The sequence below is a fragment of the Vicugna pacos genome, chromosome 12, assembly GCF_048564905.1.
Source record: "Vicugna pacos chromosome 12, VicPac4, whole genome shotgun sequence".
NCBI lineage: Eukaryota > Metazoa > Chordata > Mammalia > Artiodactyla > Camelidae > Vicugna > Vicugna pacos.
The window spans coordinates 37,432,481-37,709,498 of record NC_132998.1 but is presented as its reverse complement, the minus strand read 5'-3'; the positions used below and the strand labels follow the sequence as shown (position 1 = coordinate 37,709,498).

The 277,018-nt window shown below is 38.6% G+C and overlaps 1 protein-coding gene and 2 long non-coding RNA genes across 5 annotated transcripts; 1 reads left to right on the top strand and 2 right to left on the bottom strand.

The window, feature by feature from the left end:
* Window positions 1-73,352: 73,352 nt before the first annotated feature.
* On the bottom strand, window positions 73,353-260,679 carry LOC140700213 (uncharacterized). The gene is made up of 3 exons (XR_012078538.1): window positions 260,381-260,679; window positions 255,332-255,413; window positions 73,353-73,430 (listed from the first exon to the last, which is right to left on the bottom strand). It is a non-coding gene; the product is annotated as an uncharacterized lncRNA (long non-coding RNA).
* On the bottom strand, window positions 157,376-160,104 carry BTG1 (BTG anti-proliferation factor 1). Its single transcript, XM_072973247.1, has 2 exons — window positions 159,640-160,104; window positions 157,376-158,683 (listed from the first exon to the last, which is right to left on the bottom strand). Exons 1-2 carry the CDS (start codon window positions 159,785-159,787, stop codon window positions 158,316-158,318), a joined length of 516 nt encoding a protein of 171 aa, XP_072829348.1. The 5' UTR covers window positions 159,788-160,104; the 3' UTR covers window positions 157,376-158,315.
* On the top strand, window positions 211,521-219,287 carry LOC140700468 (uncharacterized). Of its 3 annotated transcripts, XR_012078864.1 has the most exons (5): window positions 211,521-211,607; window positions 213,046-213,235; window positions 213,676-213,843; window positions 215,945-216,093; window positions 218,615-219,287. It is a non-coding gene; the product is annotated as an uncharacterized lncRNA (long non-coding RNA). The 3 variants fall into 3 exon arrangements; XR_012078865.1 differs by lacking the exon at window positions 218,615-219,287 and having other exon boundaries at window positions 213,783-213,843; window positions 215,945-216,446; XR_012078863.1 differs by lacking the exon at window positions 218,615-219,287 and having other exon boundaries at window positions 215,945-216,446.
* Window positions 260,680-277,018: the final 16,339 nt, after the last annotated feature.

Genomic DNA, 277,018 nt, shown 5'->3' with positions numbered 1-277,018 from the left:
CATCTGAAAAAAAAAAAAAGCTATGCATGTTTGTGTATGTGTTGTGCTGTTGGGAGGAGACATAGGACTTTAAGAGAAGCTCAACAAAATTTGATAAAAACTACTGAAGCCACTCAACAGGATGAGAGCTATATCAAGAACAATTAAACAGTGTATTCAATACACTTACATGAAGCAAATGACAAGTAATAAGTAGTAGGGAATTCAGAGTCATTTCCACTTTCACTCCTGCAGGAGAATCAGTAAAGCTATGGCAATAGTCAAAGGAACAGTTCAATTAAAAATGCCTTCTTTCATAGTCTGTTCGGTATTTTGTGTGCCCTGCATCTCTGTCCTACACAAGCAGGATTGTGTTTTCTTGAATTAGAGCCTCTGCATTGTTTTCACATTTTTTTAATCTTTGCTTAAGCAAATTTTTAAGATATTTGTATTTAGCATTTCTTGAGCTACACCTCAGATCTTTTACACTATCCACACAGCGGTCACATTCACCTTTGGGCAGGTAAAACCTGTCAGTGCCTGGCCTCAGCTGCACCCAGTTCTCCTGCTTTCTGTGCTTGGACTTCTCTGACACCTGACATCAGATGCCTGTGGAGACCCGACTGGTACCAATGAATGCATAAACCTGGAAGATTGGCAGCCTACGGGGTAATCCTTGGGTCAATGCAGAGTTGGAGACAATGAGTAAATGCCTCCTCTTCTGACAATTCATCTAGCCTCCTGACAGCTCAGAGGTGCATTCTACATGACCCTTGGAGGTCACAGTGGGACCAAGCCCCAGTTGCCCACAGCTATGACCAGCTCAAAGACACATCCTTATTTTGGCAATCCCTCCTTCCCCAGTTCACTCTTCCCAGTCTTGACTCACGACCCCACAGATGACATCCTCAAGTACACTACTTTCATAAAAGATGAGCCTCAGCCTCTGCTTCCTCATGGAAACCCAGGCGAAGACAGTATCACCAAGGCCAAACAAGTAAAGCAAAATTTCTGAGCACCTGAGCCTATAAACCACAGCAGGAATGGCTGTGCTTTGCTGGTGTGTGCACTGCGTCTCCCTAAGATGACTGTTCTGTATTTTCTCCCTCTGCTTTCTGTCCGTCTGAAGTGGCAGAGAAGCTGAGAAGCCACTCTATTCAGTGGGGTCTAAAACAGATTTGCCTTTGGGTCGAAACGTGGCTCATAACCCTTCCTATGTCATACCCCAGCACTATTCTAGCAGGGGTAGCTCTGACACTTTCCTATACCATTACCCACAGTATCAGGTGGCTTGGAAGTTTCCCCCAAATCTATTTCCTACAACACCCCCTTTCACCACCCCTAGCAGAACAAGAATATGTCCTCCTAAAATTGTACTCAGTGTGGCATTTATGTCAGCGGGACAATGTCACCAAACACTCAGAAATAGAAAATGGCACATTCTCGGCCAAATGCTTCTTTTCCTTCTCTCACTTTCCTTCCCAAGACCCGCTCTCCTCCCCATCTGCTCGAGGCCAGGGAGCGTGGTCTCTGCTGCACTCTTATGTTTACGCGCTGTATACAGGTGCTGTGTTTCCCGCTGGTATACCCCCGTAGGGGCCGGTGGGGAGAATCAATAATGCAACAGCAACAGTGTGGTGCCACCCATATTCTGCATATTTAGATCTGGCTTTGAAGAGATGACTACAGATGGGGCTTCTTTCATTCTAAGCTCTATCATCACCCAAAATATTTTCTGTTCTCTAGGGAGCTTCCTCCTTTTAATCAGCCATATGTTTTTGCTGGAGTTTGTTTTGTTTTCACCACAGGCAATTTCCCCCTAACCTCCTTCCAAAAGACTTAAGAATTTTCCCCTGATGGTTTTGTTATCTTACTGCATCTCCCAATAAGACCTCCCTTGTGCAGTATTCCTTTTCTTTACTCCAGCACCCAGAAGCACCGAGAGGTGAACTTTGGAGTCTGACAGGCTTGGGTTCTAATCCAGGCTCTATTATCTCCTATCTGTGTGACTCTGAGCATGTGTTTCTACATTTGATCCTGAGTGTTGTCCTCTGTGAAACAAAGATAACAATGTGTAGCACAGAACTGCAGAATTTTACAAAGGATAAACAATGTACAGGGTAAATGCTCAGAAAATGACTGTCTCTACGTCTCTCTCTTAGTGGCTGTGAGTTACTTGAACGTGTAGTCAGCTGTATCTTACTCTAGTTGTCCATTACAGCCATGTCTCCTGTTCCCAGCCAGCTCCGCTTCCTTTCTCCTAGGTTTCATGCTCACTCTGTTTAAGACCACTCCTGGATCACTTTTCAATGAATGCCTTTGGCCTTTTACAAAGTGTTTTGTAAAGTTACTGTCAGAGTCGTTCATGGCTGAGTAACAACAACTCTTATTACCTCATACAGTTTCTGAGGGTCAGAAAACCAGGAGCATCTTAGCGGGCTGTCTCCGGCTCAGGGTTGTGCTCAATTGGCTGGGCCGCAGGGCATCACAAGGTTCTATGGGGCTGGAGGACACAAAACACAGTGTCTACCCTAGAACCCATGTTAGTAATCAAGTAAACCGTATGACCACGAATTGTGGTCACTGGAGCACTTGCTAGTTTATTCACTGTGGATTTACAGTCTGGCTATTCCTACTTAGACAAGAAATCTCTAGCTTTGGATCAGATTGCTTTTTCTTATTTGGGGACTTAATGGTTTGAAGTTCACAAAGCCTGATAGTACTTTTGCTGGGTAAAAGCCTACCCTGTCTCAACACTAAAATGACTTGCAGGCAAGCCAGGGTTTTTCTCAGGGAACCACTTTGACTGCATGCCCAGTGGCTCCAGAGTTCTGCACCATCTAATTGAGCAGAGACAGCCTGGCCTTGCAACATATTCGAAGTCAATTTTAACAGCTTCCTCATCAGCTCTGGGAAAGCTTTGGTAACTATGATACTAGCTGCTTTCTGTTTGTTATTCTAAATCTACTCTTCAGTGTCCTACGCTCTAGAAGATTGACTTGTATGGACTTCATGGGCAGGCTCTCTTGACCTCAGGCTTCTCAGATAAGGTCTAGCCAGTTGGAAGTATTGGGAGGGGGTGGAAAGGCAGGAATAGAATGAAGTTGGAGCATTTATCTCCAACTCCCTCCCATCCTAGCATTAGCTATGACTCAGTTCGAGAGGTGACAGCCCCTGTCAGGAGGTCCTCTCTGCACAGCTTTCCTGAAGCCACACTGTCCCCCTGCCCATTCAGGCTAGAAGTGGTAACTACTCTCCCACATTTATTAACTTCAGGGTGCTTCATTATCACCTTTTCCCCCAAACCCGCTGACAACATTGTAAATAATCCTTTATTAAACTCTTCTCCATAGTTTGAATGTGTCACCTATTTCCCGCCAGGATCCTAACAGATAGCTACTATGAATTGGCCAGTTTTATCTATGTATCTATCTATCCATCTATTTATCTTCCAGTTTTATTGAAATATAATTGACATACATACTGGTTAGGTTTCAGGGGTACAGCATAACGATTTGACCTTCATACATCCTGAAACAAGTACCATGATAAGTTGAGTGGTCATCCATCATCGCATGCCGATACAAAAAGAAATAGGAAAAAAATTTTTTCTTGTGATGAGAACTCTTAGGATTTACTCTGTAACAACTTTGGTATATAACACACAGCAGTGTACATTATATTTGCCATGTTGTCCATTACACCCCTAGTACTTATTTAGCTTATAACTAGAAGTTTGTACCTTTTGTGAAGTGTCTGGTTTTAAACAGCTCAGCCTCTCATGCTTCCTGCAGGTACATGTTAACTGTAAAGTATAGTCACATGTAATTAAAATAATTGACTCCTGAATTACCCATTTATTATTTGAATGAAACTTAGTGACTGGCAGCAGTTTTAACCTCGAGAAAATCTATGTGAACAATCATTTATTGCCAAAAGCTATATTAATTAATTGGGGATTGTCAATATTAAACCCAGCAAAAGGCCTCATGATTTAAAATAGATAAAAATAAATAAACAAAATGATAGATAACTCGTATTAAGTGCTGTGTGACAAACATTGCATCAAATAATTTACATTTTTAAAATTCTTACAAATTCACTTTAAAAAGTTTAAATTCTTTAAGTTCTCACAATGATTCTGTGAGGTATATTATTTATGCCATCTGACAGATGTGAAAACTGAGGCTTAGGGAGGAGAAATACCTTGTCCAGGGCTACCTAGACAGCCATTGATGGAGCTGGTATTCAAACCCAGACCATCAGAGTCCAGAACCTACATGCTACTCAATTTCCTCCCTAGTTAGCAAGAAAATAATTAATAAAATATGACAAAGGTATGTCTTTGTTTAAATGGAAAATATTTACAAATTTCCATACGGTAAAAATAGGCTGTTTAGAATTATAAATTATACTATTGCTTGCAAGGCTTCTATTTATTCCAAGCTTGTTTGTTGATTTTGAGCAATAAAGGGTGCCAGAGGTATTGTGAATTTTAAGTGTGGTCCACAAATACAAATAATTCTGTATTCACCACACACACACACACACACACACACACACACTCACACACACTCAGGGGTCTAACTCTACAAACTCTAGTGCTTAGCAATTCCTCAACTGGGAAGCAGTTAGTCTTGGGTCTTCTTATAAATCTCCTTATAAATAATGGTTGTGTTTACACACCTGGAAATACTGGATTTTTCCCTAAATGAGTCGTTGTTTTGGAGTAGTATAAACAGAGCCAGTGTTAAGGAAGAGGATTTCTTTGTCTAGTGAACCTCTGAGCATTTAAACAGCTGCTTGGTTTCACTCCAGAGGTGTTTGCATTTCATTGACAGATGGAGTCATTTCCAAATGGTTTTCAATCAATATATACTAGAAGAGTGGTTGCAAATTATCTCTTAAGGGAAAAAAGAAAAGAAAAAAAACAGAAAAAAATGCTATTTAACCATAGTGTGTTATTTATTTTTTTTTTAGCATCTGTGATTAAATAACTACCACAAAAACCACATGTTGGGATATGAAATTCTATGCAGGTTCATATTTAAAGCTGTTTATTTTCATGCCATTTGGTAGTTTTTGTTTGTGTGTTCTTGTAAATTTTTTTAAAAGAAGTTCTGTATGTGTCTGAAGTATGGTTTTTGCCCAAATTTATGTTCCTGTTACTCTTCCCTTTTGGTGTCAAATTATATTTTTAAGTGTTTTGTATAGTTCAGATACTAACAATATTTTCAGGGATTTTTAAATAAACCCCACAAGACATTATTATTGCTATTTTATGTAGCCAATGTTCACTTAGATTTACCCACATATTAACCATATTCTTTGTTCTTCATTTCTTTTTGTATTCATCTCAGAGCATTTTCCTTTTGCCTGAAATACATCCTTCAGAATTAATAGACTTACTGAGAGGTTGCTAGAAGCAAATTTTCTTTTTTTCTGTTTTAGCCTGAAAATGTTTTTATTTCACATTCACTCATGAAGTATAACGAATGGCCCTAGAATAGTAACTTGAGGACTTCTTTCTTAGCAATGTCTATATTACTCACTGGCCCAGGCTTCCGTTGTGGCTGTAGATAAATCAGCCATCAGCCTCACTGCCTTGAGCCACAGTGGACTCTGTTCTGTGCTGCCAGGATCCCTTTTTGTGATAGAAGGGGTTTTACTCTCAGATGCTGAGAGTGCTACCAACTGACAGCCTGTGGCTATCAGTCTTACTGGAAATTGCTCTCAACTAGACAGACCGACTTCAACCAAGTTCATTTCTTATTTTTGAAGACTGCCTGTATCTGAATATCCCTCTGACCCAGAAACCAGGTGACATGAAAGGCTTCCAGTTCTGAGTGAGGACCAGCATAGGCAATGGTTGTGATGCAAGTGGTCTTGCTATCTGGACCACTGACTCAGCAGACCCTAAGTTAGTAGATGTATCAAAGTTAAGGAAATGTGCAGAGTAGAGTTTAAGGCAAGCCAAAATAAGAGAATCATCTTTAGAATTCTGAAACAAGGCAATGCCATCTGCAGCATACACCTTTCCAAAACCTGCTTAAGTGTGCTACTTGGCTCTGATAAAGACTGAGTGTATGGCCATGAAGCAGAAATTGACCATGAGTCTTGAAGTTCCCAATAGGAGCTGAGTTCTCCACACACCAAATCAGGCAGGCTCAGAAGAAATGAATCGTAGCTGGAAGTGAAATATTGGCATCAAAGCCAGGATATGGCCAGAGGTACAAATGTGAGACACAAGGAGGTAGACTCATGTCACCCATTATGATCCCATTAGTACAGTACCTCTTCCAATGGCAGACTTGGTTCATGGATGGTCTATCTCATGACCTTGAATATGGGTCAGTATGTGATAAATAGCTGAAAATGGATTTGAGCCACACTGCATCCCTAATCAGTGATGGTGCAGAAGGCAAGGTCTGGTGAGGTCAAAATTTCTCCGGTGGGCAGATATTCAGGGAATGTACCTGATCTTCTTTACATGGAAAGAGAAGTGTCCTAATATTAAAGGTTCATGGACTCAACAAATAGCTTAGCTATTTAGTCAGAGACCTGGAAGAAGAAATATTAGAAGATCAGAGACAAGAAGGTCTGGAATATATACCATGGAAAGACTTTGGGGCTTGAAGAGAGAAGATCTTTGCATTTTCATTAGATGTTACTAACCATCATAGAGTATCATCCAAGGAGGAGGCACCAAACAACCAAGGAGAGAGAATGACTTGGCCAGCTGATATCAGGCAGCCTCTGTCACTTGCTTTCCCAGGGTTGGCATGATGGGTTTGTAAATACAGAACCATGGTGGCAGGGAAAGAGGCTATACATGGGCCCACAATCATGGGTTTCTATTCGCTACCTGCCAGCCGCACTGACTAATGCTAATAGCTTTATACAAGAACATCTCTCGAGGACACCAACAATCCACTTAGTCGTAGAAGTTACCTCCACTGGATCCTTTCTATCCTAGAGTAACAAAGATTCATTTTGACTCAACAACAGATATTCCAGATGTGAAAGTGACTTCTTATCCACAGGGTCTCCACCAGTACCATTACTTGAGGGCTTAGAGTTCAACCCACCCAAATGGGATTCCCACACAACACTGCATCAGATCAATGGGGCTGCAGCCCAGACCTGCAGCCATGGCTGATGGGCAAATACTATGGGATCCACTGGATTTATAGCCCATCACCCATGGCTGCAGATATGAGAGAGCGATATGAATGCTGAGAGGTCCAGGGGATTGGAGGAAGCCTAGGGTCTGAGAAAAAAGGTTCAGTGGGCCCACATCTTGTCACTATAGGGCATGGGCAAGGCTGTAGATGTCAGTAGAAAATTCTGGTACATTCCCAAAGGCTTGGCCAGTGCAGTTCAGACAGATATAGCAACAAGGCTCATGTCAAAAGACCAAGCAGAGGTAGTGAGGACCTGAAAAGGATGTGTGGACCAACCACACCTCCCCAATGTCATGATGTTTGTATCTTCCTGGGATGGAGGGAAGCAGTGGGGAGAGCCAGGCCCAGAACAACTGTAGTAGGTGGGTTGACCTTTGAATTAATGAGTTTAAATCCTGAGTTGAATTAACAAGTTTTAATTACTCATTATTATTTAAAACAAAACAGACCACATGACTTTTCAGTGGTAAGATCAGGAAGTTTTTAATGTCATCAGAAATGGGGATACCAGAGCTCAGTAATAGAAAAGGTAAAGTTACATTTCTGCACAACTAAACTGTTACTATTTCAAAACACTACACATGTAATCTTCTTACATGCAGGTGCCCTGACAAGCAGCTTTCAAAACTTCCTAGAACCCAACTCAAAATTAGCCACCATGATCCACTCTCATCCCTGTAGGAGAGAGAATTTCATCAAGAAGGAGGAGTAAATTCACCTCATTCAAAAAATATAAATCAGTTTTCTTCACAAGCATCCAAGTGTCATTTAATGATTCACTTATAGGCACAGACACCTTTACAAAACATTCTTAAAATTCTCCAAAACGCATCTTCATACATTACTGGTGGGATTGAAAAATTGTTCAGCCACCGTGGTGTGTCCTCAATAAGTTAAACATAGGATTACCATATGATCCGGCAATGCCACTCCTAAGTACACCCCAAAGAATTAAAAACACAGATTCAAACAAAACCTTAGTACAAATACCACAGCAGCACCACTCACAAAAGCCTAAAGCTGGAAACAACCCAAATACCCATCAACAGAAGGATGTGTAAATAAAATGTGGTCTACCCACACAGTGGAATATTATTTGGCCACAAAAAGAATGAAGTTTTGATACATGCTACAACACAGATGAAGTTTGAAAACATGCTAAGTGAAAGAAGCCAGACATAAAAGGCCACACATTGTATGATTCCACATATTTGAAATATCCAGAATAGGCAAATCTATAGAGATGGAAAGCAGATTTGTGGTTTCCATGGGGAGATGGGGAGTGATTCCTAATGAACATGGAGTTTCCTTTAGGGAGATGAGAATGTTCTGGAACTAGATAGTGGTGATAGCTGCACACACCATGGCTGCACTTAATGCCCTGAATTGTACACTTTAAAATGATTAAAATGGTAAATTTCATGTTGTGTCTATTTTAACACAATAAAAAATAATTCTCCCAAACTCAACTGACAGGTACTTTCCTTGTTCCCCCAAAATCATGTTAGATCTCAAGGAATGTGTCCAGCAGTTCTAACTGAAATGGGTCACCAGTTTTTCCTTGTGGGAGGCAACCCAAGACTCTGATTGCCCTGAGTAAAGTAAAAGCTGTTTTACAAGGAAAACACCTGGCACCAAATCCCAGGCTCTGAAAGAACTGCTAACTAAGCCTCTTCCCCAGGGTAAATTCAAGGAGAAGCACTATGAGTCTGAGCTTGCCGGGTTCATGGGGGCCACACCCAGCAGTTAATAAGTTGTTACGAACTCTACATGCCCCATCTTAATAACCAGTTCTGTTCCCCATTTGTAGGCTCCCATAATCATGTGGCTGCTCCAATGAGAACAGCAAAAACCACTAACAATTTGGAGACGAGACAGAGTCCAGAAAAGGAAGCAAAGTCATGAAAATATAAATTTAGCTTGAGGTGTTCCATGAACACAAGGCAGAGACCTAGAATTAGGGCTTGTCCTAGATTTCAAAATTGACAAAATAGTGGCTTCTCTGAAAGCAGAGTCATTTGGGTAAGGAAATCTCCCAAGGAGGCGTTTGCATTAGCACAAGGGAATTGATCAAGGACAAAACTTTTGAATTCAAAACCAAAGACTCTTTGGGCCAACTGGTGACAAGCAGTCAGAAGAGTGCGGCTTAACGTAAATCTGAGAAAACTGACCTGCAGGCAGCAAGAGAAACTATATCTTCCTCTATTCCCCAAATGATAGTTACAAACACTAGCTTTTAAGTTAGAACCAGGCCAGCAGTCAGCAGGAAAAACATATGGGAATGGAGAGGTAGGCAGGAGCCAGAGGATGTAAAACCTTGAAGTCTGGGATTTCTTCTAAGCTCCATTAAAAGACATTGCAGAGTTTTAAGCAGGAGAATTGGCATCATATACTTTACACTAGTGAAACATTATTCTCTCTGGTTGTGTGGAGGATAAATGGATTGCAGGAATCTGAGAGCAGAAGCAAGAATAGTTGCCTGGACAGAAGCTAGATGATGGTGGCTTGGACCAAGGGGCTAACAGTGGAGAACGTCCTTAGGTGGACTTGGAACATGTTTAAGGGTAGAATCTGTAAGACATGTTAATGGAATAGAATGCGGGGAAGGGGAGCAGAAAGGGAAGAGTCAAGAATGACTTCTACATCAAGAGGAAGGCTGTAGCACTTGGACATTTTGTTGCAGTAAGCAAAGCCAATGTCCACCCGTCTACCCTGTAGGAAACCTAGTATGCACTGACCCTTTCATTCTTACAACGTTGTGCAATCCAGCCCAACTGAGCCAATGCTATACAATTTTTTGTAAATCTTTGCCAATATGAGAAATAAAAATGGTGTCTCATTATATAGTTTCAATTAACAGTCAGGTAAACACTTGTTCATATACTTATTGGCCATTTGTGTTTCTTATATTGGATGATTGCCTGTTTTTTCTATCCATCTTTTCTTACCAGTGTGTGAGAGCTGACCACCAATCCCTCACTAACCCTTTGTTCTCCTTAGCTTTCTTGACACCATCCTCCTCTTACTTGTCTGACAATTCCTGCCCAGTCTCCTTTGTTGCTTCTATTTCCTCATACTCTGCCCCAGTCCCATGGCACCTTGCCAAGCTTGTGTCCTCAGTGTCCTCAGTCTTCGTCTTTTTACAAGCATCCCTAGATGATCTCTTCTATTCACATCATCAGCTGTTTGCTTCACATTAATCATTCTAAAATCTCTATCTCCAACCATGGCCTTTTTCCAGATATGCAAACCAATGGTTCCACTCTGCATTTTCATCTTTACATACAGCAATTGCCTTCATTAAAACATGTCCAAAATTAAAATTTCAGCCACTCATTTCTTCTAACCAACTTTTCCTCATTTCCTAACTCAACCCATAGTCCCAAACTTTTCTAAATTTCTCAGATTGTAACTTCCTTCAATTGTTTACTTATTTTTTTCAACAAATATTTATAGAGTATCTGCTATGTGCCAGGCACTGTGCATGGCCCTAGATTTTTTACTCTGTAATCTTTTACCATGTATTAATTCCATTATTAAATCTTGTGAATTTTTCCTTTGTGATAACCTTTTCCTTGTGATAACCTCTTAAATGTCACCAACTTAATTCCTAGTCTCTCCAGCAGGTCTTTGTCATCCATCCTGAGCCTCATCACATTCCTTCCTCCTCATACCTGAGCAAAGTGAATCACTCTAGAACATGGCTCTGATCATCGAACTCCCCCCTTAAAAACCATCTTTGACAGCACATTTACAATAAAGAAAAGTCCAACTCTTCAGCCAACACTGATGGACCTTAAACCAGGTCTCCCCCTAATCCTTGCTCTCCATCCAACTCTCCATGAAAACACCTGCATATTTGGTTTTCCTCCTTCTTTTTGTATCTCATCACTTTACTTAATATATTGCTTTTATTAAAATATAATTTATATACCTTAAATGATTTCCTATAGATGTCTACTTACAGCAAATATCTATGAGATTAATATTGTGAATAATTTTATACATGGCTACTATTGAACAGTTTGCTCTGAAAGACTATTTTTATACATATGTAACTTCTAGATTCATATGTATATATATATACACACACACACACACATATATAGCTTTGGTATTTCTTGAATCATCAAACAAAATTTGATCAAGAATGCATTCACTTTCATGTGTCACCCTAACTTGAAAGGGAATATCTCATGGCAAAAGAGCAGTTCTAATAGGCAAAACGAAATAGGGAGAAAATAATCATTAAGAGATTTAAAAGAACTAGTTAGATTTTTAATTTCAGTTGAACAATAAAATGAGACCCATTAAAATCTCCATTTATTTGTGAGACGCAATTTATACCTGTCTCAGCTGAGCCCCATTTATTCTCTGAAATAATATCTTTGTTTCAAAGATTGAATCATTCTGGTTACATCAGTATCTTAGAGTTGTCTTTCTTTCCATGTAAAAGTATATTTGTGTTTGTAGGTAGGATATTTTTAAATGGCTAAGTAAAAACAACCTAAGAATGGCTGCTGCTTTATTGCCATAGTACATTTGTTTTAAAATACATACGGTCAATGAAGTACTTAAAAGAATGAAGGGATTACAATCCTGGTATTATTGTTGCCATCGCTGCTTGTAGTAAGATTCTGTAGAAACACTGGAATTGAGGACAAGACCATCATTAATACTTTTGATGTGATTTCACAGCCCTCGACCATCTGCTTGGTAACTCCATCGTCCTCCTCTGGACTCAGTGTGTCCCTGATTTGTAGCACATCCCAGTGTTAGCAGGACAAAGCAGGCTGAGTGACTGCAACATACAAGAGCCAGTCTGTGTAATCCTCAACAGCTCTATTTGTCCTTTTCCAGGGAAGATTTTAAATGTAAGATTTTATATGCAAAAATTGTATCTCTCTAGTCCTTCCTTTCTCAAGACAAAATTCCCATTTCCTTTAACTAGTCCTCACTTAACAGTATTTCTAGATATAATGTCTCCTGGCTTCTCATTTATACACAATGTAACTTAACTTTTAAAGCAAAATTTACCTTGCCATTTCTTTACTTTCCGTGCTATACATTAACGTATATTCTTTCTATAAAAATCAGTCTAATTTACATAGCTATTACTTCAGGAATCAAAAAATTGAGCATTTCTCCCCAAAAAACTCTACTCTTGATATTTTTAATGTAAGGTTTTTAATGTATGTTTGTTCTTCCCAGGAAATAATGAAGAAAAATTTTATTACACTTACATAAACAAGAGAAAATTTTAAAAATTAGGATAGAATACATTTCTAAGAGCATCACTTTATAAAGAACACCCAAAGTAATGGATTACAATGTAATTCCTTTTTTACATATAAAGATAGGCTGATCGTATTAGCTGAGATACTCCACAATTTATAGTTTTATTATAAAAAGGAAATGCTGCTCTATGCTATTGTTAATGAAAAAAATCACATTATTTTTCTGAAACCAAAGTGATTGAGACTTTTGAGCAGAATATCTCTGCAGATATTCTCCTGTACCTTTAGGTATTTATTTGTTCAAAGTAACTTTTTTTGGAGAGGAGAGAATGGTTTCTTTGTTTCTTTCTTTTTAATAGAGGTACTGGGGATTGAACCCAGGACCTCATGCATGCTAGGCATGAACTCTACCACTAAGCTATACCATCCCCACACTGAAAGTAACTTTCAATGATTGAAGATATGTGCTCTGAATACGTATATATATTCCTTCATTGGAAATAGATATATCTTCTACATTGTTTAATGTCTGCTGTGGTATCTGACTAGTGATTTTTGGACAGCTGGGTGAGGGAGGAGGTTTGGAAGTGTACAAAATTCTCTCAAGTATTTCTTAGTAACATAAATATGGAAAGGGGTTTAGAATATTCTTCTATTAAAATTCATATGATTTTAAAGCACAAACCTCGATCTGTTATCAGTTTCAATGCTTATTTAAATATTTATACATTTTACATCATGAATTACAACAAAGGTTGCTTTTAAAAAATCATTCAGAGCATGAAGTCACATGACTGAAATAGATAATTATTTCATTATTAGTCTCATTGTCTATATATATAATGTTCAATTATTATTTTGTCTTAATGACAAAGGGAGAAATCTCCTAGGAGCTGAAGGAATTGGGCCAAAACTAGGGCCATGATGATTTACTCACCTATCCCTAATTCAACTTTTAGTTCTATATTTCAGTTAAACTGTAATGAAAATCTTAAATCAGTCTAAATACTTCATAGGGCCAGATACGAGATATGCACTCAATCATAAGACATTATTTTAAAGTCTACTGAATATATCTCCACCCCAATTTAATGTTATAGTTCCCAAGACCTCAGTGTGTCCTATTTCTGAATGCTGAAAATATCTTTAGCCTAATCTTGTATTTTTGCCTGAGTCAGATAATTTATTCTTAAGTATGACATGCTTCCTTCAAGTTATAAAGGAAAACACTCTCAAAAATAGGTGTAGCAAAAAAAAAAAAAAAAGAAACAATCTCATGTCTCCAAGTAAGTCAGGGTTATGAATCTCCCAAATGATAAAGCTAGCTTGGGCATGCCAGGATCTAATTTTTAGAACACATCATATAATTAGCCATGTTCAGTGACTTTCAGCACATGTCAGACTGTCATGTCATGACAAGGATAGTTTAAAATTTACTGAGGTTTGATTCTGGAAAACAGTGTAACTCATAAGTAAAAGAGAATATTTTATACATTAGTAATGAGGGCCAGATATGGAAAGGGCACTTTGCTAGGCCAAGAGTAACCAAAACATGACCTTTTTTTCCAAGGAGGTTACAGTTCCGTGGAAGAATGGGAATGAATATAAATCATTATGATACAAAGTACGGTGTACATGGCAAATGCAATGTCGAAAGAGTGATTAATTTTGACTGGGGTAGGGGTTGAGAAAAGCTTCCCAGAAGGAAGTAACATTGAATTTGGCCTCAGAGGATCAATTAAGCAGAGAGAAGGGCGGGAAACATTGAAGACTGGGATTGGTAATTTCAACAAAGATGGAGAGTCAGGAGAAAAGTAAGGCATATTTAGGGAGCAAAATTGTTTATTACAGGTAAGATGCATGGTGACTCAGAGAGCATAAGGCCAGACATTAGGGTAGAAAGAGGGCTGAGATGACACATTGAAGGGCCTGAAGAACAGACAGAGGAAAGTAAACCCTATTCTATAATCAATGCTGTAGCAGAGAAATCGCACAATCAGTCTGGGGTTTGGCAAAGATGGATCTAGCAGCAGAGTATCAGCAATTAGAATGGAGAGAGATCAGAAGCAGGCAAACCAGTGAGAAGTCAGTTGTGACTGTGTGGGAAAGAGCAAATGAGCTCAAGGGGGCTTGCACTGAGGACGTGGCAATGAGAACAGAGGACAGTAGGTGATTCGGGAGACTGTAAAAGTGTTACCAATAGGATTTGGTGACAGATGTCATGGGGAGATGGAGGGGAGGAGCCAAAGACAATCCCCAGCAGTTCTTGCCCCACTGACTGGGTAGATACAGATCAGATACATTTACACTGTTGTGACTTTGTACAACCCCTCCTTCAGCGTGACCGATCCACTCCCCATTTACCTCCTACAGATAGTCGGGCCCCTTTCAGAGCTGGAGTGACAGTCCCCTTCCTGCCAAGCAGCTTCCCAGATTCCCTGTCCTGTACTCTACCCACACCCGGAATTCCTTACTTCTCTACTTACACAAAATACCATTTTCACTTCTGCTTTCTGTCATAAGCAATTACTTACGTCTGCTTCCCCATGGGTGTGGTAAGTGCCTTGAGGAACCATGCTCCCCTCATCTTGGTATTTTTCATAATACCTAGTATAGTGATGTTCAACAAGTAACCTCTATGGCTATCCCGTCTGTGACATTTCTCACTATTGTCCATGATTAAGATGACTCAGAGAGAGGCAATACTGAGCAACGATTCTCAAAGTCTGGTACCCGTGTTACTGGAGAAATATGGAAAGTCTTGGAAGATGGTAATATTCTTGTATTTTTATTCCTCATTAACAAATAAAATGTATTTAACTCATTTAATTCTTTGCTGGGCTTTCAGTGGTAGAAGAATGAGACTCATGTGGTAACATAAGGTTTCATTAAAGATTTATTCTTCACTCTCTTGTGGTGAAGAGGTTAGGTAAGACATTTGTGAAGGAGGAGATATAAGACAGTAGGTGAAATAAGATGCATCGAATTCCATCTGAAATTGAGCTATTTGGCCAAGATGAGTTTATTTTGGCAATTTTTGAAAAAAAAAAGAATAATGAGACATTAGGTGCTAGGATACCACTCACCATCTCTAGAATTCTAGCACAGGATTCACCCCATTCAGCATTTGCTGTTAATGATTTGGACAGAGACTAAGCTGGCATAGCTAATCTGCCAGTACCACAAAGAATGGCAAGATAAAGAATAGCACTGATGGTCAACTGGAGAATTAAAAAGAGCAGGACAGCCTGGAATGTTGGACTAAGACAAACTAGCTATAATAAAAGATAAATGTACAATGATATTTATAAAAATGTAGAATGATGTAAATAGCAAATTTTCCACAGAGTGGTTAATCATTCATCCAGGTCCTTTTTTAAGGAGGTACAGATACAAAAAAATGAAAAACATTTTATCCCAGCTCCTCACAATACTCAGTCTAATTGAGGAGAGAGACTCTTAGAAAAGAAAAGTGCAGTGTTAGGCATATTTCATACAAGTACAGAGAAGTAACGTCTAACTCATTCAGTGGAGAGTGACGGGATACAGGCAGGTGCCCCAGTGAAATCTGTTCTAAGCTAAGGAGGATTTTGTTCCAGCCAGAGAACACAATCTGAGTGACACACAAGTGAAAACTAGTATGGATCATGCAGAGTATTTTAGCCACTAAAATGCAGAGCAGGCATGATGAGAGATGATGCCAGAGAAGCAGAGTGAGCCATGGAGACACTGTCACCTAAAAGAGGAGGACCTCACCACTTAGGCCCGTGAGCTAAAGCAGAGTCTTAACCAGGAAGCGGCACGTGCAGACTTGCATTTCACGTGCATCGCTCAGAAAGTAACTGGAGGATGACTGTGATGGGCAAGGAAGGAGGAAAAGAGGACAGGGAGAGGACTGGAGGCCTAGACCCGGGTTGAGGAGCCCAAGACTTTCCTTGGTCCAGTGTTAACTGTGGGCACTCCAGCTGTTAAAAGCCACAAAGACAAACAGAAATTCATAAAGAAACAGGAAAAGATAGAGAGATATAGGGAAAACCACAAGGGTCCTGGGTCATAAAAGCCATGGAAATAGAGTTTCAATAAGGAAAAGTGATTTACAGTATCCAATATCACGGATTAAAATCGGGACTTTAAAATGGCCTTTGAATTTCACAGTCAAATCAATTGTTAGACTTAATAGGAACAATTTCAGTAGAATGGTTGAGATAAAAGATAAGTTAAAGTATATTTTAAAAAATAAAAGAGATGAATAAGTGTACCACGCAGTTTCTTTAAGAAGCTTGAAAATGAAAGAAAGGAAAGGGGTAAGGTAGGAGCTACAGGAGAGATTGTTTCATTTGTAGTAGAAGAGGTTTGAAGCAGTTTAGAAGTAGACGTGGCAGAGCCAGTAAAAGAGAAAAGAAGGAAAAAAGACAGAAGAATGAAGACAAGGTCCCAGGGAGAAAGAAAGGATAAATTACATAGGTGGAGAGGTGAGTTCTGATTTAAGAAGAGGGTCATCTTAGCCTGTAAAACTTGGGGAGGAAATGAGGATTCAGTTGTGGCCAAGTCAATGGGTAAGGGCATATGGAAAGTGTAAGGGGATCACTTTTCTCAGTGACATTCTGTTGCTATAATGCTAGTTACATAAGTCCTACAGTTCTTGTCTAGTTTTAAACTCCTACTACAGGATTCAGCAGTCCCGACTTGACAGTATAGTGTGAAAAAGATCTTAGGAGCCAGCAAAATGACAAAAGTGGTAGAAAAATAACTATGGTCCTAAGATACTTCCATAGAGATGGATATCCAGTCACATTCCAACTATTATGTTCAATTTTCAAGGGCCACTTTAAAGAAAGGCATTGTGAAGTAAGGTCATGGTCAGAAGAGGAATATTAATGACTATAACCTATGCAACAAAAACACTTAAAGGGCTTTTGACAATTTTAATATAATGTGTCTTGGAGAAGGTCCTCTTTCATTGAGGGAATTTCTGGTGGTCAGTGTAGGGTGTACAGGAATAGAAATAAAATGCTGTACACATTAGATTCATATAACATTATAAACCAATGTTGCGTCAATAAAAAATAAATCAAAAAAATTTTAAAAACAGTTATAGTAGATCAATATTGTTTACCCTAAAAAAGGAAAATTTGGAGATGAAGCTATTGTAGAGCACAGGGAGTACGTATGCTCTAAAGTGCTCCATGGGGCAGAGTTGGATATGATAAAGTGGTAGGTTTTATTTTAAGAGAAGGAAGCACTCATTATTAAAGCCCCACAACCCTCCATCACTGAAAGTGTATGAGGTTAGAGCAAAAAGCAAGAAAGTTGTAGCAGGGACTCCTGCAATGGGAAAACCTTCCTACTCTAAGTTTCCATCATTCTGTTTTTAAACATCTTTCATTCATCCTTGAGAGGTTATGGGATGAGATATGGGGCGTATCGGTCTTGGTATCCAATGGAACAGGAAAGCAGATAAAGCTGGAATGTTAAGGTTTAGGCTGTAGGGATTTGGGATTGAATTTTACTTTTGGTTTAACTGCGAGAGCCACTAAAAGGGTAATCTGTTTCACAGCAATGAATTCTTACCTGTAGTAATGATGTTTAAGGAGGATGACTGGAAGCTTGTCAGGATATGGAACTTTACAAAATGTAAACAACAACAAAAAAGCTATTGACACGCTCTGCTCATCCTGCATGAAGGCAGCATGGCAGTGGGTGGGGGGCATGGGTGGGGGTGGGGGCGCAGGGAGGTATGTGCAGATGTGTAGAGATGGAGAGAGCAGTGAAAAAGTAAGTGCACATCTAATCCAGCATCCCAACAACCAAGTTTACTACAGAGGAAGGGATAAGGAAATGAAGTTGATTAGACATAAAGGGCTCCCGGGCAGCCAGAGAGAGTGGTCATGGGGACGATTTTATGGGAGAGGGGGCTGACTTGCCTGCAGATGTTTTCATCACCCAAGGAGATGGTTAATTGCAGCCAACAGAAAACCCACTGACCCCAGCTTAAGAGAAAAAGAGAGAATTTATTACAGTGATATAAGGGTGTCCTAAGAGGTAGGGCTTCCAGAAGGAACCAGAATCAGGAATTGGAGTAGCTCAAGAATTTGCATTTCTAGTAAGTCCCCAGGTGATGCCCATGCTGCTGGTCCAGGACCTCACTTTGAGATCCGCTGCTTTAGAGCTTGTGAAGCATCTCAGCATGTCTTATCTTATTTAAATCCTTACTGTAACTTTGTAAGGGAGGCCTTACTATCCTCATTTTTCAGGGGAGGCAGCAAAGGAATAAAGAACTTTAACACCCACGCTCTTATAGCTTCTAACCAGTGAAAACAGAGACAGGAACTTAGTTCTCACACTGACAAGTTCCATCTATTCTCTCTACCGCTTCCCTGGTTGGTGTAGGGTCGATGGCCTATATCTACCAGAACCCGATGAAAAGAAGTAATTAATGGCACATCACTCATTCCATGTGTTTAATAATAAAACAGCTAATAAAAAGGTTGTTATACTCTTTAAGGACAAGGGCTGTTGTGTTTTCATACCGCCAAAAGTGGCATTCAAACTAGTTGCTTATTTGTTTAGTGTGCTTTTCTATCAGAATGCCAACGTTACAAGCCTAAGGAGAGCCCTGGGACAGCTGCATCAATAGACTAATTAAATTCTCTATACTGGCCTTTCTCTTCTCAGCTGCTTTTCACCTGTACCCTGTACCAGCAGCCATAATCACGTTGAAATGTTACTAATGTTGCCCTCCGGGAAAGCAAGTTTCTGTGTGGCAGCTCCTTTGCAAATCCTACTTCATGCTATTCCTTCATAAGTCTCAGCAAACCACTATTAAAAAATAGTCAAGATATTCAGACTATTTTCCACGCTATTTATTTTCTAACTTAAGATCAGGCCTGATGTTTAGTAATTTGGTATAAAATGGTATTACATATTTGAACTGTATAGCCAAAGAGTTTAAAAATAGCAAACATCCTGGTTCTGGAAACTTGCAAACTGTTACTGAAGGGGTGGGGATGGGTAAGAAGAGCCGATGAAGGGGTCTTCAGATGTAAATTTCTAGAGTATCTGTTCAGCTTCCAATTATTTTTTAATTTAAAAATAATTTAACAAAGTGTGAAACTCACTATAAAGCAGCTTTCATATAAACAAACACAATTCTTTAAGGACACATGGAATGTAAATAATCATAAGAAACAACTAAAGCCAGTAAGTTCTGAGGAGTTTCTGGCCTGTACAAATGGTGTTTATGAAGCCTGGTTCTGCAAACCTTCATTCCGCTAGCATTTATTTGGTGCCTATTTTGTGTGAGGGGCCATGGCCGCATTGATTCAGCACATCACAGCAAGCAGGACACAGGTCCAATCAAGGCCATGGATAAAAACAGAGTGTGCTGCCAGATTGCAGCCTTGAGCCTGCACTGCCTGTGGGACCTGGACTCCTATGTGACCCAAAGAACATGGAAATTCCAAGCCCAGAACTTGAGCAAACCCCAGTGTAAGACTTTTATCTTCTCCAGGGCTCCAGAAAGGCACTTATGACATTGCCCCTACCAAAACTCTACATCACTTAGACGCACACGGGATGCCCATGTAGCATTTTCAGGCCAAAATGTGCACACAGTCACTAACCTACTGTGCCAAAGGGAAACCAAATCGCAGAAAATCAGAAGGAGAAACAACAGGAGAAATTACATCCCAGGAACTCCAGAACAGAGCAAACAGAATGTAGTCTTAAAATGAGTATGTTTTATTATTCAAGGAGATAAAGAAAGGAATAGAAAACAAGGTAAATAACAGTAAATGATCATAAAAAAAGATAGGCAGACTTTAAAGAGCCAAATAGAAATTCTAGAAATAAAAGTTAGACTAGGCTTAGCTATCTTTACATGAAAAATAGGTCTGAGAAAATCACCCAAGATGCAAGTGAAATATTTAACTGAAAAATTTTAAGTGGTGGGAAAATATTGTTGAGGAGTTAGGAGACAGGAAGTACAGAATGAGAAGTTCTAACATATACTTAACAGGACCTCCAGAAGAAGATAGTAGAGGAAATGGTGGAAAAGAATATTCTGAATGATACTAACTTCAACATATACAGGAGCATCCAATTCAAAGTGGTTGCCTGACATCAAACATAATAAAGTCCCTATGTCAGTGCACAACAGTGAAAAGAGTCGAGCAACAAGGATATAGAGGATCCTTCATCTGATCCTAAAAGCTACCAGAGAGGACAGACAGATGGCCAAGTGAGGAATGACAATCAGGTGGACGTCGGCTTCCTCCCGGGCAACAACCAGTCTCCCTGCAGCGAAACCATCATTTAGGATTGAAGGCAAAAATAGTGATTTTTCTCTTTTGGAAAAAAACAGTGATTTTTTTTCTTTCAAAAAAAAAAAACAGTGATTTTTCTCTTTTGAAAAAAAAAGCGATTTTCTCAGATGTACAAAATATAAACAACTTTACTCTTCACAGACCCTCATGAAAGAACTACTGTTGGATACATGTCGGCAAGAAAGAATGAACCCCAGGAGTAAAGGGAGCAGAACCAACTGTGAGCAAATCAATCTAGTCTAAAGAAAACATGCTGACACTTAACATTATACAAGTGTCCATGGCAACAGTATTAGAGAAGTTTCAATACTTTTCTGTAATGTCATTATCTTTAGCATTTTTTCAAAAGCAATTATAAATAGCAACAGTTAATATTTATAGATGTTTATTGTGTTCCAGGCACTGTACTCAGCTTTTTGATGGATTGTCTCATTTATTCCTCACAACAATCTTGCAAGACATATCTGCTTGTTATTCCCATTTTACAGATGTCAAAACTGAGTACAGAGTAGTAATTTTTCCAAGGTCATGCAGGGAGCAAACAATGGAAGTGGATTTGTGTGACCTAGGAAATCATTTAACATTTAAGTGTCAAAACCCAATTTCCTCACTTATGGAAAGAAGATATAGATGTTTGCTCTGATCATATTACAAGGTTATGGGAAGATGAAATAATACTAATATGTATTCAAGTGCTTTAGAAATTGTAAAGTATTTTACAATTTGAAATTATAAAAAAATAAAATAGAATATGTGTGCCAAATTTTAAAAAGAGAATTTGGCCACATAGTTAGTAGATAATAATAGCATTTTCTATTAATCCATTCAAAATATTTTTTAGTAAGACTTCAGGAAGTAGATATAATTAGGAGATAGTAAAGTAGAAGTATTTCACATACTTGTTTGCTTGTTTGTTTCTTTCTTTCTCTTTTTTTTTTTTAAGGTTTTTTTTGGGGGGTAGGGGCAGGATATGTTTGCTTGTTTCTAACCCACCTTGATCCAGAAAATATGTTCAGGCAGCTAACAAGGGTATCCAAAAAAATTTAATATACAAGGATTCATCTCATTTTTTAATTTAAAAAATGCTTTAGATTTAATTTCTAAATATACACACACTTTGCAAGAGCAACTTGTTATTAATTTAAAATATAACTCCACTCCACACACTCTCTCTTACTACCCCCATCCCAGCACACACACATGAAACAAATTTAAGCAGCAGGAACAGTTCATACTGCCTCTTTTAAAAAATGAAAATTGCTCATTTTCATACTGCTTTGGCATGGTTCAAGTTAATGATGTGCTAATGTGATATTAAAGTAGTAACTCCTGCAGTTATAACAGCCTAATTGGGTTGCTGACATCACCACAGTATAACTAAAGCGTTGGATTTTACTTGGTTTCCGTAAATGGGATCTGAGACTCATTGCATGCTAATCATTGCAGTTTAGTAGGTCCCTTATTTATTTTGGATAAGCACTTCACTGGCAAATAAAGAATTAAGTGAGAAAATGGGCCAGAATTCGATAGAGATACTGGTGAGTAGCCATTTCTTTTGGCTCTCACAATAAATAGAGAAATTTTAAGCCTACAGAAAATGAGAACAGATGTGGATAATAACACAACTTGTTATTTATGAATGCAACTTTTTCCAAAGATTTAGAAATTATCATGAGAACTATTCATTGAACCTCAAAAAATTCAATAAATATTAATATCAGAATGCAAATGTTTGCACTATAATTTGAAACATGAAGAATATTTACCCATTATGCCTTTGAAAAATCCATGATGCCCTGAATACTTATGAACTGTGTGTCATCAGATGATTCAGAGAGCTTCTCTGAACTACTTAGAATTCTCAGGCAGAACAGTAAGACATAATCTCAGTAAACAAAAGCTGGTGCATTGTTCTGTCTGTATTTTCACTGGCTCCTCTGGCTTAGTAAAAAGAGGACTGAATATGGAATCAAGAAAACTGGGCTAACATATTGCCCTTGCCACTTAATAGTCAATGTGATTTCAGATAAGTTCTCTAAAGATGAAGTTACATTTTCCACAATAATGGCACCTCCTACAAAGGGTTATTTGAAGATAAAATGAGAATAGGGTCTTGTATCCAGTTAATTAAATCTGATTTAGAATTGAGGATATTCCACCAAAAGTTTAATTAACCTTATTAACTTTGGGAATTCTGTTTTGACCTGTATGCAGCTGCTGACATCTTTCTGATGAAAATGAAGTGACAGGTTAAAAAAATATATATTGTCTGCACATTACCAGTTATGAGAGCTATGACTGTATGGGGCTGATTGGAAGCATATATATATATATATATATATATATATATATATATATATATATACACACACACACACATATATACACATACACACACACACACACACACACACAAAGCTGCTATGGCATGTTGATTCGATCTTTAATATAGTGAGTTCTGAGCAATGGATGGGTCACTAAATTTATTTAATTGTTAAAATGGATTACATCAGTCTATCACTTTTGTAATAAAGATTACTGTTTGGGCTTATTCTTAGAAAGACACAGTAAGCTATTGGTTTAATTAAAAAAAATCATCGCTCGGATACATTGTACAAACATTAAAAAGAGCAGAAAGACTTGTTCCAAAGTATCCTGACAATCAACTATTCTAATGCTCTGCTGAGTCCACGACATCCTAGGAGGTGCTTGGACAGTCCTGGGAGGTTGTGAGAGGGGAGACTAAGGGTTCATGTTCCAAATGCTAAATTTAACCTCACCAGCTCTGCTTGTATCACTTTAAATACTGACCTTTGTCTAAGACTTCATTTATACATAGGGTTGGGTTGCTATAAAAATGTTTAACTAGCTGATCTATTCCAACTTCCTCATTTTAGAGATGAGGAAATTGAAGGCCAGAAAGGTGAAATAAATCACCTAAGATCCCTCAAAAATCAGTCCTCCAATCAGGACTAGATGAGCACTGTCCAGACTTGCAAACCATGTTACTTTTTCTACGTTGTTCTTTCGGTGATAAGACTTATCCTATCATGTTCTGAATGTTGAGTTCCAAGCTAGTTTTTCCACCTGTGTTTACTAATGACTCCAGCAAAAATGCTAAATAGTTTCACTATTTGAAGATGAGGCTCAAGAACATCAAAGAATCCACACAAGCTGACACTCAAATCCAGGCTAACTCCACATCTCATCAGTGAATTTGCCAACTTTAGTTAAATTTGGATGTCTCCTGTCAGCCATCAAAACAACAGACCATTATAATGCAACCCAGAGGAACAAAAAAATGAATGTAGGATATTTAATGGCCAGATTTGGGCTCTACTCTTTATGTGTACTTCAATAAAATTGAGGCCCAATGAATATGAATGTAGAAAGGCTAAATGAAAACCTTATTTAAGAATTGGTCTGTCTCTTTCTGGGCTGGACTTATCCATAATCACCTTTTATTTCATGTTGGTTCTTTATTTTATTAGAATAAACATGCAGCTTTTCCATTCTTGGATGTATCATACATCATGCATTTGTACATACTAATTTTTTTCCTTATTCAAAAAGTCTGCTGCTCATATTACAACTCAAATTTGTCCATGTGGGGAATAGGAGGGGAAGAATGCAAAGATGTTTTCTCATTGGCATTGTCATTTTTCAAGTTTCATGTTTAAGACAGTTTTCTTTGCCTTGTGTATCCTCTAACACAGATAAGGAATGTAGTTTTCAGGGCAACTGTGATATAACTTTGTTTTTGTCCCATTTTATTTTTCTTCAAATGTGAATCCACATTTTATTTGTACAGAATGCCAAGATAATGTCAAGGTGAGTAGTCCTTAAAAGTCTCTGTAATATAAAACAATTGTAAACAGATCTAAAAAGAGGCTATAAAAGAAAAAGTGATCTATAGATGAGTATCATTTAAAAATGCAGCATAACAAAAAATTTTATACTAGCGTGAGGTGACCAGAAAGAGTATATTTGTCAACTAATTATTATTTATACTTCTTTTTAAAAAGTTTTTGTAGCTGTCTTAGGGCTTAAAATATTATTCTTTAGTTACTCAGAGTCTACCTTCGAATAATATTAGAACACTTTACTTGTAGTGTAAGCACCTTATAACAGTATATTACCAGTTCCTCCCTCTCATTCCTGTGCTATTATGGTCAGATACTTCACTTTTACAAACCCAGAATCAATGGCCACTATTTTTGTTTTAGATAGGTAATGATCACTTAGTCATTAAAATAATGGAAAATAATACTTATTTTAACATTTACTTTCACAATGGTCCGCATTCTTCACCTCTCTGAAGACAGAAGTTTACATGTGGTATCATACTCCTTCTGAAAAACTTTCTTTAACATTTCTTGTAATAAATGTACCCTGGGAATAATTTTTTTGTTTGTCTGCAAGAGTCCATGATTCTCCTTTTTTAAAAGATACTTTGCCATGTGAAGAATTTTGGATTGACTATTTTCCCCCCAACACGTTAAAGATGTTACTTCAGTATCCTCTGCGTTGAATAGTTTCTGATGAAGTCTGATGTAATTCTTATTCTTCAAGTTTTTCTTCCACATCCTCTCCCTTTCTCCTTCTAGATTTCCCTTGCACATGTGTTGGACCATTTGATATCGTCCCACAGCTCTTAGATGTCCTTTTTTTTTTTTAACTCTTCTCTCTGTGTTTCACTTTGATTAATTTCTATTGACCTATCTTCACTAATACTTGTCTATCGATAACCCTGGCAAAAGCAATCATCATCTCTGTTACTACGGTTTTCCCTATGATTTTGATGATTTCAGTTTTCATCTCTCTGGTAAAATTCCCTAGCTGTTTATGACTTTTACACACCTTTTTCACTAGATACTTTCACATAATAATCATAGTAATTCTAAATTCCTGGTCTGGTATTTCCAACACCTGGGTCATATCTGAGTTCTGTAGTTGCTTTGTCCCTTGACAATGGATGGAATTTTTTTTTTGCTTTTTTGTGCACCTGATAATTTTTGGTTGAAAACTGGACATTGTGTGTAGGACAGGAGTAACAGAAGTAAATATTATTTATACATGCAGATGAGCAGGGCTCCTCCACTGCATATGGCTGGTCATAGAAATTTTATTCATAATTACCAAAACTTGGAAGCCACCAAGAGGTCCTTCAGTAGGTGGATGGATAAATATAAACACTCCAGTAAATGGAACATTATTCAAAGATAAAAAGAAATCAGTTATAAAGCCATGAAAAGACATGTAGGAAATTTAAATGCATATTACTAAGCGAAAGAAGACAATCTGAAAAGGCTACAAATGTGGCAGTGTGATGCCAACTATACAGCAAAACCATGGAGACCATGGAGACAGTAAAAAGATCAGTGGTTGCCAGAGGTCAGGGGTGAGTGAAGGATGAATAAGAGGAGCCCAGGAATTTTAGGGCAGTGAAACTATTCTGTGTGATATTATTATAGTAGATAGATGCCATTATATGCTGGTACAAACCCACAGAATGTTAGACAGCAAGAGTGAACTCTAATGTAATCTATGGCCTTTGGATGATGTTGACGTAGGTTTACCACTTGTAACAACTGTATGGCTCTGATTTGGGGTGTTGATGGTAGGAGAGGCTGTGTGTAGGGGGTCAGGGGAATTAAAGGATATAAGGGAACTCTATGTACTTTCCACTCAATTTTGCTGTGAATCTAAAACTGTCCTAAAAAATAAAGTCTATTTAAAAGGGAGGAAAATGCAACACCTAGGACCAGGAATTTAGACAGACTTTATGACAACTCCTATATCTTCTTGAAATACATTGTAAACATGGAAAATCAAATTTGAGAAAACTGGTAACTACCTGAACAAAATCATGCAGCCAGGAACATGTAAAATATGCTAGGAGAGTAGTAAGTAGGCAGTAAGTACAAATGTCTCACCATCCAGGAATGATGGGAAACAACACTGGAAAAGCAGACAATTAGGCCAGATGTGTGGAGTCACCATTTGGATGTGAGAATCTCTAATGTCAGCTAAGGAGCTCAAACTTAGAGGCCAAGAGAAAGCAACACAAATTCTGTGCAGGACTGTGATATGAAGAAGGTGGTCCTTTAAGAAAATGTGTCTGGTGGCCTGTGTGAGACAGAATGAAGGTAAGGGAAACCAGAAATCAAGGAAATGAAATACTAAATTATGATAATAGCCTCAAAGTAAGAGGGTCGAGGGTTACAGGGGGATACTAGCAATGCAAATGGGAGGAAAAAAGAGAACTGTTTGGGAGACACTGTAGAGAAAGAATGTATAAGACTGGTTGACTGATTTGATAAGAATGATGAAGGGAAAGAAGAAATCAAATATGCAAGGCTTCATGCTGAGATAACAGTGGCACAATTTTCTCACCAGTATCTTCAATACCACCTCCCTCTCCAAGAGCTTTCTCCTCTGCCTTTAAACTTGCCCATGCTTGAATTAACATAAATGTTTGGAAAAGGTAAAAAACATTTATCCTCAAAATGTTCTTGAGGTAAACCATTTCTGAAATATGAACCTGTTTGCCAGCCAAAACTCAATTTGTATTCAAACTGTGGTTTAAACACTCTGTCCAAACATGACAGATGTTGGAATCAATCGGTTAGCAAGTCTTTTTTTTTTTGTCAGCTTCAATAAACAAAATCTTCTTAAATTATCTTCTGTCAAATACATTTACCAATCCTTGCAATGCATGTAGACCTCTATAAAGTTAATTGAAAATTAACTCTTGGCCTTTCAGGGCTAAAAAAAAAGGGTCATTTTTTCCTGCTTATTCACTCATCTATAAACCAGGGCTCTTAATAGTACTTAGTTGATAGGATTGTGGCGATTAAATAAAAGAATATGTGAAAAGCATGAAAAGATGCTCAATATTGCTAATTATCAGAGAAATGCAAATCAAGACTACAATGAGATATCACCTCACATAGGTCAGAATGGCCATCATTAAAAAGTCCACAAACAATAAATGCTGGAGAGGATGTGGAGAAAAGGTAACTTTCCTACACTGTTGGTGGGAATGTAATTTGATGCCACCGTTATGGGAAACAGTATGGAGATTCCTTAAAAAACTAAAAATAGACTTATCAGATAATCCAGGAATCCCACTTCTGGACATATATCTGTAGAAAACTCCAACTGGAAAAGATATATGCACCCCAATGTTCATAGCAGCACTATGTACAATAGCCAAGACATGGAAGCAACCTTGTGGAAGGTCCATCAACATATGATTGGATAAAGAAGTTGTGGTATATTTATATGCATTGGAATACTACTCAGCCATAAAAAAGAATGAACTAATACTATCTGCAGCAACATGGATGGACCTAGAGACTATCATACTAAGTGAACTAAGACAGAGAAAGATAAATATCACATTAAATCACTTATGCATGGAATATAAAAAAATGAGGAAAATGAACTTACTTACAAAACAGAAACAGACTCACAGAAAGAAAACAAACTTATGGTTACCAAAGGGGAAAGAGGTGGAGGAGGTATAAATTGGAAGCTCAGGAATTGCAGATGTTAACTACTATACACAGAATAAACAAGGTTCTACTGCATAGCACAGAAAACTATATTCAATAATTAGTAACAACCTATATTGAAAAAGAATATGAAAAAGAACATATACATATATCTATAATTGAATCACTTTGCTGTACACCAGAAACTAACACAACATTGTAAATCAACTATACTTCAATAAAAAATAACATGTGCAAAGTATATAACATGGTATCTAGCATATAATAAGTATTATCTAATAATATTATCATGTCCCTTTAACTTATTATCTAATTATGTTTATTTTTTATTAATATATCATCATGTTTATTACCTATTGGGGTCTTACCATTTTAAATCAGGTTTCATATGTTCTTTTTGTATTACAGTATTAATCCTTTGTTATATTTACTGCAAATACATTTCTAATAATTTTTTGCTTTTCAACATAAGAAACTTTTTTTTGCTTTCAGTAGAATTACTTCTCTTAATATTTTCTTCCTGATATTTACCATTGCTTTTAATGTAGACAGTTTTCCCTATTCCATAAATACATAGCAACATATGTATATTTGAAGTTTTTCTTTTTTTATGGTAATAACTGGACATTTTACATTTAACTCTTTAGTATAACTGGAATTGGAGGAAGGGAATGAAAAGGGGGACCATTGTTCTTGGCCTTCCCTTACTAGAAATAGACTTGCTCTGCATTTCTATTTATTTTTTCAATTAAATGCATATATGTTGATTTCCTATCTAAATTATATGTTTCTTTAGTGCAAAATCATTCCTGGTACCTAATGCAGTGCATAACCCACAGTAGACACTCAAGTAATATTTTATAATAATTATGAAGACAAGGCTGTCAATATCAGCCAAACAGAAAGCTTCATATTGCAAAAATGGCCAAATAACTATAAAATCTCTGAAACACTGACTCTTAAAAGTGATATTTCTTTCATTAAAAGTGAAATAATTATGATTGTAACATGACTGGAAAAAAAGAGAGAAAATCTAGATTCTGTCTATAATATGCCTCTATTCAATTCAAAAATATTCATGAGACAAATGCAAAAGTATGAGGGTCAGGGAGAAATACCACAATAAATATGTTTTTTCTATTCTTCAGCAAGACTTTAGGAATAAATTGCTTTTACACCTTTGATTTCATTAACAGTATGGAGAACTTCTTGATGTTCCAAATGTTTGTGAAACCAAGTCATTATATTTTATTTACTACAGATCTTTCTCCACTTACAATGGGGTTACTGATAAAGCCATCCTAAGTTGAAAATATCCTAAGTCAAAATTACATTTAATACATGTCACCTACCGAACATCAGAGCTTAGCCTAGCCTACTGTAAATGTGCTCAGAACACTCACATGGGCCTTCAGTTGTGGCAAAATCATCTAACACAAAGCTTATTTTATAATAAAGTGTTGAATATCTCGTGTAATTTATTGAATCCTGTACTGAAAGTGAAAAACAGACAGGTTGTCTGGGTCCAGTGTGGTGTCAGTCTATCGGTTGTTCATCCATATGGTCGCATGGCCAACCGGGAGGTTCAGTCATTGCTGTCTGGCATCGCAAGAGAGCCTTGTAACACATATTGCTAAGCTGCGAAAAGATCAAAATTCAAAGTCCCATTTCTATTGAATGTGTATTGCTTTCCCATCACCTTAAAGTCAAAAAAATCTTAAGTCGAGCCATCATAAATCAGGGTAACATTTGTCTGTCTGTATTCTGCTAGCCCATAAGACCAGAAGGAAAGGGATGGTTGGCTTGTTCACGATTATTCACAGTACTGAGTTCACTGCTCAGTACAAAATAGGTGCTAAATAATTTTTTATTAAATGAACAGTGAAGTACATCTAGAGTCACAAGACCTAGTTCTGCCTCAGGGAATTTAAAATCTACACAGGGGGAAAAGGTGAAAAACTATCATTTGTTTAGCATTTTCCATATGCCCGTTTCCATGCAATTAATTATTTATTGCCTGCAAGGACCTCATGAGACAGCTAATATTACCATAATTTGTGAGCACTACTGTCTGCTTTAAAAGATGAGGAAATTGAGCCCTACAGAAGATATGAAGCTTGCCCAGAGTCACGTCATTTTTAAGCAGAAAAGCCAGGATTTGTCTGAATTCAGTGTGCATACTCTTACTTGTATTCCACAATGCCTCTCTTCGAATGAGACGCAAGTGATAAAATACAACACATAATTAAATTTTAAAATGTCCAGGGGTGACTATAAATGATTCAGAAATTTAAAAAATGAGAAGAGTGAAAATAAAATGGTCAGAATATACTCACGGGGGGAGTGGAGATTTGAGTTAACTCCTCAAGTCTCTGGATGTAGAGTAGAGCAGAGGTCATTTCAGGAAAAGCAATTTCAGAAGTCTCATCAGGACTCTTTAAAGTCAATAAATGTGTGTGTGTTTTTTAATGATAATTGGTTGATTGGCACTATAAATAATGCAGAGGCCAGACATGGTTTACTCACAAGCCACATAACATAGCATAGACTTTATATGGGCACATGTAGGATGAGACTGATGCAGTCTTGGCTTTTGCCCTACATATACTGAAAAATAATTGAATGGGAAATGCTTAGGATAGTCACACTACAATTTACTAATCTAAATGATAATACTCAATATCTGAGTCCGTGTTATGCCTAATGATGACTGCACAGAAAAGCATGAAGAGCCAATAATACATTCTGATTCCTGCAAAGAGCTAACATGGTAATTTCACCACTTGATGAGAAAGGGGATGCTAATTGTCCAGTGCAAAATTGGCAATGACCTCTATGATGCTGTGAAATGACTGGGCTCTCTAGATTCAGATAAAATGTAGATAGGATGTCTTATTAGTTAAGCATTTCTTTTTTCAAAGCAGTGCTTACTGGTATTGTGCTGATTTGAGAAACCCCATTCTGACTGTTAATGAAAACTTAATGGAGCTGACATAAGTAAGATGATCTTAAGCCTGCCTCACTCTAAATTGCTTTTTTTGTTGCCTTCTGGAAAGTTGCTGGGTCATTGAGCACTGATGTCATGTCAGGGTGTGGAAGAAAAAATGGTAAACAAGATTGAGAAGGTGAAGGAGGTCCAGAATCTGGCCAGGCAGACCTTAGGGTCATAGAAAAGATGAAGAGGTAGCAACCGGGAAATCAGAGCCAAGGCTAAGAAATTAGTAACTTAGAAGTAATCAAAGCACACCCAATTTTGTTTCTCAACACTACCACTTAAAAACTTCATTAATTTGAGGAAGTTACTTAACTTCTCCAAGCTGCAGTTTCTTCATCACAAAGATAGGTTATAAAACCAGTACCTGAGGCAAATGCTTATTGTGAGGGTTAGATGGAAAAAGTCAGCTAAAACCCTTAGCACTGTGCCTGACACACATAACATCAAAAAATGAGAGCACTCTCTAATCATCATCATCATCCAGAACAACACTAACAGGAACAAAACAAATGTACAGAAATTAAGGTATGTGAAAGAAAAAGAAGGAATTACAAGTCTAGTACCTCAAGACAGGCAAAGGTCGAAGGTCTGGCACAGCAAGTCCTAAAGCCACAAAATGATGGAAGGGAATTTAGAGATCATCCAGTCAAACATCTTTGTTTTACAAATAAGTGGTCCAACACTAAAAAATGTTTCAGTGGTACAACTACACTTGAAAACATTTTGGCAGTTTTTTAAATAAAGTTCAACATAGACTTACCATGATTACATGGACGACCTAGTAAGTCCATTCCTAAGTATTTACCCAAGAGAAATTAAAACACATGTTCACACAAAGACTTGCACATAAATGTTCACAGCAGCTTTATTCATAACAGCCTAAACCAGAAATAATCAAATGTCCGATCTCATTCTCCATGGTAATCTGCACCTAAACTCTGCTTTCATTAGCAGAGACAGTGAAGCCTGGTTGTGTTAACAAATGTTCTAAAGAAAAAATAACCAAGAAAGGATGCAGTGAGGGACTCAGTTTTTCTGTGGGAGGATCTTGAGTGTTTAGTCAATTTAGCCCACTAGCATAGACTAAACATTAAATAAACTTCTTGCAGTTTATTTGGCTATTGCTAAACCACAAAGGCACTGAGCTGAAATCCAAATTTAATTTTAGACAAGCATGAAGACATGACACTGCTTAGTTTCCTGAAGTTCACTGAATGTTGCCTGTAACTGTCACACACGTGGGCCAACCAACTGTGACCACGTTGCTTCTCACATACATTTTGTTCTAATAAAAGCTGCTGCTGAATCTACATTGATTTGTATATAGTTATCAAAACCAGCAAATTAAAAAGAAATATTATAAAGCATTACCTAAGTTCAATGACACTGCACATGTGATGTTGACAATGCATAGAAAGCTCCGTATTTTAACACTTTAATTCAAAATTGAAAAGAAATGGTCATAATAATATTGATGAATAATAATAGATACTGAGTGGGTGTCTTCCACTTTTTCAAGTACTCCATATACCATTTATCAAAACAGCTCGTATTTGTCAGTATGTTATAGTTTCAAAGTGTTGGCAGGAAAGTTCACTGGATTAATCCTCATAAAAACCCTGAAAGATAAATATTACTACCATGTCAGCCATTTTCCTGAAGAAACCAAGATTTTGATATGGGAAATTGGTTTCCCAACTTTCTACAGGCAAGCGCCAATGGCACACCAAGATTTATACAAAAGGTCTTTTCCAGTAAAACCTGAAAACAATTTGACCCAAATAAAGCTGATGAGTGAAGGGTCTCCCCAAACGCAAGCCATATTTCACGATCATAAATACTAAATATACTCGTTTTGTTTTGTGTGTGTATGTGATGTGTGTGTGTGAGAGAGAGAGAGAGACAGAGACAGAAAGAGAGAGAGAAAATGAAAGAAAAAGAAGAGGCCCTCAGGGGAGGGAAAGAACTGTTTCATTTAGTCCCTCACACCTTTCTCTGCACTCTACCCTTCCACACCTTTTTTAGCCATTTTTGTATCTCCATTACCCTTACCAAACTCCAGAGCCGGTTACTTAGCATTTTCTAAAATCCATAAAATGGTAGCCCTCAACATTAAAGAGGTTTTGCTGATATCTGTTCTAATACCTAGGTTTCTGGTGTAAATTAGATGTGCATTTTAAGACTGGTTCATCCAAGCAGTAATAGATATGCAGTCTCACTTAACTTATTAGCTTAATTGATGCTTTTTATTAATTTTAAATATATTATTTTTAGGGTCTATCATACACATAGGAGAGCATGTGAGAGGGTATTGCTGTTACATATATAGTGGTAATGTGAAACAGAATGCCATGCAGTACAAAGACGGTGAGGAGGTTTCACTTACAATCCCACTCCAACCGACTGGTCGCTGCTTCCTTAAGCAGTGTTTTGGCAATTATTCTGAGGCCAAGACTAGGACCAAAGAAATGGAGTGCAGAGACTCAGATTGATTAAGAATGTCTGTCATGGCTTCAGGAGTGGGGAGTGACATTTCTCATCCTGAAGGTGTTATATCTTGCCAGACTAAGAAATACAGTATTAAAATGTCTTTCATTAAAAGGCAAATTCATAATTTACATGTCAGTCTATTAAAGAGAGTCACATACTTATTTCTAACTCCCTGAGGTAGACTTCTGGATAGACTCCGAGTGATAGTTTTAATCAGTGGCACGTTGGCATCCGACTGCGTGTTTCAATATGGGGGGGGGGCAATAAAGCAGAGATGCTGGGAGACAGAGAAAGCAATGGAAAAGAAGTACTTCAAGACCTAGCAGGTTATTTAGAAATGTGCTCGCTAAATACTGGCAACATCTGCTGTAGATGCTGCCACGTCAAAGTTTAGCACGTGGTCAGTCCAAGTGTTCAGTGTGTCACTCTCCATTCCTACCCTTGCCCCTAACTTCCGCCCTTGGATTCTTTCCAATTCATTTGTGACCCTCCTTGAACCTACAGAGGCTCAGCATGAAGCTGGTACATTAATATTAAAATGCAAAACAGTTTAATTAAACAAAAACTGGAAATCACTCTCTTACTTTTCTCCTAGTGTCATTTCATTAGGTCCTTCCAATTTTGGTTATGTTTCTGAAACTGCCTACATTTTAAGAGTTAGCCTTTAACTTTCCTATTGGTTTGGACAGAGAGCTGGTTATTTGTTGATAGTATCAACACCTAGAAGACAAAGAATATAAATGAAAAGCTGAATAAATATCTAAGCCCTCCTTCCCTTCCAGTCACCAAGAAAATGCAAGAATCCCGTTTCTCCTTTATTTGGCATTCATAAATAAAAGCAGCTTCTTTTTACGAGTTGGTATGAGGTGATGAAATAATTGAGGTGTGCCTGGCTTAAGTCTCAAATGTGCTACCTTGACAAGTAAAGTACAGTTTCAGAACTCAATCCCCATTTGATCATTTCAGCTTTCAAGATCTTTAGTGCTGGAGGTAGTTACAGGAATATTCAGTAGACAGATACAATCATTCCTGTTTGTAAAGTTTCTGTAAGAAAAGAGCAGACCAAGGCTCCCTGTGGATTGTGGATTGAAATATATTTAGCCAATGAAAACGCAAGCCACAAAAAACACTGGGGAGAGGGGTAGCATGTATTTCTTGGCTAGGTAGACACTAGGCCTTGAAATGCAAGGAGTTAAGAGGAGAATTTGCTCACTGCAGTCTCCTCCAATTAAACCCCCAGGAAAATGCTCTCATTAATCACTCGCTACTTCAGACATGACTTTCTAGCCCCTTGTTTCGTGTTCATAATCATATTCCTCTTTTCATCCTACAATCATCTTTTGGGTACCATAAATCTGGAAGCATGTTGGAGGGATGTAAACAAACCAAGCCCTACCTTTAAAAAAGAGATCACATTTTTTGTGGTGCAGAAAATAATGTCATTTAGTCAGGTCTCTACTCATACATCCCCTCCTCAGAGCAGCAGCCTTTCATCACTCTGCCACTTAAAATAGCTATTCTCCTAAGTCCTCTGTTTTCTTCTTCTGTACATTTTTTTCACTGCATTTACAACTTCCTGGAATTACATTATATTTGTTTATTGTCAGTCTCCTCCAATAGAATGCAAACTGCATAAAGGTAGAGATTTTATCTGTTTTGTTCACTGTTGTATTTTCAGGTACAAGAGTTTTCTATATGTAGGAAGCTCTCAATGAATATATGCAAGATGGATGAATGAACAGATACATGAGCTGCAGACAGCTTACATGGTGGTTAAAACTTGGGTTCTGAAGTCAGATGTCTGGATTTGAACTCTGTTTACACAGATCCCCTTGGGACAGTTATTAACTTACTTAAAGTCTCAGTTTTCATCTGTTATATGAAGATAACAATAACATTTAGCTCATAAATTGGTTGTGCTTGATTTGTAATTAGCATTCAAGAAATATCGGGTATTATTATTACAATAGAGGCATGCACACAACACAAGAAAGCCCCAAGTCAGAGAATGTTCCAGCTTTGTCTTAAAGAGAAGGGAGGGGTACCACCTGTAGAAGGGACAGGAGAGACAAAAGGACTTGGACATGGTGGGGAGGGTATAACTCAGTGGTAGAGTGTGTGCTTAGCATGCACAAAGTGCTGGGTTCAATCCCCAATACCTCCATTTAAAATAAACAAATAGGAGGGTGGGAAGGGATAGACGGGATTTCAAAATCGTAGAATAGATAAACAAGATTATACTGTATAGCACAGGGAAATATACACAAGATCTTATGGTAGCTCACAGAGAAAAGAATGTGACAATGAATATATATATATATATATATATATATATATATATGTTCATGTATAGCTGAAAAATTGTGCTCTACACTGGAATTTGATACAACATTGTAAAATGATTATAAATCAATAAAAAAAGTTAAAAATAAAAAATAAATAAAATAAACAAATAAATCTAATTACCTAATCTAATTATAAAAAATTACAAATTAAAAAAAAATTCAACAACAACACTAAAACTACAGGGACATGAAACAGTTTAAAGCCTTTTAAAAGCACTGGAATGCAGAAGCTAAGGCAGCAATACAGAGTGCCCAGTCACCCAATGCTGTCCAAGAACAATATGATAATCCTGGCTGGATGAGAGCCTCATAACATGCTTTCATCAATCACATAAAGAAAATTCTACCTCCTCTGTTCAATAATAGGCTTCAGCATATTTAATAAATTGGGACACTCTAGAAGAGTCTCTTCTGTAGCTAAACAGTATACACGCTCCTAAGACTTAAGATGATGAGGTGATGGAGCCTGGTAAAAGACAAAGAATCTGAGCCTATCCCAGTAGCCAAGGCCCTTTAAACTTGCTTATCCTCTTTACACTATGCACCACCCACCTGAAAGATTCAAGTTACAAAGAGCAATAAAGATTGAGAGTGGTCTCGAATTCCTTCTTGCCCATTCTTGACCTGCTTGACCTCTGAACTGTCTTCAGCTAACTCAGAGTTCTTCCTATGTAATTCAGCCTCAATCCCTGCCTCTTTAGGATGTAAAGTCAGGAGACATGGATTCAATTCCAGTTATACCTCTTATAATTATACTCCAAGACTGGTATGAGATTTCTCTGGTTAAGGACTATCCAACAGGCAATGCAAGGGAGCAAAGACCTGTGACCACCCTTCACCTTGGAGTGCAGCAGGGGCAGGCACTGAGGCCCAAGAGAGGGGGGCTCTGACTGCCTATGTTTGAAGGAAGTCCAGTTGAGCAGGTAGAGTATGGTACCTTGAGGAACTGCAGCAGGGACCAGGTAAAGACTTAAACGGCAGTTGCTATCAGGGGACTTTGACACAGTTAGAGAAGCCCCGGCAGGTTTAGTAGCCTGGGATCAGGGGGACCATACTCACAGTACTGCTCAGATAGTGGGATGAGCAAGCTGGAGAAACAGGGGCAAGGATCAGTAGGTAATAGAGCTCCAGCTTCCTGGTGACATGAAAGATCTAGTTTTTCTCTTGTGGGATTGGAAGAAGCATTGCAGGGCACTATTCTTTTTTAATTGACATATAATTGATTTACAATGTTGTGTCACACTAGTCTGAGTCACCGTATTACCAAGGAAAGGACTCTAGCACCGGGGGCAGTGTTGAAGTTTATTTGTAGGATTCGAACATATAGGTGATACGTAGAGATGAAAATCTTGATTCCTCCAGGTCACCTGCTCTATCCCTTTTTCGTGGTTTCTAATCTCTGTATTACCATTTCCTTATCTATAAAATAGACTCAAAATGTTTTCCATCCTACTGAGTTTGGGAAATTACATGATATTCAGGTAAAAGTTCTATAACAGTGCCTGGATTATATAAGCACTCAATAAATGCTCACTCTGATTATTAGTTTGTAAGCAATAGTTTGTATGACATATATCATTAATTAAGACCTAATTATCATTTTTTTGCCAGCCACCCTTTTAAATCTTTTATATAAATTATTCATTAAATCCTTAAACAACCTTATGAAATCTGCACAATTATCACCTCCATTGTGCAGATAAAGAAATTGAGGCACATCAAGCAAAAGTAACTAGTCCCAAGTCACAACATTAGCAAAAGGCAAGCGCAGATGTAAGCCAACGCAACCCAGTTTCAGAACCTGAGTTCTAAACACTCTGCTTACCCTGCTGCTCCTCTGCATAAAGGGTATAGTATTGCCCTCTGAGAGTTAAACTATGAAATAAATACAGAGACATGCAAAATCACTCCAAGGAGTTAGAACAGCCATCTGGCTAGAGTAGGCCTTCCCTGTAAACTCATTAGAGTTATTAATATGATGGTCTTAAAAGGAGAGCTGGTCAACCATGGAACACAGGAAAATGAGGCTCCCACAAACAAAGGCTAGCAGTGCGTGTACAACCCTAACCGGGGGTGGGGGGAGCCTTTGGTCACCAGACTAAAGTATTAAGGCCAGTATTCCTACAGAAGAGAAAAGGGGCCCCCAGATATCTTAGCTGAGGTATTCTTCTTAAGATCAACCAATTCCCTTTGCTCTGATGTTATGCTCACCAAGCAAATAGTTGATTAGTTTGCCTACAGAGAAAAAAAAAAGTGCTGCTCTGGGAATTTAAGTCTTTTGGGTGACTTTAAAAAGCAGAATTCTAGCTTAAATACCAATCTTCTCTGTATGTATTTAATGTATCTTCCCCTGAAAGCTTTCTCTACTCCCAGTCAACACAAAATCAGGTCTTTGAAGTAGAAAGCCAGACACACGCAATTACACAGAGAATCCACTAAGATAAAGGCTACTCCACAAGGGCTCTTACAGCCAGCTGGTCAGCCTCCCCTGGTGAAATGCATTCACCCCATCAACAACCTTTGCAATGTCATCACGCCTCAGGATAAGGCCAAGCCTGCCACCAGATTGTTAATGCTGAACCCTGATGTTAGATTAGGGAATTATAAATCCTTCAGTATGTCCTAAGATTACAGCTGGTGAGACTGAGCCCATACATGGGTACTTGTGGTTTCAAAAATTAACCATGGTTGCAAATAGGGAGGAGGAAATTAAAAACAGGGAAGGACAGGTTCCTGTTAACAGTGGCACTAAGCAAGTCATTTAACTGCTCTGAGCTTCAGTTTCCTCATGAAATATCTGCTTCACTCACCTACAGGACCTCTATAAGAATCAAAATCCATGTAAAATTATTCTGTGAACTGTATGTAACTACATTAAGCTAAGAAATGCAAATGTAGACCTTGAACGTCTGATGACGCTCATGGATGCAGCACTTATCACCCCCCAGGTACTGTTTCAAGAGTATCATGTGTATTAACTTATTTCATCCTGTAGTAAATACTATAATGTGTCCCAGAAATTAACTGCAGGACAGACAGGCAGCCAAGACACTCATTCCCCTGCTACCAAGACAGTGCTGGTGACTGACTGCTCAGAGTCGAGCTGCTCTCAAGAAACTGCTTTCAACCTCACCAAAGGTTATGACCTCCTGGCTGGGAGTAGCCCTCTTCCAATGAGTAGTCGTTGTGGGTGAGAGGAGACAGAATCTCAGCCCCTTTGCCTTAGTATGAGACCACTCTGAAGGGCTATGCAGCTCCACAGCTCCCTGTGAGAAAGGCTGAGACCCCAACTGTACATGTATCACAGGTCAACGTCTCACTCTGCCCCTCCCTATTCCTTTCACTCACTGAAAGTGCTGTTCCTGGGAGCTTTCCCCAGTGCACCATCTTCCACAAATATCTGCCTCAGAGTCTGTTTGATAGAGCACTGAACTTCAGACAGACACTGTGGAGTATTACTACTATTATCCTCATTTTAGAGAGGTGTGGTAACTTGCTGGAGTTCACATGGCTGGTAAATAGCAGAGCCAAGATCTGAAGCCATGCCATCTAGAAAATGTTCTTGCTGTAATATGTGGCACAGGAATTTCTCTACTATTTATGTTTGGCATGTCCTTTGATTAATGTTTAGGCCAGGAGCTGAACCCTAGGGTCTAGATGTTGGTTGTTGCCATAACTTCAGGGGAAGGGAAAAGCTATTCTAAAAAATTCAAGACAATTTTGAAGCTGAGTATTTAGAGATTAACTTGAAATGGAGGTGATAAGAAGGAGAGTGGAGGGAGAGATAGGGCAATTTAACTGGAAGTATGCTGTGGGCTGTGAGATGTCATCCCTCCCTGTGACATCCTTCCCTCCAAATATCTTCAGTAAAATCTACCCAACTCAGGATGTGTCTGTTGGTGTGTTCATTTACTAGAGCTGCCATAACCAAGTACCACAAACTGACTAGATAAACGACAGAAAATTATTATCCCTGTTCTGGAGGCTAGATGTCCAAGATCAAGGTGTCAGTCAGGTTGGTCCCTTCTGGCAAAGAAGGAATATCTGTTCCGTGCCTCTTCCCTAGATTCTGGTGGCTTGCTGGCCATCACTTTCTTGTGATGCTCCTTGTGTGTTCCTTGGTGTATAAAATCCTCACCCTGATCTCTGCCTTCATCTTGGCAAAGAGTTCTCCCTCTGTCTGTATCTGTGTCCAGATTTCCTCTTTGTCAAAGGATACCAGTCATAATGGATTAGGGGCCCACCCCATCCTTGAATGGCCTCATCTTAATTTAACTGCATTTGCAACAACTGTATTTCCAAATAAGGTCACATTCTGAGGTCCTAGGGGTTAGGACATATGAATTTTTGCAGTACACACGTCAACCCATAATGGATGGATTAGCTTTCTGATAGAAACCTCTGAAGGGTTTGACTTCTATGTCTCTGTTGACTTGGAAGTAAACAGAACCCATGAGATGTGGTCAAAAGGACTGTGAGAAGAAATTTTGGAGTGGTATAGTGCTTTCTCAATTTGAGGAATCAGAATTAGAATCAAGTCTGCCTATGTTTCAAGAACTGGCAGACTCAGCTGAAATCTGCATGATGGCATCTTGAAATGAACTAATTTCAAGGACTGCTATCCATTGCCTCCCTACTATGACCTTCAGACCTTATAGAATCAACTCTATCCTCCCAAATTCTCCTACAAAGAGGGAGAATTTCCTCTCCTTCTTTTACATTGTCTGCATGTCTAATAGACAGGGGAAAACGTCCTACTGGAGGTTGATTACTGGGAGATTTCTGCAAGGGAGTTCATAGTACCTAGTCTGCCTGTGACACATACAATTTTTGATGATATAGCGCTGCTATGGCTAAATTTGATATTTATCATTTTTTGATGTCTGATTTAAAGAAAAATCTTATGGTACAAGAAATACAGCAGTATATGGTATAGGAATTTCCTACTCGAATGGCCTGAGCTTTGTCACTTACTAGCTGTATGACTTTGGGCAATTTACTTAACATTCCTGTGCTTCAGTTCCCTTGTCTGTAAAAGAGGGATGATAAAAGATCTCATCTCAGTGGGCTGTTGTGAAAACTGAGTAGAACACTTAGCATGTGGGCTTTCACACACTAAGATCTCTCAACAAAAGGCAGCTACTATAATGTCACAATAGCCATTCTCCTTCACACTGTCAAAATGTGGTACTGGAACAGTTACAAGAGATGGTCAAAATAATTACAGCACTTAAAATTAAGTAGCACAGAGGAAATAACTCTACCTTGTAAGACTCATAACCTTTGGTGAAACTTAAATCACCAGTCAGGGGCTAGGCAATATTCACCAGAAACTTAGGCCATTATATATATATTTCAGATAGAAGCTGTCTGAGTCCAGTACCTACATTATCAGCCAACACAAGTACATAATTAAAAAAAATAAAAATTCACGGCTTAAGTACTGATGATAATAAGTTAATCATATGTTTAGTCCATCAACATCATTAAATAGACAACCTAATGGCTTAAGAATATATATACTAAGCCAAGATGCCATTTCAAAATAACTGTTATCTTTCTCTCACTTTAAAAATGTCTTGGGGAAAAGAAGAAGGGCACGTCATAGACAAGAGCTGTTGTGACAAAAATTGTAATGACAGGAGAGGTAGCTACTTGGTAATGAAAGCCAGAGGTCTGACCTACTCAACAGGTTTGACTCTTTAAAATAAAAACTCCAAATGGTGGGGTTCTTATTTTAGCAAGTCTCTCATGGTCTCAGCTTTAGAAATACCAGCATTCAGAAAACAGTGAGGTTCCTCATCTGTAAAATGAGAATATAAAGATACGTATTTCAAGGCATCACTGGAGAATCAAAGTGAGATAATTTATATAAGAGCAATTGGAAAACTGTGACATGTACATATGGTAGTTATTATTATACTTCTAGAGGGAATTATGGCTTCTCAGTAATTACTAGATACTTTTATGTGAAAATAAAATAAATTGACTAACACATGGCCACGTTTGAAGGAAGGCAGCTATAGTTATAGCTGGTTATCACAAAGAAGATAGAAGCTCAAGGTAATACATGCAAGTGGCAAAAGCAGGACTCAGACATTCCTTTCCTGATTTCTGATCTTGGCTCTGTCTTTTACATTTTCTTTAAAAAAAATGAATATGCTTGTATGTTACCTTGCACATAAATGTCTGAATTAAGCATTTCCTGTCGCCATTGTGGACATCTTTCTTTTATCAGTAAAACAAAATATAATTCAAGCTAAGCTCCTCCCTTTTGTAAGTGAGAAGCAGCTCAACAATATGGAAGAGGAAGGAAAGTTCATACCTCTCACATAATATCTCACCTGACATCTTCCAGGGAGAACCCAAACAAGACCCATTTATCTGAATTAAAGCTCAGTGCCCAGAAGGCCATCATATCACTTAACTATGCTGCATAACAAAGCACCCCAAAACTAAGTGGCCTTAATAAGCACTTACTATTGCTCAGGATTTTATGGATGAGCCGGGCAGTTCTCCTGGTCTCAGCTGAGTTCACTTGTGCCTCTGTGGTCAGCAGTGGACTTGGGGAGAAACTCTGTTGCTCTTGGTTAAGCTTTCACACCTATCTGTGGGATGACTTGCTGCAGACTGGTCTAGATTGGCTTCACCTGGGACAACTGGTCACTCCTTGTGACCTTCGTCCTCCAGGAGGCTATCCCAGGCCTGTTCTTTATGGCAGTGGTAGGGATCTGAGAGAGGGAACAAAAGTAGGCATAGCCTATTGAGGCCAGGACTGAGAACTGGCACTTTATTCCTGTCACTGCATTGTGTTAGCCAAAGCAAGTCACAAAGGCCAGCCCGAAGTCAGGGAGTAGGGAAAGAAATTCCACCTTTTGATGTGATCAGCTCGAAAATCACACAGCAGAGAGAGTAGATATGGGGAGAGTTGGAGAATTGGCCATCTTTGCAAGCATTCTACTGAAGCCATTAATAAGCATTAATATGTTACATCACAGAGGAGGGGGACTAGCATATTAACACACATACTAGACATTGGCATTGATTAGCTGGTTGACACCTTGCAGCATGGAATGCTCTCAGTTAATCAGGCAAGGGATTTGACAATAAAATATGATACTCATTCTTGTATTCCTAACACTTAGCATTGCATCAGGCAAATTGTAGGCATTCCACAAAAACTATTAATAATGATAAAAGAAATGATAGTGGAAAAATAAATCAGCTGAATCACAATTCAGCTATGTCAAGTTACCTGTGCAGCTTTGACAAACTGAGCATTCTCTAAATTCTTTCTTTCTTCCTTCCTTCTTTTCTTTCTTTCTGTCTTTCTTCTTTTCATTTTAAAATATTAAGTCTGTAAGAACCCTAGAAATTCTGTAGATGCAACCCATTCATTATATAGATGGGGAAACCAGGGTTAAGAAAATGAATCAATTGGCTTAAAAACACAGATGGTTAATGTCAGAGACTAGAACTCAGAGCTTATGACTCCCAGTCCAGCCCCCATGCCCCCGGCCCCCATGTATTACTCTAGCACATTGCTACTCAGACCACACTCCATGGGCCAGTCGCATCAGCATCCCGTGGGAGCCCGACGGAAATGCAGAATCTCAGACCCTCTCCCAGGCCTACTGAGTCAGAATCTGGATTTTAACAAGATCCCCAGATAATTCCTATATGTGTTAAAGCCGGAGATGCTCTAGACTTCCTAATAAATGCTTAATGGCAAAGAAAACTAAAATAGCTTGTTTAGTTGGGAGAATGTTCCTCTGGCTATATTAACACTGAAACCATATTTTCTACACACCTTTCACTAATTTACTTAGCAAATACCTCCTAAGACTCTGTCCGAGATGTTGTTAAAAACGGCGAGAGCAGGTCTTGCCCTCCTGGAGCTCACACGCCCCAAGGGAGTCAGACCCTGTCCTCTTTTCCCACGTCCCCCTTCCCTCCTCTGCACCCCTCTCTCTGCTCTTTACCTTCCCAACCTCCGCCTACTCCCTGTCTTAACGATCCTACAACTGAGAGCTAATTTCAGAAGTTGTTGGTTTAAAAGCAAAGCATTTTATTCATTTGAAATTCCAATTTCAGAACAGTGATTTAAGATGCTGGAAAAATTTTATTTGGCTCACTTGCAAGCAGCGTCCATCATAGTATCAGCATGACCCTAAAACTGTATAAAGAAGACGGAAGCCCTCTGAACACTTTGGGAGGAAATTCGATGTGAACGTAGCACAGGTTAGCTGTATGCTTTAGTTTTTCCCTCATGCAGTCTTTCCTCTAGGCAGATAAAAGGTTAGGAAGCTGAGTTACTGTAACAAAAACACATTAAGATTGTGTTTTTTTCCCTCAAGTATTTTGAGCCAGCACATTTACATCTATAATTTCTTATTTTTAATTGAGAAGCAAAGGCAGTGTTCCCTATCCATGGATTAATTTCATTCAAGAATTTAGGATGAAACAGAGAGAATTAAACAGAAATCTAGTAAATCAACTATTTTCTGGTGAGTAACATGCAGGATGGATATTTGCATTAAACAATTGGATCACAAGTAATGGTTATATGATGCTATTCAATTCCTTTGAGGCGTCTATGCCTGGCATTTTAAGTTCCAGTAATTGAAAGGATTATACCTTTCTCTCACTTTCTTTTTTTTTGTTACACTCCCTCATAGGCCTGAAAAGCTCAAGCTCATTTCATTCTTCTTTCCTTCCCTTGTCTTCTCCCTCTTCAAAGATATTCCATGATGATTTTGTTTTTCAAAATCAAGACTGCCTGAACTTTAGCTGAGAGTAATGAAATTTCAATCCTTCATACAATGGCAACTACATCCTCTTTCTGCTCTCTTGGTGTAGTCAGAATAGCGACTGCCTAGCGCGAACAATAGGACTACTCTTGGTTCTAAGGGATTGGCTGTTGCTGAACAGCAGTGCATAGAAATAATCCTTGGCAATCCCATGGGTGACATTTCTCATTCCTTATCACCCATGCTGCACACAGCCGGAACTTGATAAGACACCCAGAAAGAAGATAATGGCTGCTATCAAGCTGTCTAGGTAGAAATAATAATAATAATCTGTTTATGGAAAAGCAGCTGTCCTATTGTTTTTGATTTCATGAAATCTCAGAGTCAGATCCTCTCTCCCATGCCAGCCCCATCCCCGTTCCCTATGCCAATCCAATCACGTTGGGGCTTTAATGATGGGCATTTTTATTCATGATCTTTTGATTCAGTAGACAAGGATGCATGTAAATATTCCATAATCATATTCAGTCGCAGGATATATTTAAAGACTAGAGAAGAAGCATTTTATAGGAAGATTTGGAGGCAGGGAGGACTTGGCAATGAATAGAGGAAAGTCCAGTATCCCTTTTTAAAACATGCACAAAACCCAGAATTATTACTACTCATGAACAGTGCAGTGATCATTCCAATATGAAATCTTAACTCCCCCCCCAAATTTCAAAGTCTCACCTTCTCAAAGTGAAACCCCAAGGAATTGTGATGTGGTTGCCAACAATGTGGGTTGCATCTATGTTGACTGCTTCTCATTTGTTCTAAACAAAACAGCCCAAGGCTCAGTAGCATCCTGGCTATAAGATCATTGTTCTCTTTTTCTTAGAGGCTATTGCTTCCCTGGCTGGGACTGAACAGGTGATCACTTTATTTCCCAGTGTTCAGACAGAGTCTTGCCTTTAACACAGTCATCTTCGTGTAGGGTATCTGTGGGTGCTATTTCTGTTCTGTATCTATCCCGGGCCGCTGTCTCTAGTGAAAGGACTGGGCAGCCATGCCCTTCAGGTTGAAATAATACAATTGAAGAGAACCGTGTGTTTCAATTCCTTTTCCCCTCCACTTGGTACTAAAACACAGCCGAAGCCTGCATTCTCACTTCAGGGCTAGTGACACCTTCATCGGTGAAACACTCATCCCGTAAGGGTCCCACCAGCACAGTGAGCAGAGAGATAGGTTACTTTTGTTTCTCTTTCCTGTGGTCTCCACAACAGTCATCACTGCCTCTAATTTACCCAGGCTGAACTCACTTCCTCCCTGTGTCCCCTTTCAGTGAAGCATGGCAATGCCATGGGAACAAAGAGGGCAGAGACAAGGACATGGTAAGTGGAGAAGCAACCTTGAAGAATTCCCCACTGCCGTGTTCCTCTATTGTGTATCAGAGAATCGCACTGTTAAGTTAGAAGTCTCTTTGCCTCTGAGTAAGTCCAGGTCTCTTCCTACAATAAAGGACACCCAACTGAATTTCTCTCTCTCTCTCCCTCACTGTTCCCCCATCTCATAAGTATCTCACTTCCTAGAGGCATAATTCAAGTACCACTCTCTCTCTGGAGCCCTCCTCTACTCTCTCCCACTGTCTCCCCCCCTCCAGTAGAATTAGTTAATTATGGTATTTTGTACATGGCTGTGATATAGCCTTTTCCATTTTGCATCATACGTCTTTCTTGCCAACCAGAATGTGAATTCCAAGAAATTAAGTAAGTGCCTTTTTATATTTGTATTCATCTTTAGGAAAGCAATTTCGCAAAATGAATGAGGAAATGGGTTTTATATCTGACTGACTTGGATATGAATCCTAGCTCTGACATTAACAAGCCATGTGCTCTCAAGTTTTCTGGAACTCAATTTACTAGTGTATAAAATGGGGCTACTTCATAATTTTTTTTTAAGGATTAAGTGAGTTAAAGTATGTGTATGTAAAATGTTTAACATGATACCAATATGCAATAAGCTCTCAATAAATGGTAGCTATGATTATGACTGTAATTAACGTAGTATCCCCAGCCATCCCATAGTAGACTATCAATAAATATACACAGATTAAAGAACAAATGAAATACACACATATATGTACAGAACATATACACATACCATCATCTTCCTACTATAAATTGCATTGCTCTCTGCTGATCTGAGCTCTCAAAATGGGATACAGTCTGTCGACCTATGGGGTGTATGACAAGGGGAAGAAACTGACCACAGAAGAGTCTGCAGGAATTCTCTTTTCTAGCAGCGTTTCGGTAAATGGTGGCCTCTAGGAAGCCATGTGTTTTCCTCTGAGAGTGCCAAATTGGCTCTCTCCTTGTGACATCCAGCTGAAAACACAAGCCAGACAGGTGGCAAGAGTGCCATGCCTCTCATCCACGACCAGCAGGTCTGCAAAAGCAAAAGCAGAGGCTATGGAATCGATGTCCGCTTGCCAGAATGAGTCACGGCAGAATTCAGGAAACAAGGAGATGTGGCCTTGAACTTGCACTTCCTTCTCACAATAGTCCTTTTTTGCACAACTCATGATAAATCACCTGGTCTCACACTATAAGTGACTGGAAAATCCTGGAAGTGTCTGGATTCAGACTTGTCATTTCCCCTCTAAGACACTAAAGGGGTTAATGTCTGGCCAGAAATCAAAGTCTGGCAGCTTTTACCCTACACATAATGGGCATTGTTGTTCCTAAGAGTTTGTCTGTTTTTTCTGGCAGCCTTTACAGTTTGGAACCAATTCTAAAACAGAAAAGGAAAAAGTCATTCTGCTTTTTTAAAGCGTAAATGCAACAAAGCATAAGGCTGGCCATAGAACTGTTGTTTCACTAGATTTCCAGGAAAATTGTTGGCTTACTGTTCAGAGACGATGAATTATCAACTTAAACTGCATTTACCTCAAAAGGAATTCATTTATATATGTGCGTGAGACACACATAACATCCTAAGGTGGCCGCCTTCTCTCAGATAGAAAGCAACACATTACGACTGTATTAGCTGATAAGTGAACTGTGGCTGGCCCACCCATCTGCATATGAAATCCATTTGCGTGACGTTATTAATGGGCTCCCTCATCAACCTTTCCAGGTCAGTTGCAGCCTCAGGACCCATTCATCACTCCCACCTGATGGGCCCCCAGATGTTCCCATCTGAAACCATATGAATATGTCTTCCTAAGTTACCAATACAAGAAAACCCCATTACAAAACACCAGATTCCATTCCAGTGGGAAGGGCCAAGGATTTTTTTTTTTTCATTTTCAATCTGTCATAAACCAAGACTTTTGTATAAACCAAAATCATGCACTTGGCTGTCAACAGCACATCAAATTGTTATAAATGTTTCTAAATTCTTACTCTGCATTTCTGTACTTGGCTTGTCATGGATCAGGAACAGTTTGTGACTCACACTAGCCCATGGACCACACTTTGCTGGACCATGAGCTTAGTTATATTGCTGGGGGACCATATTCTACATCAAAGTTCACAAACTTTTTCTTTAAAGGGCCGGGGAGTAAAAATTCAGGCTTTGCAGACATTTAATAACTCCTAAATTCTGCTGTTCTAGTGAAAAAATAGCTATGGACAGTAAGAAAATGAATGGGCATGACTGTATTTACAAAAGCAAGCCATGGTCTGGATTGGGCCCATGTGCTGAAGTCGGCCAACCTCAGATGATGATGATGATGACAGTGAAATTTACTAATCAGCTGTTATATGTGTCAGGCCTTTTCTACCCTTCCACTATAGCCATAAATTAGCTAACATTGTTTGAATTTTATAGACAATAAAAATGTGACATCAAGAAATGAAGAAATTACTTCAGCTTATTCTGCAAATACATGGATGGTCCAGGATCCAAACCACAGTCCCTAGGCTCATACTATATTTCATGTATATATATATTAGTGTCACCACCCACCTTAGAAGTACCAAGGACTTAGTGCTCCATCATGCTGTAGAGCCCCTACAGAACCAGAGGCAGGTATGGAGGGTCTTCAACACTCATCCAAACATTCACTTATTTACCAAATCCGTGTCGAGTGCTCACTTTGTGCCAGACACTGTTCTAAGTAGAGGGGCCATAGAGGTGAATGAAATATACAATCCCTGCCCTTAAAAAGCTTACATTCTAGTAAGGGGAGGTAGACAGTAAGCAAAGAAATATATATTATGTTGGAGCATAGGAGAGTCAGGCTTTGAAGAAAAATAAAGCAATATAAGAGGATAGAGAGTGATAAGGAGATGTTTCTCTTTTATCCAACTCTTGTATCTTTTCTTTATCAACTAAGATATGTAAACTCCAAGGAGAGCTATGCTCTCAAACCTATCTACTAGGTGTAAACATATTATATTTATAGGATTTTTGTATCACATTTTTACCAGTTGTCTTCCCCGTAACTGTATGAGAAAGGATACCAAAAAAGAAACTAGTTCACTCATTCATGCTGCAAATATTTTGACTGTCTACTTTGCACCAGGCATGGTGTTTAGAACAATGAATCCAACAATGAACAAAACACACAAAGCCTTGCTATCGTGGATTTCCATTATGGCCAGAGGAGTCAGAAGATAAACAAAAAACATTATATACACATGTTAGAAGGTGACAAGTACAATGGAGAGAAGAAAAGGCACAGCAGGAGGAGGAGACAAGGACTGCGTGGGGGAAGGGGCCGGGTTGTAATTTTAAGTAGTCAAGCAACTTTCCCTTGATCAGGTAGGATGCAAAAAAACTATGCCTATTCCAACAGCAAGCCCTAGGTTTTCGTTCACACGTTACTACAGCCAGAGTGTCATCCATTAAAAGAAAACACAGGATGTTTTGTGTTGAGTGTTCTATTTAAGTGCATAGAAAGAAATGTTGTTCTTTCAAAGTCATTTTTGCCCTTCCCTTTCCCTTGCTTCAGAGAAAATTAGGGGCTGGCAGCTGAAACAATGTAGGGCTGGGAGAGGGGAAAGGAAGGAAAAACTAAGGGCCAGCATTCATACCGGTTGACTGTTTTAACAAGGATGTAGCTGTGACCCAGCCCTCCTGGGTCCCCAGACAGCCTTGTTAAGGAAGCCGCAAAAACAGAGCTGGCAGACATCAGGCATTTTCCATTAAGCGTGGTGTTCACTTTTTTCAAAAAGTAATGAGATGTTAATATAGATTTGAATTTTAATCAGATCCGACTTGGGAACAGGGTGTTTTTCTGTAAATGTGAAATATCTCTCAGCTTTTAGGAAAATGTCACCCATGTAAAGGCTAACTACTGTTTTACATATAAAACTGCCATTCTTCATTGGTTTTTCAGGAAAGAGAAAAATACAATAAAAAAAAAATGAAACATTGCCACAAGGACTTCTTACTTTCCTATGAATGTTGTTTCCAAGGATATATTTTTTAATAATTCTTACAAACTAGGAAGAATGCTTGTAAACTTAAGGCAAGATTAGGGGATTTCAATTTATAAATGATGAAAACAGACATAACAAATCTATTCCTTGATAATAATAGTATTAATTTAAGAAGGGTATACAACCAGTAAGGGTGGGTTCTAATCCACATCTCTCTGATTCTGAAATCAGCACCCTAGTCTACACGTTTTCCCTTTTTACTGCTTTTATATTCCTCTTTTGCCCCTATATGGGTATGCACTAATTTTACGATTTTTAAAAATCTCTTTTGGAAAATAATTGTTATACATTCATTATACTTAGTTGATCACCAATCATTTTATTCTGTAAACATCAGAATAAAGTCCTCTGGGATGTGATGGGGCAAGCTGGGTCCTGGGAGTCACTATTACCTCCCTTGGATAAATCAAGCTGTCGTCCACATGACAAATAAATCCCACAATCCATCAGTCAAACAAGGAATAGGAACTACCCCCTCCCAGTCCACTTCCTACCCACCCACCTTGAGATTTCTCTTAAGGCCATTAAAAATCAAAAAGACAATGTCAGAGCCAGCAGCTGGTGGAAGTTAGGGGTCTCAAAACAAGAATTCCCTAAATCCCCTGTACTCCTGTCTGACTCATGTCTCAGTCCACAGAGAAAAAAGAGGAGAGTTCCACTGAGTGCCTGTGTCTGGAGGATGGGCCTTTCCTGCCAGCTTGATATTTTCCATCTGTGTATATATTCAGATGTCTAAACATGTTTATAACACACAATTCTATTATTAAACATCCAAAGTAATACGACAAATGCATCAGAGGGAGGGGTATTTGTTGGTTCTATTGAAGAATTTTCACATTTAAAATACAAATCCCTATTGCATTCTTTGCAAAGTAAATGGCCTGAGACTCTGAAGTGCCATTTTTTTCCTAATCCAGACAAAACAGAGAATCTAAACAGGGGGTGACAATGGCAGAGGGGAAGGGGCAGGCACACAGACAGGGAGGAGGTCTGACAGGGGTTCTGAGAAGCCCTCTAAAAACTACCAGCCCAGAACATCGTAAATGGATTTCCATTTATGTAAATTAAGTGTATCCGTTTTTAAAATCACACACATCATCTGTAGAAGGATCTACCTAGGTAGTAAACCTGGATATTTGTATGAGTGAGAGCGAACACGCGTGTGTGGATGGCAAGTCTGGTGTGCAGCAGACGCACCTGGAGTGGTTTCCAACTCAAGCACTTTGAGCTGAAAATTCTGACTCAGTGGATCTGAGGAGATCCAGGCATTGGCATCTTAACAAGTCCTCCCCAAGACCCATCTACCAGGCTCCACAGCTCCTTAACATAATGTATTTGGTTTATAAAATGTATTTGGTTTATAAAATGTACTTGGTGTAAAATTAAAAGAGGCACTGGTGTTCCTCTGTTGAGACCTTCTCTCGTAAACCTTGACCCTATTTTTGTAGTACATTACCCATTCTCCATATTTCTAGTATTGCAATTTCTGGTACAGAATTTCAGGTGACGATCAACAGATGCTTCTAAGAAAAACAAGAAAACCATTATCCCTTCTTGATGCTTGTTAACAAATGACTCCTGTGCACTGCCAGTCAGCTGGGTCTACCATAACAAAATACATAGTGTGGGTAGCTTAAGCAACATAAAGTTATTTCCTACAGTCCTGGAGGCGGTTTAAGATCAAGGTACCAGCCCATTTGGTTTCTAGGCTCTCTTTCTGACTTGCAGATAGCCCACTTCTTGCTGTGTCCTTACATGGCAGAGAGGGAGAGAGGGAAAGAGACAGAGAAAGAGACACACAAACAGACAGAGAGCACATTCTGGTATCTCTGCCTTGTCTTATAAGGTCACTATGCCCATCATGGGGGCCCCAACCTTATGACTGCTTCTAAACCTAATTGCCTCCCAAAGGTCCCACCTCCAAATATCAGAACATTGTGGGTGAGGACTTCAACATATAAACTTCTGAAGAACACAAATATTCAGTCCCTAACATATACAAGAATAAACTTTATACTCTTCAGAGAGGCCGTGAGCACTAATCCAAACATTGGTATGTCAAGTCATTTTTCCCCTCAAGTGAGTCCTTCAAAGTGAGAATGTTAACTTACTTGAGAGAATGTAAGTCAATCAAATCAATCTATTTCCCCAAAAAAAGAAAAATGCTGATGTCAGTTTTTACCATATTGATAATCAAGCATTTGTAGAAACACAACAATGACAAAGAAAGAAATTCAAGAATCTAGCACTCAAGTTGCTGCTTACTTGGTGATAATTGCTTGGTTAGTGGCACTGGCTAATCAAAGTGAAGTAGTAAAGAATGAATGAAGTTATCCAACCACCCTTTAGTTCTGTAATTCTATCCATGAATTACCCACTCTACTTCACATCACTGTCTTTTGGAAGATACACCACCTTTCCTATTTCATTTCTTTCTCTTACTTCAGATACCCCATACTATATATTTTATAAAAGTGCTATACAGGCTGGTAAACTTGAAAAATATTTTGATTTAGATATGCCAAAGACAGGACAGTTTTATTCTCCTCCTATATTTCCATGAGTTGGTACGTAAACAGGCTGATGAAACAAGGTCTATTCTGTCATCTTATTATCCACTTGCTCCCCTCCAGCCATCCCTGGAAAGATTTCGAGCACAGACATGCTATCAGATCTGTCCTCCTGGAAATGAGGAGTTTGTGCAGTGAATAGCAGTTACATTCTAATTATATTAATTCAGACTGCAATTTCTTTGAAATATAAAGGACCTGCTGTCAGGGTGGTGTGGACAATGGAGGCTGAACATGTCAACGACATGACAAATTCCTCGAATGGAGTGCCAGATGTATTGTTGCCCAGGATTTTTTTCTGAGAGCAAATTCAGCAAGCACTATCAGTGTCAACTCTGGAGTAAGGAATTGGTTCATTTGTTATCTTTCCAAGTTGCAGGTACATCTGCCAGAAGAGTCTGCCAACAGATGAATTGGTAATTAAAGTCATTTCCGTCATTGGAGGAGCAATTCTGAAATTGTTCCTCTTTCTTTCTTTCTTTTCCTGGGCGAGGAAAGAGCTTTGATGAATGCTGATACTGATTTGCTGTGGACAACATTAGAACTGTGTGATTCGCTAGTGCCTCACTGCCCACTTTTGTGCTTGAACACCTTTATTGTGATTTGTTGTTCAGATTTTCTTGCAAAACTTTAAAGTTCTGTTCTTTGCTAGCATCATATATGCCTTTGTTTGGTAAAAGTTCTTTGAAGATGTTCAAAAAACCTGGTATGGGTCAAATACATCTAACAGTATTGCTCAATTCACACACACACACACACACACACACACAAAAAGGTGTGCCATATATCCCTTCCCTATACCAGTTACTGTATTAGAATAAATAATAAGCAATGGGGATAGATTGAAAAATATTGCAGTTGATAATAAATTATTTAATGTAATACAAATGCTAGTTCAGTAAAATATCAGTTTTACTCCTCTTCTGTGTCCAGAAAGAGAGAGTACTTTGTAAATATCCACATTTTTACATCATCATCATCATCAAAAGGACAACAAAATCGACTAGCATTTACTGAGCATTTAGTACGAGCAATCTAAGCACTTTTTACATATTCAGTTATTGCATCCTCACGAGCCTGTGCTGTCTCGTTCTCTGGCACCGACGAGGCAGCTGAGGCACAAGGAAGTTACATGGGTGGTTTGACACAATTTGGAAGCACTGGAACCAGAGATTTGACCCAAGAAGTCTCAAACTCAAGCCTCAAGTGTAACACTTCACAATAATGTCATATGACACCATGCAAATAAATTAACTGCAATAATTTTCCTACACTCTGCAAAAGCTTATTAATCAGCTTACTTTTTAATACTCATTTGCTTACTCTGTTTTTTGTTTCTTCCTCCTTTTCTCCTCCCTCTCTCCTTTTTTTTTCCAGCTCTATGTCTATATAAACAGCTGCTTGTGTTTTTCTAGCAACAGTGCAAGGTTTTCTACCATTCTCAGAGACTCAGGGGAATCTTTGTAAGTCAGTAAGTGGAAAGCGTTTTAAGATAAAATGTTACACCACCTTAAGAATTACTTTCTTCACATCAAAACAGCAAAATAGTGTAGATTGATAGACATTGGTGACCTGGAAGCTTACTAATGAGTTATTAGCATATATATGTATATGGTATATATACACACGCATATATAATAGAGCATTGAAACATATCAAATATATCTAAATACATGAAGTCTTAGTGATATTAACAACAAAACCAAAAACAACTTGTATTCACTTTAGAGGATACCAGAGAGAAGCAACTCATTATTCTGCAAACTGCTAGATACAGGAAAGGAACGAAATATTTATCTTGGGTTTCTTATATGAATTTTACTTCACATAACTGAATAGGTAATGAGGGAAAACTTACAGAAAGATCTCAGTTAATAAATAAAAAAATCATTGATAGATGCATGCCATTTTATATTTGTCAAAACCTGTAAAACAGACAACACGAAGAGTGAACCCTAATGTAAACTATGGACTTTGGGTGACAATGACATGTAAATGTAGGGTTACTCTTTGTCACGATGTACCACTCTGGTGCTGAATGTTGATTGTGGAAGACACTGCGGGGGTGAGGATAAGGGGGAGAAGGAATATATGTGTACTTTCAACTCAAACTGCTCTAAAAAAATAAAGCCTATTTTTAAAAATATTATAAAATTCAGATATCACAACTTTGCAATAGCGAATAAAATCATGGATCCAGACAGAAATCCTCAACAACTGATAACATTACACACACACAAATAAATATCTATTTATGAAAATACATACCACAACTTAAGGCATAGTCTTGCTAAAAACATAGAACCAGAATCTGATAAAATCTCTACTTCTAACAGTAAATGTATAGGAAATGCAAAGTACAAGATGATAAATATATTTGAGAATACCTCAAGGAACAGAATCAAGAAAATTCAGACTGTTAGGAAATTTCAGGGAAAAACAATCTCATGTCTTCAATCAAAAGTTCTAAGAAAAAAATTAGAGTTGAAGGAGGAACTTGCAGATGTAAAGAGACCTTAGAGACTCACAAGCAATCACAATGCATAAACGCTGTTTGAATCTAGATTCAAACAAATAAAAAATCAGTCTAAGACAACTGGGGATAGGTGAACGCTGACTGCATATTTCCTAATGTTAGGAATTATTGTTAATATTTGAAACATGATAAAGGTTTTGTGGTTATTTTGTTTTAAAGAATCTCTATCTCTCAGAGACACATATTGGAAGATAAACAGATGAAATGACCCGATATCTGGGATTTGTTTCAAAATAACGGGTGGAGTAGGTGTCGATAAAGACAACTAATCCTGAGTGAGTGAAGAAAAATAAGCACAGAGGTTCATTATATTATCTTTTTTTTCACTTGTATTTGAAATGTTTAATAATAAAAGTTTGTATAACTTACAAATTTACCTAACCTGCCCAAGCCTCAGTTTGCATTCATAAAATAGAAATAACGATTTCTACAGCAGGAATAATATCTCCTGATGGGTTTTTTTGAAAATTTAAATCATATATTTAAGTGCCTGGCACACTGTAGATATTAGATCATTTTTTTAGGAACTCAGGTTGATCCACTTAGCACTGAATTGACTGGACTAAGCTTAATGAGTTTTCATACTGCCCCTGGAGCGTGGTAGACTGGGAAGGCTTCAGAAGGGACAAGGGGCGCTTCTGTCCTCAGGGGCCACCCCCTGGGGCACCACAAACATGCCGGTTGGACTTGTTCACTTTTTTTCAATTTCAATCTTGTACCGAGTTGCTATTTTTAGATTTGCTGATCCTGGAACACGTGTAAGTACCCTGGTTTTGCTAAATATTTAGTCAATTCTAGGCAACTCCAGGTGTAAGGAGAAAGGGTGCAAATGTATCACCTCTCCCTAAGCCTTTTCCTCTGGCTCCACCCGTGCTTCGACAGGCAGTTTTCTTCTATGAAATGCCAAAAGTATCAGATTATCTTCAACATGAAATAACTCTAACCCATCAGTTTCGCCAACTCATTCCAACTCTTTGTGATCATTCTTTTTTTGGTTTACACCCCACTTCTCCTTATCCTCACAAACTCATCAGAGACCAACACTTAAAGGAAAAAAATTACAAACATGAAGAACAGGGGCCCAGAGGCCAGAAGAGATTCGACTGCATAGAAAAAAAAAAAAACAAAAAAAACAACGGTCTGCTCTCAGAGATGACGTGCCTCGTGTAGGAATTCTTCTGGTTAGTTGTTCAATGGCTGAATTTTTTGGCTCTCTGGGTCCTACTGGAGACTGGAGTTTGTTGAGAGCTGAATCTGGACTTACTCCAGCTCATGACTGCATGTCAATTCATCTGATTGCTAATAAAGCCAATTCTTATTTCTCTAACTTGCTTCCAATTCTCAAATGTGGCTCCAAAGAAAACAGAAAGTAATTAAAACATCAACACTTCCCTGAAAAGGAACATAAACTCTCTGGATTTTTTTCCCACTGGAAACATTGCTTTTCTCTTAGGCACTGGCCCCACGCGTGGTCACCAGCAGTCACCCACAGCAGAGCAGTCGATGCGCCATGCACATAAATCCCCCTCTAGCCATTACCTTGTTTGCATTTCTTCTTCCCCCTTGCCAGTTTCCAAATGGAGAGATCCTATAAATGAAGTACTTAAGTCTGTCTCTTATAATGGACTCATATCTACTTCATTGTAATATATCCAAATTTTATGCGATATGAAATAAGCTCCAGCAGCAATAAGCTATTTGATCTAACATGAAAAAAGTAATGTGCCGCCTAACAGCTTATTATTCAGTGCAGTGCAATAAATTAACTGAGCACCATTTTGCATAATGTGAACTTGATTATTTCTCTTACCTTCATTTGGATGGGTTCAGATGGATTATGACTCTCTTCAGAGTCAATCAGGTTTACGTGAAACAACTTTTTTAAATGTATTACATTAAAGGATGAAATAAGGGGGAGGAAAACATGGGCCATCGTTTTATGACTTTGTGTTTTGTAAGCTGAGTTCTTCCAAAGAGATTTCCCCATAAAGAGAATTTTGTGACAAATGGCCCCAGAACTACGATGTTCAATTTGGAAGAAACGAATGTTCATTCCCCACCCCAGCCCCTTTCCTACTTTCTTCCTGTAGATTCCTGCCAGTTCCTGGGCTTGATTTTAAAAAGTACCTGTAGTGAAACTCTTGACTCCTTCTTTCTAGTATCTTCACAACCTTAGCATCTTTCCTCCCCACACCCAATTACTTAGCACTTCGGTGCATGTATCAGACTGACCATCAACATTGGTCAGTGAGTCTAGAGGCTCCATCTAGGACCCCAGTCCCACCTACCACCAAAAGTCTTCAAAATGCATCAGAATGCATGCCAACATTAAAGGCTGCTGCAAATGGTCTCAACCATCATTTCTGATCACTGAACACGAATCAAGCATCTCTGTAATCTTTATAGCAATTCTAAGATGGGTACCATCTTCCCAATTTAACAAGTGGAAACTGAGTCTGATAAAGATGAACTACTTTACCAAATTTCATAGCAAATGAAAGGATTAAATTTTGATGACTTCAAAGTCTGTGTGACATGTTACATTATCTGCTGTTAAAAAAAACTGTTAGCAAAGTAATATCTCTATGTTTCTGCATTACTGTTAAGGAAAAAAATAAGTCAGAGTGGGTGCTCTGTTAGCAGTGAGGCTGAACCTTCATAATCACGTACATGGAGTTATTTTCACAGTACTTAAAATAGGATAAATATGTGGTCTGCTGATTCCACTTCTTACAAAGACATTTGCATGTCTTCTCTGGATTATAAACTGCTTGAGGCCAGGATATTTATTTCTACATTTATAACAAGATATCAGTGTGGGATGGTGTTTGAGTCAGAAAATCCTAGGTTTCAATTTTGGCTCTACTTACTACTAACTGTACAGTGAGTTCCAGTTGGTTTAACTCAAAAGTAGGTAAATATACTACATAGAGTTATTGGAAAGGTTAAATGAAATAAATTATATAAACACATAGCAAGGAAAGTAATCAATAAATTCTAATTCTCTCTCTCCATACCCCTCCCACCCCTAGTATCTAAGCATCAGTTTTCCATGCACAGAGATATTCCATGGAAATGTCAATGGAATACGAAAGTGTGACTGAAAGATATCCTGACTGAAACTCTTCTTCTTCCATTATTTTCTCTTCCAATTATTTGTTTCACATACATTTACCCACTTGCCAAAATGAGATTTTTAAAAGATGACCTGAATTCTAAAACTTGGAGTAACAAAGTGAGTAAAGGTACCTGGTATTCATCTCTACACGTCTTTTCTTCTAATTCCTCCTTCTTTATTGCTTCACTTCTTTTCCCCAGGTTGTGACAGTAAGTGATAGGAAAGCTTCAGATCAAGATCAAGAACATGTAATTTTAAACTTTTATCTCCTCACTTCTCTGACATGAAAGTCTCCTTTCATTTGAGGGGGAAAAGAGCTAAGTGAAATAGCAAAAGGTGAATCTGAAGTTTTTCAAAAATTTAAGGAGAAATTGGAGAAAAAGATGAATGACAATCTTGTGAACAAGAAAAAAGATTTATGTGGCAAAGCCTTGTTATATTATAAGTGGCTTCAAGCTTTAAAGAGATAGAAGGAGGGGGATTTTTTCTTTGGAAATAGTTTCACTTTGTTGGGGGCGTCTGAATAATTATTATTTTAATGAATGACAATTTATTTCATCTTTGGTTCATGACATCTTTTCCTCTGGAGAACTCAGAGAATTTGATACATTTCTTTGAGTTATAATGAGAACATTATTAGACAGAATTTGAGTGGATCAAATGATAGCTCAGAGAGGTTAAGTAAAACATACAGGATTACACAGCAAATTGGTGACAGAAATTCAATAATTTGGAATTAAGAGAGTAAAGAAGCTTTATAGTGAGAAAACAATAGATAATTTTCTGGGTAGAACAGCTTGCTTGAGGACAGAAACTTTGCCCTTGAATCTTCTCCTCCAAATTAGATTATGTGCAAAGGAGTGCATAGTCTAATTGGAGGTGGGGAGCAGTGGGGTGTATGTGAGATAGTATTTTGCCTGGGAAAGCTGGGCAGGGGTACAAAAGTACTGGGTAAGGTAAGCTTTGAATAATGAGTAGGACTCCTAAGATCCACACTGTGGAGTGGGAGTGGGGAAGGAAGGCATTCCAAGCAGATGGAAGAGCTGTTCAAGAGCATGAAAACATGAGTGTAGATTAGCTGTCTTGTGAAAGGTGAAGGGGTGCTGTAGGTGGAATGTTTATGGCCCCCCAAATTCATATATTGAAACCTAATACTCAATATGATGGTATTTGGAGGTGGGACTTAGGGCAGTGATTAGGTAATTAGTGCCCTTTTCGAAGATGTGGTATATATGTCCAGTGGAATATTACTCAGCCACAAAAAAGAATTAAACCTTGTCATTTGTGGCAACATGATGCACCTAAAGGGCCTATGCTAAGCAAAATAAGTCAGACAGAAAAAGGCAAATACTGTATGACTTCACTTATATGCAGAACCTAAAAAGAAAAGAATAAACATGACAAAACAGAAAGACTCACATATGCAAACTAGCGGTTGCCAAAAGGGAGGAGGCTGGGGAGTGGGCAAACTAAGCGAGGGGGATTAAGAGGTACAAACTTCCAGTTATAAAATAAATAGGCCACTTTCCCCTTCCACTACGGGAGGACACAGTGAGAAGACAGCCGGACATCAGTAAGCCAGGAAGTAAGCCTTTACCCGACCATGCTGGCACATGGATCTTGGACACCCCAGCCTCCAGAACTATGGGAAATAAATGCCTGTTGTTTGTAAGCCGCCCAGGCTACGGTATTTTGTTACAGCACTCTGAATGGCCTGATGCACAGGGATAGGAACTAGATCCTGATCCAGGCCTGCCTTTTGGAAGGATGAACATGGTATGAGTAAAGGATGAACTTAAGTAGGAATAGAGAGCCCTTGTAATCATTGAGGGGGCTGAAGGGAGTCCCTGCCGTAATACTCATTCAATTTAGCTCAGCAGTGAGGATTCTGGGTGGCTGGCCAGGATCACTCATCAGGTCCTCACTCTTACACATCACCTTCTTATCACATTAAACTATGTTCACATCTCAGCAAATTCCAGAGTGTATTACATACCTTTGGGATTGCTTTACATAACAAATCCATAGAAGCCATAGGTGAGAAGAAAGGAAAACTTAGAACAGGATACTAAAGGGCACCAATTTATGAAGAGAAGGAGTAAAAGAGAAGGGGAACCCACGAGGGCTGCCTAAAAGGAAAAGCCAAAGAGGAAGAAGGAATTTCCAGAGCTAAAAGATAGAAGTCAAGAGAGAAGAAGTATGTCAGACACAAGGGAAGAAAGGTCATGGACACCCAGTGCTGGGACTAGGCCACGTGAGAAATGGCAGACAAACAGAAAAAAAAATAATAATAATAATAAGGCTATAAAAATGGAGACTACGGGGTCATTTCTGGGCCTTGACAAAAACAGTTTGTGTGGACTAAGAGCACAGAGGTCCTTTTACAAGTAAATTGGGAGAGCGGGGGCGGTGTAGGGGGAGAGACAGCATAAACGAGCATCTTTTTAAGAACTTTAGCTAGTAAAAGAGGAGAAGGTGGGACTATAGCTGGAGGGGCCTGTCGAATTAAGGTAGGAATTTTTTTCATTTTATGCTTTAGATGGCAGAAAGCTTTGAGCATGTTTAAGTCAAGAGAGTAAGGAGTCTGGGCAAGGCTATAGTCAAAGAATGTTCTAACTGACAGAAATACAGATGCTAGAATTGGAGGATTTGGGTGGGGCAGGAGATGGCTATTGGTAAGTTAGAAAAGGGGAATTTCATCAAAAAGAAGCAAGGAAATCCCTGGTGTCTGGTGATCATACATAGCGTAGCACAAGTGGAAATAACCCTTTAGACTCTAAAGCAGCCAACACACCCGTCAAATCCTAGCTACATCTCCTGGGAGAACTTGAACAAATATTTCCCCTCTTGGAGACTCAGTTTTCCTATTTGTACACGGTGACAAATACCCCCACCTCAGTGACCAGTATGAGGGTTTCCATCTCACCACTGCCTACTGACCTTCCCTATCCTTTTCTCAGCTTTATTTTTTCTACCTAGTGCTTACAACCTTTTATTTATCACATTTATGACCTCTCTCTCTACTATTAGAATGCAAATCAAACAAGAGCAGGGATTTTTGTTCACTGCTATATCCTCAGCAGTGCAGCACCTGCACATTGTAGGTGCTCAGTAAGTAACTGTTGATGAATAAAATACATGAATGACTGGGATGCTACAGAGCAGTTCCTCAGCTTTAGCAGTATCGACATTTGCAGCCAGACTTCACTTGTCCTGTGCTTTTTGGAATATTTAGCAGCTTCACTGGCCTGTAACCATTAGATGTCAATCACACTCTATCCACCCCCAATACGACAAGCAAAAATGTGTCCAAACATTGCCAAATATACCCTGAGGGGCAAAACTACACTCAGGTGAGAACTTCTGCTTTGGAGTCAGTGCTAAAAAATGCTCATTTTTAAAATACTGTTAGAATGAATGAAGGAATAAAAAATGAAAGTAACACTTGGTCACCAGATTCTCCCATCAGCTGCTTAATTTGAGGTGGAGAAAAACACTGCTGCTAAGATGGTATTGGCTTCACAGCACACTGGCATTTCAGTTACCATCTTACCAAGAAACATGTTTAGTAGAAAACAGTTCATAAATCAAGAAAGTGCCTCCTTAATCTCTCATCTGTTAGTTGCATGTGACATATTTTCTTCCTTGTCACCTCTCTAGACAAACAATAGTAACACAAGTAATTATCCCTATTCACTTAGCACAGTATCAACCAAGTTCATAATTGTGTGAGACAGAATTTAAGAGCCAACATTTTGAAGAGTAGGCTGCCTCCACCTCCACATTTTAATGAAATGATTACAAAAAGCCAGGAGATAAAGCTCAAGTTTTCCTTTTCAAGAGTCTTTCTCCCTTCAGATTTTCCATTTTACCACCCCATTCCTTTGCTCTGACTAGAAATCAACTGTCTTGTATTAAAATGGCTAATGATGATCTTTCAGAAACATGAGGATTTCATAAAATGGGGAATGTTCCAAAAATGGCTTTGGGGAACATAAAAAAATAATGCCATAAAAGAGACCCAGAATGCCTTGGCCCCAGGTTCTTCCCCCGAAGTACAGACACCACAAACTGGGGAGCAGGCGCGGGGCCAGCAGCGAGCTCATGGCTAGGGGCCACCCTATGTCTGCGTCTGCCTGAGACAGTCCGGGTTTATGCCAGGACAGTAATGACAAGCAGCTCTTCACTCTCAGAAGGTCCAGGTCTTAGGCGCAGAGAGGTGCCTTTAAGCAGAGTTAACAAGCATTTGATCAGTTGCACAAAAGGAAGGTAGCGCTGCCATCTGGTTGTCTGCTGTCCTGTCTCTGGGGCCGGAGCTCCCCTCAGACGTCCTCAGCACTCCGGCAGCCCAGCTCCTGGGACGGCGCTTTCTGTAGCACAGCCTCGGAGATAAACTCTTTGTGAGTCAGTAAATGAATCAGTCCACCCAGCTAACTGATCTGTGTCTCATTCATCTGATCCATCCCAGGAAGAGTGAAATGGTAACTTGGTGATGGTGTCCCAGAGTCTGGCTGCCTCAAGTTTTCCAGAAGGTGTCCAGGCACAGAGAGGCCAAGTGGGACAAGAGTCGACTCTCCTCAGCCTGGCCTCAGATTCCTGGGCCTGTTAAAAGGGCTCCAGACTGCAAAGTGCTGGCCAGAAGAGACCCTTGATAAGAGCCTCCTGGCCCCATAGCCCAACACCCCTCAGATTAGAGGAGGGCTGATAGCTAGAGATAGTCAGTGGACCAAGCGTCCTGCCATGTTACTAGTAAGATAAGCCTTTCTTCTTCGAGACCAAGAACACAGCATAAGAGATTACCTGAGAATCAGGGGTGAGCACTGAAACATATGCCCACTCAGATGGGGTGTCCAGGGTCCACAGGACAGCTGGCCCTTGTTCCAAAGCCAGGCTGAGGAGGAGAGGACCTGAGAACCCAGGAGGGGGCTAAAAGGTAGCCTGAGGCGAGGTGATATCTGCTAGACGGGCACCAAACCTTTCCAGGACCAAGCCACCGCGCTCCCCACTGGCGGCAGCTCTCACCATGCGTCCCCACAAGTTCCAGAGCCAGCTGCTTGCGGCTTCTCACATCTGTCGTAGCACCTCTCATCTCAGTGCCTGTGCATAGAGAGCTCCTCTGAACACACTGCAGCCTCTAATCCCCATTTGATTCATCCTTCAAGTCTCAGTGTAGATGTGATGTCCTCCAAGGGACCCTCACTGAACCCCCTAAACTGGAATTAGTGGTCCCTCCTGAAACACTCATTCTGTATTTCCTGCCGTCTATAGACTCATCACACTTGGTCATAGCTGTGTATTTATCCATAACCTCTACTCAGTTATAACCCCTATGAAGTTAGGAACTGCGTTGTGTTCCTTGCTCCCTATTTTCCCCCAAGTAGCACACACAATACCTGGTATGGAGTAGGTACTCAAAAAACATATTCCAAATGACTGAATGATCAGTTTTACTTTGGTGGCAGGGACTCTGGAGACTAATGGCATAAATAACGACACCTGACAATTAAATAAGGAAGCACTTGCTTGAAAACCATGGTACAGAGAGTACCCAGTACTCCCATTGCTTTGTTGTTTACATGTCACCTACCATGTACCAGACATTTTACCTACAAAGTTATTGTGTGTATTAAATTAGATAATGCATACAGTTGACGATTAATAAATAGTAGCTGACGTTATTCTATTACTTAACCTTCAGACAACCCTGTGATGTAAGTATTTATCATCTGCCTTTTAACACTTGAGGAAACTGAGCCTCCGGAAGGTTAAAGAGACTTGAGAGAAAATGGCAGCATCAAGATGCTAAATAACTGCCTGACTCTAAAATCCAAGATCTTTCACTAGAGAATACCACCTTCCTGTGAGATGAAAGGGTGGAAGGGAGGGAGAGAGGAGGAGGGAAAGAAGGGAGGGAGAGAGGGAAGAAGGGAAGAGATACTGAATAGGAATAAGAAAAGAGGACTCAGATGACTTTCCTTTTAACCCTGCCTAAACGTCATCCTTGCAAAATTCTTCAAATAATATCATTGCGTTGCTTTCCATATAGAATCCAAGCTCCACTGTTACAGTTATGATTTATGAAGAAAAATTATTGAAATGATCAGAATCCCTAATCTAGCTGAGCGCTGACATCGCTTGGGCATAATAACCCATGTGAAGCTCAGTCCACGCTAACTCTTCTTGCCACACGGTCTTCAGTGGGCATATGCTGCATCTGTTGGTTTTGTCCTGACTCTCATTTCTGCCTGCCTTGCTGGTGTGAGTCACATCATCGTACACTTTGCGGAGGACAATGAGTTAGAATGCTTAGCCAAGTACTTTGGCAAATTGAGGCTAAGGATGCATATGAAGAGTCATAAAATTTTGCAGGGAGATAGGGAGGAGGCATCTTCAATTAGCTGCATGAACCCGGTTTACAAACAGCCTTTCTTCACAGACAACAAAGAGCAAGGATAGATAACCTCTAAACACTCTCTAACACGAGTGGTTTTGGGAAATTTATCAAGCCAGATCAATGCCTTCTCTGCTCTCCTCCAAAAAGAGAAAACCAAAAACCAAGAAAATGCTTCCCCATCAACAATATAATATAGAAAACTCAGAAAGACTCTGTGTGAGTCTCAGACTTGAAAATATTCTTGAATGATTCAGACAACATACGGCATCTCACGTAACCATCCTGGTCAGCCTAAACAACCATGTTTCTTCCTTCATTGCACACACACCAGGTGTCAGGCACTACGCTAACTTCTAGGGTTAAATTGTAAATGAAACAAAAATGCTATCTGCCTTCATGGACCATATAGCTTGGTGTGAAAACAGATAATCAAATAATCACAGAGATACATAGATAAACAGAAACTATAGTATTTCTCTCAAAGAAAATAATCTTTTAAAAATTATTATATAATGAGCACATTTTAGAAAAAGAGGGGTAATTGAAATTTTGGCTCTAATAACCAAAAAGTTACCAGTATGTTCCAAAAAGATAAAGCTTGCTGTGTTGATGAAGATAAAATTATTTCTAAATGTAGACTTGTCCAATAAGAAGGCTACTTTCTCATGTATTTCTTTCCAAGAAGAAAGTGATGTAACAAATCATTCTGACACTTATGGCTACCGAATATTGTCTGTTTATTTTGTGAGGATCAGTAAAGTATGAATACTCATTTATTTCAGAGAATAATGAAACTTTAGAGTTGGGAGGAGATTTTGATCCTATTCTGCCAGATGAGGAAGCTATGATCCAAAAAAAGCAAGTAACTTGCTTAACATCACACAAGTATGCGTCTAAGAGCTGGAAGTGAAACTCGGGTTTCCTCATTCAGTGCTCTTTCCTCCAAATCAAGTTGCAATAAACCTTTTATGTTTTTTGTAAGGGTGCTAATTATCAAAGAGGTCATGGTTTGCTTTTAAAAACTCTCTCTTTCTTTCTCTCTCTCTCTCACACACACAGAGCAATAAAAGAATATGCTTAAGGCAAAAGCTATCAACTAAATAGTAATCTAGCTTTCTACTACTAGTGTTACATGGCAAACAGAAAAAATACGTGTCCTTTGTTAATTTAACCTCTAAAAGAGGCTTTTAGACAAAGCCCAGCCAATTACCCCAGATTCTTTGCTGTCTACTTGTGGGTTTGTTTGATTTTGTACAGAAAATGGTTTAGTGTTTAAACATAAAAGCCTTAGTTGAACAGACCGGAACTTTTTCAAGGACTCAAAATAAATATTATATGATTATACTTAGTCTTTGACCAGACTTTTTTTCCCAAGGTGACATTCATGTACATTCCATACCGTGGTTATTCAGTTTGCTTAGCAACTTAATTTATTTTACATACTCAAATATCATAAGCTCAGATGATGAAGAAAATAAAAGACTGCAAAAATACACATTTTAAGTGTAAATTTCTTCAAAATCAAGCTACAAGTTTAATATGTATTACCCACATTCTAGAGCTAAAAACATTTTTAGATTTCCTGAAATTTGGCATCATCTTAACTTGAATCATCTGCTCAAAGCAGGGACAGGAGTGAGAGATGCCAGAAGACATAGTCCACCTCCCGAGGATATACACCCTTCCTAGTCAGGCCTAAATTTTCTCATGTTAACAATGAAAAGCCTAGAATAAATTACCTCGTTAGTCCCTTGTAGCATCAAAATATCCTATTCCTTTTTGTTCTTATTTTTAGTATTTGCTCCAAAATCCAAATAAGACTCAACATATGTCCCAGGGAGAGAAAGAACTGGCATGAGAATAAGACACATAGCAAAAGAGGCTTCAGGTAAAATCTAAAGAAACACATGAATCTCATGTGTATTGGTACATGAATCATGTGTATTAAGAGAAAAATGGTCTAAGCAAGCGCCCAGAAGTTAGATATATCTCAAGAGGTTAGTACAATCATACTTTCAAAATACAGACTTCAAGGTGTTAAAAGCATTAAACATGTACCGATCTTTTTTTTTTTTGAACTACTCTTATTTATGTACTGAGCAGTTTCCCTGAATTTGCATGAACAATACTACTGGAATTTCTAGTATGTTTGATGAGTTTGAAAGAAGAATCATCATTCCTTCAATCTAAGGGAATTGCATTCATTTGGGTAAACCATACTTTCTAGTTTGCATTTATTACATACAATAACACTAACTCTAACCTTAACTAGTGCTGAAAATGCTTAACTAATGCTGAAAATGCCTTAGACAAAATTTTATAAATTAGCTTCTGTTCTAAGGCTTTACATTATAATTTCAGAGATGGAATTCCACCGAAAACAATAACTGGTACCAATAAGTGAGCACAATTTCCCTTAAACAGAACAATTTACCTTAAAGAGCACAGAAATATCTCTTTAACCATCAGATTTTTTTTTATAGAAAACAAGGACTTTCTAGTAAACTTTTAATATTCTTTGCATTGATTCCAGCAGCAAAGAAAAGTTGATAGTGCAGTTCCAGAAAAGGGGGAGACTGCCAGTTCAAAATGTGGGAAGAGAAAGTATCCATTTCCCTGGAGGAACATACAGAGTCCTTTTAAGATAAGTACATTTAACGAAAACTGTTTTGGACAACACTGCTTCCATTGTATCTTTTTGGCTTTCTTTCACATTACCATGTCTTTACAGATGCTCTTAGCACCGGTGGGGAATCTATACTGGAAATGCTTTCTTTGCCATTTGGCAGAGTATACACAGTAAATAAGCATCAGAGTTAAGATTTTATTATTGCTTTTTATGGGTGATGGCTATAAAGAGAGACTTTTCCTGTCAGGTTGGATTATACTAAACAAAAATAAGTATAAGCAGATTAAAAAAAAGCAAAAAAGACAAAACCAAAGGCAGGGATAATAAATTAAATTTTCCTTTTAGAAACAACATGGTAATAATACATGAGCTGATTGGCAGGGACATTGTTATATATGTTATCCAGAAATAGGAGCAAAGTGGCAGACCAAACACACATTCTCTTCCACTCTGATATCTCTGAATATGGTCAAATAAAGAAACATATTCATAACAACACAGAAAACAAGAAAGAATGATGTCAACAACAAAGAGGTAAGATAATCATAGAAGATATAGAGGACGTAGGATTGAATTCTTGGTGAAACAAGACCAGAGGACAACATACAGGACAGAAGTAGCATGGAAATGAGAATGATTATGGGAAACTTCAGGCAGAAGGAGGTCCCGGAGCAATTGTCACAGTGGTTCATTGGGGCAGCACATTTAGGGGAACTAGGCTTGTCAGCCAGCCCCCCACTTCCTGGATGCGCAGAGCCAGAGAGAGCAGCAACTGTCCCCAGGCTGACACAGATGAACGCGGGTCCTGAGACCAGAGATGGGGCCGTTGGTTGTCACAGGTGATACCCCAGAGACCAGCTAAGGCTCACATCTCCTCCTTGCCGGATGTCTTCTTCTGCCTCTGCAATCACTGAGACAAGCTCTGTAATATGAGCCAACTTCTACCAAAATGTGAACAAGTTATTCAAACTTGTATGCCAACATCACACAACAAGACTAAGTCAAGATAAGGAAAGATATGGGCTATAAAAAAAAGCCTGGTACAAAGGAAAAAAAGAAACAATAAAAATGTGTTGTTAAGTTTAAATGCTTTTTATGTGTAATACAAAAAAATTATTTTTATTATGATTTGGAGTTAAAATTTTAGATGATCCCAAATTGGGAGGTGGTGAGGTATAATGAAATGAAAGAAACATTAACGTTCTCATTTTGTTTTCTGGGAGCATGTAAATGCTGATGAGCTCTAGTTATTGTCCAAAATCAATCATGTTTAAAGATGTAACTTAAGAATTTAAAGGTAAAACTTCTGGTTAAACATAGTGTATTAAATACATATATTCATTTTATTTTCTTAAAATGTTACTAAAAATTAAAAAGGAAATTAGGTATACTCATATAGACACACTCATATAGACCAATAACAACAAAGAGAATTGAAGAGGAAATGATAGCAAATTAAATATATAAAACAAAGAGAGGAAAGGAAAATAGTTGGATAAGCGGTAACTGATTTAACAGATTGGAGAAAGCTAAACTTTATGCCTGAAGAGAGGGATGCTAACAAGAAATAAGACCATTTGCAGAAGAAACCCAGAATACTCTAGGAACTGGATGATGATGAATGTGAGGGGCAAAACTGAAGAGAGGGATCTTGAAAGTCTGAATAAGGAGCAGTTAGACCCCCAAATGTCCTACCCTTCCAACAGCTAGGTGAGTATCTCCAAACCATTTTAAAAAGACAGGAGAGTAAAAGATTCTGAAGAAACTTAATCTGAGAAGCTCTACCCACCAGGCACATGAAGCACAGCTGACACATTAAAGGACAGTATTTATAAAGAACTCTGGGACTCCTCCAACCCTGGCAGCAGCATTATCATCCCCATCCCACTCTGGACAGGACACTGGAAAAGTTCTATCTGTGGAAGCCATCCCATCCAAGAGAATGACCCCCACTGACAAGGTTGAATCCAGTTTGTACAGACTGTATTCTTGAAGTGGATTCTGAGTGTCTTGGCACTTTCACTGATTGAATGATGCCCATGCCATACCACTGGTGAAACATTTTTAATATGACACTTGGGTTTCCTAGCAAATAATCAGGTCTACTCTTAGTTACCAAGAAGCCCAGAAGTCAGTAAGACCCAGCCTCATGCACAGAACATTCAATCAGCTATTTAGAGCCTCATTCTTAAATGTGAATAGCCAGCCAAGGGTCACCAGATATTTGAAGAAAGACTTCAAAATGAAAAGCAAAGGCAAAAAAAAAAAAAATCCCAATAATAAATTAACAGAATTTGTAGGTAACAGAGGTAAATCAAAGAGCAGGAGAAAACTTCAAAAATATTACACTTTCAGAGAAATATAAAAAATTGTTTCTCCTTGAAAAAATGAAACAAGAATAGAGTGCTATTTAAAAAAAAAAGAAACAGGCAGAAATATAAGAAAGGATCCTTTCTGCATGAATAGAAATTTTTAAACAAATAAAAATGTTAGGAGTATAAAGCAGAAATTGCCCAGAAATTAGATCAAAATAATAGAGATGGAAAGTAGGACAGAAGTTGGGGGGGGGGGCAAATCACAGGATCAATCCAGAAGGTCATAGATAAGAATTATTGTTTCAGAGCAAAATTAACTAAGAGAGAAAAATATCAATGGAGTAATACCAGAAAATGTTTCACAACTAAAAAATTATGCAGACTAAACCTTCAAGATGACAGCAGTGTGTTGAAGCATGGGTCTTACTGGTAAAGAACTACAGATACTTACTGAACAGAGCTAGTCATGAGCTATTCTGCTTTAAGGTAAATAATTAGTGATGAGTCTTTCCTGAAGCTGAGGATTTAATCAATCATGAGAGCACAACATGTCAATTTTTCATGAGCAACTGAGTTGGAAAAACTGTTTCCTTGTGGTTCAAGGAAGTATCACTCCTAGATAAGAGAACCAATATCTTTCACTTTAAGATCAAAGTCTCCCTTAGAACTCCAAACATCAGATGTTTTAGTCTGAAAACTCATGACTGCCCAAAAGGAGTTACCCGCCAACTAGCCTGAATAATACTTAGAATTCATTCTCTATCCTCCAATTTTCATCCACATTGAGAATCTTAAATAATCCTAGAGAGACACCTTCACCAACAGCAGCATGACTGTTACCAAATACTCACTGAGTACTTACCCTGTGAGCATAAAAATACTTTGGAAAGCAGGATTATCAGGTTACAAAAAAAGATAAGCAAAGCAACTGATTTTTTAAAAACATTTACATGGAAAATTTCAAATATATACAAAAGAAAAAGTATAATATAATAAGCCCACATGATTCAGGTTCAACAATTTTCAACTCATGGTCAACTTTATTCTATTTATACCCCCATCCAATGCTCCTCACCCTCACATCCACTGGATTATTTAGCACTAAAACTAAAACATCACGACATTTTATCTGTAAATGTATATGTTATATGTATAATTATATATGCATAAATATCAGATAGATATACATATTTATTTCAGAGATAACTTTTTCTTAAACACAATGAAAATTCGTTATCATAACTAAAGATAATTAACAGTAAGTCCACAATATTACTAACTATACAATCTGTGCTCACATTTCCCCAGTTGTCTAATACTTTTATTATCATTTTGCTCTGAATCAGAAGCTATTTTCTATCTAGTTACTCAGTGGTGTAGTGTACAGAAAAGATAGGCTATACATTGGATTGCTTCTCTTCACTTTTAGCTTTCAAATTTATGACTTGGTTACCTAGTATCCTCTAAAGAGGACAAATGGTTTGGGGCGGGGGGGTTGAGGGGATTTTTTTGGTGCTATGTGTGTGTGTGGGTATATGTTTTAGAATCAGTATAAGTTTAAACATAATGGATGTGTTTCAGTCCATTGCAGTTATTTTATTGATGCTCAAATTGGCCCATCTTTGGCTGCAGAAAGCCTTGCCTAGTTGGCTCCCAGAGTATTTTACACATAACCCCAAAAGTCATTGATAGCTTCTCCACTCTTTGGTTTTGTAAATTATTCCAGGCTCTTTGTTACGTATTTCCTGCCCTAGAGCTGGACTCAGTTCTCTCCCAAGGAGCCCTGGTTCTTTTTAAGAGGGGAATAGTGTTAAGAAATCACAATCTAAGTTTTGAACCTAGTTAATGAATACAGTGGCATTCATTTTTACTGAGCTAGTCACTGATTCCAGGTCTTTTCTGTGAGCTAAGGAATTTGTATTTTTTGTGTTAAAGTATATCACAATTTCAATTGACAATTACAGTATAAATTCAAAACTGCAAGGTTTTTACTTAACCTCTCTGATCGTACATTAGAATTACCTTCTTTCACACCAAAAATCTAATTCCCAACAACATAATTTCTCATTTGTTTTATTCCATAGGACACAAAACAGTGAGAAAGAGAGAAAGAAAGGAGAAAGAAAGAAAGAGAGAAAGGAAGGAGATAGAAAGAAAGAAAGAAAGGAAAGAAAGAAACGAAGGAAGGAAGGAAGGAAGGAAGGAAGGAAAAGAAAGAAAAAGAAAGAAAGAAAAAGAAAGAAAGAAAATATAAAACAGTAACAATACTATCACTAACAAAAAAATTAGAAAAAACAGTTTAATATTTTTTGATAGTTTTTTTCTTACGGTATAGCTACAGTAGTCACTTGAAATAATTTCTCTCTGTTTTAGGCCACTAATTTGAGACTCAGGTCCATTTGTGCCATTTTGCTTTCAATTTTTAGAGAGTGCTTCGTCTCGTGATTAACTTTGTTTTAAAATCATGTAAAATACTTACATGTTTTTGAATTATAAAACAGAAACAAAATATATTCAGAGACATTTAACTTCGAATCCTGTCCCCTACACCTCGTTTCCTCACTCACTCCCTCATAAATAACTTTTTCCTGAGATGTATTTTAATATAAGCAAATTTATATTCAGATTATCTTCTTCTTAGATAAACAGGAGCATACCATAAACACTTCTTGCCATCATGATTTTTTAACTTAATAACAAATCCTAGAGATCATTCCATAAAGTTATTAATTTTTAAAAAGTGGTTTATTTTGTAGCCCAGGTGAAAAATTTTAGCTATAAAATAGGAGCATTAGTAGGTAGCTGCTGGGAAAAGGAAGATTTAACCCAAATGTATTATACAAAAAAAATTATGCAGATTGGGACTTGTAGTAAACCTCCAAAAAATGACTCACCAAATTCACAGCATCGTGCTGGGAAAAATTAGAGTAGGTGGCTTTGCTTGAGAGGCATACACAGTGTACAATTTTACCATGCAAAATGCTTTTGCTACTACAATTTTCCTTTGCTTTGCCGTTTTGAAAAGTAATGTTCCTTCCTATTTTAGTAGCACCATTTGCATTCCTATTATTCACACTGAACTGGGATTTCCATTTTTATCTTCCCTTTGTTACTTGTTTTCATTCCAGCACTTTCTCTCCTTGCTCTTTGCCTTTCGTTTATCTTGCCCTTAAATGGAGACCTCATGCTATGGGAACAGTGCCATGAATTTTTTCCTCCATCATGCCCGGCCTTGTCCAGATTTAATAATATAAGTTCTCTTGAACCAGTGCCAACAAAGCTAGGACGTCCCACACACATTTGCTATGAAAACACCTTCATGACTAATGGTCCCTCAAGTTAAAGCTTTTTAAAATTGAAGCTAGAAGTGGTTTTCATTTTTTTAAAAAACATTCTGCAGCTAAGGAAAATACATACCAATTCTCTATAAGTTGTGAATTACCATATTAATATATCCAGCTTCTCTGAAAGGTAGATTCTTCCAACCCCAATCCCAAGTTATATACACAATGAAAGCAAGAGTTCACAAAGACTCACCCGGGCCTTTGGGCAGCTTCTGTTCTCTTCTGCTGCATGTTTATAAATTCTTCACATGGTTGGGTTGTGCCAAGTTCTTTCCTTAAAACAGAAACATGGACATTCAAGACCTTGCATGATTCCAATTCCAAACCACCAGATCATGTCCACTATTTTCCCTCTCACACTATGACAGCAAATCACATAGACTTCTCCAGACCCACCAGGCCATTTTGCCTTTGTTCAAGCTATGGACTGGGTCCATTTTCTGGGTGAGTCTCCCTTTCATTCTTAAACACCTTGCGCAGGCATCTCCTTCTCTAAAATTTCCCTGATATACCTTTTTCTCCTGCCCAGGGACAGCTAATCATTCAGTCTTCTTACATGCCCTCGGAACTGTGACCATCTAGAGGGCAGAGACCAAGTTTTATGTATTCATTTCCCCATCCTCTGCCACCAGGCAAGAGTATGGGTTTTGCTCAATAATTGATGGTGAACGAAATGACTGAATGAGTAAATGGGCATGTGATGTCCTCTCCCAGGTAGAAAAGGGATACTAACTAACATACCATCTACATGTCTGTTGCATTGAAATGACTATATTTAGATTTCTTCTGTTTCATGTCTCTGTTTGGAAGGAATGGGGTTTTAATACATATCTCTGATTCCTGATTATGAAGAATAGCATAAAAATGTTGGACCCTATAGCCAGACAGACACAAGATTTTTGTTTTTACTTGAAGGAGGCCAAGTGGGCTTTGCTACTTTTTATTCTTTTAACAAACCAATCTTCAAAACCCGTCCAGACAACCAACCATCTCAAGAATCCTCTATACTTGATACAAGGACTTCGTGTATGATGCTTCCAAGCTGCCTACATCAGCCCTGCCTTACTTCTGCCATATCTCGCTAATCTTCACCTTCCATTCCCTACCCTCCACCCCTAATTGAACGCTGGCCTGGCCTGTAGGTCATGTCTACAGATTTCAAATGGCAAGTTGCTAATCTGATTGATTTATCCATCCTAATGAGAGAAGACTAGAGTGATGGCTCTCTGGTTGATTATAAGAATAGGGGGGGAGGGTATAGCTCAAGTGGTAGAGCACACACTTAGCATGCATGAGGTCCTGGGTTCAATCCCCAGTACCTCCTCTAAGAATAAATAAATAAGCCTAATTACCTCCCCCACCAGAAAAAAAAAATCACCTAAGTATAATTACAGATGGCCTTGTTCTTATGTGTTTCTACTCAGTAGGTCTCAGTTTGACAAAGGATCTTTCTATTCTTTCCAAAGCATCTCATGATTCCAGTGATGAGGCCAGTTTTGGAACTGCTCAATGAGAAGGACAGTCAGAGGATGGATGCACATTACACTGTCTAACAAAGGTCATCTAAGTAAACACACCCCACTGTGTTGTCTGTCTCCTAAACGGTGACTTTGCAAGGACAGAAGGGAAATACTTTCCTTTGTAATCGACCAGAAGAAGTCATTCCTTTTCTAGTTATGCCTTCAGAATCTCCAAATGCAGTGAACTAATTTTGAGGCAGCTCGTTGACCACAGAAGTGAGATTTTATCCCTTATTCCATTTATGTCTTTGCAATAGATGTGATTTTTAGGCACAAGATCATTTGGAAGTCGATAAATATATTGTACAAAAAGTCATCTCTCAGCCCTTCAGTCCCCTACTGAAGGGAGGATCAGAAGTCAGAAATCCCAGTCCCTATGATGACTTCACTTACGCTGCTTTTTCTCAGTCTCAGTTATCACACCTTTCCCCAACAGCCACTTCCTTTCCTGACTCTACAGCTGCTGAGTTCAACAGAGCAGATTTTGCCTATGCTAAACAAGTGAACTTTTTTTTTTTTTTGTGAGACTTATTTCCCAGTCACTAATACTCTCTGGGCTTCCAGTAAAGGTTTAAGTTTGCCACACATCCCAAAGGAATTCAAGACCTAATTTTAGAGAAGATGGAAAGGGCATTCTCAAAGCAGCTGGGAAGACCCATCCTTAACTGTAAGAGTAACAAAGAGGGAGGCGGCAGTGGCCCATTTCCTCGGTCTCACACAGCAGCATCCTTATGAAAAATGAGCTCAGCTGTTAACAGCCGTCGGGGAGGGACCGCTATCTACCACATCACAGCCAGCAGAGAAGAACAGGATGTTATGAGTACAACGTGAACCTCAGAGCCACAAGCAAAACCATACTTGGTGCTTCCCAGGCATATGTTTACCTTGTTTTCTTCAAACTTTAAGAGAGAAGTCTTCTGTTATGTAAAGTGTAAGCAAACTCTACCTGAGAATGGAGCGGTGCAGAGCTGATAAAATCCTTACATGCCACCAAAGGGGTATATAGCTCCTCCTGGATTCTTAAAGGGCCCTCGCTTTAAATCCACGTCTGCTTGTGTGTAGCCTAAGAAGCCCCAGAGCAATTGTAGAATATGCACCTATCAGTCAGTGAGTTTCTGCGACTCTGGTTATAAGATGAAGACAGTCGAGATTCTTCTGTCAAACTTTGCCTGGTAATCAGAAAACAAAACGAATAACAACAGGGGCCACGGGCCTCTCCACTGAGGGGGAGGAAGGTTTAACCCCTAAAACTGGCCATGGTTATTAAATACTCATTTACTATCCTTAGCTCCTCCCTTTGTAAAAATGAACACCAGCTAATCCACCAGCTGTCGGGCCTAACTGTCATCAAGTATTGCTGCCAAGTTGATAGCATGTTTGTTAAGGATGTTGGGCTTTAGACACATCTGTGTTTGAATCTGGATCTGTTACCGGCTGAGGGATCTTTCTGAGTCTTAGTTTCCTTTCTTAAAAAGAACTAATGTAAGAATTAAATAAGAGAAGGCATATAAAGGATTGACACAAGGTCTGCTATTTGAGGAGTGCTCAATAAGTATTATTATAATTGTTATTATTAAACCAGCATATTAATCAGGACCCAATCAGCTATAAGTGAAATAGCTCTAATGCAAACTGGCTTAAATTAAAGAAGGAAATTACTGTCACACACCATTGAAAACTCCAGTGGTTCAGGCAGACATGGATCAAATGAAGCCCCAGGACTTGATGGCCAACCTTGACCCCTTCCTGCCATCCTCCACCTTGTGGCTCTGCTGTGCTGTCTTGCTTTCATTCTTCCACAGGATTGTTCCACAATTTTAGGCTTTTATCCTCCCAGCTGAGAAACCTCTGTGTAGAAATCTCTATCAAGAGGTCTTTCTTTATAATCTCATCAATGGGATGGGATCACGTGCCTACCCCTGATCCCATCGCTGAGGTCTCAGAGAAAGACAGCGCTAAGTGACCAGGCCCAGGTCATGTGTTCTTCCTGGAGCACCAGGACAATGCCTGCCTCCCGAAAGCTGCAGCAACTGAGAATAGAAAATGTCCCCTCCAAAGGAAGATGAGGGTGCCTTGCTACCCAAGAAAGGGGGCATGGATGCCAAGTAGGTAGCCCTGCAGCCTCCAAACTAATTTCTCTTTCTTTAAAGAAACTTGCCAGTGAATAGGGGATATGCAAACTTCACCTTCAAGTTGTGACAGCAAGTTCAGCAAAGGTGGAACAAGTTCTCCCGGATGCCTCCAAAGACAGAAAAAATAGGAATGTCAGATTCCTAATCTCCTAAAATATTGAGTTGCCATGGGTACCCAAGGCCATCCCAGGAGGGGAAATGCTGTTGACATCAAGTTAAAGTTTACCTATAGACTGGCTTTTCTTGGTCACTAATTTTTGAATTAGTTCTGATTCATCTGAATCTTCTAAATATGTTTTATCTGTGTATTTCATGTTGAAAAGAAATTTGTCAATCTGGTACCTTCTTACCTGGACCTAATTAAATGTCATTCAGAAATAGTGTCCCTTCATCCTAATGTCCCTCCAGTCTAGTATTTCATCATCTGATGAACAAAGATGAGAGCTAAAAATGTCCCCAGGTTTCTAACATACATGCTAAAAAAAGGTTACAACTTTTTTTTTAATTTAAACAAACATGTGGCATATTCTTATAACAGCAATTTGTGTATAGTTCTCGCAAGGCAGAGATACACACAAGCACACAGACTATATCCTCATCCTCCAGAGAAGCTGTTAAGCATCTTCATGTTCAGCCTTTCAAAGCCTTTTCTGCAGCACCTTGTCATGTTGAAGGAGTTTGAGAAAACAGCAGAAGCCGGAAGGTCATTCTGACCTCTTCCCTCTTCACCTTTCTCCCCCAAAATGGGCCATAAAATCCTCCTGTGAAAGATGCCCTCCCTATACCCAGAGGAAAGGAGCATCCTTACCTCTGAAGATGAAGGAACACGAAGAAGAATCCTAACAAACAGGCTCTGCTAAGTTTTCCCCAGGTTAGCACACTTACCTCCTACCCTTTAATTTACCCTGTTCTCTTCATCAAAGCTAGCAGAAAATACTTGTTTGTTTGTTTGTTTGGGTCTTCATATCCTTATGAAGGCTCCTATGTAATGTAAAACTTAAATAAATGTGTAGCTTTTCTGCCACTCATCTGTCTTTGTCAGTTGAATTTTCAGATCCAGCCAGGTATCCTAAGAGGGTTGAGAAAAATGTTTTCCTCCTAATACAAACATAGGTGGATTTTTTTTTAAAACAAAAATGAGATTTTACTCTTTTTCTAAGCTGCTTGTTCCACTACTCCATATGTCAAAATTATTCAATATTATTTCTACTAAGTTCTTTATATTAGCAGGTAGGCATTTTTCTGGGGAGGTGGTTGATCACTTTCACCAAGCTTTCTAAAGATATTAACAATCTAAAATCAAAAACCCACTGTTTTACACCTTCATTTTAAATGGTAGAAATAGATATATCTGGCAGGGAGACCCACAGATAAACATCATGATCTATTTAATCAAATTCTTCTTGTAAGACATTCAGGTCCACTCCAGTTTTTGGCTGACATAAACAATACAAAGTGAATATAACTGTTGCTTTAAAGTCTAACCACATGACTCTGTATTTCCCCACGATACTGCAAGATAAGAAATGGCTACGAATTTTTTAAGCGTGGGGAGTAACACAGATTGATGAAAGGTCACAGCTCTTAGAAGGCGGCTGTTTACCCCGAGGGACCACTGTCATTGTTCAAACACCACCATCTAACGCCCTGGAACTCATACCGAGAAAACCCATCCTCCTGCAAGTATGAGCCCTGCAGAGGAAGGAGCAACCGTTTCCTGCCTCTGTCTGGCTTTGTTACTTGACTTGAGGTCCTGCCCACCACCCGGGGCAAAGTTGTTGCGCCTCTGTTTACATGTCTGCGAGGACACGTGGGCAAGCCCAGGCAAAGCCGAAGAGCACACTGCTCATTGATCACAGACTGAGCATCTGGTGATCCCCTTTGGGGAAACAGAACGATTCTGAGAGTTGGGGCACTGCCAATGGGAAATTCACAAGACGAAAGCTGCAGGTCTTTCCTAGTCCTTTCAAGGGGGTGGAGGAGGGAGGAGACGAAGGGCAGGGAAGTAAGAAGGTGACAGAAAATAAGGGGTTCTACTGATTTGACTCACAGGCATGAAAAGTTCCCCCAAAGCAACAGAACAAAGCTGCCAAGATGTTACTGGTGATTTACAGTCAGAAACTGAGCAAAGAATTTGCCTTTTTTCACTGTGGGCAGGTTTAATTTGGCCTCTCAAAGGCTATTCTCACCATGAAACAAAAGCACGAACAAGCAAGCACATGTCAGAGGTCAGTTCCAAATTCATGAACTACCAGGAATGACCCTCCCTTCCTTCAGATTTGATATTTCCTTGGCAAGGACTCTGACTCAAACTAACTTGCCGCAAAGCTACTGTACCACCTTAAGATCATAATCTCTAGCAAACAGTGATCCAAAGTTCTTTTGCAAAAGCGTCTCAAGTAACATACCTTCTGCATCCTTCCTAACAGCGCCTTCCTTAGAAGCCCAGGGCGTGTTTTATCATGCCTTCACAGACGGAGAAAGGAAAACACAGGAAGATTAAAGGGCCTATCTAAGATGACCTGCAAGTCATCCACCAAATGCAGGACTCCTGATGACTTGTGACACACAAATGCTTCCCCTGACAATTCAACCTCACCCTCATTTCTGGACAGAAAAATAAGGGAAATTGTTTACTGGCCCGAAAGACCTTACAATATTCTGAAGATGGCAAATTCAATCCAACCCTCATTAACTAGATCCAAATGGGGCCTGACAGAGAGTCTTCATTAGATCTAAAAAAAAAATCCTGTTCATTTTAGCTCTGAGTCCCCTGACTTGTGCCCATTACTATAAACTGGCTATTCTAGAGTCAGGGGGGCTCTCCACAAAGAAGTGCCTGCAGATGACGATCATTCTGTATGAAATAAAAAGCCAAAGTTGTATTAGAAAAAAAAAGTGTAGCAGTCCTCCTGACCAAAAAACTGCCTCTCTAATGGCCTAGAAATGGGCTAAAGGGAAACCCAATTATTTAAACAAACTAACAACAACAACAACAATAATAATAAAGACATTATCCCAATCCCATCACAGAAACTAAAATAAATTTCTCTTTTGAAGCCGAATTTTACGACAGCCAAGTTCCATTTCATATTTATATTCCAGGTCAGAAAAATGGCATCTCCTACATGTGAAAGAATTTAACCCCAGACGAGGCATTTTCCCCTTTTTTTCACAATGGAGTCAAACTCTGTGGCTTTTTTCTAATGTGTTACAAGTGAGACCAGCCCTTCAGATAAGCAGAGTCAATGGCCACTGAGTTAATGTGATTTGAGAGGAGCCAAGAAGCCCGGCTGCCAAGGTGCCTAAGGCACCCACCACTGACGTCACTCCAATGAATGAGGCACTGCATTTCCAAAACAGTCCCGTCACAAATACTAATGCCGCCCCCCCATGGTGCCCAGGCCATCATGGTCGCTCAATGTTTACTGAACAAATAAAAGAATGATTGTGGCCTGCAGAGGACAATAAACTGTGATTACACTGCTTAGAGTCTATGCCAAATAATGTGAGTATCTGGAACGTATTATCTCATTTGTTGCCACTACAGTGACTCCCCCTTATCCACAGGTAACATGTTCCGAGACCCTGGCTGGATGCATAAACCATGGATAGAACCAAACCCTCTATTTACTGTGTTGTTCCTATACACACATACCTGTGATAAAGTTTAATTTATAAATCAGGCACAGTAAGAGATTAACAACAATAACTAACAATAAGACAGGACAATTATAACAACACACCATAATAAAAGCTATGCACATGGTGTGTCTCTCTCTCATAAAATGTCTTATTGAACGTATTTTCTTTTCCTTTTCCATCTTAACTATGCACTTATCACACGCTGTGGCCGTAACTTTTGTAGTTTGAGGTTCTACAGCAAAACTAGCACAGATTTCACTTTTCTTCGTCATGATTTCACAGAAAGAAGATTCGTTTTTAAGGCAGACCTTAGCAACTTCAGTGTAGGATTTTTTTTCTTCCCTTAAGTTGAGAACTTCCACCTTTTCACTGAATGAGCAAAAGCCTGCCTCAAAGCCTTTGAATTTTTTCTTCCCTCTACAATGAAAACTTCTAGCCCAGGTTGCCACACATCTCACTTCCTCACTCTCTGCTCAAACGTCACATGGGCAGAGAAGCTTTCCTTGGTGACTATGTGAGACAGTACTGTCCCACCCGCATTGTGACGCTCCATTCCCTTTCACCTGCTCTATTTTGCGTCTCTTTGGCATACCTGGATGGCATCACTACTCTTGTGCTTCAGGACCATTATTAAGTAAAATAAAAGCTACTTGAACATAACAGTAGATCTGATAACCAGGATGCCCTACTAAGTGACTAACCTGTGGGATGTCCTGGACAAAGGGATGACTCATAGCCTGGGCAGGATGGAACATGCCAGCGTGAGATTGCATCACTCAACTCTGATCAGCAGTGCACAGTTTAAAACTTATGAATTGTCTCTTTCTCAACATTTCCAATTAAAATGTTCAAACTGCGGTTGACCACAGGTAACTGAAACTGCCGATGCGTCGTTGTGAAGTAGGTTCTCAGATTGGCTAGGCTATATGCTAACCAGCCAGGGCTAGCTCTTAAAGAAATGGACCTTTGGGCAGAAAAGCGGGTGCCTGAGGCGATGAGATAGGACAATGAGGGGCTGGAAAGATTCTGAGGTTCGGTGGAGGGAGAAGAAACTCGCTAGTAAGTCCAGTGTCCCTGCAGCCAACATGGCAAGGGGGCCCACGTCACTGTCCAGGGACCTAGCAAAAAAACTTTCCAACAGAAGCACTTCTGATTCGTGGTTTTCACACAAGCTCAGGTATTCAACCCCTGCTCTCCTGTTCCCTGCATGTAAGATTTGAGAGAAAGTAGTTCACTTCTGTTGCTCTGAAATGAACATAAGAATTCTCTCCTTGGGCCTGTTGTGGGAATTAAATAGAATAATATACATAATAAAGCTCTTAGAAGAGTGCCTGGCCTGGCCTAGGAACCACTCAATTCCTATTTATTATTCTTACTATTATTAATATCTCCACTATCTACTCTCTGTATGGCAAGATATTGGGAGCAGGCAGTTTATTTCCTACCATTACAACTTCTACAAAACATGATGGGTAAGTTGACTGACTGAGTCAGCAGCTCTGGCCTCTGGTCAGTATCTGTATGTTACATGAAACAGACAGATTTGTGCATTTCACTTTATACCCCTGCCATGGGCGAAGTACTGGACCTCTCCCTGACTCAATTGCTCGACAGAGTAAATAGATAATAATAGCAATGTTTCATTGTGTTGCTAAGGAGTTAGATGAATCAGTTCCCAAATAGAGTCTAGAACAGTGTCAAGCAGATAATAAGTATGATTATTGTTACTTCCCATGTGTATGCACGTGTGCATGTTTCTCCCATTTTTCTAGGGAAGAGTATGATATTGATAACCCATTTTCAATTTTCAGAAAAATCCACTATGAATATCCCCCATACTTGATTCTTTCACAGTACAGATTACAACTATGACTAATATGATAACGTTACAGAGAATGTATCCTCAGCTTGGCTGGTCTGAGTAATCAATCTACGTGCAAATCATGGCTTTGTTTTGAAAATGCTGTTTAAGGCTGTGGTGGTGATTAAGGTCACCTAAAAAAACTATTGAAACACTATGCTAGGGCTTGTCAAAGAGGGCTGGAGATGATTACTGAATTAGCAGTCCTCACTGTGCCACCCTGGGCAAAAGCACAGAAGCACAAAACTCTGCATCCAACCTAAACACCCACCATGGCCCTTGATGGGAGACTGGCATGCCGGTTTATTTCCAAATGGGTAAAATGGAAGGGCTCTTTTCAACTCTGGGAAAATGCGTAGGCAGGAACGGGGTGATAAGCAGAGGAAACAAGTCTGGGGGTTTTTCCATTACATTTTAAAGTCAGAGAGTTTCCTGTGCAAGCAATGTTATTTTTAAAATTCTTATTTAAACCTACCTCATCTAATGCAAACACGTTTTAAAATGATTATTCCTAACATACTTCTGTAAAAGAAATGCACACACATATATCCATCAGGTATTGGGGGTGGGCGATCTCTTTCTAACCCTTACAACTTCTATACATACACAATAGATTAGTTGTGTAACTGCTTCAGCAGCTGCTGCCTATGCTTAGTGTTTGCGTCTCTGTATGAAAGAGACAGCCATGTGCATTTCACATCTCAACCCTGCAGTACAGTTCCCAAGTCAGGGAAATGGCATTGCTGTGTAATGGCAACAGCACAGAGATGTCTGCTCATTGATATGCAAATGACAATAGCAGGCATTCTGCTGTGTTTAAGGAATCCCATGACTGGTTTAACCACAAGCAGATTATTAAAGTGCAACAAGGCTATTTTGTCCATTATGAAAAGCACTGTCCTGTCCCAATGAGTGGCACATTCAGGGCTATTTACATTTCCACAGACAACCAACAATAAATCAGTATGAATACTCCTTCAAATCCATTTTCTTTTTTGAAGAACAACAGCTGTTCAAAATCACAAGAATCTGAATCAAGCAGAAATTAAAAAAAAAAAAATCCAGCATTTGGTCAACCCTATGTATATTAAATCATTCATAAGTAAAGCCCCTTAAAGCCCTAGAATAAAGTTCAGAGAAATCTCATTTTGAGGGCCTAGAAATTAAGGTTTGATTCTAAACAATAATAACAATAGCAAGAAGCTACATATATCATGTAAAGTTTTTATAAGTATTCAGTATGTGATGGAAAATACTATATGCAAGTACTTAATATTGAGATAGGTGCATTACATGCATTATACCATCTAATCCTCATAATGACCCTGTGAGGCAGATACCATTATAATCCTCATTTTAAAGATAGACTGAGGCCTAAAGAAGTCCAGTTGCTTGCCCAAGACCAGAAACCCAGTATATGAAAGATTCAGGTTTCTAATCCAGGATTCCTATCTGCATTGGAATGGGACTCTTAACTATCACCCACACTTCCCCTCAACAGAAATTCAGTCATGGGAACCAGATTACATCTAGTAAAATATCCTGGGGACTCAGGACATTTTTGCCCAAGTTTGATCAAACATTAAAAAACTGTCTTTCAATTTAGGGGAATATTATTAAATTTAATTTAAAAATCATTATAAATGATCAAGTTATCCATAATAAATTTTATCATTCATTCACTTTTACATCCAAAAAATATTTATTGAGCAGTTAAAAGGATCTGGTGTATGCCAGAACCTGGAGCTAGAGCAGTGAACCAGACAGACATAGTCCAGATTTTACTTAATTTACAATCCTCTGGGGGAGAGGGACATTAAAAAATCATCTTTCATTAAAATTGTGACAAGTATGCCAGAGAAAAAGGCCTCAGGGTAAGGAAAACATATAAAAGGAAGACCCAACTTAGCCTGGGGAAGTCAGATAAAGCCTCTCTGAAGAGGAGGTAACATTTAAGAGGCTAGGAGGCTGGGTAAGAGTTAGCCAGATATAAGAAGATCAGTGTGGGGAAGAAGGGGTGTATCAGGATGCTTTAAGTTGACTGCAAGTCAAATAAAACTCAATGCAAGTTTGCTTAAAACACTAGAAGGTTTTTATTGGGATAGCTTCAGGCAAAGTTTGATCAAGGCCCTGATTGTATTTCTCTGAGATTCTAACTGTCCTGCCAAATTTTACATGTTGGTTTCAGTCTCTTGGTTTCTATTCTACCAACAACAACCAGAGTTTATTTGTTTATATTCACAGAGAAAGTTCCCTCTTTATGCTGATTAGGCTACCTCAAACCAACCTTTCTAACCAGCGGATGCCTCCTGGTTGATTTAAGTCTTGGCTACTTGAAACACTCATTTTGGTCAGCAGAATGGGATTTGGGTATCCTTGAACCCTAAGGTGAATCTGTTCCATACAAACCATATGGCTTCTGAGCATAGATAGGATATATGTGGAGGACACAATTTCCCTTCCAGACAGAGAGCTATCCTGATCAAAGATAGAAATATGCAAAGAATGTTAGGTGGTTAGATTAGATGTTTGTGGAACTAAGTCCCATGTGAAAAACAAAATGAAAAGAATAGTATGAGACAAGATCGCACAGTCAGGGAGGAGCCTGATCATGCAAGGGCTTGAAGGAATGTTAAAAATATTTACATTTTCTGAAGCCTAATAGACAGTTTCTGTTGTCCATCATGATCAGCTTATGTATTAAGAACATTCATGTATAAAAGAAAAAAATTCATCAAAATATACACCTGTATATCTTATATGTATATGTATGTACATAAACTGTCTCTGAAAAATATGCAGTAAACTGGTAAAATTGGTTGCTTCTAGGAAGAAATCCTTGGGGACTAGAGAGCTGACTTGCAAGACTTTATTGCATGCAATTTTGAACTTATCTTTTTTTTTTTAACTCTATTCATATACTGCTTTTAATTAAAAAAAAAAAAGGCAAATTGTTTTGAGTGGTAAGTCTGCCCACTATATGGAGAGAAAAACTGGAGGCAAGACAGAGTACAAGGAGAAAGTTAGGAGGCTACTGCAACTGGCCAGGCAGGAGAGAGTGATCACTAGGTTTCCGATGGTACAGAAACAAGATTTCAATCCAGTCTCTGAAGACGGAGGCTCCTGCCCTCCTCCACCACCTTGTATTTTTATGTATGTTGCACAGAGGTGGGGCGGAGTGAAACGGCTGCAAAGCCCAAGTTATTTCCAAGCATGAGATGCAGTGTGGGGAGGAGGTCTGAAAAAGAGCCAGAACCTGAGGAATTGTTATAAGAGGATGATGGCAGCCTGGGGAAAGGGAGGTAGTTTTTATTTGTGCAGAGGCACAAACTTATTTGATTTACCTGAGCTACTAATATCTCCAGCTGTAAAATTATGTAAATGTAACACCTTTGAAAATGAGACTCTGCATCTGAGTCGAACTCCTGAGATCTCAGATTGTGGAATGGGAGCCTTGAAACCTCTCTAGGAGGCAGCCCACACCCAACAAGAAAACGGGAAGCTGCAGCCTCCTCTCCCCCTGCAGGCTGACCTCATCCCTGTGCCCGCTGGGTAGAATTGAATATGAAACAATGTGTGCATGTTGCTGGCACAAGAAAAGAAACAAATGATTAATAAAAGAATGAATGAATGTTGGCGGCAGTTTCAGCAATAACTATATACAATTAACAAAATATGTAGTGAATTTCAGGAGAACACATTCAGTCCATTGCAACAGGGAACTGTTTCTGTCAAGCTTCTATCTCACTCTGTTTAATCCCCCATCTCATCATTCACCTCCTCCATAAAATCTTCTTATCCCTCAAATTGGATGGAATCACGCCTTTAAAATCATTTCATGTTACTTCCTTAACTTATTTATGAAGAATAAGCTTTCTGGTAAAGAACAAGTCATCTGGAAATTGGGTTTAAACTTCTGGTCTACAGATTCCTACCTTTACGAGCTGGGAGACCTTGGGTAATTTACCTTTCTGTGAATCCATTTCTTCATCTGTAAAATGGGGATGGCCATGTCATGTATTTCATAGTGCTGTTGTGAGGAATGAATAGGTTAAAATATATTGATATATGCCTATATATTTATGTGTATATATTTTATATGTAGACTGAATGTATAGTATATTATGTTTATATATGTATATATGTATGTGTGTAAATATTAATATACATGTATATATATTTATATAAATATATGTGTGTGTATATTAGTTTGGGACACATTGTAAGTGTTATGTAGGAATTGGTCACTATTAATATTATAACTATACATAATCGTTATTGGTATATTTGTCATATCTCTTATTTAGATTATATGCACTTTAAATTATGAGTCTTTTTGCAATATGGTATTTTAGTCATCAATTGCTGTGTAACAAACTACCTCAAAACTTAGCAATTTAAAATAAAAAACATTTACCACCTCAGTTTCTGTTAGTCAGAAATCTGGGCATGGCCCAGGGTCTCTGGTGAGGCTGCAGTCGGGCATCCACCAGGGTTGCAGTCCTTCTAGGGCTCAATTAGGGAAGGGTCTACTTCCAAGCTCATGCATGTGACTCTTGGCAGTCTTTGGTCTGCTGGGTGCCATCCAGAGACACCAGTTCCCTGCCATGTGGGCCCCTCCACAGGCAGCTCACAACATGGCAGCTGGCTTCCCCCAGAGCAGAGGCTCTGAGAAAGAGAGAGGAAACGAAACAGAAGTCACAGCTTTTTGGCAACCTAATTTCAGGAGTGACTACCCACCACTTGTGCTGTATTCTACTTATTAAAGTGAGTCAATGCGTCTAGTCTACACTCAAGGAGAGGGTGACAGAAGATGTGCATGCCAGGTGGTGGGAGTCCCCAGAGCCCATCTTAGAGGCTGCCTTCCACACATAGTAAGAAATCAGATGTGCATTTACTAAATGTGTCATCCTTACCAACAGCCCTTATAATTCTGAAATCCATCTAACTGACTGAAAGAGGGACCTGCACAGGTAATCATGCCTAAGAGAAACACTCCTTTGTTTGTCTATTCACTTAATAAACCCTGGGGATTCCCCAGATTTATGTCAGACACTGTGTAAAGAATTAGGGATACTAAGATTTTTAAAAATTAGTTTTAGGGCTAGATGAGATCTGGCCCACTTTCTCATTTAACAAATAAAGAATCTGTGTCTGAGAGCAGACAAACCAGTCGTCCTAAGTCACACAGTAGCAAACCTGACAGATCTCCTGATATGGGACTTTCTCCTCCTCTGATGGAATTGTGGGGGTTCCCAACTACATTGTCCTGGGCACCAAATCCCCCCACTTCTGTTTCTATGAATTAAGCTTTGAAGAACTAAATCAATAAACATCTATTCTCTTTATATGCTTGTAGTTTTGTTAAATTCAGTCATTCATATTAGGACATTCTTTAAATAAAGACAAACTACAATCCCTGAAGTTCCTACACTCTTAACATAGATCTTCACTGACTCCATTTTCTCCCATCTTCCCTTGTACTGACGTTTCACAGAAGTTTCAGTACATCACCTGACAGAGATAACGAGGTAGGCATCACCTGAGTTAGACAACTTTCAAGAGACACAAACACTGCTTGCCCCCAAACCATCCAAGCTACAGTTCCCTCCGTTTGCTTCTTTATTAAGGTTGATGTTCATTTGTTGCTTTGTTTTGCTTCCCTTCAACCAGGAAGCAATGCTCACATGTGTTAGATTCAACAATGCCACTTTCCCCTCCTGGAAAAATAAAATAACCCCTGCTCTATTCATGCCTGGGAATGGAATGCACTTCAAGATGCAAATACAAGAATTTCATGTGATATAAATAGACACCATCAATTCATGGAGCGGGTGTTGAAACGGAAACATTGACAGGTAATTATCAAAAGCACCTTAGAAAAGCAAGTTTCTGTGGACAATAGCTGCAATTTATTATTATTATTGTTGCTAGCCTCCCTGATGCTCTCCATTTATGATTCAAGTAATCTTGTCTCTTTTGATGAATCTACCGTTTGTTTTTCATTAAGATGTCAATGCATTAGACAAAAGGCCTGCTGAGTAAGGCAAAACCCATGGTCATGTGACAGAGGGAAACAGGACTCTACACCTATAAACCAAAACACAATTGTCCCTGCAGGATGGAAATGTACATGTACAAACCCACATGTATACAACACACACACGTGCACAAACACACGTGCACCCACAAAAATTGTTCTTGACAGTCCTAGAGATGACATTAGGAATGTTTTAGCCAGGTTAAAGTGGAATATGTTAAGTTTGACACATATAACTGAAACCTACTACCTTCTACTCCTTTATATCTATTGTGATGTTGCTGAAACCCTAGGCTGATCTGAAAGGAATAAGAATCTCTCTCCGTCAAAAATTCTCAGGCCCCTTTCCCCAGCTGGAGATTCTGGCTATACCTGGTGTCCCTCGAAGCATTCTTTTTTCCTAAAGCGTCTGCCCCAGTGTTTGAACAGCTACTTTGCAAACCCTTCCCAGCTTCTACTGGGCAGGGAAGGGTGGGCTCAGTCAACAAGGGTATAAGGCAGACATGCCTTCTGAGCAAAGCAGACCCAGCACTGGGTGGTTAGGGAATCACAGGTTCTTAAGAAGTTAGTCCACTGAGATATGTGGATTTTTTTTTTAATTAGTCTAGTATCCCAGGCCAGTGACACAACTTCAAAGAGTTGTCAGAACAAATAACCTTTCACAATAATATCCTTGATGGTGAAGGGGAAATGAGATTTTCTCAGGGCTGAGTGACTGAAAGAGAATTAAAAAATAATAACAATTAAAAAAAACACTTAAAATCAGAAGAAAAGATAAATGTAAATCAAACATCCCCCACTCCCAACATGGGGAAAGGGTGAAGCTTATGTGTCTCAGAAAGGAAACTTTCACAAGAAAAGCCCGTATTTTAAAAATATATGCAGAGCATTAATTTTAAGGTAATTAGGAAGAGCTACTTTCTATTTGTCAGAAATCAAAGGTATGTGCATTCTGAACAAAGATTTTGCTACCAAAAATGAAGGGTGAAGCCATGAAGGGTGAAATACACTGTCCATACTATACAGCACTTTGAAATCCAGTTGGTCCTAAGAGAAAACGTAAAAGTGGAAAACTGGATTTTTAAAAGAAGCTATTTGCCCCCTATTGCAACCTCCATTCCCATCCCCATGTAGTCATTCAAGAAAAGAAAATATTTTAAAACAGAGAAAAACTTAGAAATTGCATCCACTGTCATATTCCAACTTTTGTTTCTTTTCATTCTTTTTATTCATTCACTCCACAAGGACTCACAGAGCTTCCCTTTGACTAGGCACTGCTATAGGAAATAAAGATGAGTATATTACACACAGCCCCTGCCCAGAGCCACTCAACTCTTAGTGAGAGAGACATGCATGAAAACAAATAATTTTGCTCTAAGTGCTACATAAAGACACAGCATTATTGGAGTCGAAAATGCTGAGTGACTAACACTGGGGGACTTGAAACAGTCTTTATATTGAGGTGACATTTAACCTGAGGCTTAAAATACAAGTAAGAGTTGGCCAGGTGGCAGGATGGGAGCTTCAAGTGTATTTCAGAGAGAATGAAGCATTTGCTTTACAGGAAAGGGTACAGGGTACAGATGGAGGAGGTGGTGGAAGATGAGGCAAAGTAGGGACTCGCCTTTCATGGACTCATATGTCATATGGAGGTATTTGAACCTCACTGCACATGCAATAGGAAGCCACCAGGGCTCCTGTCGAGGAAAGATTTCATTTTTATTCCAATAATTCAGGTGGTATCACAGAGGAAAGACATGAAGGTTCAGTTAGAATCAGTATTTTCCATGGTTGTACCCAATGTCTATCTGCCCCCAAGAACAAGCCTAGTTTCTGTGCAAGCTGGATGCTGTAGGTTGCATCTCCCCTTTTTGTAATCGCTATCCCATGCTCCTTTGTATACTTCCTGCTAATCATTCATTCGATCAATCATTTCATCATTCAACATCTACTGAGCCTTCTAAAAGGCTCAGTGTGTGGGGGCCAGCAATTCATAGCACAGCAGGACGGTTGTCTGCACCCTGGCCAAGCTTATAGTCTAGAAGGCTGACAGATTTGTTTAAGTATAAGTAATCGCCATGGTGTGTAATGAGTAAGAGAATGGGAAGTGATGGGGGCTTCCCTGAGGAAGTGATGGGTAGCTTGTGACCTGAAGGATGAGTAAACTTTAGCCAAAGCGTGTGTGTTGGAAATAGAAGGGGGAAGAGGCGGACATCACCCAGCAAATGAGGAATAACCAAAGGCAGGAGAAAGCATGGCACCTTGGAGGAAGTGAAAGGCGGCCCACATGCCTGGACAGTCGGATAAGCTGGAGAGATGGGCCGGCCTCAAGCCTCACCATATACATACTTGACCACCCCGTGTGCCTGTGGGCATGAAGATATATGCCTGTGTGAGGAGGTTTTAAGAAGGATCATCACTTCTTGTTACCATATTCCTCCCTGTGTTCAGGCAGGAATTCTTAAGTATATTTGTTACTCATCTGCATTTTTTGGATTGAAAAACAGGAGGGCAGAGAAGGATCTTAGAAATTATCCAGAAAGGCCTTTCTCAAGGTGTCCCCTGTGGATCGACTACAGTCAGCACTACTGACATTCTGGACTGAGTAATCCTTTGTTGGTGGTGGCTGTCCTGGCACTGTCGGATGCTTAGGAGAATCCCCAGGGATTATCAACCAGATGACACCCTGTATGTAGCTGGGACAATCAAAAATGTCTCCAAATGTGGCCAAACATTCACTAGGGGACAAAGTCACTCCTGATTGAGAACCACTGTGTAAAGCCACACCGTTAATCAGAAGTAGAAGTGGACAGCATTCAAGAGTCCTGATTCATAGCCCAGCAACCTCCTTGTGCCTGCTGGAGGCTCTCTGGCTGTGGGAAGCAGGAGGCGGGAAGGGGACCCAGGCCACACAGGCTGTGGGGTTAGGATATGGAGACAAGGCCCACACAGGTGACAGCCCTGCTTTTTCTGGGAAACTGGGACATAACTCCTGGTTTTTTCTATGACTTATTGTGCAGTTCGTCATCCCTATTTCTATTTCTCCACCTGTTTAAACCCTGATCTTCCAGGAGAACTGGCAGGATTCGGATTGGCAACATCTTGGAAACCCACACAGAAAGGTGTCATCCAAAAAGCTTTTTTAACTGAGAGGGATTTAAAGGTGCCCCTGTATAGGAACCAAGAGTGTCATGTTCTAAATTTAGCGCCATGCCAGGAAGAGGAGTGTGGTGGGGAGCAACGTGAAAGGAATCAGGAAATGTGGCTGCTGGTTCCAGCTCTTTCCAAACTCCCTTTGTGGCCTTTAGCGTATCACTCCAGCTTTCTGGCCTAGGAGCTGTTTCCCGTCAAAAGAAGGGATTAAAATAGATATGCTCTACATCAGAAATTGACACAACATTGTAAACCAACTATACGTCAATTAAAAAGAAAAACAGGTGACTGCATCTAGGCTTGGACTCATCCTGTGTCCTCTGCCCAAGAGGACCTATGATTGATCATCAAAACCCAAGCCCTACCTTTCCTTCAAAATCCAGCTCAGTCATGATTTCTCATTTCCTTCGGTGATAATTATGCTGTGACTATGTTGGAGAAAAGTCCTTGTTTTTTAGCAATGCACGCTGATTATTTAGGAATGAAGTGTCATGATGCCTGCAACTTACTTTCAAACGTTTCTAAAAATATATGTTTACTATATATACATATATATACATATGCACATACTTTTTACACAGAGGGAAATCAAATATACCAAGATATTACTAAATGTTGAATCTCACTGAAGGATATATGGGTGTTCATTTTCTAATTCTTCCCCTTTTTCTGTCTGTTTTAAATTTTTCAAAATCAAATGTTGGAGAGAAAAGCAGCTCCAACTCTATCTCCCCCACAAAGCCTTTCCTGAATTAGCTGAAATAATTCCTCCAAATTCCCACATCACTTATGTACTCCATGTTTATCACTTTCTACCTTGTATTATAGTTATCTAAGTACTCACACAGTGGGTCATAAAACTGCTAACGCAATACTCAGCTATGTGGAGAACGTTCGTTCGAAAACTACTCTTTATTTAGTCTACGACTCCTCTGTTCTTCCTCATGAGACCCCACGCTGCTGGAATCGGGGGAAAAATCCAAGTAAATTTAGTCCATCTTGTGATCTCAGATTGATCACAGAATTTAAACAGTTGCTTTAGGTAACTCGGTCACATTTGGAGAAAGGCCAGACACCGGACCTCCTTATTCCCCACCCTTCTTCCTCATGATGGTGTTTGGATGCAGGAGGGAAACTGACTGTTCAGGAGACATCACAGGAAGAAATCCCAAGATCAGCTTACAAAACTAGCTAGTAATAGTGTACCTGTTATGCAGATATTAACTCTACCCCAGGCACCAAGGCCCTTGAGGGACATTCCAGTGTTATGAGAATCGGTGGGAGGATGTTTCATCTCTGTGTCTCCAGAGGACCTGAACAATGCTTCATACTCACAGGTTCTCCATAAATACTGATGCCCACACTCTCTCTGGTCTGTTGCTTCTACCTCCATGGTAATCTCTGCTATCATCACTCACCGAAATGTCACAAAGTGATAAACAACAATTTGATATGAATAATAACTAATGTACTGAGTGCCTAGTCTGTGCCAGGCACTGGGCTAAGCTCTTTCCAAGTCATATTTCATTTAATACTCACAACACCCAGATGAGTTAGTACTATGATTATCTTATAATAAGGATAATCACTGGTCTCTGCATTGCCTGATGATTGAATTAGCCTTTCTTCAAACTCTGCAGTATTTGATACAACTGACTGTCATGTCATATTTAAAACTCCCACTTTCGGTGATGTCTCCATTTATTCACCCAACCATCTCTCTTCCAGCTGTATCACTCCCTTTCTGTCTTCCATAACTGCTGCAGGTTTCCTGGCCATCGTATCTTTGGAAATCACCATTTGCCTTCCCTATAGTCTCCTTCATACCCCTTCAAAATCCATCCTTCAGGACAAACTTTCATTCAGTCATTCAACACACTTTTATGCTCAAATCCATTGTTCTGGTCCTAGAGAAACAATGCTAAGAAAAAGGAAAGCAAGCACAATCCCTACCATAGTGAAATCTGCAGTCTGGTGACTGTGCTCCAATCTCATCCAGTTACTCAAGCAGAAAACAATCTCTCTTGCACTGCCTTTCAAATCTGTATGGTATCTGTATTGCCCACTGGACACTCATCCAGTACAGCTCTGTAGAGTTCATCGTCCTTTTCAGGGATTAGTTTGAGGAAAACAATAGTAATAGTCATAGCTTTCACTGACTGAATGTTGTCTATGCTAGGCACTCACTCCAATTACATTGTCTCTAGTTTTCTCACTGACACTGCCTAAAAGGAGTGATTTTCTTTTTTACCAATGAAGCACTGGAGGCTCAGAGATGATACGTAACCTGCCCAAGGGCACATGATTAGTAAATGACATTACCTATGTGAGAACCCAGGTCCCCTAGCTCCAAAGGCTCTCCCCACAACACACTATGCTGTCTGGATGTCTCCGTCACATCATGCACTGAGGTAGAGAAAGTTAGTAAACAGTGAGGCAGGGTAGTGGCAGGAAAAGAACACGGTTTGGGAATTAAACAGATTTGGATTCAGTTTCTAGCTACATCCTTTACTGGTTATGTGACTTTGGGCAAATTCCTGAAACTCTTTGTACTTTGATGTCCTCGTTTTAAAATCACCATTGCAAAAGAGAAGTAAAGCTGCTTACTGCACCGGGTTGCTGCAAGGATTAAATGAATGATAAACACCCAGAAAATCCCTGTGTATATCAATAGCTCCTTCTCTCCTCCCTTTGTTGATGCAGATTTTTTAAAAGTTCACCACCCACCTTATTGTTGCTGATGTAAGTTCCTAAGTTTGATACTAAGGAACACCTGCAGAGGGGCCTTTCAAGGACTTGCAAGTATATTAAAGAGGCAGATACCAGCACCCAGAGATAAAGGCGGCACAGTTAAGAGGAGGTGGGAAACCAATCTAGAAACCAGGCAATGGGAGGCGGTGTGGTTCCTTTTGTTAGGAAAGCTTTTCCAAAGCAGAGCCCTTGAAGCTTTTGCGTGTCAAAAGCATTTTAAATGCTTTCCTCAGGTGCACACATACGGTATTGCTTCTATGGCAAAGAAAGCGTGGTCTTATCAAAACGCTATTGATTTTTTAAGAAGGAATCTGGAGACTTCGTTAATGGAAACTTGCAAACAAGCTCAAAAGCCCACTCTTTTCTATACGCCAGCTACCCACTCCAGGAAATAGCATAGCTAATAAAGGAAACTTTCAGGTTTATTAAATTTTTACTAAGCACTCTGAGAGACCTCAGACATCTATCCCTTCGTTAATCCTTTTTTTTAAAGCCCTATGAGATTATTGTTTTACATGTTGTAAGTGTGCAAACTGAAGCTCAGAGAGGTTAAGTATCTTGCACAAGATAACACAGCTAGAAATTGTTGGTGAGATTTGAGCTGATTCAGTCATTTATGCAATAAATATGTATTGAGAGACTACCAAGTGCTAGTTCTGTATGATTCTAAAGCTAATGTTCTTTTCACTATCTCATTCTTCCTAGTAAAATAAATAATATAATAGTATTCCTACCATTAATAATGTTCTCTCAAAAAGTGAAGAAGTTTGGTCTCATGGCTCAAAAACAAAATCATCAGGCTTGGCCGGCCAGGCAGGTATCCATATGGCTCAACATTACTCCACGTGTGTCCCTCTCAAAGCCGGATGCTTAAAAATAATGCTCCCCTACAGGCAGAAGTGCCGTTCTCAGACAAGTATATGTGAGTATCTGTGCTTAACTGCTTGTAAAATGTTGTGAGGATGATGCACTTCAGAACATTTATTTATTAGAAAGTTGGAAGGAAGTGAAGACTAGTACATGCAACTCACTAAAAGAGGGAAAATCCAATTGTAATAATGCCTTGCATTTACAAAAGGGATGATACTTTACAGTGTACTGTAACATAAATGATGTCACCTTAGCCTTGTACCAGTCCCGTGAGATCCAGAAGGTGACAGTTGTTGTACCCATCCCTGAGGAAACTGAGGCTCAAGTTGTAAAGGTCACAGTACTTTAGAAATGTCCAAGTTCACATCACTATTTAATGGCAGAACCAGGATTTGAACTTGGGTTCTATCTGTTCTTTCTGGTATGTAATCTGCATTGATCAGGATAAGCAAGGTTATGTTGCAGTAACAAACGGTCTTCAGATCTCAGGGACTCACAGTAATAAAGCTTGATTACTGTTCATGTTCCATGTCATCTGAGGCTTTGGTCTACTTTGAGTTTACAGCTAGACCTAGATGACAGAGCAGCTCTACCTGGAACACAGCCAGTCATGAGGCACAGGGAAAAGCAAAAGTAATGAACCTCACACTGGCTCTTAAATCCTCTGATAGGAAGTGACTGTCATTCTCAGTTCATTGGCCAGCACAAGTCACATGGGGCCTTGTCCCCAAAATTATAGCAGAGATATATTGGCCTTCCAAAAGGGAGGAGTCCCAAAAGGAGTAAAAGTGTTTCTATATATATTAGGGTAGCTATGTATAAAGTCATTGTGAGCCTACCTTCCTTGTACTGTAAAGTTATTCTCTGATCAGTGCGGTACCGATTAAGAAAGAGTGTAGACAGGATCAGCCAAGCAGTCATCTTACATGATGTAAAAATTAAATAAATAAATAAATAAATTTAATATTTTTAAAAGCAACAGTTCTGAAAGATGCCTGTTGAGCATGAAACCTGAATTTGCAAAGAAAGAAACTTTTGCTCTGGGAATAAACTTTCCATTTCTGGCAGGAGAACTGGAGAGCAACGCTGAAGTGATTCTGTGAATGGGCATCAGAGTGTCATATTTAAAGGTGTAATGAATAAACATTGGCAGAAACCCCCTTTGCCACGTGACTTCAAAACAAACACCAGTCAGTAGAGAACTACCAGCTGTGCCAAGTAGGAAAAAAAAAAAAAACCCAACTCAGACACTCCTCCCTTCGTGGAGCAAAAATCCCCTGCTGAAATCACCGCCTTCAAGGACATAGCACACAAGTGGATTCTCATCTGTGCTCCAGCACACAGCCCCACCCCTGGAAAGTCCTCCTGACAAAGCCATTTAAACAAAGTTCAGAGGAAGACAGAAGTAGGACATTAAACAGAGTTTAGGCACTCACAGAATCTTGCCTTCCCTTGAATCAACTGGCAACTTAGAAAAAAAAAAAAAGAAAAGAAAAGAGCATTTAGCAAGAGTTTAAAGTAGCTGATTTCTAATGTTGGCTGATTTACAGTGTCCCTTACAGTTCTAAGATCCTGTGATTCTGTCGGTTTCTGTGACGAGAAGCGAATCTATTTTCTTATTTAAGGACAGAAAGAAAAAAGGAAAAGGGTATGTTTCATATAATAAAACTTAACAGGGGACAACATCAAAAAAACAAAACAAAACACACACACAAAACCAAAACCTTGTTCTAGGAACTATAAAGTTGTCTTCGGTTAGGCAATCTGCATCTAAAATCCTGTTCCTTAAAATTTTTTGGCATTGAGTCCAGACTTGATTTGTAGAAGTGACACTTCTCTAGTACTTCTTTTAGAGCAGTGAGGGGGAGGAGGAATACCCTGACTTAAAACTTTACCTTAGACTTTTTGTAAAGGTCACCGAAGGGAAAAAACCATAAAGAATCATTGCCCTTTAGTCACTTTCAAGTATGAGATGCATTGTCCTAGGATAAAGGAGAACCATTACTGCGTGTCACATTTTAGATTAAAGAATTTAATTGCTATGTCTTGCTTTTTTTCCCCATGACTTTAAATAGAATTCAAGTTGAAGTGAACCTAGATTATTAGGAAACGTTTCTGAGTACATCTAATTGTGCTTTTCTTGAAATGCTTAGATGTAACTCCATAATTTTACTGGCATAATTGTTGCCAGCAAATCTCCGCAACTGATACTCAAATTTTAATGTAACTAGAAGTAAAACTGGGTCTCAGGTATCAAAATGCCAAAATAGGATATGTAAGTGAAAGAAATTAAAGGTTAAAAAAAGGTAAATTAACTATTCCTTCTTGGACAAACAGCTTGGTGGTCTGCTGCTTCTCTAGCAGGAGAAGCGTGGCTCTTTTGAGTCTAACTGGACACAAAGAAACTCTTCCGATGACTAACTGAAGTGAGTAGTATAAGAAAGAAAACCACGAGAAAAGACTGTGGTTCATTTAGAGAAGAGAGTGTGAATTACAGTGTCACAGGATCAAAGTGTTTAAAAGGGAGGGTTGGGTCAATGGGGTCTTAACAATAGCTTTCTCTTCTTTCACAGCTAATTCAAATTTCTCTTTGACTCCTGAATCAAGTTTGATGGGGTCTACAGGTAGTAGTAGAATTCAGTGAAACTATACAGAGAATCACTGATTGTATATATATACACATATATAAATATGTGTGTACATATACACTTACATATATGTGGGGATATATACAAAAATATATATGGATACATATCTATAATATAACTATATGGAGATACACACACACCCCCCATACACACCCAACCATGTATGGAGATACATATACATACACACACACATATGTATGGGTATATATACACACATGCTTACAGATCTTCCTTGATTTATCCTGACAAACCCATTTCAAGTTGAAATGTCATAAGTAGAAGATGCATTTAATACACCTAATCTACCAAACACCACAGCTTAGCCTAGCTTACTTTAAACGTGCTCAGAATACTCACGTGAGCCTGCTGTTGGGCAAAATCATCTAATGCAAAGTTTGTTTTGTAACAAAGTGTTCACTATCTCATGTGATTTATCGAATACTGTACTGAAAGGGAAAACAGAAGGGTTGTATGGGTCCAGAATGGTTTTAAGTGTTATCAGTTGTTTACCGTTGTGATCGTGGGGCTGTAGCAGCCCAGGATCATGAGGAAGTATTATACCACATAGCATGATCAAAATTCAAAACTTGAACTACAGTTTCTATTAAATGTGTATCACTTTCGCACCACTGTAAAATCAAACTGTTGTTAAGTCAGGACCATCTGTACATGAATACATATATGTGCACACACATTCATAAATGTATTTGAGTGGTTACAGCACAGTTATTCAACTGCCTTTAAAAACAATCAAACCCCAGTCTTATGCCCTCTACAAAAATAAATGACTTTGGATGTAAAAACAAAAAAACTTTCAAGAAAATCCTGCACATTATAGGTGCATATATGTACAATCTGCAGGTGAAAGGAGACGTTCTTGACCAAATACAGAAGATCATATAACAAAAGTTATAAAGGAAAGATAAACATATTTGATCACATAAGAATTTAAAGCCTTTTTTGGCAAAAGAAAGATTCCCTTTCAAGGTAAATAGACAAAAGATAGGTTCAAAAATATTTGTACCACAGATGACAACAGTTTTTTTTTTATTTGTTTGTTACAAATTGAAAAAAATAGACAAACATGGAAAAAGTGAATAAAGAAACAGAATAGGAAATTCACAGAGGAGCAAACCCACATGATTAAAAAGCAAATGAAAATACGCTCACATTAAATCATAGTCAGGGAAATGCAACTTAAAATAACAATGATGTATCTTTATACCCATCAGATTGGCAAAAAAACCCCACAAATGATCAAGAATCTCTATTGGTGATAGGTATGGGGAGAAATGGTTACTCATACATTGCTGAGAAAAACTAGCTGTTAAAACTGTCATGCCATTTAGCAGCATATTTAAAAAATTAAACACATACTTGTATGTGCCATTCAATACCGCAGTCTCTTCTCTTGATACCTCAAAGATCATCAGTGCACAGGCAAGAGTAAAAGGACAATTATAGTAACAAGAAAAGGAGAGGAAGACAAGGATCAAAGTAAATGCTACTCGATGAGAATGTCTGAATAGATCACAGCTCATCCACATACGGATTATTATGCAGCTGTTCCAAAGAATGAGTTACAACTGAATAGCCACTTTGAAGGGATTTCTATACAGTTACACTGTAAGTGATCAAAATAATAAGAAGACACAGAAAATGTGCATTACTCAATGCTCATAAAATGAACAATAACGAAACCTCCCTGAAGCACATGTGTAAGTGTAACATGTGGATATGTGATTAAATGAGAAATGGGGAAAATGTAGAAGTACATATCAGGTCACTAACGATACTTACATGACAGGGAGTGGTAGAGGGGACGCAAAGGAGAAAAGAGAGGGAAGTTGAAGCTAAACATCAAGGAAAAAATGAGCCTTCTCTAGATAACAGATAAATATGTGTGTGAGATAACATGTTTGCATTTATGCAAAATTATATATATATATAGGTGTGTGTATATGAAAAATTATAAAAAGAACAGAAAGCTATTCCAAAAGCAAGCTCAAAACATGATAATGTTAATAATCATATAAAATCTAATACTTATTGAGCCCTTACTATTGACAGACATTATCCTAAGCCTATATTAACTCATTATCCTCACAACAACCCTACAATGGAGATATTAGTAACTTTATTTTCTACAAGAGTCCAGGTTACTCCTCCATAACCTGAGAGACAAACGTTTGAAAATTCAAATGAAATCAATCATCTCATTTGCTTCTTTAGTGATCTTGGTTTATTTTCTTTAGTGTCTGGATCTAGATGGAATTCAACAGGCTACCATCAATAAAGCTATAGTTACCCAATGATCCAAGGTTGGTGTAAATCATCTAAATCAAGGGCAACTGTCCTCACTATTCGATTCTTCCATACTTATTTGTTCAACAAGAAACCATTGGACAATTTCTGCACAGTGGTGGCCATGACAGCCCCTTAGTGATGGATAGCTTGGGGTGGCCGACAATTCACATTGCCCCAGTGCATCTTGACCTCTCGGTCTTAAAGTAGGTGGGAAAATGATCTGGCCCTACTTTGACAACATCATCCGGCAAGATTCCAACCCTTCCTCAGAAAAGGACAACTTCCAGTGACCCAGCAATGCTACCTGATCCAAACTGATTGGTGAACTAAACAATGAAAGTGAACAAAGCCACAGACGCAGCCTTCATGAGCAGCCCCACCAATGGCATTTAGCCAACCATTTCTTCCCTAGTGCTTTAGAGAAAAGTCAAGGGTTGCTAGACTCTTCATCTATTTTCATATCTAGTTGAAGTATCCTTTGATCTCCAATCTCAACGAAGAGACCCCAAGCACCACAGCGCCAACAACGCTCCTCCTCTGCCATTTGTCTCTGTTCTCTTCTGAAACCCACTATGTGTGACTCCTCAGTAAGATCAAGGTGTTCAAACAGAGACTGGGGTTCAGATAAGGCTGCAGAAAGTCGCCAATCAATGTATTGAGTAAGTAAACACCACTGAGAAAACCCAGAGCATTGGTCCACTCCTCTGAATTTGGATCCTAAACGAGACCCTGAATCCATAAAAATACCAATAAGGAAAGTGCTCCAGTGTCTTACAGCTCTGTCTGTCCGAGAGCCAAGAAGTTCAATCATGCATGTGTGTTTTGCAGGCCCCAGGCTTTCCCTTCTCGTCCTCCCTTTGGCTGCCTCGTACACCATTTTTGGCAAGGAACACTCTGGAGAGGACTGCAAAACTTTCCATCCAGTCACTCCCTTTGGTTAATTATTAGCAGCTCTGGTAGAAGTTGCTGGTGGGGCCACTGGAAATGACTATCTGAAAAGAGGTTTTTAGTTTAACTGTAGAGCTCATTTGTTGGGGGTTTCCAAAATTCTGTCCTCCAAAGGCTGAGATAACATGGACAAAGGTAAAACACTGAATTAAGAAATGATGTCTAGTCCCTTTTCTGGGACTAATTAGCTGAGTGATCTTGGTCAAAGGAGGGGAGGTAACTCACAAAAGGACACATTCTCAGACAGTGTTCTCTCATTTAATCCCCATAACAACCTATAACTTCCAGTATTAACCTACTAACATCTCCATTTTACAAAGTTAGAGATTTGAACCCAAAGTCCCAAAACTTTGCATTAAACCATATAGCCTCATGCCATGTAATTGACCCAGTTTTCAGGTTCTTTACCTGAGAAAGCAAGACAGTTAAAGTGGTTAATCCCAAAACAGTGCTTCTAACTCTGTAAGCCAAGCAGCCAGAAAACCATTTCTCTCTTAAAATTTCCACATACATTCTCCCTTCTCAGCCTAGATTTCCCAGTAAACTTTGGGGGCAAATAAACAAAATTATATTCTGCTAAAATAGTCATTCACCCATTAGCTGTCAATAGAACACAGTCCTTTTTCTCCTGAAGCTATTGCTTCACCCTTGTTTACGTTACTCAGTTCCATCAGTTTAGAGCACATTAAAAAGCAGAACTGGGCTGGCTGGTTTACGTTGGTGGTGAACTTTGTGCCTCAATTGTATCATAACCCCAAAGTTTACTCAACTCCACTTGGCAGTTCAACTCCTTGAGATAAAGTAGGTTTTCTCTGGGGGAAACCAGCAGCAGTTTATCTTGTTCTGCTGCTGGTGTACAGCTGGCTGGGCATCCAGTAGACAGTCATCTGCCAGTGGAAGGTAATAACAAACACACACACACACACACACACACACACAAACACACACACAAACGAGGAACGTGAAGAGAGTCCAGCAATATCAGAGGAATTAAAATCAATGCCTTGTTTAGGACCAAGGGAAGGTCTTCTTTTGGAAATCAATACTTTCTGTGTGTGTCTGTGTATGTATGTGTGTGTGACTGTCTGTCTGTGGTTGCATGTGTGTGCTTCAGGATTATGTGGATGCATGCATAGGACGGGGGTGGGGAACAGTGAGTGAAAGGAAAGGATCCTGGACAAACATTGAGGATCTAAAAGCAATTCCTATTTTTTACACTCCGAAGTCCTATAAAGTTTGGATCAACTTCTCATGCTTGAAACAGAAAGCTTCGTTTTGTTAATCATTTCCAAAACCATGTGTAGTCATTCTCTTGGAGAAAGTTATACTGATAGCAACAAAGTAATCTTTTTTAAGTGTTTATGTAGGAAAATAATACAAGACGTGTGAAAGACAGCAGCCTATGCATTGGTGGTTTGGTGGGGATGCTAAGCAACAGGTAACATTCATGATGCAATCTACACCACCAGCCTGAAACTGCCTCCAAATTCAAATTTGAGACAATATAGGCTTTTCCATCTCCGGTCAATTGTAGTGTTATGAGCTGAACTGTTCCCTCCTAAAGTCCTAACCCCCATTACCTGTGAATATAAGTTTATTTGCAAATAAGGTCTACCGATGATCAAGTTAAAATGAAGTCATTAGGTTGGGCCCTATTCCAATATGACTGTGTCCTTATAAAAGGGGGGAAAGTTGGACACAGAGACAAATATGCACACAGGGAGAAGGCCATGTGAACCTGAAGGCAGAAATCACAGTGACGCATCCACAAGCCAAGGAAGACTAAATATCACCAGCAAATCCTCAGAAACCAAGAGGCAGAAATGGAGCAGATTCTCCCACACAGCCCTTAAATCGGATCAATCCTGCTGACACCTTCACCTTGGACCTCAAGCCTCCAGGTCTTTTGCTTAAGCCAGCCGCTTTGTGGCACTTTGTAATGGCAGCCCTAGCAAATAAATACATTTAGGTTTTCTCAAGGTCCCCTCCTACAACCACACATCTCTCCTCTCACTCCTTTATTTGCACAACATCTCCAAAGGAAAGAAGAAATATTTGAGGAGAGCCAGGTTTTCCTTCCATCTTCCTCTCCTGCTTGAATCCAGTCTTTCCTAATTTCCAAACAGGTGTTCATAAGATGCTTCCAACATAACAACAAGAAGTGGCTGATTCTAACCAAGAGCCAAATAGGAAGACAAATGAAGAATCACTATTGATCTGGGAACATTTCTCTCCCAAAGGCTTGCACTGAGGACTCTTGTGCCTGGATGATGTAGTGGCAATTGAGGAAGAGGGGAGCCAAAACAGGATTTGCCTCTGATGGGTCCTTCAGTTCAAATCTGATATCAAATAACCTAATTAGATTCAGATATTCTGTTTGGGATACACACTGCGAGATTGCAGCACTATTTTCAAGCAATTGATTTGAGCTATATATATACCTTTAGACAAGTTTGGTTTCCTTGCTTTGTTGCTGTTGTTTCTTCCTAGAGGGAAGTGGATGGAGCCTGATACTTAGAATCAGGTTGGAATTAGCTGTTGCTGAAAAAAACTAGCCAAAGGACTGGCATTTGGAAAACACATTTCAGGGTGAATTTAGAAAGGGGAGTGGGTCCAAGCAGTTGAGAGGGGAACAGATGGCAGTGCATGCTGGGAGTTCCTGGCAAGAAGTCAGGCACTAGAAGGGGTGGTTGAATGAAACACTTTTGTATCCAGGTTGCAGGAGAATCAGGAAGCTGCAACTCAACTTGGCAACTTCTAATGCAAAATTTATTAAAGGGGAATGAATTTGATTATAAACAAATGACAATTTATTTTTCATATCTCTGCTCAGCTTCCTCAGAGAATTTTCCTGGAAGGGTTGAGCCTCTTAAATCACTATTCTAAGAAAGTAGGAGGTTCAAATATGACAATGTGGTTTCAACTTATCCTTCCCAATAAGCTTTGAAAAGATGGCAGCGATCTAAGAAAAATATCCAAACATAGAGAAGATTTGTTCCTTTCTAGCTATGACAAAATCACAGAAAAAAATGTTGTATAGGATGATGTTAATAAAAGGTAAAAATCTTGATCTGTCAGTAAGAAAACCAGGAACTCTCAGCTGTTCCAGAAAGAGGAAGCTGTCACCCTTTGTGATGAGGTTTCTTTTGCCAGATAATACGTGCAACTGAAAAGCAAGGTTTGCCACTTGGCTGGTCACTCCAAACCTATGTCTGACAGGGATGCTTTAGAGGTTAGGCGCTGCTTCTGAATCTAGACAGTTTCAAATACTCACCTTGACAATACTAGACCACACTTCCAAACTCACTGTGATAGTTAATTCTGTGTCAGTTTGGCTGGGCCGTGATATGGTCAAACATTATTCTGGATTCTTCTGCAAGGGTGTCTTTGAATGAGAGGAACACTTAAAATGGTACATTTTAAGTAAAAGAGATTGCACTTATAATGCTGGTGGGCCTCATCCAATCAGTTGAAGGCCTGGATGGAATGAAAGACTGACCTCCCCCGAGCAAGAGGGAATTCTGATAATAGATGACCTTTGGACTTCATCTGCAATATTGGCTCTTCCTAGGTCTCCAGCCTGCCAGCCCATTCTGCAGATTTTAAATTTGCCAACCCTCATAACTGTGTGAACCAATTCCTTAACGTAAATCTCTTTCTACACAAACACACATTCTGTTGTTTCTGTTTTCTCTGGAGAACCCTGACTAACACACTCAGTTAGAGATTTGTCCCCAGAAGCTGTCTAATAAAGCTTCTAGCAGACATTAAAGATAATTTAAATTCAGTTTGAATAATGCTTAAGGGTCAGCTGCAGCAGATAGTGGTGCAAAGACACATACATACTCACACATCTCAAATAGGCATTAAAGCATCAGCTCTATGTTCAAGGGAAAGACAAATGTGTCTGCTGACTTTCTCTGGGGTCATCATGTGGTTACAATGAAGGAGAAAACTTTCTCAGTGTCTCTCCTCTCCATACCATCCATCTCCATATCCCCAGCAGAATGCCAGGCATGTTGCATCTAATCAATGAAGGGATAGGATTGAATTTGGGGATGGTATATGCTGCATAAGGGATCTCCACCCTACTCTTCCGATTTTTACCAATCCCATTTCCAGAAACCAGGCAACTGCAACAGGAAAAAAATATTTAACATTTATTGAGCAATCATTGAGTGCCAGACATTGTTAATAATCAAATGCACCACTTTTTACTTTTTCCTCAAAGGAACTTTATGAGGAAGGGACATGCACTAGCTCCATTTACAGATAAGGAAATGGAGACACAGACTGTTAAGTGATTTGCCAAGTGTCAGACGCACATTTAGTTACATATCCAGTAAGATGCATAGCCTGGGATCTGAACTCTGATAAAGATTAGCAATCTCCAGGTTAGAAGCTCCTAACCTCCTCTGTACCCCGAAACACTGGAGACTGGTGTGGAAGAGTAAGTTCATGCTAGTAAGAAGAACTACAAGAGCCTGGATTCAGCATTTAGTGCATGGTTGGGGTTGTTGTTGTTGTTGTTGTTTTGTGGGGACTTTGTTGTGGGGACTGTCCAGTGCATGGTCACATGCTTGGTGGCATCTCTGGCCTCTTACTCCCTAGATACCCCATCTCTCAAGCTGTGGCTCAAAAATCATCTTCACACATTGCCAGGGGTCCCCTCTGGGATGAGGAAGGATCACCTCATTTGAGAATCACTGGCTTAATGTACTAAAACTCATCAACCCCTAGTGAAGCATTTTTACCTAAAACCAATGTAATTATGGTATCATTTCTCACAGTTATTTACAGAAGTTTCTCAAAGACTTTTATTCAGCATTTCCCTGGGGACTATATGCGCAGCTGCCCCTAAGAGATTTTTCTAAAGATGGTTAGAGCTGAGAGGGGAGGTGAAAAAGCAAAATGCAAAAGAGGACACAAGGTGAATTCCCATTATGCTAATGAGACTCTTTGTCCTTAGATTGGGGCCAGGCTGCCTGGGGACCTTGTCTTTCCCTAGAGTGAAACACTGACTGGAGGGCTCTGTCCTCTGTCTCTGGTGATGTCAGAACTTCTGCCCTGGTTCTCAGAAACCCTTTGAGGCTGATAAAGAAAGGATGGAAACCACCCTTGTCTGCCCCTCTAATTTTGCATGTTCTGTTCCCTCTGCCTGGAATTCTCTACCTCACCTCACCCTCATCATTCTCAGTCATAATCCCCAGGTCTATTTCCTCAGTAAAACATTACCACTGGAAATCATATTTGTTTATTGGCTTACCTGCTGAATGTCTGTCCTCACCACTCCTCACCTACCACTAGGACATGACCTTCATGGAGCAGGGGCCCATAACTCTATCTCTAATTCCTAGGAAAAAAACATGATGTATACACAATGGGCGGTCTATATACACATGTTGAGTTAAGTAACTAACCCTAGAAGCTACCATGTACTCTTCAAATGTTTTGCATGTCTTTTTCTGAACCACAAATAGTTCATGAAATGATCTTCATGGGGCAATGAGGCAAATGAGTCAAGAGGAAGAAGTCTTAAATGTTGAGTCACTGGATGTCATGTGCGACTGGAGGGAGTGGTTTCAGCATCCCAGTGACCTCAGAAAAGACTCACAGATAAACCATCACCAATCTGCCAAGACCTTTTGATCCCAGTGTGGATGGAACACTAGTCCCTACGTGACTCAGTCACCATTTGCTCCCACCAGGCACACACTCCACCCTTGTTATTCCGTCATGTATGAAGAGTCCTGAGACTTGCCCCAGCTGACTGTGCTCAACACTTCATTGCTTTGTTCTCCTTCTTCCTCATTCATGAATTCTCTTGGGGAATGGAAGATTTTTGTGTGTGTGTGTGTGGGATGAAGTGAAAGACATATGTAATAGAAAAACAAAACTGTGAAAAGAAAAAAAAATGTTTTAAATCAAACTATGAAATGCCTATAGGTTGATTCATCAGCGGGAAACACATGGAAACTATTATCCCAAAATTCAACAGTTATGAAACCTGAAACCCTGTTCAATATTTTGTTCAGAATTACGTATTTGGCCTTCAGGAATTCATGTTAATTGTCTGCTCAAATACCAAGGAAAACATCTCATTGGTTGGTTAAAAGACTCATAAATGGATCTTCTGCTTTTTTTTTTTTTCCTGAATTAATATTAGAGAAACAAGAAAGAGACCACTTAAAAAGAACCCTGAGTTGATGTGTCTGCAGCTGGGAAAATTCTAAATCAAGCCCATTTCATAGCCAAGGGCTGGAATGAGGTTAATAGAGAAGTAGTAGCAGGGAGCAGTTTGCTGTTCTGACCTTGGCCTTCTCGGCCTATTTGAGGTATGGCTACTACTGTGCAGAAGCTCAGGTCACATGAGACAGTCAGAGACCAAATGTTACCTCATCATTTTCTTTCCAGATTGAATTTCTAGTGTGCTACTCCTCTGCTGCTATAGTGACCATAATGATACCCTATGGATGGAGTTGACCTAGTTAACCAGTGATTTTACACACCATCCACAAAGATCACACAGTAAAGATAATAAGAATCTTTTCACATTAGTAGTATATCACCTGAGCAACAAAATTTCAAATCTCTTTGAAACTTCCATGAAGGAAGGGGAAAGAAGTAATCATCTTGTTCTGCAGTTTCCTGGTCAGGCAACTAATACACTCATTACGTTCAGATTTTCTCTCTCTCTCTGATCAAATGAATTACCCTTATCTCTAAGGTCTTTGGATTCCTTAGCAACCACAAGCTCTTTGCACACAGGCTTTGGGTTCTCTGCTTCAATTCCTCCACCAGTTTATAATAGGACAAGCAAAGTACCAACTGTCAACCCATGTTTGTAAAGTAGACTAGACTATCTGAGAAAATAGAAGCTATAAACTGAGACAAAACAGGATATATTCAGTAGCTCTGCTATGCCAAATATTGTTGGTAGTACACTCTTAAATTAAAACATTTTCAGCTAACCCCAAAAGTCAAAGGTCTTACTAGTTAAGTAAAAATAAGGAAGGGTATTATTAAACGTTGGTGTTAACAAACATCATGGTGCAGGAACGTATCCCAGGGATAAGCTTCAGGCGACGGACCAGGCAAAGAGATCTAGTAACAAGTTTCTGCAGGGGAAGGAAATGGAAAGGATGCTGAGGGGCAGTGCATGGAAACAACTCTAAGATCCTCTGCTCCACATAAAGTTGGAGAAAATTCTATGTGTGATCTGTAGACTTTAGGGAGACAGAGAGTACCCTTCTGAAAAGTGACTGCCCACCACATTGCCTGGTGGCTCTCAGAATATCTGAAATAGAGCACGACATATTAAGGGTATCAATAAGCTTCCAGTGAGAGCGCCTGAGTGAAAGTTTCTCTGATTTACAGGAGACAGTCGTCAGGAAATCAGGAATATGTGAAGATCTTAACACTCATTCAGCAAGTATTTCTTGAGAGCCTGCCATATTATAAGCACTGTTTCAGGTTCTTGAGACTCAGTAGTGAACAAAACAGAAAAAAGGAAGGAAGGAAGGAAGGAAGAAGGGAAGGAGAGAGAAAGAGCGAGAAAGAAAGGAAGAAAAGAATGGACAGAAAGGAAAGAAAAGAAAGAAAGGAAGAAAGGAAGGAAAGAAGGAAGGAAGGAAGGAAGGAAGGAAGGAAGGAAGGAAGGAAGGAAGGAAGGAAGGAAGGAAAGAAAGAAAGAAAGAAAGAAAGACAAGAAAGAAAGAATGGGAGGAGGGGAGGAAGGGAGGAAGGAAGACTCCTCATGGAGCATGTACTCTAGTGGGAGGAAACAGATGATAAAAAGCAATGAATAAGACCTTGCTGAAAAAGAATATATATATATATGAATCAAAAATGCTGTACAGCAGAAACTAACAACACTGTAAATCAACTATACTTCAATAAAAAAAAGAACAATTAAGTGTAAAAAAAACCCAGCAATGAATAAATAAAACATGTAATTTAGACAGATGCCATGGAAAGAGATTGGGAAGACTGGGGGTTGTGGCATAATTTTAAATCGGGTGGTTACGAAAGACTTCACGGGGAACTGACATCTGAGTAAAGACCTAAATGCAGTCGAGGAGTGAACTAAGTGGATACCTAGGGGACGACGTTAACAAACGCATTGGCTTATTTCTGAATCACTGATTTAAGGTTGGGGGCTGTGATTCTGTTGACAAGTTCATGTGTTCATGGGAACACCTCACCTGGTTATCTTCTACTTGTCCCTCAGATTCCAACTTAAAGTTGATTTCCTTGGGGAAGCATTTCTTATTTCTTTCTTGTGCAGGTTAGAAATCCCTTACTCCTGTGTCCCTACAGCATTCTCCTTCCTCTATCAAAATACTTATCACACTTCATGATATAACTTGTTGAATTGTTTTCTTTCCATTATATTCTGAAAGGAGTGAAAAGACCGTCTGTCCCACTCAATAGCATAGCCCTGATGTCCAGCGCAGTGCTGAGAACACAGCTTCGCGTTGGGAACCAGACCACTGGGTTCATATCCTGGCTCTTTCACTTACCCAACATGTGTCTTTGGGCAAGTTACTGAACCTCTCTATGCCTCAGTTTCCTCATTCTTAAAATGAGAAAACCATTCTAGCAAGTGTCTGGCACGTAGCAGGTGCTTGATAAGTGAATCTGACAATCCCTACCTCCCCCGGGAAGACTTGAAATACACAGGGAGCGCTTCTGTGACTGCACATCCACGACAGTGTGTCCCAGTGAGATAAGGATGAGTTTTAGACTCAAGTGAATCCAAGTCAGTTGGAATACCGAGGTTGGTGTCCTGTAATCACATAAATGGGGATGAAAGTCTCTCTTTCAAAAGCTGGTAGAGGATGAAAAGAGAGAACATAAACAAGGGCTAGGGCACTCAGATGTTTTTCTGCCATCATTGTTACCTGCGCTTCACCTCGTGCTATCCTCTGGTTGCACTGCCTTCTATGATGTCCTACAAGCATCTCTGGTAGTCATTTCACCTTTCCTTAGGCCTGCACACTGGCCTCCCCTGTAAATTCTAAGTTTTGAGGGGTAAGACTCTGCATTTTATTTCTCAGAGATTCTATGATGCCTTCACAGGGCCATTGCCAGAGCAGTGGGAATGAGTATTCATTCATTTGAGATGAATTGAATGAATAATTAATAGGGGGAAGAAAGGGAGAACGAGAGAGAGAGAGAGAGAGAGAGAGAGGGAGAGAGAGATCTTGTTAAGTCCAGGGTTATATGAAGAGTGGAGACCTAGGAATGGATCGTGGAAGTCAATGTAAATGACTCATGCAAATGAACTGGCTGAAATAAATTTAGAGCTCCCTTAGGGGTAAAAATTCCATTTCCATCCTTAGGATGGATATTTATCTGTTCAGAATCTCTTAGAGACATTCCTGCCTGAAGAAAGAGATGACCTCTCAAGATCCTTTCTTAATCTCTCTCTCTCTCTCTGACTCCTGTCTTTTTAAAACTAATTTATCAATAAATTTAGACAGAAGGGGACAACAATATTATCTAAATAAGATGCATACTTTCCCACTTGTACAAATGAATTATTCCAAGAGATAACATAATTGCAGTTCAAGGTATTACTAAGAAAAACTAGCTATAATTTTATTAGATTAAAACAACTCTATGCAAGTAAATCAATCTGCTATTTTAATCCTAAACAGAGCAACTTTGAATTATGCAAAAAAAAAGTAATGCATTACTTCTGGTGACCATAGAATGCATTACTAAAATCTTATTACCTATTACTGAAAAATTTATTTCTTATTACTAAAACATTACTGGATGCCATGATACATCATTCATAGGTGACTATCTGGTAACCTGAGTGCTGAGAGATGAGAAGTTTAAACAATATAAGGGAAGTTGGCTCAGCACATGGGAAAAGATATCTATTTCACAAAATGAGCCCACCAAATTTAAAGCGCTGAATTAAGGAGTTTACAAATCTGCCCAATAAAAGCACATGTGAAAAGAATCTATGGGTCCCCTTGTCTACTTCTTCTTAAATATTTAAATATAGCTGTGTTTCTCACGCCAGGACTCAAAGGGTCATGAATTATATAAAATTTCTAAATTTCTGCATATTTACGCTAATGATATATTTTTTAATTATTTCATAGTTGTAACAACAGAATTATATTGGTTTTTTTCTTGCTGCTATAACAAATTACCAAAAAGTTGGTGGGTTGAAACAACACACATGTGTTATTTAGTTTTGGAAGTCAGAAATCTGGCACGGGTCTCACTGGGCTAAAATCATGGTGTAATCCAGGCTGGGCTCCTTCCTGAGGCTTTATGGAAGAAAGCTCACCAAACTTTTGACATCACCAGCTGTGTTCCTTTCTTCTTCCTCCCACACTGCACAGCCCAGCCCTGCCACCTGGTCCCCCTACCAATGTGGCATTTGGCCCCTGCCTTCCATTCTTGACACTTTCAGAACAGTGGTCTCAAATATGAAGGTATTACATTCATAAGGCTGTAGAAGCTCATATGTTTTAAAGACACAATTACACACACACACACACACACACACATGCAGATACATGGCCTTTTGTAAAAGAGGCCATTACTGCACAAAAAAGTAATCTGAGGCTTATATAGAACCACTCTGAGATGGACTTTTTTTTACAGTACATTTTTAATGGTACAGTTTATCACCACCATCACCCACCAAAAGAAGAAAATGCATTACCAGCAAAATGCAGTGGGACTGTACCCCATAGAAAGAGTGTGGGGCCAGTCTTCTGGAAATATTTACTCACGTTTACCTATGTTTACTGTGTTAAATGCCAAATTCTACAACTGAGTCAACACGCTCTGATCTCTCACTGGGTCTTTTTAATCATTTTCTCTCACATAAATCGTTTGGGTTTCCAAATCTCTGCTGTTCCATTATAAATACAGCTCATTCACATTTTGTTAAAACACTCCATGTTACTTCTTGGATTCCAATTACCCAACAGAAGGTGCATTGAATTTGCCTGGGAAATAAGGACAATGTCTGTTTGTAAAAATTTATGGCATTCCCTCCCTCCCCTCAGAGTGTTTTAGACATCTAAGAACGTCAAACCCTGGGGGAAAATATAAACAAGCTGTTTGGAATATACACACAATTACATATCCTATTTGTAAAAAATACTGCCACCATCTTGCCAGGCAGTGCAAAAAGAAAACATTTATTCCCAAGTAACTCACACAAACATTTTTTTCTTCATCCTCACCAATGTCTAAATGACTTAAATGATAAATACATTATTTGGTGGAAGCAAACCACAGTTGCAATTGTTAAGATTTCGTGTGTAAACCAGTGACATTGCATCCTACTTTTATTGATAAGGCAGTAAATACTAGACTAATCAATAAGCCTCACAGAAAATAACCACATGAAAATTGTAATAGCAGAACAAGAGAGTATTTTCAAACAATCCTTCCTGGTGGTTGGAAAATGCATTTAATTCCCTAGAAGGCAAGAGACGTCATCATATATACATAAGCATATGCATATACACATACACAAATATATCTCACATGGGACCTTGCACCTGTAAGCACCTCAAAGGTTGAGTAAAATTGATTACATAGTGTGCCCAGAGGAAAGAATTTAGAATTTGGGATTAAGCTGATATGGGCTAGAATTCTGTATTTGCTGTTTAATTTGGGACAAAAGACATTACCTCTCTGAGCCTTGATCGCTTTCCTCAAAAATAAATGAGGGAAATAATGTCTTTCCTGTAAGACTGTTGAGAAGACTGGCACATGGCAGGGACTGGAAAAATGAAATCCATTAGCATCAATCATGTAATTGCTTAATTAATTCACCAGGTGCTGAGTTCCAACTCTCTCCCCTGCACTGTGCCTTCATGGGACCCTAGACATCCCTTGATCTTACTGCACCAGGCAGACAATTCAACTCATTTTTTTTTTCTATTGCTCTATTTAATTTACATTTTAAACTCTCATTCTGCCTATTGGTTAATACCCAAGCTCAGGCAAATCAAGGTCCTTCGTTCATCTTTTCTGTGGGGTTATGTCCTGATTTAGAAGGTAATAGAAAGGAAAGGTGTAAGTTTTCCTTTAATCTGATGAATCCTAGTATCCTAATAATGTAATGAGTACTATTATAGTGGGATAATGATATTTTGAAATAGTAACACCACCTCTTCCCTAGAACCCCTGGCTTTTGCCCCATTTTAGCATCATGGGATTTTATGCTAAAAGGCTGTTATAGCAAAAAGTGGAGCAAAAGTTTTTGAGTTTCAGAAGCCTAGGCCTGAGGACATAGAGATGACAGGATGGGGTTAGAGCTAGACTTCACACATGCCTCCTCCCCCCGCCACCCATCTCACAGCTGCTGAACATTTCCTCAGAGTGTAGGGAGGAAGAGAGTCAATAAACACAGGGGAATGTACACGCAGCCCAGGTTGCAGGGAAAGGCCGAGCGACCAGGCGGTCTCCCAAGTGGGACTAAGAGCTCCAGATGGAGGAATTTGTGCCTCAGTCTCTCCCAGGCCTAGGAGGCGCATTTGGACCCCACAGAAGAAACACCAGCACCTGTATCCAGGAGAGCCTCACTGAGTTAACTTTAACAGAATGGTCTCACGTTTCTGAGACAGAAAAAGACAGGCCTTGGCACCCTAAACTTTCCCATTGCCCAGCACAGCCTGGAACATATATATATCTGTGTGCCCAGGAAGGACAGCAAAGCTGGGGATTTTGCTAAACCTGAAGAGCCTTCAAAGATGGGGATGAGAGTGATATTATAGCTGCCTGTCTGGACTGACAACCAAAGGAACAGCGAAGACAATGGGCATCAAGTGGAGGCCAGCAAGAATAGGCAATGGCCAAACCTCCTGCCCCGAGCCAAGGGCTTTGGATTTGTCTGAGCCATGTAAATAAGTCTCATGGCTCAAGACAGAATCCCAAAGAGCACCTGCTTTACCTGAGCTGAGGTATCCAACAAGAGGCAGAGTGAGGGTTCAAAATATCAATTAAGTGTATTTAATTTATAGAATTATAATGGTCAATAGAAAAAAACTATGTGAGCTGAAATGTGTACCTACTGCATTAACATCAGGCATGTCCAACATCCCATGATTCCAAAGAGAAGAGCCTAGAGGACTCAGACTAGGGCAGCTGGACTTGAGAATTGAGGATGAAAAAGAGTTCCACCAGGGATCAGGAGTTCTCTGGACAGAGGGTAAGTCTGTCCTGAGGCACAGAGGTAGGAATGGTGAACTGGGTGGGGGGGCTAGTAAGTGGTTCAGTGTGGCTGGTCTGAGGGGACAGGTCGGGGAGCAGTAAGCAGCCCAGCTGGAAAGGAAAACCAGGGTTCAACCATGAAGACTATTATTCAGAATGCTCCTGTACTTTAGAAAGAACATTCTGGCAGTTGTGAATAGAAGTGATTTGGAAGGGAGGGTGAGAGGCCTAAACTTAGAGACCAAAAGTCCAAACTAGCTGAGACAGAAAATGAAAAGAGAAGAGCCTACAGGAGAAAATACATGAGAAGGAAGCTAAAGGAGACACTCCAACACCTAGGAGGAATAAATACCAAAGACGACGCAGACATTGATTTGTATATCTAATTTTGGTTTTATTTCTCTTCTGGATTTTAACAATCACAGAGTGGGATGCAATCACCCAAATTAAGAGTGTGATTCAGTCTGCTGTGCTAGCTCTCACTAGCCAAGAACATACAGTACACTAAGAACAGGTGGTACAAACATGTATGCACATGGTCCAACCGTGGATTTTTGTAGACCCTTTATTTTTAGAAAATATTTTAGAGTTAAAAAAATCGTAATGGAACAACTGCACAGCTATGAATAAAAGACAGTTCTGGAGTCATGCTGTTCTTGAATCTGATGACTGGCTGGTCTACTTAGCAGCTGTGTGCCACTGAGCAAGTTACCCGGTTTCTCTAAGCCTAAGTTTCCTCATCTGTAAAACAGGAAAAAAATGGAACTACCTCTTGAGGTCCTCATCAGGATTAAATTAGTATAATATAGTATAATACAATCAGTATAATACAGTGCCTGGCATATACTAAGTGCTACTACTGGCTATTATTCTTTTGAGGACTGAGAGAATCCATGTAAAACTTAGTCTTCTGCCTGACACAATGGGTGCCATCATTGTAGGTTGGCCATTCCCATAATTATTAACAGAAGTCACTCAATATACTGGTCTCCTTGTCCAGACCGCATGAGGCAGCAATGGTAGCAGCGGGGAGGTGGACTCTTGCTGCTACAGCAGCTGTGCTGGTAAACACAGCTTCATCTGCTATTGAGCTGTCCTCCCACATAAGGCTGGACTTGATACTGCCCAACTCTGATAAGGGGGGCAATTATCTCCCAAGAAAGCTTTTTAGAAACTCAGAACAAGAAACATCCCTCTCCCTTCTTTCTTATTCTTGTTGGAAGAACAGACACAGGCATAGGGCAAGGCTGGGGAAGCTAACTTGCTAACTGAATCACTCTAACAGGCCAACACTGCACAGCCCTGTCGAGAAGTTGGCAGTCTCCTTGTGGCACCTGAAGCCAGCCTTGCCACCGTGGTTGCTTTCCTCTCCCTTCTATGGAGCTCAGTGTTAGTCTTCCCAGGATATGGTGATGACATCCTTTATCATGTCAAAGAATTTCCACTAGCAGGCGCTACACAACTTGTATTTTTTAATAGACTTTATTTTTAGAGCAATTTTAGGGCCACAGCAAATTGAGTGCAAAGTACAAAGACTTCCCATATACTCCCTGTCCCCACACAGACAGGCACAGCCTCCTCCACTATAATCTCCCACTGAGTGGTACGTAAATGTGTTACAATCCACAAACATACATATCATTATCACCCAAGGCTCACAGTTTACATTAGGGTTCCCTCTTTGTGGTGTACATTCTGTGGACCTGGACAAATGCATAACAACCTATATTCCCCATTCTATCATACAGAATAGTTTCACTGCCCGCCCCCCAAATCCTTGGTGCTCTGCCTATTCATTGCTCCCTCCCCTCCGATCTTTTCGTCATGTCCATGGTTTTGCCTTTTCCAGAATGTCATATAGTTGGAATCATACAGAATGTAGTCTTTTTAGAATGGCTTCTTTAACTTGGTAATATGCATTATATGCATTTAAATTTCCTCCACTTCTTTTCATGGCTCAATAGCTCATTTGTTTTTAGCTCTGAATAATATTCCAATGTCTGGACATACTACAGGTTACTTATCCAGATGTCCTGAAGGACATCTTGATCATTTCCAAGTTTTGGTAATTATGAATAAAGCTTCTATAAACATTTGTGTGCAGGCCTTTGTGTAGACATGATTTTTCAGCTAAGGAGCACAATCGCTAGATCATATGTTTAGCTTAGTTTTGTAAAAAACTGCCAACTGTCTCCCAAAGTGACAACCATTTTGCACTCCCAGCAGTAATGAATGAGAGTTCCTGTTGCTTCATATCCTCACCAGCATTTGACGTTGTCAGTGTTCAAGATTTTGGCCATTCTAATAAGTATGTAGTGATAATCTCATTATTGTTTTGATTTTCATTTCCCTAATGACATATGATGCTGGGCATCTTTTCAGATGCTTATTTACCATCTATATATCTTCTTTGGTGAGGTGCCTATCTCAGTTTTTGCTAATTTTTTAATCAGATTTTAAAATTTTCTTATTGTTGAGTTTTAAGAGTTATTTGCATATGTCAAATAACAGTCCTTTATCAGATATGACTTTGGCAAATACTTTCTCTCACTCTGTGGCTTGTCTTCTCATCTTTTGATAAAACTTACATTTTCATTTCTATTGTAAATATCTTTCTTTCTTTGCAGCAAGTCTATTGCTATTGCTTTTTCTATAAGCCATGAAAAGAACACAAAAAATGACAGAAAAAGAGACCACAGTGAAAGAAACAACACACACTGCAGAGACACATTCCACTCAGAAAATACAGAATAGTTGCCACTGGTCAAACATGTACAGTATAGTTTGCTGGGTCAGCTCTTATTAGCTGAGAGCACTTGGTAACACTCCGAGTGTGGAAACAATATAATCACAGTGTACTGTAATAGATGATTATATATATTTTATTTTAGGAAAGTATTTCAAAGACAAATATCATTCTGATGAATCAACCATGTAAAAACCACAATAAGGAGAATATTTTGGATGGGTAGGGAGGGAGTTTCAGGGACCCCACTTCCTCCTGAAGTACGACCCTTCCAACCTGAAACAAAGGCTGACTGGAATAAAGCAAATAGTCTTCATGGGAACCTGAAGACCTCCTGAGACTGGATAGGAATTTATCTTGTTTTGGTGAAGGAAGCCAAGAGTGCATAAATCTCTGAATCTGTCATAGAAGAAGAAGGATATTCTGCATCTGATGCAGTCTTTGAGTACTGTGCTGATGAGCGTGGAAATTTCCAAGAGAATATTCACAGAGGCAGATCTTGGGTTACCTAAGTGCGTTGTTTCTGACACATTGAAATTTTACACAAAGGTATTTTAGGTGTTGCCCAAATCACGCAGAAAGCTTGAGGGAGATATTTGTCTCTATTTTGCTATGCCAAGTTTGAGACACACATGTGTATAAATTTCATATAAAATGCTAAGCTCTGATATTGCACATAAGCAAAACATTTATGGAGCTCTCTTCTTGTTGGAAATATCAGTTGTTAGGAGAGTCGAGGGCTCAAGACGCCACATGTGGGAGGGGTCATTTCCTTCAGACATTCTCCCTCCAGTCCAGCACCAAGGAAGGGCTGTGCAATCTCAAAAATCCAGGAAATAAATCACAAGGGTCTTCTCTCTTTAGGAGATCCTACGTTCACACTATCATAACATCATGAAGTGTGCACAAACCTTCCGCTCTCAAGTTTCAAATATAGAAAGCTGTGTTAAATATGCTCCTTGGACTATCCTTTCAACAGAGTCCCCCAAACTCCAGGCTGGAAACTGACCCAGCAGAGAATCCTGATACACATCCTTTCTTTGTCCCTTTCTTCCAATAGCTCATCAAGTAGAGGAAATAATACATCAGAGTACCAAGGCATCTGGGATTGATCACACCAGCTTTTAAGAAACTTGCATTTTAATCCTATACTCAAAAATTCAGGCTGGCCTGAATGCCAAATTTCAACAGTCAGAATAAAAGGCTAAACTCTCTGCTTTTACTTTCCTTCCATAGATTATATGTGTAATAACATAATATGATTTTTTTACTTTAAGATTTTAAGAAATACACTTAGAGAGTATAAATTAGAATGTGACAAAATTCATGGGTCCACCCTCTTAATTTTTGAGAAAGAGAAACTAGATTGAATAGAGATGAAGCGACTTCCCCCGGGAAGTCTGTGATAGTTTGTGCTCTAACAAGGATATTATTTAAGCTGAAGGACACACTAAAATGGACTCTTGCTGCTTTTTGCTATTTAAAATCTATTCACCCTTCTCTTGGTTTCCCAATTTTCCTTAGGGAAACACCCCTACTACCCCCTAAAACAGCAGACACAAACATACCATCACAGTCTTTCTAGTGTAGCAAGTAACAAGCATAAAACAATCAGCCCACAGCATTTGCTCTGACCACAATACTTGGTTCAGAAATCGGCAGTGACTCAAAGAGAGCAAAAGACAAAATGAGATTTTTTGCTGGCAGTGCTGAGACAAAGACCTTTCCTCTTCCCATAGAGTGGAAGTACAGGATGTAAGAACGAGAGACACTGTGGCCATCCTTCAGCTGTAAATGGCCAATCTATGTAAGAATGAAACCAACACATAGAGGAGAAGAGAAAAGAGAATATGTTTTCTTAATCTCTTTATCAAGCCATGCCTGAAGCCAGCCTAGCCCTTGAGTTTTCAAATACATAGAGACAACAAATTCTTTTCCTAACCTAGTTTCAGAAGTCATCTTTGAACTTTGTATTCTTCTGCCTGAAACACCCTTCCTCCAGATAACCACAGAGTTAGCTCTATCCCTTCCCTCAGAGCTTTACTTAAATATCACCTTCTCAATGGAACATTTCTTGTTAACCAAATTTAAAATTTGCAACCGTTACCTTCTTCAACATCTTCTATTCTCCCTTCTCCCCCACCATAGCACATTTCAGCATCTAACACTTCATAGATTTCATTTACTTTATTTACTTCCCTTCATCATTTTTCCACAAGAACATCAGCTCAATGAAGGCACAGATCTTTGCTGTGTTCACTACTGTGTTTCCAGGGCTCTGGGAGGACCCCTGGTACAGAATAGGCACTCAATAAAAATTGGTGGAATTAATTAATTAATTCACCATATTTAACATATTGGCCATAAATAATTTTCATGTTAAGCATTTAGCTGGTAGTCATGATGGGGACAGGAAATGACCACCCTGGCAAACACAGACAAGTTATAAAAGTCTCAGAACCTGACAATGACCTCATGGTCTTTCTTTCTAATCTGTAGACACTGACTCCCTGCGGAGCAGGTTACCTGAAGTCTCAAAGAACTCAGCATTTTCTTCTAGAGCACTGAAATTTGACTTCTCCCTCTTCTGGCCCTTATCTTTCAGGAAAGTCCATTCTTTATCCAAAAAAAAAATTAAGAAACACACCAGGTGCTATGTTATCAAAATTGAGGAATTTGCATCTCTGAGCACCCACAGAGATCAGAATAATACCTTTTCTGACTCTCGGAAGAATATCTCTTGGGAATTTTCTCACAAGCGCAAGAAAGATAAATGAGTATATTTTCTGTTACTAAAACCTACACCCACACATCCTACCTTTCTAACAGCTAAGAAAAAACCCACAATGCAGCCCTGCAAGATGCCACTAGTATCTACCTCCTTGGCAGCTCCGGGATGAAGTATAACTTTTCCCATGTTATTTACTGTGGCTTCATGTTAACACATAAGCCCCAGGAAATTCTCCAAACTCTATGGCAATCCAAAACCAATTGTGTTACATCACTTTTTGAACACTTTTTGATGGTTTTTCGAAATATACCATCTCTTAGTCCAAATGAAATAGCTGGCAAAATCAGGCTGAAGGACAACTCATTTTGTTGTGAGGGGAATTCAGAGTAATAAACTTGCAGCCTTGGTAAAACTCAAGCACTACCTTTCCTTTGCGAAAGCAGATTAAAGTAGACAAAGGCCAAGTTTTTCCATGAGGGTTTAGGTCCTCAGCTAGGGTGCAGTTCGCAGGATGAACATGGATTTGTTAATCTTTATTTCCTGCCATTTCCTGATTATCATTATCCACCAGAATTTATTAACAAGATTATCAAGTTAGGTATAAAAAAGAAAACCAAATAAGAAAGTAAGAGGCTATCATTAACCCACCAGCATCAGCGCAAGGGTTTCTACTCATAGGTATGGATTCCCACTGAACTCATCACACATTCTATCCCCGTCTCTTTAATTAACATCCTCACACATTTATGAATTGACTGGCTAAGACTGAGGAATAATTTGGAGGACAGTGGTTCAGATGGGCTTCTGATTCTAACCTTGATATCATTAGAAGCATGATATAATACTCCAAACATTTCAGATTTAACCAACATTTCAACTTTTGCAAACCTTTATTACTCACTTCCATGAACAAAGCCTTGTGTTAAGCTCATCCTTAACCACAAACCCAATCATCCTCCTGGCTTCCTAGGGGGACCTGTGGTGAGGATAAGACAGATAACTACTCTCTAGGAATTACCAGCTACTGGAGAAGAGATAAGTGTGTTGGGATTAGAGAAAAAGAGAGAGAGAGAGTTCAAAATGGGGGCTCTCAGACAGCTCCTGAGAGGAGATGGGGTAAGGCTCATGGCTGAGACTTGTACAGACATTGTTGCATTCATTCATTTAGTACTTAGTGTGTGGTCGTGTGCACACACTACAGGGGGTGTTACAGTGGTGAGCAGAGTGGTCCAGATCTCTTCACTTACACTTTAAAGTACAGTGAGGGAGATTGAGTTCTTAATCAAATAACCTCACAAATATGTATATAATATTGTGTGCCTTTTAGTACAAGAGCTATGACAGTGTTTAACCTGACCTAGGATAAAGTGGGAAACAGGGAAGGCTCCCTGAGAGAAATCATGGAAGGGATTCCCTGTGAAGTCATTTTGGAGTGAGATCCAGAGAGTAAGTGACTGTTACACAACCAAATGGGGCTGACAGATAAGCTGGGGAGGGCACGGCTGGCAGAGACTATAGTGGGACAGGTCATAGAGGGCAATCAACTGAAAAAAGCCTGTGTGGCTACAGCACAGAGGGATGGAACGAAGATCAGTAGCAACGATTATGGGGTTTGTCCAGGGAATGACAGTACACCACCCTGGCTAGAGAAAAATGTGCATGGCAGGATACAGAGTAAGTTGGAAATAATGATGGGGCCCTTTACGCTCTGGAAGAACATGCAAAGCAGGTTAGAACATTTGAATTGTATTCTATAGGCAACAAGAAATCATTATCGGCACATAGGGGTAGGTCCCAACTTTTTAAGGGCGATTGTTCTAGAAGCAATATTAAAACGAATTTTGGTGAGTGAGGGACAGGAAAGAAGGAAGAGATAATAACCAGGGGGAAAGTCTAATAGCCAAGTGAGAGGGAACAAGATTGTGAACTAGGGCACGGGAACCGTAAGAACTGAACGGGTGTGGAGGCTGTAAAGTCGAATCGACAAATTGTGTGGATGCGAAGGGGGGTGCAGGGGAGAGAGAGAGAAGAAGCTCATCAGTGACCGAAAAGGGCTGAGTCTAAACATCAGGAAGACACCAATATCAGAACTGGGGAATAAGAAGAGTCAGAGGCTTTGGGACGTCAGCTTGGTTTCGGATATGCCATAATGACATCTTGGGCAGACAAATGGCTAATTCCGATAAACTGGCATTTAAAGGTTGGGTTTGGAAATAAAAGAGCACAGGTCAGCCAACCAACAATATTTACTAGGTACCTACTGTGTACCAAGCACTGTTTTATACACTGAATAGAATTAGAAATTAGACTTAATTTCTGCCTTCACGGAATAGGACTTGAATATGAAAGACTGTTTGCAAAAAAAAAATCCCCACAAAAACCCAAATGTCACATGATTAACCCCAAAATAAACCATAGACAAATGATATATAAGTGAGACAAGAGTTCAAAGAATTGTCCATTGTCTAGTATCAAATTCATAAAGTATAACATTGTGAAGGTTAAGGCTCTCCCCTTAGGAGAGACATTAGAATGCAAATTCAAATCACCAGCTATCATCAAAGGGGAGGCAGACTTTAAAAGCTCCTTGTGAATTTCATCCAAGAATTTAGAGGACACAACAAAGGACAGGATAAGTAATAGATTCTCATTCTTTGAAAGAGAGAAACAAGACATAAGGAAATCCCACTAGCAAGGACATTTAAACATCTTGGCCCTTCATCAACACTCAGAATATATATTGAATTTCAGGGAAAAAAATAAACCTTTGCCATTTTTACTTCCAAGTAGGTGCCAAAATTATCTCATATGCAAGATCCTACGGCTCTCTGACCTTATTATTTTTGGAAATAAAAGGATAATGGGAAAAAATATACTAAAATTATCTTCAAAAGGAATGAATACCAAAGGATCATTAAGGGCTCAAAATAAGAAAACAAATCTGAAAGTAAATATCAATTAATTTGATTAATTTAAAAGCTAAAAACCAAACATATATATATATATATATATATACACACACACACACATATATCTACATATACATCTCTATATACAGATACAGAGATATATATAAAGATTAGATGGCTAGATATAAATACATATAAAATTAAGCCAAGATATTTTAAAAAACTGTATAGGAGAGTAAAGCTAAAATATCTGTATTATGTAGCATGTTAATGAGTTATTAAAAACATGGTCTATTTAAACTAGCTGATGCTAAAGTTCCTTAAAAGAGTAAAATGAGAGAGCAGCTAAGAAAATGGTGGAAAATTATTCCAATAGCAGGGCAGAGGGAGCTTACTCAACTAATTATCAACACTATTTTAAATCTACAGTAATTAAAAACAGTGCAGATTAGGGAAGCAGATGGATGAAATAAAACAGAGTCCAGACATAAATCCAAGTATGGGAATTCCATGAATGAAAAAGGTTCATTTTAAACCAGTTGTAAGAAGCGATCAGGGCCTACATAAATGGTCTCAGAATAGTAAGAAACCCATTTCGAAAACTAAAGTTTGATCTCCATAGAAAAGGAGCATCTTGACACCACTGATTTAGCCCCAAGAACTTTTTCACTCTAGTCTTCTCAATTCAAACAATTTTTAAAAACCATAATTTTACCAACACTGGATTTTTCTTGGAAAATTTTCTGGACTCAAACTATTTTTACTTTTCCTCAATATATCTGCTATATAGCATGATTAAAACATTTCTCTAATTATCACCATTTCCATTTTTATCTTACCCAAAATTATTTCCATTGAGACCAAAAATTTATTTTTCACGTAGATGTTATAACAATGGACAGCACATTGTTTTATCCTTATCAAATCTTATTAATTAAAACTTCTGCCACTCTTAGTTTTTCTCCATGATCATTGTTATTATCAATTTTTCCCAAGTCAAATACTGCAGATATAAATTGTCAAGGAGGTTTAGTCTTCTGGAAGCAACTAGTTAGTAAGTTATTTTACCATGTGCACTTGTAACTGTCAGCTTTAATTTGTGTTGATTACAAAATGGTGGGGTCAAAACATCCTACATCAGATTCCCACTTCACAATTTATACACAAATAAATTCCAGATGGATAAGAAATTGTACAATAAGCACAGATAACAAAGGAAAACATAGCTGACTACTATACACACACACACACACACACACACACAATATAACCCTGGAGGAAAAAAAAAAAAGGTTTTCTATGCATAAGTCAAAAATCTGAAGCCTTAAAGGAAGTTTGACTCCCTTTCCATCCCAGATGAGCTATAACACTAGAATTTTTCAAATGTTCCATGGAGGGTGATCTAGGGGTCTAAGAGTCAGGGTTTCTTGCCATGGGAGGGGGTGGGCTGATTAATAACAGATGTAGGTGGGGACAATGGATATTCAAAGGGTCTTGGAAAATATATGTGGGATTGGAGTTTTATCATTTCAAATGTAATACATCATCACAATTAAAAATTTTAAACAATCCAACAAGTTTAGCATAAAGTGAAAGTACCCATTATCCCCTAAATCTACTTACAAACATACCTACTGTTGATGATTTGTTGACTATCATTCCAGGTCTTTTTTTCAGTTTGTTAAACTTTTTACTTATTTTCTTGGATGCTGGACCCTGAAACCAGAAGTCCAGGGTTTTGGGGTTTTTGTTTTAGTGCAAATTCAACACATTCTCAGATACCCTCTATCTGTCTCATACATATAATTTTTGATGAAATCATAATATACAAAGTTGATCTACCTAGGTTTCATGGATTTAAATACCATCTGTACGTATATGGGCACACTTCAAGAAGAGATGGAAGGAAGGAAGGAATTGAGACATTCATCAGTAAGTAGCGATTATTACTAAACTGGTACTTTTAAAATCTCTTCCCTTTTTAAATATTTTTTTTCCTCTTTGATATGAAAGAAATCTATGTTCCCCTTAAGAAACACAGAAAAGCACAAGAAATAGTCACCCATAACCCACCATATAGAGCCAACTATTGTATCTTTTGGAAGAAAGAGTCCACATTTACTAGACCCAGAACAGCTGTGGCCCACAATCTTGTGAAGCCAGAGTCCAGAAAGAAGTTTCCAGCACCATAAGATAAACTGGAGTAGGTAGGAAGTTACAGATCACATACCCAGGCCCCCCTGACAAACAGGATGAGGAGGAAACAAAAGCGCGGTTCAGCGTATTTTTTTTAAGAAGACACCGTTCAAACTAAGAAAGGCAGAGCTCCCAGCAGAAACAGACACCAGTTATGAGACAGGCAGAGCCTTTCCCGATGGCTCAGATTAGCTTCCAGCCTTGAGCTGTGAACCCAATGCTGTGGACTGTCAGAAGGAGTCTAGAAAATAAAGATGCCACAGAAAGAAGCTTTATCATCAGATTCCTCCCACCCCAGCTTTTCCCCTCAGATTTCCAAGCTGAACAGACACCCTTGGGACATTTCAAACCTGAAGTATTTACTTAAAGGCCAACTTAGGCGTTGACTGTGGAGAGACAGAGTACAGAGAGGAAGCTTTAGCAAGAACTTCAAAAACTGGTTCCATTTTAAGCTAGAAAGGAAGGAAAGTGTTTCAGATGGTAACAGGAACAACTTTTTCAGATAAAGGTGATGAAAATGCTGGGATTGTGGAGAACTTCTTGACCAGCTAAACGTACTTCAGACTTCAGAAAGGATCAGAAAGGTGCACTAAGTACCCAGTTGGTGGTTCAGCAAAAAAAGCTTAGGCAGGGATCAAACATTTTCTGCAAAGAGCCAGATAGTAAATATGTGAGGCACTGCAGGCTGTCCTAAAGTCTCTGAAGCAGCAACTCAGTCCTGCAGCTGTAGTGCAAAAACAGCCACAGACAATATGTAAATGAATGGTATGGCACTATGCCAATAAAGCTTCACTTTGGGACATTAGCATTTCAATTTCATAGAATGATCATGTGTCACAAAATATTCTTCTTTTGATCTTTCCCAATCATTGAAAAATATAAAAACGCTTCTTAGCTTTGTTAGCTGTACAAAAACAGGTGGTAGGCGGGATCTGATACTGGAGCTGGCCCATAGTTTCCTGACCTTTGATCTTAAGGAGAGTTTCTGCTCTAAGTTTATGTTCTAACAACATAGATAAGAGCAAACTGGAGAATTAGGAGGCACTTTAAATGGAGAGGATTTCTGCTTAGGTGGGGGGAGTCCAGATAGTGGAAGAACCTTTGGTGGCCAGCAAATCAGTGGGGATTGGGGTGGGGTTATGGGCAGAGGGGTACAGGAGCAAAGGAGGACTTCCCAAAGGGTGTATCTCTGTGGAGTCGGCCTATAGCATCAGGGGAGAGAGGGCTGAGAAAACGCCTCCCTATCCAATTATGCATGCTCTACTTTCCCAGTGAATCAGGCCAGTGAAAAGATTAGCGGCAGCAAAGTCAAATTTAATTCAAAAGACCCCTTTTTTTGCATAAAGATGAGGCTCTACTTTGTACACAAACAAAAACTAACAGTTCTCAGATCACCTCCACTTTGGTAGACCGTCTTTGTTTACCTGTGTGCATCAGGCTCTTATGCAAATTCCAGCAGCCGCTTCAAAATAAGCCTGAGCTTGGCCTTGATGGATTTATTTCTCACTTGCTGCAGGCACAGACCATGTCTATTGAAGACAGAAAAATACCAACCCTTCCACAGCCGCTTGCCCAGGAGTCCCGGGCCTGCCTGGCAACGAGCCTCTTTGCTGCCTCTCCAGCTCAGGCCTGCCGTTACCTTGCCATTGAATAGTCTGGTGGAAGAGTTCAATGCAGGGTTTGCACTTTCCCAGCCATTAGCCAGCTGCCAACGCATTTCATTATCTTAGGAGTGTTTTGTACATCAAAGCGAGCCCCAAACAGTGTGATCGAGTGGAAATAACAGCGCCTGGTCAACATTATAACTTGCGGCATTTTTTTCATGGATATAATGCCATCTGGCACCCAGGAACAGCACAAGCCAATGATGGAAAAACCCTGCTGCCCTGTTTTGCTTGTAACAGTTAATCCTGATAAAGGCCAAGGCCTCAGAGCAACTGCCCTGTTGCTATCTTGCATATCTATTGTCTCACACAGGCCAGGCGGCCCCAGCCTGCAAAATTGGAGGCTGCACATGAGGTTGCCTGGGGGGAAACACCCAGGAGGACTGAGAAAGGGGCATTATTTGTATTTTTGTTTGTTTAATTGTTTAGTAAACAGACACACACACATACACACTTACACAATGAGGGGACAAGGATTTAGAGATTGCTCCTTCTCAAGCTACAAACTGGGAACACATCAAGTACCTGGCCTTGCAAACCCGTAACTAGACTCTCTCATAAGAGCTCACAAGAGCTTCCACATCTACATTGCTTCCAATAATTTTGAAAAGTCCCTCCCACCTTGAATTTTAGATTATAGACTACCAACCCCTTCTCAAATCAGAGATTCTTAAACTGACTTCTGGTAACAAATTTCTCCCTGGGCCTTTCATGGCTCTCTTAAATTAAGGAAAAACAAAACAAAACAAAACACATTATTGCTTTAAATGACAGCTAAGAGAAGTTCTGAATAAAACTCATCTGTAGTACACTCAAAATCCTGCTTTCTTGGAAGCTGATTTTCAACTGACAAATTAGTAAAGAAAATACCACGAGTACCTCATTGTTTTTATTTTGGTATCAATCTTTGAAACATAGAACAAGACACAAAATGGACAATCTCCTCTGATGAAACGAGGACAATAATTGGGTTTATTGTGTTTCTTTTTCCCAGAGTCTCAAACGCAATCGCCTCAGTGCACTGTGACTGTTTATAAACTCTTCAATGATTTTTCCCCTCATTACACAAACCCCTTCCTCTTCCTATCTTCCCCACAAACACCCCTTTCCCCCCTTCCATCTCTGCAGGAGGGAAAGCAAGTAGGACGTTTCCCTCTCTGGGTTAAGTTCAAATGGAGGGATGATTTTGCAATTGCCACACAAGCTTTTCCAAAGCATGGACAATTTCTAGGGTAATCGTTGCCTATACACAATTTTAAGAATCTAGATGATCTTAAAAAGAAGGCGATGTCACCCAATAACCAATCTGTGGTTTGATATTTCCTTGGAAAATCCAACTTGATTTACCTTCTTCCACTGTGTTTCCCTTCACTATCATAAATTATAGTAGAATTATAACACACTTAAGGAATCAGGTTGCTATTTTAGGCTGGCATGGAAACAGCTCAGAGAAATGAAGCAGCTAGCATTAAGAACAAAGTTCTCCGACCTTCAATATCCTCAATAAAAAGACTGTTTTTCTCACTTCTTTTCTTACCCTAAGAATCAGTGGGAAAGAAACAAAATAAGCCAGAAAGGAGGGTAATTGAAATCTTCGGCAAAATGAGAAAAAAAAAAAAAAAAGAATACAGTATACAGGTTTCCAAAATACGGTGGTCAGAGATCAAAATTTGAACTATTCATTTATAATATATGCCTTATACGTCACATTTATAAAATGCTATGAATCTCTTGCTCTAGAACTAAACATTTACTGGAAGAAATTTTCAAAATCATCTTTTATAGGTGAAAAGACATTAAATCAACAGTTCAAATTTACTTAATGGCAGAGCTCAAACAGAATCCAGGACTTGTCATTACCATTGTACAGTTTTTGCCTGCACAAACTAACTTATACATACATTTAACAAGCACTGGTTGACTGCCTACCTGTGTACCAGATAGTGGCAACTATTGAGAATACCTTTTATAAGAGTAAATAAGAAGAGACTCCTGTTCTCAAGGAACTCTAATCTAATAGGGGAGACAAGAATATAAACTAAGAATTGCAACAGAGTGGAAGGTGTGAAAATAGAGGGGGCAGTACAGTGGTGGCAAAAAGAAAACTTATCAGTTATATCAGAAAATGTCCTCACCATTCTGGCTTTACACCGATGTTAAAATTGTGAACTGCTATTCTGTTTAAGAGTCAAATAAACTTTTGTCCTCAAATTATCCTAGAAAGAGAATCAATTACTTGTGGAATGTCTTAAATTCCACTTTAGGTAAAACTTAATCCATCTCGTGCTTCCTCTGATTATTCTGGATTTGTTGGTGCATAATTTTAAAGAAGTGGGGCTCTGTGGTTTTCCCATTCAGATTGTTCTAAAGTGACGTTCACTGCAGGATCTGGCCAACATGCTAAGCAGTTGAAATTTGGAAAAAAGTAGGCAAAAGGAGACTAGTTCAGATGAGAAAATTAAACATAGTTTCTTTCCTCTCATTTTGTGAATATCTTAGACCCACAGTTGTTAGGGATTAAAAGAACTTTAAGCAAATCCCTGCTTCTGCAAGGGTTTGGGGATTTTCTTTTCTTCTTAATTTTTTTAATATAAGTCCAAGATTTAAATTTCTAAATTGGCAATTCCGTCAAAATTTCCCCATAGAATGAGTTCCAATCTTAAGGGACTGTCCATTGATATCTTCCTGATAGTACTCTGAGAGTTTCAAATGTTCATTATTCAATTTTTTTCCCCACAACCACATAAATGTTCTAAGTAGAAAGTTAGTGACTATCTTGAGCTGGTACCCAAGTACCTGATTTTGTGCAAATGTAGTGAGTGGGGAGGGAAGTGATACTATACTCTAGCGCCTACTTTGAGTCTAGCTTGATAGGCAGATAGAGGAGACAAAGTCTCCGTCTACTTGAAACCCAGTGTAATCTTCCAGAATCTCAAATTCAGCACCTCAACCAAGCAAAATCAGCAGGAGAGAATACTATTCTTACACTATAGGATGGTCTTTATTATTTCTCTCTAAGTAAGTTTTAAAAAGAAAAACAAAACTCAGACTGCAGTTAGGGATAATAATTTCCTAAAGATCTCCCTGTTCCCCATTCCTCTTCCTCTCTTCTCTCTGTTTCTGTTTCTCTGTCTCTCTCCCTCTCTCTCTCTCTCCTTTCTCTTTGTTTTAGTCTCTCTGTCTCTCTCTCTAGCCTATAGCATAAAACCAGAGCAAAGATGGCCAAGGAAGGAAAATAAGAGGCATAGGAGGCCTATGGGGCATATTAAGAACATAACATAACCTACCATACCATTGGTTTGTTTCATTGGTTTATAAAATGTTTTCTGATATACACAATAATCGTATCTGTCTCGAACACAGATTGTGAAGATTAAATATGCTAATGGCATGAAAAGGCTCTCCTAGTTCCTGATACAAAAAATACTGTCAATCCATATTAGATGGTATTATTATTACTCATGCTATCATTTTCATCACTGTTATAGTCATAGCTTGCATTACCATTATACTGAACAGTTCAGCAAGTACTAGCGGACATTCAGTTGGTTGTCATATCACTTAGTTTAAGAAAGACTGATTCTATTCCTAACCCTAAATTCCTACCAATACTTAACTACTTAGGGAACACGCATACTGAATTTCCTCTATAAACTGAAAAGTACAACTGTACCTGTGGGGTAATGTTACTTGAAGGTTAAATACAAAGGAGTCATGTATAAAATAATCTTGACTAATTCTAAATTCCCCAGAAAAGCAGTCACAACCCAACTCTGGCCTCCTTCTCCTGTCTTCCCAAATGCCACCTCCCAGTCTGTCCATCTGAGGTTCCTGACACAATGGGCAGGTAGCCACTCCCCAAGCACGCCCCCTGCTTTCACTCTCCCCTGCACGCAGGCTCTTCCCTTATGCCTAGACTCTCCTCTCCTGCCTCTCCTTCCAAATCCATCATGACACCTTCCTCTTCTTACCTGGCCAGAAAATATCCCTCTTCTCAGCTTCCAGAGTGCATTCTCCGTCTGACATGCTCCCTCCTATTAGCCATATCCCACTGCATAAAAATCTTTTATTCACAGAAATTTGTCATTCACAGGTCTGTGAGCTCCTTCAGGAGTATAGCCTGTGTCTTACTGGAGAATATCCCAGTGCCAACCAGAGGGCTCACACATAGGAATGACTCCTTCAGCAAATAGATTTCAAGCGGTGAAGACCAGGCCCAGGACACATTACTAAGCTCCTGCTTCAGAGCTGAGGATATAGCCAGGCCAGGAAAAAAGGCTGTTCAGTTGGTTTCCTTAGACTTACAGAATCAGCATTTAATTTAGATACCAAAACAATCTTGCAGGTAAAAGTAATAATTTTAATAACAATAAAACCTAACAGCCATTTGTTGAGCAATTACTCTGAGGCCACTGTTCTCGTGTTTCATGAATATTAACTCATTTAATTCTTAGAACAAGTCTACTAGTTATATTCTCCCATGATTCCCATTTTATAGATTAAAAACACAAAAAACAGAGGCACAGAGAGGTTAAGAGTCTTTGCCCATGGTCAGACAACTAGGAAGAACTGGATGCAGAATGTGGGGGCAGATTTTGAACCCAGGAATATTCTGCAAAGCCAGAGATCTTAATCACTACCATAACGCTATTTGTGGCTGGTCAAGGAGAATTTAACACTTGCAGTAGACAATAAATAGATTTATTCCAATAATCCAAAAGCTATTAATGAGGTTGATAATGACAAGTTTACAATTTTTACTTTTCACTACCACTAACTGCAGATATACCAGCTTCTCACTGATTGAAAGTCATGATCAAATTCATGATGTCCATTGAAAGTACTTTGCAGGGGTTCCCTAATCTGTCTTTCTAAGTCTGTGTTATCTCCCACTAGTGTCTTTCACACCTGCTTCACATTCACCAGCCTATCTACCTCATTTTGCAGGCAGAGGTGGATTCCTTCAAAAATATTTTGTATACTGTATGCCTGGTCTCTCCTCCTCCCCGCAAAAGCTTTTTCTTCTCCATTTTGTATAAGTATACTTTTAATAGTATAGTGATAATAGCATTCTTTTCAGTAGTTATTGCATGATATAACTTTTCTACCTTTTTACTTTGTCTCTTCTGTGTATTTTAGGCATTTCTCTAATAAAAAAAAATATATATATATAGTTGGTTCTTTTTTTTCCTTAATCTTGTCTGACCAAATTACTCTTTTTTTAAACATATTTTTATTCAGTTACAGTCATTTTACAACGTTGTGTCAAACTCCAGTGTAGAGCACAATTTTTCTGTTATACGTGAACATATGTATATTCACTGTCAATGGTCAAATTGCCCAAGGCAATCTACAGATTTAATGCAATCTCTATCAATTTACCGAGGACATATTTCACAGAAATAGAACAAATCATAATAAAATTTATATGGAACCACAAAAGACCTGGAATTGCCAAAGCATTACTGAAGAAAAAGAAAGAGGCTGGAGGAATAATTCTCCCAGACTTCAGACAATACTACAGAGCTACAGTATCAAAACAGCATGGTATTGGTACAAAAAATAGACATATGGACCAATGGAACAGAATAGAGAGCCTAGAAATGAACCCACAAACTTTTGGTCAACTAATGTTTGACAAAGGAGGCAAGAATATACAATGGAATAAAGACAATCTCTTCAGCAAATGGTGTTGGGAAAACTGGACAACAGCATGTAAATCAATGAAGCTAGAACACTACCTTACACAATACACGAAAATAAACTCAAAATGGATCAAAGACTTAAACATTAGACAAGATACAATAAACCTCCTAGAAGAAAATATAAGCAAAACATTATCTCAAAACATTGGGTTTTGCTATTTGCTTTTTATCTGTACTATTGTTCTGCATTCTTTTTCTCTTTTCTTTTGATTATTTTTTATAATTCCATTTCCTCCTTCTATTAACTTGGTAGCTATATGTTATCTTACTGTGATTTGTTATCTTAGAGATTACAACGATGCATAGATGACTTATTTTAGTCTAAGAAACACTAATGTATTTACTTCTCAGACAATGCAAAAATCTTAAAACCCTTTGATTGTTTTTATCTTCTCCTGATACATGTTATTTGTAATACATTTAGCCCCACAAGATACTACTGTTATAGTCTCATAACAACATTAAATATTTATCCTTTTTGAGGCTCTTAAATCTATCCTATATCTTTGAGTTTCCATTTGAAATAATTTTCTTCTTTCAGAATAGAACACATTAGTATTTCCTCTTGTAGGGGTCTGTGGGTGCAAAATTTCCCTCAGTGTTTATAAAAACTCTTTTGCAGGAGTTTTCCCATCATTTTTAATGTATATTTCCTTGTCAGAAGGCTTCTTTTTTTTCCCCTGTAAGGAAGTCAACTATAAGTATTATTGTCGCTACTTTGAGGGTAATTTCTTTTCTTTTCTCCTCTTATTTTTCCTTCCAGTAGGTTATATGATGCTTTCTTTGTCATTGTACCTGGGTGTGGTTTTCTTTGTATTTACCTGACTTGGGTTCATAGATTTTTTTTTAAGAAAAATATCATTCACTGTCTCTTTAAATAGTGTATCTCCTTTATCATCTTTCTCTTCTCCTTTTGGGAGCCTTAGCATATAGGTTAGAACTTTTGACTAGTTCCCCCAGTTTCTTACATTGTTTTCTCTGTGTGTGTATGTGTGTGTTTTAATCTTTTCATACTTTGTGCTTCATTCTGTACATTTTTTAAATATTTATATTCTAGTTCACAAATTCTCTCTTTTATGTGTCTAGCTTCATGCTAAACCTATCCATTGAATTCCTGATTTCAGGTTTTTTTTTGTTTGTTTTAGAATTTCCATTCTGAATCTTTTTTATAATTTACTGTTATCTGTTGAAATTATCAATCTTGTGTTTTATTATCTCAGATATATTAATTATGTTTACTTTAAAATCCATTGTATAAAAACTCCAATTTTAATATTCCTGATGAGTTCCTTATACCATCTTTTGTTTCTTTTGACTTTCCATTACACTGTCTTGATTCTTTGTACATCTGGTTATTTTTGACTGAGTGTTGGATATTGTATATGAAAAATGGTAAGAGTTAATTTGAAACGAGGACATTACCTTTCTTCAAAGATTTTGTTTGCTTCTGACAGCTGGCTAGGGCCACTAGGGATCTTGAATTACCCTAATTCAATTATAAAATGATATAACACTCTCTTCTGGAGAAGATTTATTTCAGAATCACCCTTATTCAAGGAATTCATTTATTTCAGAATCACATTTATTTCAGAATTACCCTTATTCATGGAATGTAGTCTTTTAGTTTGGAGTCCCACCCTAAACCTGTAATTTTACTAATGCTTCCCTCCTTGGTAGCATTGAACTCCTTTCCCTCGCCTAGACCTAATGGTCTTTAAAGGCTCAGCTCACCTTCTCAGCCTCTAGGGGAAAAGCAGTCCCAAGTGCAAAGCTCAGTTCTTTAGATTTCCTCTTTTCCTTTGACTTGTTAGCTCACTGGAGATTAATATATATTTTTTTTTCCTTTAAAATTTTATAGTTTTCTTAGCTGGAGGGAAAGGATTTTTTGCTAATGTATTTGATTTCACATACAAAAGTTACAAAGTCATATTCTTGACTGTTTTTCCCATCATTCATAGAAAGCCCTACTCTACTTCAGTTTACAGCTAAAGTCTATCTGGCACTGATTTTAGTGTGAGCTGTGAGATAGGATCTGGCTCTATATTTTCCCAAATAACTAACTGTTATCTAATTATATATTGAATAATTCACATACTCTCTTGGATTTTACACACATACACACACACATATTCAGTTAACACATTAATGTGCTAAACCATTTTTACATTACTTTGGTCCTTTTCTGGATTTTCTGTTCTAACTGCTTTCTCTGTTTCTGTACCAGCACTCCATTGTTTTTAATTACTGTAGCTTTGCATTATGTTTATATATCTGATGAGAAATGGTTTCCTTCTTCTACACAGAAGGTTTTTTAAACCTGGTTTTTTTTTCTGGTGGGGAAGGAAAGTTTCCTGGCTAGTATAGCATAATTCATTTTATCAGATGCACTTTTAAATCTTTTGTTTCAACTGCCAAGCCTCCCTCCTTAAACACACACCCAATAGAGAGTATTTTAAAGAGGACAAACATCTTTACAAAACTGAGTTTTCCTAGCGAGTTTTCCATCTTAAATCTCCCAAAGTTCAAGTTTTCATATAAATACTGAAGGTTTCTTAATAAATTTATATCAATATATTTTATACTTTTTATTAATGAAATATTCTCTTCAATTATATTTTCTAATTGGTTACTCTTTGTGATAAGAAAACTATTGATATTTTCCATCATTGCTATTAATATTACAACAACAACCTTAATTATTATTTCTAATTATTTTTTGTATATTTTATCAGTTGATCTATTTGGCTTTTGAAGATACAGAATTATATTGTTATCCAGGAGTGAGAATTAAGCTAACTTCTTTAGAATACTTACTCTATTCTCTTGAGTAATGACACATTAGCTTGGGTGGGAATTAACCGCAAATTTCAGTTTTAGGCTTGAGTCTTAATTCACCCAAACTAATCATTTATCATAGTACCAACCTCCTCACTAAAGTGATTGGTTCAAGGATGAGTAACATAGGCTCAAACTCAATGAGGCATGGCACACCACTGGTCGTAGTGATGTTTTTTAGGGTTCAGTATGTGGTTAAAGAGTTTCACCGTTTTTAGAAGAGGAGTTTCTCATTCTCTGGACTGTATGGGAGGCCTGGGCTCTCTATGGCCAGTTTGTTCCTATGAGAGAAGGAGTCCAATACCCAAAGGAACACAGAGCTGAAAGAACTGAGAGAAATCAAGCAGCAAAACCAAAACAAACCACACCTGAAACAAAGCTCATCCTGAAACTTTATAAGAGCAAATATATCCTCCTCTTTTTTTGAAACCAGTGCACGTTATTTGCAACCCAAATTATCCTAATAGCTATACCAGCCCAATGTCATATTCAAGAAACACGCCTAAAACAGAATGATAAAGAAAGCTTGAAAATAAAGGCATGTGGAAAATTACACTAGGCAAATACAGGCAAATAGAAAGCAGAAATGGCAGAATGAAAATCAGGTAAGAATTCAAGATCAAGACCACTGAGCAGAGAAAAGAGATGTATTATAATATCTACAAGTACAATTAACAAATTCCTGTATACCAAAAACTACAACAGCAAAATACATAAAGCAAAACTCTGACAAGGACTGGTATAACTATCATAAAAATCACAGCCATAGTAGGGAGTTTTGCAAGAGAATTTGGCGAATCAAGCAGAAACAAATAAACAAGGATATGGAGATATAACTAACATAAAAAAAGACAATATAAAACAAAAACAGTATTTTCCCTCTCTTCTTCTACAAAGAAGAAATTAGAATCTCAAGAACAAGATACCATTAGAAAAAGTCTAGGCCCAGTTTGTTTTACTGCCGAGTTTAACCTTCAAAGTAACAAATGAAAGTTCTGATAGTACCCCTTGCTGTCTCAATCCTCACTATACAACTTAGGAGCTGAATATATTCAGAAAGATACTTTGGTCACTCAACTCTTGAAAACAGATTCTTTGGCTTTCTCATTCAAAGCTTAGAAATCAAAGATGATTCCACATGTGGTATCTCCATCTGAACTTCTGTTGTCTGAATTCAGGCATGAAACAGATTTGAATGTGAGGAAATATTTGTAATTCTTATTTGACCTATCTTACCTACCTCAAAATATTCTGGACTTCCAAAGATGACTGAAAACTACCAAGATGGTCTATTAAGATAACATAAGAACGCCTAAACTTAAAATATAAAAAAGCAAAAAAAGAAAAACAATTTACTTATGAAAGCAAATGTTCTCAATAAAATATTAGCATATTGAATACATTCAGGTAATTAAAAAGTAATATAACATGACCATGTAAATACATTTTAGAAAACTATAATTATTACAGTATCAATTGAAAGGAAAAGTGCCTTTAGATATGAAAATATATTTTACATAAATATACCACAAAAATTCCTAATAAAAACTCCTAATAAAATAAGAAAACATTATCATCTCTCACTTATTTAAACATTCTCATTCTTGTTTTTGTTTCTTATTCTTGTATTTCTTTTAAGAAATCTAACTAAACATATTAAAGAAATTTTAATAAAAGTAGCAACAAATATTTTATAAATGGTAAAATGTTTAACCTATTGCCATTAAAATCAGAATCAAATCAGGAATTCCTTTTATCACTGTTATTTTTCAAATTATTTTACATGATTTGAATAATGCAATAAGGCAAAAAATTAAATCAACAGCATATATATGAGAAAAAGGAAGATAAATTATGTTTATTTGCAAATTTTATATTGTATGCTTTAAGATCCAAAGACACACAACTAAAAATATACTAAATTAACAGGAAAACTTGGCAGGGCATCAGAATACAAGAAAAATACAGACAAAGGAATAGGTTTCTTAATATTACAGAGTTAAAAATGGACATATCTAATCATCCCACATACAGTAGAGATAAAAGGTATAAATTATCTAGAAATACATTTAACAGGAAAAGAACATATGGGAAAATATACGAAGAAGTAAGATATGAATGAACGGACAAATATAATTTTCCTAAATGGAAAGACTTAATATCATTAAAATGTTAATATTTCCAAAAAGTACATAAATTTAATGCAGCTACAATTAAAATTTCAAAAGATTTTGTTTAAACCTTGTTGCATACATTAAACATTTTATAATATATAAAATTTTAGAATATAATAGAAGAAATTTTTCTGAATAAAGGAAATTCTGAATATGAATCTTGTTAAAGTGCTCATCAAGCTCCAGAAATAATTTAATAGAATTTACACTGCCATCTATAAAGTATGAGAAGGCCTGTTCTACCACATCCTCACCAGCACAAAACAAATACAATGAATACCTATCTCCCACTACCTTACCTAAAAAATTTTAAAAAACATAACCAAAGCCATGGAAGCTCATTGTGCATACATATCAGATTACACTTCCCAGACCCCTGAGTCACCACTCTTCCAAATTAGGAGTTTACCATTCTCATACACTGCTTTATAGTCTCACAATGTGTTATACACATAGAAATGTTTATATGTTTTTAAGTTTTAAATAAATGCATGCATTTCTCTACCATTGCTCTGTTTTGTTTTGGAAAACAGTATGTTTATAAGATGTTGATGCATTATTTAGCTCCAGCTCATTCTAGTTTTTCATCTTCTGAAGCTCAAATCATCCTTGTGTTGGGTCTCCACTTCTATGAATTCCTCATTAATTTCTTTCATAGCCTTCTATTTTTCCACCGCCTTCTCTGTGCTTCCTCTCATGTCTACCTTCCATATTTCTTTTTTCAATGTTGATTCTGTCCCTCCCTCCTTCTAAAGCTATTTTCATTTCACATTCCCCCCCTTTGATTTCTTTCTTCAGCCTGCCAGCTCGCCTTCTCATTCATCAGGACTTAAATTCCTTTGAGAGGATGGAGGAAATTTACTCTATTGTTTTTAATTTCCTGAAGTAATTATTCTTCTAATACGTATTATGTGCCACCTTGTTTTTACATGTCACATTCCTTTTTCATTGTTTTATAATTTGTGAGGAAATCCCATTTTTCCTGCTTCTTCTTCAACTTTTATTGGGCACAATTTCATCTGGTCGTGATATTGCCCAATAGCTTTGGTGGATTACCATAATATCCATTCAATGTTTTCTGGTCCCCTAGAATTGTCCCTGAGGACTCAAGTTGGAAACCTGAACATTTGAGAGAACATCATGTGTATTTTTTCAGTCATTCAGAAAACTGAGTCGGGGAGAGAAGGTAGACATAGGTGGTGAGTAGATAAAGCCCAAGAATGGTTCAGTTGTCTGTAGGCACTTTTCCAACAAATGATCCTCACCCTGGCCAATACCATTAAGAAAAATACCTCTTAAGTTCTTGTCATTCTCCTCCTTCATGGTGAAAAGCTAACTCCATGGGAAACCAGGTCAGTGTGAGGGCTCTTGGTTCAAAGTTCTTTTGTTAGTTCTTACTTATCTCTGATCAACTTTTCTCAGTAGATGCTTGATTCTCAAGTACTCCTCTCCCTGTTTCCCTTGGTTCTCTCCTAAGTTGCCTCTTTTTAAGAGCAGCGTAAAGTATACTGTCCCTGGTCACTAGGTCTCTCTTCCCATCCAGCGCAAAATCTTCAGTGTAGAAGTATGTTCAGTGTAAGGACCTATCCCTCTTGTCCCCCTCTTGTTAGAGAGGCCTTAAAAACCCTTAAAATTTATTTCCCAAGAACTGTTTCATTTGAAGTGGGGCTAGATCTTTGTTAACTCTGTGTCTTTGCTGGAATTGCCTTTAACTGGCTGGCCCTCAGTCCATGGTATGAGGCTGTGGCTAATACAACCATGACATTTTCATGGGGAGTAAGGGAACTATACACGCTACTGTGGATGGGAATCACTTGTTAAAGTTGCAAGGTGGAGCCTGAGAATTGGTATTCCTAAGGAGCTCCCAATGATGCTTATGCTGGTAGCTGCAAACCATACTTCAACCAGAAAGGCTGTGTATTAGTCCACGTTCTCCAGAAAAAAGAACCAATAGGAATATACATACATCTATAAATAGATTCGTTATGAAGAATTGGCTCATGCAATTATGGAGCCTTAGAGTCCCATATCTGTTGTCTGAAAGCTGGACATTAAGAAAGCCTATGATGAGGGGAGGGTAATAGCTCAGTAATAGCGCACTTGCTTAGCAAGCACAAGGTCCTGGGTTTAATCCCCAGTACCCCCATAGAAAGAAAGAAAAGAAAGAGAGAGAGAGAGAGGGAGAGAGGAAGAGAGAGAGAGAGAAAGGAAAGAAAGAAAGAAGGAAGGAAGAAGGAAAGAAAGAAAGAAGGAAGGAAGGAAGAAAAGAAGAAAGGAAGGAAGAAGGAAGGAAGGAAGGAAAAAAAGGAAAGGAAGAGAGAGAGAAAGAAAGAGAGCAAAAGCAAGAGAAAGCCTAAGGTGTAGTTCAAAGGCTTGAGGACCCTCAAGAGCAGGAAAAGATTGATATTTCAGCTCAGTCAGGAGAATAAGGACTGAACTTCCCTCAGCCTTTCTGTTCAACTCCAGTGGATTGGATGGTACCCATTCCAACTGGAGAGGACCATTGGCTTTTTTCAGTCCACCAATTCAGATGCTAATCTCTTCCAGAATCACCCTCATGGACACACTCAGAAATAATGTTTAACCAGATATCTGGGCATCCCATGGCCCAGTCAAGTTGACATGTAAAATAGACTATCACAGGTTGTCATCATGCAACATACAAAGCAAGAAGGTGGTACATGGCTGGCTGAGAATTTGAAATAATAGCTAATATTTATTCAAATATGACTACATCTTAACCATAGTGCTAAATGCTCTCCATGGATTGTCTTACTTAAATCTCACAACGACTCTATGAGGTAGGTACTATATTATTACCATTTTGTAGAGAAGGAAATTGAGGCACAGACAGGTTGGGTAATTAGTTTGAGATTAAACATCTAGCAAGTGTCAGAATTGAGCTATCTGACTTTAGAGCCTCAAACTTGAAACATCACCTCCCGGTGCAATCCTGAGGCCATCTCTTATACTGCCACATTGCAGAAAGCAAAGGTCCTCCCAGGCCCTTAGAACCACTCAGTTTTTTGCTTCATGAAACTGGAGGGATGTTGGGAAAGATGACCTGAGAGTTTCCTCTAGAATGTAGAGCAGCATGGGTGCTTCCTACAAGGTCCAGGTTGAGAAGCAAATGGAGCTCTACTGAGGGGGGAAAAAAGTAACAAATACCAATAAAAGAAGAAAAAAAAAACCCAAGAGAAATTGATGAGAAACAGCAGAAGTTGGCATCCCTACACTTCAATTCAGAGAAGGGAGAACTACTTACTGCTTAGCAGAATATTGAAATAAAATTTCCTTAGAAAGCCCCAGTAAAGTTGTGTGCCTGTGACAAGTCAGAAGGATAAGGGAACCTGTGCATGGTTTCCTCCTATTTCCATGGGCAAAGCACTGCTCCTTCAAGAGTCAGACCCCAGGGAAGCTTTCCAACCATCCCCCAACCTCCACCACAGTTACGGTTTCTTCTTCAATGTTCCAAAGGCCTTTGTGAAGAACTCAGAGTGCAGAATGTACTCTCATTCATGTGTTTGTTTACGTTTCTCCCTCACTAGACTGGGATTTTTTTTAGGACAAGGTCTCAGTTTATACACATACCTTGAGCTCCAGGTACACTGGAATACTCTGTTCACTGAACTTAAGGCTTACAGTCTTGACATCATTCCCTTTTCACTTCTGACTTCCCTCAACCTATCATGGCTTCCTTTAAATACTACTTTTTTATGAAGCCTTCGCTAAATTAAGCATTTCACTCTGTACCTTTATCATGAAACATATATGCTTACAGAAAACAAACTATGGTTACCAAAGGGGAAAGGGGTGAGGGAGGGATAAATAAGGAGTTTGTGATTAACATATAAACACTAATATATATATATAAAACAGATAAACAACAAGAACCTACTGTATAGCACAGAGAATTATATTCAGTATCTTGTAATAACCTATAATGGAGAAGAATCTAAAAAAGAGTGTGTATGTATATATATATAATTGGATCACTTTGCTGTACACCTGAAACTAACACAACATTGTAAATCAACTACCTACCCTTCAATTTTAAAAATTTTAAAACCTTAAAAAATATTCTTACTGTTAGATTTTGTCAATCCCTCTTCTGCATTAGATTATACACTCCTAGTGGTTACACCTATGTCTTCATGACCTTTGAATTCTCATTAGAGCTGAGCCAAATCCAGCACATAAGTTGACGCTCATAAAATCAGATACTGAACACATATTGAAAAAGAAAGGGAAAGAAATTTAGGTGCAAGAATGTGCCTGGACTGACTAAAACGGACTCAACAACAGCTTAAAACCAAGTTTAAGAACCTCAAAGTCCTCTCTCCAGATCCTTACATATATAGTAATTTCCAGATCTGAACTCCTTTTTCTACTGAACACATCACTCAAGAATGAGCCATTTTCTCCTGATTCTTTGGAAAGTTTATCATGCAGGTGTTTTTAGTACAGAAGAAGGAAGACACCAGAAGCTAGATTTTACCTTTGAGAAAAAATCAAAATTGAAAACAATCATTGAACAGAAGCAAAAATTTAAGAAACAAAGGACACAGAAATTTAAAAAGACATTTAAGGAACAAAAAGAGATTCAATTCTATTTTGTTTGAGGAGGTCAGACTTTGCCTGCTGTGGTACCTCACCTGGAGACTGAATAAACGCAGCCCTGATCACCAGGGGGTTACTGATTTATTCTCAAGTGGATTTTATAGGCCCTTAGAGAAGGCCAAGAGAAATATGGTTACTAGCACTCTTCGTTACAGGGTAAGGAGAGAGCTTTTGTGATTTCCTTCTTTTCCCCTAACACCAATCGTGAGTGCTTTAATTTTCTCCAAATTCTCTATTTGTCTTGAGACAGTATGACCTAGGGAGGTGGCGGGAGTTGCAGGGAGTGGGCGGGCACACAGAACTCAGAAAGCACAATTAAAGGGGAAAATGTGGATTTAGTTTTTAAAAATTCATAGCAATTGTGCTCAAGATAAATTTATTTCTTTGGCCTCTAAAATAAGCTGTCAGCAAGAAATGACTTGTGGCTGAGTTTAGAAAGTAAACATAAAACATTATTAAAACTTTAAGTTCTCATTGCTGTTTGCATTTCCTTTGCACTTAGAATGATTTATTTCACTCATTTACTTTTTTTTTTTTTAATAATGAAGACAACAACAGAAATTCAGCTCCTAGATTAGGTTCTGAGAATCCAAAATCTTAACAACAAAATAAAATACAACAAAAACAAAACCCCCAATACATCTAACAACTTAAAATATTTTGTGAAGTACATACTCAGAAAATGGTCTCCATTCAGCCAGTTTGGGAAACTGGCTTTAAGAGGCAAAATGAATCCACAACTTCCTGACATTTTTACTTTTGTTTTGTTTTGGTTTTACTAGACATCAAAATTTCTTACAATAGAAGGATATTACAACTGTGTTATCACCATGGGACAAAAGATTTTTAATTTTTTATTTCTGTCAGTTGAGCTCTTCTAGCCTGGAACTCTTTATTCTTCCTCACACTGAACCTCCTAAATTTCTGTGCAGGAAAAAGTATTTTACCTACCTCAGGCAACAGGCCAGACCACGGAGAAAACACCAAACAAAATACCACTCTCCTCTGCAAATCAGCTTATATTTATAGCCAAAGTTTTACATCGTGTGTGTTCATTTTCCACTTCCCCCACTAAGTTGTCCCTGTTGATAAGTTCTTAGCACCTGGCTCCGGAGAAAAGGTCCTGAGAGCTTTACTGAATTACTGTTTCACATTTTGCATCTTTTCACCATTAATCTCCCCTGTCAGAGAGAGGCTTTGCAACATCACCAGTAATCAGCTCTCTGGGTCCCTGTAATCAGGGGGAAAGGGTATTTAAGTGCTAGAGAGTGAGAGATGAGGGGAGAGACAACATGCTATTTTTCCTCAGATAAAAAAAATGGAGTCAGAGGGCATTGAGAAGCCATCTCAAAAGAAAATTGGAAGCAAATTCAACACTCGAGATAAATATAAACAACAGAAAGAAAATAAGCTGATATGTAAACTGCAGGGTCTTATGTACTTCCTAACATGAAGTTTTATAGATATTCCTGGTGCTAGACAGAGCCTCACGCTGTCATTCAAGAGCACCGTGTGACGGTAAAAACAGCCACCACTTCCTGAGTGACTACCCCTGTGTCAGCTCCTAATAACACCTCACAGCTATAAGCTATCCCATTTAGGAGCCCTACTACCCTCCGAAGCGGATAACATTATCCCAAACCTAACGGCCACTTGTTTTTTTTCAGATTTTAGAGTCAACATGGAGCAGGTACCAAATAGTATGAACCCCCTCCTCGGGGGCTGGAACTCAACCACGTGAAGGTTCCTGTAGCACAATGGGCAGACAGATACAGAAGGAAGATTATTTCGTCAGGTCAGGCCAGGTTTTACTGCCAAAAGTGGCTCTGCCAAACCTAGATTTAAAAAAACCCAAAACTTGTTTCCAGAGGTTGAATTTCAGAAGGTTGGATGTATTATCAACTCCCTTTTACAGGCCAAGAAGCTGGGGCTCGGAGAGGATCAAGTGCCTTGTCTCTTGGCACAGGCAGCAGTGCTTGGGTCGGATTCAACCAGGAAATCTCAGATTCCAGAGCCTGTGATGATCCCCCCTACCCCAGCCAACCCCCGGCCCTCAGGCTCTTGTGAGGTGTCCAAGTAGACACAGAGGTCTCTGAAGTCTTTCTGTCAGTCTCAAGACTTTACCTGTCCTCCCTGCTCTGTATTCCTTGTCTTTTTCTGCAACCTCACCCAAAAAGGGCTGTGGAAAGAAAAAAGGGAAAACATTGTTTCTCCTTCAGTGATAGCAGAAAGAGGCAGCATCAGCCTTGATCTCTTTATTCCCTTAGGAATTTGAGGTTTGCTCCTGAGAGACAAAGCTGAGATGAAGAAAAGGAAGGGAAAGTGGGGAGGAGAAGAAGGCGGGAAGAAGACAGAGGAGGAAGGGAAGACAAGAGGAGGAAAAGAGAGGGGATGATGGGGTAGGGAGGAGAAAGAAGAAAGGACGGACCTGGAGCCTGGGATCCAGAAGTGACTAAAGCATTAAAAAAAAAAATCCTAGTAATTCAAGATGTCTACGTGGCTACAGTGTCAGGCTCCTCCGTCTTCTCACTCCTTTGCTGAAGCTGGCTGCACAGAGATACCTTCTAGGAGTGAATGTTTGCCGGAATGAAGAGGAGACTGAGCATCCCATCTGGGTAGCACAGCCCACACAGGATGGTAAAATGCCCACCAAACTGACCTCATTCAGCAGAGGCAGAGGTTCAAGAGCAGCGTTCAGAGGAGACGGGGTGCTCCCTAGGGATGTGTGAAAACTTGAGAATGACACTGGACTTCATCAGGCCAGAAGAATGGGGGTCTGATCAATCCAGCTCTCATTGGTATTGGGTGACCCTGACTGCCATCAGGGTTACAGTAGGTCCTACCATCATGGTGTGTGGAGGGTTAACTTTTTACAGACAGAGATACAACATCTTCAGCACTGTTACTCTTACCTCCTGTGATCTAATATGCCTTCTCCCAGGAGAGAAAGGAGTGTACCCGAAATTCCACAAGATCCTGAAATGACCAGGGGAGTGTGTAGTCTGTGACTGTTTTTGTCAGGCCTATCAAAGCAGGCAAAGGGTTGAGACCAACTGCTGGCATTTTTAATACGAAATCCTAACAGCTCGATGCATTTAATCCCTGTCTAAGTATAAAGGGGGAATTCTACCATCACCCCTTCTTCCCGTAATGGGAGGCTCTATTTAGTACTTCGTCCTTTTTTAATGCTGCAGTTTGGGAACTTCACCACCAATGCGTGGCTAGGACCTTGCCAATTTGCCAAGTTGTATAGTGCTGTTTCCAACACAGAGAACTCCTTTCTAATGAAGACAGTCCCTGCACACAGGAGGCATTCCCTCAATGTTGGTGATTTGAAAAGCTTATGAAAATTATACCCTCCTGGTTCATATATTTTCCTTGTCAGATGCTTTAGTCTCAATCAAAAAAGATAAGGTTTTAAATGTTATGTACCCAGGGGCATACTTTTCTGTGTGACGACAGACTGTGGTAAAAGAAATACTTCTCTTTCTCTGTAACTTTCTTTTATCAAAATCAGTGGCCAGGCATCAGAATAAACTCGATTTAAAAGAAATAAATAAATAAAGCTTATCAGCACATTTCTTCCCCTGTACTGATTTAAGTAGAGCACACACAGACATACACGTGACACACAAATATACGCAGAAATTTTCCTTTTGCACTGTTCCTTGAATTTTACCCTCTTCTCTTTCCAGTGCTAATAAGCCCCTACCTAACCTAGTCCTCTAGCAAACATGTTAACACACACACTCGTCAGGTTTTATTCCCCTGAAATAAATTTCTAATGAAATGAAAGTTTTCACAGAAAAAAAAATATATTAGGCCAGAGAGTTGTACTAAAGATACTGAAATATATTTTTTCTCTAGTAACACCCTTTTAGCTTTTAAACTAAAAAACCTTTTAACTATGAAATAGTCAGCTAAATAACTCAATTTCAATTAGCTTTATCAGAACTTTAATTCATGCCTAAGCATGAAGTGTTATACCAAAAGAATAAGTTTAAAAATAAGTTTGTCCAACCACACATTTAGATGTTTTTATTTTATTCTATGCAGTAGAGTGTTTTCCTGTCGAAGTTGACAGGTTCAGTGTGAAGGAAGAAAAACAAAGGGGACACATTAAGAAATGAAGGCAGGACTTTTCTCATGGAAACAGAAGGGCAAAAACACACCTTTCACAGCCAGAGAATCACAGCCAGCATCTTGATAAAAAAAGAATTTTAATCCACACGGATGAAGTTGAGAAATCTTTCAGGAGAGATGCCATAGATTACTGCAATAAATATTATTAGCAGATTCAAGGCCATAATCATTATCTGTATCTACACCAAGTTTCAAATTACCATGGTTATTTTACTTCTGTTCCCAAATTTAACATCAGGGAATTTTGGTTGTGGACCTATCATTAGTAAGCAAATGTATATATACATATATTATATATACATATATATAATACATGTGTGTGTGTGTATATATATATATATATATATATATAAAATTATATATATAATTAAGACAGTGTAGGATTGGTCAACATCATACAAGAACAGGTCTGAGGTTTAGGAGTCCACTTACTTGACCCATGGCATCTTTGGTAAACATTTGTTTTGGATAAAATATCTAGTTCTGCATGAAATTCTATATAATATCACCATTGCTTTCCAAAGTATATTTTCCTTTTCAAATTCATTTTCTTCACCTTTCTCCACAATCTCATCCCACTATCTTTAGTCAAATGGCCACAGTTACCTGGTTAATAAATGGGAGCTTTCAAAGGGATCCTTTCTTAAACCCAGAAACTGTGATTTCTGCTTTTTAGCTTTGCTTGGACTCTCAGATGAGAGAGAATCATATCTGAGTGATCTGGACTCAACCTTAAAATGCCTAAAGTACTTCTCCAATTTTTATGCAGCAAAAGGAAGACCACCTAGACTGGAGGAATACAGCAAGTTTTAAACTGTTTGAAAGCAGATATTCTTACTTCTTGGGCTGGGAGCATGGATAGGGTAGAATTCATGGTGAAACATGTTTGAGAAAGTATGTTTCATTCATCTTTGACAAGGCAAATATCCATTCTTATATCCTAACCCCAGGAACTTTCTGTGACTCAAGAACAGGCCAGATACCTGCCAGCACCTTAAAGAGTAAGCAGTTCATGATTTTGGAGTGACTGTATGATGAAGGTACTGTTACCCTTGCATTTGTCTTGTCTCATATATGGAAGGTAGGGGCTCTAAATGGTAACAACTCTGTACTATAATCTCAGATTCTGTAAGAAATAGGCACTTTGGGTAACTGAATTTTCCAGTTATCTGTCAGCAAGAAAACCCTTTCTGTTTTCAGTGCTTGTCTGTTAGCTTGCCTTGCTAAACATCCTAACAAAATATTGAGCACCTTGCTGTATCAAACTGAACATCAGTTCTTATTTCATATTTATTATAGACAGTTTGAAGATATCAGATTTTTTTTTCGGTCGAAAATTCAGGTCTTCTTATCAGCCTGTTTATTACGATTTGCAATTCTCTCTAAAATGGAGAGGAGAAAACAAATAAATAAAATCCATCTAGATTTTCCAGTAATAAAAGTTGTGCTGATTTCTGTGGTATGCACCACCAGAAAATCAAGTAAAAAGTGGTCAGGAAAAAACTGCCATAGACCAGGTTTATAACAGTGTCCAAGAATGCCAAGTTACAATTATGTATTTAAGGACAAATGAGCCTAGAAGGATTTTGGAATTCACTCAATTATTTGAATGGAATGTTCTTTTCCCAGATAGCTCTTAGGCTGTTTCTCTGGTCTCCTTCAAGTTTCTGCTCAAATTTCACCTTATCAGTGAGGCCTTCCCTGACTATTCTACTTAAAATAGCAACCTGCCCCTCCCCCCAGCACTCCCTTCCCTACATCACACCTGCTCTGCTGGGCCCCCGCAATGTTTCACAACTGGAGCAATAGTCACGGCACCAACACAGCAGCCCTGCTCCTTAGCACGAACACCATCTGACATATTATATATTTTACCGGCCCGTTTACCTCCCACTCTAAGGCTATGGATTTTTGTTCGGTTCACTGCTGTACCTCCAAGTGCCTAAACAATGCTGGGCACATAGCAGGTACTCAGTAAATATTTATGATAAGCACAATAACCAACTGTAGCATCTTCCAAAGCTCTAGTCCAAGAGTTCCCAACTCTGAGATGAAAACCAGATATAAATACAAACCATTACAGTCCAATGGGACTCCTGTCTAATGGGAAAACCAGACATAAATACAAACCATTACAGTCCAATAGGATCAGAGAGCAGAGCGCAGGGATGTGATATTGGTTAGGAGCTGGTGCTTGACCTCAGACAAGTCTGAATTTCAGCCTTAAATTGTCCCATAGCTCTGACTTTGGGCAAGTTTTATAATATCGCTGTATCATGATCTCTTCCAATGTGCAGAGATGACCATAGTAACAATTTGTCTACTCCTACAGTCGATGTAAAGTGATGAAAGGTCAGTGAAGGGATGCACACAGGTGCTTTGCATAGTCCTGGCCCTCAGGATGTCTACAGGAAGTGCTTGCAGCATCAGGTCTGATTTTTAGAGAAGCAGAACAGGGAGTCTAAAGCTGTCTGGTGCTACTAGAAGGCTTGCCAGTAAGAGGACTGAGGCAGGAATGAAGGAAGAATCGTCCCCAACATGAAAACAATGAAATGCCATATTGATTTGTCCTGTACTTAATGCACGAAACTTCTTTTAAAATGAGGAATGAATCTGCTAGTAATACAAATATGTAATCAGAGCAGGGGCTTCTCTCACTGGAAATGGGTTACTGACAAGCCTCTCCACTAACCAAATCTGGCTTTAACCATCCATACATTTTCACTGAGTAGCCGTTCTTTCTAAAATGGGATGTAGTGCTGGGGAAAAAAAGGTCCACCTAGTACTGAAATATTAGGTAGCATTGCCCTGAGAAAGAAATGTCTAAGCCACTCACCACCATCACAAGCCACCATTGCTTTGGCAGCAGAGGTTTTGCTAAGAGGAACAAGTTGTCCTTCTCAGGAAAAAAAAGTTAATTAAAGATCTGGTTCCAGATCAGGTTCTAAATCAGAACAGTAGATCTACAGGGAAAAAAAAAAAAAAAAGGAGTAAAGCCCTTTTTCATCACTGATGAATCATCCCCTTTCCCTGTCCCTCAGTAGATCCCAAACTCATTAACAGTCTCTTTAGGACAAGTCTTCCAATCTCTTCATTCAAGAATCTTTAAAGTCAGTGACACAGAGCTCTGAGTTCAATCAATTTCACAACTAATTGTGCTGTAACTTAGGTCAATATTCCAACTGCTCTTTGGCAACTGGAGTTGAGAATTTTGAGATGGAAGCAAGCACTCAAGGCTAGGACTCAGTTATATATACAGGTGTAACACTTGTTTCCTCTCCTTATCTGCAAAGTCTACTAGAGACTGACATGATCAGGCTAAAATAAAGGGGTGGAGGTTTATGTAAATTTGGCATTACCACAATCTTTCTCAGTTGCTCAAGATTCTAAAGTTACAGCCTAATAATAAACACCAGGCAATCCTTAGTAAGTTTGTGAGTCAATGATAGGGACATGACTCAAATTTTACTACTCACTTTCAAAGGCTAAAAAGCCATAGCAAATTGCACAGGGATGCACTGTATTAGTAACCACTAAATCATAACTAGTTGAAAGGCAACGATTTTTTCTGGTGACAATTTGCTTCATGTTTAAAGTAATCGTTACCGCATGTTTAGGAAGCAAAAACAAAGTTATAAAAGGAGAGAGAAAACAACTCATTTCTAATTTGAGGCCTGGCTCCACAACTATATTTCTCAAATTTTAAGTGCCTCAAAAGGGCGTTTTCTGGGCTAGCAGAAATGTCCTATCTCTTGATCAGAGTGTGGACTACATGGGTGTGTAAAATTCATTGAACTCTATATATTTAACCGTGTGACATTTTTACATCAATTTGAAGAAAAAATCTAAGTGGCTCACACCTTGAAAGTTATGCCCAGGAGGTACTTACACTCAAAATGTAAACCCAGAATGAAACTTAAAAAAAAGAAAAATTCCATTAAAAAAAAATTTCAAGAACACTGGAATTTGACACAACACTGCAAAATGATTATGAATCAATAAAAAATGTAAAAAAAAATTTCAAAATGACAAGTGCTGTAACAAAAAAAACATGAAAAATACTCAAGATATGTTTGAAATGTGCTGTTTCATATGCCATGGAAGTACATCTAACCCAGTAGTTCACCCTAAAACCCAACCTTCCATGCTAACCCTGTAAAATATGACAGTCATCTACAGCTGTTCAAAAACAAATTATAACCCAGCTGTTTTGAAAAGCACTGAGTTCTATTTGGCTCCTTTTGGACTGGATAGGCTATTCTAACTCCTTGACCTGTTCACTAGGAAGAAGACGCACTGCTGGTTGCCCAGCCCTTATTCAAAGAGATGATAGTCTCAACATGGCCTATAAAAGTGAGGTGACTGTATGTTCTGGCTGCTGCTGATAGTCTGGGTTTAATGGTTAACAGCACCCTGTTTGACTCTCAAGAGTCACAGTCTGGTTGATATACTTATCGATCAAATTACATGGTCACTGGACCTAGAAAACCCATGATTTGGCCCACTTCCTTAATTCCTCTCCACTCCAGACACACCGGTCTTCCTTCAGTCCTTCCTATTCACAGCATGCTCTCCAGCCAGGTCTGTGCACACTCTTCCCTGCCTTCCGCACTTAAAGCCCTACCCATCCTTAAGATCTCAGCTCAAGTATCCCTTTCTCTGGGAAGCCTTTCTACAGTGGTCCCATCTCTCAGGACACCACTCAATCATTTTCCTTTCCTTAGTACATCTTAGGTCCAATTTTCACATTTGTTTGGTAACTCTTTCTCTGCCACTAGGCTCTAAACCCCTGGAGGGCAGAGACAGTGACCATTTTTACATCCTCAGTGCCTAGCACAGTACTCGGCACATAGAGGGACTCATTAAGTATTTGCTCAATAAATGTATCAGACACAGGACAAAACACTGATCATATTTTAACCACCAGAAAGGATATCAGGAGTCTTAAAAGGATGGGATAATGAGGAAAATGCAAGAATCTGGGAATTTACAAAGAGCTACTATCTAATTTCCATCTCTAACTCTATAATCATAACTACTGTCTCAAGGAATAATTGTTCTGACAACACTGGCCACTCAAACCTTGGTTTGTTTAATTAGTTCCAAACTCTTATTCTTACATCACAATTTTAACTTACAGGAACACATTGACTAATTTATAAAGCTACATACAACTCCAAGCAGGGCCTGAACCACACAGAGGCTTTAAGATGCAAGACCTGAAACGGTTAAAGGAATTTTGCCCATGAAGTCTCTTGAGGACTTTTGTCTCCTATAGTTTTGCAAAATAAACCAGCAAGAAGCTCTCCAGGCTGCGTACCTACTTCATCGAAGTATGCAATGTTATACAACCTAGCAGCAAGCTATTCAATGAAGACATCTTCACATAGAAAAAGGGACCTGAGTTTAAACCAAAAAGAACCTACAGTCGCTGATTCATTTATGACTAAAAGAAATCAGCTACGTTATTAGTGATTCAAGCAAATGTTACACCAGGTTACATCATAAGAAACTCAAATTCTAACTGACAATTTATAAAAAAAAGTTGCTTTATTCTGCAATAAAGGAAGTATTCACGCCACTCTAGATTAAGAAGAGATTGAGAACCAGAGTTCTGTTTGAAAATCTGTGTTTGAAATTCTCTTGCAAAAACACGGCCAAATACAAATGGCTTGAAGGCCTACAAACCTCGGGAAAAGTCAGCTTACTTTATATAGCAAAGAGTTGTGAGGATTAAACAAGATAATGGTTGCAAATGTGCATTGTATGGGGCTGCCTTGCTCTACACATTTGGTAATGTCACTCCTTCTCTCAACTTAAAGGTGTCCTCAATATAGACAAAAGATCTGAAGAATTCTCTCCACCCCCTCTTTTTTCCTCCTTTAAGGAGAATACAGCTTTGAAAACCACAGTGTTAAGTAAAATAAATATGCATGGCCTGGGTTATCTGTATTCTCACCCTTAAAGGGAGTGGAGAGGAGAACAGTTCATTTTTCTTCCTCTATTATTTCAAAAACACAAATACCTTTCTTGCAGTGATTGGCTAAAGCATACTTGCAAGAAACTCCAAACAAAATCAGTGATATCATCAAATTTTCAAGAAACCAAGAAAATCATCATCTGCTGTATTTCATTTGCTTCCATGATACAGAGTATCCATCCAACTTCCAAGAATCACCATTCACTGCTAGGTGTTTTCCTATGTTTAATCTTGACAAGAGACTTGTTTTTATCACCAGTTTTACATATGAAGCGAATGGGCTCAGAGAGGTTAAACAACTTGTCCAAAGTTACAAGCTGGGAGCTGATACAGGCTTGGATTCCAACTCATTCTTCTGTCCAAGACTAGTATTCTTTATACTAACTCCCAGCTGCCTCCTAAAGAAAGTCTAGTCTTTAAGATCATTCTATGCTTCCTAGGCATAAAGACTAAAAGGATTTCAAGGCTGAAAATGACCAAAGATGGCCAACTAGCAATGAGAAGTTACAATATACATGTTCCAACGTGAGGTAAATCAGTCATACACAATAGACCAATAGTTAACAGGTTGGATTCTTGGGTCAGAAAGATCTGAGTTCAAACTTACGAATTAACTATTTACTAGCTGTTTAGCTTTGGTGCAGATTAACCTCTCTAAACCTCACTTTTCTACCCATAAAACAAAGATTAAAAAATACTGACCCACCTACCTGCCAACCTCACTCAAGTTGTTAGGCGGTCAAATAAGAATATGCATTGGTAACTTGAGGGCTCACAAGTGCAATTTCTAGGAAATACAATTTCATTTAATCTATTGACTTGAGGGGAAAAAATTGTCATAAATCAAAACTGAAAAATGCATTCAATCCTTCTTACAGTGCAATTGCCAAATACCATCATTTTAAGCTTATGACCATATACAGAATCTTCTCAAGTAAAGTCCAATTGGTTAGTAATCTTTCCTTCCTAAAAATCTAGGGATTGCTCAGAACAAGACGGAAAAGATACAGGGGACTTCTGGTTAAACCATATGCTAAAGTTAATCTAATCACTGATGTACAACTATGTTAAGTCAGTTCTTTTATAACTATGCAAACAAATGAAATGTTACAAGAGTGAGTCTAACATTTAAAAGGAAAATTTCTAAGAACATAAAATGTAATTTCATACATAGCAATATTTAATATATAAGAGTACATGAACTTTGAATTGGTATTAGCACTTATTTTGGGTTATCTGTTGGCTGTGAAAGATGTCTTAATTTTATAATTAAGGACTCAAGCAAATAAACAAAAATTAGACAAGACAACCCTCTCTGGAATGCTACGACAGCTTCTTAAGACATCACTTAAAGAACATAATAATCACACCTGATTCTTGAGAAAAAGTCATCTACTTTAGAGATAATTTAAAGAAATAGTCTCTTAACATTTTTAATCATGCACTTCATAAAACTTTAAGTATACCACAATATATATGCATTTGTTTATAAAATGTACCACATGCCTTTGCATACATACATGAACACACACACAACAATATTTTAAAAGAATGATATAACTTCAGAGATGACCTATCTAGAGAATTGTTAAAATCAGGTATACTCATAGGTAAAAGTTATCTTATCAATGTACAGTTTGAAATAATTAGTGTTTGAAGAAATATTCTCCAAATACAGAAATGCAGTTTAATTTTCCTGCCTTGTGGTCCCTATTGTGATGTTAGGTGTCTGGCCTACACTCAGTTATCCTCCCATCATCAGGAATGCAGTCACAAATGGCCTTCACAACTTACAGGTACCAGGAAAGAGACTACAATCATCAAATGGTTTCTAATAAACAGCTTCAAAAATCTTTTCCCTTTAAAAAATACCAAGACAAACGCACTAAGCACTGTATTTGAATTTCTTTAAAAATCACCTATAGGAGTATGCTTTATTTACGCCTCACATCCACTCCTCCCACAAGCCCAGTTTCCACTTAGTATGGGCCGTAAACCGTACTACCTCTTTGATCTGCATGTTCACAAACAAACTGAATGCAGACTTTGTCCCAGATTCATGAATTACAGAATCCCCACAGTAGTATTTCCCAAACTCTTTGCCAAAGACCAGGTTGCACAAACCTCTCTTGATAAACACCTATGACCACAGCATTTTTACTATCAAACCTTTAAATTCCCCCATCTCAGCTAAGCTTCCCACTTTTCCCTTTCCCCATCCTTTCTCTTTTCATCTAACCCTAGATTCAACTACTTCTTCCCTCAGTATTATCACTCTTTATACAGAATTCCCAAAACACCACTGCATCTTCAACACTCAAATGACAAATTATGAAAAGGCTCATATAAAAGTCAGAAGTTGAACTCTAAAATATTCCTTGTAAGACAACTCAACTAAGAGATGACAAAGCATTACAAAAAAAAAAAAATTAAGATTCTTATGACTGGAAGCCTTACCATTTTTCTATTCCGGTTTAACACACTGAACACCACCAAAAGAAACTGGTAAAACAAGTTAGAATGACAGCTAAAAAAACCCCATCAATTATATATACTCCACAAATTGTCTGCTGAGCAACAGTGTCAATCCTTATTATTAATACAAGCTAAGGCTTACTTGTTTGGAACTTCTTAAAAATACAGAATTTAACATCTTGATTAACTATGTTCCTTCACTTTATGCTATTCTCAGAAGAAAATATAAGGATCTATAAAAACAACCAGAAATGATTCATATGAATTCCTCTGGCACATCTGTATGAATGTAAATGACTGAAGGATTCAATGAAGCAGCTCAGTTTGGTTAGCAGTACAAAATAGGAAATATTTTTTCATACTGTTATGTTCCAAATAGAAAAAATAAACAATTGTTATATTTTGGCAGGAGCCATATATGGAAGTTGGATTGCAGAGACTGAGAGTTAAGACTGAACTATTTGCAGTCCATATACCTTCAGATTAGCAAGAAATGTATCATTTCAGACAATCCAAATATACTTTTTGAAGTCTCTTGTGTGTATGTAAAACTAAGGACAAATTCTCCCCACATAGCTTATCAATAGCATCTTATCACATCATCTGAAATAAGAGTGCAAAGGGGAGAGGAAGTATCTTTAAACTTCAATATACAAAATACTGTTTCAGTTATCTTATTTCTCTTCTGCAAAGAGGAGAGGATCAGAAATGTTAAAAATCACCAGAGGAAACATCAAATAGCAGATGTGTTTGTTCTAAGATTAAAGGGAGTCTGAAAACCTTTAGTCATTAGACACTTAGAATAGTCAGGAATACTGCTTCCCTATAACTTGAAGGCCAATTCTATTATCTGTAACACCTATACAAAACAAAATGACTTGCAATTTGAGTTCTAGTAACTTAAGGAAATCATTTGTGCAATAGTACCAGAAAGCAATTTTCTGGTGGCCTTTCAAGTCTATTATTACAGAAATATTGCAAATTTAGGGTAAGAACATGTGATTCCCACTCCAGATTGCAGGGCGAACAGCCATATTTATCCTATCTGCACTAGGATAACTCTTTGTCATACAATCCACCTGAAGCCTTGCTTCATTCAGCATTAGAGCAAGCTAGTATTTATATTTAAAAAAAAAAAAGGAAGTAATGTTTAAACTGTTAAAACTCAGAAAGTAGTATTTCTAAACTTATTGCCAGTAACTACAAATCCCTGGTGCCAGCGGCAACTAAAGATATTGAAAGCAGTCATTGTTTCTTAAAAGGGTTTCTAAGAAACCATCTTTTAACTCAGGCAGTGTGAAAGCCCTTTAAATTCCATCCCTATTTAAAAAAAAAATGTACACAACTGGAACAAATGACTATGTGTGCAGGCCTGGCACACACCTGCATGTGTATAAAGCAGACACTCAAATGCTTTTATCAAAATAGCTTGGCAAAACATCCCCAGAAGCAATGAAAAGATGTATCAAACAGCTACTATACTGAAGACAATTGTCTGGGGAATGTTAAGGTTAAAGTCACAGGAAATAGCTGGATTTTAGGTCTCAGGGATGTTTGCAAGGCTTTGAAAGGGGAACTTAACAGCTCCTTACATGTGAGACATCACCAGAATTCTAGAAGTATTTTTATTAAATTCACTTCTCACCAAATTTCTTCAAAGTACCAAAAAACTTAACATTGGAATCTTCAAGAATGATTCTCCAAGAAAAGAATGACAAAAAAAAAGTTTAAGGTACTAAGATAAATATTCCTAAACTCTCTGGAAGCCCTCCCTTTGCCTCAGGTCCCAGTGATCTAGTGTGCAAAGCTTTATGCAGCTTCAAAGGAGTTACCAGATGCAACGCAGTTGGTGAAAATGGTCAATGCAGTCCGTACTGGGGTGAGACTTGTGTAAAAACGATTAATACCAGTTGTTTTACTATAAATTTGTTTGAAAATTGGAGGGGGGCTGAGGTTCCAAAGACAGATAGAAAAGTAAAACCATTAATAATTGGCAAGGGTAGTCCATATGTTGTTGTTACAATTCAAACTTACAAGGATGGCCTGCCAATAAAGTTCACAACCTTTATATTCTAAATACCTGCTCAGTTAGCGGTGTATCGCTGTGTAGTCTACAAAGTCAGAATTTCACATTACAGGGAAAAATAAATTCCCAAATTTATTCGGGACTACTCATTTCAAGTAATTGATTTCAAGTAAACTAGATTGCGTATTTCCAGTATGAACATGTTTACATGAATACCCCATACCCCCCAAAAGCCACTACATGTTAACTTACTTGTGTAGATTAAAAAGTTTCTACTTTCAATTTCCACTAAAAAAAGTATGCTATTCTTCTACATCCAATCAATTATCAAAAAGCTCTATCATACGAGGTAGTGGACTTAGTATTTTCATTTGGCTTTAGTATTTATCCGACATAGAAGTCTAAAAATAAAAAACTCAGTATTTCAACTTCAGAATAAAAATTCATAAACATACCTTTTGTTGAATTCCAGTTTAAGTGATTTTTATGCAAATCTTGCAGCTGATGAAAGGCAAAAGGCAACCAATGTCTCTGCAGTGATTAGCCTGTTCTTTGGGACTAGGGGTCACCTGCCCCAGGATTTTCTAATTGAACAAGGAATCCATGGGGCAAAATTGTTTTTCAAGGGTGGGCCAGAATGGAACATTTATATCTTCACTTCAACAGGGAAGCAATGAAATGTAATCCTTTGGGCATCATTTTTTGGTAGATGTTACCTTTGTCTCTTATCCTCATTTCATGCGATTAGCTTGGGAAGGTGTCCATGTTTTGACTTTAGATATTTTAAGACATCTAAACATACATACATAGATCTTCACTCCTTATCAAATGTTTTTCAGCATGACTGGTGTGCAAATGACATTCACATAGTTTACAGAACCTAAGTCATCTGAGAAATATTTCTTTTAGCTGAGCCTCTATAATCATGACAAAAGATTGATTAAAATGCCAAGATAAGAAACAATTTATTATAGAGAGAAGAAAAATTTCTTTCATCCAAAATATAGAAATCTGTACAACTTTGCCACAATCAATATACATGAACTGTACAAATTTACACCAGTTCATAATTTACCAAATAAAAGATGACTAACAAAGTTCACAAAATAGATGGTGGTTTGTGGAAAAGACTTTTACCCAATTAAGTACAAGGAAAGTTACAAACCAGACCTCCACTTTCTAAAAATAAGAAGTTTACTCAGTCTTAGAAAACTACAAGCTAGCAACTGTACAGAGAGCTGGCTGGTGCTAACACCACAGTTGAGACAGTGTCTTTTTAAGGGTCTTTTTTAAAGCCTGTTGCCATGGCAAATTCTGGTCACTTTGCTACTTTCAAGGCCAAAAACACAATACAAGGTCTGACCATTTCCCCAGGTCATGCTTACTAGTTTGTCTTATGTACATTTATACATATTTAAGTGCTAGGTAAAAGTCTTGTCATAAAATTTCCAGTACTACCATGTTGAAAATATTAAGCTTTCCTATTGAGCTGCCAAGAAGGATAACAATTTAAGTGTAATAGTGCAAATTTCCTCTGCAAGTTCTACTGCAGAGAAAGGTTCTTTGAAATACAGATCTGCATTAAAGGGACTGATGTAAAAATTTAGGTATCATGTCTGGGAGAAACTGAAACCACCCTAAGACGTCACTCCCTAGCAAATAAAGTGATCATTTACTTGGACTCACAGGCTATTAAATCACTGAAAGGTACTGTCCAAACTATGGCACTGTCACTTAAAAAAATTTTTTTACCACTTGTGCCAGATCTTCACAGCTGTGACATGGTTTAAATTCCATAATCCATCCCCAAGAGGAGCCCACCCAAAGCAAAAATCAAATTTATCCATCCATTATAAGATGATCCATCCATAGACTATATCTTAACCTGATACAGTCATCATATTGTAGTTTTTGGAAGGGCTTGTTCTGCCCAAGAGAAGTTCCTCCTTACAGCTGATTCTGCTGTCTACCATTTGCACGTTGGTGCTGTTCTGGGTGCTACCTCCTGCTGGTGAGGCCTCGTACAGCACACAGATGGAGCCATCCTCTCCAATTCTGTAGGACACTTCATAGGGGTCAACCCAGAGTGTGAGTTCACTTGGGAGAAGCCTGAACAGCTCCTGACTGCTCAGTCCAATCCGCTGTGCTGCCTGTCCAATCAGAGGATCCATTTTATGGTTGATGCGAATACAACGGTAACCTGATCCCTTGCACGGCTTTTCTGGGAACCAGTGATGTTTATAATGTTCTACAGAAGAAAAGAACAGAGACACAATGCTTAGAGATCGTGACTGCCAGCTCCCGCCGTAGTTTCAGCTTCTTTCTTCGGCTGGCTCCTTTGAAAAGGCTAACTATCAACGTTTTTAAATGCCCAGCATTGCATTCACGGCTGTGCGTGTGTGCCGAGACCGGAAACGAGCGAGCAGGGATTTAGAAATGACAAAGTAGTACGGGACAAAACAATCTCCCGGAACCAACCGGTTGAGCCGCCAAAACGGGAATCAGGCGCGCGGCCTCGGCCAGCCCGGCAGTAGGATGGCCCCGGCGGCCAGCGGGAACGTGTTTACTTTCTCCACCCTACCCCAGCCGCGCACACAATGGGGTTTATGGCTTTGGAAGAGAGAAGAGCAACCGGACTGTTAACCCCGAAGGAAAGAAAAACAGGCAACCCTAAACCACGCTCTGGGCAGGGCTGTAATTGTACCAGTGACAAATCCGATGATTAATGGGCAGGAGTAGGAGGCGCGGGGAGACAGCACGTCCGTCCCGGGCTGGCTCCGGGGCAGCAGCGCCGTTTCCCACCCCAGGGCCCGGCGACCAAGTCAGCAACGGTTGGTCGGGGTTAGGGGGAGGGGGCGTCGAACCAACCCCAGCTCTGCGGCTCCTTTGTCCCCCAAATATGCGGACCGTCCGAGGACCGCCGCTCCCGCCTCTGCTAGCTTTAGCTTCTTTGTTGTGCGTCTGTTTTCTTCTCCCTTCCGTTTGCCAGCAATGGGGGGAAGGGGCGCCCTCGGCCCAGCCCCCAAACCCTCCCCGGGACCCGTCGTTAGAGTCTCCCCGACGCGCCAGCCACAGTCCCGCGGCCGGACCTGAGCGCGGCCGGCCCGGACGCTACCGAGGTTCCCGTGGTCCCGACAGCCCGGCCCGGGGAGGTCCAGCCGCGACGCCCCGGCGCCCCTCGCCCTCCCTCCGAGGCCCGCTCACCTGCCAGCAGCTCCTGAAGGCTCTGGCTGAAGGTCTGCAGCTGTCGCTCGCTCGTGAGCCCCTTGGTGCGGAGAAACTTGGAGATGAAGGACACGGCGGCGGCGATCTCGCCTATCATGGTGGCGGCCCGGGTGTAGAAGGGATGCATGGGGGCGGCGGGCGGGGGCAGCCCGGGGCGGCCGGGGCTCGGCGGCGCGGCCCCGACGGCGGAGCGGCCACCCCGGGCTCCCTCACAGGTCAGCGGGCTGAGGGAAGAGGGAGTGTGGGGCGGACGGCTACTTTTTTTTTCTCCTTTATAGTGAAAAAGTTATTTTCGAGACAGGAGGCGGCAGGAGAGAGGAAGAGTCGAGCGATGGCGATCTGGTCACATCGCTCGGACCTCCTCAGCCGCCTCCGCCTCCAGCTCTGCAGCCTCCGAAGATCCCAACAGTTGCATTTCCAGCTCCGACGGGCGAAGAGACGCCAGCGCCGTGCAGCACTTTTTATAGCGCCGCGAAAAGGAAGTGGCGTAGCTGAAGCGTGACGGCCGACTCCAGCCAATCCGGAGATCGCACCATTGTGACGCAAGCAGATTCGGAGCCGCCGGGGGCGGGAAAAAGGGGCCAGGGGGCGGGCCCAGAAGCCGGGAAGAGAGGGAGGAGCTGACGTAATCCGCTTGTAAACAAATAAACCCCCGAGTGGCGGCGGGAGAAGGGGGGAGAAGTCGCGGGGGACTGAGGAAACCGAGGGTGCGCGTGTGAAAGCCCCGCCCCCAGTCCTAGCCCCTCCTTCCAGCTCCAGCAACTCTAGGCGCGGCGCCAGCGCATCCCCTGCAAGAGTGTGCTGCCCGGGCTCGTCTGCGAGGAGGTTTAATGCTGTGTAGATAAAAGCCGCCCTGCTCAGGCTATCCACACCCGCGCCGGCGGCACGGATAGGGCTGCAAGTCCTCAGCGCCTGCCGGCTCGCATACTCAGTGTTTACATCCCATGCGTGTTCTTGGGTCTACGTGACTAGCTCCTGAAGCTAAGGGAGCATACGGTGCAGCGGGATGCGGGTACCCGTGCTGAGGATGCAGCGGGTGCAGAGAAAAGTGGAGGGAACCGGCGCTCGCACGGCATTCTGCAGCCTCGGCAGTCCAGTTCTCGCAGAGAACTGCTCCACCCTTAGGGAGGGGTAGGGTAGGGAGAGGTCTTTGTCAAAGTTAAATTGCAAAATAAATAAAAGATTAGTAAGCTTTTTGTGGTTGCTGTTTCAGTAACATCAGGAATCAAAGGAAAGAAGAGTGGAGACCTTACTGAATCCAGCTTAACACTGATAAGAAAACCTGTTATTGAAGATTAATACCGTTAACTGTAACAAGTTTACTCTATAGAAAGAAAAAAAATCTACATAACGCATTATACGCCCTTTACACACAAAATCGAGGGTTGTTTCCTTTTTTTTTTCCTAATCGGAGTAACTGTCCGAGCCTTAGAGTTCTGCTGTTCTTTTTAAAAACAAGAATATAAAAATAAAATTTGAAGGCTCTGAAACTATGAGGCGCAGACATTTAGGTTAAAATCGAGCTTGCAAAACTACGGGAGAAAGAGACTGGTACGAAGGCATGAGCCTCTTAAAATGATTAGGCCTAAGAGAGGGTTAAACCGAACGAACTCCATTAAGGAGGAGGGGGAAAAAAGATGGTGAGCTGGGCAGATGGAGAAAGCAAACAAGAGGCAGAAGTTGAACTCTACCAGATGGAAATAAATATCCTGAGCTTAGCTGGTCATCAATATTGCAAAACATATCACTTTGAGTTTTTTTTTTTTCAAATACTGAGCCAGAGGGTACAGAAATGAAGCAAAAGTAGAATCTGCTATAAAGCGGAAGGAGAAAACATTTTATTGTTTAAATGAAATCAATAACTTCTAGGCTATTTTTTCATTCATACACAATAATTAGGTAGTATATGTGAAGTAAATACTTTAAAAGATAGTATTGTTAAAAGCAATGACGTCTGTGAAAGTATTTTCTTTGGATAAATGCATCAAACCATAATTGTAAATAGGTACATTTGTTTCCTTCTAGGACTTTCAGATAGCACTGTGCTTAAAAATAAACGTCATGGTAATTGCTTCACTAGGGATGTGAAACTTCATTTACTACTCAAAAATGAGATAGGGAAAGAGAAATAAATCCTTAAAATTATCATTGCCATAAAACAAGATTTTCTGATATCCCTCCGAACTCCACCCATCCTTAATCGTCTGCTCTATTCATTTTCCTTACATCATCAGTGATTTGAACATTAGATCAGAAATCAGGCGGAAGTTTTTCTCCTCTAAGCCTGGTCTCCAATTTGGACTCCTAATAATTTTAAGCTTAAACTGACTCATCTACAAAACCGAAATAATGAAGTTAACAAAATGCTAGGATCTGAACACCCAAGCCGGTGTTCTCTCCACTAGTTTTTTTTTTTTTCTTCATTGAAATACATTTGATGTACAATATTATGTTAGTTTCAGGTGTACTGTGTAATGATTTGACATTTGCATACGCTGTGAAATGTCCACTACTTTAACTGCCTTTCCAAAGCAGCAGCTGGACCCTTTCTGAAAGCTTTTTAGTCAGTTTAACCAGGAGGGTATAGCTCAGTGATAGAGTGCCTGCTTAGCATGTAGGAGGTCCTAGGTTCAATCCCCGGTACCTCCACGAAGAAGCAATAAAATAAATAAACCTAATTACCTCCCCCTTACGAAAAATTTAAAAAAAGATTAAAATCTATTCAACAGCGTTAAGAGAAAGTTAAACTCACATATCCTTGAAAGGTTTTCTCCCCACTGTTTTGTTTTGTTTTGTTTTGTATGTGTGGGTTTCCCACCTTAAATCATTCCTTTAAGAGACAAATGAATTTAAGAAAGAACTCTTTTACCTGGGGGATCTTGTGAGCACTCAAGGAAAAAAACGGAAATAAATATTGGTCCTAAATGCAAGCTTTATACAGTGCATAATGTTAACTGCTAATAGTTTTCAAATCTGGACATATATATGTTTAGTCATAGCTTTCCAGAAGTTTAGTAAGGCTCTTCCCATTCAAGAAACAAGCAGGTATTTCTTGACAGATTTTGAATTTATAAAGGTACTTCTCATCTTGTTGATACGGTAAGCTACAGGCATTTCCAACTATTCACAAACCCCACTCTTGGCTCTATGTCCTTAGGCAAGTTATTTAACCTCTCTGCATTGTAATCTCCTAAAATATGTAAAGGCTGTTGTAAGGATTAAATGGAATGACTTCAGCACTAAGTAAACATTCAAATATATATATATTGGCTTATGTATATTATCATCAAGCAATTTGATAATTATTAATTTCTAAAACCTAGAAAATTTTTAATCAAAACACTAAAAAAAAAAAAAAAAAGGAATTATGTCAAAATAATCCAGAAAATGAACCTGGGTTTCAAAATAAGTTTGCAAGTAACAAATGTCTAAGTCTTTGGAGTGCTTGAGAATTCAGAAACTACTTTCCATAGATGAAACTGTAAGACAACTAACTAGAATTTCAAAGAGCTGAGTGTATACATTCCCATCCCTCTGCTCAAATGTTACTAAAACAGTTTGCTCTGGACTAACAAATTAGAATTCCTTGTAGACTTTTTGAGTATTGTGTTATTTAACCAAAAAGAGGGAGAGAAAAAAAATAAACATTTAAATAAGGGAGGGGAGAATGAACTTCTTTCTCTGCTGCATAGGCTAATAAAATTTACAGACTGACAGAACATCCATAAAGATTTAAAGATTTTTTTTAAATGACATTATCATCTGCTATCATTATCATTTTGTGGAAAAGATGACATTTTAACATCCCTAAAGTAGGAGAGGTATCCATATCAGAATAAAGCATGGTCTTTTTAATTGAATAAATTTTAAGTCACTAAATGTCACCTTTTGCATTTCATCATTTGGGAACTCATCTAAACTATTAATCTATGAACATGATAGCAGTAAGTTAAGCTATTAGGCTCTTCATTTTATATGCTATTCCAACTGCCTGGGATATGTCCCCCATCTCCCCTTTCCCTAGCTAATTACTGCTCATCTTCCAAGAAGCCTTCCCTGACTTCTGGACTTGAGTAAATATCTACAGTATTGTGCTTCCCCTTGCCCAGGCTCTGGTACTGATCAGACATACTAGATTTACTATGTTTACTAGTCCCTCTGCCTTTCTAGTCTATAAATCTTACAGAGCAGCCATCTTCTGTCATTCATTATTGTACCCCTAATGCTTAAGAAACAGCCTAATGCATAGTAAATGTGGTTGACTGATGTTAAACAGACATCTAAATACAAATGAGTTCCATCAAAACCATTACTTACAAAAAGAAAAACCGCACAAAAAAAAAAAAAACCAAACAACAACAAAAAACAATACTTGCAATTTGTCAGGTGACAGATCACATAGTTTTTGTTGCTTAAAATTGGAGAGCCAATATTTGAAAGAAGATAAGCAACTCAACTCTGTGACTTTCTTCCTGGCTGCTAGAGGTGTTCAATAATTGCATAAATTGTTTTTGTAGATAAACAACTAGACTTCATTTCCAAAGCAAATGAAATGGAGATCAGAGACCTGGATATGCTGCCTAAGAAATACTGTGAGGTAGTGTCCACACTGCTCCCATGTAAGGTTTCTTCCTTTGTTTCCCTGTGTGCTATGCAGACACACTTTAGTATTTTTACATCAGGTTACCTATGAGTGTCCTTTGCTTGTGTGCTGCTGTCTCATACTGCCATTCCATCCTAAAATTGCTCACGAGGTATCCTCCCTACACTCCAGCCTCCCACTTCATCTCTGTGATCCAGGATTCCTGCATTATTGCTAGGAAAGTCCCAGATTGTTGTTGTTGTTGTTGTTGTTGTTGTTGTTGTTGTTGTTGTTGTTGTTGTTGTTGTTTCCAGATTTTCTTTTAATGGCTGTATTACAGTTCACAAGTTTGTCCAGGAGGCTTTCCTCCACCTCCTGGTATAATCTCACTCAGCAAAGGTCTCATTCACTACTGGGACCCTCCCTCCCCTGAAGGCACCTTTAGACTTCCAGGCTGAGCTGGGGGAGCCTCACTATTGCAGGTCAGCTGCCTGCATTCATTAAAGTATTATCTATTGTGACCTTTCTTGTGAATTTACTTTCAGATAGAGTACTAGGTGTCCTTGGTGCTTGCTTTAGAAAACCTGCAGCTTAACCAACAAGTACAGGTTCAAGCAGGAGAGTAACTATGGAGTGTTGATAGCAAATAGACACAGGGCATTTATTTTTGCGTCCGTCTGGGGGCAGAAGGAAATAAGGAAGACCCAAAAGTGAATGGTATCTGCTAAATCAGTGAAGTTGGCCCATAATAAGGTCTCTGAAAGGAAGAAAAAGAGGGGTGTGACCTTGGAGTATCTTAAAGGCTTAAACCAATATAAGGAAGATAAATATTGTTGAAAAAGCTGGTGGGTAGAGAAGGGAATAGGGTGCTGGGAGTCGGGGGAGGGAGGTGAGTATTTTTGGCAGGGAAGTGATATGATGAGATTTATTTTTTGGAAAGCCCTAAGGATGATGAATTAAATAGGGATAATTTGAAGTGACTCCTATTTTTATCTCCAATTCTTACTTAAATCTTTAAATAATTTAGCTTTTCACATGGGCTTATCTCTTCTACTAGAGGCTTATGCCTTTTGTTTGTTCTGTTTTTGGTTACCCACAGGAAGGAGACCACTTTTAGTAGCCTCCTCATCTGGCAACCTGCCTTGCTTTGCTTAGGTATGAATCCAAGGGCACAAATTAAGGCACTTGTACTAGGTTTAGATCAACTGGGGTTCAAGAAACACAAGAGAACTAGAAATCAGAGGGTGACATGTACAGATTTAGTGCAAAAATATTTCTTCTTGTTAAAGTGGTTCAGATTGTTTGGAGAAAATGGGAAGAAAAAGGGTTAAAGAGTTGCCTCCCAGCAGCAATAACAATGATCATACAAATTAACATTGTTGTCAGTGCACCAGACACCAGGATAAGTGTGGAGGCATCCCATTTAATTCTCCCAGAAATACCACCAGGTAAGTATAATTAACATATGTATTAACACATACATTTAACATGTGAAGTTTCAATCAGAAAGAAAATAAGTAATCTACTCAAGGTCTTATAAGATTTGAACTCTCAAGTCACAGACTTCAAAACCTCTAGGTGAGTTCCTGATAGTACCTTTTCTAAAGGGACCATGAGAAATAAATCCTTATAAAGATAGAAAAATGTTTTGGAGATGAGTAGAGACAGTAGAAGGAAAAAATAAAAACAAAACTCAAAGCAGCTTGAGAGACTTCTGGCTAAAACAGCCTGAAAAATACAGCTACATTTCTTAAAAGGCTCACTGAAAAATGAATCAAAGGACATATTAAAACATTAATCTGCAAATAAAATAATTTGACTGGAGTGAAAATTATCCCTAGGGGCAGATAAGATAAAGCAGCAAAAATATCTTCTATTTTAAACTAAGCATCTCACTTCTCCTTTGGTCTAAATTGGCAGGAGGAACTAGGAAGCGGGTCAAGCCCACAGTCCCTCTTCCCCAGCAACTAAGGAGAGACTGGTGACCTCTGAGAGCTCAGGTGGAGGGCTGGAGGGCAGCAAGAAGGGCTGGTTTTGTGTCTGTCTCTGGAGGGCACCGCTGAACCTGATTGCTTGCCATATAGGAATTGTCACTGACCTTCCTATTGTTAAGCCCCGGGCCATTTTTCAAAGCCAACCCTCCTTCCACGACCTTCTTTCCTTCTTTTCCCTAGAACGCTATGATTCCACTTACTTTCCTCTTTTTAAAGCCATCACCAACTACTCTGTTTCCTGGGGCAATGCCCCAGTGTTCAGGCTTATTGGATGTTTATCTCCATCTCCCCAGTGGACAACAATCTATTTCAGTTTTAAGGTTTAACAGTAGTGTGGAGAAAGAGACAGATGCTATGAATCAACTTAGGAAAATTTCAGACTTTAAGGAATCACATAAAGTTCTTACAAGTTATAATCTTGGCCTACAGTTATTTATAACTTTCTGAACATGGAGCAAATGGACCTCCTCTTCCCTTCAAACTAATAGGGTTGAGGGTAAGGGGGTTCAAAATGTGATCCTAAGACCAGCCACCTCAACTCCACCCCCAGGAAATGGATAGTAATACAAACTTTTGGTTCTAGACCTACTAAATCAGAAACTCTAAGGGGGTGGGTGTGGAGGGGGTTCAACTATTTAGGCACTAATGTTTCAGAACAACTGCTTTAAAAAAGCGAGGGAAAAATTCTATAATTCAAAATCAGCAAACAAACTTTTTATCTAGGCATACACTATCTCAAATATACATCTTGTCCTTTAAAAGAAAAAATTAGCATTCTAGTTTAATATGTAAAAACTATCTTTGTGTATCAAATAAATTTTATGTGAGTTATTATTTGCTTTTCTGAGGTTCTACAATTTGGATAAAATGCATTCTTCTCAGCTTCTGAGACATTAGGCAAGCTAGAACATATAATGATGTCCATGTATTATTCTCAAGAGAGAAAATACTCAGGAAGCTTGGCAAAATAATCATCTAATAAAATATTAGCATAGCTCATGCTTTTATTTTTCACTTCCAAGAAAAGCAGTAACTTGCCCTTTTTAAAGAACTTGAATTTAAAATCTCAAAGTTGATTAACATTTACATGCATTAAAGTGATGTCACATCATTCCTTTAAAATTAGGTAGCTGACTAAAACAAAGGAACATTCAAGTTGCAAAAGTAAGTGCAATAAACAGAGGTCCTACACAGAGATGTCCAATGTGATTGTGGAAACCATCATGCATGTGGCTGTACTTTAGCAGGAATTCAAGGGTTGAAATCCCATTGGAGAATGTAACTTGGGACGTATTCATTTATGGGGCACAGCAAGTTAGACTGAGCCAAATTCCTGACAAGATTATATTCTAGCCATGGAGGAGAAGTCCTCTAAAGGAAAAAAAAAGGTTATGATTACCATGTCAAATCGAATTTATTTTCTGAAGGGGATAAAGTGAGAAACTTCCCATTCTCTTGTGTTCTTTTGATTAGTAAATACTTATAAATGATGCAGAAGCAATCTTCAGCCTAGATAATATTCACAATTTGATTTAGTTGAATGTGAAAGCAAAGGATCCTTTATTAGCATACTGCATTTGTTGAAAACATTCTATATTTGCATGTTTTTTAGTGGAGGCCTCTTCTTTAAATCTTTTCATTGAGCAAAATGTAAGAAACAGTCTCATCTCTGAAAACTGATTTGAATATTGACTGTGATGATGACCTTCAGACTCAAGGAATGGTCTCCCTGCTGTTTTTAATGTCTGACCTTACTGTTTCTTGCACAAGGAGATTTCAAACACTGAAATAGTAGTAAGAGATACAGCATTAAAGCCCTCAGGAATGGTTCTTTTCATGGTTTTCTCCCTTGTAGAAACAAAGTTGTCCATACAATCTTTAGATGATGTGGACTATGACAGTCAAGAAGGGCACTTCTATCTTTATCCTCCAAAGTTCTATCCCTAGTCCCTTTGAACAAATGATCTTCTCCCCTTTTTTAAAAAGAGCTTTATTGAGACACATTTTACATATAATAAAATTCACCCATTTCAATTGTACAATTCAATGATTTTGAGTTAATTTACCAAGTTGTGCAGCCATCCCCATAATCAGTTTCTGAATATTTTCATCTCCCTCAACAAATCTCTATCTCACCCCTGGCCCTGCCGTTCCCAGGAAACTACTAACCTACTTTCTATCTCTATAGGTTTGCCTATTCTGGACATTTTATATAAATGAAACCATACAATATGTGGTCTCTTGTATCTGCCTGCTTCACTCAGGATAATGTTTCTGAGTTTCTTTTTTTTTTTTTTTCACGTTTTAATGTTTTTGAGTTTCATCTGTCATCAGCATGTATCAAGGAACTCCTTCCTTCCTTCCTTCTTTGCTTCCTTCCTTCCTCCTGTTGTATCTTTCCTCTTGAATAAAATCCCGCACTAAGAAAGCTTAACGTTAGGCTGACAGGGGCCAACTTTGGGGGCTTCTTCTACCTCGACTTTCCACAGCCTTTCCCCTTTAGACATTTTTCTACCCTCTCTAAAGGCTTTGAGATGTCATTTTGTTAGGTAGTTAGATGAGTGGGGCACCAGGCAGATAAAGTAGAAGAGAGAGATGATGGTCTGCAAGATGGCATTATACCCGCCTCCAGCATAAAGGGGCTTTACTTCCTCTAAAAGAGTGTCAGCAAGAAACCGAACAGTTAGAACCTGATAGCCGAAACTGTGTGGTAGTGAGAAGGACCTAACTGGACATAACCCAATGCTCACCATAATATAATTAGCATTAGGTTTGTTTAGGCCCTCCACCCCCATGGGTTTTTCTGAGTGAATCATGGGTAAAGACATGCAGAAAGAGGACAAACATGACTAACACTCCAGGGGCAAGAGCCATCAATCAATCAAAAGACCACCTCTAAACCAGGGTATAAGAGAAGGGGCAAAGACCGCCGCTTTTCCTCCCTTGGATCAGCCCGCCTCCCATTCTTAGAGGTGTACTTTCCCTTTGTTAAATAAATCCTTTAAAATCTTTCATTACACAACACTCCATATCCTGTCTGAATTCATATACTTCAGGTAAGGCAAGAACTTGGGTCTTTTCCCTTCCCCTTTTGGGGTAACAATTTCTCCATAGGTTGACCTAGCCACTCCTCTACCAGGCCATTGCCTGCTGCAGAATTAATGATTTGCTCACTTTTGGTGCCTCACATATTCATACACCGACACCCCAACGTCAAACTGCACAAAGAATAAGCCAACTGAATTGAGAGAAAAAAGCTCTTTCCTCCAGACATTCTCTTCAGAGGAGTCCTCAGGTGAGGCAGAAATTTCAGGTAGGAAAGAGGGTAATAAGAACACTCAAGTTACATCGTCCAACAAAGAATGAAAATCTGCCAGATAATTTAGCTGAGAGGATTTAGCTAAACAGTTAAACCCTTAACAGAAGCTTTATTTAGGCTCATTTTAACAAACAAAGTCAGCAGACAAGTCCTTTTTAAAGAAAGTTCTCTTTCATCTGAGTAAAAAGAAGGAACACATTTAAACCAAAACAGGAACTACTCTGGCAATATATGTGTAAAAAAATAAGCACCCTATGGGGCTCTTTTTAAATTAGCCAGAGTGCACAGAGAAGTCTTTGAAAAGAAAACTCGGGGGGGGGGGACATTTTTCTTGATTTTATAAACACTCATTGTCTAATCATCTGAAGAGAGTGCAAACTTATGATTAAATTCCCCCACCTCCCAAACAGATGAGCTCTTTTAAGTCACCTCCTTTCCCATCCCTCCCTCCCCCCAACTCCCTCTGCTATATTTAGGGAGGCAAGAGAAGTAACTTGAAAGCCAGCCTACAGGGAAGCAAGCAGTGACCTAGCAGGTTCAAGTTTTCAAACGAGATATGCACAGGCAAGGCCATCCCCTGCATGTATGGCATGAGAAGCCAAGTTTTGCCTAGTTGCTACCACAGTGTATTAATAAGTTGTTCGAACTCTACGAAAAGTGGATAACCGACTCCAGTTTATTCTGCTGCTTTTTTGTTTTTTTAAAGTGACTTCAAGGACACCACTCTCCCCCACACCTAAGATAGTCATATCATTTCAATCTGGACAATTAGAACCACTGGAATCTGGTTGTAGTTTCCATTCTTAGCAATTGTTCAGACCGGAGAGGTGCTGTTTTTCTACTTTTTGGATTTACTCCAATGTGAAAAGTTATGAGTCTTAAAAAGGATCAAGATATAATTAGGCAAAACTGAAGCAACTTGACAAGCAGATATTTAACATATTTTCTAAAATAAATAAATAAAAAGTCTAATAAGCTATGTAAAGAAAGTAGAGTTTGGAGAATGTTGCTATAAATAAGCAATACACTTACTTTTGAGCTTATTGGTGTCCAGGAAAAAGAGAAACACAATAAAGTATATTGCTTTTGCTAACTAAAAAAAAAAAAAAGACACAATGTAGTAACATTAAACTCTGATAAATTTATAAATTTATAATATGGAAACATTTTAATAATTTTATAAAACATATAGGGAAACATGCTTCAGGTAGTGCATTCTCTTTTTTTTTAGATAGTACATTCTTAATTTGTCATTCCCAACAAGAGCTAAGAACAAGTTCACTGCTAAATATCTCATGTATAAGTGTTCTATAGAGTTAGTTCATCCCACAGATTTGATTGATCAACAAGGTACCGGCTAAACATTGAAGACCCATCCACAAATAGAATAGATCTGTTCCAAACCTTATGGAATCTGGTAGGAAGACTGAAATTAAACAGTCTAAGGAAGTATATATTTGCCATTCTGAAAATTGTTGTATAAAAGAAATACAGGAGGTATGAAAGTCTAACCTAAAGGAAGGGAAAAAGGGATGATGAGAAGGACAATCAGAGAAATCCTTCCTACAGCACCAATCTTTAGTCAGAAATCTGAAGATGAGGATGAGTTAACCTGGATGGGATCTGCAGGGGATGAGAGCTGCTCTCCAGACTGAGGAAATAATTTACAGAGAGAACACAGGTCTGCTAAAAGCAGAACCCCGTAGTCCTAACAGGGAGAGTAAGAGGAAAGAGACCAAAGATAAGACTGGAAAAGCATGTGAGGCCAGAGCCTGAGGCACCTTGTAAACTGCTTTAAGATATTAATCTTGTGGGGAGGGTATAGCTCAGTGGTAGAGTGCCTGCTTAGCATGCATGAAGTCCTGGGTTCAATCCCCAGTACCTCCTTTAAAAAGATAAATAAATAAATAAAACCAATTACCTCTCCTCTAAGAAAAAAATTTTTTAAAAAAGATGTTAATCTTATCTGGAAGATTGCTTTATAGGAGAGCTATAAGTAAATCTGTAACCAAGGCCACATCTCCTAAGAAGCTTCTTTAGATCTGCTTAAATGTTCAACAGTACTTGAAACACTAGAAATTTAGATCAGGATGGGCAAACTTTGTTTTTTTTTTAAATAAGGAGCCAGATAGTACATATTTTTTACTTTGTGGTTACAGAATCTTTGTCACATTTATTCAACTGTGCTATTGCAGTGCAGAAGCAGCCATAAACAAAATCAGCAGTGGGTGTGATCCAATCAAACTCTGCAAAAACAGGAGGTAATGGATTTAGCCCTTGGGCAATACTTTGCCTATTCCTGATCCAGGTCAAGTAGCAGGGAATAAATGATCATGACAGAAGATTCTGAAGGATATGGTAAACATCTAAGTAAATAAACCTTTAATGGGATAACTGTACTTCCTTGGGACTTTGATTTAGGGGAGGACTGTGTTGTGATGGGACCGTAAATAAGGGACAAAATGCACCTTCTGTGAGCTGCACAAATTGACCCCATGAATGGAATTATCATCCATGTAGACTGTGAAGAATATAAGCTCCTTAGAGGTGGGGATTTGTGTCTGTTTTGTTCAGCTTTTTTTTTTTTAACCTCTCCCCGAATCCATGGTTTCCTTAAGTTTTGTCTATAGATTAATATGGCTAATAGCTAATAACAGATGTGCCTCACCAAATGAATGTTCAATTAATGATCTTTCAGCAATACAACCCTTAAGAAGTCATATCACTTAGGTGAACTTCTTTTTATTTCCATCATAAAGAAAAATTTTACCCAAAATACACTAAGTACATATACTGTGAGAAATTGAGTCAATATTATGATCTCAGGCAAAGAAGTATTCACCAATTCACTCAACAGAGTTTTCTGTAGTCAAAGTATCATAGGGAACAAATCTATATCAGAACAAATTGCTATGTTTGGATGAACACAAACATGCTTGCTTTGCCTGTGAACAGCACACAAGAGATGAAGACATAGCATCTCCATTTCTTATAACACTTTGGTCTGTTGTGTGCATATGTTTTGCTTTTATTTTTGCTCTAGAGATAAATTTTTAGCTTATTTTAAGCAAAATTTGACCTCAATAATAATGATCTCCAATTTCAAAGGATTGAAAACCCTGTGAAGAAATTTGTGCAGGAAGAATAATGAGGTTTCCAATTCCAAACTCCCTTACTCCCTCCCTGTACATATATCACCCACTATCCAGTCATCTCTTCTTCATTTAGTGAGTACAATAAACCTTCACTGGGTTACTATGTTTGCTTACTTTCAAATTTTTAAATTCTTTATTATTGCTTATACAAAATTACCTTCATTACATATATGTGTGTGAGGATATACATGATACATACCTTTATATCTGTATTACATATATATATATTTATATCTTTGAAAATGGTTTGAAAACAAACAAAGAAAGAAAATGGTTTGGGTGTCTTAGGTTAAGATGTAATACATAATAAATTTACCCATTAAAATTAATGGAGTATTTTTTTTTAATTTAAAGACTTCACTTAACAGCAGGGTCTGCAGAAATGAATTAACATTGTTAACCAAGGTACAAGGCAATTGGTTTCCTTTGCAATGCAATGTATTTTCATTTGTGCATTTATAAAAATACCATTCTGAGAAAGAGTTCATAAACCTAAGCTAAAAAGGTCCATGGCCCAAAAACTAGCTTCTGGGTCTAGATCCTAGAACAGCATGTCTAACATATAATAGGGTCTCAATAAATACTTCTTGAATACCAAATTATCTTTAACATATACCATATAACTGGTTCTGTTAGAAAGACGCTAATTATTTGAAAAGTGTTATGGTGGTGCCTGTGGCATAAAATACCTTTTCTTCTAGTTAGGAAAAGAGGCTGAGCTTGTTGTTTCTTATGGCAGGAGGGCATAAGGGAGGCTAAATCTGCATCAGATATTTAAATAGTTGTTTGAAAGGAGAACTGAGGACAGAGAATGCTTTTAATCACATTTGGGATTAGAATTTGTTCAAGGAAGTCCATAACTACCCAGCATTGTGACTCTTCTGCTCACCGGTATATCCACAGCACTTAACACAGTGCTTGGTAAATGGTAGCATCAATACATACTTAAGGAATGAATGAACCTTGCTTGAGATTCTATGGCAGTAAAAGCCCTGAGTGAAGATTAAAAACCTTGAATCAATATCAAAATCATATGGCTTGGCTAAGTGGTACCTGTCTATGGAATCAAAGATTGATGAGAGATCAATAAATATTGCAGGAGTCTTCAGCTATTTTTAACTGTATACACCCCTAAACCTCCCATAGATTCAAAAGGTCAGCAATGGAATAGTTATGCTTTATATGCTTCTTTTTCATGCAAGGCACTAAATGGAGAAGTCAGACCTGCAACTCATTAAGAAGAAAGGGAGCCAGTGCAGAATGTTGAGAGACTATCGAGCTTACTGACTGAAGGTGGCACAGTAGAAGGTTGCCCTCTTTGTAGAGGCAGATGCTGTGACTCTGTCCAAGGGAAGCTGAGTAAAGAACTTTGTAGAGATTGGGCTCACCACTCAGAGCAGTACTTGGGAGAGCTGGGGCAGTTGAAGATTTTCCCCTGGGGACTTCTTCAGCTGGGAACAGTTAATTGGCCATGGCTTAATGAGTCAGGCTTGTCAATTCTTAAGATAGAATGCTTTTAAAAGAATGCCTTTTAAAAGAATGACTGGTTTGGAGTTTCTTCTCAGCATTTTAACCAAAGAAAGCAAGCTGAAGAACAATAAAATAAAAACAGACAATGCTAAACATATAGTGTTTATTTGTGTATGGATGGATATGTGTGTACATATAAATAAACATACACAAGTATCAAAGGATTATATGTGCACAGGAAGAAGTCTTAACACAAAATGTGTACCACTCTGAGGGGTATGTTTGGAGAGATGGGGATTTATTTATTTTATTTATTTATTTTATATAATGGTTTTCCAGCTGAAAGAAAGTTAGACTGCTACATCATATATAAAATAAAATCCATTTGGACTACACTGCTAAAATAAAAATGAGTAGAAGAAAAGTTTTAACATGTGCAGATCCACAAGAGTAGAGAGGGGTAGGAAAACTTTCTTAGGTAAGTCAGGAAGATAAGCATCCTTAAAGGAAAAGATTAAGACATCTGACAAAAAAATAAAAAAAGATATTTTGGTATAAGAAACATAAACTAAGCTGATGCACATTATAGGTAAAAAATAAAAAAAATTGGTGATGTATGTGACAAATAAACAAGTATCATTAATATTAAATATATAGTAAATAAAAAATAAAATGTAATAAATTAAATTAATTATCTTCACACAAAGAACAAGTTGAAAAAAAACAAACAAGAGAAAAATAGGCAAAATATAGAACAGGCAACTTACTAGAGAATAAAGGAAGTAGATAATAAATACAGAAGATATGCAATCTTAGTAGCCAGGAAAATGCAAAACAAAACAATACGCCATTTGTTACCTATCAGATTGATGAATATTAAAAAGATTAACGAGGTCCAGTGCTCATGTAGTTATAGGGAAATCTTTTGGGGAAGTAACTGGTAGAATTTATTCATTAAAAATATGCTTATACTTACACTCCACTTTTGACGGTTTCTTATAAACACCATGTAACACAGAAGGCAACATACTAACCAAGAAATTCTCACTTCTATAAATGTTGTCCTTTTCCTAGTTCACCATCAGAGTTGAGTGTAGTCATTTGCAGAGAACAGTGCTAACTAGGAGTAAGTTTTAAGCAGAACTGATCACCTCTAGCCCTAAAAGGTGGAGATAAGTAGGAAGTTCTACATACTAGATGTGTATGGGTTATCTGCACAGCATCTCAATTCTGGAAATCCCTCAAATACTCCCTCATTACCTCATTCTCTCACGACTCCATGGTTGCAGGAGCAGCCATGACTGGGTGCCTGAGCTGGCCAAGGAGTTCATTCACGGAATTTCTGGACCTGGAGACACTGTAACTCAAGATGGTTTTTCTCCTGTGTTGTATGTGTACAAGAAAAATTTTGAATCTTTTGGCAGTCATTTTTTCTCCTACCATGTGAAGAACACCGAAAGAGAAACCGAGAATGCATTGCAAAGAGAAACAGATGAAAGGCATAGAGAACTTCCTGGGGATATTTAAGCTCCTGACTTGAGTTGCTCCTGAGGGCTCCACTGCATTCTGGCTTTTCCTGGGTCTTGGTTGTTTACCTTCTCAGATTCTGTGAGAGATCTCCAAAGCCTTTTTTTTTTTTTTTAATTAAATTTTTAAAAAAATTTTTATTGAAGTAGAGTTAGTTATAATGTGTCAATTTCTGGTGTACAGCACAATGTCCCAGTCATGCATGTATATACATATATTCTTTTCCATTAAAGGTTATTATAAGATATTGAATATAGTTCCCTGTGATATACAGAAGAAAGTTAGGTTTTTTAAATCTATTTTTATATTTATTGGCTAACATTTGCAAATCTCAAACTCCCAAATTTATCCCTTCCTACCCCTTTCCCCCTGGTAACCATAATATTGTTTACTATGTCTGCAAGTCTGTTTGTTTTGTAGTTGAGTCCACTAGTGTCCTCTTTTTTTCTTTGTTTTAGATTCCACATATGAGTGATATCATATGGTATTTTTCTTTCCTTTCTGGTTTACTTCACTTAGAATGACAATCTCTGGGTCCATCCATGTTGCTGCAAAAGGCATTATTTTATTCTTTTTTATGGCTTAGTAGTATTCCATTATATAAATATACCACAACTTCTTTATCCAGTCATCTGTTGATAGACATTTAGGTTGTTTCCATGTCTTGGCTATTGTATATAGTGCTGCTATGAACACTCGGTGCATGTATCTTTTTGAATTAGAGTTCTGTCCCGATATACGCCCAGGAGTAGGATTGCTGGATCATATGGTAAGTCTATTTTTAGTTTATTGAGGAATCTCCATACTGTTTTCCGTAGTGGCTGCACCAAACTACATTCCCACCAATGGTGTAGAAGGGTTCCCGTTTCTCCACAGCCTCTCCAGTATTTATTGTTTGTAGACTTTTGAATGATGGCCATTCTGACTGGTATGGGTGATACCTCATTGTAGTTTTGATTTGCATTTCTCTGATAATTAGTGATATTGAGCATTTTTTCATGTGCCTATTGGCCACTTGTCTTCATTGGAGGATTGCTTGTGGAGATCTTCTGCTCATTTTTGGATCGTGTTGTTTGTTTTTGTTATTAAGTTGTATGAGCTGTTTATATATTCTGGAAATTAAACCTTTGTCAGTCACATCATTTGCAAATATTTTCTTCCAGCACATAGGTTGTCATTTTGTTTTGCTTAAGGTTTCCTTTGTTGTGCAAAAGCTTGTAAGTTTAATTAGGTCTCATTTGTTAATTTCTGCTTTTATTTCTATTGCCTGGGTAGCCTGCCCTAGTAGAGCATTGCTAAAATTTATGTCAGGGAATGTTTTGCTTATGTTTTCTTCTAGGAGATTTATCATTTACTTGTCTTATATTTAAGTCTTTAAGCCATTTTGAATTTATTTGTTTGTATTGTGTGAGGGAGTGTTCTAACTTCATTGATTTACATGCTGTCCCCAAAGCCTTCTTATAAGTTCCTTTTTTCCCCTTAAGCTAGTTTAGTTATTATCCCTTACAACCAACAGAATCCAAAATAACAAAGGCTTCCTATTAAATAGTTAACTTCTTGATAAGAATATGAAATATTCTCCTCCACCTATGGACCCTGAACTAAGGTTTTTGTTTTTGTTTTTCATTATAAGTATTAAGTGAGGGTAGATCTATGTCCTCCTCCTCCACTTGAGCTCTGACATAACCTCTGGAGCACTCCAGCTCCCTGTCCTCCACAACCCTGCCCTGAAGCTCATGCCTACCTTGCTCAGTTCTCCTTAACTGCTTTAGGACTGACTTTTTTTGGGAAAGAAGAGAAAGGGAAAAAGGAAGTTTCTAGAGTTTCCTACAGAGTATTAAGTACGCATAGCTGGCATGTGGCAGAGATCAGACAAGCAAGTTCCTGACTCTCTTAGTCCACTATCATACTGCTAAACACCAGGAAACACTGTGTTGATTTGGGCTATGTAGTTATATTTTATATGATAATTATATATAATAATATAATTATGGATATGTAATATATAATTACATCTATAATATACAGTTATATATTATATTTAAACTGTTTTATTGTTTTTTTAGAGGAGAAAAATATTGCAAATGGTGAAATACATAACACACACTTAGACACGTGTATTTCTATAATATGTATTTTTGAGAAGAAAATCATACAGAAGAAGAAAATAAAATTTTTGAGTTAAAAAGGAAAAAAGGTCACAAAACACGTCAATAATGTAAGTGTCTTTAAAGTAAACGGCTTTAATATTAATCATATATTTTAAAATTTACATTCCTAATTGGTTTTTAAAGTAGTACAAGAAACTCTGATGTGGAAATACATCCTAATAAGAAGCACAGATTTGACTACGTGAAAATTTAAAACGTCTAGCCACCAAAGCCCACAATGAACAAAAGGAAAAAGACTAATGACAACTAAGCAAAAATATTTTTTTCAAGTTTAACAGAGTTGATATTCTTAATGGGTCAGCCTAGACAGAATAAGCAAAGAGCTGGATTTTTCGTTTCCCATTCACCTAAAATAGGGCACATATCCTGCATTAACATTATATGGACAAAATGGCAAGAATAGATGGCTAGTAGATAATCATTCCTAAAAAGAATCCTTTCAGAGTCTGTCCTCTGCATGAAGAGATCAAATAGAGAGCTAGTATTATATCTCAACATGATAAACAACACAGAAAAACCAATTAATACACACACACACACACACACGCACATCTATGTACAGCCAAACAAAAATGGGCAAAGGAGATGAAGAGATAATTCCCAAATGAAATCAAATGATGAGGGAGGGAGGGAGAAGCAGGAAGGGGAGACCAGTAAGGACAGTGGCAGGTGGTGCTAGAGACCTTGCCTTTGGTCTAGGAACAGCCTCTGGGGCACTCCTTTCTGGCAAATTCCAGAGGCTTTAAGGCTATTTGCACTTTTCCTCCGAAGTGTAGTTTAGGCCTATGGTCGTCCAAAATTACCTGGATGAATTTTTTTAACCTGGGTCTTTAGGGTTCTCCCACAGGCCTGGCAAGAGGATATAATTTGAGGCACAGGAAGGCAGGCTTCAGAACCACCTTTGGGGCAGACGCTATTCTCTAAGGTGCTACTTCCTCCTCCCTGCTGTTAAAAGTGAACCATTAAAGAGAGTTTAAAATAAGCTAAAAATTTAATTAACAAAGTAATGAGATCATCAGAACAAGCAGATACAATCAAAACAGTACAGATCCATCCCCAGCCAGGCCTAAATCAGAAATAACTAAAGGCAATGTGACTTAGCCTGAATAGCAGGTAAGACAAGCAGGCAGAGGCTTTTACCAATCAGGTTACAAGGCAAGGTCCTTAATGCCTCAAGTCTCGGGTCTGAGAACTCTCTTTGACTGCCCTAAAGGCTTGGGCATTCTGAATTACTCTAGGGCTTGAATAGCCTCATTTGCAAGGTTTAAACTGTTTGCAAGATCTCTGAATTTTCCCTTAACCCTAAGAAGTCACATTCAGACTTCAGAACTATGGAGCCCTTCTGTATTTTCCTAAAAAGTGAGGTTTACATACCAGTGGTACAAACAGTCCTCCTACTTTAGATTCTACTCGTGGGGAATAATCATCTGGTCTACTCCATTACTCTGTGCATCCAAACACGAGGTCTATAAATGATTTCTTTATGGTGCTAAAAGATAAACTGATGCCTGTTACAAATTTTAAGAGTTTATTTGAGCAAAAATTGATTGGAACCAGGCAGCAACAAAGTGGTTAGAAGTGCTCCAACTGCAGGAGCCAGGGAAAGGACTTTTACAGAGAAAAGGAAGAAGCAAAGCAAGGAAATTATTTGGCTACAGCTTAAGCATTACTTGGGACAAGCCTAATTGGCTATTTGTAATTGGTTGTCCTTAGGTTTCCATTCCCTACCCTTGAGGCATTTACAGTCTAAGGTTTTGGTTTGCTCATGTAGGCTGTTCAGGTATCAGAACCACCTCATCTAATGGCTTCCTTGTTTAACTAATCTAAAAATGGACCCAGGAGACGGGTGTCATGGAATTTTTAGCTTCTGTTACCTTTCTCAGAGATGACCATCCTGACTGGAAATATTCCAGCTTTTTCTGTGGATAACATCTCTTTAGAATGTTACAGTAAATCAGTTTGCTACAGTGGGAGGTAATCATATTAAAGTTATGAGCAAAAATAAATGATGTCCCAGAAGACAGCTTTCTTTGAAAGTCAGCTCTGACATTCTGCGAATGCGCAAGCACACTTTAAAGCAGCTGTATATTAAACTACCTTAGAAACGGCTGATTTCGGATATTAGTGATAACATATTTCAATTACAGTTACATTTAGATTTTAAAATGATATCCCTTGGCAGGATACTGTACCTATAAAAGCATTGCATTAAATAAATTACATATTTGGTATTCACCTCTCTATGATAACTATGGTATCTGTTGAGCTCAGAAGAGCCAACTCTCAGTTGTATAGGGGCTAATCTAAAACCTCAGGCTTCACTTTATCCATTCCAAATTTTGCCAGATTGTAAGCAGGTAAAACAATGGAAATGACATTCAAATCAGTTGCTCCACCCACGGTTTTCTTCTTGGCTTTTTAGAGAAGAAGGCTAAAATTTAGGTTTATTTATAGACTTTAGTCTTTCTTGCATTGTTGCCACAGATCCCAGAGAACCTGTGCTCAGTTACCAACATTACCCTCATTTAGTTTCGTTTCCGAAGTAAAAGATAAACCTAGACCCAGGACAGGTGATAGGCGAACTTACACCCACAGGATTTGCCTTATTGAAAAACAAAATCAAAAATTCAAATCAGTGAGACAGGAGGAAGAAAACAAACGTTCTCCAGACGTGACAACAATTATGTGGGACCGCAGTGGCTGAAATGTCCCATTCAGTTGACAGGTCAGTGTCAGAGGCCAGCAAGTCAGTGCAGCCTGGCAGGAAGTGGTTTCCTAGGGAGCCTTTAGCATTTCACTCTATGACCAGGATTACAGAATAAAGATGCTCTTCAAATCTGTTGATGTCACTAAACATGAAAGCTAACGTATTTTATAGAGGTGACCTGGGGTAAGGGTAGGGCTGCCAGATAAAATACAAGATGCCCAGGTAAATCAGAATCTGATAAACAACTTTTTTTTTTTTTTAGTATAAGTATGTCTCATGCAACACTTGGGACATATTCACAGTAAAAAACTATTTGCTGTTTATCTGAAATTCAAATTGAACTGTGCGTCCTGTGTTTTGTATTGCTAATCTGGCAACTGTAGATAGAGGAGTTATGGAGGAAAAAAGCCTGAACAGTGATTTAAAAAGAAAAAAAAAGGTATGAAATTCAGAATAATGGACATTTTTTTTTGAACTCAAAATAATCCCATAAAGCTGAAGAAATATTCAGGCTGCAACACAATGAAGTTGAGTTAGAGAAGAATATAAGATAGAAAAGATAGGAAAACAATGAAAATTGGTTGTGAAATACGAATCGGCAGTTTTCTTTTTAAATAATCTTTGTATTCTCAGGCTGCGACCTTTTACTTTTAGTAGGTGAGTACTAAGTTTTTTTTTAATGAATGAACTCTTTCCTTAAAGATATTCCTCTTTCCAGTTCCCTTACAAGGTTAAAAATTATTGGCCTTTTATAAGAAATTAACGACACTTAGCTATTTCTTAGGGAAAAGATCAGGCAATCAGTGTAGTGAAAAAAAAAAAAATCCCCAAGTTTGGGTGTGACCAAAGCCATTATCCATTCACAGGAGCACAGGGATGCAAATTATCTACTTGAGATAAATCTACTCCAGGGATAACTTTCAAAACATGCTGGTTTTTCCTAAAAAGAAAAAGAATTCAACCAACAAGTTCATCAGAAGAGAACCATCTTGAAAGAAAAAAATCAGTCAGCATCCATTAAAGGTAGCATTCCTATACCCCTCTCAGCAAGAGGGTGAGGGCCTTTTATGAGTTAAGCTTTTTAGCTGCCCTGTTGTTACCTTTGGAATCCACCTGCTGATGTTTCCCCGTAGTATTTTCCCATAGTGACTGACAGACAAATGCCTCAAATAAGAAGGATCAGTGGGTCTGTCTGCAGGGTGACAATTTGGAAGAAGCTAGCCTGGCATGGAAGGGGAGAAGTGTAACTGCCACCCTAGCCCCCACCTCATTCCAACCTGAGGGCGTGAGTCTGAGCCTAAAGATGGTAGGAGAACAGGCTTGGTCTCTAGGAAAATGAGATGTGACTCTACTAATAATCCACAGAAAATATTTGTAAATTGTACTGATGCATTATTTTAATGAGAAGGTTCATATCTTTCATTACATTTTAAAGGAATCTTAAAGGTGGCAATGACAGATGGCTGGATAAGTAAAACTAGGCTTTGAAGGACAGTTGTGAAAAACTCCGCTCTTGGAAGCAGTAAGACATCACTGTCGCATTTATTTTTCATGACACCATATTGGTTCCTTACCATTTTCTAATTTGTAAAACAATAAAAAGTTAACTCAAGGTTTAAACATATCAAGGCTTATTGACCCACTTTGAAAATCTTTATGCTTCTTTTGCCTATTCAGATATTGAGTGTATAGCAAAGGGAAGCAAGAGGATGATGAAAATGTATACCTACACAATTTCACTCAGTGTCAGTCCCCTCTGTTTAACTACCTCAGATTAATAATTACTCTTCAGTAGATACCAGGGCTTTCTGAAAGCAAAGGCATCTTCAGAATAGCTTCAGAACCTGGTTTTGGGCTGATAAAAGCCAGCTCCTGCCAGCAGAAGTAGTTGTAGAAATATAATAGAATCCTTGTGACACAACTTGCACATGTGATTTTCTGTCTGAGGACACAGCCTCTATCATGGAAAACATAACACCTCCACTCACCAAGAATCTAGGTGAGGGGTAGGGGGAGGTGGAGGTGAACTTCACGAAGTCTAGAGATAGCACAGTTGTCACATTCCAAGTGCTGTAAATAAGTGTTCTTGCACCTTTGAAGTTATTTTCACAAAACGAGGTGCAATGACGAGTTAACATCTAGGTTTCAGTTACCACTTAGCTGCAGGGGAGTATTTTAAACTATTATATTTATGAAATTAGATAAAATAAAAAGAAACTCCTTAAAAGAAACCTAACCATAGAAAGAGCTTAAGTATCACCATATATTATGGCAATCTCTAGTCAATTAAATAACTTAGAAATCAGTGACATTCTGTTCCAGTGAATTAATAATCAGAAATATATACATCTTGCAATATATTTTTCTCATATTAGATAAAGATGTATTTTTCATAGACAGAAGACTCAAAGTCAGTGCTCTATTTTAAATTAAATGTTATTACATTCCAGGGTTCTAATTTGTTACCCATTGATAGTTGTTTGCCTGGAATTTTGGATGCAACCCTGTTTTTTAAAATATTTTTTTATCTTTATTTTAAAAATTATTTTGTGGGAGGCGGTAATTAGGTTTATTTATTTACTTAATGGAGGTACTGGGGATTAAACCCAGGACCTTGTGCATGCTAAGCATGCACATTACCACTGAGATATCCCCCTACCCCTGGATGCAATCCTATTTGCAGAAAGTTGGTTGGGCACCTAAGAAAGTTGCCTAGTTCTGTGTAATCCAGATGGAAACAGTGGCCTGTCTGGTAAAGTTCATTTCTTTCTTTCTCCTCATATACCTTCATCTGCACTTATACTTTAAGTAAATGAGTAAAGAACTCATAACAGCTGCAGGTTTTACTTCCTTCAGGGAGCCCTCTCCAACCACTAGGGATCAAATACCTTTTCCCTCTCTGTTCCAGAGACCTGCTTAATGTGCATCTTTCTCAAAATACTATGAACTCTTTAAAGGAACTACCTTTGTGTCTCACGATCTGACACAGTAGATACTCCCAAATGTGGGCTGAGTGAATAGGTTGAAGTAAAAATAAGATAAATGGCAAGAAGGAGCTGGAGGCATTTCGAAATATCACCACTGTAGTGGGTTGAAAATTATAGTGCCCTCCCCCAAATTAATTTCTACCCAAAACCTCAGAATGTGACTTTATTTGAAAATAAAGTCTTTACAGATGCAGTTAGTTTAGGATTTCCTCATGAAATTATCCTCCATTTAGGGTAGACTAAATCCAATGACTGGTGTCTTTATAACAGAAAGGAGACAGAGATTGGAGACAGGCATACATAAAGAAGATGGCCATGTGAAAACAGAGGCAGAGGTTGGAGTTATGCTGCTATAGAGCAAGGAATACCAGGAACCACCAGAAGTTGGAAGAGTCAAGGAAGGATGCTCCCTCAGGGCCTTCAGAGGGAACATGGCCCTGCTGGTACCTTGACTTCAGACTTCTGCTCTCTAACAAACTGAGAGAGAATAAATTTCTATTGTGTTAAGCCACCTACTTAGTGGTAATTTGTCATGGCCACCCTAGGAAACTAACTCAGCACCATTCTAACTGCAGCTGTGGTCCTAGAAAATTGCAAACAGCTACCAACTCATTTTCCCTTCTCATTTTCAAAGAATTAGGAAAACATGAGTGTACAATATCATATGCTGACTCATACACATAACTTTATGTGTGTCATTGCTAAAATCAGTTCCGTATTTGACAAGCGAGGACATTGAGGTTGAGAGTAAGTAACTGGTGTCAAAAAATTTGTAGTAATATTACCTAACATTTGAGCACTTAGTATTTATTATGCACTGTGCCAGACTCTTTGTATCAAGTATCTTATCTCATCTTTACAACAAGACCATAAAGATAGGTACTTTCCTATTTCAAAGATGAAAAGACTGAGGCACAGACTATACACTTTTTTCCCAAAGTCTCCAATACTTGGCAAAAGCAGGATTTTGAAACCAAGTAGTGTGATTATGAAGTCCAGGTGCCTAAGAAATTTGCTATGTTGTATGTGGATATTGTGTGCTCATCACCCCACCACTCCTGCCTCCACTTCCAAAGACAACCCATGTACCAACTATCTGTTCATTAGTATCTTGCCCATGTGATTATATTACCTTGGCTGCTTCCAACAGAATGCTTTCTTTAATTCTCTCTCTGATACTCCTAATACACCAAAATAGTAGTAAAGTATGCTTATTTTCTCTGATTTCAGAGCTAATTTTTAGGAAACACTTTTGATGCATGAAGCAAGTCTGATAGTCAAAATATAACATAATCTTCCTCTCTTTGTTTTGTTTGGATCCCAGTGAGACAGCAGCAAAGCCACTCTGTTTTGTCTACATTGTTTGATCACAGTCAATGTTTTGCTTTTATACGTATAGGCATTTCTGAAAGGATTTTTTCATTTGTCATGATTATACAATTGTAGCTTGAGAAATACTATAGTTTGATAAATGCCCACCATCCTGGTACGACAAAGGATCTTACTTTTTTCTCCCCAAATCTGCTAGAATTGTATCAGTTTTTCTACACGTGTAGGACAATAGACAGAGGGTGTAGGCCCAGAGGAGCCTGCGATATACCAGGTTTGATACGATAGGAGTGAGAAGCTTCAGTTGGCCTTAAATGTCAAACCATATCCTTCCTGAATAATCAACAGTGTCAGGGTCTATTACTTTCTACTTCTTGGCATTTGTCAAGTTTCATAAGGTGCATCATAAAATGGAAAGGCAAACAAACAAACAAAAATTGTATAACACTATGACAAGTTTGAGTATTTCTCTCTGCCTCAGATTATGGGACACGTTTTTGTTTCATTATAAAAACTGATGAAAAAAATGTGAAAACCCCTTATCTGGGGGTTATTACATCAATCTGTAGGAAGTAGAGCAGCTTTTCAAAAAAACCTTTAGCAAAAAGTCCCCTCCTTGGTTTTTCCTGCAAACATTAACCTCAAGCATTCACTTCCTTCCATATTATTTATACATATAACCTCAAAATTTCATCTAAGAAGTCACAAGCAGATAAAGATCACAAATATCAGCCATCTGTAGACCAGATCTGACAAGCTTTACAGTGGAGATGAAAACCTCTCATTTCAAAGAACTAAAAAAGGGCTATTGTATCCAGCAGAAGCTAGACTGCTGATCATCCAGGTCGTACCACCAAATCAGGAATTCTATAAATATGCACCTCAACTACATAAACATTTTCTTTCCAGTTTCTGGACTGGAGTTTATCTTTGCTGTGCAGAATCAATTTAGCTTTGGACAGAAAAATTTGCAAGAAATGAAAGAAGTAGGTTTAAAAAGCAAACAGAGAAATATAATGGGCATAATTTTCCAAACATGCCAGGACAGCACCATGTGTTGGATTTTACTTAAGAAAGCAAAGAAATCCCCAAACAATTACTCGAGTTGGTTTTCTATTTTGGTAATGATTTCTCGTGTCTATTGGTTTTGTCAATTAAAAAAGATACTATAGGATACAATGATATTATAAACTATGTCCAAAAGACCATGGAATTAGAAAAGAAAATTTAATGTCACCTAAAAGGGGTGAGAGGGTCAGAAGAACGTGGTAAATATAGATCACCTTTCCCAGGTGCCTCCTCTGGATTTTGACAATTAAAAACCAGCAGAAAAAAAGAAAAAGAAAAAGAACAAGACTTACACAGGCTTTTTCCACTGAAGATGACATACATTTCTTCTCCATTTTAATTCAGTCAATGAGCCTCCCAAATAACATATGTAAGTAAAAAATCCTTCTTACAACCAGACATTTTCTATACTGCTGGTTTTACATATCATATAAGCATTAGCTGGGGTCTGACTGGTCGATTCTGCTAATTTTTTTAGAACAGTGCATCCACCACCTCATCCTGATTGGCACTTCTCATCTTCAAGTACGTGATGCCCTGCCTCACTGATAATACCAGATGGGCAGTAAATCTCAATCTTGACTACACATTAGAATCCTGTAGGAAAGCAATAGGAAAAATAATCCCAATATCCAGCCTGCCCCTTGGACCAACTGCATCAGAATCTCTGTGGTGGGATTTAGGCACTGATATTTTTTAAAGTTCCCCAGTGACTATTATGTGTAGCCAAAACTGAAAACCACTGCTAGGTACCATTTCGGTATATTAAGTATGATCTTAACTGATGAAAGCCATTCAATTGCTAGGGGACTTAATTAAGAAATCATATTATGTCCATTATACCTTAATTTAAAAAACTTAAATAAATAAATAAATACGATTAAAAATGAATTTTCACTTGAAACACAATTGCCACACATAAATTAAGGCAATGACACAAACTTACTGGCTCCTTACTATTCTCCTTAAGGGAGCACATTCCACAAAATTCCACATATTGTAAAAGACATGCTCTTCTCTCTTCTGGAAGAGTATCATATCAGTTTCATTGAAGAAAAAAAAATGGTGCTGCTTTTTATAAATTACCAAAGAGAACTTTCTAAGAAAAGTATCAATTTATAATCAGGGTAGAAGTGCTTATAACATATCACAAAAGTAAGAAGGCAATCTTTTTCACCACTAAGTTGACCCTGACAAAGTAGTAATAGGATATTGAAGTCTAGAAGGAAACTTTAAAAATGTGCAATCATATTGATCCAAGCTGAGAGAAACCCAGGACCAGAGATAAGTGATTAGCCTAATGTTTTACTGCTCTTGACGGGCATTATAAAATTCACCCTTCTCATTCCTTGTTCAAGGATTGTATTTTTAATGTGTGCAAAGTGTTTCATTTCCTTGTCTGGTCAATAGTAAATGCTCAATAAATTGCAGCAATTGGTGGAAGTAATGGTGGCAATAGTGCTCATATTGGTAATAATAATACCTACAAAGCTTTATTCAGTGTCATAATCCCTGCCTTAAAATACTTCACAAATAAAAACAACTGTTTCTTTTGTCAATGACACCTCACTTACTTGAAACTTGGGAAGTTTAAGAGCAAAACAATAAAAAGGGGGAGTAAAAAAGGTTTTTATTAGAGCTGCAATGAAAACTTACAATAGCCTTTTATATTTAATGGCTCTTCAGTTGAACTTTTATGTCATTAATTATAAACTATATATAATCTGATCTAACTTCATCCTTTATCTAGAAGATCCTAGAGTTTCATTTGATGAAAATACGTTACATATTTGTATATATATTAAAGAGTTAAAGTACTTTTATATGTTACTTAATTTAATTTTCACATATAGTCAGAAAATATTGATATTATTACCACCTCTTTATATTAAAAAACATAAGCTCAGGGAATGAGAGGGACGTAGCTAGGATGGCCCTGCTAATAAGTAGTAGGGCTAGTATTTCACTGCAGGTTTTTTACCTGGGAGTCCTTCATTAGGTTACATACTTGGACTGTGTCACTCTAGCCTTTTGAATAATTGACTTTACAGAGCTATAGTGTAATGCTATGTCCCTGGCTTTCATTGAGCAAAATGTGAACCACCTCTATTTAATAACTTGCTTTTTGAAAACACAGCACCTCATTACGTTGTTCAAAGGCCTTGGAGACAAGTTATTTTCAGAATTCAGAGCCAGAAATGTATCCGTATCACCCGACAGGCTGGGAGCTTCCTTTCTTTAGGTTAGGAAATTGAGTGTCTCTCCTTGCCTTGACTTCTTAGAAACCCAGAGCAAGGTTTTACACTTGACTATTCTATCTTTTCTCAATCCAGGTTTCTATAACATACTGTCTCCCCTTCCTTTCCACCTACCCTCCAAGACCACCACCACATTTCTACATGACTTTTTCTTTCCAGTATTTGTCACTAATTCAATTTCTTTGAACTGTGATGGTGGCAGACATGGACAATGTTCAACTACCAGAAGAATATTTTCCCCTTTTGTGGTAAAGGCATCTCAATACTCCTTGGTCACTTTCTTTTCCCCATTCTCAGTCCATGTGGTTTAGAGGGGATTCATTCTTTGAGAGTCAAGGGTGGAAACATGACCCAGGTCAGGCCAGTGTGCTCTGTTGCCCTGGTCTCAGTACTGGATCAAGAATCAAGCCATGATGTGGCACAAGTCAGGTCTATCAAAGCACCTTTGAATGCTTTTACATGACTGTAAAGGAGGTGCTAATTTTCCACTAGAATGGCCAAGAGGATGGGATGGAAAGCTAGAGTTTCTGGCTCCCATCTTGCTCCACAGTAAAGAGAGTACCTGAGAATGGAGTCAGCCCAAAGGAAGGCAGAGCTGAGATATGAAGATGGGGAGACTGAGGCCTGCTGACCTCTTTGAATTCTTGGATTTTGTTGTATTAGATGTGGGTTCTACCTCAGGACTTCAACTATGTGGACCAATAAATTCCCTGTTGTGCTTAAACCACCAGAGTTGAGGTTTTTTGGCCCTTGTAATCCAATATGAGTTGACAATTATCATAATTCATTTTTTACTGCCATAAATTCTGTTTGAAAGCAGGCAGGACACAAACAAAAGTAAATACACACTGTGTGCAGGATTTCAACCTTAATATCACAATTCATCAAGACAAGTTTTTGATTATCTGGTGGTTATGTTGGTCATCAACCTTTTTCACAAGGACTGAGGTGTAAGAGCATAACAATATACACTTTGTTTTGTTTTTGTGGATTGAATAGAACAAAGCAAAATTTAAAACGTGCTCATTTTCTTCCATGTTGGTAATAAATTGGAAACCACTGTCAATAGAATAGTTTTAAATTTCAAATAAATGGATTCTATGAACATTGCACCCTTTTTTTAATACTTTTATTTATTTTTACTTTTATTGAGTAATAGTTATTTTACAATGTTGTGTCAAGTTCTAGTGTAGAGCATAATTTTTCAGTCATACATGAACATGTATATATTCATTGCCACATTTTTTTCCCACTATGAGCTACCACAAGATTTTTCCCTGTGCTGTACAGTATAATCTTGTTTATCTATTCTGCATTTTAAAATCCCAGTCTGTCCCTTTCCACCCTCTGCCCCCTTGGCAACCACAAGTTTGTATTCTATGTCTATGAGTCTGTTTCTGTTTTGTATTTATGTTTTGTTTGTGTTTTTGTTTTTGTTTTTTTTTTTTAGATTCCTCATATGAGCAATCTCATATGGTATTTTTCTTTCTCTTTCTGGCTTACTTCACTTAGAATGACATTCTCCAGGAACATCCATGTTGCTGCAAATGGCGTTACGTTGTCGGTTTTTATGGCTGAATAGTATTCTATCGTATAAATATACCACATCTTCTTTATTCAGTCATCTGTTGATGGACATCTAGGCCGCTTCCGTGTCTTGGCTATTGTAAATAGTGCTGGGGTGCACTCCCTTCTGGCCTGTAGTGTTTGTGTAGAGAAATCAGCTGAGAGCCTTATGGGGGTTCTCTTGTAACTCACTTTTTGTTTTTCTCTTGCTGCCTTTAGGATCATTTCTTTATCCTTGACTCTGGCCATCTTGATTATGTTATATCTTGGTGTAGGTCTGTTTGGGTTCTTCCTGTTTGGGACCCTCTAAGTCTCCTGTACTTGGATATCTGATTCTTTCTTTAGGTTTGGGAAGTTTTCAGTCATGATTTCTTCAAATACCTTTCAATCCCCTTTGTTCTTTCTTCCCCTTCTGGAACCCCTATTATGTGTAGATTGGCACGCTTTATATTATCCCATACGTCCCTTATATTGTTTTTTATTTGTTTTTCTCTCAGCTGTTCTGCTTGGGTGCTTTCTGTTGTCCTGTCTTCTAGGTCACTTATTCGTTCCTCTGCATTATCTAGCCTGCTTTGTACAGCCTTTAGGTCAGGTCTCATCTCAGCAAATGAGTTTACTAATTCTACTTGGTTCTTCTTTATAGCTTCTATTTCATTTTTGACATACTTTATATCTATAAATACTATTTCTTTAGTTCTTTCAGTACTTTGATCAGTCCTTTTTTGAAATCTTGATCTAGTAGGCCATCAATGTCTATTTCCTTGATGATGCTTTCAGGGGATTTCTCTTGATCTTTTAATTGGGAGTGGTTCCTCTGCTTCTTCATATTGCTCATATCTCTCTGGCACTGTGGCTTAAGGAGTATCAGTTATCTAGTTCTCCTGGAGATGGTGTGCTCTTAATGATTTTATTGAGAGGTCTTTGTGTCTTTGCCCTGTTTCGCGAACTCAGCTTGCTGCTTCCAGAGGCCCTCTGTTGGCGCCTTTATCTGTGCTGCTCCCAGTGGCTGCTGGCTAGCAGATTGCACCCCCTCCTAACACTGGGTCAGGAGCTGAGCTCTTACCTGGTGGGCGGGTGGGTCACTCCCCCTCCCGATGCTGCAGTCAGATGCTGCGCTTGAGGGGAGGCAGGGCAGGTGGGCAGATCGCGCCCCCTCCCAGCACCATGGTCAGGTGCTGCATTCCTGCCAGGAAGGGGGGTGGCCACCCGCCCTCTCCCAGCAGTGGTTGCACCGCTGCTCTGTGCAGCTGCCTGCTCCGCCTCGGGTCGATGCTCCAAAGGTGGGCTCGGGGAAGACGGCAGAACAGCTCCACCCCTGCTCCATGCCAAATCTCAGCTCCTTGTTTGTCTTGGTGGTGCAAGTTCTCTGAGGTGCCAGGGCAGAAAGATCCTCTCTGCCTCGGGCTGTAAACAAGTCTCAGTCCTGCCTAGGAGGTTGCAGAGCCCCGGGTACAGGTTCAGGTCTCAGCCCCGCCCCACCCAGGATCTGTGCACAGGAAGAGAAGGCAACTGTGGCTGCGCCCCGCCTCTCTTCTAGCAAGATGCGCCAGTAATGGTGGCACAGGCTGACGAGACAAAGGCTACTGTGCCCCTCCCCCCAGGGCACACCAGCTGTGTTGCTTTGCTTTTTTCACAATTTATGGGGGACCCAGGTTGTTCTGCTCCATATCCCCTCCCAGCCATGGCGCGCAGCACCCTGTGGCCCCCTGGGGCTGCCTCAGTGCAGCTGCCCCAGTCCTCCATCCAGCTCGGGCGGCCTGTCCCAGCCCCAGTACTGGCTCGTGGCTCTGGCTGGGTGTTGTGGGGACCCTTTGTGCCCGTTTAACTCAGTTCTGTCGGTCAAAGGGTGCTCGGGGCAGATCTGAGCCTCAGACGCTCCCCTTCCGTCCCGCTGGCTTCTCCATTGGAGGAGGGGGACCCAGAGAATGAGTGCCAGTCCTCCTTTGCCGCTCCCTCCTCATGGGACTGGTCCTGCACTGTTTTGCTTTTTCTTCTTTCTTTTTTCCTTTTCTCCTACCAGATTTTTGGTGTCTTTGTCTTTCAAAGAGGGCGATGTTCTGTCGGAGTTCAGCAGGTGCTCTGGTTGGCTAAGTAGGTCTGTAGATGTGAGTTTTGGTGTATCTGTGGGAGAGGGTGAGCTACAAGCATCCTTCTACTCCGCCATCTTGCTTCTCTCCCAACATTGCACCCTTTTAAATGAGGATGTTTCAGCTCTTACAGCTTCAAGATGCTCAAGTTAAATTCAAAAGGCTCTTCTGGGCCAGTTACATTAGTGTTTGATCTTTATGCTGACTTATTTATATCTAAGTATCTCTGATTTCTTTAAAAATAATATGAAATGTATGAATCATTCTTATTTAGCTTTATTTTGTCTTCCATTGTGGATCGTTGCTCTAGTTCCTATTATTCAAATTTAGTTTCTCAAGACTGGGCAAAACCTTACCCATGGTCTTCTTGTCAAAGTTCTAAGTGTGGCTTAAAGTCCTGTGTGTATGTGTGTGTCTGTGGTATGTGTGTGTGATGGAACAAGTTTTATTTCTTTTAGTTATGCCACCTATTATGAACTGAATGTTTCCCCCTCTCCAAACTAAATTCCTATGTTGAAGACCTAACCTCCAATACGACAATATTTGGAGATGTGGCCTTTGGGAGGTAACTGGGTCCAGAGTAGGTCATGAGGGTAAGGCCCTAATGATTAAATTAGTGATCTTATAAGAAAAGGAAGAAAGAGAGAGAGAAAGCTTTCTCAGCAAAATAAGGACACGGCAAGAAGGCAGCTATTTGCAAAGCAGGAAAAGAACTATCATCAGCCGGCACCTTGATCTTGGAGTTCCCAGCCTCCAGGAGTGTGAGAAATAATGTCTGTTGTTTAAGCCACGCAGTCTGTGGTACTTTGTCATGGCAAGCCCAAGCTGACTAAGACACCTCCTATGGACGTTTCTAGTCTGGCCTCAAATATATTGTAGTCTGTCTTTTTTATATGCTAAATATAGTAGTTTAGGAAAAAAAGTCTCCTAAAACTGACAATAAATAACCAAACTTGTGAACTTATATTTTACCACCATGGTGGAATAAAGATTCCCCATTAAAAGGTAAATTTTCACTTCAAAAGGTTGAATAGGAGAGTTTTTTTTGTTGTTGTTGTTTTTTAAGAATTCTATCTGTTTAAATATAGATTGCTGGAGATACAAAAAACTATGGAAAGTTTTGGTTTTTATCCCATTTTTATTTGAGAATGAATTGAATACATTTTATTCATGTACAATTCTGAAGTTTCCTCCTTGTTTCTTTCCCACTTTATTGATATGCAAACAAGCATATACAGTCTGTCAGTTTCATTAGTGTTATTTCTATTCTTTATAGTATTTTTTTTTTTTGGAGGCAGTGTTTGGAGAAAGAACACTGGTTTCAGGGTTCAAAGACCTGTTTTCATTCAGTCTTATCAGCTGAGAGAATTTGAGCAAATCATTAAATTTTTCCTCTATCTTCCTATCAGTAAAATGAGAACACAAATACCTGACAAATTTAGCTCATGTGATTTTTGTAAGGATTACATGACTAATTCTAGGCAACTGTAATTTTCTTCAACAAATGTGACTAACTGAGTTTACTAAACATCTACCATGTGCCACGTACTGTGCAAGGCTCTGGGAGTAGAATGACAAAAAATAAAAGTTTTTGAACAATTATTTTAAATAACACATTACTTCAGTCAAGAATCTCAGAAGGATAGAGAAAACAGACAAATAAACATGTATATGTGAGGCATGTAATGTGCACTCTTGGAGTACTTGTCCTTCTAGTTTTATCGAGGTTTGTAACTCTATTATTATCTATGTCCTTCTTCTTCTTCTAATGTCTCTTATCTTTGCAAGGTTATGGACTCCATGAGGGCATTGTCTGTTTTGCTAACCACTCTATCCACGGTGCCCTCAGCATAATTATTTAGGAATTGGAAGGGAAAAAAAAAAGTCTGGGGAAAGCCACTTGAGAAATTCAATGTGATATTATTTCCAAAGCCATTCAAAGTGAAATGACATTTGCAGTTTAATCCTAAAAGGAGAGGCAAACCCCAACCTTCCATTTTTGCACAGAGAGCTTTTCCTTCTTTTAGTTCTTTGCAAATCAGTTAACTACACATAATCCCTATCACTGGACCCAATTTCCTCTCGGCCCTGATTGTACATGAGTAAATAATAGTCAGGTACCAGTTTTCATCCTCTCAGACCGAATTCCATTAAACCAACAACAACACTGAAAAAGAAAAGCAAAATTGATTGGCTTCATTTCCTGGGTACACAAGGATGTTCCATTGAAATAATAGCCTTAAGTATTTCATGGTGAGACTCTTTCCACACATTTCTGGTTTCAAGCTGCAGCTGTGCCCGGGTTGTCCTTGCAGTAAATATATCACCAGGGTGCGTAATCTTGTTCTGTAACCTCCTGCAAATCCCAGGGATGTGCAGAATTCATCAACACCAAGGTATGCGAGGCCAGAGTCTGAAGAGAAAATCCTCTCCCTCTTACAATTCCAAACATATTAAAGAAATGACCTTAGCAGGGATTTTTACGGCTAGGTCTCCTTCACCGCAGCAATGTGAATGTGTGTTTAATTCTTTCATCAAGAGACATTTACAGAAACTAGAATCCTGAAGGAACACAGAATTTTGACTGGTACCTGCCATTAATTTATTTTGTTTTCTAAAACCTCATCCCCAGAAAAGAGATCCTTTGGAAATTATAACTGAAAACAGTTAATTCTGGTTGGGTTGAGATTATATTTTTAAAAGATATGCATTTATAATTTATATTATGCCCTACAAATTAGAAAATAAAATCATAAGGATGTTTATAATTTGGGGAAATCCCAGAGATTCCCCAAGTTTATTTATTTATTTATTTTTTACTTTCCAGAATAAAGGGAAGATTGACGGAGTATGTTGATATAAAGCAAACAGGCTCTTTGGCTCTGAAAATCAGCTCAGTTGTAAATAGCTGAGATTTCCTAGCCATTCTGACCTTATTTGAGAAGATTATATTGCTTTGTCAGGTCAGAACTTGTGTCAGAGAGCCAAGTGTCAACTTTTCACTTAAATATTAGGCAGGCAGGAGTCAGTATGTCTGGTTACACAGGACACAATCTGTCCTTGACTTGCAGAATTACACTTGTTCTTTGCTGCAGAAACAGCTTTCCATGAGATCTCTGAATGGCGCTGATGTGTAGGAAAGAAACCTTTATCTCATTATTTCTCCCCAAGCAGCAGATGTCTCAATGATAATAGGAAAATAAGAATATTATTGAATTTTCCTAATGGCGTCAAGTTACAACCCTCAAATCTGGTATTTTTCAAAGCCCATTAAAGGCTGGAATCCATGGCCTTTTTTTTTAGAAGCCCTGCCTTATTCTCCAAAAACACAAAAGGGACGATTCTACCATTGTGTACACTAGAATGGTATGTCTCCAAAAGGTTTGAATAATCATTTACTGAAGAATAACCTAATTTCATCAATGATAACTCTCCTTAAGAGCAATTTACACCATCTCTGAGAGAGAGAGAGAGAGAGAGGAAATAGGATGGGAAAATTACTAAAATCTTTCAACTGTTGAGGTTTGTTGGGGTAATTTGATCTTTTCCTCTGGAGCACACAGGGAATAGTATTTACTGAAACTAATGTTATCAAGATGGTGAAAATTCGCCCTTGATCTATAGGCTTTGAAATGCTGAAGGAGTAAATGTAAATAGGTAATGCTCACCTTTGTTACTCAGTTACTCAGGAAGGATATACTATAGTCCCTGCCTCCTTCCCTACTAACCTTCCTTTCTCAGCACATACTCTCTGCCACACAAAGTATATTTAAAATTTATAATCAAATTACAGGCAGTTGGAGAGCCCAGCCACTGAAGTAAATTGTTTTCCATAAGTCATCTTTGTGATTTACAAATGCTGGAAAAGCAATGCTAAAACTGTAATTTTTAATGATAGATCACCATTGAAAGCATTTAACTTAGGAGCAACATATATTATCCCAAACCCTCTACCTGGCCTGTTTGATTTGGCTATCTTTTTGCAAAGGTTCATTTTCTTTATACTCAACTCTTAATTCAGATGATGAGGACTGGGATCAGTAAAACTTAATTTCAATGTAAGAGTTCTGAAAATGCTTACAAATTAATGTTACCCTTTAGTTCACTTTAAAAAATATTGAATAGGCTCAGAAATGTTGGTATGAATTCAATTCACCGTATGTCCACTTAATGATTATTTGAAAACAACAAGGAACAGACCTCCCACAGACAACTCTCTTTATTACTAAATTTCTTCAAAGCATGGGCTTAAAATACAATGTGTTTTGAGCTTGAGAATGTATTAGAAGCTGGCCCCAAATAGACTAGTAAGTGAATTTAACTGGTCCTTTGCATAGTTATCCAAGAGAGATCTTTATACTACATATATAATGAATTGCAGCCTTTTATCCCTTTGTATTCAAAAGCATTATACATTCAGTATTAGAAAATGTGGAAGGAAAGGGTTATAATGGCAAGTAGAAGTGGTGGAATCTACTATGTAAAATATTTTGCACTACCAAAGAATCCTGACTCTGGAGAGAAAAGATCTGTGTTCAAGTTTGGCAAATTATTTAAGTTTTAGCATCTTAATTTCTAATAAAGTGATATAATAACTATTTCTTTTGATTCTTGTAAGAATTAATTAAAATAGATGACATATAAAAAAGGTGATTTATAAAACAAAAAGCATTATGTAAATGAGATACATTATATTATTTGTATTACATGACAGAAAAGGTCTGGAGCATCAATATATAATGGTAAAAATAGGTATTATTTATTCAAGGATAATTTCAACGATGGGCCTGAACTTGCTCGTGCTGATTTGTACTGGCTTGGGAGAGCTGATTGTTAAATTTTCAGGAATTACATGAGCTAGTTGTAATATGAATTACTTGAGTGAAATTCTCCTACATATATAAATGTCATGGAAACTACCTTTTACTTGAACACAGAGGCATGTACTGCTACTTCCATATTACCATACTTTATTGTTGCCCTTGGGCTTTTATGTTCAAATTTTTTTTAATTAAAGTATAGTTGATTTACAATGCTGTGTTAGTTTCTGGTGTACAACATAGTGATTCAGTTATATACATATATTTCTTTTTATATTCTTTTTTCATTATAGGCTATTACAAGATATTGAATATAGTTCCCTGTGCTACACTAGGACCTCGCTGTTTACCTATGCTCTGTCTCTTTTGAACACATCATTATCTAATATCTGAACAAAACTGTAGTTGTACTGGCAAGAAAGAAGGGGTATGTGGTTATTGGGGGACATCTGACAGCGTTCATCAGGTTATTTCTTAACATGGTAGCATGGTTCTGTGGGATTAATCCATCTAGAGTAGTGCCTTTGGAACTAGAAGTACAAGAATATGGTACAGACCCAAGAGCTAGATGTAGGGCCCGAGACAAATAGGCTGAGGTTCAGGATAGTGTCAGCAGAGAACTGGGCAGTAGTAGAGAGAATAACTTACATTTATTGAGTGTTTACTATGTGCCAACCACCATGCTAGGTATTTCCCTTCCAAGATCATATTTAATACTCAAAAAGGAAGATATTGTTATCCCTGTTTTAGGAATGAAGCTCAGAGAAAAATCTGTTAGGACTTAGTAAAGCTAAAAATTAAAACTCAAGTCTTTTTAACTCCAAGGATGATTTGGCTCAATGCCATGCCAATGAGAGCCATTTCGTGCTTCACCTTATGTTGAATCTCTCTCTTTCCCCATTTACCTTTTCAACATCCTCACCCTATTGAGAGGGAGGAAGGCACTAAGCAATAATAGGTAGAAGCCTCCAAGTTTTCTAATATATCCCAATCCACCATCTCAAAGTCCCGTACTGAGGGAATAATGAGAAAAGCAAAAGAAAAAAAGTCATACAAACAATGGTGACAGTACACTGCAGTCTTTTATTGAATGTCACTGACCTCATCAATTTGACCAATTTAAGGAGAACTGATGGTTGGATGCATCAATATCAAGGGTGAATACCCTGAATACTCAGATTAAAACTCAAATTGGTTTTGAAATTCAGAATTATTTTGATATTGGATATTTTCACGGTTAATGGTACTGAGAGACCTCACTGCATAAATGTTTTGACCTCAGAAATCTGCTGAGATATGGAAGGAGATTACCTTTATGCCCTTATTCTTTTGAGCTGTCTGATGGAGAAAGTGGATGGATGATTGACCTCTGCTACACAGGACATTTCAGCAAGAAAACAGCCATTAGACTCTTCATATAGCTTTTTCAACTAGGCAGCCAAGTTTATCAAAGATTATTATGTTTTCCTCTGAATCTTTAGGAGACGACTATATAAAAGTCTCCTCTTTTTGGGAAACATTTTAGAGGAACTTATTCTAGGAGGCTTTCTTGGGGAAGGAAGGTAGCCAGGGGTCAATTTTGGCAGGATATTTTCAGCCCATAGATTAGGTTGTTTATAAACCCACAAACACATTCCCTTCTGTTAAATAGAGTGAAACAAACTTACATCACTCCCCATAATATTTTCTAACATATAATGTTTCTTTCTTTGACATACAAGCTATTTTGTAGAAGGGCAAACATTCAGAATGAATTGCAAAATTTAGGCAATTACTCAGATCCTCAAATCCCAAAATGTTTTAATATTCATTCTATTAAAATATTTTGCAAAAGGCCAGATAATTGTCCAGGTTTTGCAGCTTTCATCCTAAAAACAATATTGTTTAGGTGGTGCTTCAACTTAAGGCCTACATAAGTGGTATCATAGTTGTAACTCTTTATTTCTTTCTCTTTTTTTTCCCCTGCAACATCTTGTTTTCAATAAGAGAGATCAGGAACTTGGTGATAATGGATTGTGAAAACAAAGAAACAGCAACAAGAAAAACTACCCAATAGTGCCTTTATCCTAGTTTCTCTTGGCTCAAAGCATCTTTAATAGTGGCAAGCATTTCCCCAGGGGGATCATCCAATCAACAGCTTGAAAAAACAGTGTTTTTTTAGAAGCCTTTGGTTGTGAGAATGAATTGAGGTGATTACTAGGGTGCTTGTTTGTCCAGAGTCTTTGTTCCATTAGTAAAATGGCAGCAGTGACTATGGAAGGAAAACAAATTTTAATAAAGAAAAGCGACTCAAAAACACAGTGCACTGGCTATCGTGGTCCTTAGGTTCTGGTAAATTAGGGCAATTGTCCCCAGTATGGGTGTGTGTGGGGGACAGGCACGTGGGGTGGGGGGAGGGGCCATACTGCAGCTGGGCATCTGGAGGAGAAAAATCTCTCCAGCTGCTGAAGAACAAGAGTGGGGTCTAATTCATACATAATGCAGGCAGTCAGTTATACATGCCCATGCATATTATCAGATGTATACGTCGCAGAGGGAACAAATAGCCATTTTCAATCTCAAGTCTTTCTAGGGAGGATAGAATGAAAGGCCCTTTTGTCCTTTTGTGTACTTTGAAGGTGTGTGTGTAAAGAGGTCTGCAAGTAGGGCTTGGGGAGAAACCCTGACTCCTCTGGGGAGCCCCTCTTTAGCCAGTCTGGAGGGGAGACACTCTGAAGCATATGCTAATAAAGTATATATCTGATTATTAATTCACCTTCAAGGGAAGCACACATTCTCTGCTTAATTTCTCTTAGGATTTTATGCACAATGCTGTCAGAAAAATGCATCTTAAGCTTTTTCACTGCCTACTCTTTCTGTACAATCTCTTTTAGCCATCATGATCAGGAAGAAATTAATTTCCGGCTTTAGTGAGGAAAGTTTCAGCTTCTCAGATGTACCATACTTTACTTCCTGCTCTATCTTTTCAACTCCCTTTCCTTTGGATTACACACACACACACACACACACACATACAAATTCTGTAATGATGAGGGTACAATTTTAGAGCTGCTTTCCAAGCTAAAACTGCCTGCCACCTTTCACTGAATTGCTCAGTTGTATGGTAATATGTTTGAGAGATAGAAAGCGGTTCAGTGTACAAATTTATGGAGCTTGTAAGTTGTGAGTACATATGATGAATCTATATGGTGATAATTATTAGCATCCCTGCCCCCTGTTCATCTTTCTAAAATCTTTACTCTCTTCTTGCTGCTTCTATCCATAGGGTATAGTAAAGACAAACATATTACATTGTAATTCTCATCCCAGGTCAGGGGTGATTGGCTCAGGGCTGACTAATGAAGTGGGATATTTCTCCCCTCCTTGGGACAAAGGAAATAGGCTGATTTTTCTATTCAGAGCTGTAAAGTTCCAAAGATGTCAGCTATAATGTTTTCCACATGTGGCAAAGAGAAAGTGAATCCTAAAAGCTGTGTTGTCCTTGGTTGCAATTTTTCTCTGAGATCAAGTAATATTCTTTTCTTAGGTTCCATGAAACATCTCACCATCCTCATTCATAATGTTATCATCTAAGCTAGTTTGAATTGAGTCTCCAACCCTTGTTGGGAAAAGAGTCCCAAGTAATACAATAGCTATCTTTCAAAAGAAAGTCAAACTTTGCTCCTGGGTTTGAGTTCCTCACTATGAAGAGAGGCAGCACCTTACTTAGAGAAAAGACAGCAAGATTTAGTGGCAAATGTTGTTTTAAATTCTTGTTTTGTCTTTTATTAGCTCTGTGCCCTTGGGTAAATCTCTTAACCTCTCTGATAATATTATCTTCCTTGCTCCAGTATTTTCTTTTTTTTTTTTGGTTTAGAAATAGCATATGTAAAGTAGCAAGAGTATAATAGGTATCCAATGAATGGTAACCAGACTTTAAAAATAACTGTTGCAATTACTTAAAAAGAACTCTCAAAAGTATAAAACTGCAAAGCACACTTCGAGTTTATTCGGCTTTTTTCTTCTTTCTTCCCCTCCCTCTTCTTTCCTTTCCTCCTTCCTTTTCAGCTCATTTCCCTTTTAGAATACCAGAGACTGTGCAGAAATTCAAATATTCACTCTTGTGTTTGCTAGGAAGTGGCTAGAGGGTGTGTTCAAAGGGAGCCCTATACTAACCTTCTTGCCAGAACAATTTTCTCCCTTGTTTCAGATCCACTACTTCTGAGATCCATATTTTAAATATAACCTTCTGTCTTAGGTTGGGGTCCTTAAGGAACCAGAGGCAAAGATGAACATGTCAGTGGTTAACTGGGGAGTGCTTGTGGGTACAACACTTGTAGGCAAGTGAGCAACAGGACGGGGCAGAGAGAGAGGCTGACCCATGATGCAGGTGCCACTGGGCCCTCAGTCCACCCCTCACACAAGAAGCTCTAGCACTGGGATGGCCCTTAGGAGTTGTCCCAGATAGAGGCAAGGCAGCTGGGCTTTTGGGCCCGCTCATCCAGGACGAATTCAGGTTGCAGGCTACTCTTGGGAGAGGATGTAACCTGGGGCAAGGTAGGTCCCTTTAAAGCATAATCTTGGGGAGGGACCTAACTGCAAACAGTCAGCAGTCAGCAGCCAGCACTCCCAGCAGCTGAAAGAATGAGTCCCTGGGCACTGAAGTGGGTATCTGACTCATGAATCACAGCATCCACCACTCTGTGATTCAGGAGTATGTCTCTGAATCCACTGTAGTAACTGTAGTAACTGAATATTGAGCCCAGGGCTCTTTATGCAATAGAGAAGTCAATTGTGAAACCATCTTAAGAACATATTTTAAAAATATCTTTCTGTGCTCCCTTACTCTCAGAGTATCTGCTAGCTTCCATGACTTTGTAAAGATATTTTTCAGTTATAATCTACTACATGGAAAATATTCCTTGTGGCAGAAAGTGATTGCAAGATGTTACCAATTATAGTCTCACTTCTAGTCTCCAAATGAAGTGCTAAATTCCATGTGTTGAGGTCATCACCTTTGTTTTAGGATGGTGCCTTTAAAATCCCTAGACAGACTGATCCTAGGAAATGTATCAGTAATCTCTGTAGTCCAACAGGGCATTGAGACAGAAGACCTGCACTGCCAGCACAGGCTGGGAAAGGACCTGATGTACTTGAGCTGATAAACTATGAAATTCAGGGCCTTTAAAGACTGGATGTAACGGATTAATAAAGAACAGAGGACTAAATAGAGGATAATTTAAATTTTTCCTTACCTTATTTTATATCTCAATCAAGATGCAATGACAATGTAGTTGATCATTCTAATCAAGTTGGAAATAGATCTCTTTTGAAAGGACATCTGAATGATTCATTACAGGCTTTATTTGGGTCCCAAAGCTGAGGACTTTATTGAAGATTCAATTACTCTTTCACTTATTGGGCCCCTATGACACTAAAAGTCATTGGGTACTTCTATTCATATTTCCCAATAGTTTTTTTTTTCCTACACTGTACCTATCTAAATATCTGGTCAAATGACTAAGTTCAGAGTGGGAGGAAGTATTAAATTGACATCATGCTTTCCAAAAATGGTATCAATAGGAAAATTACACTTTTAAGCTAATCACGCTGATTTATGTACCACAGTAGGTATCTGTGGATTTGGATGACCAGAATTTTTTTTTTTCTCCTGGAAACTACTAGCCTTCTATCTCATCCATATGGTTATATGAAGGAATACAAAGTTTTTATATTACCATGTCCTGCCTCTGCTATATAGTTAATTATTCTAGGAATAAGCATCTGACCAAGGTGGAGTCAGTGTTTTCTCTTCCCAGAATTTAAAAACTAGATTGAGGACCGAGAACTGAGACTCTCATTGCTAGCGGGACCCTTCAGGTATAAACCTTGAGGACCACAGGTGGCCTTGGTCCCTGCGTTGTCAGGCATGCCATTATGCATAGAGGAGAAAAAGAGTGGGCAATATATAAGTACCTATTTCAATTTTTTCTAAAGCTGAAATGAATCCCTAACTTTTGCAAAGTTTGACTGATCAGCCCTTATTTGATTATTTCAAGTATCTCAATATTCTTCCCATGAATACCCTCTGCTGCTAGTGCAAATTGTATTTCTATCATCTGCAATTAAACAACAGCTATAGCTAAGTAATTGTACACATAATATGAATTGAAGCATCTCTTCACCCTGAGACCAGTGGTATGTTATTTTCTTACGGCTGCAATCACAAATAACCACAAACCTGGTCACTTAAAACCAGAAATTTATTCTCTCACAATTCTAGGGGCCAGAAGTCCAAATTCAAGGCATCAGAGGGAGAATCCTTCCTTGCCTCTTCTGGCTTCTGATAGCTGAAAGATTTCCTTAATTTCTGGCGGCATATGCTAGTTTCTGCCTATGTCTTTAGTACTTCCCTGTCAGAGTCTCTGTAACTCTCCAGTCTCCTCTGCCTCTTTTATAAAGACACCAGTCACTGGATTTATGGCCGACATAAATCCAAGATTATCTTATCTTGAGACCCTTACCTACATTTGTAAAGACTCTTTTTCTAAGTAAGTTCATGTTTACAGGTCAGTTCCTGGTGAACTTATGGTTTGAGGAATCACTATTCAACCCAATATAATTGGTTCTCAATCGGGTTATTCCTGTCCTCCAGGGTTATTCTACCTGGAAACATTTTTGACTGTCACTACTTGGGTGAGTGATGGTACTGAATACAGGAGATACTCGTGGCTGTCATAAGGAATGCTGCTCAACATCCTAAAATACACAGAATAGTCCACTGCAATGAATAATTTATCTAGTCCCTAATGCCACTAGTGGTTGAGAAACCCTGCTTGAGACAATATGACCACTGTGGTAATATACCAACTAATGTTGATTACAGACAACTAAAATAAGTGCTAACTAAATGCTGAGACTGATTTTATGCAACTGGGCTCCATCACTGAGGGGAGTTACTGCCACATAATTTAATAAATAACCAATTGCAACTAATATAAATGCTATGAAGCAAAATAGTTACCTAATTATTTTACACAGGTAAAGTCACATAGTTCTCAAAGATTTTATATACTTATTTCCACAAGCTTAAGATGAATATTTTTCTCAATTTGGAGCACCTGGAGTCAGAGGAGATGCAGGCCAGCAAGACAGAGCTTCACTTGCCTGGGCATGACAAAGAAATGAGGAGACAGAGGATGGGGAGGACGAGAAGTGGTGGCACGGTCATGAGCATGTGGTGACACAAGAACTTGCTGAATGTTTGCCTCCAAGTGTGGCCACAAGAGTCCTCTTTGGTTAAGTTTATTTCTAGGTATTTTGTTCTTTTTTATACAGTGGAAATGTTTATGCCACTTATAAAATTCTGGTTTTTGAAGTGGAAAAAAAGTGAATGAAGGGCTGCAAAATATCCTTCTTTCTTAAGGGTGAGTTGTATTCCGTAACATATATAGGCTGTATCCTCTTTATCCATTCATCTATTGATGTGCACTTACGATGCTTCCATATCTTGGCAATTATAAATAATGTTGCTGTTAAGAGTAGGGTGTATGTATCTTTTTGAATTAATTCTCATTTTGTGGTTGGCTTTATTCCTTTGGTAACTATGTAAGTTTAAAAAGTTAAAGCTCTAAATGTTCTTAGAAACAATGAACAGTACATATATGTAAATTTTAAAAATATGTGCAGTATATTGTGTATATGTGTTTATATGCAATACATTGTATATGTGCAAACTGTAACAATTCTACCTAATAAAAATGAGAAATGAAAAAAAAACAGAGTCACTTGTATCAGAATCCCCTGGAAAGCAGGTTTCAAACACAGATTCCCAGGCCCCACCCCAGACTTCCCGAGTCAAATCACTGGAAGTAGAGCCTAGGAATTTAGATTTTCAATAGGCTTTCCAGGTATCTTAGACATACTTACATTTGTTTGCTGACTCCAGGTGCTCCAAATCAACCAGCCCTTATACTAAAGTTTGCTTTCCAACTTGTGCCCACAGCCCTGGCTATGGACTTTTGTTCCCAACTTATCAATAACTCTCTAGAATGGAACTTTTACTCATTTCATGCTCATAATTCCTTGTGGGTGATTATGATTTTACCATCTTGCATATCTGTTCTTGTCCTCCCTTGACTCCATCTTAACACGCTGCTTTGCAAGTTCAACATGGTTGTGACACAGACTCATCTCTAAGCTGATGAGTGACCATCATTTAGTTGCAGGAACTGAAAGGGACAATTAAGAGTGAGTAAGTAGTTCCTATTGTCATTGCCTGAGGATAGTTGATGGAGCAACTGAATGTCTGGTCCGCAGGTGCTCTAGGAAGGTTATTGTTTCCAAACATATAGTCTCTTCCTTTGCAAGTACTTTGCCCTAGAATTAGCAGGTTCTATGTGTTTTGAAAATCGATGTTATTCACATCCCACCATGCAGCAAATATTCACTAATATAATAGTGGACTTTGCAAAAATTTTCTCAGCTGTTTTCCTCACCCTCCCTCACAGCTACCCATACACAAAGAAAAAGCTTTACTGATTTGAACAGATTTTGGCATTTTCGAAGAAAGTTATAAAATGAATATGAAAAGTCTTACTATCATAGTTTTTTTAAAGAATGGTTTTTACCTGTAAAAATTTAAGTGATATCTAGTAATTTTTCATTATGTACCAGTAATTAGCTTAGAAGTTACCAAAAGCAGACAATGAATTTTTCTCAGTAGCCTCAAATTACCCTTTGACATCTCAATTATTGGAGGAACAAAAGGTATCATTTCCAAAGTCAGTTAGAGAGTGTTAGAGCTCATTTCTGAGCTAATTGAAAGTCACATTTTAATATCTTTTTCACACTTCAGAATTTCTACTCTAGAGCTACCTTTGATCCCCGATTAGACTAGTCTCAGAATGTGATTTTTTTCCCTGTCTACGAGCTGTATCAGGTGAAACACTGTGCTTGAGAAAAGTCTGACATATTCTGCAAATGCTTTCAGGTTTTACATATATATATGGTAAAGGAAAAAAGAAGAGTCATATTTCTCTCACCTTATTTTCAGTCAGAGATTATCACTGCTTTAGTTTGAGGCCCTGAATATACATACAAACTATTTAAAAATTTACTTAATCAAGCAGAAATTCCTTTTTAGCATAAGATGTGATCACTTAATTTTTCTGGCCTTGTAGCAGCATGTTGCATTATAAATTATTCTTTCTTCCCCGTCTGTAACCCTACTCCCACCTCATTCTATAGGTGTAGGATACATTTGTATATTGAAGAGGAAGTATAAAGACGAAAAGTTGAAAGAATAGAGTCTTGTTAAGAATGATGAGAGAGCACGAGGAAGAAATCAGTCTTGTATTTGCATTTTTTTAAAATCATGAAAACAAAATATGAAAAAAATAGAAAAAAACCCCATTCTTCTCCATCTAAGGGAAACACTTGGTATTAGCAATACTAGTGTTGAATCAATGACTTTTTGCCAGGTTACGTGCTAAACAATTCATCCACTCATTCATACATTTACATTTTCAATAATTAAAAAATGTATATATTTGTTGAGCCCTTTCTCCGTGCCTTGTTCTTAGCACCAAGGGGCTGGGGATGAAACAAAGTTTCTTGGCCCATGAGGAAAGACATTCTCATCCTGGAACAGAGACAATCAGCAAAGAAACAAATACATAATGTGTTAAATGTGATATAAAAGGGAATGAAGAGAAAGGGGGGTGAGAGCATCAGCTCAGAAAGGCTATTCAACAAAGGCTGTTTAATAAGATGACATTCAAACATAGATCTGAAGGCAGTAAGAGAGGCAGCCCTGAGAGTATCTAAGGGGAAGAGTGTTCTAAGCAGAGGGATGAGAAAATATGGACGGGCCTGGCATGTGGGAGGGAGGGTACGGCAGCCAGTGTGGCTGTAGTGGAGTGACTAAGGGAGGAGAATGGTAAGAAATGAGTCAAGGAAGTGGGTGGGAGGTCGATCATATAAAGCCTTGAGGTCATGATAAACACTTTGGAATTAACAGGAGATGGAAAGTCATTGAAAGGTTTTGCACAAAGAAGGGACATGATTAAGTTTTTAAAAACTCATCAGGTTGATATATTGAGAAAACATGGTAGAAACACAAAGGTAAAAAAGGAAAACTCATTAGAAAATGTTTGCAATTAATGTCTAGAAAGACAGTGGCAGAGATCGCTTACCTATCTACCAAACCCATTTCCTCTTCATTTTTCCCATCTTCCTTTGTAGTTCAGTAGGACCATCCAACTGGGTTCTGACTAATGTAATGTGAGTAAAAGTGATGGATGCCACGTTCAGGCCTGGCCCACAAAACCTCTCATGGTTAACCCCCTATGCTCTCTTGCTGTTACAGCTTGAATGCCAATGTTGAAGGTGTAGAGCCATAAGGATAAAGGAGATGGATCCCAGAATCACTCCTTGGATGACAGCTTGCTCACAGATCAAGTGTGTCAAACATCTCTGGTGTTAAACACCTGAGATATTCTGATGTAGTAACAACTTCTACCTAAACTAAATGATGGGTCATTTTTCCTGGGACCAAAGTGTTAGAAGTCAAGATGATAAGGATTCTACACATATTTAGCACAGTAACAGGATTTTCTGGGGATTCAGATGTGATATGAATAAAAGAAGAGCCAAGGATGATCTGAACGTTTTTGTCTTGAGCACTTGGAAGAAGGAAGTATCGGAGGATGAATAGTTTTCTAGGGTGGAAAATCAAGAGTGTAATTTTGGACATGTTAAGATTGAGATGCCTGATACTATCTTCACAACTATATCATCATATAAATATTGTTATCTTAATTTTTAAGATGAGGCAATAGGGGCTTGGTGAGGCAAAATGATTTGCTCAAGGGAATGTGTTAGGACAGGAATTTGAATCCAGCCCTCTGTGACTCAGTGCTTGAGGTGAGCTCTTAATCACTCCAGTATATTATCCTTTTCCAGAACATATCAAAAGAGCAAATGCATCCAAATATATTTAATACATTTAGCAAATAAAAAACATCACAAAATGGTACTCTCTGGTTCAGATAATTCAAAGAATTAAAAGGAAAGGTGAGAGAAAAGACAGAGGAGAGGAAGTAAAGGAGAATGATACAAAAATTACCGTATTTTACAAAAGCAAACTGGATGTGCATTTTCTTTTACTTTTTCTGATACAAAACTTTCCTTTTTATTCTGAAAAGGGCATCCATTTGCCTCGAGGAAGATCAGGATTGTTTCCTAACAGGAATTCAAAGAAAAGGTGGAGTAAATATTCTGTCCTTAATTAAGATGCAGAGTAGAAAAATTAGTATCTTTAGCAGGACAGAAGTTTTGAAAACAGGCTTTGCAATGAACAAAGGATTTATTTCTAACCTCTCTTAGTTACCATTAACATGAAAAGGCAGGCCTAGCCTACAAGACCATGGAGTTTCTTCTAGAGCACAGGGAAGATTCCCTTTCTACCATTTAGACTGCACTGTGAGGCTGAGTGCCCTTAGGAAGAAGGATACTATGACTTAGGGAAACTCATTCTAGAGATTGAATGAAGGACAAAACTTAGGAAGACACTAATAAATTTATCTACAAAACAGAAACAGACTCACAGACATAGTAAACAAACTTATGGTTACCAGGGGGAAAGGGGTTGGGAAGGGATAAATTGGGAGTTAAAGATAAGCAAATACTAACTTATACATAAAATAGATAAAAAATTAATTTATTCTGTATAGCACACGGAACTATATTCAATATCTTGTAGTACCCTATAATGAAAAATATGAAAAGGAATATATGTATGTATATGTATGACTGAAACATGCTGTACACCAGAAACACACATGGTAAATGGACTATACATCAATTAAAAAAAAAAAAGGAGAAAACCTGCTCTTTCTACACCAATGATACATGGAAGGAGAGTGAAAATAGAAAGAGAGGAAAGAAACCTGCTATCTGTATCTAAGTCTTAGCATCAATTTCTCCCTCTTGGGCTAGAATCTTGACCAAGGGAAACCATGGAAAATTCATTTTGATGTGGAAGGCCTTTCTTAAAGCATCTGTATTGGTGGACTACTTCACCAGGATACCCTGAGGGAGGTTGGTAGAAGTTGTTTTTTTTGGTTTTGTTTGTTTGTTTGTTGAGACCCTAGCTTGTGGCATGGAGCTGTGTCCAGCATGACGTAGCAGTAGTAACGCCTTATTGGTAGAGGGAGAAAACTCAACAGATGAGCCTGAAATGTTCCCCTGCCTCCTGACAAGCCTACAGGTTTGCAGGGACTACAAATGTTCCCAAATGCCGTGCTGAGGTGAGAGAGAAGTGCTGACAGTGTGTGAGTCTTGCAGCTGAGTCTTGCAACTGGAAGAATGAGACTGCATGCTGCCAATTCAGAATTTAGATGTGAATTGTAAGTTATAAACTGGGAGGAACAAGGCGTATCTCAGCTGATGATAGTCCAGAATCTAGACCAGATTAGCAACTTCATGGCAGGAAACTTCTGACAATCTACAGATTGGAGGTCACCTACCAGGTCTATCAAATTAGGAGCTGTCACCCACCACACCCTGCCTATACACAGATGACATCTGGAAGATGAGCAGGAAGGAAAGAAAAATCTAAAAGACTGATAAATTACCTGAAATACAATGAGTCATTCAAAAGAGACTACTATTTAAATGGAAATGTATCGGGACACCATTACTTGGTACATTTAAAGTCTGCCTCCTCATCTCCCAGTGGGGTTAGGGTTGATCAATTACAGTAAAGCAAAGAAGTTTTTTTCTTTGCCCACATAATTCTATGATGGTAAATTTATGGCTCATTCTACCACTGAGTTTTTATTCAAATGTTACTCTTTTTCTCAGTCTATAAAGACAAGTGTGTAGAGATAATTCTCTGTTCTACTCTACTGTCCAAGGAAATCTGAATTAATTTGGGGGGGGGAGCAGATTTGTTTTTGGTTGTTATTTTGTTTTATTTTAATTTGAATTTGTCAGAGAACTAAGAAACCCTTAGATAAACCTCAGGATTTCCAGCTAACGATGGTAGGAAGCTAGTGAAATCAAGAAACTCAAACGCACTTGAGAGAAAACTGTACAAAGGAAAGATCATGAATCATTGTGCACTTGATACTTTCTGCCCCTCTCCACTCACTCATCCCTGATTTTTGCTGCTCAGACTCTTTTTTTTCTGGATTGATTTGGTTTTGCTCCTGGAGCCCTGCCATTGACTCTCAGTTTGCTAGTCAATGGGCTTTAAATTTGGATCTGCCATCAACTATTTGAGACGACTTTGATTGTTATCACCTCCTTTTCTTAGTGGGGAGAGAGCCTGAGACTATCTTTAACTTAAGGTTCTCTAGAAAACAGAGTGAAAAGTAATATGTCCCACATCGCTAGCCTTCAAAACCTCTAGGACTGGTCTGCTGCAGTGGTGAGGCCTTTCTAGAACCAGCTCCTATGGGGAAGAGCTCCAAAATCCCATGGTGAGACCTTGGGGGTTTCATTTTCTCAGGAGTAGCAGCAACAACAATAATAAAATTGGCAAGAGAGACATGCACCAAGTAGATAAAGGAAAACTGACCTAAATGGAAGAACAAGCTTTCAAAGTGACATCAAAATGAAGAGATCTATCTATCACCAAGCAGAAATACAGAAAGGAAAATTTTACATAAGGAAAATCAAATTCTAACTATCCCATATGACTACAAGCAAAATCCAGAAGCAGAAACATTTTTTAATAAAAAATAAAATTTTGTTGTGGTGCTAATTACATTTGACACCAACTTTAAAAAAAATTGTGAAACATATGCAAAAACAGAGAAAAAAGTATATAGTAAATCTCCAAGTACCTGTCAAGAAAGAAAGAAAGAAAGAAAGAAAGAAAGAGAAAGAAAGAAAAAGAAAGAAAGAAAGAAAAGAAAAGAAATGAAAAGAAAAAGAAAGAAAGAAAGAAAGAGAAAGAAAGAAAGAGAAAGAAAGAAAGAAAGAAAGAAAGAAAGAAAGAAAGAAAGAAAGAAAGAAAGAAAGAAAGGAAGGAAGGAAGGAAGGAAGGAAGGAAGGAAGGAAGGAAGAAAAGAAAAGAAAGAGAGGAAAGGAAAGGAAAGGAAAGAAACCTCCACTTTGGAAAACTCTTGAGTTTTCTAATATTTGGGAAGAATATTAGAATCTATTAATATTGACCATTTATATGATAGCTGCAACAAATAAATGTTTTGTGGTTGTTCATGTTAGAAATCCACTTCCTTTCTAGTTCTTATCTTACATTTTTAAAAATTGAATTATAATAGACACATTATAGTAGTTTTAGGTATACAATATAACGGTTTGATATTTCTACATATTTTGAAATGATCACCACAATATGTCTGGTTAACATCCATCACTACACATAGTTACAATTTTTTTTTCTTGTACTGAGAACTTCTAAGATCTCCTATCTTAGCAATGTTCAAATATAAAATACAGGTCTGGTAATTATAGCCAACAAGCTGTACATTACATCCCCAGAACCTATTTATTTTATAACTGGAAGTTTGTACCTTTCGACTTCCTTCACCCATTTTGCCCACCCTTCCTCCCACCCCACTGCCTCTGGTGGCCACTCTCATTTTTGTTGTTGTTGTTTTTCTTCTTCTGTACAGCTGAAGGAAAGCACCCAAATAGGAGAAACTAACTCTGAAGCTGATGTAGAGTCAGTTTGCCATTCTGCATTCACTATCCTGCTGTTCACTGTGGTTCCTCCTCTACCATATGGGGGCAATTAGTGAAGTCATTCTGGAATTCTAGAAGAATTCTATTCCTTTCTTCCCAACCCTTCTTGAAGGACTAAAATTTTAAACAGGTTCTGAGAATCTACACTTCAGACGTCCTAGCTCTATTGTATTATAAGATGCTGTCGGGTATTGAACCATTCTCCATCTTCTTGTAAGTACACTCGTCTTTTTTCTTTTAACTAGGCAAATTATAATAACAGCTAATGATTACTGAAAATTGATTGCTAAGTTGTTTAGGTAGATTTTCTAATTTAATTCTTACATTAACCCTATGAGATAATTACTATTATTAGCTCCATTTTGCTGATGAGGAAATTGAGACATAGATGGTCGATTACCTTGTTTAAGATTTCAAATCTAAAGAAAGTGGCAGGGCTGCATTTTGAACCCAGGCAGGATGACTCCGGAATCTAAGCTCCTCGATAGAATATCGCCGATACATGAAAGCACATGGCCCCATACTTAATTAAAATCAGTAATAATTAGTAAACAACTGGCTTACCTACATTTAAATAATTTGTTTCTGACTTTTTATTATTTCTTGTTGGTGGTCAGTTCTGAGCTTTCAGTTCTTTTTGTTACAGTTTCCAGCACAGCCCTATATAGTGCATGATATGCTGATAGGCTTCTTATGGGTTATATTTTTGTTCTTGAAATTTAAAAATTTTTTAACAATTTTATTGAGATACCTTAGAAGTAGTGTTCTTCAAGTCTTATTAAATATTAACATTAATTTGAATCTAAAAATCTGAGTTACTGTTTTCAAACATTCATAAAACTTAAATATAATTCCTAGTAAAAATGAGTAATTCATTGAGCGCCCTCCTCCAACAATGAAGAAGCCTGTTGCCCCTGGAGCATTTCCTTCATTTGCTGTTTTGTATTCAGGTTGCTCCAGTTCCAGTTTTGTAAAAAATGCTCCTGATTTCTCAGCCTTGATGGTAAAAATATAGACCATTAATTCACCAAATAGTTTTTGAGTGACTACTCAATGCTGATTGGCCTTTCACTGGGGAGACAGTGATGAATAAGCACAGCCCTTGACTCAAATTTGTAAGAGACAAGTCAGGGAGTGGGGCAGGCTAACCATTACAGGGCAATGTGTAATGTGCTGTAACAGAGGTGCACACAAACTCTAAGGCACTAGGGTAGCACGAAGGAGAGACGGAAGGGAAGGACATAATCTACTCAAGGACTGAAGAATCAAAAAGGATTTGGAAAAGAGGCATCTTTTTTATTTTCATTTTTTTAAGAGAGAAGCCATTCTTTAATTGAAGGACAGTAAAGTGCTGCTCAGAAGGAGGTGGGTGGTGGTGGGTATATAATCAAGGGGGGACATTCCAGGACTGTGATGAAAAAGCATGGAAACTGAAGGATTTGGTGTGTTTACAGAATCACAAATACTTTGCTTGGGCTGGGACATCACATGCAAAAACAGGGTGGTAGGAGAAGGAACTGGAAAGGTAGAGGTAGGCCAGCAGGTGCTCAGGAAAGGTCATGGGTGAAATGCTGACGGATAGGTACTCTACGATGTTGGTGCTAATACAGGATTTTAAGTGACACAATGACAAGACCTTTGATTTTTAAAGGCAGCTCCAGGAGCAGTATCAGCAGGGATCCCAGCATAGAGAGAAACCAGTTATACTGGATGCCACATCTAGGCTTGACATAACTTTTAGGATCGACGGCACTAAAGATCATCATAGCATACCAGCATTTAAAGTGGAGGAAACGTCATGCATTAGATTCGTCTCCTCAGGACCCAAAACACCACGTTCGGTAAGTATTAACTAACAATGCAGGTTTCTCTACATGTAAGAAAAGAGAACTGGATAGATTACTTCTTGAAAAAAGTTGAAATAAAAGAAAAAGACATGCATGAAGAGCTTTATGCCAAGCCAAACCTTACTGTTGGTAGTAACTCTGTAAGGGCAATATCTCAGTCTATCAGAGATTGTAATTTCAGTTTTGTGGAACAGCAAAATCATATAACAGTCTCTAAGATGTGGATTAATACATTATTAAACATTATATTCTGTCTTAAATAATGACTCTCACATGCCATCTGATGACATTAAACCAAACACTTTGAAACATCCCTTCTCGTTTTTTTTTAAAGTTATTTACCTAGCTAGAGGAAGCCATTATTTCCAGAGCTAGAGAAGAAAATGAATGGGCTTTCATCTGAGTGAAAAGTCCATTCTTACTCTAAATCCTAGCCAAGGAGCCCCACAAATGCCAAGAGACTGCTTCTATTTCATCTGTCACCTGCACATGAACTTTTCCTGGATTTAATGATACACCTTCAACTTTTTCCTACCACCAGCTTTTGAACAGCAACATTCTTAGTTAGAAGCATTGTATAAAGATTTCGGAGAGTTCTATAGGTAAGAAAAAAGTAATATTTTCTCTTTTGGAACAGGTAAAATGTGTTTGTGGAAAATTACAGAGAAATAATCCTGTATCGCACAGCAGACTGAGAGATGTAGTTATGTGCCAGGACAGGAATTATGAAATTGGGGATTGAAAAGAGTGAAAAAAAGCTTAGACAACTGCAGTAGCCAGCACGGGTGCATTTCACTTTCACATTCCCCATGGTGCCTAGATAATGGAGTTTGTTTATAATAGAATGAGGTTATCCTACAGGGCCAAAGTAAGAAAGGAACAATTCGAGGACTGGTGAGGGGTGGGGGCAGGATGAGGAAGGGTAGAAATCTTGGCTGAAAATACAGATGTGCATAGCACTGCTAGAAGAAGCTGGAAATTTAAGAGAAAGATCCCTGGTTGGTAGAGGAAGAGGAGTAAAAGGTGGGTAAGTCTTTTTTCGGAAGGAATTAGACATGATGAAACTGAAAATACATATCCAAATCCACTCTGGCAAATGAGGGCAAGTTTGTGGGCAACATAGAATATTCCTTTTCTGGAGGTGCTGCCAAAGATCAAAAGGAAATTTTTTTTCTAGAGGCTGGCTATGAAAGGCTTTAGATTTAGACTCAAATTCAACTAATGCTTATTGAGGGCCAGACATCTTGCAATGGGTTTTCAAATAGTTTGAAGCTAAGTTATCACACTTTTGTAATAATTCCATGAGATATATACTAAATCAAATGGGTCTCAGAGAGGGTAAGGGACTCACCTAAGGTTAAAGAGGTGATAATAGGAGTAGGGATTCCAACCCAGGACACTCTCCTAGTTGAGATGGGGCCTCTCCTGCCCTTCCCCTGAAGGAGCTGCCTCTCCCTATTCCATTCCTGTCCTGTGATTCAGTGAAAATAGAGGCTACGAAATGCACATGGTCAGGGTGACTGGCAAGAAACTCTCTCCATTTGCCAAGTCTCAGGAAGCAAATCAGAGCCAGAAGGTAACTCCCAACAGGCCAACTTGGGAGCACTCAGGCAGATTAAGAGATGAGTTAGAATCTAGGGAGGGTTCAGCTCCCAGCTTGGTGTGAATGCACCTGTTGGCTCAGCTCTTCTCCCACCTCTGCTGCGCTTAGAATTTAAGAAGCCACTCCGATGCAGCTCTGAAAGCTCTGCCTGGCACACTGGTGTCCAGAAACTGAACATGGAGAAAGATAGTTCAACAAACATTACTCACTTAAGAATATTTCTCATTTAAGAGTTAGGTCTGGTCTAGACCAAGCTGAATTGAGGTGTGTTTTGAGAACAGCTGAAAGATTAACTTTATAATAGTAGTAGCAGTAGAAGTGATAGTAATGTTAGTAGTAGTAGTGGTAGTAGTATCAGTAATGGTGGTCGTAGTGGTAGTAGTAGCAGTAGGAGTGGTGGTGGTAACTGTAGTAGTGATGGTAGTGGTAGCAGTAGTAGTGGTACTAGTAGTACTGTTAGCGGTGCTGGTGGTGGTGGGAGTAGGAGGTTAGTGGTACTATCACCATATGGCAACACTGTTCTAAGTGCTACACTTATACTGATGTAACCCTCACAATGCCATAAAGTAGGTACTATTATTATCTCTGGTTTTCAGATAGGAATAATAAGGAAAGAGTGAGTAATTGCTCAAGTCACAGAGAACTGGGAGTCCACTCAGGCAGCTAGAATATGTGCTCTCTAGCATTAAGCTATATGATGATAACAACAATTTAAATATCTTAATAATTTAAAATTCCTTAGAATAGTAATTTTAAAATATTAACAATAATTAAATAATAAAAATCTAGCATGAATTAAACTCATTAAATTTTAGGTGTGTGCTTTGCATAGTGTATTTTGTTTAGTCCTCTTGACAACCCTCTGAGCTAAATATTATGATGACCTCATCTTTACAGATGAGGAAACTAAATAAATACATCTATCAACCTGGTATAGAGTACAGAGTTCTAAGGAGGAAGGGTGGGATCTGAACCTTGGTGTAAATCTAGAGTTCAGATTCTTAAATATGCCTCTTTTAACCATATGTCTTTGAGACAGTATACTTCATTATCTGAGTAATAATCATCAAGATTTTCTTGCCTATATATTTTATGTTTAGTATCACACCTGTGGAAGACAAAGAAAAGAAAGACATAGTGTTTCAATGTGACTGGAAATACACCTAAAATAACAGCAACGAGAGACGACACGCAATCAGAAGTGATCCTGGGGTACCAGTAGTAAATCCTACAGGAATGAGAGGAAGAGGTGATGGATGAATGGGGGCTAGTTAGATCTGTGAAGACACAACAGAGAAGGCAGTCGGCCTTCTTTCTCCTGGTTCATTCATGTAAACTGGATTTTCCCCCAAACTGAATTAACTTTGTCAAAAAGGCAAAGGCAGGGGGACAATCTCTTCAGTTCTGCTTTCTCCAGGATGAATTCCAATTGCACTGGCTGGAATCTTCAGCCAATCTAACCTTCCATGAATTGGGCAGCTGGGCCGCTAGTCCCGCACTCCTGTGAGGACAGCTTGGCTTCTCCCTGAAGCTGTTGGCTGAAACGTTTGTGTGCAAGGGAACACCTGGGGAACTCATTAAAAATGTAGATTCCTAGCCTGAGAGAAATCTTTCTCCATTGGTTTGGGATGACTCAGAAAAACATATTTAAGAAGTCACAAACATGTTTCTGAACAAGATCATCCTCAGAACACATTTTGAGAAAAATTCAAATATTTATTTGTCACTTCATAAAATGACAGTGAAGAAAATCCTTTTGTTAAGGCTTTGGATGACCTCCCCTATGCAGAGGATGGCGAGCCCCAAACCCAGGGGCCAAAAAATCTGGAAGGATGGTTTGAGATCTCCAATTACTTAGCATAAGATTATTCTGTTCAACTGTATCTTCCCCAGCAGTCTGGCTTTTATTTAGTTATCCAGAGCTCTAGCTTCTGAGGCTTGAAAGGCTGTTATGAAGACACAACATTCTTGCCCTTGTACTGGTAGAGTGAAAGGAACAAGGGATTCCAGGTAGGAGACAGAGGTTCAAATGTTGGTTCTGCCCTTTATTTCCTATGGGACTTGGGGAAATGTTACTCATATATTCATTCAATGGTCACATCTATTTTGAGTACCTTCTGTGCCAGGAATTTAGTTAGGTGCTTGAAGTTTAGTGATAAAACAAGGAGGACAGCTCCCTGCTTTCAGGAAATTCACGGTCCAGGCAGTGGGACAAACATTATTACTTAATTATGACTCTTTTAAGTGTTGTAAAGGAGATATTCAGGTGATATGAAAATTTATAAAAGGGGATATCATCCAGCCTGGAGAACAGCATGACTCTGTGTCTCAATTTCTCCACTTAAAATATGGGAATGATATTTCTTGCTTCACATAATTGTGGGGATAAAATGAGTGAATATATCAAAAAATGAGATATAAAAGTAAAAAGCACATACTTTTTTTTTAATTAGCATGGTGATATCTAGGGCATGCTAACGTCCTTGATTATCTGTTTCAAATCTGACTTTACCACACATCAGCAATCTGTACAGGTTTCAGTTACTTTCTAGATATTAAAAATGTTAGCAGGTGGCTGGTAATGGCTGTCAGGCTTTCTAGTCAGAGGGGAGCGTCTGTATTGGAAGGGAGTTGGGATAAAAAGGCAAAAATGATGTCCTTTCCTTTCCATACTTGTATGCATGTTGCCTGAAAAAAAACCCTTGCATTTTATAGGCTTCAGTATTTTCATGTCATCTAACTTATATTTCAAAGGTCATCCAACAGCATACCTACATGTCATCTAATAATCTTTTAAATCCTTTAACCAGGTAGTTTTGCTATTGATTTGGCTTCTTAATTTTATATATTAAAAGAAATCCTCTGATGAAACATTTTCAGTTATATATTTTGAATCCAAGATTTTAACATGTCTGGCAGTCAGAAATGTCCCAGAAGGCAACAAGATTCAAGTCCTATATTTTATAACTTCATGTCCAAATTCTGCAGCCAACTGAACCATTTTTTTTTCTGGAAAGTAATTAAATATTATTACAGTGGCTACTTCTGCTTAAAATAATTCCTTCAACTTGGAATTCATTACTATGTCTTCAGCTAGAGAAACAGAGTGTTCAAGTTCCCGAAAGTCCAGATTTCCACATATGTACTTTATTCTTTTAATGATGAAAGAAATAAAACCTTTTGTACTTTTAAATAGAAGAGGCTTGGCTTTTTAAATTGCAGGGCCCTTTTTATTACTACATTAAGGCATTCTGCTGAAATCTACCTTAGTTATAGGACCTGGTTTATGGTTGGAAATAATAGCCAGCATAGTAGAAGAAAAAAAGACAAAGTTTATTCTCACACTTAAATGGTTTATTGCAGCAATCTCCCAATTTGGGTTTAAGAAACAAGGTTTTGCGTAAGCCCCATGGCTAATATCAATCTATATCTGTATCTATAACCATCTATAGCTATAGTTTAGTCAAAGAGATCTTTTTTGGGTTTTTACTGAGGTTTGTTTGTTTTCAATTTATGTATATACCTAAAACCGAATTTCTGAGTATCATTCCACAAAGGAAAAGTTCGAGCTCAGAAAGTTTCTCTTTGAGAAAACATGGTACCCACATCATTTCACCTCATCATTGGATCCTTCACAGCCCCTGGGATCCTTTGATGTCAACTAAGAAAAGGAAATGCTTAAAAAATGCCCAAGGCTCTCCCATGGTTTATTTACTTTTTTTCTCCATTTTCCTTCTGGCCCACTGTGATCTTGGCGATGGCTGATTCAGGGCAAGGATGATGTCAAGCTGCTGTCAAACCAATTGCATAGACAAAGAAGAATTAGCATGTTCTCCCTTCAGAATGATTGATTCCATGGCTCCACATCCATCATCTGGCTCATCATGATCAGCTTTTCTCAGCCCACCGCAGGGTGACCTTGGTAGCACTGCCTGTGCCCTTCCTGCCCCGGCGGCTGCCTGGAGGCTCTCCATGTGTGCTGTGGGCTAATGAGGGACTGAGTCACCCAGTTAGGCTCTCACCTTCCCAGCCATCGGGCCCAGAAGTGCTAGAGAAAGGCAAAGGGCTCCTACTTAGACATGTGTCCGCTGACTAAAGGGGGATGTCCTCATCTTGTCCTTATCTTCTCGGTGAGATCATCCACATGACCTGTGCTGAATGGTTATCAGGCAGTCAAAAGGTCCTGAGCCTGTGGTAAATTCACGTACTATCTATCTGGGGGTAAATTTATCATCCAAGACAGCCTGCTTGGCGGACTGCAACATGTGCATAACCTTAGCAGGAGCAGCAGCTCCAGGGTAACACAGCACATATCCGCAGAGCATCTGTCTTATTATACTGGGAGATTTAAAACCTTTCAGAGAAAACTACTGGTCTTGTTTGGTGTCTGTGCCCAAGTTGGATACATCTTAAAGGTGAAATAAACTTCAAATAAATTTTGTACTTGGACAAGACCCTCATATTCTTTCTTTCAACCTTCTCTCCCAATCCCACCCCAAAACTTTCCCTTTCCCCTGGTACTGAAGGCACTTCAGTGAGAAAGTCTGAACAGAACACCCGAAGACAGTGTTTTCCAAACAGTGCATTGTGACCCCACTAGTGGATTGTGAAAATAAACTTAGCGGGTCACAACTAGCACTTAAAAAATGAAATAAAATAGAATCCTTGTGTTGTAGTGAAATACACTCCTTATTGAGGACCATGCTAAAAATAACGTTTCAAAGCTGCTGCCCTAAGTAATAAATTTCTGTAACTCTTTCCTGTATATAAAACAATCATTTAAAAAATCTCAAAGATGATTAAAACAAATACTTGACATTGGCCATATCTGATAATGAACAGGAACAGTAAGAAATAACAAGCTTACCCTACCCTCAGCCTTGCTATCCCGTTATTTTTTCTTAAAGCAACCTCTACATTCTCCATTTCTCCATGGTGGAGAATGTACTGATTCAGGGCAGTGTATGCGTGCGTGCGCATGTGTTTGACTGTGAGTGTGTATGCGTGTTTGTGCATGAGCGTATTTAATCTGGCTCCTATGCAGAGGAAAACACGTTGCTAGAAAATGAAATCTTTGGACATAATCCTTCATTTTAAGGCTTTTCAGTTACATGTCTTCTTTAAAAAGTTTGACATGTAAAATTGGATACTGGTGTCCAAGTCGTAATTTTTCTTCCAGATATCTGATATCCCACTTATCTGCGTATTTCTTTTTTAAACCTGTGTATATAACCCCAATGCTCAGGCACATTGTTGTATGTTTGAATTGTCTGTTTCTATGACCTTTGCCTTTATTGATTTATTTTCCTTTTTTTTTTATTTTTAATGTTGTCTTTGAGATTAAAGTCATTTTTCTTTTGCAGTAGTAGTTGAGTGGTAACTTTGCTGTTAAGAAATAAAAATTCTGATAAGGGAAAAAAAAAAGATGGGTAGCTCCATAAGGCATCTTAAAAAAAAAAAAACAACCCTATTTGAGAGCTAAGAGATAGAAACACTGTCTATCTCTCTCATAAAAACAAAGGTTACAGAGCGGGAACCAAAAGTGATCTCAATAACAGCTAACATTTATGAGTACTTACTATAGTGCTAGTTATTGAACCTAGCACTGTTCTAACACGTTAGAGGCAGTATCTCATTTAATTCTCACAACAAACTTTCCTCACTAATATTATCCCAGTTTTTCTGAAGCTGAAACTGAGATTTAGAAGGGTTAAGCAGTTTGCCCAAAGCACCGTAAGTAGGGAGCAAGGATTCCAGAGAGGTAGAATGATTCCACTGACCTCCTGCCCAACAGCTGACTCCTTGCTGAGACTTAATCTACCCCACTGCTTCCCTTATAAAAATAAATAATGCAAATGACAGATAATATTTCTCACATTCAATTCAACAAATATTTTTTGACTGCCCACCAAGTACCAGGATCTATGCTAGGTGCTAGGAATATACTTATCAGTTGAGTCAGAAATAATAAATCCATAGTGTAGAGTAAAATATGTAAAGATATATGCTTCCCATGTTCAATTCCAATCCTAGTTCTCCGTGAACTATACAAGTGTTTGGGAGGGAGGAATGTGCAGAAGAGGAACATTCTGTGAAGTCAATTTTAAGAACTTTAATATAGCAGCACTTTAAAAGTGCATCACAAATTAATTTTGCAGCTAGCATCCAGTTATTGCTAGAAATTATCCCTAAGAAGAATTCCAACTGTGATGGAATTTTACAACTTATTTGCTCAGCTTTATTACTATATTGAAGTGGTTAATAAGCTAGCTTTTTTTTTTTTAAATAACATCTTATTCCATTGTCTAGGGGAACCTGAATGTAGCAGCAGCAGCAACAGAAGCAAGGAGAGGGACTCCAGTGATCTTCTTTTATCCTTCTAAGTGGCATGGGTTTCTTCACCATAAAACACAAGCCCACTTGTTTTCCTGCTCTCTAATCCATTATTCAATGGCACATAGTCATGGGAAGATTCCCCATCATTTCCTCATTCCAAAGACAAACTGTGTTTCCCCATGAAGGTTTCAGCATTGCTTAGGTGATGCAAAGCACATGGTAGAGCAGAGTGTGCAGTCTCTAGGGTCATTAGACTTGGGGCCAAATCCAGTTCTGCCTCTTTTTTATTAGCTGTGTGACTTTCCACAAATTACTGAACCTCTCTTTTACTTTTAAAATCCTTATAATGTATTTTAGCCAAAAAAAAGTGTGTAAGGAATGATACAACAATCACCAATATGATCAATTCTCAACTTAAAAATAAAACATGGAAATGAAGTGAAAGTCCATCTGTGTACTCTGTCTGACCCCATTTTCCTCACCAGAAAAGAACCATTTTAAATTTGTTGTTTTATCATTCCTGCCTGTATCCTTAAAGGTGTACTATGTGTGTATTTATATCTAGGCAATATGTGTATTGTTTGGTATATTTTGAAAAAAGTACATAAAAATTAATTTATCCTGTGGATATCCTCTGTAACTTGCTTTTTTTATTTAACTCTCCGTTTGGAAGATTTATTTATTAGGTAGCCTGTTTGAGTCTTAGTTTCGTCATCTATGCAATGAATACAGCAGACATATTGCATAAGGTTGGGGTGAGATCTTAAATAACATACAGGCTGTGAGTGGCAGAGTATCTGGCACACTGGAGATACTTGGGGGAATGCCATTTCCTTTCCGTCCCTTGTGGAGCAGTGTTCCACATCTCACAACTTAAGAGGAAGCAGCCACTTGGCTTGTTCAACTATCAGGCTCACATTACAGTTTGGCACTAAACATTCTGCTGGTATCAAAATGGCCCCACACAAGACAGGCAGGCTGATTATAAGCACTAGCATCGAATATTTTCTGACAGGACCTAAGCATGCTGCTTTAAATAGTTATGTCATCATTTCCTTCTGGTTCTTCAACATCAGAGTTAGATTTCTGAACACAGAAAATGAGAGAGTATACACAGGTACATGTTATATATGAAACAGTCTAAAAATTCTGTGTTAATCACCTCTGATGAAGATATTACAGAAACATAAACAAACAGGAGTATAATTTAATATATACTCCACTTCTATTTTTCTTCAATCTATTCTTTCCATACTCTTGTGTACAATTCTCTATTTTTGTTATTTTACATTTAATTGCTTCTGCTAAAGCAAACATATTGCAGAATTGCCAGTTGCCTTACAAATTATTCAAATCATGCATTACTTTCATTGAGATGGTTTTAGTTTTTCTGGAATCCCAACAAATTTCAATCATTCACACTATGAAAATCTGTCAGTTTAGAAATCTTTGAATAATTTGTCTGAGTTTTAAGGCTTTTTTTAAAAATAACATTTGGCCTAATGTTGGCTGAAGGAGTATCTACACAATGTTAAAACAGGTGGTAATCCAATCATTTCAGTAAAAATTGCTGTAATTTTGTAAGAAGAAAAAATGGGGAAGCAGGAATCAAACTGATTTTTGAGTTTAGTACACAGTAAATAACTGATTTATGAATGAAATATTTTTCATTTCTCCAGATTACTTAGTTGTGTAAATGTAGGCACAAATGTGGAGAACACAAATATTTACTTGCAGTAAATAACATTAAAAAGAAATTCTTACAGTCTAAATGTAGTAAAACATGTTGAATCACATACTAACAGTAAATTTTGGTGGGAGGAATAGAAGTTATACTCCAAAGGTATTATTTCCTAAGTGAACTTGACTTCCAAGTAAAAGCCAGTGCCTAGCGTTCAATGTGAAATACAGAGGATGGCAGTCATGTGTAAATCTAATTAATAACCTATCTGTAAATCCTACTTATGCAACTGATTAAAGATGAGGCTGGTCATCTGATTAAAGGGAAACACTAGACCTCTAAATTATACATATAGGCAAAGAAAGTAATTATTAAAAAGATGATGCTTAAAGCACCAATTGGTAGTACTTTTCTTGAAACAAGTTCAGCCCAAGGTAGATCAGTAATTATTTACAAAACATCCATAAGGAATCAGTATCCTTAATTCTTTTTCTCTTTTGTAATTATGATATAGCATTCTGTTGGAAAGGAGATGTTAGAAACATCTCTCTTATTTACATCAGACATTATTCCTCATAAGTGGTAAGAATAATCTATAAATTGTAGAACATGTTACTAAAATATTTATTTGAACTAAATCCTTTTAACCTAAAATTCAGTGTACATTCATTAGCTTGGCTCCAAGACTTCACACAGCTGATGGGACAGAATTTAATAACTGGACATCTTTCCCTACTCACTTGCTCTCTCCTGCTCTGTTCCACCAAAATAACTGATTGTCTTAGAGGACTTCAAATGGGATCAGAATTCATTTGTAATGAGTATCACAGATATTGTTTAAGCAAGTAATTATATGTAAATGAGACCAGTAATTCTGGATAGATTTTTGGCAATAGATAACACAAAATCATCCTTGTTTTCTAAAAAATTAACATATTCTTAGCATATTTATTATTATTGTTCATAGTCCAGAGAAAACTGTAAACTCACATTTTCCATAGGTTATATAGGCAATCCTCATCTCCATAGTGCAGGATGGTAACAATAACCAGGCAAGCTGAAATGTGCAATGCTATCTTAAAAATCAACTGAGAAATTATGATTGTACTGTGACCTTTAAAATCTTTTGTTGAAACATTAACATTACTGTTAATGTTACTGTTAACATAACATTAATCTTACTGTTGGTTATAAATGTATAAGGAAATTTAAAAAGCAGTAAAAGTAACATTTATTTAGGACACTAAAACATTAGAAACATTGAGAAGTAAGGTGTTTTATTTCTTCGTAAAAACAACTTATCAAGAGTAGCTGGAATAGTACTTGTCTTATTCTTGTCATATAACTTACAGACACTGTTTCTGTGTCTCAGCTAATTTTCGCACACCTTTCTAAGTTTCCATGAGCTTCCAATGTTTTCATAATGAAATATCTGTGAATATTTTTGCTGGTGTTTCTTCCGCTGGGACATCTTCATCTTTCTCATTACAACCACTTTCACCACTTATGTTGATAATTTGGCTTCACTGAGTCCTTCTCCCTAGATATTTAGAGACTCCAACTCCAGCAGCGTAAGCCTTCCCAGGATCAGCTAATTTCTCCTATAACTCTATTTACATTAAGGTCAAAATTCACTTCCAGAGAACAAAACACTTTTTGTTTCTTTACTGCTTTTTCACTTTGTTGGCCAATTCCCTCTTTTGATGATTTGTTTTTGTGAAGTGCCTACATGGGTTTATCACTGGGAGACAAGGGGGCAACACAACTACAGGCTTTGCTGTCTTGACAAGAATTGAATAACAGATGTGTGATAACCAACAAAATGATAAACTTGGAAAAAGATGACATGATTACTGATCATGTTATGAACTGTTTTTTACATAGTGATTTGTGGACTGAAGAGCTAGTGGTGAAGTCTGGACTTTATGCAATGACTCACAGCTAAAACACCATGGTAACTAAAGTCTGACCATGGTGTTGGGGGACTGGTGTTATTTAACTAAACTATGGTAACTGAAAATTGTGTCTATTAGAACCATGAAAAGCACAGACTAGCTGTATTTGATTCCTTAAAACAATTGTTGCAGCAAAGATTAAAACTGCCATGGCTAGTATCACAACATGAGAACCCAGAAACATTTACTTTTGTGCATCGACAAAGCTTATGTCTCAATTTTAAATCATAAATAAAAATGTGATTTCATCCCGCATTTTTTTCCAGTGCAGAAGACTAAGAAAAGAGCTAACTGTCAGTGATTCCTTAACATTAATATAGATATCGATCAAACCCACAATTGAAATATTTTGGATTGAAATACAAATTAATTTTCCTAGATCATATTTGAGCAATGCACTATTACTCCTAATAGGATTTATCATACATTAGCATAAATAGACATACATACACATACACTGTCTCTTACTCGTCCATTCATGTTTAATGCTGTATATAAAATAGTGACATTGAACTCACAGGATATACAAAGATCAGCTTTCAGACGGAGAAATAACACATATATAGAATTTATATGTGGAACTATAACATTATACACACAGTCAGCTCTGCTATAAAGCTTGTTTGAGAATATGAATTTGTTCCATTAGGGAACAATTTAGCATATTGCAAAGTTTGCATTTGCTTATGCACAATTTTATGAGAGAAACACTATGTGAATGCAGAAAACTGCACCCAGATGAACCAAGCTACATATGAATACATAAAATGCATAGGTACACATGCCTCGAACATCTACGAGTTATGTTATTTTACCACATCATGAGCTACATTCAACACCTAGTGTTACAACCTTCTCTCTACTATTTCAGATAACTCTCTGCTATTTCACAATAACTCACAAGCTACAATACTTCTGATGCTCACTTCTGCAAGCAAACTTCATGTCCCTTTCAAGATACAATGCCATAATTTTTGTAGTATGTGTGCATTTATTAATCATTTTGGATAGGAAAAATGGTATTACTGCTTTTTATTAGGTTCCTATCTCTTTTGTGTGTGTGTTATTGACAACAATGTGCCTAACTTCATATTGCCTGTTGTTTTTATGGCATGACTTGGCATAGTGCAGTGATTTTTAAAACACATGTATCACATTATGTAGATAATGTAGACCGTCACTAGAAGGCATATGACTTTTTCTCTCCCACTATAAACTCACAAGTATAAACCCACTTAAAGTCTGAGTGATTGGGTCCTTTGTAAGATGTTGCTTTTCAAGGCTTTAAATATCTTCTATGTAACAAAGCCAAATCTGACTAATAGTCAAAAGATGACCGCCCATTCTGACTTCTAAAGAAACCTGTGACAGTGGAAGTTACTTGGCAAAACTGTCAGTAAAATCTGGAGTTGATAAGGGGAACTTTTAGCTTCTACAGAGTAAGGTTCAAGCTCTCCAGCTTTGAACTGACTAAAGCAGTTGAATGCTCAGAATCACCTGCAAATCTTGTCTAAACATACACTGCTTGTCAAACACACACAGAACCACGTTCTGGTTCACTAAGTCCAGAGTAGGGCCAAGGAATTTGCATTTCCAAGTTCCTAGGTGACGTCAGGACCAACTTACTCAGTAGGTACAGTAAGCATAGTGCCTCTGGTGCACCTTCCTTTTGAAGGGCCCATGAAGATGGTTTGGTTTTAATCGCTCTTAAAATTCAGAAGCAAATAATAATAGTGAATATATAAATGAATTCAAACTAGACTATATTCATCTTTATATCAATGCAAGTCTAGAAATATTCATTCTAATCTAATTAATTAATTAATAAAGGGATGGGCCAAGGAGTCCCCAGCCCATGAAACTCATGATGTCACTCTGAGTGCAGCTATTGCTGGCAGGAAGCACACACTGAAACCACTGCACTAAATGGATCCATCTTTGGGGATTTGTTAGTGTTTTGCTTTTTACTCTAAACTGTTTTGACTTTGTGCTGTTCTTACTCGGAAGAAAAACACAAAGGAAGTCAACTGAACAACATGCTAATTTAAGCTCAAGAGGAGACGTGAGACAAGAGAAACTGTCAGAAATGTATACCTGATGTGGTCATTCTATTCCTCACTCAGATGAAGTGGTGCCTCCATGCTTACAAAAGGACCAGTTGAAAAATTCAACCAGTGAAGAATGTGGAGCATATGACAATACCTTAGTAACACTGTGTTTGTACAAAATCATACTGTCCAAAAAGTACTTTCTCATTTCCGGCTCATTCCATCTGCACAACCACCTGTCCAATGGGTGTTGTAATACTGTTATATTTGGTAGCCATACGAATAAACAAAAATCATCTCCACCCCATAAATCAATCACAGGATGAACAGAGTTGAAACAAACAGCCCTTTATTAACATGGGACAACTCGCGTCAACTCCAGTGCTCCCCCTTCTTCCAAAACACTCCAGTAAAAACTACAAAAACCCAGAAGATGAAATAAATGCATTAACCTTGCACCATAACATCTTAAGCATTCTCAATACTCTTCCCCATTTAATATAATCACCAATGAAAAGGAGGTTTTCACTAAAACAAGCAAAATTTTATTGTATTTTATTTATTTATATTTAAAACATTTTATGGATTCACTTTGGGAAATATAGAACCCATGATGGACAAGCAAGAAAGAATAAAAATAATGCATAAGTACACCCCTCAGAGATAACCACTGGTAACATTTCTGTTATTTACAGTTATTTTTGGTTATTTCATGTATAGCATTTTTGAGAACAGAGGATAGTTTATACTGTTTGCAGTTTTTCTCTGTTTAAGTTTTAAAACTTAACAATTTATTACAAATATGATAGATAAGTTGTAAGTTTTTACACGGCACTCCATATGGAATTTTTGTTCCTTAATGTTCAAGATTTATATTGCTTCCTGTTTTCTCTGTTATGAGTAATGTTCAGATAAGCAAGTTTTGTGTGTGTATGTGTGTATTTGTAAAATTGTAAAATTATGTGTAAATTTGTAAAACTTTATTTCTTTAATTTAGTATAGAAGTGGAAGCACTAGGTCAAAGAGATGGGTATTTTTAAGGCTCCTAACTCATATTTTCAAATTGTACTTTAGCTCTAAAACTTCCCCAATTCACACCAAAAAGGAGGTACTATGTAGTGAGACTGGTTCCATTATCCAGTAAAAAAAAGACCAAGTAACCCTAGAGGTACATTTAGCAATAACTGGGATCTGGGACAACACAAAATGTAGTTTTGAGTTACCAGGAGGTGCTAAGGCAGGCTGTGGATGGGAGAGGGGAGATGAGGACACAGGGAAACTGGGCCATGGACAACTTGCCCTTGATCTCTGCTCCCTGGTTCCTTCCATACAGGACATCAGCTACTGAAGGATCTGTGCCTGGCCAGATGAATCTCTTCCCCACAGCTGGAAGTCAGTGATGGGGAGGAAACATTACAGAACCTTTAAAAATTATTAAAATTTTGCCCATTAAATGTTGGTGTCTTGGGGAAAAGCCCTGACCAGCTCATCTAAGTTATAGCTCTGAGGCACTTCCCTAATACCAAGGAGAATTACTGTTTCTGCGTTTACTTTGTGGTTCTGGAGAAGTGATACAGCTCACCAACAAGGTGAGATGACTCCAGAAGAGATGCTTCCAAAGCAGGATGATAAATAAGTTTCACCCTTAATGCCAATGAATGGTAGTGGCTGCCTGGAGTACTGTGTTGAGAAGGATCCTGAAACTGCATCCCTGAAGGGGCAAGGCTGTGACTGGTTGACAATATCTTTTATGGGCATAGAAATGGAGATAGACACTACAGATATCCTATATCATTTTTCTTCTAAAAGTTCTTTTAGTTAATGCCTTACTGTTAAGTTACCAGAACAACACCGACTGAGTAACCTATAGATAGTCTCATCCTCATCAGTGCACACCTTGCCCTCAATTGTGGTGATAGAAATCCTCCTGAGCAGTTATATTTCTTTCTTTGCTTTTTAAAATAAATAAGTGAAAAGCACTTTATTTGTATGTTTACCAAGATTTCCCAACTTTTCTGTTTCTTTTCTTTTTAAGGAAAAAAGGTGAAAAAGCAAAATATCTATTAAAATAGATGTAACTGCATATTATGAACATTTGATATTAATTAGAAAAGGAGATACACGAGAAAAAGGAAATTGGAGGGAGACAGAAGAGAGACCAAACATGAGAGAGGTATCAGCTAGGATTTGAAGGAAAGAAATGTACAACTTATGCTGGAGAGGGAAGAACAATGGTAAATATGGAGCTGGGAAGAAAAGAGAAAAAAAGGAAGTGAGTGTGGAAGGAAGAGAGAGATCCCATAGTTCTTCAAAAGAATAACTATTCTCATAAAAATGAGGAAAGAGAGAGGGAATGAAATCCCAACTTAATCTTATGGAGGTCAGTTGATGTGAGCTTTGCCATGTTGTCTCAGCGGGAGCCCAGAGGACTTTTGTTGAATATGCAATTACATATTGAGTGAAGAATCTAGCAAGTTGTTTTGGCCAATTTCTTCTAACAACTTGCTTCAGGGCATCCTTAGCTTCTATTAAGGCTGTTAGTTTGCTTAATGAATCACAATGGTGACATCTCATAATATTCTCATACATAAATTCCCTAAACTCAATAGAAATAAATGCAAATCCACTGTCAGAGGCTATCGTGTCTAGCAAGACATGAGATGGAAATAATTGGTGTGGGGCTGTCACTGTCATAGCAGGCATTTAAAATGGAACTCATTCCACTGAGGTTAACACTCAGAGAATAGGCTTGTGATGTCAACATGTAATTTTGACCAAAAAAGTCTTGAGTCACTTTCTGTGAAAATACTGGTGCTTTTGGAGAAGAGTTATTTTAAATTTCTTGGTATGTACTAGACCTCTATATGGTCTTTTGTTTTATGATTCTTCTCTGAAATAACAAATGGGTTTAAAATGTTAATAGCCACCCCCACCTATTTTTACATTAAAAAATACACCAGTGTATAAAATTAAAACTGAATACCTCTTCAAAAAGAAGGAATGTTCCCCATTTCCCAGGAGCAACTACTTACTGTCAAGAGTGTGGTGGGTACTTTTAGACCTTTTAAAGTCCACATACAAACATATATGGTTAAATACCTAAGCTCTTCTACATATCTCCTCCACACTCACTCTGCTCCAGCCACACTGCTCCCCTCACCTCCTTTTCCATCACATCAGGCACACATCCATTTCCAGGCCTTTGCACTCTCTAATCTCTACCCAAATGTTCTTTTTCCACTTAAGCTCAGGTCTTGCCCTCTCACCTCCTTCAGGTCATTACCCAAATGTCACTTCCCAGCGAGGCTTTCCATAAACATCCTCTCCAACACTGGGCCCCTTGTCCAACACTCTCTACCACTCTCTGCAAACTTCACCTCTTAACATACTAAAGCTCCACCAAGAAAGAGATTTTTGTCTGTTTTGACCCCTGCTGAATCCCTTAAGCCTGAAACAATGCCTGACACACAATAGGCACTCCATATATTTGTGGAATAAGTGAACTCACATTTATTTTTAGAAATGTTGCAATATATTGTATGTACAGTTTGACAGTTTTTTCCCCCACTCAAAGGTATGTCATAGATATCTTTCCATTTTGGTATTTAAAGATACTCCACATTCTTTTTAATGACTACATAGTTTTCCTTTTAAAACAAGTAGTCTAACCATTCCTCTTCTGATGGACATATGATTTTGCTTCAACTTTTTTATATATAAAAGAATGCTGTAATGAATGGCCCTGCTCATATATGCTCTTTGCATCTTTTTAATAACAAAAAAAAGTTCAGGCCATCAGACATCACTTCTTGGCAAAGCTTTCATATGTATAATTTGTAATGTGCTGCATTTTTTTGTGGTTAATATGTGATAACCACTTTATAAAATACTATTTTACTTCTTTATTATCCATTCCTAAGTGAGCTAATAATTCTTATTCTTTAAATTCATCATATAGTCTAACTATCCAAATCTCCGGCAAGACATAAGACATTCAAAGAAATGAATGACATTCAAAAGGAGTGGCAGAAAGGAGTTTAGTAAAGTAATGGTTTACCAAAGTGTGGGCAGGGTGAAGGAAAACCAACACAAATCAGTGAAGCACCAGAGGGCCACCAACAGTGGGAAGCTGTTATCAGTTTTAGGTGAAGGGGAAATAGGAGAGATAATTACTGGAACCTAGTGAGACCTGCAGCTGAGGACAGAGCCATTCACTAGGAGATGTGTTCTTAAATAGAATTATGTAGCCACTGCTGAACAATGGCCTGGAAGAGAGAGAGCCAGGAGGAATAAAGACCTGAACCTCTTTCTCTTCCTACCCTTCAAGTTCCAACTAAAGGCTGCCATTGGCTGGACCCAACCAGAAGTCATGGGACAAGGAGGCCCTGTTTAGCAGTCCATAACTGTCAGGCCCCTGAGACTAGAGCAGAGTGGGGATCAGTGGGGAGCAGGTCTAGGGGGACAAACAGAAAATATCTAGCACCGATAATTTCTCTCTTCATTTTGCTGCCTACCTGCACATTTGATTAGCCTGATGGACATAACCAGGGGTTCTAATACAAAAGGGTCCATGGTAGGTGGCACTGTCTATGCATAGAGATATTTCAGAGGTGACTGCTCAGGGCACCAGAATTTAGTGCTCTTCCAAGCTCACATACAAGAAAGTAGCTGTAAGTATTAACTGAAATGCTCTAATGGAGCAAACATGAGGACATCGTTTAGGGTGCCCAACTACTACTAATTTTCAAAGCATGATTTTGGAACCAGATAATCCCAGGACTGACTCCCTAATTCTGGTTCTTGCTAGCCATGTGAACTTGGTCTTAGATCTAGGCTGACCAGTATAGTAGCCACTAACTACATTGACTATTTAAATGTATATTTATACAAACTTAAATAAAAATTAAGAAGTTAAATAAAATTTAAATAAATAAAATTAAAAATTCAGCTCCTCATTTGCTCCTGCCACATTTCAAGAGCTCAGTAACGAATGCAGCTAGTTGTGACTGAATCGGACAGCACAGATTTGTTTAAGCATCCAGCCAGCCCAGCACCGTCAAACAGAACTTTCTACAATAATGGAAATGTTCTACCTGTGTAATAGGTAGGTTTTTAGTCATACAATGCATGCATAAGTAGAACATACAATACATACACTGAACTCATCAGACAGTATTACTTAACTCGTGGGCTTGTCTGAGGATTAAACACGACAATACATATAAAGTTCCCAGTAAACCATGGGGCACAGAGTAGGCGTTCAATAAATGGTAGCTATAGTAATGACAACAGAAACAGCAACCTAATTGCATTGTATCACATCCCTGGTAGATAATTCTGGCGATATTGTTACACAAGGCTCTTTGCCAGAGCTGTTGAGGCTGCCAGGCCTTAACAATGATCACACAGCTGTCGCTGATGAGAGCTGTGTGTCATTGAGCTGAGAGGCTCCTTGTTATGAAAGATCCCCAGCGTTGCTAGGAACTGGCTAGCAGGCTTCCATCTTGCAAGTGTGGTCACGCATGCCTCTTGTTGAAAACACAGCTCTATCCCAAAACATTTTGTCTTAATCTTCTGAATGTGATACGATTCCTGATTTTTTCTGGTGGTTTGGAATGACATGCTTCATCAACATATTTTTCTCATAGAATCTGATTTTGTTTTCTTTGTATCTACAGAGAAGATGTGACTCAGTCTTCTGTCAGATTTTAACTATCAGCCTAAGCTTATATCCTGCCATTCTATTGCCTTTCTGATCATGTCAAGTGACCAATTTGAACTTATGTTTTAATACGACTGTTCAGGTATCATGTAGTCTAATTCACAGACTACACTAGTGATTTGGGAAGACTGATTTTACAATCTCTAGAATGGATGTTCTGTTCCTGAAGTGGAATAAGGACATTATTGATCAGCAACCAAACATAGGTCATTTCCTTCCAGTTTTCTCCAGTTCCCTTTCTCTGCCTCTATATTCCAGGCCACCACTATCTTTTATCCTCCTATAATCAATCTTCCACCCTGCTTAAGATATCTAACACCTTCCTGATGCACTCAGAAAAGGATCCAAATGCCTGTCCATAGTCTTCTAGTTTCTTCATAGAACTTACTTCTATCTGTAATTATTTATTTGATCTCCTGTTTATTTTCTACCTGCCCTCTGCCCACCCCATCCCTCTAGATGTAAGCTCCATGTGAGCTCACTGAACTGCTTATTGCCTGTTCATTGAACATCTTCGTCTCACCACTTAGAGAAGTGCCTGATACAGAGTAGAAGCTTTCAAAAGTCTTCAAGGCCATCTCTGGGCAGGATGTAAATTAAAGAGTAAGCTGCAAATCTCTAAATTACAGTCTAGCATCATGTTTACTACATTCCAGTGTCTTTCTCCAAAATCCCAATACACTTACTGAGATTCTTAGCCATTTTATGTTTGTGCCATGGACCTTGGGGTGGGAAGAGAGAGTGTCTGGTGAATCTTATGGACTTGTTTGCTGAATATTTAAACGTGCACGTGTGCACACAAAAAAGAATCACAAAGGAAGTCAATTAGGTTTATATATAGTTAATAAAATAGTTTAAAAAACTGCATACTTGTGATATAGTAGTAGATGTGCTCCTTTATCACTGTGTTAAAGAACAAGATCTAATGGAGAGTATGAAATGATTTATTTTGAGGAGAGAAAAGTCCATAAGCAATGTTTTGAGATGTCTCTAAGAAATGCAATGAGATATGAAAGTAGTTATGATTTCTATTGGTGACAAAGTCACAAGCACTGCTAACAATTCTGGGACTTGTTGCCCCTTAATTTTAGAAATGGCTAAACATCAATTAAAGGTTAATAAAAATGCAGATGTAATTTTTTTCACTTTCAAGTTCATAGACTCCCTTAATTTTATACACAGATCTTTGCAAATCCCTGAGCTCCAGGTGAAGAGGCATGAACTAGACTATGACAGACAACATGTGCTCAGGAGGTCATGCATGTGAATCTTGGCTATAAGTGCATTCTCAGCCATGGTAGTCACCTTGGATGCTGTCTGAAGCCTCAAATAAGATCCTAGGCCTTTTCTTCAGCCACTTATTTCACTATTAAAATATATATATATAAAGCAAGAAGTGAGAATCACCCCCTCCTCTACCAATCCAATCTCTCAAAGATAATCACTGGGAAGAATCTGGTGACTCTTATGCCTGATTTTTAACATCTGTGTGTGTGTTGGGGGGGTGGATGTGTATACTCATGCCAAACATATATATTCACAGGACTGGAGTACTATACAAATTTGTTTGCTCTTGGATTTTTTTCATATAATATTACATTTTGGACATTTTTTTTTCCAGATTACATTTTATTTTTTTTAATGAGTCTTTGATATTCCATTATATGAATGTACGACATTCACTGGAACTTTCTAGTAAGCTCTTTTATTTGTCACTACAAATAATGCTACAATGAATATCTTGTATACATTATTTTTATGTATTCTGATACTGTATAAAATAGGTTCTAGATGTAGAATTGTTAGATGTTAATATAGTTTGTTTATTTTAGATTTTAGCATAGATTATAATTAGTCAGCAAAAGGGAATCTAATTTTTACACTCCAATGAGTGTCCATTTTTTCACATTCTTGCCAAAATTGAATATATATATGTGTGTATGTGTGTGTGTGTGTGTATATATATATATATATATATATATATATATATATATACAATTTTTGTCAATTTGATGGGTGAAACTGCTAGCTTACTGCTTTATTTACTGTTCCTTGAATACTAATGAAGTTAGGTATCTCTTCATAGCTTTATTGACTGTTAATATTTCTTCTTCTGAATTCACAATTTGGTCTCTGAATTCATTAGTATTTTATGTGAGGTATTTATCTTTTACATATTAATTTGTAGGTGCTCTTTTTATATTGAAGATAATAACCTTTTATCAGTAGTGGGTGCTGCCAATACTTTTTCTCAGTCTTTGCTTATCTTCCTCCCAATATAGACGTCTATATACTTATAAATAGGTGGTCTCCAAGGAGATTTGATACAAGAGGTCTAAATTGACCTCGCTTTTAAAACAGACCAAAATGTCACAGTAAATACATTTTAAGTTGATTTAGTCCTTACCTTTAAAATAAGGTGACAATAAGGAATTAAGTTGATTTTTGTCTTATATTAAGCTTAATTCTAAAAACTAGCTAATTATTAAGACATTTGAAGACAATTATTTTATTTTGATAGTGGGTAAGGTGTAAGCCAAATTGTATTCTAGCACTCTAACAAGCCCTCCACAGAATAAGTGCTTTCCCAGTATGATCATGAAGAAGAACTGTTTCGTAAAAACGTCAGAGGGTTTTATCCTTTTGCCTGAGGACCTCTGTAGTAGTTGTTAACTGGTCCAACACTTCTGAATCCTCATTTGTCAGCAAATTTGTTTATGATTCAAGCAGTTCTCCAACATCATTGTAATCATTTCACAAAATCCTGAAACATTTATAAGATCTGTAACCTCACTTAGCAATCAATTTGTTTTGAATTTGAATTGTTTATTCATTGTTTCCAACATCAGACAACAATTAGTTCACTGACATAATGGATCAAAATAGATATTAATACTAATCAGAGAAAGAGTATGGGTGTTAATATTTATTAGGGGGCATTTTTGTATTATGACAATTTTGACTTCTGCTGAAACTGAAGGGACTTAGATAATAAGTTTTTCTGAGAACTGAGACCTTTAAGGTCAAATCTGTTCTTTTATCATTTTTTTCCCCCATTACGGCTTCTGGGTTTCTTGTTTTGCTTGGAAGTTTTCCCCAGCCTGATGGTAATATTTCACTATTTATTTTTTCCAATGGTTTTTATTGTTCTGCCTTTTACAATTAGATATTTACCCTCTGGGATTTAACTGTGAAATATCTATGAAACTTTGTTAGACGACTTTTATTTTCTATTCAAAGAATAACTAATTTTCTCAATACATTTTTGAATAAAATTTTTGATAGAAGAATTTGGATTTTATAGACCAGTAAAGTCTAAGTAGTTGTAGAGCCAACATATAGTTGTCAACCCTTAGTTTATTCAAGTAGGGACTTCAAAACCAACATTATTACCTCCATATCTACAACCTCCACCAAATGACTCCAAGGAACAGAATTTCAGAATTAAAACAAGATAACTTAGAGTTATTAAACTTCCCTACCTTAATCTTATTTTTCCTCATTTCACAATGGATGGGTTAGAATTTGATCACAGAGTGGAATCAGTGTGGGGACCAGTATGTAAAATCAACTACTTTAAATAATAGCTGAACTCTTCTATGTGATTTAAATGCACAAACACTAATCCTTAGCTAGAGAGGCCTCTGTAACCCCTGTGTTTCAGAGCAGCCAGATCCCCACCCAGAATTGAGACATGCTCTTATACATGATAATGGCAACACTTCATCCTTTTTCACATTGTAAAGACTCTGAAGCTCTGAGCAGGATCACATTACTGGGAGAAATGAAAAGCTGAAATGGATGGGACTCATGGGGAATCACGTAGAAGACACTTCCAATGGAAAGCACCTAACACTCAGCACAGTTCACAAAACCCAATTATGAACAATTGGCTGTGCTGAATGAGGTCAGCCCTACCACAGTCCGATGAGATGAGGAGGTCATTAGAGATCTCTAGTTGCTCAAATAAAGGAAATGACTGAAACGCTGCAAGAGGAATCAGCTACCGTTAGCATTTACTGTTAAAGATTATATTGTTGGATGATAAATTGTTGAAAATTTGTATTTGGTGATTTATTTTTCTGTGCCTCTATACACATTTATATAAATTATTTCGCCCTATACCTAGGAAGACTACATTAATGCAGTAATGAGATTTGAATGTCAGTTGACATGCTCCTTTGTTTATCACTATGTCTAGCTGTGTAAGCTACTTATTTATATAGTAGTGCTAAATAACACTTGTAAAGCTATCATTTTATTCATCTCAAGTTCTCTGTTATCCAAATAAAAACAAATCTCCTCAGGAATCAGTGTGGGAATGTTATCTTTGAAATCTAATAGTAAACTGGCTGCCTCAGCATCTGTGGAGCTCAGCTCATTCCATCACCTTCTGGAATTATAATTCTCCATTTGGAGCCTAGAAATGTAGTGATGGGGGAAATTCGCTATGAGAAAAGAGACAACTGATCAAAGAATTCATGGTGCTACAAAATGAATTTTTATATCTTGGCTCCTTTACCTCTCTCAGTCTGAACAGGTGCTGCATTTTGCAGAATAGTATGTTTTTGAAAAGTTGCCTATAAGGTGAATTTCTATACAGCAAATCACAGTTGTCTATTGATGTCTATAAAATTAAAGGTAGGTTTTTCAGGTGTAAAATATCGACCCTTCCCCTCCCCCCCATTAAAACTTATACATGCATGATATATGCATTTTAAAAGCAAAAATTTTTAGATAAAACATGAGGAATAACTCCAAGAATAAATTACAGAGTGAAAACACAAAGGAGTTTCAGTTATTTTGCAGTTGGAACAAGAAGCCCGAAGATTTAAAAGAAAAATAACAACAATGCACTGAATGGAACATGCCAGGGGCAGAGCTGAACAGCCTTATGAAAGACATTTTTCATTCTTAACTAGAGTATGTATGTGTGTACAAGATGACAAAATAATCAAGTGAAGAGTGAATAATTCAGCTCATCAACAGGTTGTTTTATGTTGAATCAATGTAACTCCAAACAGTTAGTTTGAGTATTTTCCACCCTTGGAATATTTGTCTAAACAAATACTCTTAAAAGAAGAAGGCAGCTAAATACCAGTAAAACAAGCCCTGAGTATAGATTCTGAAAGCCTGGATTCTGTGCAGGGCTTTGTCTCTCCTGAGACAAATTACCTGAGGTTTCTGAATCTCCATTTCCTGACACTGAAATGGAGGACATGACCAGCTCAAAGGACTGTGAGGCTAAAATTAGATAATGGGCATAAAAGTATCTGGTAAATAATAGATACTCAATACAGGGCTCAGGCATGGCCCATGCACTTGTCCTTTATGGTGTATGCTGTGTATTTCATGACATTTTCCATAGTTTTTTTTCCCCACTATATTAAGCTACCAGTTTACACAGGACCTACAAGGAGAACCTTGGTACATCTGGAAACTGAAGTCTTCTCAGTGACAAGCCAGTGTGTGTCCTCAGAACAAAAAGAAAGTCTGGATACCACTAGTACAGATTCAACTACCAAATAATTTTGAATCATTCACTTATTCACTTCCTAAAACATGGACTTGTTGTCTGCTACATGCCACATGCATGCTAGGACTCACTGGGCAGTCCTCTGTCCTCTATGTCCTTATAATCTATTTGGGAAGATAGATGATATGTAACAAACTATAATAAAATGTCGTAAATGCTATAGCAGAGGTTATGGTGAAGTATAAGAGGGAGACACTTGTATTATCCTGAAAAGTGTCACAAAGAGACTGATATTTACTAAATGCTTTTAGTTAAGATTAAAAAAAAATAGTTCAGCTATCGCATGATCATCTTGCTATCCCTGTATGTGTGTGCACATGCATGTATATGTGTGTGTATTTTTTCACTTTATCATTTATTTTTTACATTGGATAATTCAGTCTTGAAGCTCGATATTCACTGACTTAACTCCTACATGAACACTGATGTTAGCTTTTGTATCAGACACAAAAGACAGTAAAGCAGCTAATAGAATCTTTTCTTTCAAGTACTATTTTTTATGTGATTAATCTTGCTGTTTGGTCAAATAATGCAGCTCTGTGCTGACTGCTCTAGTTAATTTATACAGCTTAGAGGACTGCTTTTCAGTGCAAAGGAGAACTAAAGAAGAGAATCAGCCATGGTGTATAATCTATATATGATCTCTGTTTCCATATTTTTTATTGCTTGACATTCAGAATAAACCACCACCATCCATTCCCCAGATCCTCAGATCATAATTACCTGGAATATTTGATTCTCTGAAAAATGTGAAGATTCCTAAGCTTATCGACTTTTATACAAATTTACTTGCTAAGGAGATTTCCTAAAAAGCAATTTAACTCTGGGCCTCTTAAGAATATACAAACTGAAAGCAAGGCATTTGACTTTCCCTCCACTGACTTCACTCAACTGGTTTTACTTTTGTATCCACAAAGGTTCTAAAGATAGTGTTCTGCAGAAATGATTTTATTGTGCCATCGCATTGTTTGCATCAGAGCTTGCCCTACACCACAGGTGTGAGACCACGTGAGGTGTGAAGGGGCAGAGGGCAGCAGAAAGGTAAGGGGTGGGTAAGCATCAAAATCATCAGGAAGCTTCCCCAAAATGTGCATTACCGTTCACCTTCCTCCTCACCTCAATCAGCTGTAGAACTAGTGATCAAATGAGCTAAAATGGCTAGGGAGTACGCTTTCACAGAGAATACAAGGCTTGAACCATTCAGGTACAAATATTACATATCTTTTCAAGGATACTGTTTAGACGGCGCAGAATGGAAGTTCAGGAATAGGAAAGAATAGCTACAGATTTGTTAGAATGGATTTTTATCAAGAGAAGGTTTTAGTTACCATTTACATAAGAACTGTAAACAGCCAGCCAGGAAAATTCTGAACCAACTTGAGTCATCTTACTTAGCAGTTAATTAAAGTTCCCTTAAGAATGCAAAACAAGTGTAAGTTCACACAAATATGTTGGTAATACCTTCCATACGGGTATTTGCCAGCATTATTATAAACCCACCATAGAAGCCAAATCAACTGATTAAGTAGTCAAATAAACTTGATTATTTCTTGTGCACAATCATGCCGACATGTGAGATGTAAAACTATAATCTGCAGATTGAAAAAAGGACTCACAAATTCAGAGTCACTAAAAGGAAGAGTCAGCCTGGGTATTTCCAAAATCAGTCCCGAGTCAATCTTGCAATTGTGGGTAGTTACTTTAGAAATGTGATCCTAGGGAGCAGGAGTGAGAGACAAGGGAAGTGAGACAAGGAAGGAGGGAACTTGATACAAAAATGGCTTTTCCAGTTGACTACTGCTATGGTTAACTGGTGCTCCTTGCTACAGGATCTTTGGAAGAGGTTTAGCAGAAGCACTTGGGAGCTGGTCATTGTGTGATGTAAAGGGGAAGCGGCTCACTGGCTCCCACCCCACACTAGTCAAGGATGGATATGTGGGCATTAGCTCCCAGGTACTTTTGGATTATGCATGCATGAATGGCATGGCTTCCCGCAAATATCCCAAGATAAATATCAGAGAGTTGAGATGAGGTACTGCCAGCTTGCACTTGCTAAAGCTAGGCAGCTTCATGGAACTAGTTAGATAAGAGGTAGGATAGAAAGGACCTAAAATCTGCATGAGAGTTGCCCAATGCGTTGAAAAATAGAATATGTTTTAAAACGAAAACAAAGCTGCTTCACAATGCACATATACAGTATCCAGAACAATACTGGGATGTTCTATGGAGAATCTTTAATATATAGAAAGTATGAGAAATGGATTTGGAGTAAAAATGACAGATCCTAAATTTGACACTTTCTGGCAGTATGAATTTAGACCAATTACATTCAGTTTTGCTCAGCCTCGGTTTCCTGATCTCCAAAGACAGGGATAAATGGTATCTTTCTCATGGGATTTTTGAATGCTAAATGAGATGCTGAATGTAGTAGCATGGTTAGCATTTCAGAAAATGAGCACTCATAATAACAATTATTAGCATTCAATCAAAGTCAGTATACAAGGCAATCTGGAGGGGCCACACCATCATTAGGGGCTATAGCTTTCAGTCAGCCAGGACCAGGGGAGAGAGAGAACAATGGTGGTAACAGCTGGTGGAAACTAGTGGAAGAGCATTTCTGGACCCTGGGGTACTACAGATTATGCAGAACAATCATAACCAAGTTGGGAGTGTCAGAGATCACACTGAGGCCAGGGGTCAACTGTGGTGACCTCTGATCCAAAGGTAGGAAATAGAATGCTCCAAAGCTGGAGGTCGAGTCCTGTCAAGGGTCAAAGGCAGGTGAATGTCGAACCAGCACACATGTTGCTGCATTCAATGCTTTCCTTGTTAGGAAGCTTGCCATTGCATTTCCTGCCAGGCTGAAAACAAATAGCTAATTTCCTAGGGTGATGAGCTAAACCTCTGAGAGATCAAAGATACACAGCCCTGCAAACCATCAGATTATGCAGCAGTTAACAGGAAAAGTTCTAAACAAAACATCTGTATTATGCACTTATCCCAAGAAGTTAAGCACTTCTTCCCAAAGATATCTATGAGTTACGGAGTTCTTATTTACAATTTACAAGGTGTGAATAATTTTTCTCATTTTCGTTGAGCTTCCTGTAGCTTTCTGCCCTGACCTTGTGACTTTAAATTGGTATTGTGACCAGAATTCAGTTAAAATAAGCTCTTTAACTTCATGCTTGTAAATGTTTTATGTCCTAACATGTTATACATTGTTCCACACTTCACTGATTTCAAACATCCATCCATCCATCAGGCCTCTGTAATAGAATGTATATAATAGAATACCATGGACTGGGTGGCTTAAACAACCAACATTTATTTCTCACACTTCTAGAGGCTGGGAAGTCTAAGATTAAGATGATGACAGATTCCATATCTTGTGAGAGAAAGCCTGTTCTGCAGTTCATAGATAGCCATTCTCAGTATGTGTCCTCACATGGTGGAAGCTTCAAGGGAGCTCTCTGGGGTCTCTTATAACAGCACCTGTCCCACTCATGAGGGCTCCACCCTTATGAACTAGGTATCTCCCAAAGGCTTACCTCCAAATATCACCACACTGGGGATAAGGTTTCAACGTAGAAATTTGAGGGGACACAAACACTCAATCAATAGTACCATTCATCGATTCATGCATCCATTCACTCATGTAACCATTCAATAACTCAATACTTTAATCATTTAACTAGAAAATATAGATTATGTGTGTTCTAAATTACTGCTGCAAAGGGTTATGAGAGTAAAATAAGATAATGAGCATAAAAGCATTTGGCAAATGTATAGAATACAGGGGTGGATCATGCATTTGTCTGTTATAATATTCTATGTATTTTATAAATTTTTCATACATTGGTTCCTATACTCAGCTAATAGTTTACATATGACATATAAGGAGGTAAGTGTGTACTACAATCTCATTGAGGTTTTAACTTCATTTAATGGTTAATCATATAGAACATCTTTTCATGTACTTAACTGCTTTCTGTATACTTTTCCTGTGAAATGTCTCTTCATGTCATTTGCTCATTTCTATTGGACTGTTCATTCTTTCTATTGAGTTTTGAAAGTTCTTTATATATTCTGGATACTAGTCCTTTGTATAGGTGGTTTGCAAATATTTTCTGCCAGTATGTGGCCTGAAAATACATTTCATCCTCAAAATCAGGGTATTTTTTAATAGAGCAAAAGGTATAATTTTGATTAAGTCTAGTTAAATTTAATCTTTTTTTTTCTTTTTTGGATTTTGCCTTTAAATGTCAAATCTAAGAATTCTTTACCTAGCTCTACATCCTGAAGATTCCCCTAGAGTTTTTCTAAAAGTTTTAAAATTTTATGTTTTACATTTAAGTCTGTGCTCCATTTTGAGATAACTTTTGTTTAAGATGTAAGACTTAGGTTGAGGTTCAGTTTTTGCCAAGAATGCCTAATTGCTCTAGCACTATTTGTTGAAAATGCTATTTTTCCTTCATTAAATTGCTTTTGCACCTTTTAAAAAATTAGCTGGGTCTTTTTGCATGGGTTTATCTCTCAGTTCCTTTTCTATTCTTCTTCATGGATGTGTATGTCTCTCAGCCAGTACCGTATATTCTTGATTGTTGAAGTTTTATGGTACATCTTGAAATAAAGTAGATGATTCCTTTCACTTTCTTCTTCTTTTTTTCAAAGTTGGTTTATCTATCTTAGCTCCTATACCTTTTCATATTAACAAAATTAGAAATAGTCGTGACTATATCTATAAAACTTTTGCTGGGATTTTGATAGGAATTGTGTTAAATTTTTGTATCAATCTGGGGAGAACTAACACCTTTTCTATGTCAAATCTCTCCATGCATAAATATGGCATATCTCTCCATTTAATTAGATATTCAATTTCTTTCATAAGCATTTTGTAGTCTTTGGCACATACGTCTTATAATGTTCTGTTAGATTTACACTAACGTGCATCATTTTGATTGATTGTACATAATATTTTTATTTGGGTGTTTATGTGTTCGTTACTAGCATATAGAAATACAACTGATTTTTTGGGTATGCTGTTTGTATCCTGCAACCTTGAGAAACTCACCTATTAATTACAGAATTTTTTTTTTTTTACCTTGTAGAAAATCATTTCCTCTGGAAATAGGGGAAGTTTTATTCTTCCTTTCTAATCTGTATGCCCTTTATTACCTGTTTAAAATGTAATTAGCTTGAGTATTTCCTCAGTATATATTTAGAACCACATGAGACGTTATAAATTTTGCTTTAAACCATCAAATATAATTTAGAAAATGCAAAAGAAGTAAACTCTTATCTTATTATTGCTAATCATTTTCTTTCTTCCTTCCTAATATCCCAAGGTCATCTTTATCATTTCCTTTCCGTTTAGAAAATTTTCTCTAGCCATTCTTTTAGGAAAATTCTGCTGGTGATAAATTCTCTTGGTTTTTCTTCATCTGAGAATTTCCTGGTTTCCCCTTCATTTCTAGAAGATATTTTTACTGGAGATAGGATTCTGCAGTGGCAGTTCTTTTCCTTCAGTGCATGAAAAATGCTGTACTACTTCCTTCAGTCATGATTTCTGATGAGAAATCCACCCTTACTCAACTTGTTTTTCCCCTGTAGGTAAGGTATTGTTTCTCACTTACTGCTTTCAAGATTTTTTGATTTGTCTTTAATACTCAGTAATTCAACCATGATGTATCTCAACACAGATTTCTGTGTTTGTTTGTGGTTGGCTCAGCTTCTTGAATCCATAAGTCATGTCTTTGGTCAAATTTTAGAAGTTTTCAGCCATTGTATCTGAGCACTTTTTCAGCCTCATATTCTTTCTCCTCTCCTTCCAGGACTCTAAGGACATAATATTAGATCTTCTGGTATTAGTCTTACATGTTTCTGAGACTCTGCTCATTTTGTTCCCAGTGTATTGTCTCTTTATTCTTAATATATATATTTATTTTTTAAGAGAGAATTATATTTGAAAGTCAAAAGGTAAAGTATTTCAAATGCTTCCTGATGAATGAAATTCGAAAACTCGTTAGCCCAGGATGTCTATGAATTTCAGCCCTATCACAAGTTAATCAGTAAGATGAGCTTGGATCCTCTATTTTATGGAAGCAGTTGCCTCATAGCACTCAAGAGACTCAGAGAAAAATAATAATATATTCATTATCTCATTTAATCCACACAACAGAGGAGGTACCAACACTATTACTATTTTACAAATAAGATGAGGCTTTGAGAAAGGCAGAGTAATTTGCTAAAATAACACAGGTAATTAATGGTTAAGAGCTACAATTTGAACCATGGGGCACCTATGATCTCCGACTACAGAACTGACCAAGGTGCCTGGCTGCAGCTCACTGAAATCTACTGCAGGCTTGCTATGAAGGTCCATTGCTGGGTGATATGGGGTTCTCCGACAGCTCACTTTGTCTTAAAAACTCCTCATGATCCTTGCCACATCCCTTAGACTTCACAGCAGTCTAAGATGCTTGCACCCAATCTTCCTTTCCTTTCTCCTTCACTTAGGATCAGACATGCATCACTGATGATGACTCGCTTAATCTATCCCAGCTCCCTCTCCTGTTTTTTCCAAACAGGCATTTCCCTTAAGAAAATCTTTGCATGTTTAAACCCATCGTGGCATCTGTTTTCTGAAGGATGTAAATTAACACAATCAGGTAATCTGATTTAAGCGCCTAAGCTATTGACTACCACTCCATAAGTGATAGAAAGAAAGAAATGCTTCTGTGGAATTACCTGATCTTCCACTGGGAAAAGCAAATAAAATAATATATGTGGGAAGAGTTTATCATCTCTTAAATTGAATGCAAATGCACAAGTTGTCCTTATTATTCAGAGTTCACATAGCATAGTTTGCCCTGGACTCTGCCCCTTCTCAGCCACTAGTCTAGGTATGGATGATTTCCAATGTATCACATAATTTAATGATTACTGCCTCATGAGAATTGCAGATTTATCACTTCAACTTTTATAATACTTAGCATAGTCATGACTTATAAGATGTGTTAGTGATATCACAATTCTAAGTTGGTTTTTATTCAAATAAACTGGAATTTGGCGACAACTTTGTAAAACTTGATACATTTTGCACCCAACAATGATCCCATTCATTAATATCTCAACTTTCTAAATTGTCTTTAAACAAGGGGTGGTGAGTTCTTGGAGAACTGGTAACAAACTCCATAACCTGTCTTATCTGTCCCACATCAGAAGTTATTGAAAGCTTACCTGTTATTATCTGGCCTCCTCACCTGGGAAGCAGAAGACTGAGTGTGAGAAGCTCTTGTTCATTGAGGCCACACAAGCAAATGTGAATAAATCACTTAGCTATTAGCAATAATGAATACAAAATGATTCTGCTATTACTGTTACACAGACTTCTGACATTGACTAGTGTCAGAATAAAGTACGGTTTACCAAAATGCCAGGAACATTAAATAGAATATTTCACAGCATTATTTGGAAGAAGAAGAAAAACATGAAAAGGATAAGCTGACTTGGGGTAGAGGGTACATGGTTAATGTGTGATTAAAAACAAGTTAAACTTCTCCATTCCTTTGTGCTTTCATCTTTATCATCAAAAAGCAGTAAACTGGAAAATATGGGAGATAGAAATTGAGTTTAAAGGAGAATTAAAGCCCAAGATAGATGAGCAGATGATAATAATGTTAACAATTATATGAACTCAAGTCTGGATAAATCTCACATTCCAAGGTAGTGGTACTCATGGAAAATACTGGTTATCAGATTCAGGGTACTGCTAAGTGTCTGATATATATATCTCCTACCTCATCCTCATATAAACCTAGAAAGTAGATGCTGTTGTTTCCCCCATTTTTCAGGTGGAAAAGCTGAGACCCAAGGAGGTTAAACAGCTTGCCCATGGTAGAGCTGGGATTTGAGACCAAACAGCCTGACTTCAGAGTTAACATATGGCCCACAGCATTGTTATTACCTGGATGTGTATTAGAAATGTGGACTCTCAGACCTATGGAGTCAAAGTTTGAATTTAATAGGCTCTTCAGGTCATTCTTACTGCCCATACACTGATGCTCAATCATATACTTTGCTACCTCCATCACACTAAAGATCAAATAAATGTGAGTGCAGGACTCTGTAAATGACTTTCTAGAAGTTAAGCATGAGAGAAGTAAAAGGAGAGAGGTGATGAACAAACTCCATGATTTTCAAAAAGAATGTTTGAGGGAGGAGGAATCAACAGATTAAGAACCGGTAAGATCAGGGAGCTAAGAGAAGACCTCAGGGAACCAGTGTGGGTTCACTTAAAAAATGTTCTGTCAAGTGAACCTGATTTCATCACCTTACTACTGGTGTAGGCTTTGGTGCTCGAATGGTAACTATTGATGGGAAACAGATAAAACTTCAGATATGGGATATGGCAGGACAAGATTCCTTTTGTTCCACCACAAGGTCATATTACGGAAGTGCAGCAGGGGTTTTACTAGTGTATGATATTACAAGGAGAGACACATTCAACCACTTGACAACCCGGTGAGAAGATGCCTGCCAGCATTCCAATTCCAACACGGTCATTATGCTTATTGGAAATAAAAATTATTCAGAATCTAGAAGAGAAGTAAAATGACACATAGATATCAGGAAAACATCACAGTTACAGTACACATGAATGTTAGTATCAAGAATGAGTTTTGGTAAAGTCTTTATTAATATGCTTGTTAATAACATGGACAAATAAGCAGAACTGGTAGCTAGTTGAATAATTATGTCCAGACAGGGCTGATTAATGGATCATTGCAAGTTAAGTAAAAAGGTTCTATTCACTCATTCAAAAAATATTTACTGAACATCCCCTGTAATCCAATGCTCTTCCAGGTGCTGGGTATACACTGATCAACAAGACATCTTCTGCTTTCATAAAACAACAACTAAACAAATAAAGATAATTACAGATGTTAAATAAAAATAAAACATGCACATTAGCTAGAGTGAGAAGGGGAACGTTTCTGAGGTTGAATCTTGGTTGTACTGCAAAGGTTTGCAGGTGGTGCTATCTCTTATTAACTTTACAACCCTTAACAACATGATTAGACACTGTGGTTTTGTGTCCTCCCCTATAAAATGTGAACAATAATAGTCCCTACCCACAGAGCTGTCATGAGGATTTGATGAGTTCATACATGTGAAGCATTCTGAAAAGTGTCTAGTATAGAGTAAGTGCTCAATAAATATTACACAAATGATCCTGTCATTGTTGAAAACCCTCATGGGATTTTTCGTCTGAAATTGATACCAGAGACTGCCTAAGGATCACACAAGGAGATCAGACTGCATCACCAGCTTTATATATTTTTTTAATTAACAGATTTTATTTTTTAGAGCAGTTTTAGGTTTACAGAAAAATTGAACAGGAAGTAGAGAGGGTTTCCATACACTCCCTGTCCCCATATATGTACAGCCTCCCCCATTTTCAACATTCTCCACCAGAGTGGTACATTTGTTATAACTGATGAACCTATACTGACAAATGATTATCACCCCAAGTCCACAGTTTATGCTAGGATTTACTCTTGGTATTTATTCTGAAACACGCATAGTTTATATATTTAGCAAGTGTCTGAGCTGGGCTATCAACCCAGTCTGGTGCTGGGATACATACTTTAATTTTCTGTATCATAATGCCTCTCAGGGATATTGTGTCATAAGGAATTTGATCCTGAATGGAATCAAGGAATCAAAGGAGATAGGAAGAATTTTAAAGCAAAACACAACATGATCTATATGTATTCAGATCATGCATATAAGAATATTTACATCTTTAAATTCCCTGCTTTGACTACTATATTCTAAGTTTTGTGTAGATGGGAATTGAGACCTTAACTCTAAATACATCTTCTATAGTGTGACGCATCCAGCAGTAGACAAAAAGATTGAACTGATACAATGAAATGCCAGGCACTCATTTCCAACTAGGCAACCTGGCAGAGGACGACCCTTTCCTAAGTTTTACATATTCTCTAGTGATTTCCTTGTGTTCCAGCAAAGCCTGTGTTGCGTCTCGAACTTCATCTAAGATGTTGTTTTGCTAGGTTGCTTTGGCTTGTTTAATGTTTTGGTGATTATTTGTGAAGTCCCAGAATTGTAGCTGGGGAGAGTAAGTCCACAATGTGAGTTGTATGGAAACATACATCTCAGAGAGATACCCAATCCAAAAGTCATCCTCAAGGAGGTCATTGGTATTGGAGAAGCAGATTTTGTGGGTTATAGAGAAGATACGTGGCTTTGAAGAGTGGAGATATTCAAAACCCTCAGAGATTTTTAGACAGGGATGTTCCACGCTCAATAACTCTGATATTATGAGGTCATAGTGAATCAAAGAAATTTGTTGGTAGAATTAATCTAACTTAATCCATGGATAAGGGTCTAAAAATACAAAGATATAGGAATTCAGTGCAAAACAAAATTTTCAGTGCTCACTATGGTTCTATTCTAGGAACTTTGAAAGTAATTACAGATTTTTTTTAAAAAAGGCCTTAAAAATCCAATGAGAGAAATGGACATAGGACATAATAACAGACATACGCACTGAGTCTTACAGGGAATATTAGAGAGGACAGTCCCTGTTCCATTCTGGGAGTTCACAAGAGACTTCCTGGAGAAGATAATGCTTTAGCTGAGTATTAAAGATGAGTCAGACATAATTAGCCTGTGAGGAAGGGTGGGATGAATGTTCCAGATTGAAGAAATAACTCATGCAGAGGCACAGAGCTGGAAGTAGCACAACACATGTGGGGAATGAAAAGGGCATTACAAGAGGAGAAGGGGAAAGGGGGAGTGACTGGGAGATAACACCAGAGAAGGAAGTCAAAGAGGGCCTGGATAAGTAGTTCATCCAGTGTTTAGTTATGTAAATGATGGGGAGTTTTTAAAGATTTTAAGCATTTTACATATATTATTCAAGCTTCTATGTAGTCTAAAATGAGTTAAGGCAGAAGGCAGAGGGACTAGTTATAAGCAAATGAGGATGACTCTAAGAGAGCTTGGATTGCAGTAACAGTAGTAGGACTAGAAAGATATATTAAAAAAAACTCTTCAGAATATAAAATCAGCACAACTTGGTGATAAATTAAATGTGTGTGAGGGTGAGTGGAGATGGGTAAGTAAGGGGCAACTAATTCCAACGACTGGTGAAGTGTGGTGCCTCTAACAGAGCTAGGGGAGAAAAGAGAAGAGCAAGTTTGGGGTGAGCTTTGGGCTTACTGGTTGAGGTGTCTATTCTCCATTCAGGTTGAGAGGTCCAGACTGAAGCTCAGAAGAGAGTTTGGGGTCCAGAAGAGGGATATGGATGGGAGGTGGTAGCTGAATCCATAAGACTGGAAGAAGTTACCCAGGGACAGTGGGGAGAGGCCTGGTAAAATTAGCATACCCACATTTTTCAAATGGATATCTGATGCCAGGTTAGGGCAAAGTCATGATGGACTCAAGCTGGTTGGGTCTAGATAGAGGAGACTGTCATAACATGCTCCCTGCTCGAAGACTTAGGAGATTGGTTTAGGGAAATTCCAAGTTGCTCAAACACTAAGGAAAATGAATTAAATGCCTATTCCAAAAGACTGAGGCTAGTTATTTCAGGAAACCCCTGCGCTGTATCTCTCAGGGATATAGCTGATTCACATCCCTACAGGGTATTTACCTTTCACTGGTCCTTGCTTCATTAAAGTTACAAGATAGGTGGGAAGATACAAGATCATGCCCTTTCTTGATGGTGAACAATCTGTCATGGACAGAGTCTGACAACTTGCCCCTAGACAGTAATCTGAGAAATCTCTCCAGGCCCAAATCATTAGGAAGGACTTTCTAGGTGCCAAGCAGTTGCTGCTTCTGTTGCTTATTCCAGGCCCTTAGAAAAGCACAGATTATCCCAAAAGCCACTGGGCAAATGCCATCTTGCCCACAGGAGTAGCCTAACTCTGGAGACTCATCACTTAGTAGACATTAAAACCCCTGATCTTGTCCACACATGACAGCTTGTGAGGGCCCCTGAGGAAATCAAGGTTACTGAAAAAAAATATCACTGGTTTGCATGCAGGTCTGTCTTTCCCATCTCCCATGCTTTTTGCTACTAAGCAGATGGTGCTATGGCACTTGTGAGGAGCCTGGGCCTAATTCAAGAACCTATCTTTGCTTTCACTGAAGCTACTGAATTTGAGGGGACCTGGGGAGAATTAATATACCTCAGTATTCCTTTAACATCTTTTCCCTGTGTGATACATCCATTCTCACCTGCTGTTTTCATATTGTACTCCTTTCATCCCTCTGTCTCATAGTGAAAGCATGCTGTGCTGGAACACCGCCTCTATCATTCTTAACAGGCTGTACACCATCAGAGTCTGGCAAATGGCAATGCCCTGCTAGTGGAAATCTTTTCCCAGGGCCTCTTTCCCAAATGTTCCAGGCCAGTAGGGGTTAACTACAATCCTGCCCATGAGCCCACAGCTGAGAAGCCAACTTGTTTCTACTTGCCTAGGTTGGAACTTCTGCAGCCTGTTTCAACAACACCTTTTTGAGTTGGGCAAGGTTCATGGGATAACTGTGAGGGTCACTGCTAGGGAGAAAGTCAAAGCAAAGAGGAGCAATTGGATGATTAAATTGCAAGATGCTCTTCAATAAACAATTCATCACAGTTCCCAATTATATTTACACTCTGCCTCTCTTCCAAACTCACAGATCCTCTCCTGCCCTTGGAGCAATTACTCCCCTCAATTCGGGTGTCTGGAAGGAGGCTGGAGGGAAAACGGCTCCATTCCTGCCTAGAGCTGCCGGACTCTTCAACTACTGGCCTCACCCTCAAAAGAATATTAATAGTCCAATTCAAGTCTTGTCATTAGGTAAAAACTTAAAGTAGCACCTTTATTTGTGGGTCACAAATTCTTTGTACCTTGTTGGTCTAGATTTACAGATAGATAGACATATAGATAGATACATAAATGGTTACTTTCACGTGTCAACTTGGCTGGGCCATGGTGCCCAAATATTTGGTCAAACATTATTCTGGATGTTTCTGTGATGGTGTTTTGTTTTTTTTTTTCAGTAAGATGAGCATTTAAATCAGTGGACTTTGAGTAAAGCAGCTTACCCCCCATAACTTGGGTAGTGGTCACCCAATCAGTTGAAGGCCTTAATAGAAGAAAGATGGATGTCCCCTGAACAAAAAGCCAGCAGCCTGCTTTTGAACAAGAACTGCAACTCTTCCCTGAGCCTCTAGCCCGCTGGCTTACCCCATTAGACTTTGGACTCTTTAAGCCTTCATAATCAGATGAGCCAATTCATTGAAATAAATCTCTTTTTCTCTTTCTCTACACACATCCTGCTGGTTCTGTTTCTCTGGTGAATTCTCATAAAGATACGTAGGTAGGTAGGTGGATACATACATATATACATGCACATATAAATACATATGTAGATACACAGATAGATGATAGTTAATATATATACTTTAAAGTATTGCTGTAATAAGACTGCCCCAGATAGATAGAAAGCTGGATATAGGGGTGGATGGATGGATGTCATGGTTTGGGGTGAGTTATTTTTTGAGCATAGACTCAAGGAAAGCTCTGATTCCTCCCTGGCAGACGAAGCCAGGGGTTCAATGGGAATAGACACTAGTTTATGGTTTAAACAACTCATTGTTGTCCAGTCAGTTCCTTCAAGAACATACCAAGTACCTCAGATAAGCTGTTCTAGCCCAGCACCGCAGCTCAGTCCCTGACTGAGGAAGTACCACCCCCACCCCTGCTCCCCACTTCAAAATAAATTACCTCCCTGCCTTTTCAGGACACAATAGCCTCACTTTAACCACTTGTCTTTTTTGGCCTCCAAATTTCTGTTTGAATAATTATTATTCATCTGCTGGGCCTTTCACAGAATTCCAGCTGTAAATAGCACTCATCATCACTCCCATCACCACAGCTGGTAATGAAGAGAAATGTGTCGGCTAATGAGGAGAGCGGCCACCCTCGTGGTAATGAAGAAAAATGGACAGAAATGCTGCAGGAATGGCACCTCCACTACTTCCTGGTGTAATCGGCGTGAGGTAATTGCTTTTTCATCCTCCCTGCCTTCATCTTTGCAAACTACTTCCAAATTCCTTACATTCATCACAAAATAGACAGCTGAAGTAGTGTAATAAATTAAAAAGGCAAAAGAACTCAGCTTTGTGTTACCAGTCTTAAAAGAAGGAAATAAGAACACTTACAGAATTAACAAAAGGATAACAGTAGGGGATGGGGGGATCATTTCTTTTTGTTGTTATTTTTGTCATTATAGACTAAGCCTTCTTTCAACCATATACAAAGACAGACTCCAACAGGAATAACTCTGAATGTGCTCTAAACACATATGCTGCAGCCACTACTGCCACTTATGTGGTTCCCACTCACATGCAGTAAAATGAAACACAAGGTAGGCCTACTTTCATTACAGCAGCACAGAAATTAGGCCTGCATTTATTTGGTATCTCATATCCCAAAGTGAACCTGGTTAGGGCAAAATGTATAAGGCATGCCATTTTTCTGGTTTGCCCATTTTCAGCACTATGTTCTGGTTGGGGGTAATCTGGGTGCAGCCCTTGGAAAGATTCTTAAATTTAGAATTTTATATAAGTATCAAGAGAATGAAGAACAAGGACCAAAGAACCATGTTCAATTAGTAAAATTAACTTATGTATTTTTTATTCTTTTAGAAATATGTCCACAAATTCTTTGATGTTCTTCTCTTTTCCCTTCACTTGAGTGTGGGCTCAGTTTGGTGACTTGCTTCTGGTGACTAGATTACTGCATAAGTGATGGTGTGTCACTTCCATATTAAATCATAAAAAATGCAGTAAAGGTGGGAACAACTCAAATGTTCTTGATATAAGAAATATGCATATATGCATGCAATGGAATATTCTTCATCCATAAAAAGTAAGAAAATTCTGATGCATTCTACAACATGATGAATCTTGAAAACACCGTACTAAATGAAATAGGCCAGACACAAAGGGACAAATACTACATGATTCCACTTGTATGAGGTACCTCAGATAGGCAAATTCATAGGGACAGAAAGTAGGACAGAGATTGCCAGAGGCTGGAAGTAAGGGGATGAAAAGTTACTATTTAATGGGTATAGAGCTTCTGTTTAGGGTGATGAAAAAGTCTGGAAATGGATAGTGGTGATGGTTGCACAACAACTGAATGTACTTAATGTCACTGATTAATACACTTAAAATAGTTAAAATGATAAACCTATGTTACGTATTTTTCGCCACAATAAAAAAATGTTCCCCCCAAAAGACTGCAGCTTCCATGCTGAGTTTTCTGCCTCTCTCTCTTTCTGTCTCTTGGACCACTCACTCTGGGTGAAGCCAGCTACCATATCTTGAGACCACCAAGGCAGCTCTATGGAGATGCCCAAATGGCAAACAACTGAGACTCTGGACAATGCTAGTGAAGAACCAGAGACTCAAGTGAGTGAGCCTTCGTGGAAGCAGATCTTCCAGGCCTATCCAGGTCTTCTGATGATGCATCCCTGGCTGATATTTTGACCATAATCTGATAAGAGGCCCTGAGCCAGAATCACCCAGCTAAGTCACTCTGGGATCTCTGACTCTCAGAAACTGTGAGATCATAAATGTTTGTTGTTTTAAGCAACCAAATCTTAGGGCAATTTGTTACACAGCAATAGATATTAAATATACACAAATTTACAATAATACTGAACAATATAAATTCACAATAATATTAGACAATAACAATCATCTAAAACAAGCTCTTGCTTTGTACAAAGCAACTGGGGGACGCCAGCTACTGAGGTTAAGAAACATGTCTATATCCTGATCCTACTTGTATCTTTTCCTTGATTCACTGGTTCTCTGAAATACAGCCATTCCCTCTCAGGTTCCATATGGTTCCCTCTCCCACACTTGTCTGTGTGGGAATGGGTATTATTATACCAACTGCAGAACATTCTTGGTCTCTGTCTGCAGTAATTCAAAATGCATAGTTCAAGTGCAGAATCTGTATTTCAACTCTGTATCTAGAACTCCAGATACTACTGGGTTGCTGCAAAGACACACACTAACTGGGAACTCCACAAACTAATCCTCACTATCTGTTTTCTTCTCTCTCTCATTCTTCTTAAAGCCTGTCTATCTTTATTACAGTGATGACGAATGCAATTTGTATATGGCTCTGGAGTCTGTAATTACAACAACTATCACCAGAAAAGTTCTTCAACACTCACCAGTGTCTAGTATTCACTGAATGGGGGCCGTCTACCAGCAGCATATAGGAGGTAAAGCCTGGTTGACCCAGAAACAATGTTACCTATCTGACCTTTTGAGGAATCACTCAGCTATTGAGGAAAGGCCCAAGCAATACCAAAAAACCAAGCAAAGGTGGCAAGTCATGAGGCAAACGGGAGGAGGACAGGAGAAGGCTTTAACAGAGGAATAGGTAGGGAATAAAGTTGACAAAAATGGAATAAGAAACAATATGCTATGCCATAAAGTCAGGCATCTAAACCATTAATCCATAAATATTTACTATGTGACAGGACACTTCTTTAATTGTTTGGGCCAGATTCTTAAAGGAGTCAAATTAGACTAGGAAACAGAAAGGTGGTATCACAGGACTTTCTATGTTGCACTAGTAAATATTCCATTCTTTTGCTCTCCCTTGCAAACATCATTCGTAAGTGAGCCATTACTTGTTGGCATCACACATTCCTTTAAATATTCATAAAACAGCATAAAGTAGGAGGCAGATGATAAGGGACCTAGGATCCCCTATCTTCTAGTCTTAAAAGATAACAAGATAACCTCAGATATGGCCTTTAGTCTCTCCAGACCTCTACTGTGTCATCTGTAAAATGAGGTCATTCTATCCAAGGGGTTTGGACTGGATCAAATGATCCATGGATATTCCTTCTAACTCTAAATTCTGCCATTCTATGAGTTGAATTCTGATGCTCATACTGTCCTCCATATCTGATTCCAGGGAATCATCCCAGCATGGCTACCTGGACCATTCAGTTTCTCCATCTCCATATTACATCTCCTCAAACTCAGAAGCACAGTTTACACCCTGAAAATTCAAGAAATCTGAACGGTTTAAAAGCAAACACTGGAGAGTGTAAGGACCTATAGTTAGAGCTTTATTTCCAGAGGAGTTCTTACCTTAGTACGAAGATGGCACTCCAAGGGGTGAAAACCTGGCTGGATGTCCCATTCAATCAGGATGGCAAGTCTGGAACTCTACCTAGGGCAACAAGAGCATGAAGCTTGAAAGTTGGTCTGGGGTATATACAAAGATGGTACAAAGCTAAGAAGAAGAAATGCCAGAGGCTAAACTACGTCAACTTCACTGTTTTGACCGAATCTGCTGGTAAATGAATTTAGCTGGTGCTCAGAACATGTTCTGAGGAAGTCAAACAGCAAGTAATTGCCTTTTTTTTTTTTTTTAAGTTTTTCCATTTCTCATCAAATGGAAGAATCTTATGGGTGAGTTCTCAACCAGTCGATGAGAATCTGCTGGTAGATCTGGAAGCCTGATTAGATAGAGCTCCAGTCAGTGGCCTGGGGGTTGACAGCTTCCCCTGGGAGGAATGAAACAGCTGCTGAAAACCCCCCACCCCCACCCCTTGACTTTAGGGGAAATGAAAAGCAGCTTCTCTTCATGAAAAAGATTGGGAATTCTCGCTGTAATGTCTTACTGTTTCTTTAAGGATTCCATGGAAATGAAAGACGTTCTCAAGCAAAGATATGTCAAATGTATTAAGAGAGCAGGTGAGGCACTTCCCTCCTGAAAACCGGAGAATAACAGAAAAGAACCTTTTCTGACAAAAATGAGCATTTTTGTTTATTTGTTTGATTTTGTTTGGCTCACATTTATTTACGGAACAGTAGGGAGAAATAATTTGAGTATGAAAATAGCTGATTATGAGTAGAGGGAAGAATCTCAAAGATGGAACCTCCTGTAGTTGACATTCTGTAAACTTGCTGCTCCTTCCCACCTCCCTTCCTTAAACAATTCTGTTTCCATTGTTTTAGCTCCCAGAGAATTACCAAGAAGCTGAGTTCCAGTAGCACTGGCCTAAAACACATTTTATTCTTTTTTCCAGCCCCCAAATGGACCATTTTCCCAGAACTCATTACATGATTAGAGGGGAGGGGATGAATTGAGCAAGCCACATTTTTACATTAATCTGACACCTGCCATCTGCTTTATTTCCAAGAAGTTCTTAGTGGGAAGATGGCACTCACTCCACGGGATAAAAACTTGACTTAATGTCTATGAGAACTCATTAGATAATATTCAAAAAGCCCTTCAGAGGGCGTTGCAAAATACAACCAAAAGTGGTGCAGTGATTTCCTAAACCCAAGATTTCAGGTTTATCTTTGATGTTCCCTGGATACTAGCAGTGTTTGGTTATATAGAAGGAGAAATATTAGCCAATTTTTATTTCAGTGACCTTTTATAGAGACAAGAAGTTATTTTGCTTGAATTCTCCATTTCAGTCTAGGACAGTAAGAGCTGGGCAGGGATTTTGCCCATTTTGTGAGGTTTACATTCAACTACCTTTGTCAGACTGGCATTTTATATTAAAACAATAGAGCACTGTTATTAAGACACCAGACTGCTATGACTTTAGGAAGACCCTAAACCAAGAAACTTTCTGGACCACTGGAGTCTCCATGACTGTAAAGCTTTGATGTATTTGAAAAATCCATTCCAGCCTAAGAGGCATTATGGTGGAATAAGCTGGAATCAGACTGTCTACAACTGAAGATTAATCCTACCATTTGCTTACAAATGCTGTGATTTTGAGAGACAGATCACAGGGATTAAGAATACAGGCTTTGGAGCCAGACTGCTTGGGTTGGAATCTTGATTCCACCATGTACTTGCTGAATGAGCTTAAGGAATTTCTTCAAACAGTTGAGCCTCAGTTTCATCATCTGTGAAATGGGACTGTTGATGACACCTAATCTCCAAATGTTGATGGGGGAAGGATGAAATAAATTTATGTACATAGAATCCTTCAAGCAATGTGTTACACAGTTAGTGCTCAATAAATGTTAGCTATTGTGATTATTATTATCCTTTCCAAATTTTCAGTATTTCAGCCAATACCAGGCAAAATCAATAAAGAACGGGAGATAACCAAGGAGAACTCTGGGGAAAATGCTGAATTTGGCAAAACTGGGAATCAGGCAGAACTTATTCTCTGGCACTCTCTCTCCATTTTACTCTCTCATTAAAGCCCAGGTTCCTTCTATAACACCTCACCCAAGATTTTTATTCTCTGCTCCCCTCCACATCCACCTTCATCAATCAACTTTTACCCACACTAATTCCATTCCTTTAGGACTTTGCTCTGAACCAGGTGACCATATACATATATAAAAGCATCTCTGGTTTAGGATAGTAATGAATGCTAATAAGTTAATGTTATTATGCTTTGGGGATATCACATTTGCATTTTACAAAATGAAGATTGCCTTATTACCAGGAGAACTGAACAAAATTGAGAACTTCAGGTAATGTGTGAAGTGGGTAAGGAAACTATTTTGGGACAGGTTGGCCACTCAGTTTTCTTTGACTCACAGATAAGCTGCTATCTGGATAACCTATAGAGCTTGTCCTAAAGTTAACTGTTTACTATAAAGCAACACAGACAGGCTCTGAGGTGAAAGCAGAACAGACTGTGTTTAAATACTGGGCCATTAGGTTGACAGGCATGGCATCAGGGCCCCAGTGTTACTGGTCCCACAGCTCCCAGGGCTGCTGTCAACAAGTCATGACAAATTGGACTAGTCAGATTTTTCAGTCACATCTGATTTTCCTGAAGACATAGATATACCTGCTGAAGATGTTCCAAACAGAGGAAAGCCAAGCTTGCAGAACAGAGGTAGCAGATGGAGAAAAATGGCAAAGGTCCAGCACTGACTTTCATCACCAATTGGCAGCATTCTGAATTTGAGAAAGGGGTCAAGGGTAAGGGGATTTGGGTTCTTGACCCATCTCTGCCATTAACTGATCATGGCTTTAGGCAAGTTGGGTCACTTTATCTTGGAGGGTCCTGTTGGCAAAACTAGTGGAGGGAGAGCCTGAGGAGCATTACCCTTTCATCTACTCCCAGTCAGAGGTCCCAGGGGATTCTGGGGAACCCCTAAGGCCCTGCAGATCTATCTAAGTGCCTCTACAGACAGGCAATGGAAAGTAACAAGGTTTCCTGATCAAAGAAACACATGAGGAGATTAAGATGCTGAGAAGATCAATCGCGGGGAGAGGAAAATAATACAGAATAAGGTGGAGAGGAGCAAGACTGGACAAGATCACCAGCTAGAAGGTAAAATAGCTAGAATAGTGAAAAATAGTCAAATAAGATAGGGTCATCAAGTGACTCTCAGCACTTGGCCACTGGCCACACCCTAAGGAGCTTTAAAGAAATTCAGATGCCTAGGTTTTCCCCAGAGTAGTTATACAAGACTTTCAGGATCTGGAATCAAAGCTCAGTATAAAATAAAAACCTCCTTGTGTAATCCTAGTGTTCAGTTAGTGGTAAAAAAACACCAAGGGCAAATGATGCTGGTTTTTAACAACTGAAAGGAAGAGCTGTATGTAAGAGATTTCTGAAGGTGACCTGAGAGGACTGCGAACTGATTAGACAGAGAGCTAAAGGTCAGGAAAGACTTCCAGATAACTGAGATCTCAAGCAAGGGTGCCTAAGAGAATGGGGAGGTCATGACACCACAGTGAAATGGAAATGGTTTTGGAGGGAGGATGAGTCTGAGCTGAAGTGGAGAGCAGGGTATGTGAGTTGATTTCATCTCTTTACAATATCCAGAGTAATGAGCAGCATCGTATCTTTTCTGACAGAAAATTTAACTTTGAATTCACTACTCTTTAGCTTTTATCAAAAACCCAGCTGAAACAAAATGTTTGTACAAGAGTGATGGATTAAGATGGTACCATGTATTTCTTCAGTGTTTGTTTGCTTTTTCTTTTTGGCTTAACTTCTTTGGGAAGGTTATAAATTATTTATATGTTTATGAAAGCTATAAACCTAATTCCTAGAAAAAATATCATTAGAAAAATACATGTAAAGGATTATATGGAGTCCAGGTTAAAAATCTCTTTTTCAGATAGGGACTAAAGGACACACCAAGCCAAAGTTTTTGTTGTTATTATTACTATTATAGTTGTTATTTTAAGATGGAGAACTATAGACAGAAGGGAAATATAAGTAGGTAAGAAGAGATAATAAGGAAAGAGATGTGTTTTAGACAGCTTTTTTCCCTAACAATGAAGTCACTGCCAAGTGTCTAGAGGAAGCATTATTTTCCCTAAACACTTTGGAGCATTTCATGTCTCCTCCCTATACTTTGTTCTTTGATTAAAAAGTCGATGTATTATGTGCACCTGTCCTTAGATTTGTCGTTAAAACATGCTGGCAACCACAAGAAAACATGCCAGCTGGTGACAACTATCTGCATTTTTAATAATGTCTAGCATTTCCTACAAATAGTATTTCAGCATCTAGAACTTTGGATTTGGAAAATGAAACAGCTTTTGTTAGTTCTAATAGAAAAAGGCAGCTTGATTTCCAATACTCTACTCTAATTTGGGCTTTACCAGCCAGTGATTTTTATTGAAAGTGAAATCCATATTCGTGTTTAGCTTTAGTGCTTCAATTCTAAAATTAAAAAAAACACAGCTTCAGTAACAGAATTGAGAATGAGGTCCTGGCATCTTTCTTAAAAGGAATTTGGATAAGACTTCTCAGTAAATGCTCACAAATTACTTACACCGTATGTCTAAACACACACAAACAGGTTTAGAAAACCTGGCTGAATCTGATGAAATAATTAGATGCAGAAAAAAATAACCCGGGCTTCTTTATCTTATTCTTACCAATGTGAGCCATACTTGCTTTAAGGCAATAAAGTACGGGAGGGGTGTGAAGGTCATGACCAAGAAGGAATTCACGTGCCCAAAACTCTCCTCATCTCCACAAAAAAGTTTTGCGCTTTCCCGGGCTACCCAAAGAGGAGTCCATACGGCTTCCCCTCATAACTTATAGGGAAACTTTCAGCCCTGGATGTCCTGCAAATGAAGGAGGAGGATGTCCTCAAATTCCTTGCGGCAGGAACCCACTTACGCATCAACCTTGACGACCAAGTGGAACAGTACGCCTACAAAAGGAAAAGTGAGGGCATTACCTCACACACGCCAAGAGAACCTGGGAGAAGCTTCTGCTGCCAGCTCGTGCCATTGTGGCCCCTGAAACCGGGCTCAGGTCCTTCAGGAACACCGGCCAGGGGGCTGTGCTGAGGTAGGAGCCTCTCCTCTCGTCAGGCCGCTTCTCTTCTGGAACCTTCCTTAGCCTCCAGGCAGGCCTTCCAGGAGCCGAGATTTCCGGTGGTCGCTGATCCAGGGCTGATCTCAAAGGCATCCTATGTTAACCCGCCTGCCGTCACCGTGCTTCACAGACTCTCCTGCGCCTTACGCGGGTCTCGCCGCCCCCGCAACAAGCGGGCTCCGGCGCTGGATCTGCGCGCCGGACGCCGCGCGGGAACTTCTGCGCATGCGCGGCACTGTCTCCCATGAACACCCGGGGGAAGTCAGCCCGATCTCAACACCTGAAGAGGCGCTGAGGACGCTGAAAAGGGAGGTCAGGAAAGGCTGTGACCTTGGAGGAAGTCCTGACTTAAGCAGTGAAAAGGAAATTAGTTTCCCAAAGGTTCCTCTCACTTGATGCCTAAAATTACGTGGTTTGCTACAAAGACCCCCATGAGTCTACTTCATATGAACGAGGGTAGATAAAGGTTTAGGAAAAAAAAATACGAGAAGCTCCTGCTAATATTATGCATATGGTAGCAGATCACCTGGAGTCTGGTTTCAGTCTGCACCGCTTGTGACCCCCCCAGAGCCCTGTCCAAGTGGAATCCTGCCAAAGGAGATGTAGAAAGGAATCAAAAGCAGGGGTCCTGGCATCCAACAGAAGTTAGTTTAAATCTTAGCAACACCAATGACTGGCTGAATAGACTTTGAAAAGTCACTTAACTTTCCTGAATACTATTTTCTTTGATTGTAAAATGAAAATAGTAATATTCAACTAATAGAATAAATTCGATAAAAATGAAAGGCCTAACCAAGGTCTTCAGTGTAGTTTAGTTCCCCCTTTTTGAGTGCTGCCTCCCTTCCCCTTCCATCCCTTCTTTAGTCACAGGCAAGTGCTGCCATGCCTTTTCCTGGTCAAGTAGTGAGAATTCCGTTTGTCTTGTACAAACTTAAAGTAGAGAGTGTCCTTACTTCAAAGGAGGCTGGAAATTCACAGTCACTGGAAGATTAAGTTTTAGACATTTCATTTGTTCTCTTTTTCTATTTTACCTTCTCCTCCCTTTTACAACACAGGCACTGTTCCCTTGGCATTTGCAAATTTACTTTTTTATTTCTGCAGGTGTAGGTGGATTGATTCAAGAAGAGAAATGGTGGCACAAAAGAGGAGATGTTTTCCAAATGTAAAATTCATTCCAGAAAGAGGGAGTGTTTTTCATGATTAGCTAACATTTGAATGCTTGCTAAATGCCAGCACTGCTCTGTATGTCTCACACGTGTCAATCCACTTAATCCTCACAGCAGCAGGAAGTGAGTACTTGGATTAGTAGACAAGGAAACTGAGGCACAGAGAGGTTAAGTAAATTATGCAGAGTCACACAGCTAATAGTGGCAACACTAAGATGTGAACCCAGGTAAACCTACTTTCAGAATGCATGCTTTCTACCCCTTCTGCAGCTCGTTCACCTCCTTTCCCCAGGGCCACAACGTATAGAAAACTGAGCGAAGATGGATGTGGAAACACAGATTCGAAGAAAATGAATCACAAAGGACATTTGAAATAAGTATGGCACCTGCGTCATTGAAATTTGATGCTGTTTTCAAATATTCATAATAGAAACACTAATGTTTTATAAAAGGGCAAGTAACTCAGTCTGATCAGCTTTGATGTTCTAAGTAGTGATGTCAGAAAGCCAATGGAGACTCCTGAGAAAGTGTTTGGTGTTTGCTTTATTTCCTTGTGCTAATATTCCTTCACGGAACACAGTCTCAAGATTTCCAAGGGTAGCCAGACCATCCAGCCTACCTTCTTTGAAGGGAGGAATATTTCCATTTTGATAAGATGAAGTTGACATTTTCTTGGCTATATATTTGATGATGTTTCTTTACTGGAAATACCTACATTTCTTCTTCCTGAACCAGACTTCTAGAATTTTTGTTTTGTTTTGTTTTTCCTAAATGAGACCACTGATAATACCACTTCCTTCCCCTCCTTTCTATAGTAATGAAGAAGGGGAGGTCAAATAATTTCAGCTCTCTCACTGATCTAGAAGCCAGTCTAGGACCTGAATCCAGTTCTGACTTCTCATCCAGTCCTGCTGCTCGACCACATGTGTTTCTTTCTCTCACACACAGGCTCTTTTTGGCCACCAGTAAACACACTGACCTTTGAAATATGGAAAGAAAAGCGCTTTGAAATAAAACTGGCACAAACAGCAGTTACACAGCCGTCATCTGGAGGCCAAAACAAAGAGGGGCATAGTTTTCAAGCTGTCTTCGTAATTACACGAAGCAGTTATCACTCATGCCCCAGTCTGAGCATTACCCCCCAAACAAACAGCCGAGGTCTGAGAAAGCACATAGGCCACTTTGTTGCTCTAGCATACTGGGGGGTGGGAAGCCCCTCAGCTAAAAAAATCACATGTGGCAGGGACTATTTTGCAGAGCCCCAGGCTCTTTCCTTTCTTCCTTCCCCATTAAAACCCTCTGCTCTTCTTGGCAAAAGCCTTCAGGTGAGGTAAGTGCCAATTAACAACAAAGAGCTTGATGTATTTCAAGTTTATGACTTAGAGCTGGGTTCTCATGAAATACAGTCTTCTTCTCTGGTCCAGAAGCCTCGAAGTGCAGAGAGCAAGGATTCTCCAGGTGATTGAAATTTGGTTCATTTTTGCTACAGCTCTAAAAGTGATTTTCTCTTTTGGGGGTTTGTTCAACTAGAAAGCCAGGCAAACAAACCCTAGGCAAGGGCAAAACCGATTCTGAAAACTTCAGCTGCAGAGATAACTGGACCAGCAGGCTTAGCCAATTGGGGTTTTGGAAAAAGTGGTCTTAAATTTCTCATGAATTCTTTGGAAATAAATACAGCCAGCCTTCAAAACGAGTAGGAGAGGTGGGGATATCTAATCCAGAGGATCTCTACAGCTTTTTCCAGCTTTCAAATTTGGATTTGAGATTTTTTCCAACCTAGGAATAATTTTAGTCTTTCCAATCTTTTGAGTGTCACCACGTCAGCTTATGAAAAATATTTTGGTGAATTCTTAGGCCACATAAATCTAAGATCTGATCAATAAAATGATCTGATTTGACATCTCAGAGCCCTTAAAGACCAAGAGGTTTGGCAATAGGAACGTGAATGGGTTAAAATATATTTCAAAACAATTCCTCTAATTATTAAGTGTACTCAGTTGCTTAGTATTTTCAGTGCCTACTGAATCTAGCAAAGGGAATGACAGATGTGTATTAAAATGCATGCAAATACTACACACAAGCCACATTTTAATATATTGTTTTGCATACATAATTTTAGTCTTGTGATTTGTATTTTCATTTGCTTGGGAACAAAGACTTTCTTCTTTCCCCACTTGGGAAACAAGGCAAGACTTGTTTCTGCCAGCATCCTAATAGTATTCCTGAAAAAGCAGCAAACTTAATGGTTCAGGAACTGCTCTCCACCACCTGCTTGCTGACCCTTTAAATAGGGGCTGCATTTACAATACATTGAAAAGGTGAAAATATGCAATCAATCAGTTGCTTTGTCACAGAGTGGCAGGCAATCATATTTGTTGTTAAAACTGAACATTTTTTTTTAAATAAAGCCGTTTAAATGTACAATCTCTTTCCAAATAGAGGGTGTGGCAGAGTGCCTGCTATACATTCACCAAATCCCATTTCCTTTTAATCCAAGGTCACGTCTAGAACACATTTCCTAGTCCCCCTGTAATTAGGTGATTTCTGGTTACAGGAATGTGTGCCAAAGTAATGTGCACAACATTCAAGTCTGGCCACTAGGATCTGCTGGGCAACCCTCATACTAGTGCTTTTCCTCACTCCTGACCTCCTGGGAAGATGAAGATGATCAGGCTGAGAATGCCAAGGGCATAAGGAGGAGCCACTAAATGGGAGGAGGTGGGGTCTTGGAATAAAACTGTGTGGAGCAGATTCTCCGGTCCAATCCATCTCCCCTGACCAATGACTCACAGTAGACTATGTCACACATTCATTGTGTGGTAGCCAGCCTTCAGTGGTCATGTCTCCTGGTGTTCATACCCTTGTGTATTTATCTTCAGTAGCATATGACGGAAGCGATGGCCTGTCACTTCTGAGATTAGGTTATAAGACTGTAACCTCTGCTTTGAGTGGTCTCTCACTCATTTTCATTCTGTCTCACTACTCTTTCTGGAGGGGAGGCCAGCTTCCATGCCTGTGGAGATGCCCACATGGTAAGGAACAGAGACCTCCAACAGCCAGCGAGGAGTGGAGGCCTGTCAGTAATCAGGTGAGTGAGCTTGGAAAAGCATTCTAGCTAACCCCAGTGGATCCTTCAAATACCTGCAACTCCAGCAGATAGTCTGAATACAAGATGTGAGAGACGCTGAGCTAGGCTCACCCAGCTAGGCTGCTCTTGGATTCTCGACTCTCAGAAACTGTGTGAGATTAATACACGTTTGTTGTTTTAAACTGCTAAGTTTTGGGGTCGTTTGCTGCCATGCAATAGATAACTAATACAATATGAATAAGAAATAACCTTCATTAAGCCACTGAGACATTGGGACTGTACAGCACTTACAGCTGACTAACAGAGGGGCAGTGTTTACAGTAACCATGCACCTACAGTGAGCAACACTGTAAGGTTTCTAAGGGTAAAGGCTTTGTTCTCTTTGAGAATTCACTGCCTAACACCGTGCCTGGACAAGAGTAGGCACTGAACGAATGATAAATAATGAATGTGGTAAGGTGCACAGTGTGGTCCTGTATATGATATATGCAAATTCAACACCTTTAGAGCAGCTGCTACTTTAAGGCTAGATGGGATCAACTACACTTTATTTAGGGTCAGAAAAATTCTAGGACTGTACTCCTACCAATTGTGTAGATTATAGTAGGCCAAACATTCATGTAAAAAAGAGAACTCTCAGTCATTATGTTTGTGTCTCCAGATCATCATGCTTACTTTTGCAGGGGCCAGGTGCTGTTCTAATAGGTACACATGTTAATGTATTGAATCTTTGTAACAACTTGATGAAGAGTGTGCTGCTGCTCTTCTGATTTTACTGCTGCGGAAACAGCCTCAGGAAAGTTCAGCACCTCGTCCCAGGTCTCCGAGCAATTCTGTCCCAGAGCCTGTGCTTGATCTCCGGACTTGGAAACGCCAAGGATCATGAGGTCACCCGTTATCCTAGAATGCTCCCTGAGTTGAATTCTCAAAAGAGACAGGACAGAGCTGCAAAGTCTAAGAAAAAGGCTGGTAAATCAATGTAGTGGATTAAGAGATATTCCTGTGAGGACAGAATAGAATAATGGAGACTTAGGCCTTGAGAAATTCACATTAAGAAGGGCTATGATCAAAGTTTAAAAAATCCTGAAGGGCATGAACTGATTCACCCAAACCCATTCACACCCCAGGGGTGGAGCCTCACTTGACAAGCTTGTCAGAGATAGTTTAGGAGAACTTAAACGCATGCTGCTTGTAGATGATTGGATGGATCCCCTCTGCCTCCACATCAGCTGCAGAGAGACCAGGTTCAGCCCCTCAGAAGCTGCCCTGGAGAGAGAGGTAAAGAAAATCCAGAACCACAAGGCAACCTGCTCCACAGGAACAGCCAAGAGGGGGTGGCTTGGCCTCCCTGCTAACAGACAATAAATTGTTCATAACAAAGTGCTTCCAAGGCTTGCAAATCAGCTCTTAGCCTCAGAGAAATCAGGTATGGACCACAGAAGCACAGGGAATGGAAAGCCATCTCTGTGTCTGTGTCTGCCTCTCCTGCTGGCCCTATGTTTGCCTGTTTTTCACGGGAACACGTGCATGGTGAGGAAGCTGGGTATGTGTTTGCTGCAGGCAGTAAGTTCTCTCAGTCCAGTGTTGTGGGAAGAAGTGGAAGTCACTGTTTACGAGGAACACTGCCAAGGGGCTAATGAGAATTTTTCATGACTTTTGGATGTTTGCAGAATCAAAAGCTTTTGAAACCTGAATCCAAGGCTGACTTAGAGTCTTGGAGACCAGAATAATGACCTGTGAAAAGAAGCTGTGGCTAACACAGAAAAACCTTACTTACTCTGACGTTTGTGAATTTTGGTTGCCAAAATACGTTCCTCTCAACCTTAGTGAGACAGATTTTTAATCTGTAATGGTTAGTGCTAGGGCAGAGTTTTAACTTTATCTTTCACTTCATGGGACAATAGGTTTTCTAAAGAAATGAATGATGCATTAACTTTTAGCAAGGAGAATATTAAAGATGTGCAGAATTATATACCATTTTTTAAAATGTGGAAGGACTGTTTACATAAAAAGAAATTGATATGTCCATTATGAATCACTCTGAATAATTTAAGGAGGTCCTCAAGGATGTGATTGTAACAGGAACTAAGTTTAAATTCTTACACTTGAAAAATAAGGCTGAATGCTTTCTAATGGTCCACAATTCAGAATATTCATATATTTATGCTAGTAATTATTTTCTTCTAGTAATTCTGAATTGACAAAGTCTTGCTGGAGAAATAAAAACCCTACATTTATGCATCTTCATACTCATTTTCCAGCTGTGGCTCACAAAATCAATTACTTGGCATTAATTCAACACTTGTAGTTTTTTCCACTAGGAAAAAAGATAATTAAAATAAAAAACAGCCAATGACAGTCACTGTATAAATAAATTCAAGGTCCACTAACAAATGGATCACTAATGTGAAAAAGGCTTGGTTCAAGCTACCCCCTAGGTGAAGGGGCAGGCTTGAAGATTCCAGGGATCTTCCTACACTTACCCCATAAGTCACTTGTGTTCAGTCTGCATCTTTCTCCTTTATTCCTAAAGCAGTAGAAATTTTGAGTTGGAAGAAGGTGTAAGGCAGATACCAGAGAAAGAGGAAGCCAGCGAACGGAGAGGAAGGTGAGAAGCATGTGCAGGGACAGTACTTGCTTAATGTTAATGGCAGAGCCCCCAAGTGAAGGTCCTGGCAGCCCAGCTCTTCTGTGATTCCTGCTTTTCCTATGGCTGGTGGTTCACCTTTTTTTAAACATATATATCTTTATAACCAAAGAACACTTTGCATGTACATCCTCAACAACCCTATTGTTTTTACACTTAATGACACTCATAGAAACTCCTAACTGCTTGGGGTCTCCTACACTGTTTCCTATCCAGCACCTCACTGCTGTTCGACTAATCTCTCTGAAATGCAAATTGGATCATGTTACTTCCCTGCTACAAAATGGTTTCTCACTAACGGTTTCTCAATCTGACACTGACTTTCAAGATCCGCCACCACCTGCCTCCAGTCTACTTTCTAGCACTGTATTCCCTCACTCTCCCTCCCAGCTCTATGCTCAGAGGGCACCTAAACAGGTACACCCCCTCCATTTTAGTGTCCTCTATGTGATCCCTCTGTGTCTGGACTTTTCTCCCCTCCACCTGTTCCACCTGTGCATTGTCTGCTTGATGAAACCCTCTATCATCCTGCAAGATCTAGATTTGCATCTTGGAAGCCTTCTCTGCTGTCTCAAATAGAAATAAGGTCTTCTACCTTTGAGCCTCCCCTGTGACAGGTGCAGCATTGATTATGCTATTTTCACAACTATTTACATCATTTCTATGTTTATCAGTATTTCTCAAAGCATGGTCCAAAGAGCAAGTGCATCAGAAATATCTGCCTATGAGAAGTGCAGATGCCTTGTTCCCATTTGAATTAGGCTTCCGTGGGACTTCTTAGATGACTAAAGTTGAAAACCACTTAAAAAAAAAGAAAAAGAAAAAGAAAACCACTGGACTGGATCTTAAACTCCTCAAAGGCAGGCATCATCTATATCATCTATTAGGACATGGTAGGTAATGAATGAATAAAAATAGCTAACTGCTTTGCAGCCACAGGTTGAGCTTCTGTAGCTCCTACTATATGTAATGTTTATGAATGCAGCTCAGGATACAGTCAGTCTTGTTCACCATCACGTCTATCCCAGGGCCCTGGGCATGATAGGCACTAAATAAATGGTTGTTCGTGGGTGGAAAGAAACTCTGGCCTGAAAAAGCTCTGAGCGCTCTGCAGCAGAGCAGAGGTGCAACCAAAGCATCAACAAGATTAGCACAGGGCCTGTTCGGTTACCCAGGAGGAGGCACTAAGTCAGAACAAGAGCATAGCTGGCAATGCTCAGATGTTCCTTTGTAGAAATCCTTGATGTGGGCTGTGAAATGCCAAATCCAGATTTGATTAAGCCCAACTCCAAATCCCCATGGCAAGTGTGTATCCACGGTCTTAATGTAATTATTGGAGCCACCTCTGTGTGTTCTTTTCAAATGGGCTGAGCTAGCACCCCATTCATTAATACTGACTCCTACAAAATGAAGCCTGCAATTAATTCAGCATGTCCCAGGCAGATGATGCCTAAAAAGCTTGATTTGGCACCTTCTTGAAAATTGAAGTATTAAATTAAACCAAAAAAAAAAAAAAAGAAAAAGAAAGAAAGAAATATTCTGACCTATTGTAAATTCAAAAGAAGGGTCTGTCTGAAAGGCCACCATAAAAATTTAAGTTCTGTTTCTTTTGCCTAGGGTTAGACTGATGTCTGTTTGGAATTTTTCACTTCCTCCTTAAATGATAACCTATCAATTTTCAGTTAACCCATACTTTGAATTTTTAAAGGCAAGCCAATAAACAACATGAGCTGTTGTAAGTAAGGGCTGTGGACTTCTAGTTGAATGATTCAGTAAATAGAAGTGGAAACTTGGCTTCCTTTTGCTCATACACTTTGAGGGATGGGCGAAAAAACTCAGGCCAGAACCAAGTCCCAAACCAAAGTAGCCACATTGGGATCTATCAAATTAAACCCAAATGCCACAGCTTCACTGGAACAGACCTGATTTCACCACTGCAATCTCAGAGGGAAAGGGGAGAGGGGCACCTAGTCCCAGATTCCACCACAAGCCAGAGCTCCACTTTGTTCTGTGAAATTCAGAGCACATTTATTCTCTCTCTCTCTCTCTCTCTCTTTTTATTTTCTTCAAAATTTACTTCTGCCCTTACTTAGAGTCTGGCTGGAGCTAAAATCATAAGAGCCAAAGACAGCAGGGAAAGGCTGCTTTATTGTGAAATCCAATCTAAGTAAAAGCAAAATGGATCAGCAATCTTTTGACCTTACCCCGCGGCAAAGTCTGACGGATCCACATGGTTTAGAGGACTTGGAAAAGGTCTGATGAGCTGTCAAACCACTGAAAATGTAGAGTTTTGCTTGTCACCCTCTATAGAAATGATTGCAAAATTTCTCAAATTCCAAAAGCTTCCTAAAGTAGGACCAATAAGTCTGAGGAGACACAAGTCTCTTGGCGACCCTAGAACCAACCTCATGTTTCTGAGACTCTTGAGATCAGCCCAGGCCAGTTATCCAGAGGCGATAATGGATTCTGTTGGAGCCGTCTGCACCAGACTCACCACAAGAGAAAGATCATTTCCAAACCAATATCTAGCAGAGGAGGGTGGGGGAAGCAAAGGGATTTTCACTACTTTTTGCTTCCTAGATCAAGAGCTAATTCCAAACATGGCAGAAACATTCAGGCAGGGGTCCTGGCAGCAGCTGCCACTGGGATAACTGGTTTAAATATCAGGCACTCTTTCATGAAAAATTATAATAGACATAGTTCCGCCTTTCAGGGACTCCCTTGCCTAAAAGAACCCATTGTCTCACTCTCTCTTGACTAACATGTGACACCCAAACCCATATAAATCCCTCCCTGCTTGCCCTCACCTACTCTTCCATTTTCCCACCAAGTCTACCATGCATTCTACCCTCAGACCAAGGGTTGGCAAACTTTTTCTATAAAAAGCCATTTAGTAAATATTTCAGGCTTGCAGGCCACACAGTCTCTTTCATAACTATTCAACTCTGCTGTTGTAGAACGAAAGCATTCATAAATAGTAATGTAAATGAATGAGCCTGGCTATATTTCAATAAAACTTTACTAACAAAAACAAGTGGCAGGCTAGATTTGGTCCCCAGGCTGCAAGTGTGCTCACTCCTGTTTTAAACAGACTAAATTTATCCTCTTGTAGGTCCTGGTTTCTTCTGCCTGAGAGCCTTTGTCCTTTTCTCTCAGCTCAAATATATTAATTCATTAAAATTCATTATTTATTGGAAGACTATTAGATGCTAGGTATTTTCCTAAGATCTAGAGATGCAACAGTGAAAAAACCGACATTTTCTACTATGATAGAATTTAGATTTCAGTGGAAGCAAAAAGACAATAAACAAGTAACAAGAATAGCGTACATGCCACATGAAGCTAGGATGAAGGAAAATAAGACAGGATAAATGGGTGAGGATGTTATTTTAAACAGTGGTTGAGGAAAGCCACTTTGACGAAGTCATATCGGAGCAGAGATAAAAACAAAGCATGAGTTCAATCTATGTAGATATGGGGTGATGGCAGGAAAAGAACTGAAGGCAGAGGGAATAGCAAGTGCAAAGTGCCCAAAGCAGAGCATTCTTGGTATATCAGAGGAAGTGATGTGAGGCTAGTGTGATTGGAGTGAAGTGAATGAGTAGGGGATGAGATCAAAGAGGTAGTAGCTATGGGCAAGATTTTGTAGGGCCTTGTAGGCCATGGAAAGGACTTTAATATTTATTCTGAATAAGATCAGAAACCATTGAAGGGTAGAGGGAGAGCAGAAGAGTGAAAATATCACCATATATGGGTCACTCTGATAGCCATGTATAGGATTAAGTGTAGGGAGGCAAGAATAAAAGCAGAAAGTCCTGATAAAAGGCTATCATGATAATCCAGGTGACAAATGTCATCCACAGTAACAAGAGGCGAGGTATTAAGTGTTGTCAGATTCTGAATATATTTTGAAGGCAAAGCTGAAATGTAGAATATGAACAAAACAGTCAAGGATAATACCAAGAATTTTGACCTGAGTAACTAGAAGGATGAAGTTCCCATTTTATTAAGATGGCAAAGACTGTAGGATGAACAGACTGGGTGAGAATAATCTTTTTTTTTTAAACCATGTTACGTGTGAGACACCTGTTTGACCTGTAAGTGGAAATATCAAGTAGGCCATTGGATACATGCTTTGGAGTTCAGTGGGAATATCATGGGTAGAGGTAGGTACTGGGGAGATAGTTATCTGCAGTAGATGATATTTAAAGCCCTGAAATGAGGTAGGATCACTTAGGGAAAAGGGAGGAGAAAATAGAGTTCAGGGAATGAGTTCTAGAGCACTGTGATGTTCAGAGCTTGGGAAGATGAAAAAGAGCCAACACAGGAGACTTAAAAGGAGTAATTGTAAGATAGGAAGTGAAGCAAGAGTGACTTCCCAGGAGCCAAGTGAAGAAAGTCTTTTCGAGAAGGAGGAAATGAACAACTGTGTGAAATATTGCTGACATATTGAGCAAGATGGGGACTAAGGCATGACCCAGATTTAGCAACATGGGAACCATTGTTGACTTGGATGAGAACAGTCTGAGGAGTGGTGAGGATGAAAGTCTGCATGGAGTGTGTGGAACAGAGAATGGGAGAGGCTCAAATAGTACCTTCCTTCCCCTGGGGTCCCGTAATACTTGATATTCTCATAACATTTTTCACAATTGCAATAGTGGCTTATATTTCCATCTCTTCAACTAATCTGTGAGCAATCTGAATGCTCAACCATATTCATCACTATCTATACAACAAAGCACTTAGCACAAATTAGGTACTCATTAAATGTTTGCCAAGTGAATGTGAAACTGCAATCTAAGAAAGAAAGTTTTCATATAAATGAGTATCAGTACTATGTAGACTAGAAAAAGTAACATTAATGAGCAGGATCTAAAAAGGGAGGCTGATGGGTCCTGTATATTATTGTATAGTGTTGTGACACTGTAGATATTTGGATTTATTGCCTAAACATTTTACTTTTTTTGCATTTAAATTATACATAAATTATTCTCCATAGCATACGGTGAGATCCCTCCGTATAACCAGTTCAATTTTGCTAAAGAGAAGAGTGAAGCTCTACTGAATTAGGAAATTTTCCCTCATCCTATAGACTGTATGTACTTGGTATAAGATTCAATAAAATGAGTCTCTTCCCATTTTACTCTACTTCCTTCCAGATTTTCAGTTACCAACTCACTATCGTTGTAGGAAGCCTCCAAAAATTCCTAGTTCCCTATTCTTTCTTTTTTTTTAAGATAACATTTTAAAAAAAATGAGAATCACTACAGTGAGTTTCTTTGGGGTCTGAATAACATCGGGTTGATTAAGTCTCTCTTTGTTGGAATAATTATTGGAGCACTGAGTTCTTAGAGTCATGACTATTAAGGTCCAGAAGCACAAATTATTACATGATGATTCAAGTGACTTTCTGATTATACTGCTTAATAAAATTAACACTAGAGTCTGAAACACTGTGTCCGAAAGTCAAATGGTGATTTTCCAAGGGTGCATTAAAAAAAAAAAAGTAGCTTCATTTCAGAGAATAAAACATTGCAATCCTTCTATCTCCAAGTGAGGGCTAGTTAGTGCAGTTAGTTACTGCAAATTAGTGATTCAGTTGTATTTTATTTATTCAATATGTGGAGAAGTTTTTTAAAGTGTTAGGTGAGTCATTTCATAAGACCAAAGCCAAACAAAATTAGAGTAGCCCCTGGTTGAAGATATTTTTATTGCAATGAGAGGGGCTCTTTCTGGGTATCGGATACACAGGTATGGTCAAACTTCAGCATGGAAAGCAAGAAGTCATGAATTCTAAGGCAGTGACTCCTAATGCCTTGAATATGCAATGTCATGGACATATTTGCTATAAGAAACCAAAAACATGCGACAGAGGAAATTAGGTAGAGACAGTTGTAATTTTTTCCCCTTTATATCCCACTTATCAATGACCCACGGACCCAAATTCCTACTTTTTACATAAAGGGCTCTTTTTTTTTTCCTTCTATTTTACAGGAAAATAACCTTATAGAAAACTTCTTGTGAATTACTTTTTTGTGCCTCTCAAGCTTCCTACTTTGTGGGTCACGGATTTAATAGGCTGTAATGCTATTTAAACACCATAGATACTTAATGCAGCATGAAAAACCCTTAAGCTATGGGAAATTACAAAAATGTCTCAGTGCCATGGTCACAAAAGTGAATGATCTTCTTGACACGAACTTCAAAGGTAAAATAAAATTACATTTCCCATAGGTTTCTGAGTATCTGCTGACCAGCGACCATGGTCTCTCATGATTTCACCAATGCATCTCTTAGGGATTCTGTTCCAGCCAGCCAGCCAACTCTCAGCTATAGTTGCTCTGGAAACTCAGCTCAGGAAAATATCAGGAGCTTCATCAATGATATAGCTAAGAGGTTACAACCATAAATATCTTTTGGACACACAAACTAATTAACTTATGCAGGTCAGGTCAGGGAGCAGATTCCTGGTGCTCTTGGTATCAGTATAACAGGCTGTTCAATCAGGTGTCTTCGATCTAAAAAGAGTATCAATAAAGCAGTCATATGGTAAGTGCCCATTATCACCATCAAATCTGATATACTAGTACAAATCAACAGAAATGGATTTTGAAATCAATATCTAATAATTATCATTATATAGATACTCATTTTAGAATTTGAAAAAACCATAAAGGGGAATAATACACAGTCTTAGCATGCAGTGGGTGAATATGCGCATATGATGAAGTAGGCTACTGTCTTTATATTTCTTCTAATTTTTATACTATTAAAGGATTGAGAGAAAGTTTATGAAATTTTTACATGTTAGGAGATTAGAATTTTATGCTCTCTTTACTAAAAGGGAGAAGTCACTTTCTTCTCCAAATCAATAATGACCACCAATTGATAAAGGGGATTGCCTGTCAGCTCAGTGACTTCTAGGTTATTAGAGATAGGTTACAGTTTCCCTCAGATGCAGCAACTGGTTCTTAAACATGCTTGTTACCATTCTTGGAAACTGGGCATCTAGACGCCATGCTTTCTTGTATTAAATTAGTGCTCTATAAACCAGGGTGTTTCTGCCCTGCCCCCCTAGGTTTAAACAGCTCTGCACAATAGCCGCCCTTTTGTTCCAACCACTATCATCCGCATATGCTCAAATAGAGAAGTTTTTTCATTTCTTTTCCTTTCTTTCCATCCTTGTTTTTAAAAAAAGAAAAATCCCTCTTTTTCTCTCTCTTCAACAGCTGGCAGTGCATGTTTTTGAAAGGCAATAGCACTTAGTATAAAGATTTGAAGCCAAAGAGTCATGGGTTTGAATGTCAGGTCTGAAACTAACTGTGCCCCTTTGGGCAACTTATTATATAGTTAACTCTAAGCTTCAGACTTTCCATCTGTAAAATGTGGATACTGATCACTACTTTCAGGGTTATTATGGTGACTAATTGAGATAATATAATGATTACACTGCACAGCATGCATGAATCACAGCTATTACGATTGAAAAAAAGACAAATTGGTAAAAAAAAACCATAGGAAACATAATTCTTTCACAGAAATTCTATTAGTAAAGTTCCAATGAACCCACTAAGAATACTGCAAAATTAGCTCCAGACGACATTAATGGGAATGAAAAGCAGACTTTTGTCACCCACCTCCAGGAAAGCTTCATTTAGTACAGACACACAGAAATGACTGAGATAGAAAACACTAGAAAGCTGCTAACTTGACACTTAAAAATTGTATATTTCTACTCTTTACTTGGTCCAGGAAAGTACATTAGAAAGTACATCTAGCCTAGCAAGCTGAGAATGTATAGTATAGATCAATTAAGGTTATAAAATAACAGAAAGAATAGGCTCTCATCAGAGTTTGGTGCTTTACAATAGAAGAAAAAGCAAAGAGAGATTTAATCAGCTTACAAGGGCCTGGCTTTCTCTTCCTACTCCTTGAAGAAGGAATCTTGCTTTATTCTGGCTATTTCCTGAGGAGAGCCCTCCTCCCTCCCTCAAGTATTCAGGCTAATTACAACTGGTGAGGTAGTTTCCAGGCTGAATAAGAAATCAAAAGGGAAGGGAGGGGAGGCGGTGTGGATTTCAGAGAAAAAATAACTTAAGAAAAAGTATGTTCTCAGAGGAGGGAAAATTAGAGAATCAGGTCACTGAGTTGGAGCCAGGAAAAATCCACAAGAGTGGAAATTGGAGCGATGAAAGTATTTCATATTAACACATCCAAAGACTGAATGTGCCTGGCCCAGAGGATGTTCTTCCCCCTCCTGGAAAGTGGTTGGGGGCTGAAAGACCTCTACGCTTTTCTCTGTCATATTCATTCACTAATCAGCGCTATTCAGCCAATGGCACACGTGGTCTTATATGAGGTGCCCTGGAAAGCGCGAGGACTACATAGCAACGATTATAATCAAAACCACTGGAGACTCTTATTTCAGCTTCTGAAATGTGAAGCTTCAAAGGCAGACATGCTTCCAATGAAAACCAGCACTTTCTCTTTTCCTTTTCTTTCTTTTTCTCTCTCTCTCTCTCTCTTTCTTTTTTTCTTTCTTTCTCTCTCTCTCTCTCTCTCTCTCTTTCTTTCTTTCTTTCTTTCTTTCTTTCTTTCTTTCTTTCTTTCTTTCTTTCTTTCTTTCTTTCTTTCTCTTTCTTTCTTTCTTTCTTTCTTTCTTCCTGCTAAGTCTACAGTCTTAGATTCAAGTACTTGACAATTATGTATCAATAAAGACAGAATGCATTTTGCCTAAAGCAAAGATATAAATAGTTTAAAGGGCAGGCGAAGTGTCATATGTCAGTAGACATTAGTTGAGGTTAAACTCTGCCAATGTAACTAGAATACTGACATCTCTGTTAGAGTCAATATCTCAAAATTGATGGTGTGGCTTGGCATACATATTTCCTTAATGACTTTCCAGCATAATAGGAACATATCTAATAGCACTCCACACATCTGAGGTGCTTAAACTCCTTTCCCTCATGTTTTCACCAAAAACTGTCAAACCTTTCTGTTATCCAAATTTCAACTGAAAATGGGATATGAGGCACAAAGTACAATCCTGAAAATCTTGGCAAAAAAATTATGTCTGTCTGTCTGTCTATCTATCTCTATCTTGTTTGTATGGCTAATTATTCTGCAACTCGGGTAGTACTGGGTCTGAATTTGGGGATAAGGACCTATCAACACACTGCAAACTTAGCTCAAGATAATGTTAATGGTAATGAAATGCACACTTTTGTCACCCAACTCTAGGCAAGCTTCATTTAGTACAGCCATACAGAAAAGACTGAGATTAAAAAAAAAAACACAGAAAAAATATATTGCTCAGAAAAAAACACAAGGGGAATGTTCTTTTATTTGCTGATTTACTCATTTATCTCTGATTCCTGTGTCTTCTTTATTTACCCCTCTGCAGCTGGCCTGATGTAAAGTGGCGTGTTGTCAGTGACTAAGGAGGAGTTTTTGTTTTACTTTGTTTATCTGGCTAATCCCAAATGTTAATGACTTCCAAAAGTCTTATCCCTCTGTTTTAGCTCAATTTGACTTTCTAACTCAGCGCATCCTCTTCCGTTTCTCCTTGGACAAGTGGTTCTGAACCTTAGTTCTATA

Excerpts from the sequence above, each read along its gene's own strand:
- BTG1 (XM_072973247.1), bottom strand. The coding sequence starts at position 159,787 with ATGCATCCCTTCTACACCCGGGCCGCCACCATGATAGGCGAGATCGCC. Across the intron at positions 158,684-159,639 it reads CCTTCAGGAGCTGCTGGCAG|AACATTATAAACATCACTGG; the intron begins GTGAGCGGGCCT and ends TTTCTTCTGTAG.